Genomic DNA, 288358 nt, shown 5'->3' on the forward strand with positions numbered 1-288358 from the left:
ATGGGGGTTTCGCCCCCACAACCCAAAGATGTGCAGGCTCGGAGGGTTGGCCACACTAAATTGCCCCTTAATTGAAAAAAATGAATTGGGTACTCTAAATTTATTTTAAAAAAGTAATGGTGGCATCTTCTTGGAGGAAAGCATTCCGGTTGCAGCACTTTTCCAAACAGGTGAGAAACTTCCAAAAAAAACCGGGAAAGTTCCTGCAGCTCCTTGCACACCAACAAACTGGTTAAAGATCAGGATGAAGTATTTCTGTGTAAAAGATGTGGTCAAAGGCACAAATTAAGGCCTTGTCCAAAGTTTTGTTCCAGATGCAAAGGAAAAAAATCACTTTGCTCAGAATTGCTGCTCTGAGCTCAACCCCAGGGGCAGGATTCTCCCACCCCCCGCCGGGTCGGAGAATCGCCGGGGGCTGGCGTGAATCCCGCCCCCGCTGGTTGCGGAATTCTCCGGCACCAGATATTCGGCGGGGGTGGGAATCGCGCCGCGCTGGTCACCGAGCCCCCCCACAGCGATTCTCCGGCTCGCAATGGGCCGAAGTCCCGCTGCTGGAATGCCTGTCGCGCCGGCGAAGATCAAACCACCTCTCTTCCCGGCAGTACTAGGCAGCGCGGATGGGCTCCGGGGTCCTGGGGGGGGCGCGGGGCGATCTGGCCCCGGGGGGTGCACCCACGGTGGCCTGGCCCGCGATCAAGGCCCACCGATCCGCGGGCAGGCCTGTGCCATGGGGCACTCTTTTACTACGCGTTGGCCGTGTAGGTCTCCGCGATGGCCGACGCATAGGTGGCCCCCCTGTGCATGCGTAGGGATGATGTCAGCAGCCGCTGACGCTCCCGTGCATGCGCGGACTTCCGCTGCCCGGCGAAGTCCTTTCGGCCCCGACTGCCGTGGCGCCAAAGGCCTTTCCCACCGGTCGGCGGCGCGCAAACCACCTCGGCGCAGGCCTAGCCACTCAAGGTGAAGGCTTGGCCCCTAAAGGTGCGGAGAATTCCGCACCTTTGGGGCAGCCCGACGCCGGAGTGGTTCACGCCACTCCATCCCGCCGGTACCCCCCGCCCCGCCGGGTGGGGGAGAATCCCGCCCCAGATCAGTCAGCACAGTGGAAGACACAGTCTCCAGTGATGAAACATCATTGTATGTTGGACAGAGAAGAATAATTTTTTAGAGACATCAAAAAATTCTCCAGCACTTAAAAAAATACAAACTGATGCCCCATTTAAAATAAATGCGGTCGATGAGGACAAATGGCTGCTACCACTTGAAGTGAACAGTACAGTGGTCCAATTAAAGTTAGACACTGGTTCCAAAGCCAATTTAATCAGCATGACTAATTTTAAAAATCTAAAAATTCAGAAGAAATCACAAATTATCTCTGACAGATTATAATGGTTCAAGCATTAGATGTTATGGTGCTTGTGACCTGAATGTGGTGGTGAAGAACACAATTTATTCCGTCCCAATCTGTATTGTATCCGAGGGCTTGGATTCATTATTTGGTGATCAGTCCTGTGAAGAATTAGGTCCAGTGCAATTGGAATATAGTATCCACAAAGGATTGGAGCAATACTCCCAATGACTCTGAGAACATTATCAGCAAATTCCCTGATGTGTTCACTGATATTAGCACATTACCATTCACCAACGAGATATAATTTAAAGAAGATGCATTATCTAAAGCACTGATACAAACTATTTGTAGTGAATTTGCTGAAGATGTAGATCTGCATGTCAATCTCATTTCTACCCTACCACCCGTATCAGGGGTGGGATTCTCCCCTACCCGACGGTGTGGGGAGTCCCGTCTCCGAGGAGTGGCTTGAACCACTCCGGCATCGGGCCGCCCCAAAGGTGCGGAATCCTCCGCACCTTCAGGGGCTAGGCCGGCGCCGGAGTGGTGTGCGCCACGCCGGCCAGCGGGGAAGGGGCTTGGCGCCAGGCCAACCGGCGCCGAAGGGCCTCCGCTGGCCGGCGCAGGTTGGCGCATGCGCGGGAGCGCCAGCGTGTGCTGGCATCATCCCAGCGCATGCGCAGGGGGGATCCTCTCCGCATTCGGCCTTCGCGGAGGACCTCAGCAGCCGACGCGGAGGAATAGAGTGCCCCCACGGCACAGGCCCGCCCACAGATCGATGGGTCCCGATCGCGGGCCAGGATACTGTGGGTGCACCGGCGCCAGATCCCTCCGCCCCCCCCCCCCCCCCGAGGACCCCAGAAGCCGCCCGCGCCGCCAGGTCCTGCTGGTAAGTACCTACTCTAATTTACGCCAACTCCCGCCCCCGCCAAATCCCCGGCGCCGGAGAATTCGGCAGCCGGCGGGGGCGGGATTCAGGCCGCCCCTCCCCCCGGTGATTCTCCGACCCGGTGGGGGGTCGGAGAATCCCGCCCTAGATATGAAACCACAAGTTATCAAGAAGATAGAAGAGCCTCCTTCTGCTCGTAACTATTCCATTATATGTATCAAAATGGCGATGCTCTCAGAGTCATGGATCCCAAAGATCTTAACTAAAAAAGTGTACATATTGTAAAACAATCATCACAGAAAGCAATGGACAGCCAATCTGATCCATATCTCACAATACTGAGTTACAGAGCATCACCATTGTCACATGGTAGATTGCAGCAGAGTTACTCACAAATAGAAGGTTGCGTACCACACTTCCATTCTTGAAAAGGAAGCAATAGAGTGTAGTGGAACGGCAGGAAATGCAAAAAAGTAAAGCAAAACAAAAGCAGTTCTACGATAGAGTGTCCGGAACTTTACCACCTCTGAGTAATGGTGACATTGTGAGAATCGAAGATTCAGGCAAGTGGTCGAGAAAAGCCATTGAACTTGAAGAAGTAGCACCTCATTCCTACAACGTACAGACAGAGGGAGGGTTGGTTTTAAGAAGAAATTGTCACTCACTCTTGAAAACCAGAGAAGACTTTCACATCAGGATGACGGATGACGAATCTACATCAGAATCAATGTCAGCTGCAGAGTCAGATAGTTCAGCAGTTCCTGAGCATGAGGATGTCATGGAGAACATCAAATCTACAAGTTCTGAGCAGCAAGGTCAAACATTGAGAAGATCACCCAGAGTCAGAAGAAAACCAGATCGACTCAATTTGTAGATGAGCCTGACAGGATTTGAACAGGCAACCTTCTGCCTTGGGGTCAGACCCGCTACCGTTGCGCCACAAGCCCAATATATATATTTGTTAAAACAGTTTTAAGAATTTTAAAGAAAAAAAAATACTGTTAGACTCACAGGCTAATGATATCACATGTAAATATGCTGATGATAATGTATTAATTTATTCCTTCAAAGGAAAGGGGATGTAGTGATATCATGATTGTGCTGTATTGGACTTCCGGGTGCGGCGATGGCCAGCTGAGTCGCACGTTTTGGCAGCTCCCGGTGAAACGGACTTTTGGGCTCTTGATAGGAGCCCCAACGGCAATTTTGACGGCTAAAAACACTGTGCGGTAAACCAGAAGGGAATCCCCCCTGGATACGGATGAAAAAAGGAGGAGAAAGTGGCCGGATTGCAGTGGATCCTTTAGAACAGCGGCAAGGAAGGCAAGCAAAAACCAAGATGGCGTCGGAAGGTGGCAGTTTAACATGGTGCCCTGAACAACAAGAGTTCTTGAAATGCTGTGTGGAAGAGCTCAAAAAGGAAATGAAGAAAGAGCTGTTGGCCCCGATACTACAGGCGATCGAAGGGCTAAAGGAGGAACAAAAGACCCAGGAGCGGGATCTTCGGGTCGTGAAGGCAAAGGCAGCCGAGAATGAGGACGACATACAGGTGGTGAAGACGGAGACGCATGAGGCACATCAGAAACGATGTGTGGAAAGGTTGGAGGCACTGGAGAACAACGCAAGGAGGAACAACCTGAGGATTCTTGGTCTTCCTGAAGGTGCGGAGGGAGCGGACGTCGGGGCATATGAGAGCACGATGCTGCACTCGTTAATGGGAGCGGAGGCCCCGGCGGGTCCGTTGGAGGTGGAGGGAGCATACCGAGTGATGGCGCGAGGACCGAGAGCAGGAGAAATTCCCAGAGCCATAGTGGTGAGATTCCTCCGTTTTAAGGATAGAGAAATGGTCCTTAGATGGGCAAAGAAAACTCGGAGCAGTAAATGGGAGAACGCGGTGATCCGCGTTTATCAAGACTGGAGTGCGGAGGTGGCGAGAAGGAGGGCGAGCTTTAATCGGGCCAAGGCGGTGCTTCATAAAAAGAAGATAAAATTTGGAATACTGCAACCGGCAAGACTGTGGGTCACATATCGAGGGAGGCACCACTGCTTTGAGACGGCGGATGAAGCGTGGACTTTTATTGTGGAAGAAAAACTGGAATGAGCGGGTTATTAAAAAGAACGTTTGAACAAAGTGGTGGGGCGAATGTGGGGGGCGAAGAGGGGGGTTAAAAAGGGGGGAAAGAGGAGTTTTATGTACTAATCCTGCGATGTGGTAACTTTTCTCTCTTCCACAGGTGGTGATGGGGGGAGGAGGGGAGGTGGAGGAGATGGGGCGTTGGCCATTGGGGGCGGGGCCAAGGGAGAAGGGCTTGGTTCCCGCGCTATGATAATCATGGCGGGAATAGAGAAGCAGGAAGGAGGGGGCGTCGCACGGTGCGAGCCGAGGTCACGGGGGGAAGCCGAGGTCGGCCAGAGTTTGCTGACCTCTGGGAGCAACATGGGGGGAGTAATTACGCTAGCGGGGGATCTAGCGGGGAGGGTGGGAGGGGGGAATTACTGGGTTGCTGCTGCTGGGGAGAGGGGGGAGCTGGTATGGGAGGGGATGGGCGGGGGGCACCGCCTGGGGGAGATCCAGCTGCGTGGGAACCGGGTGAGGAGCTGCGGAGGAAGGAGAGATGGAGCGGGGAGCGGAGAGAGTGAATGGAGTGTTCAAGACATTTTATAAAAAATTATATGAAGCTCAACCCCCGGATGGGAGGGAGAGAATGATGGGCTTCTTGGATCGGCTGGAATTTCCCAAGCTGGAAGAGCAGGAAAGGGTGGGACTGGGAGCACAGATCGAGGTAGAAGAAGTGGTGAAAGGAATTAGGAGCATGCAGGCGGGAAAGGCCCCGGGACCGGATGGATTCCCAGTCGAATTCTATAGAAAATATGTGGACTTGCTCGCCCCGGTATTGAGGAGGACCTTTAATGAGGCAAAGGAAAGGGGACAACTGCCCCCGACTATGTCTGAAGCAACGATATCGCTTCTCTTAAAGAACAGTACGAAGTCTTACAACACCAGGTTAAAGTCCAACAGCTTTGTTGGATCCTCAGGTTCCTCACCTGAGGAAGGAGCAGCGCTCCGAAAGCTAGTGACATTGAAACAAACCTGTTGGACTTTAACCTGGTGTTGTAAGACTTCGTACTGTGCTCACCCCAGTCCAACGCCGGCATCTCCACATCATCTCTTAAAGAAGGAAAAGGACCCGCTACAATGCGGGTCCTATAGACCTATTTTCCTCCTAAATGTAGATGCCAAGATCCTGGCCAAGGTAATGGCAATGAGAATAGAGGAATGTGTCCCGGGGGTGGTCCACGAGGACCAAACTGGGTTTGTGAAGGGGAGACAGCTGAACACGAATATACGGAGGCTGTTAGGGGTAATGATGATGGCCCCACCAGAGGGGGAAACGGAGATAGTAGTGGCGATGGATGCCGAGAAAGCATTTGATAGAGTGGAGTGGGATTATTTGTGGGAGGTGTTGAGGAGATTTGGTTTTGGAGAGAGGTATGTTAGATGGGTGCAGCTGTTGTATAGGGCCCCGATGGCGAGCGTGGTCACGAATGGACGGGGATCTGCATATTTTCGGCTCCATAGAGGGACAAGGCAGGGATGCCCTCTGTCCCCATTATTGTTTGCACTGGCGATTGAGCCCCTGGCGATAGCGTTGAGGGGTTCCAAGAAGTGGAGGGGAGTACTTAGAGGAGGAGAAGAACACCGGGTATCTTTGTATGCGGACGATTTGCTACTATACGTGGCAGACCCGGCGGAGAGGATGCCAGAAATAATGCGGATACTTGGGGAGTTTGGGGATTTTTCAGGGTATAAATTGAACATGGGGAAAAGTGAGTTGTTTGTGATGCATCCAGGGGAGCAGAGTAGAGAAATAGAGGACCTACCGTTGAGGAAGGTAACAAGGGACTTTTGTTACCTGGGGATCCAGATAGCCAAGAATTGGGGCACATTGCATAGGTTAAATTTAACGCGGTTGGTGGAACAAATGGAGGAGGATTTCAAGAGATGGGATATGGTATCCCTGTCACCTGCAGGGAGGGTGCAGGCGGTTAAGATGGTGGTCCTCCCGAGATTCCTCTTTGTGTTTCAGTGCCTCCCGGTGGTGATCACGAAAGCTTTTTTTAAAAGGATTGAAAAGAGCATCATGGGTTTTGTGTGGGCTGGGAAGACCCCGAGAGTGAGGAAGGGATTCTTACAGCGTAGCAGGGATAGGGGGGGGACTGGCACTACCGAGCCTAAGTGAGTATTATTGGGCCGCTAATATTTCAATGGTGAGTAAGTGGATGGGAGAGGAGGAGGGAGCGGCGTGGAAGAGATTAGAGAGGGCATCCTGTAGGGGGACTAGCCTACAGGCTATGGTGACAGCCCCATTGCCGTTCTCACCGAGGAACTACACCACAAGCCCGGTGGTGGTGGCTACACTGAAGATTTGGGGACAGTGGAGACGGCATAGGGGAAAGATTGGAGCCTTGGGGGGGTCCCCGATAAGAAACAACCATAGTTTTGCCCCGGGGGGAATGGATGGGGGATATGGAATGTGGCAAAGAGCAGGAATAACGCAACTGAAAGATCTGTTTGTGGATGGGAAGTTCGCGAGTCTGGGAGTGCTGACCGAGAAATATGGGTTGTCCCAAGGGAATGCATTCAGGTATATGCAACTGAGGGCTTTTGCGAGGCAACAGGTGAGGGAATTCCCGCAGCTCCCGACACAAGAGGTGCAGGACAGAGTGATCTCAAAGACATGGGTGGGGGATGGTAAGGTGTCAGATATATATAGGGAAATGAGGGACGAAGGGGAGACTATGGTAGATGAACTAAAAGGGAAATGGAAAGAAGAGCTGGGGGAGGAGATCGAGGAGGGGCTGTGGGCAGATGCCCTAAGCAGGGTAAACTCATCGTCCTCGTGTGCCAGGCTAAGCCTGATTCAGTTTAAGGTAGTACACAGGGCGCATATGACTGGAGCACGGCTCAGTAAATTTTTTGGGGTGGAGGATAGGTGTGCGAGGTGCTCGAGAAGCCCAGCGAATCATACCCATATGTTTTGGTCATGCCCGGCACTACAGGGGTTTTGGATGGGGGTGACAAAGGTGCTTTCAAAAGTAGTGGGGGTCCGGGTTGAACCAAGCTGGGGGTTGGCTATATTTGGGGTCGCACAAGAGCCGGGAGTGCAGGAGGTGAGAGAGGCCGATGTTTTGGCCTTTGCGTCCCTAGTAGCCCGGCGCAGGATATTGTTAATGTAGAAAGAAGCCAAGCCCCCGGGGGTGGAGACCTGGATAAATGACATGGCAGGGTTTATAAAGCTAGAGCGGATTAAGTTCGTTCTAAGGGGGTCGGCTCAAGGGTTCACCAGGCGGTGGCAACCGTTCGTCGAATACCTCGCAGAAAGATAGATGGAATGGAAAAAAGAAGGCAGCAGCAGTAGCCCAGGATCGGGGGGGTGGGGGGGTGGGTGGGGAGGGGGGGGGTGGGGGGGAGGGGGGGGAGGAGGAACCAGAAGGACTCTCAGGGTTGTTAATATATACTGTATAATATGTATAGGTCGGTGCGACAGATAATTATATATTGGACTGTTAAATTATATTTTTGGAGAGTGTTACTTGTGATAAGGCAGTTGCCAATTAGGGCTAGTTTTCATTTTTGTTATTTATTATTTATTCATTTTTTGTTTATAAAATAGGTCATTGTTATTTGTGTTGTTATAATATTGTGTAAAGGATGCACAATGTACTGTGTTGGTTGACCAAAAATTTTCAATAAAATATTTATTAAAAAAAAAAATGATTGTGCTGTATTCACCGACTGACCACTAGGAGTCGCATTAGTAGATAAGTGAATGTTAGAGCCAAGTGATCTGAGACTGACTAGTGAGCTGAGAAGAGACAGGTTGCTTATGCATGTTCATACTATTATTCATCTGTTGTTTCGTATATAGTTAACCCCCAGTTAATGTTAATAAATCGTTTATAGATTTAGCTACTCGTGTTGTTGTAATATAAATCAGGCCATCCGACAAGAACATTACACGGCCTATCCCCCCATATCCTTTAATCCCTTTAACACCAAGTACTATATCTAACTGCATCTTGAAAACATGTAGGGTGGGATTCTCCGTCGGCCGACTTCGAAATCCGAAAAGGCGATTGGGTAGAGAATCGGTTTTAATGCCGAAATCATAGCGGGCACCGAGTTCATGCTAAATCATAATTCTCCACTGCCTAGACAGTGGCGTCATAGCATTCCACTCCACACATACAGTAAATGCTGTTTGCACGGGGTGGGGGGAGCACGCTAGTACAGTGTTTAGCACTATTGCTTCATAGCGCCAGGGACCCAGGTTCGATTCCCGGCTTAGGTCACTGTCTGTGCGGAGTCTGCACGTTCTCGCCATGTCTGTGTGGGTTTCCTCCAGGTGCTCTGGTTTCATAGAATTTACAGTGCAGAAGGAGGCCATTCAGCCCATCGAGTCTGCACCGGCTCTTGGAAAAAGCATCCCATTCAAGGTCAACACCTCCACCCTATCCCCATAACCAAGCAACCAAACCCAACACTTAGGCCAATTTTGGACACTAAGGGCAATTTATCATGGCCAATCCACCTAAGCTGCACATCTTTGGACTGTGGGAGGAAAGCGGAGCACCCGGAGGAAACCCACGCACACACGGGGAGGATGTGCAGACTCCGCGCAGACAGTGACCCAAGCCGGAATCGAACCTGGGACCCTGGAGCTGTGAAGCAATTGTGCTATCCACAATGCTACCGTGCTGCCCACAAGTACCAAAAGACGTGTTTATTAGGTGCATTGGGCATTCTGAATTCTCCCTCAGTGTACCCGAACAGGCGGCCGAGTGTGGTGACTGGGGGATTTTCACTGTAACTTCATTGCAGTGTTAATGTAATGGGGTCCTTCCATGTACCGAGTGGAGACCTGACCGGGATCTCACAGACCTCGGTGCACAGGTGCATCCATGCCGTCACGGATGCCCTATATTCCCAGTTGGCACAATACATCTATTTCAATGTGGATCGAGCTCACCAGGATGCCCGAGCAGCGGGTTCGCCAACATCGCCGATATGTCCCGGGTCTAGGGGGTGATCAATGGGATGCTTGTCGCCCTACGAGCGCCTGTAGATGACAGGCCGCTCTACTCAAAACTAAAGAAGTTCCACTCAAAATATACTCTGTTCAAAAATCCAATAAAAAACATTTATATAAAAAAAAAAGAAGTTCCAGTCGATGAACGTGCAGCTGATATGTGACCATCAGATGCACATCATGCACACCTGCCCCCGATACACTGGCAGTGTGCACGACGTCTTTATCCTGGCACACTCGACGGTTCCTGGCCACCTCGAGGTGCACCCCCTTTTGGAGGGCTGGCTCCTGGGTGACAGGGGTTGCCCACTGCGGTCGTGGCTGATGACACTTATCTGGAGGCTGCAGACCAACGCGGAGACCCGCTACAACGATGGCCATGCCGCGACCAGGGGTGTGATCAAGTGGTGCTTTGGTCTCCTGAAGATACTGTTCAGGTGCCTGGACCATTCTGGAGGGGCCCCCCAGTATCGCACTGGGAGGGTCTCCCACATCGTGGTGGCCTGCTGTGTTCTCCGTAACATCACTGACTAGGGGGGGTTCTTGCCAGGGGACTTGCCGGATAACTGACATCAGCCACAACCGCAGCGGACAACCGCTATCAGATTGTGATTCCGGGTTCTGGATATGCCCCCCACCCCCAACACACACACACACACCATCACCACCAGGGACATCCTTCTTGCATCTACCCTGTCTCGTACTGTTAGAATTTGATAAGTTTCTATGAGACCCCCCTCATTCTTCTGAACTCCAACGAATACAGTCCGAACCAACTCAATCTCTCCTCATACATCAGTCTTGCCATTTGAGGAATCATAGATTATCATAGAATTTACAGTGCAGAAGGAGGCCATTCAGCCCATCGAGTCTGCACCGGCTCTTGGAAAGAGCACCCTACCCAAGGTCAACACCTCCACCCTATCCCCATAACCCAGCAACCCCACCCAACACTAAGGGCAATTTTGGACACTAAGGGCAATTTATCATGGCCAATCCACCTAACCTGCACATCTTTGGACTGTGGGAGGAAACCGGAGCACCCGGAGGAAACCCACGCACACACGGAGAGGATGTGCAGACTCTGCACAGACAGTGACCCAAGCCGGAATCGAACCTGGGACCCTGGAGCTGTGAAGCAATTGTGTTATCCACAATGCTACCGTGCTGCCCCTGGGGATCAGGCTGGTAAAGCTTCTTAGCTTTCTTATCTCCGAGGAGAACAGTCCCAACCTATCCAATCTATCCTCATAACTGATGTTTCATATCCCTAGAACCATTCTTGTAAACCTCCTTCGCACTCTTTCCAATGCGTTCACATCCTTCCTGTAGTGTGGCGCCCAGAACTGGACACAATATTCTAGTTGGGGCCTAACTAGTGTCTTGTGTAAGTTCAGCACAACTTCCTTGCTCTTGTACTCTTTGTCCTATAAATAGGATAGTATCTGCTTTATTTACCGTTGTCTCCATCTGTCCTGCACCTTCAATGATTTATGCACAGTTACACCCAGGTCCCTCTGCTCTGTTCCCCTTAAGAATTTTACTTCTTATTTTATATTGTCTCTCCATGTTCTTCCGACTAAATTGAATCATTTCAAACTTCTCCACACTTTCTCTCTTAAAATAAGAATAGAAAATTCTGGAAACACTCAGCAGGTGTGGCAGCTTCTGAAGAGAGAGAAAGTTAATGCCTGGGTCCTCTGTTGCCCTCTCTCCCCAGCCCTCTCTGCTCCACTTTCTCTCTACCTGCTCCCCTCCTCCCCTGTCATCTCTCCTTCCCTCTCTATTTCTCTCTCCCTCCCCCGCCCAGCACCCACTTCCTCTCCTCCCAGTTCCTCCAGTCCCCCTCCCCTCATTCCACAGCCCCTCTCCCATCACCTGCGTGCCCTTCCTCTCCAAGCCTCGTCTATCTCTAATCTGCCTCCCCGTTCCCTCCCCTCCGTCTCTCCTCCTGTCCTTCCCCTCCTCTCATTGACATTGTTAACATTTCCCAGTTCTAATGAAGGATCCGGAACATGAACCCTGTTCATCTCTCCGCGCAGTGATTGGCTTCGGGTGAGTGAGACCCAGTGTGCACAGCCTCCTTTTCAGATCCCAGATCCCCCCCCGCCCCCGAGACCGAGCCAAGATAAAAAATCATTCTCTTTTATCTCTCCCCCTATGTTGCTTTCTTTGTAAATATTACAGAACATTTATCTTGATAACACAGCATTTACATTTAGGGAGAGGATAAGCACGGCAGATTCAGGCCGTCAGGGAAAAAGTATTCAATCATTTTGCTTGTGTGTAAATTAGCATTGTTATTAAAGAGACAGAAAGCAAAGGTTTAATTTTCATCAGGTGCTTAACACTTTATTGTGAATTATCTGCTCCCTGATAAGCCAGATCAAAGTGTCGTCAAAGACATAATAATCATCATTAGGGCAGCACGGTAACATTGTGGTTAGCACAATTGCTTCACAGTTCCAGGGTCCCAGGTTCGATTCTGACTTGGGTCACTGTCTGTGCGGAGTCTGCACATCCTCCCCGTGTGTGCGTGGGTTTCCTCCGGGTGCTCCGGTTTCCTCCCACAGTCCAAAGATGTGCAGGTTAGGTGGATTGGCCATGATCAATTGCCCTTAGTGTCCAAAATTGCCCTTAGTGTTGGGTGGGGTTACTGGGTTATGGGGATAGGGTGGAGGTGTGGACATTGGGTGGGGTGCTCTTTCCAAGAGCCGGTGCAGACTCGATGGGCCGAATGGCCTCCTGCGCTGTAAATTCTATGATTTGACAAAATAATTCCAACACACACACAATGTGTGATTATTAAACCTGTATTTTTTGTACAATGCAGATGATGAATGATATCGGTTGAAGAGAAGGGTGATCGTCCCGACGACTCGATTGTCCTTTGGGAGAGCTGCACTGACTGGATGGGCTGAATGGCCTCCTCCAGTGCTCCGTGACTCCACCCGACCCCACCCCACCCCCCCATAACTGGGCAATGTCCAGGGGCTCTCGCTCCAACCCCAAATTGGGAGTTTAAATGTTGGCGACCGAGCAACCACCAAAAAAACAACGTTCTGAAAGGAGCTGTCAGCCGAAGATGATGTGTTTCATTCTCACTGACGGGGTCGCCTCCTTCTCTCCAGCTTTGACAAAGAGTTCTCCAGACTCCCTTCTCTCTCCACGGATGCTGCCAGACTTGCTGAGGTTGTCCAGTATTTTCTGTTTTTGTTTCAGATTCCAGCATCCGCAGCAATTTGCTTTTATCCTTTTCGACTTCAGCTGACTCGCTGCTCTAGGTGTGTTTGGAGATTGGCTTCCAGGTCTCATCGCGTCAGTGAGATAGCCCCAGGGCCTTAAGGAGATAGTCCCAGGGCCTTAGTGGATAGCACGATTAGCAAGTTGGTCACACTGCAGATAAAGAGCACTGAGGGAGATGGGGAATGCGTGACCATCAAACAGAGGAAGAATAGGAAGACAGTGCAGGTCACCTTCCTCCAAAATAGGTATACCGCTTTGGATACTGTTGAGGGAGTTGGCTCACCAGGGGATGGCAGCAGTAGCCAGGTTCATGGCACCACGGCTGGCTCTGCTGCGCAGGAGGGCAGGAGAAAGAGTGGAAGAGCTATAGTAATTGGGGATTCGATTGTAAGGGAAGTAGACAGGCGTTTCTGAGGACGCAAACGAGACTCCAGGAAGGTTTGTTGCCTCCTGGGCGCAACGGTCCTGGATGTCTCAGAGCAGCTGCAGGGCATTCTAAAGGGGGAGGGTGATCTGCCAGCTGTCGTGGTGCATATAGGCACCAACGATATAGGTACAAAACGGGATGAGGTCCTACATGCTGAATTTAGGGAGTTAGGAGATAAACTAAAAGGTAGGACCTCAAAGGTAATAATCTCTGGATTGCTACCATGCCACGTGCTAGTCAGAGTAGGAATGTCAGGATAGACAGGATGAATGCGTGGCTTGAGAGATGGTGCAGGAGGGTGGGACTCAGATTCCTGGGACATTGGAACCGGTTCTGGGAGAGGTGGGACCATTACAAATCGGACAGATTGAACTGCATTTATTTCAATGCAAGAGGCTAAATGGCAAGGCAGGTGAACTCAGGGCATGGATAGGTACATGGGACTGGGATATTCTAGCTATGACTGAAACATAGCTAAAGGAGGGGCAGGACTGACAGCTCAATCTTCCGGGGTACAGATGCTATAGGAAAGATAGAAAAGGAGGTAAGAGAAGAGGGGGAGTTGCGTTTTTGATTAGGGACAGTATCCAAGGGTTCGCCCACTGAATCTATATGGGTAGAACTGAAAAATAAGAAGGGTGAGATCACTTTGATAGGACTGTACTGTAGGCCCCCAAATAGTCAGCGGGATATTGAGGAGCAAATATGTAAAGAGATTCCAGAGATTACTGCTGGAAAAATAGGATAGTAATAGTTGGGGACTTTAACTTTCCCAACATTAACTGGGACAGCCATAGCGAGAGGGGTTTGGATGGGCAGAAATCTGTCGAGTGTATTCAGGAAGAATTCCTCATTTAATATGTAGATGGTCCGACTAGAGAGGGGGCAAAACGTGACCTCCTCTTGGGGATTAAGGAAGGGCGGATGACCGAAGTGTTAGTGAGGGATCACTTTGGGACCAGTGACCATAATTCCATTAGGTTTAAGATAGCTATGGAGAATGATAGTTCTGGCCGAAAAGTAAAAATTCTAAATTGGGGCAAGGCCAATTTCGAGGGTGTTAGGCGGGAACTTTCAAAAGTTGATTGGGGGTGTCTGTTTGCAGGCAAGAGGACAGCTGGTAAGTGGGAGTTTTTCAAAAAAGTGTTAACTAGGATTCAGGGTGAGCACATTCCTCTTCCAATTAGCAGCCGCCAGATCAGAACATTCTTCAAAGAGTTGGCAGAGTCACGATAGGCCAAATGGTCCCCATGTTGCAATCATTCCATATTTCCAATATGCCTTGATGGAAGGGTGATCCAATCGAGGGGGTTGAAGATGATTAAAGAATTCAATAGGATTGGGATAGGATTCCCCTGGAAAAAATATTGTGGAGACTGGGAGGGATCAATTGTACATTTCAAAACTGAGGTCAATAGCTTTTTGTTGGGTAAGGGGATTAATGTAATGGAACCAAGGTGAGCAGAGGGAGCCAAAGCACAGCCATCAACTAATTAAATGATGGGAACAGTCTTGAGAGGCTGAGCGGCCTGATTTAATGTTTTGAATGCGCTGAATTCATAACGTCAAAATCCATGTTCAGTATAAGAGCAGTGTGTCCAATGTTAATGGCTTGAAAGAAAACTGTGAACAAGAAAGGCAGTTTAGGGTCCCATAATACACACTAATGCATCCAGTGGCAGTACTGGTGGAGCCGTGCACTAACAGTTTGATGCGCAATCAATTACTCTCAAGACAAGGTGAGGCATAATTAATCGGCTTTAATCTGCTAGAACTCTTCCCCAGCAGCTTCGATACAGAAGTGAAGGCTGCTGGGACGGCATTGGTTCTTATACTCCGCCTCTCAGGGCGGAGCTATGTACATCAGCCAATGGTAGACTCATGGGTCTAACTAATGGTCATCCACCTCTCAGGTACCGCAATACCTGGTATTACCACATTCACCTCCTGTTAAAAAGGAGCCCGGCGGGGTGATGGCCAGCGTTAATGTCGCCTTTCGCATGGTAGGACCAGGTATGGAGGTGCCATGATGTCGAGGGTAATAACAAAGTGTTCATAGTGCAGCAATCAGTCGATCAGGTGGCCTGGTCGTCCTTCTGGAGCGTCTGGGCTTCGGCGGTGATTCTGATGGGGGTCCCGGCGGTTGCGACTCCGGGAGCGTGATGTCGTCCTCCCAGGCAGCTTCGTCACCCCTAGGCGGCGCTGTTGGGGCGAAAGATGGACAGGGGGGGGAAGACGTCTGTAGGGGGCGTCGGTGTGTGTTCGGGCCTAGGCAGGAGCGGCGGGAGTACTGACCCTCCATTGAGGTGCTGTGGGAGGGTGGGGGTGGGGGCAATGGTGCGGGTGCGCATGGGGCTCCGGCGGGCGCCAGGTCCCGAAGGGAGGCTGTGTCTTGGCGGCCGTCAGGGAACGCTACGTAGGCGTACTGGGGGTTGGCGTGCAGCAGGTGGACCCTCTTGACCAACGGGTCCGACTTGTGCGCCCTCGCATGTTTCCGAAGCAGGATGGGCCCGGGTGTCGCTAGCCAGGTTGGGAGCGAGGTCCTGAAGGAGGACTTCCTGGGGAAGACAAGGAGACATTCGTCAGGTGTCTGATTCGTGGTTGTACAGAGCAGTGACCGGATGGAGTGGAGGGCCACCGGGAGGACTTCCTGCCAGCGGGAGACTGGGAGATTCCTGGACCGTAGGGCCAGCAGGAAGGTCTTCCAGACCGTTACGTTCTCCCTCTCTATCTGCCTGTTTCCCCGGGGGTTGTAACTTGTCGTCCTGCTCGAGGCGATGCCTTTGCTGAGCAGGAATTAACGCAGTTCGTCACTCATAAAGGAGGACCCCCTATCAGTGTGTATGTATGCGGGGAAACCGAACAGTGTAAAGATACCCTGGAGGGCCTTGATGACGGTGGTTGTGGTCATGTCTGGGCAGGGGGTGGTGAATGGGAACCGGGAGTACTCGTCAATCACGTTAAGGAAGTACGTGTTGTGGTCGGTGGAGGGGAGGGGGCCTTTGAAATCCATGCTGAGGCGTTCAAAGGGATGGGAAGCCTTTATCAGGTGCGCCCTCTCTGGCCAGTAGAAGTGCGGTTTGCACTCCGCGCAGATTTGGCAGTCCCTGGTGACTGTCCTGACCTCCTCGATGGAGTAGGGCAGGTTGTGGGTCTTGATAAAATTAAAGAAACAAGTGACCCCCGGGTGGCAGAGGTCCTCGTGGAGGGCTCGGAGGCGGTCCACTTGTGCGGTGGCACAAGTGCCGTGGGACAGGGCATCAGGAGGCTCGTTCAGCTTCCCGGGACGATACAAGATCTCGTAATTGTAGGTGGAGAGTTCGATCCTCCACCGCAAGATCTAGTCGTTCTTAATCTTGCCCGCTGTGCTTTATCGAACATGAAGGCAACCGACCGTTGGTCCGTGAGGAGAGTGAATCTCCTGCCGGCCAGGTAATGCCTCCAATGTTGCACAGCTTCTACTATGGCCTGGGCCTCCTTTTCGACCGAGGAGTGGCGAATTTCGGAAGCATGGAGAGGACGGGAGAAGAAAGCCACGGGCCTGCCCGCTTGGTTGAGGGTGGCCGCCAGAGCTACGTCGGACGCATCGCTCTCGACCCGGAAGGGGAGGGACTCGTCGATGGCGCGCATCGTGGCTTTTGCAATGTCTGCTTTGATGCGGCTGAAGGCCTGGCGGGCCTCCGTCAACAGGGGGAAGGTTGTGGACTGGATCAGGTATCGAGCCTTGTCTGCGTAATTGGGAACCCACTGTGCATAATAGCTGAAGAACCCGAGGCAGCGCTTTAGGGCCTTGGGGCAGTGAGGGAGGGGGAACTCCATCAGGGGGCGCATGTTCAGGGTCGGGGCCTATGACACCACTTCGCACTACGTAGCCTAGAATGGCTAGACGGTCGGTGCTAAACACGCATTTATCCTTATTGTATGTCAGATTAAGGATTTTCGCGGTCTGGAGAAATTTGAAATGAAATGAAATTAAATTAAATGAAATGAAAATCGCTTATTGTCACAAGTAGGCTTCAAATGAAGTTACCGTGAAAAGCCCCTAGTCGCCACATTCCGGCGCCTGGTCGGGGAGGCTATTACGGGAATTTGCGGAGGTTGGTGTCATTGTCCTGCTGGTCATGGCCGCAGATGGTGACGTTATCCAGATACGGAAACGTTGCACGTAAGCCGTACCGGTCAACCATTCGGTCCATCTCTCGCTGGAAGACCGAGACCCCGTTCGTGACACCGAAGAGAACCCTTAAAAAGTGATAGAGCCGCCCATCTGCTTCGAAGGCAGTGTACTGGCGGTCACCATTACGGAGGGGTAGCTGGTGGTAGGCGGACTTGAGATCCACCGTGGAGAAAACCTTGTATTGCGCAATCCTGTTCACCAGGTCGACTATACGGGGGAGAGGGTACGCGTCCAGTTGCGTAAACCGGTTGATGGTCTGACTGTAGTCAATAACCATCCTATGTTTCTCCCCGGTCTTTACCACCACTACTTGAGCTCTCCAGGGACTGTTGCTCGCTTCGATGACCCCTTCCTTCAGCAACCTTTGGACCTCCGACCTGATAAAGGTCCGGTCCTGGGCACTGTACCGTCTGCTCCTGGTGGCGACGGGTTTGCAATCCGGGGTGAGGTTCACAAACAGGGAAGGCGGGTCGACCCTAAGGGTCGCGAGGCCGCAGACAGTAAGGGGGGGGTATAGGGCCACCGAATTTAAAAGTCAGGCTTTGCAGGTGGCACTGGAAATCCAGCCCAAGGAGGGTGGCTACGCAGAGGTGCGGCAGAACGTACAGGTGGAAATTGCGGAATTCCCTGCCTTGGACAGTGAGGTTCGCTAGGCAGAACCCCTTTATCTCCACTGCGTTTGACCCGGAGGCCAGGGAGACCCTTTGATTTACGGGATGGGTGACAAGAGAACAGCGCCTTACCGAGTCAGGGTGAACAAAGCTTTCCGTGCTCCCAGAGTCGATCAGGCACGACGTCTCGTGGCCGTTGATGGAGATCATCGTTGTAGATTTTCAAGCGTCCGGGGCCGACTCTAGTCCAGAGTCACCGAGGCCAGCTGCAGTAATGGAGAGTTCTGGTCGGGCAGCATGTAGTCGGCTGTGCTGGGGGCCTGGGGCCCCATCCAAGATGGCGTCACCCATGGGTCGCATATGAAGAAGATGGCGGCGGCGAGGGACAAAATGGCGGCGCCCACCCATCCAGCGTGGTGTCCAGGGGGCAAAATGGCCACGCCTGCGGGTCGCACGTGGCCTTAGGATAGGGGGGTGGCGGTGAGCGCTGGGCGGTCGGAGCCTGAAAGGGGGGTTGCCAATAGTCGCTGGAGACCGCGGCCACGGCGCAGGCCTGGCAGACCCCTACATAGTGGCCCTTCTTGCCGCACCCTTTGCAGGTGGTGGTGCGGGCCGGGCAGCGCAGGCGGGGATGATTCGCCTGCCCACAGAAGAAACAGCGGTGTCCGGCAGCGTTAGCGGGCCGTCTCGCCGCGCATGCTTGCGGGGTCAGGGGAAAGGTCTGTGCGGCTGCCGCTACGGGGTGCCACGCGGCCCAGGGGGCTGCCGCGCGATCGGGAGCAAAGGACAGCACTTTTTTATATGCAACGTCCATGGACCCCACCAGGGCCCGTGCCTCTGCAAGTCCCAGAGTGTCCATTTCTAGGAGCCTTCGGCGGATATCGGGGGAGGTCATAACTGCCACGAAAACATCCTGATCAAAAGTTCCGTGTGCTCGTTCCCCGAAACTGGCGAGCAGCCACAGTTTCGGCCCAGCACCAGCAGCGCCCGGTAGAAGTCTTCCAATGTTTCTTCGGGGCTTTGTCTCCTAGTCGCCAGCAGGTGACGAGCGTAGACCTGGTTCACAGGGCGGATATATTGTCCTTCTAGCAGCTCGATCGCGGCAGCATAATTCTCCGCCTCCTCTATCAGAGGGTAGATCCCAGGGCTGACCCGTGAGCGTAGAAGATGCATCTTTTGCCCTTCCGTGGGGGTGCCGGCGGCCGTGTCAAGATAGCCCTTAAAGCACGCCAGCCAATGTTTGAAAGTAGCAGCAGAGTTATCCGCATGGGGGCTGAGCTGAAGGCACTCCGGTTTGATATGGAGATCCATCCTTTCAACTGAAGTTGTAGCAGATTAAATTGATGCGCAATCAATTACTCTCAAGACAAGGTGACTCTTCCCCAGCAGCTTCGATACAGAAAGTGAAGGCTGCTGGGACGGCATTGGTTCTTATTCTCCGCCTCTCAGGGCGGAGCTATGTACATCAGCCAATGGTAGACTCCTGGGTCTAACCAATGGTATCCACCTCTCAGGTACCACAATACCTGGTATTACCACGCAGTTGCTAGATACTGAGGGGGTGCTGCACTGTGAGAGAGTCAATACAAAGGGAGTGCTGCACTGTGAGAGAGTCAGTACTGAGGGAGTACTGCAGTGTCAGAGGGTCAATACTGAGGGAGTGCTGCACTGTCAGAGGGTCAGTACTGATGGAGCCGCTGCACTGTCAGAGGGTAGATACTGAGGGAGGCTGCATTTTCAGAGGGTCAGTACTGAAGGTGTGCTCCACTGTCAAAGGGTCAGTACTGCGGGAGTGCTGCATTGTTGAATGCTCAGTACTGAGGGAGCGCCGCACTGTCCGAGGGTCAGTACAGAGGAAGCCCTGCATTATCAGAGAGTCTGTACTGACGGAGCGCTGCACTATCGAAGGTTCAGTGCTGAGGGAGTGCTACACTATCGGGGTGTCAGTACTGAGGGAGTGCCGCACTGTCAGAGGGTCAGTACTGAGAGAGTGCTGCACTGTCAGAGGGTCAGTATTGAGGGAGTGCTGCACTGTCAGAGGGTCAGTACTGAGGGAGTGCTGCACTGTCAGAGGGTCAGTACTGAGGGAGTGCTGCACTGTCAGAGGCTCAGAATTGAGGGAATGTTGCACTGTCAGAGGGTCAGTACTGAGGGAATGCTGCATTGTGGGAGGGTCAATACTGAGGGAGTGCAGCACTGTCAGAGGCTCAGTATTGAGGGAATGCTGCACTGTGGGAGGGTCAGTACTGAGGGAGATCTGCACTATCGGATGTTCGATATTGAGGGTGTGCTGCACTGTCGGAGGGTCAGTGCTGACCTCCTCGCTGGAATCCACTTGGGATGGGGTTCGGGGGTGGTGAAACACCAGAAGACTCCTCCTCATCGCCTGGTGATCCTGCAAGACATAAGACATTACGTAGCATTGGATTGCGGATTGGGGTGGTCAACGTTGTGGGGGAGGTGGGGTAGTGAGTGGGTGGTTGGGGATGATGACTTGGGGCTGGGGTGGTATGGGGATGATAAGGGGTTGGTGTGGGGGTTATGCCAATGCTTGCCATAGGGACACCGTAACTCAGCAGGGGCTCACTTGGTTGCCCGATGCGTACCTCCGCCTTGGCGACTGCGCTCTTCCCGGGCCTATCGATCAGGTCCAGTGCCCACTGCTCCGCGACGGTGAGGGGCTGCGGGTCCACTCGGGGAGCACGCCGCACGCTGTATGGTCCGCCTCAGGACGTCACACGACGCCCTCCCCCGATGCTCCGCCCTGATGGGCCAAGACCCCGACGGCGTCGGACACGTGTGCTCACACCATTCGGGGACCTCACATGGCGGCTGCGGACTGTGTCCAGCGCCGCCGCAGTCAGGGGTGGGAGGAGCTGTACCGCTGGCAGGGGGGCTTCGGCTGGGGCTGGGGTGACTGGTGGGGGGGGTGGTCCGGGAGTGGTGAGGCTGGTTACAGTGACAGTGGGGCAGTTTTTGGTAGGCTGGGTCCATTTTCACCCCAGGCATGCTGGGAAATTGGAACTCACTGCCCAGTGGGAGAAGCGGGAACCATTACAGCATTTAAGAAACATTTAGATGAGCATTTGAAATGCCAGAGCGTACAATGCTATGGGATTAGAGTGGATAGGTGGTTGATGGCCGGTTCAGACACAATGGGCCGAGTGGGCTCTATTTCTGTGCTGTAAAACTCTCGAACTCTATAATTCAGTCTCTCTGTTCAATGCCTGTTTTCTGGGTGTTCAGGGGGTTAAAAGTAGGGAATGATCAGTGACAGCGAGCCGCCACTTCTGAAAGGCTCCAGTCTTTGAACAGGCACAGGGGCTGCACTGATCAATACTCACTCGAGGGAGTTCCCTGCCTGTACACGGTGTTGAAAGCCCCTTCTCAAGTTCACTGCTGTGCTATATCCAGTATATAAAAGGAAGCTGGTGTTTCCTCTCACTTTGCTAGCTCTGTTGATAAAGCTGAGCCCTGCGTCACTCCAGGGAGTTCTCTCGCTCTGTTTCTGTCTCTCTCTCTCTCTCTCGCTATTTCTCTCCCTCTGTCTCCCTCACTTTCTCCGTTTCCCCCCCGCTCTGCCCAAGTCCCCCCATGCCCAACCCTGACATGACAGTGCTGGAGCTGCTGCCCTCCCCACAGCTCCGGCAGTGCCAGGCGGAGAACCCTGGTGCACTGAGTGGCAGCGGTGGGGAACGGCAGCCGGGCTGGAAGAGGGAAGGCAGCCCCTCGGAGAATGTGGCTGCAAGGCTCCAGCAGAGGAAACGTATCGTGGAGCTGAAGAGGAGGATCAGCGTCTGCTCGCTGCTGGTGGCCAGTCTGGGAATCGTTCTGATGATTGCAAGTATGGAGCTCTCTCTGGCCTGCTCCCACCTGGTGAGTGACCACTTCCAGACCATTCATTCCTTGGAGTGGGAAGGAAAAGAAAAAGTTGTTTTCGCAAAGTTGCTGGAAAAAAACCCAGATTGGTTTGACTGGCTATTCGACTGCATGGAGCATCACGAGTGCTATCCATCCCTCCTACTTCGCCACCATAACTTTGCTGTTAGAATTAAATGGGGCAGCATTTAAATTCGACATTGGAGAGGAGGGCAAATGGGGTAGATGTTTCCGGTCAGCGTACACCATACCCCTTTCACCCCAAAACATTAGCGGTCTCTAAATAATTCAGCCTGGGTGGCTGGAGCAACATCAGGATTCGAGGTGACGCCTTTCGGTTGAGGGAGAAGTTTGAATGTTGTGACGATTAGTTTTGAATCTCACAAGACAATTAATTACTCTGAAGAATAGTCGTATTGAGTCGAAATATGGTAGAAAACTGGTTGGAAGACAGGAAGCAAAGAGAAGGAATTAGTGGGTCTTTTTTTCAAATTGGCAGGCAGTGACTGGTGGGGTACTGCAGAGATTGGTGCTGGGACCTCAGCACAATATATATTAATGATTTAGATGAGGGAACTAAATGTAATGGGCACAATTCCCCCATCGGGAGACTAAGTCCCGACGCTGGAGTGAAAACCGGAGTGTTTCACTCTGGCGTCGGAACCCGCTCCCAGCCTCCAATTCTCCCGCCCCCGGGGGGCTAGGAGCGGCGTCGCGTCATTTACGTGCGCCGGGTCTTGGCGCCGCGTAAAAGCGGTGCCGCGTAAATGACGCGGCCAGTGCCACGTAAATGATGTTACCCGAGGCCGCCTCGCAAGAAGATGTCAGCTGGATCTTGGGGGGCGGGTGAGGAAAGGAAGTCCTCCTTCAGAGAGGCCGGCCCGCCGATCGGTGGGCACCGATCGCGGGCCAGACCCCATTTGAGGCCCCCCCCGGTGCAGGAACCCGCCTCCCCCCCCCCACCCCCACCCCTACAGGCGTTCCCGCGCAGTTCCCGCCGGCAGCAACCAGGGGCGGGATTCTCCAAGCCCCCGCCGGGTCAGAGAATCGCCGGCGGCTGGCGTGAATCCCGCCCCCGCCAGCCGCCGAATTCTCCGGCACCGGATATTCGGCGGGGGCGGGAATCGCGCCTCGCCGGTCGGCAGGCCCCGCCCGGCGATTCTCAGGCCCGCGATGGGCCGAAGTCCCGCTGCTGTCATGCCAGTCTCGCCACGTGAATCAAACCACCTACCTTACATAGAACATAGAAAATACAGCACAGAACAGGCCCTTCGGCCCACGATGTTGTGCCGAACCTTTGTCCTAGATTAATCATAGATTATCATTGAATCTACAGTGCAGAAGGAGGCCTTTCGGCCCTTTGAGTCTGCACCAGCTCTTGGAAAGAGCACCCTACCCAAACTCAACACCTCCACCCAACACCAAGGGCAATTTGGACATTAAGGGCAATTTATCATTGGCCAATTCACCTAACCCGCACATCTTTGGACTGTGGGAGGAAACCGGAGCACCCGGAGGAAACCCACGCAGACACGGGGAGGACGTGCAGACTCCGCACAGACAATGACCCAAGCCGGAATCGAACCTGGGACCATGGATCTGTGAAGCAATTGTGCTATCCACAATGCTACCGTGCTGCCCTTAAGAACAAATAAATCTACACTATATCATTTTCCCGTAATCCATGTACCTATCCAACAGCTGCTTGAAGGTCCCTAATGTTTCCGACTCAACTACTTCCACAGGCAGTGCATTCCATGCCCCCACTACTCTCTGGGTAAAGAACCTACCTCTGATATCCCTCCTATATCTTCCACCTTTCACCTTAAATTTATGTCCCCTTGTAATGGTGTGTTCCACTTGGGGAAAAAGTCTCTGACTGTCTACTCTATCTATTCCCCTGATCATCTTATAAACCTCTATCAAGTCGCCCCTCATCCTTCTCCGCTCTAATGAGAAAAGGCCTAGCACCCTCAACCTTTCCTCGTAAGACCTACTCTCCATTCCAGGCAACATCCTGGTAAATCTTCTTTGCACCTTTTCCAGAGCTTCCACATCCTTCCTAAAATGAGGCGACCAGAACTGTACACAGTACTCCAAATGTGGCCTTACCAAAGTTTTGTACAGCTGCATCATCACCTCACGGCTCTTAAATTCAATCCCTCTGTTAATGAACGCGAGCACACCATAGGCCTTCTTCACAGCTCTATCCACTTGAGTGGCAACTTTCAAAGATGTATGAACATAGACCCCAAGGTCTCTCTGCTCCTCCACAATGCCAAGAACTCTACCGTTAACCCTGTATTCCGCATTCATATTTGTCCTTACAAAATGGACAACCTCACACTTTTCAGGGTTAAACTCCATCTGCCACTTCTCAGCCCAGCTCTGCATCCTATCTATGTCTCTTTGCAGCCGACAACAGCCCTCCTTACTATCCACAACTCCACCAATCTTCGTATCGTCTGCAAATTTACTGACCCACCCTTCAACTCCCTCATCCAAGTCATTAATGAAAATCACAAATAGCAGAGGACCCAGAACTGATCCCTGCAGTACACCACTGGTAACGGGGATCCAGGCTGAATATTTGCCATCCACCACCACTCTCTGACTTCTATCGGTTAGCCAGTTCGTTATCCAACTGGCCAAATTTCCCACTATCCCATGCCTCCTTACTTTGTGCAGAAGCCTACCATGGGGAACTTTATCAAATGCCTTACTAAAATCCATGTACACTACATCCACTGCTTTACCTTCATCCACATGCTTGGTCACCTCCTCAAAGAATTCAATAAGATTTGTAAGGCAAGACCTACCCCTCACAAATCCGTGCTGACTATCCCGAATCAAGCAGTGTCTTTCCAGATGCTCAGAAATCCTATCCTTCAGTACCCTTTCCATTACTTTGCCTACCACCGAAGTAAGACTAACTGGCCTGTAATTCCCAGGGTTATCCCTAGTTCCTTTTTTGAACAGGGGCACGACATTTGCCACTCTCCACGGGCGGGGCTCCGGGGTCCTGGGGGGGGCGCGGGGCGATCTGGCCCCGGGGGGTGCCCCCACGGTGGACTGGCCCACCAATCCGCGGGTGGGCCTGTGCCATGGGGGCTCTCTTTTCCATCCGCATCGGCCATAGCCTCCACCATGGCCGACACGGAAGAGACCCCCCCTGCGCATGGGCGGAGATGACGTCAGCAGTCGCTGATGCTCCCGCACATGGGCAGACTTCCACACCAGCCTGTGGAGCGGAAACCACTCCGGCGCAGGCCTAGCCCCTCATGGTGAGGGCTTGGCCCCTAAAGGTGCGGAGAAATCCGCATCTTTGGGGCGGCCCGACGCCGGAGTGATCCCGCCACTCCATCCCTTTGGGACCCCCCGCCCCGCCGGGTAGGGGAGAATCCTGGCCCAGGTGTGGACGGCGCCAGCGGGAAACTGTCGTGTTAGGCCGGCCGCTCGGTCCATCCGGGCCGGAGAATCGCCTCTCGCCTGTTGCAAATGGCGAGCGCCGATTCTCCGAGCAGCCAGCCGTGATTCCTGCCTCGCTGGTTTGGGGGGGTGGGAGAATCACGTGCGGGTGTCGGGGCGGCGTGGCGGGACACGCGCGGCGCCCCGGCGATTCTCCCACCTGGCGTGGGCGGGAGAATTCCGCCCAATATCTCCAAATTTGCAGATGACATCAAGTCGTGTGGGAGGGTGAGCTGTGAGGAGGATGCAGAGATCCTTCAGTGTGAATTGGACAAGTTAACTGAGTGGGCTAATGCATGGCAGATGCAGTATAATTTGGATAAATGTGTGAGGTTATCCACTTTGGTAGCAAAATAAAGAAGGAAGATTATGGGCGTCATTCTCCAACCCCCCAGCGGGTCGGAGAATGGCCGTTGGCCGCCGTGAATCCCGCCCCCGCCGGTTGCCGAAGTCTCCGGTACCAGATATTCGGCGGGGGCGGGAATCGGGCCCCGCCGGTTGGCGGGCCCCCGCCCCCCGCTGGATTCTCCGGCCTGGATGGGCCGAAGTGCCGCCGATAAATTGCCTGTCCCGCCGCCGTAAATTAGAGTACCTATTTACCGGCGGGACAAGGCAGTGCGGGCGGGCTCCAGGGTCCTGGGGGGGGCGCGGGGCGATCTGACCCCGGGGGGTGCCCCCACGGTGGCCTGGCCCGCGATCGGGGCCCACCGATCCGCGGGCGGGCCTGTGCCGTGGGGGCACTCTTTCCCTTCTGCCTCCGCAACGGTCTCCACCATGGCGGAGGTGGAAGAGACTCCCTCCACTGCGCATGCGCGGGAAACTGTCCGCGGCCGCTGACGCTCCCGCGCATGCGCCGCCCCGACATGTCATTTCCGCGCCAGCTGGCGGGGCAACAAAGGCCGTTTCCGCCAGCTGGCGGGGCGGAAATCCCTCCGGCGCCGGCCTAGCCCCTCAATGTTGGGGCTCGGCCCCCAAAGATGCGGAGCATTCCGCACCTTTGGGGCGGCGCGATGCCCGTCTGATTGGCGCCGTTTTGGGCGCCAGTCGGCGGACATCGCGCCGTTTGGGGAGAATTTCGCCCTATTATCTGAATGGCCATAAATTAGGAGAGAGGAATGTGCAAAGAGACCTTGGTGTCCTCCTACACCAGTCACTGAAGGTAAGCATGCAGGTACAGCAGGCGGTAAAGAATGAAAATGGTCTGTTGGCCTTCATAGCGAGATTGCAGGGATGTCTTGCTATAATTATACAGGGCCTTGATGAGACCTGGAATATTGCGTGAAGTTTTGGTCTCCTTTTCTGAGGAAGGATGTTCTTGCTCGAGAGGAAGTGCAGGGAAAGTTTACCAGACAGATTGCTGAGATGGCCCGACTGACGTATGAGGAGAGATTGAATCGGTTAGGACTGTATTCGCTGGAGTTCAGAAGGGTGAAGGGGGAATCTCACAGAAACCTATAAAATTCTAACAGGACTGGACAGGGTAGATGCAGGAAGGATGCTCCCAATGACGGGTGTGTCCAGAACCAGGGGTCACAGTCTGAGGACACGGGGTAGACCATTTAGGGCAGAGATGAGAAGATATTTCTTCACCCAGAGAGTGGTCGGCCTGTGGAATTCGTTACCACAGAAAATAGTTGACGGCAAAATAGATATAGCGCTTACGGCAAAGGGTATCATTAGATATGGGGGGAAAGCGAAATTAGGTATTGAGTAGGATGAATGGTGAAGCAGGCGAGAAGGGCTGAATGGCATCCTCCTGCTTCTATTTTCTACATCTATGTTTGAAACGTTAACTCTATTTCGCGCTCCACAGATGCTGCCGGCGTGAATTTATTGTTCCGAATGTGCCTTTCAGAACTTTTCCTTCTTCACAGGAATCAAAGTGAAAAATTTGTCTCGATTAAAGCATCTTAAAGTTTGTTTCCAAGATGATTTTAATGATAAGATTACATTGAAAAAAAGTCCAAAATATGATAATTCAGTTTAGTCTATTTTGGTTTTGACCTTTTGTCCAATTGATACAAAAGTACATTGTTTGTTTTTTACATCTGATAATTAAAAAGAGAGGGAGAGAGAGAGGGAGACAGAGAGAGAGTGAGAGGGGGAGAGAGAGTGAGGGAGGGAGAAAGAGGAAGCTAGGGAGAGAGATATGTTCTTCTCTAAGTCTGAATAAAGATTGTAGACTTCCAGTTAACACAACTGCAGCACAGTAGCATGGTGGATAGCACAATTGCTTCACAGCTCCAGGGTCCCAGGTTCGATTCCGGCTTGGGTCACTGTCTGCGCGGAGTCTGCACATCCTCCCCGTGTGTGCGTGGGTTTCCTCCGGGTGCTCCGGTGTCCTCCCACAGTCCAAAGATGTGCGGGTTAGGTGGATTGGCCATGCTAAATTGCCCTTAGTGTCCAAAATTGCCCTTAGTGTTGGGTGGAGCTACTGGGTTATGGGGATAGGGTGGAGGTGTTGACCTTAGGTAGGGTGCTCTTTCCAAGAGCCGGTGCAGACTCGATGGGCCGAATGGCCTCCTTCTGCACTGTAAATTCTATGAAATACTTTATTCAGTAGGTTCGTTCTGTTTCCAGAGCTTAACTAGATATAATACAGTCAAGAGGTATGACCAGTGAAGCTCAGGTAAGCTGCCTGTGCTGAACTGTCTCTGTCTGCTGCTGCTCACTAGCCCTGTGCTTCTGAAAGAGGCGGATCCTACCTTGGGCTGGACCCTTTATACCCGTCTCTGATGCCCTCTAGTGATGCTGTGGCTGTTACATCTGTCTGCAGTCCCTAGTGTATGTACAGGTGTATGTACAAATGTACAGATGTACAGAAGAGTCAATAAAAGAATGGAGGGGTAAAGGCACACAGGCTCCTGGAGGGGTGGCACTTGTACCCAAATCACTGGAGATGACGGGAGTCGGGTTGAGAGCACATTTAACAAACCACAACACTTTAAGAAGAGTGTTGAGAACTCCGAGAGGACACGGAGGAGATTTACAGGAACATTCCCAGGGATGAGGAACTTCAGTGAATGCGGAGAGACTGGGAGAAGTTGGGATCGTTCTCCTCGGAGCTGAGAATGTTAAGGAGGGAGATTGAATCGAGGCGTTCAAATCGTGAGGGGGTTTGAATAGAGTTGATAAGGAGAAAGTGTTTCCCAGTGGCAGGAGGCTCGGTAACCAGAGGGACACAGATTTAGCACTATTGCTTCACAGCGCCAGGGGCCCGAGTTCAATTCCCGCTTGGGTTACTGTCTGTGCGGAGTCTCCACATTCTCCCCGGGTTTACTCCGGTTGCTCCAGTTTCCTCCCACAAGTCCTGAAAGAGGTGCTTGTTAGGTGAATTGGACATTCTGAATTCTCCCTCTGTGTACCCGAACAGGCATCGGAATGTGGCGACTGGGGCATTTTCACAGTATCTTCATTGTGGTGTTAATGTAAGCCTACTTGTGACAATAATAAAGATTGTAAAGATTATTATAAGAGAATCAGGAAAAGAACCAGAGTGGCGGGGGGGAGATGAGGAGAATTTTTATTTGACACATAGCAAGTTGTTGTGATCTGGAAGGTGCTGCCGAAAGGACGGTGGAAGCAGATTCAATAGGAACTGTCAAAAGATCACTGTCTGTACAAAAAGGTCACACCTTCTGCATGCTGATGGCTGACTCAATGACACATCCATGACACATCCAGCTATCATGTGGCTCTCACTGTCTGCTACCACACCTTGTTTGTCAGATTCTTCAACAGCATCCAGGACAAAGCAATCCTGCTTGATTGACTCCCCTTCCACAAACATTCACTCCCTCCACCACTGACGCACAGTGTCAGCCGTGTGTACCATCTACAAGATGTACTATAGGAACTAGCCAAGGCTCCTGAGGCAACATCTTCCAAACCCACAACCTCTACCATTTAGGAGGACAAGGGCAGCAGATACCTGGGACCCCCACCAATTCCTCTGCATCACAGGAAAACAGGTAGTTAAGTCGTTAGTGAGTATTTTGCTAATTGCCTTTCAAAACATGGGCAATTTTAGTAAATGTAAGGTTTTATTAGTATCTGTAAGGTTTACTAATCGTGGTAAAGCTAGTTAGATAGAATCAGAGAATTTACAGTGCCATTTGGCCATTCGGCCCTTCGAGTCTGCACCGGCCTTTGGAAAGAGCATCAACTTAAGCCCACACCTCCACCCTATCCCTGTAACCCAGTAACCCAACCTAACCTTTTTGGACACTAAGGGGCAATTTAGCATGGCCAATCCACCTAACCTGCACATCTTTGGACTGTGGGAGGAAACCGGAGCACCCGGAGGAAACCCACGTAGTCACCCGAGGCTGTAACTGAACCGGGACCCTGGAGTTGTGAGGCAGCAGTGCTAACCACTGAGTCATTGTGCCACCCTGAGAATGGTATCGATCCATCGACCTCTGGGTAATGGGCCCAACACGCTTCTGCTGCACCACTCTGCTCCCCATAGACTGGTGAATATTTCCTACTTACTTAATTATGGAATTTTCAATTGGGGATAAGTAGAACATTTGACAAAATAATAAGAATAGGAGTACAGGCAGGACTAGGGACGTTAAGTAAAATGGAATCAGTAAAATAATTAGTTAATTAAATGCTACAAAGATGCCAGGGCAGGTGTTGTGTTGCAACTGCAGAATGTGGGTGCACCTGGGCACCGGTAAGATCCAAGACAAACACTAAGTATCCTGGGGTTGGAGGAACATGCAGGTGCAGCAAGAAATGAGGTTTGTTGGTCTTCACTGTGAGAGGGTTTGAGTACAGGAGTAAAGCTGTCTTGCTGCGATTGTATAGCGCCTTGGTGAGGGTACATCTGTGGCACTGTGTACAGTATTGGTCTCCTTGCCTCAGGATGTACTTGCCATAGAGGGAGTGCAGGCAACTTTCACTGGACTGGTTCCTGGGATACTGGGATTGTTTTATGAGGAGAGATTGAGGAATTAGGCTTGTATTCTCTGGACGTTTAGAAGAATGAGAGATGTTCTCATCATAGATATATACAAAATTCTTACAGGGCTTGAGAGGGTAGATGCAGGAAGGATGTTTTTCCTGGCTGGAGGTGGAGGAGTGGGTTTCTGGTCAGGGGTCACAGTCTCAGAATAAGGGGTCGCCCATTTTGGCTTGAGATAATGAGAAATTACATTACTCAGAGGTTGATGAATGGGTGGCATGGTGGCATAGTGGTTAGCACTGCTGCCTCACAGCGCCAGGGACCCTGGTTCAATTCCAGCCTTGGGTCACTGTCTGTGTGGAGTTTGCCCGAACTCCCAGGGTCTGTGTGCGTTACCTCCGGGTGCTCCGGTTTCCTCCCACAGTCCAAAGATGTGCAGGTTAGGTGGCTTGGCCATGATAAAATTGTCTCTTAGTGTCCAAGGATGTGCAGGTTAGATGGGGTTACAGGGGTCGGACAGGGAGTGGGCCTTGGTGGGATGCTCTTTCAGCAGATTGGTGCAGACTCGATGGGCCGAATGGCCTCTTTATGCACCCTAGTGATTCTATGGATCTATGGAATAATTGAAACTCTCTGTCCCAGAGGGCTGTGGGTGTTCACTCATCCAGTGTGCTGATTAACTCATTTCTAGATGGAAAGGGTATCAAGGAATATTGGGATCATTGGGAAAATGGTGTTGGAATAGAGGATCATCCAGGATCTAGTTGGATAGCGCAGTGGGGTCAAGGGCCGAATGGCCTACTCCTGCTCCAATTTTCCTGTGTTCCCATGGCACTCACCACTCTGACTTGGAAATATATCCGCCATTCCTCCACTGTCGCTGGGTTACAATCCTGGAACTCCCTCCTTCACAGCACCATGGATGTACCTACACCACACGGACTATGGTGGTTGAAGATGGCGGCTCACCTCCACAGTTTTGCGGTGAAATTAGGGATGGGCAATAAGTGCTAGGCCCGGCCAGCGAATCCCACATCCACGTGAAGAAACGGGAAACAAACACTGCTCTCAATTCAGTTTAGCTTTTGCACCTTCACCCTCTAATGACCACACGCTTAAACCACTTCCCTCTCCACTTAACCTCCCCCCCACTGCCAAACTGTCTTGTAAACAGCCCAGCCCTCCCTTTCCCCTCTGCCACGCCCACATCTCTCTCCATGTGAAACCTCACCTTGCCAGCCACTGCTGTGAGGGGAAGGGGCACTTGGTCGCCCAGCAACCAACGACAGGAAATTGAAGGAAACTATTTGGAAAGGCATGACTCAAATTATGGAGGAAATTTACAACTGTGCTTTGTAACATCCCAGATTGCACCATCGTTGTGAAGCCACAAATCCTTTTTGTAGTTCTTTCACCACATGGGCGGCATGGTGGCACAGTGGTTAACACTGCTGCCACACAGGTCAAGGAACCTGGGTTCAAGGGGCGGCATGGTAGCACAGTGGTTCGCACTGTTGCTTCACAGTGCCAGGGACCCGGGTGCAATTCACAGCTTGGGTCACTGTTGGTGCGGAGCCTGCACGTTCTCCCCGTGTCTGCGCGGGTTTCTTCCGGGCGCTCTAGTTTTCCTCCCACAAGTCCCACAAGACGTGCTTGTTCGGTGAATTGGACAATCTGAAATCTCCCTCAGTGTACCCGAACAGGCGCCGGCCGGAGTGTGGCGATTAGGGGCTTTTCACAGTAACTTTATTGCAGTGTTAATGTAAGCCTACTTGTGACAATAATAAAGATTATAATTATTGGGTGGAGTTTGCACGTTCTCCCTGTGCCTCCGGGTGCTCCAGTTTCCTCCCCAGTCCAAAGATGTGCAGGTTGGGTGGATTTACCATGCTAAATTCCACCTTAGTTTCCAGGGATGTGCAAGTTAGGTGGAGTTATGGGGCTTTAGAAGTAGGGGGGATGGGGCTTTAGAAGTAGGACAATGAATGATTCCAAAAGCAAATTGGATGGCAACATGGCAACTGGAGGGATAGAAAGTTGCAAGGCTGTCTCACGGCGCCGAGGTCTCAGGTTCGATCCCGGCTCTGGGTCACTGACCGTGTGGAGTTTGCACATTCTCCCTGTGCTTGCGTGAGTTTCGCCCCCACAACCCAAAGATGTGCAGGGTAGGTGGATTGGCCACGCTAAATTGACCCTTAATTGGAAAAAATGATTTGGGTACTCTAAATTTTTTTTTTTTAAAAGAGAGACAGGGATTACCCAAGACTCAATGGATCCCTTCTGCTGAAACATAGAAACACAGAAAATAGAAGCAGAAGGAGGCCAATCGGCCCTTCAAGCCTGCTCCGCTATCCATTATGACCATGTTTGATCATCAAGGTCAATATCCTGATCCCGCCTTCCCCCCCATATCCCTTGATCCCTTTAGCCACAAGAGCTATATCTAATTATTCTTGAAATTACACAACATTTTGGCCTCAACTACTTTCAGTGGTAGCGAATCCCACAGATTCACCACTTTCTAATTCACCCGGGGAGTGTGTCAGTATTTACAGGGGGTCCATGGGGTGTGTGTCAGTTTTAAAGGGGGTTCCCGGGGAGAGTATCAGTATGTACAGGGAGTCCCCAGGGAGTGTGTCAGTATTTCTAAAGTTCCCGTGGAGTATGTCAGTATTTACAGGGGGTCCCCAGGGAGTATATCAGTATTTAGTTGAGGCCTCCGGAGAGTTCGTCAGTTTTTACAGGGGGTCCCTGGGGAGTGTGTCTGGATTTACAGGGGTCACAGGGGAGTGTGTCAGTATTTATAGAGTTCCCGTGGAGTATGTCAATATTTACAGGGGTTCTCTGGGAAGTGTGTCAGTTTTTACATGGGGTTCCCGGGGAGTGTGTCAGTATGTTCAGGGGGTCCCCAGGGAATGTGTCAGTATTTCTAAAGTTCCCGTGGAGTATGTCAGTATTTACAGGGAGTCCCCAGGGTGTATATCAGTATTTACACGAGGTCTCTGGAGAGTTTGTCAGTTTTTACAAAGGATCCCCGGGGAGTGTGTCAGGATTTACAGGGGTCCCCGGGGAGTGTGTCAGTATTTACAGGGGGTATCCAGAGAGTGCGTCAGTATTTACAGGGAGTCCTCGGGGAGTGTGTCAGTATTTACAGGGGGTCCCCGGGTTGTGTATCAGGATTTACAGGGGTCCCGGGGAGTATGTCAATATTTAGAAGGCGTCACCACATGTCTGTGTCAGTATTTACATAGGGTCCTCTGGGCATGTTTCAATAGTGACAGGGGGCCTCAGGGAGTGTGTCAGTATTTACAGTGATCCCAGGGACTGTGTCAGTATTCACAGGGGGTCCCCAGGCAGTGTCTCAATATTTATAGGGGGTGCCCAAGGAGCGTGCCAGTACTTACAGGGAGTGTGTCAGTATTTGGCTTGGGTCACTGTCTGTGCTGAGTCTGCACATTCCCCTGTGTCTGCGTGGGGTTCCTCTGTGTGCCCTGGTTTCCTCCCATAAGTCCCAAAAGACGGGCTTGTTAGGTGAATTGGACATTCTGAATTCTCCTTCAGTGCACTCGAACAGGCGTTGGAATGTGGCAACTCGGGGCTTTTCACAGTAACTTCATTGTAATATGCAATGTTAATGTAAGCCTACTTGTGACAATAATAAAGATTATTATTATTATTTACAGGGTCCCCAGGGAGTGTGTCAGTATTTAAGTAGGTCCTAGAGAGTCCTCCTGTATTGACGGGGGTATAAGGAACCTCTTTCCAATCCTTCTTTTCACTTTTTACTTCCCGCCTTGATGGCTGCCTCAGAATTGCAGACCCTGTTTTTAAAACTATAGAATTTTGAACCCCCCCCCCCCCACCACCACCACCACCACCACTGCAATCTACTATTTTAACTGACCCAGGCACATCCCTCCAGGCAGTGTGCTCTGTGGCACAGCTCATGATGTCATTTTGATGTACTTAGCTAGCAGCCAAACCCTTCTTAAATTCCAGGAAATCATCTATTCTCGATTGAGATTGGTAGAGCCTTTCACAAAACTCTGGAACAGCAGACAATCTCCATTTTGTCTCAGTTCTTTGAAAACCTAGGATGTCGCAGGAGCTCATTTGAGCACTGTCTCTGTCCAGCGTATGAAAGTTTAACACCTGATTAAAGTGCTGCAAGCAGTCTCTCTGTCAGGCCTGTGAAGTTTAACCTCTGATCAAGGTTTCCATTTTGTCTCCATTTTGTTCCTGTTTAAGGCCTGGAAAGGTAGGTCTGGGCTCTATTTATCAATTCTCTGCCTAGCCATTTAAAATGCTTCTAGCCAGCCTGTGAGATTTTCCACTGGAAGTGAAAACAGATCTTTCTATTCAGCTAGGCCTGTGAAGGTAACTTCTGGTTAAAAGGCTGGCGAGCTGAAACTGATTTTTCTCAACTGATGAACTGTGTTCAAAGACTTTTCTCTCTGCAGTCAGTTCAATCAGCAGGAGGTTCCAGTCCAGTGTCACCTGCAGGAAGAGAGGGCTGTTTGAAAACCTTTTTGAAATTCTTAGATGAAGGATTCTAATATTACCCTAGTGAGTCTGAAAGCCAGTCTGGTGGAGGTCATTCAACTGAAAGTGACTCCCCAGAGAGAATTCCAACAGCCTGCATGTTCTAATTGAAGACAACCATCAGAAGGCCCAAACCAACTGTGATTGCAACACATTGCGTTCTTAGAAAATCACCAACCACCAAGACTACAACCTCAGTAGCAAAGATTAACCTCACACTCTTTTAACCCCTGTTATTTTCCTCCTTTCCCTACACCCTCCATGTGTCTGTCTTCTGTGTGACTGGGTGGAAATTGGGACGGGATTTCAGGAATCATTAGATTAGCATTGTTCTATTATTACCATTACATGTTTATTCCTTCTCTTGTTATAAGTAAACAGTTTTTTTAAATGTTTTACTTGCAAAACTGGTGCCCGTAAGTCATTGGAGGAGTCAGGGGTTGAAGATCTCAGGGAAATACACAAATTACTGGTTAATTCATTTATGTTGGGATTCCGGTGTCTATGGGGCTGAAATTGACCGTTCACTCGCCCAGGGTGTCGTAACATAAATTGAGGGCTCATCCAGGAATGGAAACATTAGATGGCAAATTTGGGGTATAGTGTAAATTCTAGACAGACACCAGGTTTGAAGTAATGTATCAGGTTGACTATGGAAGCTGCTAAGCATTTTCTCCAGGTAGAAAACTTGACTCTGGTTTACTTATTGGTGCTCAATAAAGACAAATTTGTCGAGTTAGATGGTGGTACTTGGTGGTACCAGTTAAACTATGAAGGTGGAGACATTTGATGCAATTGTTAAACATTTAAATTTGATGCAGGTGCCAGGAGTGCAGGGAAGCCGACGAGCAAAGTTTCGCATCAGATGCATCTTCAGGTGGGGAAATGGAGCCGGAGAGAACTCTATTGCAGTTAGACTGTTTAAAATGGAGATGGAAATGAAGAGGGAGGAATAGACAATGAGAGAAAGGAAAGAGGAAGTCAAAGAGAGGAAGTCAAAGAGAGAGGGAGAGAGAGTTCCAGCTTGCAGTACTGGAATGAGTGGGTAGCTGCCAGAATGTAGAGTGGAGCCTAGTCCAAGATCAGAACTTAATGATGATATGTTTAGGTTTATACAGACTCTCCAAAATTTGAGGAAATGAAATGAAAATGAAATTAAATGAAAATCGCTTATTGTCACAAGTAGGCTTCAATGAAGTTACTGTGAAAAGCCCCTAGTCGCCACATTCCGGCGCCTGTTTGGGGAGGCTGGTACGGGAATTGAACCGTGCTGCTGGCCTGCCTTGGTCTGCTTTCAAAGCCAGCGATTTAGCCCTGTGCTAAACAGCCCCTAGAAGGAAGTCGAAACGTTCTTTCGGGCTTTCGAGAAAATAACAAACCAAATAGAGTGGCCAAAAGAGAAGTGAACATTATCCCTGCACAGTAAGTTGACGGGGCAGGCACAGATGTCAGAGCAGGAGGCCAGGGATTATAACACGGTTAAAAAGGCTATTCTAGGTGCATACAAACTGGTTCCCGAAGCAGAAAGGCAGAAATTTCGGAATTTAAGGAGAAAGCCGGGACAAACTTATGTAGAATTTTAAAGGGGTAACCAGAACACTTTTAATAGATGGGTATGAGCATTGGGAGCTGAGACAACCTATGAGGCTCTGAGAGAGGTTATTCTCTTAGACGAGTTTGAGAATTCCTTACCTTCGATAATGAAAATCTATGTTGAAGATCAGAGGGTGCAAACTGCAAATCAAGCAGCAATTATAGCTGATGATTATGGGCTAATACATAAATAATTTAAACCCTTGTTTCATCACCCTATTGTATCTGTAAAACCTCAGATACTTCGGCCAATATATTAATGAAACATTTTACCCAGGTGCCCTTATTTATGAGATGAACAAATGACCAAATAGGTTCACGGTTTAATGCAATTTTATTCACAATTCTGTCACTCAACAAAGTATAACTCAGACTCACAGCTAAGCTTCAGGTTTTACCCACACTTAGTTAAGGAGACTAGCTAGGCTGCGATCACTCAATGTGGATGTCTTCTCTGGACGTCGAAACCCAGGGTCCCATCTTCTTGTGATGGTTGTACCTGGGGAACCCCCAAGTTATCGCTGAAAATCTGTTCCGATGTTCCTTCCTTCACACTGGTCTGCTAGCATTGAGTCACAGGTATATGCCCACAACTGGCCATTGTCCCATCCAGACCCCAACTTGTTAATGGCAAAAACATTATTGTTTATCCAGCGTGATTCAATCAAGACCTGTTGTTCTCTGAAACACCCTCGTCTGACCAGCTAACAGCCCGTTATGGAGTCTGATGGCCTCTTTTGTCTGTCCTTCATCCTGCTGATCACCTGTGTCTGGAAGTTTGTTACATATCCATAGCATGGTCTTGTTATTTTGTGAAAACGTGAGCGGGTAATCACAAAGTCCATATCGCGATAACAAGTTTATATGTTGACATGAGTGCCCTTGCAGGTGGCCAGTATCAATTTAGCCAGGGCCTCATGGCAGTTTCTGTTCCTGGCCTATGTGTCTTGCCAGCCTGTTCCCAGTACCACATCCCCCCCCCTGTAATCCTATAAGTCCAAACACATGGGATCACTAGTTTGAGCAACCTTATTACCCAGAGTGAGTCCGAGATACAGACTGTTCTTTCAATATTCAAACTTAATTCAATTACATTTTGACATATTTAAAAACCAATTCCTGTGTCTCATTACCGATGCGACATTTAATCAATTTTCCAATTGCCTTTTTCCATATTTTAAACATAATCTTCATAATACCTTGTTATATGGCAATAAGAACAACAGCAATAATAACGAAATGCAACATGACCTGTATCCAAAGGCATATTTCCACTTTAGCGCCCCAAACCTAAATATTGTCCCACCAAGTTATTTCCTTTTTAATTTTTGAGATTTTGATTCTCATTCCCTAACCCCAGAGAATTAAGTGATTGAAGAATCCCACCATCTGTTGCAGCTTCATTGGCACTCCCCAAATTTAACATTACCTCCCCACCTACAGATCACCTCACTCATGGGGGGGGCGATTCTCCGATATGGCGACCATGTGTTCGTACCGTCGTGAACGCCGTCGCGTTTCACGACGGCGCGAACAGAACCTGGGCACGACCTATTCTGGCCCCCGCAGGGGGCCAGCACGGCGCTGGAGCGGTTCACGCTCCAAATGGGCGCCGCGCCAACCCGCACATGCACAGTTGGGCCAGCTCAATCCTGCGCATGCGCAGTTGGGCCATGCCATCCTGCGTATGCGCGGGGAACTTCTTACGCGCGACGGCCCCGACCAACATGGGGTCGGTGTTCAGGGGCCGGCTGCGCCAGAAAGTAGGCCTGGGGGGAGAGAGGCCGGCCCGCCGATCGGTGGGCCCCGATCATGGGCCAGACACCATTGGAGGCCCTTGTCCGGTGAGGAAGCCCCCCCCCCCCCCCTCCCCACAGGCCACCCCCCGAGCGTTCCCGCAGAGTTCCCGCCAGCAGCGATCAAGGGTGAACGGCGCCGGCGGGACTCTGTCGTGTCGGAGCGGCCGCTCGGCCCATATGAGCTGGAGAATCGGCGGCCCACCGATTCCAGCGTCCTGCGGCCGGCGGCGCACCATGCGTGCCGGCGCAAATGGCGCCGATTCTCTGCACCTCGGAGAATCACGCACCGGCGTCGGGCCATCGTGGCACAGTTGCTCCAATTCTCCGGCCCGGCGCGGGGCTCGGAGAATCGCCCACATGAGCATATAACAGCCCTTATCCTTTTGCACCAAGTCATTAATTTCTGAACTATTTGTAGTTAAATAGCCAGAATTAAAACAACATACTTTGTATGTCCACATATGCATTATCTGAGTTAACATTTACTCAGTATTGGGAACGAGCACAAAAAAAAAACAAATATTACTTTTGTAAAATATCCCAGATTCAAATGGTGACATTGTAAGCTGAAAATGCTTAATTTATCTCCTTTCGAACACCGAAAGGGTTTTGAAACTCAAAAACCTATGCAGACTAACTCCTATCACCCTTCATTTGTCAAAATTAAAATGTATTTATTATCCCCTTTTATACTAGTTGCTGTTTCACTTTTTTAAAAAATTTAGAGTATGCAATTAATGTTTTCCAATTAAGGGGCAATTTAGCGTGGCCAATCCACCTAACCTGCACACCTTTGGGTGTGGAGGTAAAATCCATGCAGACTCGGGGAGAACGTGCAAACTCCACATGGACAGTGACAGTTGCTATTTTCGCTTAATTGCTATTTAATCAGTTAGATTCGAGAGCATACCAATCAGATCTCGAGAGGAATTATATCCCGGCATGGTAGTTTTAAGAGAAGTCAAATCATCAGGCATTGTAATTGGTGTGGAAATTAAATGAAACTAGTCACAAACACTTTAATTCAAAAGGGCAACAATGAAGTCTGAATGAGTTAACCCTTTCCACAAAAGGAAAAGCCTTGACGTCCCCATTGTCACTATGTTGTGACAGAGCAATCTTGGAATTCTTGAAGCAGCTAGACTGTTGGCTGGGACTCGTGATTCATCTGTATTTCAAACAAAAGCACAAAGGTTCATTCGGCTGGGAGCCAAATATGAAATCTGATTTCATAGAATCACAGCATCTTTACAGTGCAGGCCATTCAGCCCATCAAAATTGAACTGACCCTTGAAAAGAGTACCCTCTCCAGGCCCACACTCCGACCCTGTCCCCGTAACTCAACCTAACGTTTTGGGTCACTAAGGGGCAATTTAGCATGGCCAATTCAGCTAACCTGCACATCTTGGGACTGCGGGAGGAAACTGGAGCACCCGGAGGAAACCCACGCACACAGTCGGGGGAAGTGCAAACTCCACACAGACAGTTACCCGAGGCCAGAATTGAACCCGGGTGATGCGACCATCAATTCACTCGAAGACACGTGGAGAAGTAAGCCATGGTTTTAATCAGCTTATAACTGAGCCTGCCTGTGACCGGTACAACACTGAAGGCTGCCCCGCAAGTCAGCAGCTCTTATACTTCCTGTAAAGGGGGTAGCGCCATGGGCGGAGCCCGTACATGCCCCAACATATCCCCTGTGGGTGAAGCCACACAATGGCCCATAGGTAGAGCCCACAGGGTTAAGAACATAACACAGTGCTCTGGTGAATTATCAGTAATTATACATTCACCACACCGGGTCCCTGGCGCTGTGAAGCAGCAGTACTAACCACTGTAACTAACCACTAAACCATTAGGCTTAGGTTAGGATGTGTCTGTCAATTTAAAAGAAAATTAAAATCCATAATCTTTGCTGTATGAAAATTCCCGATCAGCAAATCTGGGGCGAAATTCTCCGGAAACGGCGCGATGTCCGCCGACTGGCACCCAAAACGGCGCCAATCAGATGGGCATCGCGCCGCCCCAAAGGTGCGGAATGCTCCGCAACATGGAGGGGCTAGGCCGACGCCGGAGGGATTTCCACCCCGCCAGCTGGCGGAAACGGCCTTTGTTGCCCCGCCAGCTGGCGCGGAAATGACATCACCAGGGGGCGCATGCGCGGGAGCGTCAGCGGCCGCTGACAGTTTCCCACGCATGCGCAGTGGAGGGAGTCTCTTCCACCTCCGCCATGGTGGAGACCGTGGCGGAGGCGGAAGGGAAAGAGTGCCCCCACGGCACAGGCCCGCCCGCGGATCGGTGGGCCCCGATTGCGGGCCAGGCCACCGTGGGGGCACCCCCCGGGGTCAGATCGCCCCGCGCCCCCCCCAGGACCCTGGAGCCCGCCCACGCCGCCTTGTCCCGCCGGGAAGGTAGGTGATTTAATTTACGCTGGCGGGACAGGCAATTTATCGGCGGGACTTCAGCCCATCCGGGCCGGAGAATCGAGCGGGGGAGGCCCGCCAACCGGCGCGGCGCGATTCCCGCCCCCGCCGAATATCCGATGCCGGAGACTTCGGCAACCGGCGGGGGCAGGATTCACGCCAGCCCCCGGCGATTCTCTGACCCGGCGGGGGGGGTCGGAGAATGTCGCCCCTGATGTGTAATAAATTTACAGAGAAAATATTAAAATCTCCACCAGTTTGGAAACAGGAAAACAGAACAAAGGTTTTCAAATGTAGGTATATTAAGACTGCCCATAACAAAGGAACACATGGGCTGATTAAACAAAGAACATTAGTCTTCAAATTCCAATTTAGATTCCTTTGGGTTTTTTTTCACCTTGAGCTAAGAGCACACAAGGGGCGCGATTCTCCGACCCCCCCACCGGGTCGGAGAATCGCTGGAGGCCGGCGTGAATCCTGCCCCCGCCGTATCGCAAATTCTCCGCCACCGGAGATTCGGCGGGGGCGGGAATCCCCCGGCGATTCTCCGGTCCGCGATGGGCCAAAGTCCCGCCGCTGTCAACCCATGCCAGCCGGCGTGGATTGAACCACCTTTCGAACGGCGGGACAAGGCGGCGCGGGCGGGCTCCGGGGTCCTGGGGGGGGGGGCATGGGGCGATCTGGCTCTGGGGGGTGCCCCCACGGTGGCCTGGCCTGCGATCGGGACCCACCGATCTGCGGGCGGGCCTGTGCCGTGGGGGCACTCTTTTCCTTCCGCCTTCGCCATGGTCTCCACTATGGCGGAGGCGAAAGAGACCCCCTCCACTGCGCATGCGAGGGGATACCGTGAGCGGCGGCTGACGCTCCCCCGCATGCGCCGCACGGCAAAGTCATTTCTGCGCCAGCTGGCGGGACACCAAAGGCCTTTCCCGTCAGCTGGCGGGGCAGAAATCAGTCCGGTGCGGGCCTAGACCCCCAAGGTGAGGGCTCGGCCCCTCAAGATGCGGAGAATTCCGCACCTTTGGGGCGGCGCGATGCCGGACTGTTTCGTGCCGTTTTTGGCGCCGGTCGGTGTTCATCGCGCCGATTGTGGAGAATCCCGCCCACGATTATTCCAAGCTCAAACTAATCATTTCCAAATCCCAATTGATATACTTTGATTTTTTCTTCCTGAGAATTGTGTTTCACGTAACTTGCACGATGTTGATCATTATTAATTTTTTTTTATTTAAGGAATTTCAAATACTTACCCTGTTTCAAATTACACTTTAAATCCAGTTCCTAACTCCCATTTGATTGAAAACTCAGTTTTGCAAAATCACCATTTCGGGATAACAACATTGAAAACAACTAGAAACACCAAAGGAAATCCACACAAATTCTTTATTAAACACACCCGCACTCATTCATCTACGGAGGCCTCCACTCAAACAAAAGGAATTCAAAGCATGATATTTTCATTCAATCTCAACAAACTGAAAAATAAAACTAACATTTTCAAAGAAAACAAAGGAATTGGATTAAGACATTCTTCATTCTTCTTTCTCCAAAAACTAGAATTAAAACTCAAAGAAATGGTAAATTCTCTCGCAAATATATATAGTGGGTGAAATACTCCGCAATCGGCGCGATGTCCGCCAACTGGCGCCAAAAACGGCGCAAATCAGTCCGGCATCGCGCCGCCCCAAAGGTGCGGAATCCTCCGCATCTTGAGGGGCCGAGCCCTAACCTTGAGGGGCTAGGCCAGCGCCGGACTGATTTCCGCCCCGCCAGTTGGCGGGAAAGGCCTTTGGTGTCCCGCCAGCTGGCGCGGCGCGATTGCCGCCGGTTCCGAATTCTCCGGCACCGGCGGGGGGTCGGAGAATCTCGCCCAGTGAGTTTAAACTCTTCTGCAGAAACAGGGGGCAGGGTTCTACACTCCCGGCGGTTGGGAGAATCGCCTGGGTCACCGAATTTTCCCGCGACGCCGGTCCGACGCCCTCCCGCAATTCTCCCAAGTGGCGAGAACGGCCCCACCGAGTTCCCCGTGGCGCAGGCCGGAGAATCGCCTGAGACACCGAAAATGCGGGATCGCTGGAGGGCGGCCTGCAGAGGGTTGAGGGGGGATACTCCACCGGGGGGGGTCCTCCAATGGGGTCTGGCCCGCGATCGGTGCCCACCGATCGTCGGGCCGTCCTCTCTGAAGGAGGACCTCCTTTCTTCCGCAGCCCCGCAAGATCCGTCTGACATCTTCTTGCGGGACGGACTCGGAGAGGACGGCAACCACGCATGCGCGGGTGATGCCAGTTATGCGGCGCCGGCCGCGTCATGTATGTGGCGCCGCCTTTACGTGGCGACAAGGCCTGGCGCGTGTAAATGACGCGGCCCCGCTCCTAGCCCATTATCGGACCCTGAATCGGTCGGGATAAGGGGCGTTACGCGCCGTTGTGAACCTTGAAGGCGTTCACGGGGGCGGGATTCTCCACTCCCGCGCCGAAGTGTCCATGCCGTCGATCCCCCCTCTCCCCCCCGCAGGCCCCCCCCCCCCAGCATTCCCGCGTTGTTCCCACCGGCAGCGGCCAGGTGTGGACGGCGCCGGGGGGAACCCGCCGTTTTGGCCTGGCCGCTCAGCCCATCCGTGCCTGAGAATAGCAGGGGTGCCGGAGAATCGCCATTTTGGGTGTCTCGGGCGATTCTCCGGCCTGCGCCGTGGGAAACAGGGCGGGGCCGTTCCCGCCGCTTGGGAGAATCGTGGGAGGGTGTCGGACCGGCGTCGCGGGAAAATCCGGCGACCCAGGCGATTCTCCCAACCGGCACGGGAGTGGAGAATCCCGCCCAGGGGTTTTCCATTGCCCCAGAATCACCACTCCCACACGAACAATTGCTTTTCAGCTTGTCCTGCTCCTCAACCTAATTATTTTTTCAATTAAATTTAGAGTACCCGATTCCTTTTCTTTCCAATTTAGGGGCAATTTAGCATGGCCAATCCACCTACCCATCACACCTTTGGGTTGTGGGGTCAGACCCACGCAAACACGGCGAGAATGTGCAAGCTCCACAGGGACAGTGACCCAAGGCCAGGATCGAACCTGGGACCACAGCACCGTGAGGCAGAAGTGATAACCACCGCGGCACCATGCCGCCACTCCCCAACTTAATTCAAAATACAACTACATACCTACATTAAACAAGAAATTTAGAAATGACGAACAAAACCACACCACAGATAGTTAACTCAATGACACAGGCTCTAGACAGACTCGCAGACAAGGAACAATCCCACACACTAATGCACAAATAGCAACTTAACAAACACAAGGGGCAGGATTCTCTGACCCTGAGGCTAAGTGTTGACACCGTCGTAAAGGCAGTCGTGTTTCTCGACGGCATCAATATGGCCTCAGAAGCAGCGATTCTGACCCCTACAGGGGGCCAGCACGGCACTGGTGCGACCCATGCTGCTCCAGCTGCCGATCTCCAGCATCAGATGGGCGCCACGGGTCTGCGCATACACAGTGGGACAGGCGCCAATGCACGCATGTGCAGTGGGACCGGTGCCAATGCACGCATGTGCAGTGGCTCCCTTCTCCGGGCCGGCCCTGATGCAACATGGCGTAGGGCTACAGGGGCCGGCGCAGAACAAAAGAGGCCCCCAGCCCGAGAGGCCGGCCCGCTGATCGGTAGGCCCCGATCGCGTACCGGGCCACAACGGAGGGCCCCCCCCCCGGAGTTGGGGACCCCTCCCCCCCCCCCGCCCCCCCCGCAGGCCGCCCCCCCAGCATTGCCACACTGTTCCCGCCGGCAGCGACTAGGTGTGGACGGCACTGGGGGGAACCCGCCGTTTTGGCCTGGCCGCTCGGCCCATCCGGGCCTGAGAATAGCAGGGGTGCTGGAGAATCGCTATTTTGGGTGTCTAGGGCAATTCTCCGGCCTGCGCCGCGGGAAACTGGGCGGGGCCGTTCTTGCCGCTTGGGAGAATCGCGGGAGGGTGTCGGACCGGCGTCGCGGGAAAATCCGGCGACCCAGGCGATTCTCCCAACCGGCGCAGGAGTGGAGAATCCCGCCCAGGGGTTTTCCATTGCCCCAGAATCACCACTCCCACACGAACAATTGCTTTTCAGCTTGTCCTGCTCCTCAACCTAATTATTTTTAAAATTAAATTTAGAGTACCCAATTCCTTTTCTTTCCAATTTAGGGGCAATTTAGCATGGCCAAAATTGTAGTTTTCCTGCTCCAGCTGCCGATCTCCAGCATCAGATGGGCGCCACGGGTCTGCACATACACAGTGGGACAGGCGCCAATGCACGCATGTGCAGTGGCTCTCTTCTCCGGGCAGGCCCCGATGCAACATGGCATAGGGCTACAGGGGCCGGCGCAGATCAAAAGAGGCCCCCAGCCCGAGAGGCCGGCCCGCTGATCGGTAGGCCCCGATCGCGTACCAGGCCACAGCGGAGGGCGCCCCCCCCCCCCCCCCAGAGTTGGGCCCCCCTCCCCCCACCACCAGGCCACCCCTGGGTGAATCCACGCCGAGGTCCAGCCGGGTAAGAACCGGCTATGAACGGGGCTGGCGGGACTCGGCTTTTTTTGCGTGGCCACTCGGCCCATCCCGGGCGGAGAATCGCCGGAGGGGCCCCGTAGAGCCAAAGGCTCCGATTCTCCGCTCTCCGGAGAATCATCGGGGTGGCGTGGTGCGATTCGCAGCTGTCCCAGCGATTCTCCGGCCTAGCCCCGGGGTGAGAGAATCCCGCCCAAGGGACGGGATTCTCCACCCCGCCAGGCTAGTTTTCCGGCATGTTGCGCCCCTGCTGGCAGCGAGATTCTCTGTTTCCGCAGCCGTCCAATGGGGTTTACCATTGTGGGCCACCCCATGCTGTCGGAAAACACGCAGGTGTGGGTAGGCTGCCGGCGGGGCGGACGATCCCGCCGACGGAGATTCCTGCAGAAGTTGCCTTTTGTTTCAGCTGCCAGCAGCTCTGAATGAGTTTACTAAAGTCTGCAGACTATCTTTTAACATTATATCAAATAAAACCAATCACTTCCCAATTTCTTTCAAATATGCATTCAGAATATTATACGGAACCTTTCCAAGTTGTTAATTTAGCTTTTGTTTTGAAACGCAAAAGACATATCTCCCAAATCTACATCTCTGTCGGCTTTATCCATCTCTTGCTCCCCAAAAACGCACATCCTTTGGACGGAGACTGGAGACCCTCTAAACTGGAGTCGCCAAAATAAACTTTATAATAATCTTTGTCACAAGTAGGCTTACATTAACACTGCAATGAAGTTTCTTTGAAAATCCCCTGGTCGCCATATTCCGGTAACCTGCTCGGATACACTGAGGGAGAATTCAGAATGTCCAAACCACCTAATAAGCATGTATTTTGGGACTTGTGGGAGAAAACTGGAGCACCCGGAGGAAACCCACGCAGACACGGGGAGGACGTGCAGACTGCGCACAGTGACCAGCTGCGAATCTCTTTCCCCAACTTCTAACATTAAGGTGCTCCCAGAGCACCGATTTTCATACTGACTTCTAAAATCTCATAAACCAAGACTCACAAGTTTCTTTTTTTCCTAACTATCCGGAGCACAAATTTCCACACTGACTTCTTCTAAAACTCATATTTCCACACTGACTTCCTCTAAATCTCATATTTCCACCCCAATGTCTTGTAAAACTCATATTTCCACACCAACGTCTTCTAAATCTCATGTTTCCACACCAACGTCTTCTAAAACTCATATTTCCACACTGACTTCCTCTAAATCTCATATTTCCACCCCAATGTCTTGTAAAACTCATATCCCCCTCCCCCTTCGACACAAAGGATCCCTCGAGGAGCCTTTTGTCACTGGCCACCTTCCACAAGGTGGTTTGAATATCCTTTCCCTAATCCTAGACTTAGGCTCCGAGACCCTTGCCTTTTTGTTCACTTCTTTTAACTGTTTCTCTGCTAATTCTTCCACTCACTACTTATCAGGACATGTCGGGAAAGCATGCCGGATTTACATCAATACTAACAAACTTACCGACTTCAGGACGGTTAACGCTACCAAACAGTACAGGTTGGGTGGGTAAACCAGCCACCACCTGATCAGAGGAGCACTGATGCAACAGTGCTGAGTTTTTTAACCTTGAGGATCCGTACCCTACTAATTGACCTTTGGGTTCCAGACCCTTGCTAATTTATTGTAGTATGCAACCCACATGGATCACTTCTCACTCTGGGCACTCTGCCATTTCTCTACTCTTTTCTTATTCTCTCTCTCTCTCCCTCGGGTTTGTTTAGAGTGTGTGGGAATCATCTGAGGTAGGAGCCTGATTTTCACTAAATTCCCTCCCACAGATTTTACTCAACTCCCTTGACTATCCTAGATCTTAATACATAGTTTGTTCACCTAGTTTATGGCCCAATTTACTGGTCAAACCTGTATTTGTCCTTCATTCACTTAAGACTGGGCGATACGTGAGGTAATTACCCTCTTAATTTAGGTTTAGTTGGAGAGTCCGGGGTGGATGGGTCTAACGTCAGAGCAACAAAGTTACTTCTTATCAAGTCCCATCTGATGGTGCCAAAATGTTGTATCTATCAAATCTCAGGTACTTTGACCAGTGTCTTGATCAAAGGTTTTACACAGGTGCCCTTATTTGCGAGATGAACAAAGGACAAAATAAGTTCACGGTTTAATAAAATTTTATTCTCAGTTCTCTCACTGAACAAAGTATGACTCAGACTCACAGCTGAGCTCTAGGTATTACCGTACTTAATGAAGGAGGCTGGCCAGGCTACGATCACTCGACGTGGATGTCTTCTCTGGACTTCAAAACCCAGGGTCCCGTCTTCTTGCCATGGTTTTGCCTGGGGGTCTCCCGGCTAAATAGAGAATCCCGAGGGCAGAGAATTCAGCCCAAGATACTCCTGCTTATCCCTGGTGATACAGTGAAGATCCATTGCCCTCTGAAACACCCTCGTCTGACTAGCCATGAGCTCATTATGGAGTCTGATGGCTTCTTTTGTCTGTCCCCCATCCTGCTGCAAAGTTGATCACCTGGGTCGGAAAGTTGGTTACATATTAACAGCATTGTCTTGTTCTTTTGTGTAAATGTGAGTTGGCAATCACAAAGTCCATATAGCAATAATGAGTTTATGCGTTGACTTGAGTGCTCTTGCAGACAGCCAGTATCAATTCAGCCAGGGCCTCAGGCGACAGTTTGTGACCCTGGCCTATGTGCCTTGCCTGGCTGGCCACAACCCCATAATTTTGAAAAGGTGCCGCTGATTGGCTGTAGCGGGGAAGATTTGCATTGGGCGGTCACTGCTTCCAGAAAGTGGACCTCAGCAAGACACCCTCCGTGTTTCAAGTGCAGGCAAGTGTCCAGCAGAGCATCGATGCTGATTGGCTGTTGTGAGGAAGATTTGCATCGGGCAGTCAGTGCTTCCAGAAAGTGGTTTGTAGAGGAGCTGTTGTCAAGGAACAGCTAAACCCTCAACAGTGCTTCAGTGTTTCCCTCCCTCACTCCTTCTCTAACCCTAAGAACGGACAGCAACGGAGCCATCCTGCATCCCCCCTCCAATTTCGCTATTGGAGTAAATCGTGGCTACCTCTACTACGTGGGACAGCCACGAGTATGCCACACCTGTGGCAAAACGGGGCATGTTGCCGCAAACTGCAGTGTGACCTTCTGCAAGAACTGCAGGCAGGAGGGACACATGACTAAGGACTGCAAGGAAGACAAGTGCTGCAACCTGTGTGGGGAGGCCGGCCATCTTTACAGGGCCTGCCCGAAACGCGGGGCGACATATGCACAGATCATCAGCAGCGGAGTCAAAAAGGCGACCAGAGAGGAGGTGCATACACCCTCCACTGAAAAAGACACCGTGGTTCAGAATGAGGAAAAGCAACAGAAGGGCCCCCAACAAAAAGAGGAGGCCCCAGCACCTCCTGACAACCCAACCCCAGCCCCATCTGATGAGGAACACTCAATGGAAGAGGAAGAGGATGGGACAAAGAATAAAGAGCCCTGGGAAACCGTGAACAGGGACAAACGAAAGAGAAAACAAAAAAACAAACTGAAGAACCCCCTGAGGGGTAGTGGCAAAAAGCGACACCTCTCAGCCGGCGCACTTAGTGCCGACACCTCATCCGATGAGGGAAAACAGGACAAGAATCGGCCTCAGATAAAGAGGCAAAGCACCAACGTGGAACGGAAGGCACAGACCCCCCAGACCACCGACCACTGTCGGAAGCCCACCCAGCTCCTAGGAGACCAATTTAGGGAGCTGGAGCTGGATGCACTCAGGATCATCCAGGATGCTGAGCACTTTAGAGATAAGAGTTTCAGTGAGACGGTCCCACCTAAAGTGCAGGCAGAGAGTAGCTGGGTGACCACCAGGAAAGGCAAAGGGAGCAGACAGTGAGTGCAGGAGTCCCCTGTGGCCATTCCCCTTGTGAACAGTTGGGGGGCAGGTGACCGTTCAGGTGAAAGCAGATGTAGCCAGATCTGTAGCTCTGCGACTGGCTCTGGGCCACACCAGGAAAGGGTAAAGGTAAACAGGACCATAGTCATAGAATCATAGAATTTAGAGTGCAGAAGGAGGCCATTCGGCCCATCGAGTCTGCACTGACCCTTAAAAAGAGCACCCTACTTAAGCCCACTCCTCCACCCAATCCCCGCAACCCAGTAACCCCACCTAACCCTTTTTTGGGGGACTCTAAGGGCAATTTAGCACAGCCAATCCACCTAACCTGCACATCTTTGGACTGTGGGGGGAAACCGGAGCACCCGGAGGAAACTCACGCGGACACCGGGAGAATGTGCAGACTCCGTACAGACAGTGACCCAAGACAGGAATCGAATCTGGGACCCTGGAGCTGTGAAGCAACTGTGCTAACCACTATGCTAACGTGCTGCCCTAGTGATAGGAAACTCAAAAGTTAGGGAGACAGATAGGAGATACTGTGGCCGCAAACGGGAGTCCAGGATGTTGCCTCCCGGGTGCCAGTGTCAAGGATATCTCTGAGTGGCTGCAGAACATTCTCAAGGGGGTGGGGGGGGCAGCCAGAAGTCGTTGTGCACTTTGGCACAATTTACATAAGCAGAAATAGGGATGAGGTCCTGAGGAGTGATTATAGAGAGCGAGGAAAAAGGTTAAGAAGCAGGATCTCGAGGGTGGTAACCTCTGGATTACTTCCAGTGCCACGTGCTACTGAGGGTAAGAACAGGAGAATATGGCAGATGAATGCGCGGCTAAAGAATTGGTGCAGTGGGGCAGGGATTCAGATTCTTAGATTATTGGGATTTTGGGGGGGGCAGAGGTGACCTCTTTAAGAGGGACGGGTTGCATCTGAACTGGAGGGGGATCAATATCCTGGGGGACAGATTTGCTACTGCTACAAGGGCGGGTTTAAACGAGATTGGCAGGGGGTGGGATCCTCAGCAGCAGGGAAGCAAATGAGGGGAGGTGTAGTACCTAGCAATGGCAAGCTGATTAGATCTGATAGGCAGCAGCACGGCAGATACCGGGGAAAACCTGCTTGATTAAATTGCATCTATTTCAATGCAAGAGAGCTGACAGGCAATGCTGATGAACTCGGGGCATGGATAGGTACGTGGGACTGGGATTTTATAGCCATAACTGAAACATGGCTAAGGGAGGGACAGGACTGGCAGCTTAATGTTCCAGGGCACAGGTGCTTTAGATGGGACTGAGGCGGAGGAAAGGGAGGAGGGGGAGTTGCATTTTTGAATAGGGGGAGCATCACGGCAGTAGTCAGAGATGAAATAACCGAAGGATCATCCAGTGAGACTTTGTGGGTGGAACTAGGAAATAAGAAAGTGATGCTGACCTTATTGCGGTTGTACTATAGGCCCCAAATAGTCAACGGGAATTAGAAGAAAAAATAGCAGGGGATTTTAATTGACTGGGACTGCCATAATGTTAAGGCTTAGATGTGGTGGAATTTGTTAAGTGTGTTCATGAATGTTTTCTCAGGCAGTATGTGGAGTGGCCAGGAAGGTTTATGAGGGCAGGGCGATAGATGTAGTCTATATGGACTTCAGTAAGACCTTTGATACAGTTCCACATGGTAGGCTGCTCTGGAAGGTTGGATTACATGGAATCCAGGGCGAGCTGGCAAATTGGATATACAATTGGCTTGATGGTCGGAAGCAGAGGGTAATGGTGGGAGGATGCTTGTCGGACTGGAGGCCTGTGACTCGTGGTGTGCCTCAGCGGTAAGTGCTGGGCCCATTGCTGTTTGTTATCTATATCAATGATTTGGATAAGAATGTGCAAGGCAAGATCAGCAAGTTTGCAAATGACACTAAAATAGGTGGTATTGTAGACAGTGAGGAAGGTTATCAAAAATTGCAGCAGGATCTTGATCAGCTGGGGATAAGTGTGAGGTGTTGCATTTTGGAAAGTCAAATCAAGTTAGGACCTTAGGGGGTATCGTGGAACACAGTACCTTCAAGTTCAGGTGCACAGTTCTCTAAAGGTGCAGTCACAGGTAGAGAGGACAGTGAAGACGACTTTTGGCATGCTGGCCTTCATCAGTCAGGGCACTGAGTACCGAGGTTGGGATGTTATGTTGCAATCGCACAGGATGTTGGTAAGGCTGCACCTCGAGTATTGTGTTCAGTTTTGGTCGCCTTGATATAGGAAAGATGTTATTAAACTGGAGAGAGCGCAGAAGAGATTTACAAGGATGTGGCCAGGACTCAAAGGATTGAGTTATAGCATAAGCGACTGAGGTGTATAGAGGTGCATAAGATCATAGAGGCATGGATAGGGTGAATGCACTCAGTCTTTTTCCCAGGGTTGGGGAATCGAGAACTAGAGGGCAAAGGTTTAAGTTAAGACCGGAAAGAATTAATGGGAACCTGAGCATCAACCTTTTTACACAGTGGGTGGTACATATAAGACCATAAGACATAGAAGCATAATTAGACCACTTGGCCCATTGAGTCTGCTCCGCCATTCAATCAGGCTGATATTTTCTCATCCCCATTCTCCTGCCTTCTCCCCATAACTCCTGGTCCCCTTATTAATCAAGAACCTATTTATCTGTGTCTTAAAGACACTCAGTGAATTGGCCTCCACAGCCTTCTGCGGCAAAGAGTTCCACAGATTCATTACCCTCTGGCTGAAGAAATTCCTCCTCATCTCTGTTTTAAAGGATCGTCCCTTTAGTCTGAGATGGTGACTTCTGCGTCTAGTTTTTCCTACAAGTGGAAACATCCTCTCCACGTCCACTCTATCCAGGTCTCGCAGTATCCTGTAAGTTTCAATAAGATCCCCTCTCATCCTTCTAAACTCCAATGAGTACAGACATATGTGGAATGAGCTGCCGGAGGAAGTGGCTGAGGCAGGGACATTGACAACATTTAAAAGGCATTTGGACAGATGCACGGATAGGAAAGATTTCGAGGGATATGGGCCAAATGCAGGCAAATGGGGTTAGCTTAGATGGGCTTTTTGGCTGGCATGGACCAAGTGGGAGAGTGAATGTCTAAAGGGAAAGTCACCCCATTTTTCTGAACAGAAGTAGCTAAACCGATAACAATTTTAAGAGACAGACGTCCGGTGGCGACTGTGGAGTGAGTGTTTGCACATTTGGTGGCTCCCACTCGAGGTGGATTTTTGCGGCCCTTCCCTACCCAAATGGTGTCTGAGGGCAAAAGGTGTGTGAGAAGGTAATACTCCTTTGGTGAGGTTGCTATGTAGATCAGCGGACAAGAAGTGCCACGAGAAAGAGAGAGCAATTGAAGCAGAAAAGGTTTTGTGATGCAATGCAGGTGAGTGGTGAGGGCAAGGGGGCAGTGTGCCCGCCCAGTGATCGATGGAGCAGCTGATGGAGCTTTTAAATGGTAAATTCCAGCAGCAGAGGAAATAGGCCGGAGAGGATTTGACCAAAGGGTGAAGCCGCTTAGGGCAACGATCGAGCGGGTGGAGCAAAGGCATCAGTTTTCACGGCGGAGGATACCAGTACCATTCCTATAGGAATGGGTAATTCAGTGGCAATAGAAAGGGTGGAACTTGGAACAATCAGCATCAATAGGGAAACAGTACTCCACAAACTGTTGGGATTGAGGGCAGACAAGTCCCCAGGGTCTGATGGCCTACATCCTTGGGTGTTAAAGGAAGTGGCAGCAGAGATAGTGGATCCATTGGTTATAATATTCCAAAATTCCATGGACACAGGAAAGGTTCCAGTGGATTGGAAAAATGCTAACGTAACACCCTTATTCAAAAAGGGAGGGAGGCAGAATGTGGGAAATTACAGACCAGTTAGTTTAACATCTGTTGTTGGGGAATTGTTAGAATCAATTATCAAGGACGTAATATCAGGACATTTGGAAATCCAGAGCGCTATCCATCAGAGTCAGCATGGTTTTATGAAGGGCAAATCATGTTTGACTTATTTGCTTGAATCATTCGAACATGGGTATGGTTGGTGTAGCATAGTTGGGAAGGGAGAGATAGCGGCAGGTATCTGAGGGTGGGGCTGGAGGGGCGTGTGATGCAGGCCAGGGTCCGGCTTAAAAAGGGGTATGGCTGATCGGCAGGGGAGGGTGTGGAGAGACCCCTGACCAGGCCGGTCACGTGGAATGTGAGAGGTCTGAATGGGCCGGTTAAACGGTCGCATGTTTACACGCATCTGAGGAGTCTGTAGTCGGACATTGTGTTTTTGCAGGAGACACTCTTGAAGCTGGGGGATGACGAGGCTGAGAAAGGGATGGGTGGAGCAAGTGTTCCACATCGGGCTGGATATGAAGACAAGGGGGTTGGCGGTGTTGGTTAATAAGAAGGTGGCTTTTGAGGTGGGGAGCATTGGAGGTATGTGATAGTCAGTGGGAAGTTAGAGGGGATGCTGGTGTTCCTGGTGAAATGTATGCTCGATTTGGGACAATGGGGACTTCATGAGGCGAAGATAGGGAGGGTCCCGGACCTGAATACGCATCAGCTGATTATGGAGGTGCGATATCAATATGGTCCTGGATCCAAGTTTGGACAGGTCGAGTCCAAAGTCGTCGAGGGTGTCGGAGGTGGCGAAAGAGTTGAAGGGTTCATGGAATGCATATGAGGGTGGACACATGAAGGTTTTGGAGGTCATGGGCGAAGGTTTTCATACTTCTCCCATGTGCACTAGGTGTACTCACGGATCGATTTTTTCATTATGGACAAGACATTGCTGGCGGAGTTGGGTGACTCGGAGTACTCGGCGATCGTGGTTTCCGACCATGCGCTGCACTAGTTGGATTTGCGGATAGTTCATGGGGAGGCCAATGGCCACTGTGGAGGTTAAATGTGGGGCTATTTGCAGATGTCTGGGTGTGTGAGAGGGTGAGGGCTGCCTTCGAGGCTATGTGGAGTTGAATGATACGGGAGAAGGTCACAGCCACCACGTTGTGGGAGGCACTTAAGGCAGTAGTCAGGGGAGAATTTATTTTGATCCGGGCACATAGGGAGAGGATGGAGGGAAATGAGAGAGCAGGGCTGGTAGATGAGATTCTGAGGGTATATTGGAGGTGGTGCTTGAGGAGGGGTTGTTAAAGGAGAGGCAGAGCCTCCAGATGGAGTTCGGATTAGTGTCCACAGTGAAGGCGGTGGGGCAGTTGCAGAGGCCCAGCAGGGACGAGAGAGGTGGAATGGTCATGGACCCGGAGAGAGTGAATGGGGCATTTGAGGTCTTCTATAGGAGGCTATGTGAGCTGGAGCCCCCGACCGGGGAAGAAGGGAATGAGGGGGTTCCTGGATAGAGAGGTGGAGAGAGTGCAGGGGCTGGGGACCCGATTGGGTTAAGTGAGGTGATGGATGACATGGATATGATGCAGGCAAGGAAGGCCCTGGGGCCGGACAGGTTCAATAAAAGGTTTGGTGCAGAGCTGGGGCCGCTGTTGGTGAGGATGTAAAATGATGCGAGGGATAGGAGGGAACTCTCCAAGACATTGTCGCAGGCTTCCATGTGCCTGATTCTAAAGCAAGATCAGGACCTGGAGCAGTGTAGGCCATGCCGTCCGATGTCTGGGACCAGGTGGGCAGCATTGGAGGGATTATGGAAATTTGGGGGGAATTTGGCCGGTTTTCAGGGTATAAGTTGAACATGGGAAAGAGTGAGGTGTTCCCAATAAATGCCAGAGGGCAAGAGAGGGGGTTAGGGGAGCTGCCGTTCAGGGTGGTGGGGGCAAGTTTTAGGTATTTAGGAACCTACATGGTGCAGAGCTGGGCCCAGCTACACAAATTGAACTTGCCACAATTGGTGGAGGGATGAAGGAGGATTTCAAGAGGTGGGATGTGGTGCCGCTGTCATTGGCTGGGCTCATGCAGACGGTAAAAATGACGGTGTTGCCCAGGTTTCAGTTGTGTTCCCGAATCTCCCTATCTTTTACCCCAAGGGCGAAATTCTCCGTTATCGGCACAAAGTCCGCCGATCGGCGCCAAAAACGGCGCAAATCCGACTTTCATCACACCGTCCAAAACGTCTCGAAGTCTCCGGCCCGGAATGGGCTAGCAGCGACGTGACGGGATCCGCGCTTGCTCACATGCTTCACGCCGTGCGGCGTGTATGACGGCTCATCAGGACGCGCTGCTCCCCCCCACCCGACCGGAACACCTGACCGGAACACCCGACCGGATGGCCGCCCGCCGCTCAGCCCCGAGGTTCCAGTCACGGGATGTGGAGGCGCTCCTGGACGCGGTGGAGCAGAGGAGGGACGCCCTGTATCCCGGGCACATCCGCAGAGTTGCCCCACGCCACAGCCGGCGTCTGTGGAGGGAAGTGGCAGAGGCCGTCACCGCTGTGGCCCTGAGACCACGGACAGGCACCCAGTGCCACAAGAAGGTGAACGACCTTGTCAGAGCAGCCAGGGTGAGCCTCCCCCCCTGCCCGATATCCATGTCCCCCATATCCCCCCTCCCCCATATCCCCCCTCCCCCATATCCCCCATATCCCCCCTCCCCCATATCCCCCATATCCCCCCTCCCCATATCCCCCCTCCCCCATATCCCCCCTCCCCCATATCCCCTATCCTCCATATCCCCCCTCCCCCATATCCCCCCTCCCCTATATCCCCCCTCCCCCATATCCCCCCTCCCCATATCCCCCTCCCCATATCCCCCATATCCCCCCTCCCCCATATCCCCCCTCCCCATATCCCCCATATCCCCCCTCCCCCATATCCCCCTCCCCATATCCCCCCTCCCCCATATCCCCCCTCCTCCATATCCACCTTCCCCCATTTCCCCAAGTGAATCCAGCCCTAACCTTAACCTCTGCAATGCACGCGCAACCGATGGCGTGCATTCATATACCTGCCTAACAGTGTTGCCTTTTACCCCTGCCCCCCCCCACCACCCCCACAGGAGAAACGCGCACACAACAATAGGGAGCATGTGAGGACTGGAGGAGGGCCCGCTGATGAGAGGCCACTGACCGTACACGAGGAAAGGGCCCTGGAACTGGCTGGCGGACCTGAGGACCGGGAGGTTGCTGATGCAGAGGTCGGGGGCGTACTAGCAAGTGAGCCACTGACAGCCCGTCCCCATATCCCCCCCTCCCCTATATCCCCCTCCCCCATATCACCTGATCACTGCCTGCGTGTCTAACCATGCATGCTTCATTGTGTATCGCAGGAGCAAACGTCGAGGCACCCATCCCCGCAGATGCAGACCGCCCGCATGATGCCCCTCGGAGACCACGGGAGACGGAGAGACCCGGACCCTCCGGCATGCGACGCCCGCAGGATGCCCCTCGGAGGCCACGGTAGACGGAGATACCCGGACCCTCCGGCATGCGACGCCCGCAGGATGCCCCTCGGAGGCCACGGGAGACGGAGAGACCCGAACCATCCGGCATGCGACGCCCGCAGGATGCCCCTCGGAGACCACGGGAGACGGAGAGACCCGAACCCTCCAGCATGCGACGCCCGCAGGACGCCCCTCGGAGGCCACAGGTGACAGAGAGACCCGAACCCTCCAGCATGCGACGCCCGCAGGATGCCCCTCGGAGACCACGGGAGACGGAGAGACCCGGACCCTCCGGCATGCGACGCCCGCAGGATGCCCCTCGGAGGCCACGGGAGACGGAGAGACCCGGACCCTCCGGCATGCGACGCCCGCATGATGCCCTTCGGAGGCCACGGGAGACGGTGAGACTCAGACCCTCCGGCATGCGACGCCCGCAGGATGCCCCTCGGAGGCCACGGGAGACAGAGAGACCCGGACCCTCCGGCATGCGACGCCCGCAGGATGACCCTTGGAGACCACTGGAGACGGAGAGACCTGGAGGAACAGGGAGACGACGCCCCCATCTCGTGCGGGTGCGACGACGCAGGCGTGTGCCACCCAGCGACGAGAGGGGAAGCCACAGGCCCCCGTCACAGCCGAGCCACGAAACCACTACCCAGGACACCACTACCCAGGACACCACTACCCAGGACACAACTACCCAGGACACCCCTACCCGGGAGAGCACTACCCAGGAAAACGAAATACCGGACAGTGACACAGAGTGGATGGGTGGAGACGAACCCCCACCCCAAAGTGCCATGGACTCAGAGTGGGACGAAGAGCACGACACAACGCCACTGCTGTCACCAACACCCTCCACCATCGCAGAAACACTCATCTCGGTTGGGCACTTTAGTGATGAGGCGTCTGGTACACTCACTGGTGCGCACAACACAGCCATCCCGGTACAGCAGGTGGAGGTAGGAGCAGCAGAGGGGCGGGGCGGTCGGAGGGCAGCCCAGCCCAAGCGAACATCTACCGCCCAGATGGACCCCGGGTTCCTGGAGTTACCACACCCACACACAGATCCGATGCAACCACCGACCCGGAGACGAGGGGAGAGGGTGACGGCCGGCTTGCGGCGGCTGCAGTCGCAGGTGGAGGAGTCCACCCGCGTCCAGGAGCTGGGAGTGGTGCCAGTCATGCGTGCCACCCAGGCCGACACCGCACGGGTGGCTTCTGCGGTGGAGGCAATGGGTGCGACGGTGTCAGACATGGGGAACGGTTTGCAAGGCCTGGGGCTTTCCGTGCAGGCGGCGTCTGTGGCCCAGGACATGGCTGCCCTCTCACAGGAGGCCATGAGCCAGTGCCAGCGGCAGATGGCAGAGGCGCTCAATGCCATGGCCCAGTCTCTGCAGCCCATGGCCCAGTCTCAGCAGGCCGTGGCCCAATCTCAACAGGCCATGGCCCAGTCTCAGCAGGCCATGGCCCAGTCTCAGCAGGCCATGGCCCAGTCTCAGCAGGCCATCGCCGAGGGCATCGGCGCCATTGGCCATGTGCGAGCCGGCGTCGCACAGTCACAGACAGAGTTTGCCAATCCCCTGAGCTCCATGGCTGCAAACCTGCAGACCCCTGTCGATATCAGCACGGGCCTCCAGGACTGGCAGCGCCAGATGTCGGGGGGGCGTCGGATGGCCAGTCCGTTCGCATCCCCCACCCATGTAGAGGCCTGGGGGCCATCGGGCACCCCGAGGGAGGAGGAGGTGCTGTGGTCTGTCCCGGGTCCCCCTGTAGGGGAGGTCCCGGAACACCGCGACACCTCGTACTCCCCCCTTCCGTCCCAGATGTCCACCGACCAGCGCCAAAAATGCCGCAAATCAGTCCGGCATCGCGCCGCCCCAAAGATGCGGAATCCTCCGCATCCTGACCGGCCGAGCCCTAACCTTGAGGGGCTAGGCCCGCGCCGGACTGATTTCCGCCCCGCCAGCTGGCGGGAAAGGCCTTTGGTGCCCCGCCAGCTGGTGCGGAAATGTCATTGCCAGGCGGCGCATGCGCGGGAGCGTCAGCGGCCGCTCATGGCATCCCCGCGCATGCGCAGTGGAGGGAGTCTCTTCCGCCTCCGCCATGGTGGAGACCGTGGTGAAGGCGGAAGGAAAAGAGTGCCCCCAAGGCACAGGCCCGCCCGCAGATCGGTGGGCCCCGATCGCGGGCCAGGCCACCGTGGGGGCACCCCCCGGGGCCAGATCGCCCCACGCCCACCCCCCCAGGACCCCGGAGCCCGCCCGCACCGCCTTGTCCCGCCAGTAAGTGAGGTGGTTTAATCCATGCCGGCGGGACAGGCATTCTAGCAGCGGGACTTCGGCCCATCCGGGCCGGAGAATCGCCGGGGGGGGGCCCGCCAACCGGCGCGGCGCGATTCCCGCCCCCGCCGAATCTCCAGAGAATTCGGCAACCGGCGAATCTCGCCCCTGATACCTTGAGATTGTACTCTCATTAGTTCTGCTTTCAATCTCTCTCTTGGAGGCGCTGGAACTCTTCTGGGTGGACGGATAATAGGTTTCACATCCTTTTTAGCAGAATTTTATACTGATATGACAATGTGCCCATACCATGAAAAACATCAGATTATTCACTGAGTAGCTGTTGAATGTCACCTAATCTTGATGTCTCAGTTGTGTTCATAAAGATCCTTTGAATCAACTGCAACTCCTTGCGTGCCTGAGCACCTAATAACAAAGATCTGTGATCATCCACAATCTCAAAACGCAGTGTTCGCTGAATTTCTCTGTTGAGAGCTGTTAAATGGCATGAACCATGTGACACAATCTGATTGCCATTATAATTATAAGTTTGCATACCGCAGATAGAATCTTGTAATCCCCTTGGATGGATAATAAATCCTGACAGTTGAGCAACTTGGCGGAAGTACCAGTGTCAAGCTTAAATAATATAGGGCTGTTATTAATATGCATGGCCGTTGTCCATTCATTGCAGTTGCTAATGATGTTTACTTGATGAGGAACATTCTTTGTTGCACGGAGATCTTTTGTTGTTGCTTGAAGATCTGTCTTTGTTGCTTGAATGACTCCAACAAAAAATGTGTTTTCTGAAGAAAAACTTTCATCTTCGTCTGAAAAGTTCTTTTATGAATTTTTATTTTCAGTTTTACCGATGGATCTTACATTGAAATACTTTTTCTGTGCGGTCGGGAGATAAATTGTTGATGATTTACATTGAGAAGCATCGTGGTTTAATTTTGAACACTTTAAACAGCGTTTTCCTTGAAGAGGACAATTCCCTTTTAAGTGGGCATTAGCACATCTGTAGCACGTCATGACATCGTCTCTCTGACTCATGAGTGACATTCGCGCAAGCGAAGACCTCTTCTGTTGAGTCCCACATTTTTGAACAAACTGCGCATGTTCCGAGTTGGAACGTGCGCACGCAAGATAGCTGCCATCCCTAAAGTGCTTCTTTGCTCTCTGCGACACCATTTTAACATTCTCAACCTCGTGGTGGTCTTTTGCGCCTTTTTCTCGTGGATAAAATTCCAAGTATTGGTTTTTACTCTGCTCATTTGAAATGCACTTTTCGATAGCAATTTTTAGAGTTAAATCATTTTGCCGTAATAGAGCTTCTCTTACACTTTCGTCCGTTATCCCATAAACAATCTGATCTCTAATTAAAGAGTCGTGTAAATCACCAAAGTTACAAGTCTGGGCTAGAAGTTTAAGATCAGTGATAAAGCTAGTGATGGATTCTCCATTCTTTTGTAAATGCTTGTGAAACCTGATTCGCTCCAGAATTTCATTAGTTTGCATTTTGCAATGATCATCAAATTTTGGAACAATCACCCCGAATTTACTTTTATCTTCGCCATCAGCAAATATGAACAAATCATAAATTTCTACAGCTTGCTGACCTGCCAGGGACAGAAGCAAAGCTATGCGTCTAGCTTCAGAGGCTGTATTTAAATCATGAGCATCTAAATAGAGCTAAATAACTTCCAATTAAGATTTAAGTTACCGGTAGTCTTCAGATGTCTGGGGGCCTGCACTTGGTCCATCAAATTGATTTACTGTTGAGGATCCGGTTGCTGCGATGACTTCCACAGTCGAACAGTCAGTATCAGAACTTTATTCTTTTTTAATCTTCTCACTAGTTATTCTTAAAGCTTGTTTTTACCTGGTACCATGTTATATTACCTTATTATAATATAAATATTATTCTTTTGTCTTGCCAAGTTATATTGAATTCTGATGAGAAATAGTCAAAGTCTTCCAAATGTTGACAAATTATTTATTGAGTAATGTGTGATCATCTTGTGAGTTCTTTCGCTTTAATACTAAACTAGTAAAACAAATAAGTAAGTTAAGATTAAACTAACAATTATGATAATACACAGCACTCTGATCTGATTATGTCTTCACTCTAGCTGTTCTCCACACACTAACTAAAGAAAGAGCGGGAAACTCCTTATATAGCTCCTGTTATTGTTGCCATCTAGTAATCATCTGTCTGTACTTACTTTACATTAACTGAACATGTATTAACACATACAGAGATCACTATAAATGTTATTTATATGTTCCTGTTTGTACTGAACAAACGTCTAAAAAAAAAAGAGGGGTGTAATGATATGTATAATTCTAAGGCGAGTAAAGGGTTAACAAGATGATGTTCATATCTATCAACACTAGATGGCATGACTGAGCAGTCTTATAAAAGGCTGCGCCTCTAAGCATTCTTGGTGAAGCTGTGGGAGAAGCTGTTGGAGAAGGATAGTGTGAGGTTGAGTTAGAGTGCAGGTTGTATTAGTGAAAGATAATTAATGACTGTAACATAGATTCAATACTATTATTTTGTTAGCTATTACTCAGTAGAGTGTGTGAACCATTTCAAGTAGTGTAAAATAAACTAGCCTTGGTTTAAACATATAGCTTAATGTTCTTTGTAAACACTACGACTTTGGCTATCTTGGAGAACAATACAAGGAACATAACATCAGTATTTACAAGGGGTCCCTGGGAGGTGAGTCAGTATTTACAGGGGGTCCCGGCATGTGTCAGTATTTACAGGCGATCCCGGGGTGTGTCAGTATTTACAGGTGAGCCCAGGGTGTGTGTCAGTATCTACAGGTGGTCCCGGGGTGTGTGTCTGTATTTACAGGTGGTCCCAGGGTGTATGTCAGTATTTACAGGTGGTCCCAAGGTGTGTGTCAGTATTTACAGGCGATCCCAGGGTGTGTGTCAGTATTTACAGGCGATCCCAGGGTGTGTGTCAGTATTTACAGGCGATCCCAGGGTGTGTGTCAGTATTTATAGGGGGTCCCGGGGTGTGTCAGTATTTACAAGCGATCCCACGGTGTGTGTCAGTATTTACAGGCGTTCCCAGGGTGCGTGTCAGTATTTACAGGGAGTCCCGGGGTGTGTCAGCATATACAGGGGGCCCCGGGGTGTGTCAGTATTTACAGGGGATCCCGGGGTGTGTCACTATTTACAGGGGGTCCCCGTGAGTGTGTCGGTATTTATAGGGGGTCCCAGGGTGTGTCAGTATTTACAGGGTGTCCTCGGGAGTGTGTCAGTATTTACAGGGGGTCCCGGGGGAGTGTGTCTGTATTTGCAGGGGGTCCCAGGGAGTGTGTCAGTATTTACAGGGAGTTCCAGGGAGGGGGTCCCGGGGGAGTGTGTCTGTATTTACAGGGAGTTCCAGGGAGTGTGTCTTTATTTACAGGGGGTCCCCGTGAGTGTGTCAGTATTTACAGGGGGTCCCGGGGGAGTGTGTCTGTATTTACAGGGGGTCCCAGGGAGTGTGTCTTTATTTACAGGGGGGTCCCGGGGGAGTGTGTCTGTATTTACAGGGGGGTCTCAGGGAGTGTGTCAGTATTTACAGGGGGTCCTGGGGTATGTCAGTATTTACAGGGGGTACTGGGAGGTCAATATATACAGGAGTTCGGTTTGAGCAGTTGATATTTATGTGCTGCTGTAAGGTAACTAGACTGTCCACTGAACTGACTTGTGGACACCTCTTTGAGGGACAGAGCCCTATCTATACTGTGCAGAAATGTCGTTGTCTCATAAGTGAATGTGTTAAATCATTTCCTATTCACTTTCTGAGAGGTAACTTGTCTCTGTTTTGATCCACAGGTTATAATTGCCACCCTGAGCATAGCTGTCAGTGCCTCAACAGTCCTGCTGCTTGGGTTAATATTGTTTTACCACATCACAGACATCAAGGTAACCATGATGCTGATAACCAGTTAAACCCTTTAATTACCCTAGCGCTGGGGTCCAGGAGAAGAAGCCCCTTGCCAAGGAGGCAGCACCTTTCAAACATAAAACCACTGCCATCTGGAAGGACAAGAGCAGCAGATACCTGGGAACCTCACCACCTGGAGGTTCCCTTCCAAGTCACTCGCCGTCCTGACTTGGAAATATGTCGCCGTTGCTTCACTGTCGTTGAGTCAAAATTCTGGAACTCCCTCCCTAACAGCACAGTGGGTGTACCTACACCATCGGGACTGCAAGCGTTTAAGAAGGCCACTCACCACCACCTTCTCAAGGAGCAATTAGGGATGGGAAATCAATTCTGGGCCCAGTCAGCGTTGCCCAAATCCCAGAGATGGGATTGAGACATGTATCTCTGATGCAGTTTGAACTGAGCATCTGCTAGCAGTTGAATGGGAAAGGAGAACAGAGTTAACTCTCTCTCTCTCTCTCTCAAAGTGGCTTTGCCCAGGTTACTGTCGAGCTCTGGTCAGTGACAAATATGTGCAAATATGTTTATAGTGACCAGACTCAGTCGCTTGTTCAGATTGAGTTACTTTCCACAGAATCTCATCCTGTACAGTTTCCTGTGAAATGGGTACCACGCCAGATGTTCATGTCTGTGTTTGTTTATCATGGTCCTAATAATCTTGAATGTTGGCACAGCGCAGATAAGACACCTTATCTCGCCTCAGCACAAGTGGCAAATTGCCAGGGGAGAAATAATTCAGTCTTCATGTGAGGCACAAATAGCAGCCCTTCTGTCACCGCACTGAGACTTAGTCCAGGCAGGGGTCTCGGCTTTTATTTTATTCTTCCACACGATGTGTCATTGGGGGCAGTCCAGGGAAGGTTGACTAGATTGATCCTGGGTATGAAGGGATTTTGTTGAGTAGATGGGCATGTACACATTGGAGTTTAGAAGAATGAGAGGAGGTGACCTTATTGAGATACATAGGATTCTCAAGGGGATTGACAGGGTAGATGCTGAGAGGATGTTTCCCTCTGTGGGAGAGTCTCGGCCCAGAGAACATAATCTCCGAAAGGGGGTCGCCCATTTCAGATGGAGATGAGGAGGATTTGTTTCTCTCAGAGGGAAGTGACTCTGTGGAATTCTTCACCAGAGAGAGCTGTAGAGGTTGGGACGTTAAGTATGTTCAAGGCTGAGATTAACAGATTTTTAACCAGTAAGGGTTATCGGGCTAAGGAGGGAAAGTGAGTTGAGGATTATCACACCAGATCAGTTATCATAGAATCATAGAATTTACAGTGCAGAAGGAGGCCATTCGGCCCATCGAGTCTGCACCGGCTCTTGGAAAGAGCACCCTACCCAAGGTCCACACCTCCACCCTATCCCCATAACCCAGTAACCCCACCCAACACTAAGGGCAATTTTGGACACTATGGGCAATTTAGCATGGCCAATCCACCTAATCTCGCACTGACGGCTAGGCCAATCTCGTTAAATGGTGGAACAGACTCAATAGGCCTAATGGCCTACTTCTGCTCCTCTACCTTATGGCCATATAGTTGTCGCTGGCTGGGCCCAGCATTTATTGCCCATTCCTAATTGCTCCAGATGGGTTTTTACAACCAGCGATGGTAGTTTCATGGTCTTCATTACTGAGCCGAGTTTTGATCAGTGAATTATTAACTGGGTTTGAATTGCTCCTGACATCATAGCGGGATTTAAACTCAAAAACCCAGAGCAGTAGCCAGTGCTCCAGATTACATATCCAGGCACTTAAACACTACCCCACTTATTGAAGGGACCAGGGAGTTTGTGGAGAGCTGATATTGAGAAGGAGCTAATTGTCACTTTTTACTAAGGTGTGACACTTGACACATTGGTTGGGTTTCAGAGGATTGTGGATCCGAGTCCCAACCCTGAACCCTTCAACCACATTAACCCAGACCCGACCAGTCGCCGCGACAGTACTGAGGGAGTACTGCATTGACATAGGGTCAGTACTGAGGGAGTTTTGGACTGTCAGAGGTTCAGTACTGAGGTAGTGTTGCACTGTCAGAGGGTCAGTACTGAGGGAGTTTTGCTCTGTCAGAGGTTCAGTACTGAGGTAGTATTGCACTGTCAGAGGCTCAGTGCTGAGGTAGTGTTGCACTGTCAGAGGGTCAGTGCTGAGGTAGTGTTGCACTGTCAGAGGGTCAGTGCTGAGGGAGTATTGCACTGTCAGAGGGTCAGTGCTGAGGTAGTGTTGCACTGTCAGAGGGTCAGTGCTGAGGTAGTATTGCACTGTCAGAGGGTCAGTGCTGAGGTAGTGTTGCACTGTCAGAGGGTCAGTGCTGAGGTAGTGTTGCACTGTCAGAGGGTCAGTGCTGAGGTAGTATTGCACTGTCAGAGGGTCAGTGCTGAGGTAGTATTGCACTGACAGAGGGTCAGTGCTGAGGTAGTGTTGCACTGTCAGAGGGTCAGTGCTGAGGTATTATTGCACTGTCAGAGGGTCAGTGCTGAGGTAGTATTGCACTGTCAGAGGGTCAGTGCTGAGGTAGTATTGCACTGTCAGAGGGTCAGTGCTGAGGTAGTATTGCACTGTCAGAGGGTCAGTGCTGAGGTAGTTTTGCACTGTCAGAGGGTCAGTGCTAAGGTAGTATTGCACTGTCATATGTTCAGTTCTGAGGCAGTATTGCATGTCAAAGGGTCAGTACTGAGATAGTATTGCACTGTCAGAGGGTCAGTGCTGAGATAGTATTGCACTGTCAGAGGGTCAGTACTGAGGTAGTATTGCATTGTCAGAGCGTCAGTATTGTGGTAGTATTGCACTGTCAGAGGGTCAGTGGTGAGGTAGTATTGCCCTGTCAGAGGGTCAGTGCTGAGCTATTGCACTGTCAGAGGGTCAGTGCTGAGGTAGTATTGCACTGTCAGAGGTGCAGTGCTGAGGTAGTATTGCACTGTCAGAGGGCCAGTGCAGAGATAGTATTGCACTGTCAGAGGATCAGTGCTGAGGTAGTATTGCACTGTCAGAGGGCCAGTGCAGAGGTAGTATTGCACTGTCAGAGGTTCAGTGCTGAGGTAGTATTGCGCTGTCAGAGGTTCAGTGCTGAGGTAGTATTGCACTGTCAGAGGGTCAGTGCCGAGGTTGTATTGCACTGACAGAGGGTCAATGCTGAGGGAGTATTCCACTGTAGGAGGGTCGTTGCTGAGGTAGTATTGCACTGTCAGAGGGTAAGTGTTGAGGTAGGATTGCACTGTCAGAGGTTCAGTGCTTAGCTAGTATTGCACAGTCAGACGGTCAGTGCTGAGGTAGAATTGCACTGTCAGAGGGTCAGTACTGAGTTAGTATTGCACTGTCAGAGGGTCAGTGCTGAGGTAGTATTGCACTGTCAGAGTATCAGTGCTGAGGTAGTATTGCACCGTCAGAGGGTCAGTGCTGAGGTAGTATTGCACTGTCAGAGGGTCAGTGCTGAGGTAGTATTGCACTGTCAGAAGTTCAGTGCTGAGGGAGTATTGCACTGTCAAAGGGTCACTGCTGAGGTAGCATTGCACTGTTAGAGGGTCAGTGCTGAGGTAGTATTGCACTGTCAGAGGGTCTATGCTGAGATGGTATTCCACTGTAGGAGGGTCGTTGCTGAGGTAGTATTGCACTGTCAGAGGATCAGTGTTGAGGTAGGATTGCACTGTCATATGTTCAGTTCTGAGGTAGTATTGCACTGTCAAAGGGTCAGTACTGAGGTAATATTGCACTGTCTGAGGGTCAGTGCTGAGATAGTATTGCACTGTCAGAGGGTCAGTACTGAGGTAGTATTGCATTGTCAGAGCGTCAGTATTGTGGTAGTATTGCACTGTCAGAGGGTCATTGGTGAGGTAGTATTGCCCTGTCAGAGGGTCAGTGCTGAGTTATTGCACTGTCAGAGGGCCAGTGCAGAGGTAGTATTGCACTGTCAGAGGATCAGTGCTGAGGTAGTATTGCACTGTCAGAGGGCCAGTGCAGAGGTAGTATTGCACTGTCAGAGGTTCAGTGCTGAGGTAGTATTGCGCTGTCAGAGGTTCAGTGCTGAGGTAGTATTGCACTGTCAGAGCGTCAGTATTGTTTGTAGTATTACACTGTCAGAGGGTCAGTGGTGAGGTAGTATTGCCCTGTCAGAGGGTCAGTGCTGAGGTATTGCACTGTCAGAGGGTTAGTGCTGAGGTAGTATTGCACTGTCAGAGGTTCAGTGCTGAGGTAGTATTGCACTGTCAGAGGGCCAGTGCAGAGGCAGTATTGCACTGTCAGAGGTTCAGTGCTGAGGTAGTATTGCACTGTCAGAGGGTCAGTGTTGAGGTAGTATTGCACTGTCAGAGGTTCAGTGCTGAGGTAGTATTGCACTGTCAGAGGGTGAGTGCTAAGGTAGTATTGCACTGTCAGAGGGTCAGTGCCGAGGTTGTATTGCACTGTCAGAGGGCCTATGCTGAGATGGTATTCCACTGTAGGAGGGTCGTTGCTGAGGTAGTGTTGCACTGTCAGAGGGTCAGTGCTGAGGTAGTATTGCACTGTCAGAGGGTCAGTGCTGAAGTAGTATTGCACTGTCTGAGGGTCAGTGCTGAGATAGTATTGCACTGTCAGAGGGTCAGTACTGAGGTAGTATTGCACTGTCAGAGGTTCAGTGCTGAGGTAGTATTGCACCGTCAGAGGGTGAGTGCTGAGGTAGTATTGCACTGTCAGAGGGTCAGTGCCGAGGTTGTATTGCACTGTCAGAGGGTCTATGCTGAGATGGTATTCCACTGTAGGAGGGTCGTTGCTGAGGTAGTATTGCACTGTCAGAGGATCAGTGTTGAGGTAGGATTGCACTGTCATATGTTCAGTTCAGAGGTAGTATTGCACTGTCAAAGGGTCAGTACTGAAGTAGTATTGCACTGTCTGAGTCAGTGCTGAGATAGTATTGCACTGTCAGAGGGTCAGTACTGAGGTAGTATTGCATTGTCAGAGCGTCAGTATTGTGGTAGTATTGCACTGTCAGAGGGTCAGTGGTGAGGTAGTATTGCCCTGTCAGAGGGTCAGTGCTGAGCTATTGCACTGTCAGAGGGTCAGTGCTGAGGTAGTATTGCACTGTCAGAGGTGCAGTGCTGAGGTAGTATTGCACTGTCAGACGGTCAGTGCTGAGGTAGAATTGCACTGTCAGAGGGTCAGTACTGAGTTAGTATTGCACTGTCAGAGGGTCAGTGCTGAGGTAGTATTGCACTGTCAGAGTATCAGTGCTGAGGTAGTATTGCACCGTCAGAGGGTCAGTGCTGAGGTAGTATTGCACTGTCAGAGGGTCAGTGCTGAGGTAGTATTGCACTGTCAGAGGTTCAGTGCTGAGGGAGTATTGCACTGTCAAAGGGTCACTGCTGAGGTAGCATTGCACTGTTAGAGGGTCAGTGCTGAGGTAGTATTGCACTGTCAGAGGGTCTATGCTGAGATGGTATTCCACTGTAGGAGGGTCGTTGCTGAGGTAGTATTGCACTGTCAGAGGATCAGTGTTGAGGTAGGATTGCACTGTCATATGTTCAGTTCTGAGGTAGTATTGCACTGTCAAAGGGTCAGTACTGAGGTAATATTGCACTGTCTGAGGGTCAGTGCTGAGATAGTATTGCACTGTCAGAGGGTCAGTACTGAGGTAGTATTGCATTGTCAGAGCGTCAGTATTGTGGTAGTATTGCACTGTCAGAGGGTCATTGGTGAGGTAGTATTGCCCTGTCAGAGGGTCAGTGCTGAGTTATTGCACTGTCAGAGGGCGAGTGCAGAGGTAGTATTGCACTGTCAGAGGATCAGTGCTGAGGTAGTATTGCACTGTCAGAGGGCCAGTGCAGAGGTAGTATTGCACTGTCAGAGGTTCAGTGCTGAGGTAGTATTGCGCTGTCAGAGGTTCAGTGCTGAGGTAGTATTGCACTGTCAGAGGGTCAGTGCCGAGGTTGTATTGCACTGACAGAGGGTCAATGCTGAGGGAGTATTCCACTGTAGGAGGGTCGTTGCTGAGGTAGTATTGGACTGTCAGAGGGTCAGTATTGAGGTAGGATTGCACTGTCAGAGGTTCAGTGCTTAGCTAGTATTGCACAGTCAGACGGTCAGTGCTGAGTTAGTATTGCACTGTCAGAGGGTCAGTGCTGAGCTTGTATTGCACTGTCAGAGGATCAGTGCTGAGGTAGTATTGCACCGTCAGAGGGTCAGTGCTGAGGTAGTATTGCACTGTCACAGGGTCAGTGCTGAGGTAGTATTGCACTGTCAGAGGTTCAGTACTGAGGTAGTATTGCACTGTCAAAGGGTCACTGCTGAGGTAGCATTGCACTGTTAGAGGGTCAGTGCTGAGGTAGTATTGCACTGTCAGAGGGTCAGTGCTCGAGGTCGTGTTGTACTGTAAGAGGGTCAGTGCTGAGGTAGTTTTGCAGTGTCAGAGGGCCAGTGCTGATGCTGTATTGCACTGTCAGAGGGTCAGTGCTGAGGTAGTATTGCACTGTCACAGGGTGAGTGCTGAGGTAGTATTGCACTGTCAGAGGTTCAGTACTGAGGTAGTATTGCACTGTCAAAGGGTCAGTGCTGAGGTAGCATTGCACTGTTAGAGGGTCAGTGCTGAGGTAGTATTGCACTGTCAGAGGGTCAGTGCTCGAGGTCGTGTTGCACTGTCAGAGGGTCAGTGCTGAGGTAGTATTGCACTGTCAGAGGGTCAGTGCTGAGGTAGCATTGCACTGTCAGAGGTCCAGTGCTGAGGTAGTATTGCACTGTCAGAGGGTCAGTGTTGAGATAGTATTGCACTGTCAGAGGGTCAGTGCTGAGGTAGTATTACACTGTAGGAGGGTCGTTGCTGAGTGAGGAGTGAGTTCTGCGCTGTCAGAGGGTCAGTGCTGAGGTAGTATTGCACTGTCAGAGGGTCAGTGCTGAGGTAGTATTGCACTGTCAGAGGGTCCGTGCTGTGGTAGTATTACACTGTAGGATGATCTTTGCTGAGTGAGTTGTGCGCTGTCAGAGGGTCAGTGCTGAAGTAGTATTGTGCTGTCATAGGGTCAGTGCTGAGGTAATATTGCACTGTCAGAGGGTCCGTACTGAGGTAGTATTGCACTGTCAGAGGGTCGGTGCTGAGGAAGGATTGCACTGTCAGAGAGGTTCAGTGCTGAGGTAGTATTACACTGTCAGAGGGTCAGTGCTGAGGTAGTATTGCACTGTAAGAGATTCAGTGCTGAGGTAGTATTGCACAGTCAGAGGGTCAGTGCTGAGGTAATATTACTCTATAGGAGGGTCGTGCTGAGTGAGTTTTGCGCTGTCAGAGGGTCAGTGCTGAGGTAGTATTGCACTGTCAGAGGGTCAGTCCTGAGGTAGTATTACACTGTAGGAGGGTTGTTGCTGAGTGAGGAGTGAGTTCTGCACTGTCAGAGGGTCAGTGCTGAGGAAGTATTGCACTGTCAGGGGGTCAGTGCTGAGGTAGTATTGCACTGTCAGAGGGTCAGTGCTGAGGTAGTATTGCACTGTCAGAGGGTCAGTGCTGAGGTAGTATTGCACTGTCTGAGGGTCAGTGCTGTGGCAGTATTACACTGTAGGAGGATCTTTGCTGAATGATTTCTGCGCTGTCAGAGGGTCAGTGCTGAGGTAGTATTGCACAGTCAGAGGGTCAGTGCTGTGGCAGTATTACACTGTAGGAGGATCTTTGCTGAATTAGTTCTGCGCTGTCAGAGGGTCAGTGCTGAGGTAGGATTGCACTGTCAGAGGGTCAGTACTGAGGTAGTATTGCACTGTCAGAGCGTCAGTGCTGAGGAAGTATTGCACTGTCAGAGGGTCAGTGCTGAGGAAGGATTGCACTGTCAGAGGGTCAGTGCTGAGGCAGTATTGCACTGTCAGAGGGTCAGTGCTGAGGTAGTATTGCATTGTCATATGTTCAGTTCTGAGGTAGTATTGCACTGTCACAGGGTCAGTGCTGAGGTAGTATTGCACTGTCAGAGGGTCAGTGCTGAGGTAGTATTGCACTGTCAGAGGATCAGTACTGAGGTAGTATTGCACTGTCAGAGGGTCAGTGCTGATGCAGTATTGCACTGTCAGAGGGTCAGTGCTGAGGTAGTATTGCACTGTCATATGTTCAGTTCTGAGGTAGTATTGCACTGTCACAGGGTCAGTGCTGAGATAGTATTGCACTGTCAGAGGGTCAGTGCTGAGGTAGTATTACACTGTAGGAGGATCTTTGCTGAATGAGTTCTGCGCTGTCAGAGGGTCAGTGCTGAGGTAGGATTGCACTGTCAGAGGGTCAGTACTGAGGTAGTATTGCACTGTCAGAGCGTCAGTGCTGAGGAAGTATTGCACTGTCAGAGGGTCAGTGCTGAGGTAGTATTGCACTGTCAGACGGTCAGTGCTGACGTAGTATTGCACTGTCAGAGGATCAATGCTGAGGTAGTATTGCACTGTCAGAGGGTCCGTGCTGTGGTAGTATTGCACTGTCAGAGGGTCAGTGCTGAGGTAGTATTACACTGTAGGAGGATCTTTGCTGAGTGAGTTCTGCGCTGTCAGAGGGTCAGTGCTGAGGTAGTATTGTGCTGTCAGAGGGTCAGTGCTGAGGTAGTATTGCCCTGTCAGAGGGTCAGTACTGAGGTAGTATTGCACTGTCAGAGGGTCAATGCTGAGGAAGGATTGCACTGTCAGAGAGGTTCAGTGCTGAGGTAGTATTACACTGTCAGAGGGTCAGTGCTGAGGTAGTATTGCACTGTAAGAGATTCAGTGCTGAGGTAGTATTGCACAGTCAGAGGGTCAGTGCTGAGGTAATATTACTCTATAGGAGGGTCGTTGCTGAGTGAGTTTTGCGCTGTCAGAGGGTCAGTGCCGAGGTAGTATTGCACTGTCAGAGGGTCAGTGCTGAGGTAGTATTACACTGTAGGAGGGTTGTTGCTGAGTGAGGAGTGAGTTCTGCGCTGTCAGAGGGTCAGTGCTGAGGAAGTATTGCACTGTCAGAGGGTCAGGACTGAGGTAGTATTGCACTGTCAGAGGGTCAGTACTGAGGAAGTATTGCACTGTCAGAGGGTCAGGACTGAGGTAGTATTGCACTGTCAGAGGGTCAGTGCTGAGGTAGTATTGCACTGTCAGAGGTTCAGTGCTGAGGTAACATTGCACTGTTAGAGGGTCAGTGCTGAGGTAGTATTGCACTGTCAGAGGGTCAGTGCTGTGGCAGTATTACACTGTAGGAGGATCTTTGCTGAGTGAGTTCTTCGCTGTCAGAGGGTCAGTGCTGAGGTAGTATTGTGCTGTTCGAGGGTCAGTGCTGTGGTAGGATTGCACTGTCAGAGGGTCAGTCCTAAGGTAGTATTGCACTGTCAGAGCGTCAGTGCTGAGGAAGTATTGCACTGTCAGAGGGTCAGTGCTGAGGTAGTATTGCACTGTCAGAGGTTCAGTGCTGAGGTAACATTGCACTGTTAGAGGGTCAGTGCTGAGGTAGTATTGCACTGTCAGAGGGTCAGTGCTGTGGCAGTATTACACTGTAGGAGGATCTTTGCTGAGTGAGTTCTTCGCTGTCAGAGGGTCAGTGCTGAGGTAGTATTGTGCTGTTCGAGGGTCAGTGCTGTGGTAGGATTGCACTGTCAGAGGGTCAGTCCTAAGGTACTATTGCACTGTCAGAGCGTCAGTGCTGAGGAAGTATTGCACTGTCAGAGGGTCAGTGCTGAGGTAGTATTGCACTGTCAGAGGGTCAGTGCTGAGGTAGTATTACACTGTAGGAGGGTTGTTGCTGAGTGAGGAGTGAGTTCTGCGCTGTCAGAGGGTCAGTGCTGAGGAAGTATTGCACTGTCAGAGGGTCAGGACTGAGGTAGTATTGCACTGTCAGAGGGTCAGTGCTGAGGAAGTATTGCACTGTCAGAGGGTCAGGACTGAGGTAGTATTGCACTGTCAGAGGGTCAGTGCTGAGGTAGTACTGCACTGTCAGAGGTTCAGTGCTGAGGTAACATTGCACTGTTAGAGGGTCAGTGCTGAGGTAGTATTGCACTGTCAGAGGGTCAGTGCTGTGGCAGTATTACACTGTAGGAGGATCTTTGCTGAGTGAGTTCTTCGCTGTCAGAGGGTCAGTGCTGAGGTAGTATTGTGCTGTTCGAGGGTCAGTGCTGTGGTAGGATTGCACTGTCAGAGGGTCAGTGCTGAGGTAGTATTGCACTGTCAGAGGGTCAGTGCTGTGGCAGTATTACACTGTAGGAGGATCTTTGCTGAGTGAGTTCTTCGCTGTCAGAGGGTCAGTGCTGAGGTAGTATTGTGCTGTTCGAGGGTCAGTGCTGTGGTAGGATTGCACTGTCAGAGGGTCAGTCCTAAGGTACTATTGCACTGTCAGAGCGTCAGTGCTGAGGAAGTATTGCACTGTCAGAGGGTCAGTGCTGAGGTAGTATTGCACTGTCAGAGGGTCAGTGCTGAGGTAGTATTACACTGTAGGAGGGTTGTTGCTGAGTGAGGAGTGAGTTCTGCGCTGTCAGAGGGTCAGTGCTGAGGAAGTATTGCACTGTCAGAGGGTCAGGACTGAGGTAGTATTGCACTGTCAGAGGGTCAGTGCTGAGGAAGTATTGCACTGTCAGAGGGTCAGGACTGAGGTAGTATTGCACTGTCAGAGGGTCAGTGCTGAGGTAGTACTGCACTGTCAGAGGTTCAGTGCTGAGGTAACATTGCACTGTTAGAGGGTCAGTGCTGAGGTAGTATTGCACTGTCAGAGGGTCAGTGCTGTGGCAGTATTACACTGTAGGAGGATCTTTGCTGAGTGAGTTCTTCGCTGTCAGAGGGTCAGTGCTGAGGTAGTATTGTGCTGTTCGAGGGTCAGTGCTGTGGTAGGATTGCACTGTCAGAGGGTCAGTCCTAAGGTAGTATTGCACTGTCAGAGCGTCAGTGCTGAGGAAGTATTGCACTGTCAGAGGGTCAGTGCTGAGGTAGTATTGCACTGTCAGAGGGTCAGTGCTGAGGAAGGATTGCACTGTCAGAGCTTCAGTGCTGAAGTAGTATTGCACTGTCAGAGGGTCAGTGCAAAGGTAGTATTGCACTGTCAGAGGGTCAGTGCTGAGGTAGTATTGCACTGTCATATGTTCAGTTCTGAGGTAGTATTGCACTGTAACAGGTTCAGTACTGAGGTAGCATTGCACTGTCAAAGGGTCAGTGCTGAGGTAGCATTGCACTGTTCGAGGGTCAGTGCTGAGGTAGTATTGCACTGTCAGAGGGTCAGTGCTCGAGGTCGTGTTGCACTGTCAGAGGGTCAGTGCTGAGGTAGTATTGCACTGTCAGAGGGTCAGTGCTGAGGTAGTATTGCACTGTCAGAGGTTCAGTGCTGAGGTAGCATTGCACTGTTAGAGGGTCAGTGCTGAGGTAGTATTGCACTGTCAGAGGGTCAGTGCTCGAGGTCGTGTTGCACTGTCAGACGGTCAGTGCTGAGGTAGTATTGCACTGTCAGAGGGTCAGTGCTGAGGTAGTATTGCACTGTCAAAGGTTCAGTGCTGAGGTACGTAGAACATAGAACATAGAACAATACAGCGCAGTACAGGCCCTTCGGCCCACGATGTTGCACCGAAACAAAAGCCACCTAACCTACACTATACCATTATCATCCATATGTTTATCCAATAAACTTTTAAATGCCCTCAATGTTGGCGAGTTCACCACTGTAGCAGGTAGGGCATTCCACGGCCTCACTACTCTTTGCGTAAAGAACCTACCCCTGAACTCTGTCCTATATCTATTACCCCTCAGTTTAAGGCTATGTCCCCTCGTGCTAGCCATTTCCATCCGCGGGAGAAGGCTCTCACTGTCCACCCTATCTAGCCCTCTGATCATTTTGTATGCCTCTATTAAGTCTCCTCTTAACCTTCTTCTCTCTAACGAAAACAACCTCAAGTCCATCAGCCTTTCCTCATAAGATTTTCCCTCCATACCAGGCAACATCCTGGTAAATCTCCTCTGCACCCGTTCCAAAGCCTCCACCTCCTTCCTATAATGCGGTGACCAGAACTGTACGCAATACTCCAAATGCGGCCGTACCAGAGTTCTGTACAGCTGCAACATGACCTCCTGACTCCGGAACTCAATCCCTCTACCAATAAAGGCCAACACTCCATAGGCCTTCTTCACCACCCTATCAACCTGGGTGGCAACTTTCAGGGATCTATGTACATGGACACCTAGATCCCTCTGCTCATCCACACTTTCAAGAACTTTTCCATTAGCCAAATATTCCACATTCCTGTTTTTCCTTCCAAAGTGAATCACCTCACACTTCTCTACATTAAACTCCATTTGCCACCTCTCAGCCCAGCACTGCAGATTATCTATATCCCTCTGTAACCTGCTACTTCCTTCCACACTATCGACAACACCACCGACTTCAGTATCGTCTGCAAATTTACTCACCCACCCTTCTGCGCCTTCCTCTAGGTCATTGATAAAAATGACAAACAGCAACGGCCCCAGAACAGATCCTTGTGGTACTCCACTTGTAACTGAACTCCATTCTGAACATTTCCCATCAACCACCACCCTCTGTCTTCTTTCAGCTAGCCAATTTCTGATCCACGTCTCTAAATCACCCTCAATCCCCAGCCTCCGTATTTTCTGCAATAGCCTACCGTGGGGAACCTTATCAAACGCTTTGCTGAAATCCATATACACCACATCAACTGTTCTACCCTCGTCTACCTGTTCAGTCACCTTCTCAAAGAACTCAATAAGGTTTGTGAGGCATGACCTACCCTTCACAAAGCCATGCTGACTATCCCTGATCATATTATTCCTATCTAGATGATTATAACTCTTGTCTCTTATAATCCCCTCCAAGACTTTACCCACTACAGACGTGAGGCTCACCGGTCTATAGTTGCCGGGGTTGTTTCTGCTCTCCTTTTTGAACAAAGGGACCACATTTGCTATCCTCCAGTCCTCTGGCACTATTCCTGTATCCAATGATGACATAAAAATCAAAGACAATGGTCCAGCAATCTCTTCCCTGGCCTCCCAGAGAATCCTAGGATAAATCCCATCAGGTCCCGGGGACTTATCTATTTTCAGCCTGTCCAGAATTGCCAACACCTCTTCCCTACGTACCTCAATGCCATCTAATCTATTTACCTGGATCTCAGCATTCTCCTCCACAACATTATCTTTTTCCTGAGTGAATACTGACGAAAAATATTCATTTAGTATCTCGCCTATCTCTTCAGACTCTACACACAACTTCCCATCCCTGTCCTTGACTGGTCCTACTCCTACTCCCAATACAGGTAGTATTGCACTGTCAGAGGGTCAGTGTTGAGGTAGTATTGCACTGTCAGAGGGTCAATGCTGAGGTAGTATTGCACTGTCAGAGGGTCCGTGCTGTGGTAGTATTACACTATAGGAGGATCTTTGCTGAGTGAGTTCTGCGCTGTCAGAGGGTCAGTGCTGAGGTAGTATTGTGCTGTCAGAGGGTCAGTGCTGAGGTAGTATTACACTGTAGGAGGGTCATTGCTGAGTGAGGAGTGAGTTCTGCGCTGTCAGAGGGTCAGTGCTGAGGTAGTATTGCACTGTCAGACGGTCAGTGCTGAGGTAGTATTGCACTGTCAGAGGGTCAATGCTGAGGTAGTATTGCACTGTCAGAGGGTCCGTGCTGTGGTAGTATTACACTGTAGGAGGATCTTTGCTGAGTGAGTTCTGCGCTGTCAGAGGGTCAGTGCTGAGGTAGTTTTGTGCTGTCAGAGGGTCAGTGCTGAGGTAGTATTGCACTGTCAGAGGGTCAGTACTGAGGTAGTATTGCACTGTCAGAGGGTCAGTGCTGAGGAAGGATTGCACTGTCAGAGAGGTTCAGTGCTGAGGTAGTATTACACTGTCAGAGGGTCAGTGCTAAGGTAGTATTGCACTGTAAGAGATACAGTGCTGAGGTAGTATTGCACAGTCAGAGGGTCAGTGCTGAGGTAATATTACTCTATAGGAGGGTCGTTGCTGAGTGAGTTTTGCGCTGTCAGAGGGTCAGTGCTGAGGTAGTATTGCACTGTCAGAGGGTCAGTGCTGAGGTAGTATTACACTGTAGGAGGGTCGTTGCTGAGTGAGGAGTGAGTTCTGCGCTGTCAGAGGGTCAGTGCTGAGGAAGTATTGCACTGTCAGAGGGTCAGGACTGAGGTAGTATTCCACTGTCAGAGGGTCAGTGCTGTGGCAGTATTACACTGTAGGAGGATCTTTGCTGAGTGAGTTCTTCGCTGTCAGAGGGTCAGTGCTGAGGTAGTATTGTGCTGTCAGAGGGTCAGTGCTGTGGTAGGATTGCACTGTCAGAGGGTCAGTACTGAGGTAGTATTGCACTGTCAGAGCGTCAGTGCTGAGGAAGTATTGCACTGTCACAGGGTCAGTGCTGAGGTAGTATTGCACTGTCAGAGGTTCAGTACTGAGGTAGTATTGCACTGTCAGAGGGTCAGTGCTGAGGTAGTATTGCACTGTCAGAGGGTCAGTGCTGATGCAGTATTGCACTGTCAGAGGGTCAGTGCTGAGGTAGTATTGTACTGTCAGAGGGTCAGTGCTGAGGGAGTATTGCACTGTTAGAGGTTCAATGCTGAGGTAGTATTGCACTGTCAGACGGTCAGTGCTGTGGTTGTATTGCACTGTCAGAGGCTCAGTGCTGTGGTAGTATTGCACAGTCAGAGGGTCAGTGCTGAGGTAATATTACTCTATAGGAGGGTCGTTGCTGAGTGAGTTTTGCGCTGTCAGAGGGTCAGTGCTGAGGTAGTATTGCACTGTCAGAGGGTTAGTACTGATGTAGTATTGCACTGTCAGAGGGTCAGTGCTGAGGTAGTATTACACTGTCAGAGGGTCAGTGCTGAGGTAGTATTGCACAGTCAGAGGGTCAGTGCTGAGGTAATATTACTCTCTCGGAGGGTCGTTGCTGAGTGAGTTTTGCGCTGTCAGAGGGTCATTGCTGAGGTAGTATTGCACTGTCAGAGGGTCAGTGCTGAGGTAGTATTACACTGTAGGAGGGTCGTTGCTGAGTGAGGAGTGAGTTCTGCGCTGTCAGAGGGTCAGTGCTGAGGAAGTATTGCACTGTCAGAGGGTCAGGACTGAGGTAGTATTGCACTGTCAGAGGGTCAGTGCTGAGGTAGTATTGCACTGTCAGAGGGTCAGTGCTGTGGCAGTATTACACTGTAGGAGGATCTTTGCTGAGTGAGTTCTTCGCTGTCAGAGGGTCAGTGCTGAGGTAGTATTGTGCTGTCAGAGGGTCAGTGCTGTGGTAGGATAGCACTGTCAGAGCGTCAGTGCTGAGGAAGTATTGCACTGTCAGAGGGTCAGTGTTGAGGTAGGATTGCACTGTTAGAGGGTCGTTGCTGAGGTAGAATTGTACTGTCAGCGGTTCAGTGCTTATCTAGTATTGCACTGTCAGAGGGTCAGTGCTGAGGTAGTATTGCACTGTCAGAGGGTCAGTACTGAGTTAGTATTGCACTGTCAGAGGGTCAGTGCTGAGGTAGTATTGCACTGTCAGAGGATCAGTGCTGAGGTAGAATTGCACTGTCAGAGGGTCAGTGCTGATGCAGTATTGCACTGTCACAGGGTCAGTGCTGAGGTAGTATTGCACTGTCACAGGGTCAGTGCTGAGGTAGTATTGCACTGTCAGAGGTTCAGTACTGAGGTAGTATTGCACTGTCAAAGGGTCAGTGCTGAGGTAGTATTGCACTGTCAGAGGGTCAGTGCTGGCGGTCGTGTTGCACTGTCAGACGGTCAGTGCTGAGGTAGTATTGCACTGTCAGAGGCTCAGTGCTGAGGTAGTATTGCACTGTCAGAGGGCCAGTGTTGAGGCAGTATTGCACTGTCAGAGGTACAGTGCTGAGGTAGTATTGCACTGTCAGAGGTTCAGTGCTGAGGGAGTATTGCACTGTCAGAGGGTCAGTGCCGAGGTTGTATTGCACTGTCAGAGAGTCAATGCTGAGGTAGTATTCCACTGTAGGAGGGTCGTTGCTGAGGTAGTATTGCACTGTCAGAGGGTCAGTGTTGAGGTAGGATTGCACTGTCATATGTTCATTTCTGAGGTAGTATTGCACTGTCAAAGGGTAAGTACTGAGGTAGTATTCCACTGTCAGAGCGTCAGTATTGTGGTAGTATTGCACTGTCAGAGGGTCAGTACTGAGGTAGTATTGCCCTGTCAGAGGGTCAGTATTGTGGTAGTATTGCACTGTCAGAGGGTCAGTGGTGAGGTAGTATTGCACTGTCAGAGGGACAGTGCAGAGGTAGTATTGCACTGTCAGAGGGTCAATGCTGAGGTAGTGTTCCACTGATGGAGGGTCGTTGCTGAGGTAGTATTGCACTGTCAGAGGGTCAGTGTTGAGGTAGGATTGCACTGTTAGAGGGTCGTTGCTGAGGTAGAATTGTACTGTCAGAGGTTCAGTGCTTAGCTAGTATTGCACTGTCAGAGGGTCAGTGCTGATGTAGTATTGCACTGTCAGAGGGTCAGTACTGAGTGAGTATTGCACTGTCAGCGGGTCAGTGCTGAGGTAGTATTGCACTGTCAGAGGGTCAGTGTTGAGGTAGTATTGCACTGTCAGAGGGTCAGTGCTGAGGGAGTATTGCACTGTCAGAGGTTCAATGCTGAGGTATTATTGCACTGTCAGAGGGTCAGTGCTGAGGTAGTATTGCACTGTCAGAGGGTCAGTTCTGAGGTAGTATTGCACTGCCAGAGGGTCAGTGCTGAGGGAGTGCTGCACTGTCAGAGGATCTGTACTGAGGGAGAGTTGCACTGTCAGAAAGTCAGTACTGAGGGAGTGCTGCACTGTCACAGGGTCAGTGCTGAGGGAGTACTGCACTGTCAGAGGGACAGTACTGAGGGAGTGATGCCATGTCAGAGGGTCAGTGCTGAGGTAGTATTGCGCTGTCAGAGTGTCAGTGCTGAGGTAGTATTGCACTGTCAGAGGCTCACTGCTGAGGTAGTATTACACTGTCAGAGGGTCAGTGCTGAGTTAGTATTACACTGTAGGAGGGTCGTTGCTGAGTGAGTTCTGCGCTGTCAGAGGGTCAGTGCTGAGGTAGTATTGCACTGTCAGAGGGTCAGTTCTGAGGTAGTATTGCACTGCCAGAGGGTCAGTGCTGAGGGAGTGCTGCACTGTCGGAGTGTCTGTACTGAGGGAGAGCTGCACCGTCAGAGAGTCAGTACTGAGGGAGTGCTGCACTGTCACAAGGTCAGTGCTGAGGGAGTGCTGCACTGTCAGAGGGTCAGTACTGAGGGAGTGATGCACTGTCAGAGGGTCAGTGCTGAGGTAGTATTGCACTGTCAGAGGGTCAGTTCTGCGGTAGTATTGCACTGCCAGACGGTCAGTGCTGAGGGAGTGCTGCACTGTCAGCGGGTCTGTACTGAGGGAGAGCTGCACTGTCAAAGGATTAGTGCTGAGGTAGTATTGCACTGTCAGAGGGTCAGTGCTGAGGTAGTATTGCACTGTCAGAGGGTCAGTGCTGAGGTAGTATTGCACTGTCAGAGGGTCAGTGCTGAGGGAGTGCTGCACTGTCAGAGTGTCTGTACTGAGGGAGAGCTGCACTGTCAGAGAGTCAGTACTGAGGGAGTGCTGCACTGTCACAAGGTCAGTGCTGAGGGAGTGCTGCACTGTCAGAGGGTCAGTACTGAGGGTGTGATGCACTGTCAGAGGGTCAGTGCTGAGGTAGTATTGCACTGCCAGAGGGTGAGTGCTGAGGGAGTGCTGCACTGTCAGAGGGTCTGTACTGAGGGAGAGCTGCACTGTCAAAGGGTTAGTGCTGAGGTAGTATTACACTGTCAGAGGGTCAGTGCTGAGGTAGTATTGCACTGTCAGAGATTCAGTGCTGAGGTAGTATTGCACTGTCAGAGGGTCAGTGCTGAGGTAGTATTGCACTGTCAGAGGGTCAGTTCTGAGGTAGTATTGCACTGCCAGAGGGTCAGTGCTGAGGGAGTGCTGCACTGTCAATGTGTCTGTACTGAGGGAGAGCTGCACTGTCAGAGAGTCAGTACTGAGGGAGTGCTGCACTGTCACAAGGTCATTGCTGAGTGAGTGCTCCACTGTCAGCGGGTCTGTACTGAGGGAGAGCGGCACTGTCAAAGGGTTAGTGCTGAGGTAGTATTGCACTGTCAGAGGGTCAGTGCTGAGGCAGTATTGCACTGTCAGAGGGTCAGTGCTGAGGTAGTATTGCACTGTCAGAGTGTCAGTGCTGAGGGAGTGCTGCACTGTCAGAGGGTCAGTACTGAGGGAGTGTTGCACTGTCAGAGGGTCAGTGCTGAGGTAGTATTGCACTGTCAGAGGGTCAGTGCTGAGGTAGTATTGCACTGTCAGAGGGTCAGTGCTGAGGGAGTGCTGCACTGTCAGAGTGTCTGTACTGAGGGAGAGCTGCACTGTCAGAGAGTCAGTACTGAGGGAGTGCTGCACTGTCACAAGGTCAGTGCTGAGGGAGTGCTGCACTGTCAGAGGGTCAGTACTGAGGGAGTGATGCACTGTCAGAGGGTCAGTGCTGAGGTCGTATTGCACTGTCAGAGGATCAGTTCTGAGGTAGTATTGCACTGCCAGAGGGCCATTGCTGAGGGAGTGCTGCACTGTCAGAGGGTCTGTACTGAGGGAGAGCTGCACTGTCAAAGGGTTAGTGCTGAGGTAGTATTGCACTGTCAGAGGGTCAGTGCTGAGGTAGTATTATACTGTCAGAGGGTCAGTGCTGAGGGAACATTACACTGTAGGAGGGTCGTTGCTGAGTGACTTCTTCGCTGTCAGACGTTCCATGTTGCAGATGAAACATTAAACTGAGGTTCTTTCTGCCCTCTTGGTTGTAAAAGATCCCTCGGTCACAATTTGGAAGGAAAGTGCGGATTGGGGAGGAATCAAGTTCTCCCTGATGTCCAGCATTGAATATTTATCCCTCAAACAACATCAAAAGATGATCTGGGTCATTATCACATTGCTGTTTGTGGGATTTTGGTGTGCTCAGAATAACATACAGGACCGTAGGTGTCAGGTAATGACCTTCTCAAACAGGACAGAATCTAACCATCACCATTTGACATTCAGTGACATTACCATCGCTGAATCCCCCACTAGCACCATCCTGGGGGTTAGCATTGACCAGAAACTGATCATATTAAGACTGTGGCTACTAGGGCCAGTCAGAGGCTGGAAATCCTACAAGTAACCCACCTCCTGATTCCCCAAAGCCTGTCCACAACCTACATGGCACAAGTCAAGTGTCGAATGGAATACTTTGCACTTGCCTGGATGAATGCAGCTCCAACAACACTCAAGAAGCTCGACACCATCCAGGACAAAGCAGCCCCGCTTGATGGCACCCCTTCCACAAACATTCACTCCTTCCACCACCGACGCACAGTGGCAGACGTGTGTACCATCTACAAGATGCACTGTAGTAACTGCCCAAGGCTCCTTAGACAGCACCTACCAAACCCACAACCACTACCATCTGGAAGGTCAAGGGCAGCAGATACCTGGGAACCCCACCACCTGGAGGTTCCCCTCCAAGTCACTCACCATCCTGACTTGGAAATATATCGGCCGTTCCTTCACTGTTGCTGGGTTAAAATCCTCAAATTCCCTCCCTTACAGCACAGTGGGTGTACCTACACCGCAGGGACTGCAGCGGTTCAAGAAGGCAACTCACCACTACCTTCCCAAGGGACAATTGAGTCGAGCGAGTGACACCCATATCCCAAGCAAGAGTAACTCTTGAACAAAATGCCTGTTGATCTTCGTACATTACAACAGTGACCACACTTAAACAAAAGTTCATCAGCTGTGAAACGCTTTGGATGTCCTGAGGTGGTAAACCGTCAGGTTTTTCCCAAGGACACAAAACTGCCTGATCCCCATTGGGAGTTAAAATGGCGTCCCGTATTCCCTCAAGTCTGGAAGGTTAAGGGGTGATCTCAAGAAGGAGTTTAAAGATGCGTGGTGTCACCAGGGGCTGTGTGCCGAAAGGGCGGTACCTTTCCCATAAGATGCACCAGTTTCTTGACCGGAATTTCCCTCTACCAAGATAACCACAGGAAGTCAACCTTGAAGGCACATGATAGACTGAAGGAAACCCCGATCAGCGATCTGTGCCACCAGCAACAGCTGACTGCTAGACTATATAAACAGAACACTGAACCTTGCTACCGAGGGGGAAACAACTTGGTGAATGCGAGGAAGGTGCCTTGGAGACTGAAGAATTTACTGTGTTCATAACTGTGTGTTTGATACCCTGGACTCGACAAAAAGCCTGATTTGGATTGAACTTTGGCCTGCATGAGGACCCACACTGGTAAACTTTCTGTCGCTGTCATATACCATGTTGAGATTTCCCTGGGAAATGGATAAGCGCCCAGGTTTAAACAGGGATAGAGTGTGTGTAAAGTCACTCAAAGAAGAGTTAGATGTTTATTTCCTTTCTTTTCTCTTTTGCTGACTATCTGAAGACCTATAAATAAATGTGTGTTTTTTGGTATTTGGACAACTGTGTGAGGTACTGAACTGAGTGAACTCCACCCCACATACCACGATCCCCAGCCCCCTGCCACATCACAGATGAATAAAGGGTTCGATAGAGTCAAGGGAGAGAAACTCGCTGGTGGGGGGGATGGGCGCAGATTCTGGAACAAGGGGTCAGAACTTTCAAATCGGAGCCAGGCCATTCAGGGAGTGATGTCAGGAAGCGCTTCCTCACACAAAGAGGAGTGAAAACCCGGAACTCATTCCACCCCAAAAAAATACTGTCGTGGCTGGGAGGGGCCAATTGGAAATTTCAAAACTGAGATTGATAGATTTTTTTATTGGGTTTAAGGGAATACGGATTAGGGAACTGAGGCAGGGGAGACGGAGTTCAGACACAAATCAGCAAGAATCTGATAGAATGGCGGGACTGACTCGAGGGGGATGAGCGGACTCCTCTTGTTCCAAATTCCCAGGAAAGCAGAACAGGAGTGAGGGGCTGAAGGGCCCTTTCCTGTTCTAAAATAAATCTGGGAGTACAGAGGTTCAGTGTTGCTAAAAAAAAAGAAACATTTTGTAATGTGGAAGCTTTTCATGTTGCATTCAATGCGCAGGAACTGTGCGAGAAATTACAAATTTAACCAGTATGAGGAGAGAGTCCTGATTGGTTGGCTGGCAAGTGAACCTTGGATGACGAGTGATATTGTAGGAACCTTGGATGACGAGTGATATTGTAGGCCTCGTCAAAAAGAAAAAGGAGGCATTTGTCAGGGCTAAGAGGCTGGGAACAGACGAAGCCTGTGTGGCATATAAGGAAAGTAGGAAGGAACTTAAGCAAGGAGTCAGGAGGGCTAGAAGGGGTCACGAAAAGTCATTAGCAAATAGGGTTAAGGAAAATCCCAAGGCTTTTTACACGTACATAAAAAGCAAGAGGGTAGCCAGGGAAAGGGTTGGCCCACTGAAGGACAGGCAAGGGAATCTATGTGTGGAGCCAGAGGAAATGGGCGAGGTACTAAATGAATACTTTGCATCAGTATTCACCAAAGAGAAGGAATAGGTAGATGTTGAGTCTGGAGAAGGGGGTGTAGATAGCCTGGGTCACATTGTGATCCAAAAAGACGAGGTGTTGGGTGTCTTAAAAAATATTAAGGTAGATAAGTCCCCAGGGCCTGATGGGATCTACCCCAGAATACTGAAGGAGGCTGGAGAGGAAATTGCTGAGGCCTTGACAGAAATCTTTGGATCCTCGCTGTCTTCAGGGGATGTCCCGGAGGACTGGAGAATAGCCAATGCTGTTCCTCTGTTTAAGAAGGGTAGCAAGGATAATCCCGGGAACTACAGGCTGGTGAGCCTTACTTCAGTGGTAGGGAAATTACTGGAGAGAATTCTTAGAGACAGGATCTACTCCCATTTGGAAGCAAATGGACGTATTAGTGAGAGGCAGCACGGTTTTGTGAAGGGGAGGTCGTGTCTCACTAACTTGATAGAGTTTTTCGAGGAGGTCACTAAGATGATTGATGCAGGTAGGGCAGTAGATGTTGTCTATATGGACTTCAGTAAGGCCTTTGACAAGGTCCCTCATGGTAGACTAGTACAAAAGGTGAAGTCACACGGAATCAGGGGTGAACTGGCAAGGTGGATACAGAACTGGCTAGGCCATAGAAGGCAGAGGGTAGCAATGGAGGGATGCTTTTCTAATTGGAGGGCTGTGACCAGTGGTGTTCCACAGGGATCAGTGCTGGGACCTTTGCTCTTTGTAGTATATATAAATGATTTGGAGGAAAATGTAACTGGTCTGATTAGTAAGTTTGCAGACGACACAAAGGTTGGTGGAATTGCGGATAGCGATGAGGACTGTCAGAGGATACAGCAGGATTTAGATTGTCTGGAGACTTGGGCGGAGAGATGGCAGATGGAGTTTAATCCGGACAAATGTGAGGTAATTCATTTTGGAAGGTCTAATGCAGGTAGGGAATATACAGTGAATGGTAGAACCCTCAAGAGTATTGAAAGTCAAAGAGATCTAGGAGTACAGGTCCACAGGTCATTGAAAGGGGCAACACAGGTGGAGAAGGTAGTCAAGAAGGCATACGGCATGCTTGCCTTCATTGGCTGGGGCATTGAGTATAAGAATTGGCAAGTCATGTTGCAGCTGTATAGAACCTTAGTTAGGCCACACTTGGAGTATAGTGTTCAATTCTGGTCGCCACACTACCAGAAGGATGTGGAGGCTTTAGAGAGGGTGCAGAAGAGATTTACCAGAATGTTGCCTGGTATGGAGGGCATAAGCTATGAGGAGCGATTGAATAAACTCGGTTTGTTCTCACTGGAACGAAAGAGGTTGAGGGGCGACCTGATAGAGGTATACAAAATTATGAGGGGCATAGACAGAGTGGATAGTCAGAGGCTTTTCCCCAGGGTAGAGGGGTCAATTACTAGGGGGCATAGGTTTAAGGTAAGAGGGGCAAGGTTTAGAGTAGATGTACGAGGCAAGTTTTTTACGCAGAGGGTAGTGGGTACCTGGAACTCGCTACCGGAGGAGGTAGTGGAAACAGGGACGATAGGGACATTTAAGGGGCATCTTGACAAATATATGAATAGGATGGGAATAGAAGGATACGGACCCAGGAAGTGTAGAAGATTGTAGTTTAGTCGGGCAGTATGGTCGGCACGGGCTTGGAGGGCCGAAGGGCCTGTTCCTGTGCTGTACATTTCTTTGTTCTTTCTTTGTTCTTTGGACTTTGATTGGTAGAGAGGTTGTCGTGGAGAACGCACCAGTTGATGGTGGCTGACAGTTAACTGTTTAGCATTCCTTGAAATTAGACCAGGCAGCTTGACTCTAATTGGTCAAGGCATTGCCCTGAGAAATGAACCATTGAATGGTCTCTTGCAACCAATCAGCACTCTCCTCTCAAAAAGTATAAATTTATTGTTACACCCCGACATTAGTGTTCTTGCGGATTGCTCTGATAAGCAAATGGCTAAAGGCTTCAATGAAAATGTTTCTTTTCTTTTAGCAATGTTCTAAGTTACCGTTGGCGGAACAGGCTCTCAAATGGCCGAGTGGCCTGCCCCTGAGTATCCTCTCATCCTTATCGCAGACCCCCTGAACCTTTACTCCATTGGCTGACTCGTTACATTTTTGCCTCAGATCTTCTTGATGGACGAAGGTATCCGCGAGTGGAGGGTGGCCTTCACCAGGAAAAGGAAGCTGTGCTTGACCCTTGAACTTCTGACCTGCGCCATCCACCCGTTTCCCCTGGTGTTCTGCCATTTGCCCACTGACAGCCTGCTCCACAGCATGCCCATCGCCTTGTCCCTCCTCATGTTCCTCCGCATCTACCTGGTCCAACGGGTCATCTTCATGCACAGCGACATTCTCAACCCCTCGTACCAAACCATCGGCTCCCTGAACAAGATCAGCCTCAAGTTCCACTTTGTCCTGAAGATCCTCATGAACCAGTACCCGGGGAAGGTTCTTCTCCTCTTCGTCCTCTTCATCTGGTTCGTGACCTCATGGACACTCAGCCTTTGTGAGAGGTAAGAGATTTGCTGGGAGGCCATTGCTAGCAGTGCTCTAAGCGTTTCCTTGCCAGTTAAGTATTGTGCTGGCACCCTCAGCGTTAAATTATGAGGCAAGACTTTGGGGGGACAGAGGGTGAATAGTGAGAAACTATTTACACTTATTGTAGGGAGTCTGGGACGAGGAGGCACAGTCTGAAACTGAGAGGCTGACATTTCAGAGGTGAAATTGGGAAATGCACAGGGGAAAAAACAGTTCGGACCAGTATTCTGATTTACTATTCTTTCCTTCTTGAAAGATTTCAACGCACAAAGGGTGGGAGTAGTTTGGAATTCTCTCCCCCAAATGGAGATTGATCCAGTCGTTCATTTTCAATTGGTGAGATTGTGAGATTTTTGTTATCCAAAGGCAAGGGATATGGGGTGAAGGCGGGTAAATAGAGAGAGATCACAGACCAGCCATGATCTCATGGAGTGGAGGAATAGCCTTGAGGGGCTGAATGGTCTCCTGTTCCTGCGTAACAGGCACGAGGGGGATGAATAGGCTTCCTCCTGTTCCTGTGTAACAGGCCCGAGGGGGATGAACAGGCCTACTCCTGTTCCTGTGCAACAGGCTTGAGGCGGGTGAGTAGGCCTCCTCCTGTTCCTGTGTAACAGGCCCAAGGGGGATCAATAGGGCCTCCTCCTGTTCCTGTGCAACAGGCTCGAGGGGGGTGAGTAGGCCTCATCCTGTTCCTGTGCAACAGGCTCGAGAGGGGTGAGTAGGCCTCCTCCTGTTCCTGTGTAATAGGCCCGAGGTGGCTGAATGAACCTCCTCCTGTTCCTGTGTAACAGGTTCGAGGGGGCTGAACAGGCCTCCTCCTGTTCCTGTGTAACAGGCTCAAGGGGAATGATTAGTCTCCTCCTGTTCCTTTAAAGTTTGATTGGCTTTACTCCCAAAACTTTTGCTCCAACAAAACATTATGTCCCAGCTCTTCATTTATTTGGACTATTAATTTGGACAACCTTACAACTCTCCCTAAAGCCTGTCCACCATCTACAAGGCACAAGTCGGGAGTGTAATGGAATACTCCCCACTTGCCTGGATGAGTGCAGCTCCAGCAACACTCAAGAAGCTCGATGCCATCCAGGACAAAGTAGCCCCGCTTGAGTGCTCATCCTCCCACAAACATTCACTCCCTCCATCACCAATGTACAGTGACAGCCGTGTGTCCCATCTACAAGATGCACTGCAGGAACTCACCAAGGTTCCTTCGGCAGCACCTTCCAAACCCACGACCACTACCATCGAGAAGGACGGGGGCAGCAGATACCTGGGAACCCCACCACCTGGAGGTTCCCCTCCAAGTCACTCACCACCCTGATTGGAAATTGTTACAACACCCTGGGCTAGTCTGCGATCAATTCCAGCCCACTGATCCCAGAGTCCCAACACAATTGAATTAAGCAATAACTTGTATAAACTTTGCAGAATCCTTGGCCCCTTGACTGCTCAATAAGTTATAGCCACCAGAGTTGTACGCTGAACACAATTAGTGTTTATTTATAACAGGAACATATGTAATAATTCTAATGGAATAACGGGCAGCTAATCTACAACCCCCCCCCCCTTTTTTTGTCCCACCCTCTACCCAAACACACACAAGACAGACATGATGTGGAGATGCCGGCGTTGGACTGGGGTGAGCACAGTACGAAGTCTTACAACACCAGGTTAAAGTCCAACAGGTTTGTTTCGATGTCACTAGCTTTCGGAACGCAGCTCCTTCCTCAGGTGAATGAAGAGGTATGTTCCAGAAACACATATATAGACAAATTCAAAGATGCCAAACAATGCTAGGAATGCGACCATTAGCAGGTGATTAAATCTTTACAGATCCAGAGATGGGGTAACCCCAGGTTAAAGAGGTGTGAATTGTATCAAGCCAGGACAGTTGGTAGGATTTCGCAGGCCAGATGGTGGGGGATGAATGTAATGCGACATGAATCCCAGGTCCCGGTTGAGGCCGCACTCATGTGTGCGGAACTTGGCTATAAGTTTCTGCTCGGCGATTCTGCGTTGTCGCGCGTCCTGAAGGCCGCCTTGGAGAACGCTTACCTGGAGATCAGAGGCTGAATGCCCTTGACTGCTGAAGTGTTCCCCGACTGGAAGGGAACATTCCTGCCTGGTGATTGTTGCGCGATGGCCATTCATTCGTTGTCGCAGCGTCTGCATGGTCTCGCCAATGTACCACGCTTCGGGACATCCTTTCCTGCAGCGTATGAGGTAGACAACATTGGCCGAGTCGCACGAGTATGTACCGCGTACCTGGTGGGTGGTGTTCTCACGTGTAATAGTGGTATCCATGTCGATGATCTGGCACGTCTTGCAGAGATTGCCATGGCAGGGTTGTGTGGTGTCGTAGTCACTGTTCTGAAGACTGGGTAGTTTGCTGCAAACAATGGTTCGTTTGAGGTTGCGCGGTTGTTTGAAGGCAAGTAGTGGGGGTGTGGGGATGACCTTGGCAAGATGTTCATCGTCATCAATGACGTGTTGAAGGCTGTGAAGAAGATGACGTAGTTTCTCCGCTCCGGGGAAGTACTGGACGACGAAGGGTATTCTGTCGGTTGTGTCCCATGTTTGTCTTCTGAGGAGGTCAGTGCGGTTTTTCGCTGTGGCGCGTTGGAACTGTCGCTCGATGAGTCGAGTGCCATATCCCGTTCGTACGAGGGCATCTTTCAACGGCTGTAGATGTCTGTTACGCTCCTCCTCGTCTGAGCAGATCCTGTGTATACGGAGTGCTTGTCCATAGGGGATGGCTTCTTTAATGTGTTTAGGGTGGAAGCTGGAGAAGTGGAGAATCATGAGGTTATCCGTGGGTTTGCGGTAAAGCGTCCATTGTGACGAGGAATGTTCCTGGTTCAACTGGTCCATGGGTGCTGAGTTTCTGTAGGAAGTCCGTCGTGTCGCGACAGAAGCTGGGTGTACCTTGTACGATGGGTTTCAAGATGTCCTCGGAGATCTCTACTGCCTCCCGAAAATACATAAGGCCAACACACCAGGCCGCCCTATCGTTTCAGGCAATGGGACCCTGTGTGAGAACCTCTCTGGCTACATCGAGGGCATCTTGAAACCCATCGTACAAGGTACACCCAGCTTCTGTCGCGACACGACGGACTTCCTACAGAAACTCTGCACCCATGGACCAGTTGAACCAGGAACATTCCTCGTCACAATGGACGTCTCGGCACTCTACACCAGCATCCCCTATGACGACAGCATTGCTGCAACAGCCACAGTACTCAACACCGACAACTGCCAATCTCCAGACGCAATTCTGCAACTCATCCGCTTCATTCTGGATCACAACATCTTCACCTTCGACAACAAGTTCTTCATCCAGACGCACGGAACAGCCATGGGGACCAAATTCGCACCCCAATACGCCAACATCTTCATGCACAAGTTTGAACAGGACCTACTCACCGCACAGGACCTTCAACCGATGTTATACACCAGATACATCAATGACATTTTTTTCCTTTGGACCCACGGCGAAGAATCACTGAAACGACTACACGATGACATTAATAAGTTCCATCCAACCATCAGACTCACCATGGACTACTCTCCAAAATCAGTTGCATTCTTGGACACACTCGTCTCCATCAAGGACGGTCACCTCAGCACTTTGCTTTACCACAAACCCACGGATAACCTCATGATGCTCCACTTCTCCAGCTTCCACCCTAAACACATTAAAGAAGACATCCCCTATGGACAAGCGCTCAGTATACACAGGATCTGCTCAGACGAGGAGGAGCGTAACAGACATCTGCAGACGTTGAAAGATGCCCTCGTACGAACGGGATATGGCACTCGACTCATCGATCGACAGTTCCAACGCGCCACAGCAAAAAACCGCACCGACCTCCTCAGAAGACAAACATGGGACACAACCGACAGAATACCCTTCGTCGTCCAGTACTTCCCCGGAGCGGAGAAACTACGTCATCTTCTTCACAGCCTTCAACACGTCATTGATGACGGTGAACATCTTGCCAAGGTCATCCCCACACCCCCACTACTTGCCTTCAAACAACCGCGCAACCTCAAACGAACCATTGTTTGCAGCGAACTACCCAGTCTTCAGAACAGTGACCACGACACCACACAACCCTGCCATGGCAATCTCTGCAAGACGTGCCAGATCATCGACATGGATACCACTATTACACGTGAGAACACCACCCACCAGGTACGCGGTACATACTCGTGCGACTCGGCCAATGTTGTCTACCTCATACGCTGCAGGAAAGGATGTCCCGAAGCGTGGTACATTGGCGAGACCATGCAGACGCTGCGACAACGAATGAACGGCCATCGCGCAACAATCACCAGGCAGGAATGTTCCCTTCCAGTCGGGGAACACTTCAGCAGTCAAGGGCATTCAGCCTCTGATCTCCGGGTAAGTGTTCTCCAAGGCGGCCTTCAGGACGCGCGACAACGCAGAATCGCCGAGCAGAAACTTATAGCCAAGTTCCGCACACATGAGTGCGGCCTCAACCGGGACCTGGGATTCATGTCACATTACATTCATCCCCCACCATCTGGCCTGCAAAATCCTACCAACTGTCCTGGCTTGGTACAATTCACACCTCTTTAACCTGGGGTTACCCCATCTCTGGATCTGTAAAGATTTAATCACCTGCTAATGGTCGCATTCCTAGCATTGTTTGGCATCTTTGAATTTGTCTATATATGTGTTTCTGGAACATACCTCTGCATTCACCTGAGGAAGGAGCAGCGCTCCGAAAGCTAGTGACATCGAAACAAACCTGTTGGACTTTAAGACAGACATGCACAGAGGGAAGGGAAGGGGTAAAAATAAAATATAACCAGAATGAAATGAAAGGTGAGTCCTTGCTCCGATGTTGAGGTCGTTGCAGCAGGCTGTCCTCCCAGAATGCTTTTTTAAAAGTTCAAGCATTTTCATGAAAACAAACCAAAACAGAAGCAGAATTATACAAAATTATAAATAACCACTCGCCCCCTTCTCCCATCCTACCTTCCTAATTTAACCCCCTTAACCCACCTCCCTTTGCTGACTCCTCAATCTTCCTTAAAGAAGTCAATGAACGGCTTCCTCTCCATCGACTGACCCCCTCAGGACAAACTTGACCTTCTCCAGCCTTAGCAATTCCACCAGTTCACTCACCCTCACACCTGCTTTCGGCAGCTCCGAGTCCTGCCTCCCAGCAAAATCCATCTCTGCGCTACCAGGGATGCAAAGGCCAAGACATCGACCTCTCTTGCCCCTGGACTCCCGGGTCTTCTGATACCCCGAATATCGCCACCTCTGGACTCGGGGCCACCTTTACTCCCAGCACCTTGGACACCTTCCTATCCCCTATCTTCTCCTTCCTTGTCTTGCAACCCCAAGACCCAGGAAAAGACGGCACCTCTCTCTTTACAAAATACGGACCTGCAGGTACCTGAAACCATTTCCCCTGGGCAACTCATACTCTTCCTCCAGGTCCCCCAATGCAAACCCCTGCCAGAACTCTTTTAGCTTCGGACATGCCCAGAACAAGTAGATGTGATTTGCGGCCTCCCAGGATACCGTCCACACCTATACTCTACCCCTCAAACTCCTACTCGTCCTTGCTACCATCATATGTGCCCTGTTAATTACTTTAAACTGAATGTCTTGCACACGGCAAGGATATATTCACCCTCCGCAAGGCCTCAGCCCAAGTCCTGTCCTCCACCTCCCCTCCCAGCTCCTCCTCCCACTTGCGCTTCTTTCCCGCAGCAGAGCAACTTCCCAAACCATGAGCACCTTGTAGACCTCAGACACCTTCCCCTTCCCTATCTTCTCCTTCCTTGTCTTGCAACCCCAAGGGCGGTGACCCAGGAAAAGACGGCACCTCTCTCTTTACAAAATCCCAGACCTGAGGTATCTGAAACCATTTCCCCTGGGCAATTCATACTCTTCCTCCAGGTCCTCCAATTTTGTGAATCTGCCCCCTACAAACTGGTCGGAGAATCACTCGATCTCTTCCCACCGCCACCCGCGAAACCTCCCATCCAGCCCCTCCCCGGTGCAAACCTATGACTGTCACAGATTGGTGCCCATACTGAGACACCCTCAAGTTTCAAATGCTGTTTCTACTGCCCCCAAATCCTCAAGGCCGACACCACCACTGGGCTCGCGGGGTGCCTGGCTGGCAAGAATGGCAGAGGCACTGTTAACAATGATCTTAAGCTCGTTCCCCTATACAAGGCTGGCTCAATCCATCCCCAAGCCGACCCCTCTCCCACTACCCAGTAGTAGTTCATTATATCTGTCAACCCCGGCAACCCCAGCACCCCGCTCCTCACCCCCGCTCCAAAAACTCTCTCTTGACCCGCGAGGTCTTCCCCACCCACACAAACCCAGAGATCAGCACCTTAACCTTTTTAAAGAACAACTTTTAAAGATCGGTAGGTTTTGAAATACCAACAGGAACCTTGGCAGCACCATCATCTTTACTGTCTGCACCTGCCCCGCCAGCGACAATGGCAGCACATCCCACCTCTTAAAGTCCCCTTTCATCTGCTCCACCAGCCGAGTCAAATTCAACTTGTGCAGCTGCACCTGACCCCATGTCACCTGAATGCCCAGGTATCTACAGCTCACCCCCACTATCATAGACGGCAGCTCTCCTAACCTCCTCTCCTGCCCTCTAGCCTCAATCTATGTTCAATTTGTACCCAGACAACCGGCCAAAGTCCTCCAAGATTCCCATAATGCCCCCAATGCCACCCAACGGGTCCGAAATGTGTAACAACAGGTCGCCTGCGTACAACAGAACCCTGTGCTCGACCCCCTCACCACCACCACCACACAATCCCTCTCCAGTCCCTCGACACTCGAAGCGCCATTGCCAGTGGCTCTATTGCCAAGGTGAAAAGCAACGGCGAGAGCGGGCACTCCTGCAGCATCCCCGATACAGCCCCAAATACCCCAAACTCATCCATTTCATCACCGCACTTGCGACTGGTGCCTTGCATAGCAACTGGGCCCAGTCCACAAACTCCTACCCGAACTGCCCCAGCACCTCCTACAGATATTCCCAATCCACCCAGTCGAAAGCCTTTTCCACGTCCATCCCCACTGCCACCTAACCCTCCGGAGGCATCATAATCACATTACGCAGCCTCCTCACATCCACCAACAGCTGGATCCCTCACCCATCAACCCCAGGACGCAGCCCTCAATTCACGAAGCCAACACCTTCGCCAGCAACTTGGTGTTTACATTCAATAGCAATATCGGGCGGGGTGACCCACACTGCCCTAGAACTTGTCCTTTTTCAATATCAAAGAGATGAATGCCTGCAATAGTGTAGGGGGGATTCCCCCCCCCCCACCCCACCCCCACCCCCACCCCCCCCACCCCACCTCCCTAGCCTTGTTCTATATCTTCACCAACAGTGGCCCCAGGTCTCCCCCAAACATTTCATAAAACTCCACCGGAAACCCATCCGGGCCCAGGCCTTCCCTGCCTGCATCACCCCCATACTCTCCATCACCTCCCTCAACGCGGTAGGAGCCCCCAATCCCTGCACCAACTCCTCGTACACCCTGGGAAACTCCAGCCTATGCAGGAACCCTCCCCACGGCCGGGGGTCCGACTCATCTAATCTCCTGTAAAAAGTCTCAAATGTCCCATTCACCCCCACAGGGTCCAACACCACGCTTCCCATCTCGTCCTTTACTCTGTCAATCTCCCTCACTGCCTCTTGCTTCCTCAGCTGGTGGGCCAGCATCCTGCCCACCTCTCCCCATAGCCATATACTGGCCCCTCTGCCCCTCCGTAGCTGCCCCACTGCCTTTCCCGTGGACACTAATCTGAACTCCATCTGGAGCCTCTGTCTCTCCTTCAACAACCCTACCTCCGGTCTACCCTCAGGACCTCCTCCACCAGCCTTGCCATCTCTGCCTGCTCCGCTTTCTCCCTATACGCCCAAATTGAAATAAACTTCCCCTGAACCCACCTTGAGTGCCTCCCAAAGCGTGGCGGCCGTGACCTCCCCATGTCATTGAGCTTCACATATCCCCGAATGGCGGCGTTCACCTGCTCACACACCACCTCAGCTGCCAACAACCGCGCCCCCCCCCGGTCCACCCACAAATCCACCCAGTGCGGTGCGTGGTCAGAGACCACGACCCCTTCCAGCTTCCCACTCACCATCACAAACCCACCCCCGCACTGTTCTGCCACAATATTCCCCACCTCGAACACCATCCGCTTATTCACCAGCACCCCCATCCCCCTCATCTTCATGTCCAGTCCCAAATGGAACACCTGCCTCACCCAACCTTTCCTCAACTTTGCCTGATCTCCAATCTTTAAATGCGTCTCCTGCAAAAAAGGCCACGTGAGCTTCAGACTCCTCAGGTGCGCGAACACACGTGAACGTTTGACTGGCCCATTCAGCCCCCTCACGATCCACGTGACCGGCCTGGGCAAGGGGGCTCCCCGCCCCCCCTCCCCTGCCGATGAACCATATCCCTTTTTGGGGCAAGCCCCGGCTCCTGTCAAGTGACCCTCCCGGCCCACCCTCGGATGCCAACCGTCATCACTCCTTTCCAGCTGCGCCACATCAGCCACACCCTTGCCAGCAACCCTTCCCCTCCTCCCCGCCAAACAAAACAACAATCCCATCCCCCACTTCTATCTCCTGACAACACCCGCAACCCCCCCCCCCCATTGCATTCCATTAACCAGCCGGCCCAGCTAGCATGATGGTCCCTGTCCAAAGCCTCCAAATCCCCCACACCCCCAACGCCTCCAAATCCCCTGTCCCCCCTCAAACTACCCCCCCCCCCCCCCCCGCCCCCCCCCCCCACCAAAGCTCCCCCAAGAAACAGAAAAGGTGCACTCAATCATGATGTTCCCCTGCGGAGTGCCTGCCCTCCGAACTTCCCGTCATCAAACCCAGCCTGCCCTCCGAACACCCCACCATCAAACCCAGCCTGCCCTCCGAACACCCCACCATCAAACCCAGCCTGCCCTCCGAGCACCCCTCCATCAAACCCAGACTGCCCCCCGAACAACCCTCCATCAAACCCAGCCTGCCCTCCGAACACCCCGCCATCAAACTCAGCCTGCCCTCCGAACTTCCCGTCATCAAACCTAGCCTGCCCTCCGAACTTCCCGTCATCAAACCCAGCCTGCCCTCCGAACACCTCGCCATCAAACCCAGCCTGCCCTCCGAACTTCCCATCATCAAACCCAGCCTACCCTCCGAACACCCCACCATCAAAACTAGCCTGCCCTCCGAACACCCCGCCATCAAACCCAGCCTGCCCTCCGAACACCCCGCCATCAAACCCAGCCTGCCCTCCGAACACCCCGCCATCAAACCCAGCCTGCCCTCCGAACACCCCACAATCAAACCTAGCCTGCCCTCCGAACACCCCACCATCAAACCTAGCCTTCCCTCCGAACATCCCGCCATCAAACCTAGCCTGCCCTCCGAACACCCCGTCATCAAACCCAGCCTGCCCTCCGAACACCCCGCCATGAAACCCGGCCTGCCCTCCGAACACCCCACCATCAAACCCAGCCTGCCCTCCGAACAACCCGCCATCAAACCCAGCCTGCACCCCGAACACCCCGTCCTCAAACCCAGCCTGCACTCCGAACTTCGCGTCATCAAACCCAGCCTGCACCCCGAACACCCCACCATCAAACCTAGCCTGCCCTCCGAACACCCCACCATCAAACCCAGCCTGCCCGCCGAATGCCCCGGCATCAAACCCAGCCTGCCCCCCCCGAACACCCCACTATCAAACCCAGCCTGCCCTCCGAACACCCCGCCATCAAACCCAGCCTGCCCTCCGATCTTCCCGTCACCAAACCCAGCCTGCCCTCCGAATACCCCGCCATCAAACATAGCCTGCCCCCCCGAACACCCCGTCATCAAACCCAGCCTGCCCTCCGAATACCCCGCCATCAAACCCAGCCTGCCCCCCCGAACACCCCGTCATCAAACCCAGCCTGCCCTCCGAACACCCCACTATCAAACCCAGCCTGCCCTCCGAACACCCCGTCATCAAACCCAGCCTGCCCTCCGAACTTCCCGTCATCAAACCCAGCCTGCCCTCCGAACTTCCCGTCATCAAACCCAGCCTGCCCTCCGAACACCCCGCCATCAAACCCAGCCTGCCCTCCGAACATCCCACCATCAAACCCAGCCTGCCCTCCGAACTTCCCGTCATCAAACCGAGCCTGCCCTCCGAACACCCCGCCATCAAACCCAGACTGCCCCCCGAACACCCCACCATCAAACCCAGCCTGCCCTCCGAACACCCCCCCATCAAATCCAGCCTGCCCTCCGAACACCCCACCACCAAACCCAGCCTGCCCTCAGAACACCCCACCATCAAACCCAGCCGGCCCTCCGAACAACCCACCATCAAACACAGCCGGCCCACCGAACACCCCACCATCAAACCCAGCCTGCCCTCCGAACACCCCACCATCAAACCCAGCCTGCCCTCCGAACACCCCGCCACCAAACCTACCCTGCCCTTCGAACTTCCCGTCATCAAACCCAGCCTGCCCTCCGAACACACCGTCATCAAACCCAGCCTGCCCTCCGAACACCCCGCCATCAAACCCAGCCTGCCCTCCGAATGCCCCGCCATCAAACCCAGCCTGCCCCCCCGAACACCACGTCATCAAACCCAGCCTGCCCTCCGAACACCCCACCATCAAACCCAGCCTGCCCTCCAAACACACCGCCATCAAACCCAGCCTGCCCTCCGAACACCCCACCATCAAACCCAGCCTGCCCTCCGAACACCCCGCCATCAAACCCAGCCTGCCCTCCAAACTTCCCGTCATCAAACCAAGCCTGCCCTCCGAACACCCCGCCATCAAACCCAGCCGGCCCCCCGAAAAACCCACCATCAAACACAGCCGGCCCTCCGAACACCCCACCATCAAACCCAGCCTGCCCACTTAACAACCCACCATCAAACCCAGCCTGCCCTCCGAACAACCCACCATCAAACCCAGCCTGCACTCCGAACACCCCGCCATTAAACCCATCCTGCACTCCGAAAAACCCACCATCAAACCCAGCCTGCCCTCTGAACAACACACCATCAAACCCAGCCTGCCGTCCGAACTTTCCGTCATCAAACCCAGCCTGCCCTCCGAATACCCCGCCATCAAACCCAGACTGCCCCCCGAACACCCCACCATCAAACCCAGCCTGCCCTCCGAACACCCCGCCATCAAACCCAGCCTGCCCTCCGAACTTCCCGCCATCAAACCCAGCCTGCCCTCCGAACAACCCGCCATCAAATCCAGCCTGCCGTCCGAACTTTCCGTCATCAAACCCAGCCTGCCCTCCGAATACCCCGCCATCAAACCCAGACTGCCCCCCGAACACCCCACCATCAAACCGAGCCTGCCCTCCGAACACCCCACCATCAAACCCAGCCTGCCCTCCGAACACCTCGCCATCAAACACAGCCTGCCCCCACGAACAACTCGTCATGAAACCCAGCCTGCCCTCCGAACACCCCACCATCAAACCCAGCCTGCCCTCCGAACACCTCGCCATCAAACACAGCCTGCCCCCACGAACAACTCGTCATGAAACCCAGCCTGCCCTCCGAATACCCCGCCATCAAACCCAGCCTGCCCCTCCGAACACCCCGTCATCAAACCCAGCCTGCCCTCCGAACACCCCGCCATCAAACCCAGCCTGCCCTCCGAACACCCCGCCATCAAACCCAGCCTGCCCTCCGAACACCCCACAATCAAACCTAGCCTGCCCTCCGAACACCCCACCATCAAACCTAGCCTTCCCTCCGAACATCCCGCCATCAAACCTAGCCTGCCCTCCGAACACCCCGTCATCAAACCCAGCCTGCCCTCCGAACACCCCGCCATGAAACCCGGCCTGCCCTCCGAACACCCCACCATCAAACCCAGCCTGCCCTCCGAACAACCCGCCATCAAACCCAGCCTGCACCCCGAACACCCCGTCCTCAAACCCAGCCTGCACTCCGAACTTCGCGTCATCAAACCCAGCCTGCACCCCGAACACCCCACCATCAAACCTAGCCTGCCCTCCGAACACCCCACCATCAAACCCAGCCTGCCCGCCGAATGCCCCGGCATCAAACCCAGCCTGCCCCCCCCGAACACCCCACTATCAAACCCAGCCTGCCCTCCGAACACCCCGCCATCAAACCCAGCCTGCCCTCCGATCTTCCCGTCACCAAACCCAGCCTGCCCTCCGAATACCCCGCCATCAAACATAGCCTGCCCCCCCGAACACCCCGTCATCAAACCCAGCCTGCCCTCCGAATACCCCGCCATCAAACCCAGCCTGCCCCCCCGAACACCCCGTCATCAAACCCAGCCTGCCCTCCGAACACCCCACTATCAAACCCAGCCTGCCCTCCGAACACCCCGTCATCAAACCCAGCCTGCCCTCCGAACTTCCCGTCATCAAACCCAGCCTGCCCTCCGAACTTCCCGTCATCAAACCCAGCCTGCCCTCCGAACACCCCGCCATCAAACCCAGCCTGCCCTCCGAACATCCCACCATCAAACCCAGCCTGCCCTCCGAACTTCCCGTCATCAAACCGAGCCTGCCCTCCGAACACCCCGCCATCAAACCCAGACTGCCCCCCGAACACCCCACCATCAAACCCAGCCTGCCCTCCGAACACCCCCCCATCAAATCCAGCCTGCCCTCCGAACACCCCACCACCAAACCCAGCCTGCCCTCAGAACACCCCACCATCAAACCCAGCCGGCCCTCCGAACAACCCACCATCAAACACAGCCGGCCCACCGAACACCCCACCATCAAACCCAGCCTGCCCTCCGAACACCCCACCATCAAACCCAGCCTGCCCTCCGAACACCCCGCCACCAAACCTACCCTGCCCTTCGAACTTCCCGTCATCAAACCCAGCCTGCCCTCCGAACACACCGTCATCAAACCCAGCCTGCCCTCCGAACACCCCGCCATCAAACCCAGCCTGCCCTCCGAATGCCCCGCCATCAAACCCAGCCTGCCCCCCCGAACACCACGTCATCAAACCCAGCCTGCCCTCCGAACACCCCACCATCAAACCCAGCCTGCCCTCCAAACACACCGCCATCAAACCCAGCCTGCCCTCCGAACACCCCACCATCAAACCCAGCCTGCCCTCCGAACACCCCGCCATCAAACCCAGCCTGCCCTCCAAACTTCCCGTCATCAAACCAAGCCTGCCCTCCGAACACCCCGCCATCAAACCCAGCCGGCCCCCCGAAAAACCCACCATCAAACACAGCCGGCCCTCCGAACACCCCACCATCAAACCCAGCCTGCCCACTTAACAACCCACCATCAAACCCAGCCTGCCCTCCGAACAACCCACCATCAAACCCAGCCTGCACTCCGAACACCCCGCCATTAAACCCATCCTGCACTCCGAAAAACCCACCATCAAACCCAGCCTGCCCTCTGAACAACACACCATCAAACCCAGCCTGCCGTCCGAACTTTCCGTCATCAAACCCAGCCTGCCCTCCGAATACCCCGCCATCAAACCCAGACTGCCCCCCGAACACCCCACCATCAAACCCAGCCTGCCCTCCGAACACCCCGCCATCAAACCCAGCCTGCCCTCCGAACTTCCCGCCATCAAACCCAGCCTGCCCTCCGAACAACCCGCCATCAAACCCAGCCTGCCGTCCGAACTTTCCGTCATCAAACCCAGCCTGCCCTCCGAATACCCCGCCATCAAACCCAGACTGCCCCCCGAACACCCCACCATCAAACCGAGCCTGCCCTCCGAACACCCCACCATCAAACCCAGCCTGCCCTCCGAACACCTCGCCATCAAACACAGCCTGCCCCCACGAACAACTCGTCATGAAACCCAGCCTGCCCTCCGAACACCCCACCATCAAACCCAGCCTGCCCTCCGAACACCTCGCCATCAAACACAGCCTGCCCCCACGAACAACTCGTCATGAAACCCAGCCTGCCCTCCGAATACCCCGCCATCAAACCCAGCCTGCCCCTCCGAACACCCCGTCATCAAACCCAACCTGCCCACCGAACACACCGCCATCAAACCCCGCCTGCCCTCCGAACACCCCACCATCAAACCTAGATTTCCCTCCGAACACCCCACCATCAAACCCAGACTGCCCCCCGAACACCCCATCATCAAACCCAGCCTGCCCTCCGAACACCCTGCCATCAAACCCAGCCTGCCCTCCGAACACCCCATCATCAAACCCAACCTGCCCGCCGAACACCCTGCCATCAAACACAGCCTGCCCTCCGAACACCCCATCATCAAACCCAACCTGCCCGCCGAACACACCACCATCAAACCCAGCCTGCCCTCCGAACACACCGCCATCAAACCCCGCCTGCCCTCCGAACACCCCACCATCAAACCTAGATTTCCCTCCGAACACCCCACCATCAAACCCAGACTGCCCCCCGAACACCCCATCATCAAACCCAGCCTGCCCTCCGAACACCCCGCCAACAAACCCAGCCTGCCCTCCGAACACCCCGCCATCAAACCCAGCCTACCCTACGAACACCCCGCCGTCAAAACCAGCCTGCCCTCCGAACACCCCGCCATCACACGCAGACTGCCCTCCGAACACCCCACCATCAAACCCAGCCTGCCCTCCGAACACACCACCATCAAACCTAGCCTGCCCCCCGAACACCCCACCATCAAACCTAGCCTGCCCTCCGAACACCCCGTCATCAAACCCAGCCTGCCCTCCGAACACCCCACCATCAATCCCAGCCTGCCCTCCGAACACCCCACCATCAAACCCAGCCTGCCCTCCGAACAACCCCACCATGAAACCCACCCTGCCCTCCGAACACCCCATCATCAAACCCGGCCTCTCCTCCGAACAACCCCACCATCAAACCCAGCCTGCCCTCCGAACACCCCGCCATCAAACCCAGCCTGCCCTCCGAACACCCCTCCATCAAACCCAGCCTGCCCTCCGAACACCCCGCCATCAAACCCAGCCTGCCCTCCGAACACCCCACCATCAAACCCAGCCTGCCCTCCGAACACCCCACCATCAAACCCGGCCTCTCCTCCGAACAACCCCACCATCAAACCCAGCCTGCCCTCCGAACACCCCGCCATCAAACCCAGCCTGCCCTCCGAACACCCCGTCATCAAACCCAGCCTGCCCTCCGAACACCCCTCCATCAAACCCAGCCTGCCCTCCGAACACCCAACCATCAAACCCAGCCTGCCCTCCGAACACCCCACCATCAAACCCAGCCTGTCCTCCGAACACCCCGCCATTAAACCAAGCCTGCCCTCCGAACACCCAGCCATCAAACTCAGCCTGCCCTCCGAACACCGCACCATCAAACCTAGCCTGCCCTCCGAACACCCCACCATCAAACCTAGCTTTCCCTCCGAACACCCCACCATCAAACCCAGACTGCCCGCCGAACACCCCATCATCAAACCCAGCCTGCCCTCCGAACACCCCGCCATCAAACCCAGCCTACCCTACGAACACCCCGCCGTCAAAACCAGCCTGCCCTCCGAACACCCCGCCATCACACGCAGACTGCCCTCCGAACACCCCGCCGTCAAAACCAGCCTGCCCTCCGAACACCCCGCCATCACACGCAGACTGCCCTCCGAACACCCCGCCGTCAAACCCAGCCTGCCCCCCGAACACCCCGCCATCAAACACAGCCTGCCCCCACGAACAACTCGTCATGAAACCCAGCCTGCCCTCCGAATACCCCGCCATCAAACCCAGCCTGCCCCTCCGAACACCCCGTCATCAAACCCAACCTGCCCACCGAACACACCGCCATCAAACCCCGCCTGCCCTCCGAACACCCCACCATCAAACCTAGATTTCCCTCCGAACACCCCACCATCAAACCCAGACTGCCGCCCGAACACCCCATCATCAAACCCAGCCTGCCCTCCGAACACCCTGCCATCAAACCCAGCCTGCCCTCCGAACACCCCATCATCATACCAACCTGCCCGCCGAACACCCTGCCATCAAACCCAGCCTGCCCTCCGAACACCCCATCATCAAACCCAACCTGCCCGCCGAACACACCACCATCAAACCCAGCCTGCCCTCCGAACACACCGCCATCAAACCCCGCCTGCCCTCCGAACACCCCACCATCAAACCTAGATTTCCCTCCGAACACCCCACCATCAAACCCAGACTGCCCCCCGAACACCCCATCATCAAACCCAGCCTGCCCTCCGAACACCCCGCCAACAAACCCAGCCTGCCCTCCGAACACCCCGCCATCAAACCCAGCCTACCCTACGAACACCCCGCCGTCAAAACCAGCCTGCCCTCCGAACACCCCGCCATCACACGCAGACTGCCCTCCGAACACCCCACCATCAAACCCAGCGTGCCCTCCGAACACCCCGTCCTCAAATCCAGCCTGCCGTCCGACACGCCGCCATCAAACCCAGCCTGCCCTCCGAACACACCACCATCAAACCTAGCCTGCCCCCCGAACACCCCACCATCAAACCTAGCCTGCCCTCCGAACACCCCGTCATCAAACCCAGCCTGCCCTCCGAACACCCCACCATCAATCCCAGCCTGCCCTCCGAACACCCCACCATCAAACCCAGCCTGCCCTCCGAACAACCCCACCATGAAACCCACCCTGCCCTCCGAACACCCCATCATCAAACCCGGCCTCTCCTCCGAACAACCCCACCATCAAACCCAGCCTGCCCTCCGAACACCCCGCCATCAAACCCAGCCTGCCCTCCGAACACCCCTCCATCAAACCCAGCCTGCCCTCCGAACACCCCGCCATCAAACCCAGCCTGCCCTCCGAACACCCCACCATCAAACCCAGCCTGCCCTCCGAACACCCCACCATCAAACCCGGCCTCTCCTCCGAACAACCCCACCATCAAACCCAGCCTGCCCTCCGAACACCCCGCCATCAAACCCAGCCTGCCCTCCGAACACCCCGTCATCAAACCCAGCCTGCCCTCCGAACACCCCTCCATCAAACCCAGCCTGCCCTCCGAACACCCAACCATCAAACCCAGCCTGCCCTCCGAACACCCCACCATCAAACCCAGCCTGTCCTCCGAACACCCCGCCATTAAACCAAGCCTGCCCTCCGAACACCCATCCATCAAACTCAGCCTGCCCTCCGAACACCGCACCATCAAACCTAGCCTGCCCTCCGAACACCCCACCATCAAACCTAGCTTTCCCTCCGAACACCCCACCATCAAACCCAGACTGCCCTCCGAACACCCCATCATCAAACCCAGCCTGCCCTCCGAACACCCCGCCATCAAACCCAGCCTACCCTACGAACACCCCGCCGTCAAAACCAGCCTGCCCTCCGAACACCCCGCCATCACACGCAGACTGCCCTCCGAACACCCCGCCGTCAAAACCAGCCTGCCCTCCGAACACCCCGCCATCACACGCAGACTGCCCTCCGAACACCCCACCATCAAACCCAGCCTGCCCTCCGAACACCCCGTCCTCAAATCCAGCCTGCCCTCCGACACCCCGCCATCAAACCCAGCCTGCGCTCTGAACACACCACCATCAAAACTAACCTGCCCCCCGAACACCCCACCATCAAACCCAGCCTGCCCTCCGAACACACCACCATCAAACGTAGCCTGCCCCCCGAACGCCCCACCATCAAACCCAGCCTGCCCCCCGAACACCCCGCCATCAAACCCAGCCTGCCCTCCGAACACACCACCATCAAACCCAGCCTGTCCTCAGAACACACCACCATCAAACCTAGCCTGCCCTCCGAACACCCCACCATCAAACCCAGCCTGCCCTCCGAACACCCCGTCATCAATCCCAGCCTGCCCTCCGAACACCCCACCATCAAACCCAGCCTGCCCTCCGAACAACCCCACCATGAAACCCACCCTGCCCTCCGAACACCCCGCCATCAAACCCTGCCTCTCCTCCGAACAACCCCGCCATCAAACCCAGCCTGCCCTCCGAACACCCCACCATCAAACCCAGCCTGCCCTCCGAACACCCCTCCATCAAACCCAGCCTGCCCTCCGAACACCCCGCCATCAAACCCAGCCTGCCCTCCGAACACCCAACCATCAAACCCAGCCTGCCCTCCGAACACCCCACCATCACACCCAGCCGGCCCTCCGAACACCCCGCCATTAAACCAAGCCTGCCCTCCGAACACCCAGCCATCAAACTCAGCCTGCCCTCCGAACACCCCACCATCAAACCCAGCCTGTCTTCCGAACAACCCACCATCAAACACAGCCTGCCCTCCGAACACCCCACCATCAAACCCAGCCTGCCCTCCGATCAACCCGTCATCAAGCCCAGCCTACCCTCCGAACATCCCATCATCAAACCCAGCCTGCCCTCCGAACATCCCATCGTCAAACCCAGCCTGCCCTCCGAACACCGCGCCATCAAACCCAGCCTGCCCTCCGAACACCCCACCATCAAACCCAGCCTTCCCTGCGAACAGCCCGCCATCAAACCCAGCCTGCCCTCCGAAAGTCCCGTCATCAAACCCAGCCTGCCCTCCGAACACCCCGCCATCAAACCCAGCCTGCCCTCCGAACACCGCGCCATCAAACCCAGCCTGCCCTCCGAACACCCCACCATCAAACCCAGCCTTCCCTGCGAACAGCCCGCCATCAAACCCAGCCTGCCCTCCGAAAGTCCCGTCATCAAACCCAGCCTGCCCTCCGAACACCCCACCATCAAACCCAGCCTGCCCTCCGAAAGTCCCGTCATCAAACCCAGCCTGCCCTCCGAACAACCCGCCATCAAACCCGGCCTGCCCTCCGAACACCCCGCCATCAAACCCAGCCTGCCCTCCGAACACCCCACCATCAAACCCAGCCTGCCCTCCGAAGACCCCACCATCAAACCCAGCCTGCCTCCGAACTTCCCGTCATCAAACCCAGCCTGCCCTCCGAACACCCCACCATCAAACCTAGCCTGCCCTCCGAACAACCCGCCATCAAACCCGGCCTGCCCTCCGAACACCTCGCCATCAAACCCAGCCTGCCCCCCGAACACCCCGCCATCAAACCCAGCCTGCCTTCCGAATACCCCGCCATCATACCCAGCCTGCCCTCCGTATACCCCGCCATCAAACCCAGCCTGCCCCCCCCCGAACACCCCGCCATCAAACCCAGCCTGCCCCCCGAACACCCCGCCGTCAAACCCAGCCTGCCCTCCGAATACACCGCGATCAAACCCAGCCTGCCCCCCCCCGAACACCCCGTCATCAAAACCAGCCTGCCCTCCGAACACCCCGACATCAAACCCAGACTGCCCCCCGAACACCCCACCATCAAACCCAGCCTGCCCTCCGAACTTCCCGTCATCAAACCCAGCCTGCCCTCCGAACACCGCACCATCAAACCCAGACTGCCCCCCGAACACCCCACCATCAAACCCAGCCTGCCCTCCGAACACCCCACCATCAAACCCAGCCTGCCCTCCGAACACCCCGCCATCAAATCCAGCCTGCCCTCCGAACTTCACGTCATCAAACCCAGCCTGCCCTCCGAACACCCCACCATCAAACCCAGCCTGCCCTCCGAACACCCCACCATCAAACCTAGCCTGCCCTGCGAACACCCCACCATCAAACTTAGCCTGCCCTTCGAAAACCCCACCATCAAACCTAGCCTGCCCTCCGAAAACCCCATCATCAAACCCAACCTGCCCTCCGAACACACCGCCATCAAACCCCGCCTGCCCTCCGAACACCCCACCATCAAACCTAGCTTTCCCTCCGAACACCCCACCATCAAACCCAGACTGCCCCCCGAACACCCCATCATCAAACCCAGCCTGCCCTCCGAACACCCCGCCATCAAACCCAGCCTGCCCTCCGAACACCCCGCCATCAAACACAGCCTAACCTCCGAACACCCCGCCGTCAAACCCAGCCTGCCCTCCGAACACACCACCATCAAACCCAGCCTGACCTCCGAACACCCCACCATCAAACCCAGCCTGCGCTCCGAACACACCACCATCAAACCTAGCCTGCCCCCCGAACACCCCACCATCAAACCCAGCCTGCCCTCCGAACACACCACCATCAAACCTAGCCTGCCCCCCGAACACCCCACCATCAAACCCAGCCTGCCCCCCGAACACCCCGCCATCAAACACAGCCTGCCCTCCGAACACACCACCATCAAACCCAGCCTGTCCTCAGAACACACCACCATCAAACCTAGCCTGCCCTCCGAACACCCCACCATCAAACCTAGCCTGCCCTCCGAACACCCCACCATCAAACCCAGCCTGCCCTCCGAACACCCCGCCATCAAACCCAGCCTGCCCTCCGAACACCCCGTCATCAAACCCAGCCTGCCCTCCGAACACCCCTCCATCAAACCCAGCCTGCCCTCCGAACACCCAACCATCAAACCCAGCCTGCCCTCCGAACACCCCACCATCAAACCCAGCCTGTCCTCCGAACACCCCGCCATTAAACCAAGCCTGCCCTCCGAACACCCAGCCATCAAACTCAGCCTGCCCTCCGAACACCGCACCATCAAACCTAGCCTGCCCTCCGAACACCCCACCATCAAACCTAGCTTTCCCTCCGAACACCCCACCATCAAACCCAGACTGCCCGCCGAACACCCCATCATCAAACCCAGCCTGCCCTCCGAACACCCCGCCATCAAACCCAGCCTACCCTACGAACACCCCGCCGTCAAAACCAGCCTGCCCTCCGAACACCCCGCCATCAAACCCAGCCTGCCCTCCGAACACCCCGCCATCAAACACAGCCTAACCTCCGAACACCCCGCCGTCAAACCCAGCCTGCCCTCCGAACACACCACCATCAAACCCAGCCTGACCTCCGAACACCCCACCATCAAACCCAGCCTGCGCTCCGAACACACCACCATCAAACCTAGCCTGCCCCCCGAACACCCCACGATCAAACCCAGCCTGCCCTCCGAACACACCACCATCAAACCTAGCCTGCCCCCCGAACACCCCACCATCAAACCCAGCCTGCCCCCCGAACACCCCGCCATCAAACACAGCCTGCCCTCCGAACACACCACCATCAAACCCAGCCTGTCCTCAGAACACACCACCATCAAACCTAGCCTGCCCTCCGAACACCCCACCATCAAACCTAGCCTGCCCTCCGAACACCCCACCATCAAACCCAGCCTGCCCTCCGAACACCCCGCCATCAAACCCAGCCTGCCCTCCGAACACCCCGTCATCAAACCCAGCCTGCCCTCCGAACACCCCTCCATCAAACCCAGCCTGCCCTCCGAACACCCAACCATCAAACCCAGCCTGCCCTCCGAACACCCCACCATCAAACCCAGCCTGTCCTCCGAACACCCCGCCATTAAACCAAGCCTGCCCTCCGAACACCCAGCCATCAAACTCAGCCTGCCCTCCGAACACCGCACCATCAAACCTAGCCTGCCCTCCGAACACCCCACCATCAAACCTAGCTTTCCCTCCGAACACCCCACCATCAAACCCAGACTGCCCGCCGAACACCCCATCATCAAACCCAGCCTGCCCTCCGAACACCCCGCCATCAAACCCAGCCTACCCTACGAACACCCCGCCGTCAAAACCAGCCTGCCCTCCGAACACCCCGCCATCACACGCAGACTGCCCTCCGAACACCCCGCCGTCAAAACCAGCCTGCCCTCCGAACACCCCGCCATCAAACACAGCCTGCCCCCACGAACAACTCGTCATGAAACCCAGCCTGCCCTCCGAATACCCCGCCATCAAACCCAGCCTGCCCCTCCGAACACCCCGTCATCAAACCCAACCTGCCCACCGAACACACCGCCATCAAACCCCGCCTGCCCTCCGAACACCCCACCATCAAACCTAGATTTCCCTCCGAACACCCCACCATCAAACCCAGACTGCCCCCCGAACACCCCATCATCAAACCCAGCCTGCCCTCCGAACACCCTGCCATCAAACCCAGCCTGCCCTCCGAACACCCCATCATCAAACCCAACCTGCCCGCCGAACACCCTGCCATCAAACCCAGCCTGCCCTCCGAACACCCCGCCATCAAACCCAGCCTGCGCTCCGAACACCCCATCATCAAACCCAACCTGCCCGCCGAACACACCACCATCAAACCCAGCCTGCCCTCCGAACACACCGCCATCAAACCCCGCCTGCCCTCCGAACACCCCACCATCAAACCTAGATTTCCCTCCGAACACCCCACCATCAAACCCAGACTGCCCCCCGAACACCCCATCATCAAACCCAGCCTGCCCTCCGAACACCCCGCCAACAAACCCAGCCTGCCCTCCGAACACCCCGCCATCAAACCCAGCCTACCCTACGAACACCCCGCCGTCAAAACCAGCCTGCCCTCCGAACACCCCGCCATCACACGCAGACTGCCCTCCGAACACCCCACCATCAAACCCAGCCTGCCCTCCGAACACCCCGTCCTCAAATCCAGCCTGCCGTCCGACACCCCGCCATCAAACCCAGCCTGCCCTCCGAACACACCACCATCAAACCTAGCCTGCCCCCCGAACACCCCACCATCAAACCTAGCCTGCCCTCCGAACACCCCGTCATCAAACCCAGCCTGCCCTCCGAACACCCCACCATCAATCCCAGCCTGCCCTCCGAACACCCCACCATCAAACCCAGCCTGCCCTCCGAACAACCCCACCATGAAACCCACCCTGCCCTCCGAACACCCCATCATCAAACCCGGCCTCTCCTCCGAACAACCCCACCATCAAACCCAGCCTGCCCTCCGAACACCCCGCCATCAAACCCAGCCTGCCCTCCGAACACCCCTCCATCAAACCCAGCCTGCCCTCCGAACACCCCGCCATCAAACCCAGCCTGCCCTCCGAACACCCCACCATCAAACCCAGCCTGCCCTCCGAACACCCCACCATCAAACCCGGCCTCTCCTCCGAACAACCCCACCATCAAACCCAGCCTGCCCTCCGAACACCCCGCCATCAAACCCAGCCTGCCCTCCGAACACCCCGTCATCAAACCCAGCCTGCCCTCCGAACACCACTCCATCAAACCCAGCCTGCCCTCCGAACACCCAACCATCAAACCCAGCCTGCCCTCCGAACACCCCACCATCAAACCCAGCCTGTCCTCCGAACACCCCGCCATTAAACCAAGCCTGCCCTCCGAACACCCAGCCATCAAACTCAGCCTGCCCTCCGAACACCGCACCATCAAACCTAGCCTGCCCTCCGAACACCCAGCCATTAAACTCAGCCTGCCCTCCGAACACCGCACCATCAAACCTAGCCTGCCCTCCGAACACCCCACCATCAAACCTAGCTTTCCCTCCGAACACCCCACCATCAAACCCAGACTGCCCGCCGAACACCCCATCATCAAACCCAGCCTGCCCTCCGAACACCCCGCCATCAAACCCAGCCTACCCTACGAACACCCCGCCGTCAAAACCAGCCTGCCCTCCGAACACCCCGCCATCACACGCAGACTGCCCTCCGAACACCCCGCCGTCAAAACCAGCCTGCCCTCCGAACACCCCGCCATCACACGCAGACTGCCCTCCGAACACCCCACCATCAAACCCAGCCTGCCCTCCGACACCCCGCCATCAAACCCAGCCTGCGCTCTGAACACACCACCATCAAAACTAACCTGCCCCCCGAACACCCCACCATCAAACCCAGCCTGCCCTCCGAACACACCACCATCAAACGTAGCCTGCCCCCCGAACGCCCCACCATCAAACCCAGCCTGCCCCCCGAACACCCCGCCATCAAACCCAGCCTGCCCTCCGAACACACCACCATCAAACCCAGCCTGTCCTCAGAACACACCACCATCAAACCTAGCCTGCCCTCCGAACACCCCACCATCAAACCCAGCCTGCCCTCCGAACACCCCGTAATCAATCCCAGCCTGCCCTCCGAACACCCCACCATCAAACCCAGCCTGCCCTCCGAACAACCCCACCATGAAACCCACCCTGCCCTCCGAACACCCCGCCATCAAACCCTGCCTCTCCTCCGAACAACCCCGCCATCAAACCCAGCCTGCCCTCCGAACACCCCACCATCAAACCCAGCCTGCCCTCCGAACACCCCTCCATCAAATCCAGCCTGCCCTCCGAACACCCCGCCATCAAACCCAGCCTGCCCTCCGAACACCCAACCATCAAACCCAGCCTGCCCTCCGAACACCCCACCATCACACCCAGCCGGCCCTCCGAACACCCCGCCATTAAACCAAGCCTGCCCTCCGAACACCCAGCCATCAAACTCAGCCTGCCCTCCGAACACCCCACCATCAAACCCAGCCTGTCTTCCGAACAACCCACCATCAAACCCAGCCTGCCCTCCGAACACCCCACCATCAAACCCAGCCTGCCCTCCGATCAACCCGTCATCAAGCCCAGCCTACCCTCCGAACATCCCATCATCAAACCCAGCCTGCCCTCCGAACATCCCATCGTCAAACCCAGCCTTCCCTGCGAACAGCCCGCCATCAAACCCAGCCTGCCCTCCGAAAGTCCCGTCATCAAACCCAGCCTGCCCTCCGAACACCCCGCCATCAAACCCAGCCTGCCCTCCGAACACCCCGCCATCAAACCTAGCCTGCCCTCCGAACAACCCGCCATCAAACCCGGCCTGCCCTCCGAACACCCCGCCATCAAACCCAGCCTGCCCTCCGAACACCCCACCATCAAACCCAGCCTGCCCTCCGAAGACCCCACCATCAAACCCAGCCTGCCTCCGAACTTCCCGTCATCAAACCCAGCCTGCCCTCCGAACACCCCACCATCAAACCTAGCCTGCCCTCCGAACAACCCGCCATCAAACCCGGCCTGCCCTCCGAACACCTCGCCATCAAACCCAGCCTGCCCCCCGAACACCCCGCCATCAAACCCAGCCTGCCTTCCGAATACCCCGCCATCATACCCAGCCTGCCCTCCGTATACCCCGCCATCAAACCCAGCCTGCCCCCCCCCGAACACCCCGCCATCAAACCCAGCCTGCCCCCCGAACACCCCGCCGTCAAACCCAGCCTGCCCTCCGAATACACCGCGATCAAACCCAGCCTGCCCCCCCCCGAACACCCCGTCATCAAAACCAGCCTGCCCTCCGAACACCCCGACATCAAACCCAGACTGCCCCCCGAACACCCCACCATCAAACCCAGCCTGCCCTCCGAACTTCCCGTCATCAAACCCAGCCTGCCCTCCGAACACCGCACCATCAAACCCAGACTGCCCCCCGAACACCGCACCATCAAACCCAGCCTGCCCTCCGAACACCCCACCATCAAACCCAGCCTGCCCTCCGAACACCCCGCCATCAAATCCAGCCTGCCCTCCGAACTTCACGTCATCAAACCCAGCCTGCCCTCCGAACACCCCACCATCAAACCCAGCCTGCCCTCCGAACACCCCACCATCAAACCTAGCCTGCCCTGCGAACACCCCACCATCAAACTTAGCCTGCCCTTCGAAAACCCCACCATCAAACCTAGCCTGCCCTCCGAAAACCCCATCATCAAACCCAACCTGCCCTCCGAACACACCGCCATCAAACCCCGCCTGCCCTCCGAACACCCCACCATCAAACCTTGCTTTCCCTCCGAACACCCCACCATCAAACCCAGACTGCCCCCCGAACACCCCATCATCAAACCCAGCCTGCCCTCCGAACACCCCGCCATCAAACCCAGCCTGCCCTCCGAACACCCCGCCATCAAACACAGCCTAACCTCCGAACACCCCGCCGTCAAACCCAGCCTGCCCTCCGAACACACCACCATCAAACCCAGCCTGACCTCCGAACACCCCACCATCAAACCCAGCCTGCGCTCCGAACACACCACCATCAAACCTAGCCTGCCCCCCGAACACCCCACCATCAAACCCAGCCTGCCCTCCGAACACACCACCATCAAACCTAGCCTGCCCCCCGAACACCCCACCATCAAACCCAGACTGCCCCCCGAACACCCCAACATCAAACCCAGCCTGCCCTCCGAACACCCCAACATCAAACCCAGCCTGCCCTCCGAACACCCCACCATCAATCCCAGCCTGCCCTCCGAACACCCCGCCATCAAACCCTGCCTCTCCTCCGAACAACCCCACCATCAAACCCAGCCTGCCCTCCGAACACCCCGCCATCAAACCCAGCCTGCCCTCCGAACACCCCGCCATCAAACCCAGCCTACCCTACGAACACCCCGCCGTCAAACCCAGCCTGCCCTCCGAATATCCCGCCATCACACCCAGCCTGCCCTCCGAACACCCCACCATCAAACCCAGCGTGCCCTCCGAACACCCCGTCCTCAAATCCAGCCTGCCCTCCGACACCCCGCCATCAAACCCAGCCTGCGCTCCGAACACACCACCATCAAACCTAGCCTCCCCCCCGAACACCCAACCATCAAACCCAGCCTGCCCTCCGAACACACCACCATCAAACGTAGACTGCCCCCCGAACACCCCACCATCAAACCCAGCCTGCCCCCCGAACACCCCGCCATCAAACACAGCCTGCCCTCCGAACACACCACCATCAAACCCAGCCTGTCCTCAGAACACACCACCATCAAACCTAGCCTGCCCTCCGAACACACCACCATCAAACCTAGCCTCCCCCCCGAACACCCCACCATCAAACCCAGCCTGCCCTCCGAACACACCACCATCAAACGTAGCCTGCCCCCCGAACACCCCACCATCAAACCCAGCCTGCCCCCCGAACACCCCGCCATCAAACACAGCCTGCCCTCCGAACACACCACCATCAAACCCAGCCTGTCCTCAGAACACACCACCATCAAACCTAGCCTGCCCTCCGAACACCCCACCATCAAACCTAGCCTGCCCTCCGAACACCCCGTCATCAAACCCAGCATGCCCTCCGAACACCCCACCATCAAACCCAGCCTGCCCTCCGAACACCCCGTCCTCAAATCCAGCCTGCCCTCCGACACCCCGCCATCAAACCCAGCCTGCGCTCCGAACACCCCTCCATCAAACCCAGCCTGCCCTCCGAACACCCCACCATCAAACCCAGCCTGCCCTCCGAACAACCCCACCATGAAACCCAGCCTGCCCTCCGAACACCCCGCCATCAAACCCAGCCTGTCCTCCGAACACCCAACCATCAAACCCAGCCTGCCCTCCGAACACCCCGGCATTAAACCAAGCCTGCCCTCCGAACACCCAGCCATCAAACTCAGCCTGCCCTCCGAACACCCCGCCATCAAACCCAGCCTGTCTTCCGAACAACCCCACCATCAAACCCAGCCTGCCCTCCGAACACCCCGCCATCAAACCCTGCCTCTCCTCCGAACAACCCCACCATCAAACCCAGCCTGCCCTCCGAACACCCCGCCATCAAACCCAGCCTGCCCTCCGAACACCCCGTCATCAAACCCAGCCTGCCCTCCGATCAACCCGTCATCAAGCCCAGCCTACCCTCCGAACATCCAGTCCTCAAATCCAGCCTGCCCTCCGACACCCCGCCATCAAACCCAGCCTGCGCTCCGAACACACCACCGTCAAAACTAGCCTGCCCCCCGAACACCCCATCATCAAACCCAGCCTGCCCGCCGAACACCCCACCATCAAACCCAGCCTGCCCTCCGAACACACCACCATCAAACGTAGCCTGCCCCCCGAACGCCCCACCATCAAACCCAGCCTGCCCCCGAACACCCCGCCATCAAACCCAGCCTGCCCCCCGAACACCCCGCCATCAAACCCAGCCTGCCCTCCGAACACACCACCATCAAACGTAGCCTGCCCCCCGAACGCCCCACCATCAAACCCAGCCTGCCCTCCGAACACCCCACCATCAAACCCAGCCTGCCCTCCGAACACCCCGTCATCAATCCCAGCCTGCCCTCCGAACACCCCACCATCAAACCCAGCCTGCCCTCCGAACACCCCACCATCAAACCCAGCCTGCCCTCCGAACAACCCCACCATGAAACCCACCCTGCCCTCCGAACACCCCGCCATCAAACCCTGCCTCTCCTCCGAACAACCCCACCATCAAACCCAGCCTGCCCTCCGAACACCCCGCCATCAAACCCAGCCTGCCCTCCGAACACCCCGTCATCAAACCCAGCCTGCCCTCCGAACACCCCTCCATCAAACCCAGCCTGCCCTCCGAACACCCCGCCATCAAACCCAGCCTGTCCTCCGAACACCCAACCATCAAACCCAGCCTGCCCTCCGAACACCCCGCCATCAAACCCAGCCTGTCCTCCGAACACCCAGCCATCAAACTCAGCCTGCGCTCCGAACACCCCGCCATCAAACCCAGCCTGTCTTCCGAACAACCCCACCATCAAACCCAGCCTGCCCTCCGAACACCCCACCATCAAACCCAGCCTGCCCTCCGATCAACCCGTCATCAAGCCCAGCCTACCCTCCGAACATCCCATCATCAAACCCAGCCTGCCCTCCGAACAACCCCACCATGAAACCCACCCTGCCCTCCGAACACCCCGCCATCAAACCCTGCCTCTCCTCCGAACAACCCCACCATCAAACGCAGCCTGCCCTCCGATCACCCCGCCATCAAACCCAGTCTGCCCTCCGAACACCCCGTCATCAAACCCAGCCTGCCCTCCGATCAACCCGTCATCAAGCCCAGCCTACCCTCCGAACATCCCATCATCAAACCCAGCCTGCCCTCCGAACACCCCACCATCAAACCCAGCCTGCCCTCCGAACACCCCGTCCTCAAATCCAGCCTGCCCTCCGACACCCCGCCATCAAACCCAGCCTGCGCTCCGAACACACCACCGTCAAAACTAGCCTGCCCCCCGAACACCCCATCATCAAACCCAGCCTGCCCGCCGAACACCCCACCATCAAACCCAGCCTGCCCTCCGAACACCCCGCCATCAAACCCAGCCTGCCCTCCGAACACCCCACCATCAAACACAGCCTGCCCTCCGAACACCCCACCATGAAACCCACGCTGCCCTCCGAACACCCCGCCATCAAACCCTGCCTCTCCTCCGAACAACCCCACCATCAAACCCAGCCTGCCCTCCGAACACCCCGCCATCAAACCCAGCCTGCCCTCCGAACACCCCGTCATCAAACCCAGCCTGCCCTCCGATCAACCCGTCATCAAGCCCAGCCTACCCTCCGAACATCCCATCATCAAACCCAGCCTGCCCTCCGAACACCCCACCATCAAACCCAGCCTGCCCTCCGAACACCCCGTCCTCAAATCCAGCCTGCCCTCCGACACCCCGCCATCAAACCCAGCCTGCGCTCCGAACACACCACCGTCAAAACTAGCCTGCCCCCCGAACACCCCACCATCAAACGTAGCCTGCCCCCCGAACGCCCCACCATCAAACCCAGCCTGCCCCCCGAACACCCCGCCATCAAACCCAGCCTGCCCTCCGAACACACCACCATCAAACGTAGCCTGCCCCCCGAACGCCCCACCATCAAACCCAGCCTGCCCTCCGAACACCCCACCATCAAACCTAGCCTGCCCTCCGAACACCCCACCATCAAACCCAGCCTGCCCTCCGAACACCCCACCATCAAACCCAGCCTGCCCTCCGAACAACCCCACCATGAAACCCACCCTGCCCTCCGAACACCCCGCCATCAAACCCTGCCTCTCCTCCGAACACCCCACCATCAAACCTAGCCTGCCCTCCGAACACACCACCATCAAACCCAGCCTGCCCTCCGAACACCCCACCATCAAACCCAGCCTGCCCTCCGAACACCCCGCCATCAAACCCAGCCTGCCCTCCGAACACCCCGTCATCAAACCCAGCCTGCCCTCCGAACACCCCTCCATCAAACCCAGCCTGCCCTCCGAACACCCCGCCATCAAACCCAGCCTGTCCTCCGAACACCCAACCATCAAACCCAGCCTGCCCTCCGAACACCCCGCCATTAAACCAAGCCTGCCCTCCGAACACCCAGCCATCAAACTCAGCCTGCCCTCCGAACACCCCGCCATCAAACCCAGCCTGTCTTCCGAACAACCCCACCATCAAACCCAGCCTGCCCTCCGAACACCCAACCATCAAACCCAGCCTGCCCTCCGATCAACCCGTCATCAAGCCCAGCCTACCCTCCGAACATCCCATCATCAAACCCAGCCTGCCCTCCGAACATCCCATCGTCAAACCCAGCCTGCCCTCCGAACACCCCACCGTCAAACCCAGCCTTCCCTGCGAACAGCCCGCCATCAAACCCAGCCTGCCCTCCGAAAGTCCCGTCATCAAACCCAGCCTGCCCTCCGAACACCCCGCCATCAAACCCAGCCTGCCCTCTGAATACCCCGCCATCAAACCTAGCCTGCCCTCCGAACACCCCACCATCAAACCCGGCCTGCCCTCCGAACAACCCGCCATCAAACCCAGCCTGCCCTCCGAACACCCCACCATCAAACCCAGCCTGCCCTCCGAACACCCCACCATCAAACCCAGCCTGCCTCCGAACTTCCCGTCATCAAACCCAGCCTGCCCTCCGAACACCCCACCATGAAACCCAGCCTGCCCTCCGAACACCCCACCATCAAACCTAGCCTGCCCTCCGAACAACCCGCCATCAAACCCGGCCTGCCCTCCGAACACCCCGCCATCAAACCCAGCCTGCTCCCCCGGAACACCCCACCATCATACCCAGCCTGCCTTCCGAATACCCCGCCATCAAACCCAGCCTGCCCCCCCCCGAACACCCCGCCATCAAATCCAGCCTGCCCCCCGAACACCCCGCCGTCAAACCCAGCCTGCTCCCCCGGAACACCCCACCATCAAACCCAGCCTGCCCTCCGAATACACCGCGATCAAACCCAGCCTGCCCCCCCCCGAACACCCCGTCATCAAAACCAGCCTGCCCTCCGAACACCCTGACATCAAACCCAGACTGCCCACCGAACACCCCACCATCAAACCCAGCCTGCCCTCCGAACTTCCCGTCATCAAACCCAGCCTGCCCTCCGAACACCGCACCATCAAACCCAGACTGCCCCCCGAACACCCCACCATCAAACCCAGCCTGCCCTCCGAACACCCCGCCATCAAATCCAGCCTGCCCTCCGAACTTCACGTCATCAAACCCAGCCTGCCCTCCGAACACCCCACCATCAAACCTAGCCTGCCCTGCGAACACCCCACCATCAAACTTAGCCTGCCCTCCGAACACCCCATCATCAAACCCAACCTGCCCTCCGAACACACCGCCATCAAACCCCGCCTGCCCTCCGAACACCCCACCATCAAACCTAGCTTTCCCTCCGAACACCCCACCATCAAACCCAGACTGCCCCCCGAACACCCCATCATCAAACCCAGCCTGCCCCCCGAACACCCCGCCATCAAACCCAGCCTGCCCTCCGAACACCCCGCCATCAAACACAGCCTAACCTCCGAACACCCCGCCGTCAAACCCAGCCTGCCCTCCGAACACCCCGCCATCACACCCAGCCTGCCCTCCGAACACACCACCATCAAACCCAGCCTGACGTCCGAACACCCCACCATCAAACCCAGCCTGTGCTCCGAACACACCACCATCAAACCTAGCCTGCCCTCCGAACACCCCACCATCAAACCCAGCCTGCCCTCCGAACACACCACCATCAAACCTAGCCTGCCCCCCGAACACCCCACCATCAAACCCAGCCTGCCCCCCGAACACCCCGCCATCAAACACAGCCTGCCATCCGAACACACCACCATCAAACCCAGCCTGTCCTCAGAACACACCACCATCAAACCTAGCCTGCCCTCCGAACACCCCACCATCAAACCTAGCCTGCCCTCCGAACACCCCACCATCAATCCCAGCCTGCCCTCCGAACAACCCCACCATGAACCCCACCCTGCCCTCCGAACACCCCGCCATCAAACCCTGCCTCTCCTCCGAACAACCCCACCATCAAACCCAGCCTGCCCTCCGAACACCCCGCCATCAAACCCAGCCTGCCCTCCGAACACCCCGCCATCAAACCCAGCCTACCCTACGAACACCCCGCCGTCAAACCCAGCCTGCCCTCCGAATATCCCGCCATCACACCCAGCCTGCCCTCCGAACACCCCACCATCAAACCCAGCCTGCCCTCCGAACACCCCGTCCTCAAATCCAGCCTGCCCTCCGACACCCCGCCATCAAACCCAGCCTGCCCTCCGAACACACCACCATCAAACGTAGCCTGCCCCCCGAACACCCCACCATCAAACCCAGCCTGCCCCCCGAACACCCCGCCATCAAACACAGCCTGCCCTCCGAACACACCACCATCAAACCCAGCCTGTCCTCAGAACACACCACCATCAAACCTAGCCTGCCCTCCGAACACCCCACCATCAAACCTAGCCTGCCCTCCGAACACCCCGTCATCAAACCCAGCCTGCCCTCCGAACACCCCACCATCAAACCCAGCCTGCCCTCCGAACACCCCACCATCAAACCCAGCCTGCCCTCCGAACAACCCCACCATGAAACCCACCCTGCCCTCCGAACACCCCGCCATCAAACCCTGCCTCTCCTCCGAACAACCCCACCATCAAACCCAGCCTGCCCTCCGAACACCCCGCCATCAAACCCAGCCTGCCCTCCGAACACCCCACCATCAAACCCAGACTGCCCCCCGAACACCCCACCATCACACCCAGCCTGCCCCCCGAACACCCCACCATCAAACCCAGCCTGCCCTCCGAAATCCCCACCATCAAACCCAGCCTGCCCTCCGATCAACCCGTCATCAAGCCCAGCCTACCCTCCAAACATCCCATCATCAAACCCAGCCTGCCCTTCGAACACCCCGTCATCAAACCCAGCCTGCCGTCCGAACATGCCACCATCAAACCCAGCCTGCCCTCCGAACACCCCACCGTCAAACCCAGCCTGCCCTCCGAACACCCCGACATCAAACCCTCCCTCCCCATCGAACACCCCGCCATCAAACCCATCCTGCCCTCCGAACAACCCGCCATCAAACCCAGCCTGCCCTCCGAACACCCCGCCATCAAACCCACCCTGCCCTCCAAACACCCCATCATCAAACCCAGCCTGCCCTCCGAACATCCCGCCATCAAACCCAGCCTACCCTACGAACACCCCGCCGTCAAACCCAGCCTGCCCTCCGAATATCCCGCCATCACACCCAGCCTGCCCTCCGAACACCCCACCATCAAACCCAGCCTGCCCTCCGAACACCCCGTCCTCAAATCCAGCCTGCCCTCCGACACCCCGCCATCAAACCCAGCCTGCCCTCCGAACACACCACCATCAAACGTAGCCTGCCCCCCGAACACCCCACCATCAAACCCAGCCTGCCCCCCGAACACCCCGCCATCAAACACAGCCTGCCCTCCGAACACACCACCATCAAACCCAGCCTGTCCTCAGAACACACCACCATCAAACCTAGCCTGCCCTCCGAACACCCCACCATCAAACCTAGCCTGCCCTCCGAACACCCCGTCATCAAACCCAGCCTGCCCTCCGAACACCCCACCATCAAACCCAGCCTGCCCTCCGAACACCCCACCATCAAACCCAGCCTGCCCTCCGAACAACCCCACCATGAAACCCACCCTGCCCTCCGAACACCCCGCCATCAAACCCTGCCTCTCCTCCGAACAACCCCACCATCAAACCCAGCCTGCCCTCCGAACACCCCGCCATCAAACCCAGCCTGCCCTCCGAACACCCCACCATCAAACCCAGACTGCCCCCCGAACACCCCACCATCACACCCAGCCTGCCCCCCGAACACCCCACCATCAAACCCAGCCTGCCCTCCGAAATCCCCACCATCAAACCCAGCCTGCCCTCCGATCAACCCGTCATCAAGCCCAGCCTACCCTCCAAACATCCCATCATCAAACCCAGCCTGCCCTTCGAACACCCCGTCATCAAACCCAGCCTGCCGTCCGAACATGCCACCATCAAACCCAGCCTGCCCTCCGAACACCCCACCGTCAAACCCAGCCTGCCCTCCGAACACCCCGACATCAAACCCTCCCTCCCCATCGAACACCCCGCCATCAAACCCATCCTGCCCTCCGAACAACCCGCCATCAAACCCAGCCTGCCCTCCGAACACCCCGCCATCAAACCCACCCTGCCCTCCAAACACCCCATCATCAAACCCAGCCTGCCCTCCGAACATCCCGACATCAAACCCTCCCTGCCCTCCGAACACCCCATCATCAAACCCAGCCTGCCCTCCGAACATCCCATCATCAAACTCAGCCTGCCCTCCGAAAACCCCACCATCAAACCCAGCCTGCCCTCCGAACACCCCGTCATCAAACCCAGCCTGCCCTCCGAACACCCCACCATCAAACCCAGCCTGCCCTCCGAACACCCCGCCATCGAACCCAGCCTGCCCTCCGAACACCCCGCCACCAAACCCAGCCTGCCCCCCGAACACTCCACCATCAAACCCAGCCTGCCCTCCGAATACCCCGCCATCAAACCCAGCCTGCCCTCCGAATACCCCAACATTAAACCCAGCCTGCCCTCCGAACACCCCACCATCAAACCCAGACTGCCCTCCGAACAACCCCACCATGAACCCCACCCTGCCCTCCGAACACCCCGCCATCAAACCCTGCCTCTCCTCCGAACAACCCCACCATCAAACCCAGCCTGCCCTCCGAACACCCCGCAATCAAACCCAGCCTGCCCGCCGAACACCCCGCCATCAAACCCAGCCTGCTCTCCGAACACCCCGCCATCAAACCCAGCCTACCCTACGAACACCCCGCCGTCAAACCCAGCCTGCCCTCCGAATATCCCGCCATCACACCCAGCCTGCCCTCCGAACACCCCACCATCAAACCCAGCCTGCCCTCCGAACACCCCGTCCTCAAATCCAGCCTGCCCTCCGAACACCCCGCCGTCAAACCCAGCCTGCGCTCCGAACACACCACCATCAAACCTAGCCTCCCCCCCGAACACCCCACCATCAAACCCAGCCTGCCCTCCGAACACACCACCATCAAACGTAGCCTGCCCCCCGAACACCCCACCATCTAACCCATCCTGCCCCCCGAACACCCCGCCATCAAACACATCCTGCCCTCCGAACACACCACCATCAAACCCAGCCTGTCCTCAGAACACACCACCATCAAACCCAGCCTGCCCTCCGAACAACCCACCATCAAACCTAGCCTGCCCTCCGAACACCCCGTCATCAAACCCAGCCTGCCCTCCGAACACCCCACCATCAAACCCAGCCTGCCCTCCGAACACCCCGCCGTCAAACCCAGCCTGCCCTCCGAACAACCCACCATCAAACCCAGCCTGCCCTCCGAACACCCCGCCATCAAACCCAGCCTGCCCTCCGAACAACCCACCATCAAACCCAGCCTGCCCTCCGAACACCCCTCCATCAAACCCAGCCTGCCCTCCGAACACGCCACCATCAAACCCAGCCTGCCCCCCGAACACCCCGCCATCAAACCCAGCCTGCCCTCCGAACAACCCACCATCAAACCCAGCCTGCCCTCCGAACACCCCTCCATCAAACCCAGCCTGCCCTCCGAACACGCCACCATCAAACCCAGCCTGCCCCCCGAGCACCCCACCATCAAACCCAGCCTGCCCTCCGAACAACCCCACCATGAAACCCACCCTGCCCTCCGAACACCCCGCCATTGAACCCAGCCTGCCCTCCGAACACCCCGCCATCAAACCCAGCATGCTCTCCGAACACCCCGTCACCAATCCCAGCCTGCCCTACGAACACCCAGCCATCAAACCCAGCCTGCCCCCCGAACACCTAGCCATCAAACCCAGCCTGCCCCCCGAACACCCCGCCATCAAACCCAGCCTGCCCTCCGAATACCCCGCCATCATACCCAGCCCGCCCTCCGTATACCCCGCCATCAAACCCAGCCTGCCCGCCCCCGAACACCCCGCCATCAAACCCAGCCTGCCCCCCGAACACCCCGCCGTCAAACCCAGCCTGCCCCCCCGAACACCCGACCATCAAACCCAGCCTGCCCTCCGAATACACCGCGATCAAACCCAGCCTGCCCTCCGAACACCCCGTCATCAAAACCAGCCTGCCCTCCGAACACCCCGTCATCAAACCCAGCCTGCCCCCCCCGAACACCCCGTCATCAAAACCAGCCTGCCCCCCCGAACACCCCGCCATCAAACCCAGCCTGCCCCCCGAACACTCCGCCGTCAAACCCAGCCTGCCCCCCCGAACACCCCAACATCAAACCCAGCCTGCCCTCCGAATACACCGCGATCAAACCCAGCCTGCCCTCCGAACACCCCGTCATCAAACCCAGCCTGCCCCCCCCCGAACACCTCGTCATCAAAACCAGCCTGCCCTCCGAACACCCCGCCATCAAACCCAGACTGCCCCCCGAACACCCCACCATCAAACCCAGCCTGCCCTCCGAACTTCCCGTCATCAAACCCAGCCTGCCCTCCGAACACCGCACCATCAAACCCAGCCTGCCCTCCGAACACCCCGCCATCAAATCCAGCCTGCCCCCCGAACTCCCCACCATCAAACCTAGCCTGCCCTCCGAACTTCACGTCATCAAACCCAGCCTGCCCTCCGAACACCCCACCATCAAACCTAGCCTGCCCTGCGAACACCCCACCATCAAACTTAGCCTGCCCTTCGAACACCCCACCATCAAACCCAGCCTGCCCTCCGAACACCCCACCATCAAACCTAGCCTGCCCTGCGAACACCCCACCATCAAACTTAGCCTGCCCTTCGAACACCCCACCATCAAACCCAGCCTGCCCTCCGAACACCCCACCATCAAACCCAGCCTGCCCTTCGAACACCCCACCATCAAACATAGCCTGCCCTTCGAACACCCCACCATCAAACCCAGCCTGCCCTCCGAACACCCCACCATCAAACCCAGCCTGCCCTTCAAACACCCCGCCATCAAATCCAGCCTGCCCTCCGAACTTCACGTCATCAAACCCAGCCTGCCCTCCGAACACCCCATCATCAAACCCAACCTGCCCTCCGAACACACCGCCATCAAACCCCGCCTGCCCTCCGAACACCCCACCATCAAACCTAGCTTTCCCTCCGAACACCCCACCATCAAACCCAGGCTGCCCCCCGAACACCCCATCATCAAACCCAGCCTGCCCTCCGAACACCCCGCCATCAAACCCAGCCTGCCCTCCGAACACCCCGCCATCACACCCAGCCTGCCCTCCGAACACCCCGCCATCAAACCCAGCCTGCCCTCCGAACACCCCGTCATCAAACCCAGCCTGCCCTCCGAACACCCCGCCATCACACCCAGCCTGCCCTCCGAACACCCCGCCATCACACCCAGCCTGCCCTCCGAACACACCACCATCACACCCAGCCTGCCCTCCGAACACACCACCATCAAACCCAGCCTGCCCTCCGAACACCCCGTCCTCAAACCCAGCCTGCCCTCCGACACCCCGCCATCAAACCCAGCCTGCGCTCCGAACACACCACCATCAAACCTAGCCTGCCCCCCGAACACCCCACCATCAAACCCAGCCTGCCCTCCGAACACACCACCATCAAACCTAGCATGCCTCCCGAACACCCCACCATCAAACCCAGCCTGCCCCCCGAACACCCCGCCATCAAACCCAGCCTGCCCTCCGAACACCCCGCCATCAAACCCAGCCTGCCCCCCGAACACCCCGCCATCAAACACAGCCTGCCCTCCGAACACACCACCATCAAACCCAGCCTGTCCTCAGAACACCCCACCATCAAACCTAGCCTGCCCTCCGAACACCCCACCATCAATCCCAGCCTGCCCTCCGAACACCCCAACATCAAACCCAGCCTGCCCTCCGAACACCCCAACATCAAACCCAGCCTGCCCCCCGAACAACCACACCATGAACCCCAGCCTGCCCTCCGAACACCCCGCCATCAAACCCAGCCTGCCCTCCGAACTTCCTGTCATCAAACCCAGCCTGCCCCCCGAACAACCACACCATGAACCCCACCCTGCCCTCCGAACACCCCGCCATCATACCCTGCCTCTCCTCCGAACAACCCCACCATCTAACCCAGCCTGCCCTCCGAACACCCCGTCATCAAACCCAGCCTGCCCTCCGAACACCCCGCCATCAAACCCAGCCTGCCCTCCGAACACCCCGCCATCAAACCCAGCCTGCCGTCCGAACACCCCGCCATCAAACCCAGCCTGCCCTCCGAACACCCCACCATCAAACCCAGCCTGCCCGCCGAACACCCCACCATCAAACCCAGCCTGCCCTCCGAACACCCCACCATCAAATCCAGCCTGCCCTCAGAACACCCCACCATCAAACCCAGCCTGCCCCCCGAACACCCCGCCATCAAACACAGCCTGCCCTCCGAACACACCACCATCAAACCCAGCCTGTCCTCAGAACACCCCACCATCAAACCTAGGCTGCCCTCCGAACAGCCCACCATCAATCCCAGCCTGCCCTCCGAACACCCCAACATCAAACCCAGCCTGTCCTCCGAACACCCCAACATCAAACCCAGCCTGCCCCCCGAACAACCACACCATGAACCCCAGCCTGCCCTCCGAACACCCCGCCATCAAACCCAGCCTGCCCTCCGAACTTCCCCTCAGCAAACCCAGCCTGCCCCCAGAACAACCACACCATGAACCCCACCCTGCCCTCCGAACACCCCGCCATCAAACCCTGCCTCTCCTCCGAACAACCCCACCATCAAACCCAGCCTGCCCTCCGAACACCCCGCCATCAAACCCAGCCTACCCTACGAACACCCCGCCGTCAAACCGAGCCAGCCCTCCGAATATCCCGCCATCACACCCAGCCTGCCCTCCGAACACCCCACAATCAAACCCAGCCTGCCCTCCGAACACCCCGTCCTCAAATCCAGCCTGCCCTCCGACACCCCGCCATCAAATCCAGCCTGCCCTCCGACACCCCGCCATCAAACCCAGCCTGCCCTCCGACACCCCGCCATCAAACCCAGCCTGCCCTCCGACACCCCGCCATCAAACCCAGCCTGCGCTCCGAACACACCACCATCAAACCCAGCCTGTCCTCCGAACACACCACCATCAAACGTAGCCTGCCCCCGAACACCCCACCATCAAACCAAGCCTGCCCTCCGAACACACCACCATCAAACGTAGCCTGCCCCCGAACACCCCACCATCAAACCCAGCCTGCCCCCCGAACACCCCGCCATCAAACACAGCCTGCCCTCCGAACACCCCACCATCAAACCCAGCCTGCCCCCCGAACACCCCACCATCAAACCAAGCCTGCCCTCCGAACACACCACCATCAAACGTAGCCTGCCCCCGAACACCCCACCATCAAACCCAGCCTGCCCCCCGAACACCCCGCCATCAAACACAGCCTGCCCTCCGAACACCCCACCATCAAACCCAGCCTGCCCTCCGAACAACCCCACCATGAAACCCACCCTGCCCTCCGAACACCCCGCCATCAAACCCTGCCTCTCCTCCGAACAACCCCACCATCAAACCCAGCCTGCCCTCCGAACACCCCGCCATCAAACACAGCCTGCCCTCCGAACACCCCGTCATCAAACCCAGCCTGTCCTCAGAACACACCGCCATCAAACCTAGCCTGCCCTCCGAACACCCCACCATCAAACCTAGCCTGCCCTCCGAACACCCCGTCATCAAACCCAGCCTGCCCACCGAACACCCCACCATCAAACCCAGCCTGCCCTCCGAACACCCCACCATCAAACCCAGCCTGCCCTCCGAACAACCCCACCATGAAACCCACCCTGCCCTCCGAACACCCCGCCATCAAACCCTGCCTCTCCTCCGAACAACCCCACCATCAAACCCAGCCTGCCCTCCGAACACCCCGCCATCAAACCCAGCCTGCCCTCCGAACACCCCGCCATCAAACCCAGTCTGCTCTCCGAACACCCCGCCATCAAACCCAGCCTGCCCTCCGAACACCCCACCATCAAACCCAGACTGCCCCCCGAACACCCCACCATCACACCCAGCCTGCCCTCCGAACAACCCGCCATCAAACCCAGCCTGCCCTCCGAACACCCCACCATCAAACCCAGCCTGCCCTCCGAAATCCCCACCATCAAACCCAGCCTGCCCTCCGAACACCCCACCATCACACCCAGCCTGCCCTCCGAACACCCCACCATCAAACCCAGCCTGCCCTCCGAACACCCCACCATCAAACCCAGCCTGCCCTCCGAAATCCCCACCATCAAACCCAGCCTGCCCCCCGAACACCCCGCCATCAAACCCAGCCTGCCCTCCGAACACCCCACCATCAAACCCAGCCTGCCCTCCGAAATCCCCACCATCAAACCCAGCCTGCCCTCCGATCAACCTGTCATCAAGCCCAGCCTACCCTCCGAACATCCCATCATCAAACCCAGCCTGCCCTTCGAACACCCCGTCATCAAACACAGCCTGCCCTCCGAACACCCCACCGTCAAACCCAGCCTGCCCTCCGAACACCCCGACATCAAACCCTCCCTGCCCATCGAACACCCCGCCATCAAACCCATCCGGCCCTCCGAACAACCCGCCATCAAACCCAGCCTGCCCTCCGAACACCCCGCCATCAAACCCACCCTGCCCTCCGAACACCCCATCATCAAACCCAGCCTGCCCTCCGAATACCCCGCCATCAAACCCAGCCTGCCCTCCGAACACCCCACCATCAAACCCACCCTGCCCTCCGAACACCCCGCCATCAAACCCTGCCTCTCCTCCGAACAGCCCCACCATCAAACCCAGCCTGCCCTCCGAACACCCCGCCATCAAACCCAGCCTGCCCGCCGAACACCCCGCCATCAAACCCAGCCTGCCCTCCGAACAATCCGCCATCAAACCCAGCCTGCCCTCCGAACACCCCGCCATCAAACCCAGCCTACCCTACGAACACCCCGCCGTCAAACCCAGCCTGCCCTCCGAATATCCCGCCATCACACCCAGCCTGCCCTCCGAACACCCCACCATCAAACCCAGCCTGCCCTCCGAACACCCCGTCCTCAAATCCAGCCTGCCCTCCGACACCCCGCCATCAAACCCAGCCTGCGCTCCGAACACACCACCATCAAACCTAGCCTCCCCCCCGAACACCCCACCATCAAACCCAGCCTGCCCTCCGAACACACCACCATCAAACCCAGCCTGCGCTCCGAACACACCACCATCAAACGTAGCCTGCCCCCCGAACACCCCACCATCAAACCCAGCCTGCCCCCCGAACACCCCGCCATCAAACACAGCCTGCCCTCCGAATACCCCACCATCAAACCCAGCCTGCCCTCCGAACACACCACCATCAAACCTAGCCTGCCCTCCGAACACCCCACCATCAAACCTAGCCTGCCCTCCGAACACCCCGTCATCAAACCCAGCCTGCCCTCCGAACACCCCACCATCAAACCCAGCCTGCCCTCCGAACACCCCACCATCAAACCCAGCCTGCCCTCCGAACAGCCCCACCATGAAACCCACCCTGCCCTCCGAACACCCCGCCATCAAACCCTGCCTCTCCTCCGAACAACCCCACCATCAAACCCAGCCTGCCCTCCGAACACCCCGCCATCACACCCAGTCTGCCCTCCGAACACACCACCATCAAACCCAGCCTGCCCTCCGAAAACCCCGCCATCAAACCCAGCCTGCTCTCCGAACACCCCGTCATCAAACCCAGCCTGCTCTCCGAACACCCCGCCATCAAACCCTGCCTGCCCTCCGAATACCCCGCCATCATACCCAGCCTGCCCTCCGTATACCCCGCCATCAAACCCAGCCTGCCCCCCCCCGAACACCCCGCCATCAAACCCAGCCTGCAACCCCAAACACCCCGCCGTCAAACCCAGCCTGCCCCCCCGAACACCCCACCATCAAACCCAGCCTGCCCTCCGAATACACCGCGATCAAACCCAGCCTGCCCCCCCGAACACCCCACCATCAAACCCAGCCTGCCCCCCCCCGAACACCCCGTCATCAAAACCAGCCTGCCCTCAGAACACCCCGCCGTCAAACCCAGACTGCCCCCCGAACACCCCACCATCAAACCCAGCCTGCCCTCCGAACTTCCCGTCATCAAACCCAGCCTGCCCTCCGAACACCGCACCATCAAACCCAGACTGCCCCCCGAACACCCCACCATCAAACCCAGCCTGCCCTCCGAACACCCCGCCATCAAATCGAGCCTGCCCTCCGAACTTCACGTCATCAAACCCAGCCTGCCCTCCGAACACCCCACCATCAAACCTAGCCTGCCCTGCGAACACCCCACCATCAGACTTAGCCTGCCCTTCGAACACCCCACCATCAAACCTAGCCTGCCCTCCGAACACCCCATCATCAAACCCAACCTGCCCTCCGAACACACCGCCATCAAACCCCGCCTGCCCTCCGAACACCCCACCATCAAACCTAGCTTTCCCTCCGAACACCCCACCATCAAACCCAGACTGCCCCGCGAACACCCCATCATCAAACCCAGCCTGCCCTCCGAACACCCCGCCATCAAATCCAGCCTGCCCTCCGAACTTCACGTCATCAAACCCAGCCTGCCCTCCGAACACCCCACCATCAAACCTAGCCTGCCCTGCGAACACCCCACCATCAGACTTAGCCTGCCCTTCGAACACCCCACCATCAAACCTAGCCTGCCCTCCGAACACCCCATCATCAAACCCAACCTGCCCTCCGAACACACCGCCATCAAACCCCGCCTGCCCTCCGAACACCCCACCATCAAACCTAGCTTTCCCTCCGAACACCCCACCATCAAACCCAGACTGCCCCCCGAACACCCCATCATCAAACCCAGCCTGCCCTCCGAACACCCCGCCATCAAACCCAGCCTAACCTCCGAACACCCCGCCGTCAAACCCAGCCTGCCCTCCGAACACCCCGCCGTCAAACCCAGCCTGCCCTCCGAACACCCCGCCATCAAACCCAGCCTGCCCTCCGAACACCCCACCATCAAACCCAGCCTGCGCTCCGAACACACCACCATCAAACCCAGCCTGCGCTCCGAACACACCACCATCAAACCTAGCCTGCCCCCCGAACACCCCACCATCAAACCCAGCCTGCCCTCCGACACCCCACCATCAAACCCAGCCTGCGCTCCGAACACACCACCATCAAACCTAGCCTGCCCTCCGAACACCCCACCATCAAACCCTGCCTCTCCTCCGAACAACCCCACCATCAAACCCAGCCTGCCCTCCGAACACCCCATCATCAAACCCAGCCTGTCCTCCGAACATCCCATCATCAAACTCAGCCTGCCCTCCGAAAACCCCACCATCAAACCCAGCCTGCCCTCCGAACACCCCGTCATCAAACCCAGCCTGCCCTCCGAACACCCCACCATCAAACCCAGCCTGTCCTCCGAACACCCCGCCATCGAACCCAGCCTGCCCTCCGAACACCCCGCCACCAAACCCAGCCTGCCCCCCGAACACTCCACCATCAAACCCAGCCTGCCCTCCGAATACCCCGCCATCAAACCCAGCCTGCCCTCCGAACACCCCAACATTAAACCCAGCCTGCCCTCCGAACACCCCACCATCAAACCCAGACTGCCCTCCGAACAACCCCACCATGAACCCCACCCTGCCCTCCGAACACCCCGCCATCAAACCCTGCCTCTCCTCCGAACAACCCCACCATCAAACCCAGCCTGCCCTCCGAACACCCCGCAATCAAACCCAGCCTGCCCGCCGAACACCCCGCCATCAAACCCAGCCTGCTCTCCGAACACCCCGCCATCAAACCCAGCCTACCCTACGAACACCCCGCCGTCAAACCCAGCCTGCCCTCCGAATATCCCGCCATCACACCCAGCCTGCCCTCCGAACACCCTACCATCAAACCCAGCCTGCCCTCCGAACACCCCGTCCTCAAATCCAGCCTGCCCTCCGAACACCCCGCCATCACACCCAGCCTGCCCTCCGAACACCCCACCATCAAACCCAGCCTGCCCTCCGAACACCCCGTCCTCAAATCCAGCCTGCCCTCCGAACACCCCGCCATCAAACCCAGCCTGCCCTCCGAACACACCACCATCAAACGTAGCCTGCCCCCCGAACACCCCACCATCTAACCCATCCTGCCCCCCGAACACCCCGCCATCAAACACATCCTGCCCTCCGAACACACCACCATCAAACCCAGCCTGTCCTCAGAACACACCACCATCAAACCCAGCCTGCCCTCCGAACAACCCACCATCAAACCTAGCCTGCCCTCCGAACACCCCGTCATCAAACCCAGCCTGCCCTCCGAACACCCCACCATCAAACCCAGCCTGCCCTCCGAACACCCCGCCATCAAACCCAGCCTGCCCTCCGAACAACCCACCATCAAACCCAGCCTGCCCTCCGAACACCCCGCCATCAAACCCAGCCTGCCCTCCGAACAACCCACCATCAAACCCAGCCTGCCCTCCGAACACCCCTCCATCAAACCCAGCCTGCCCTCCGAACACGCCACCATCAAACCCAGCCTGCCCCCCGAACACCCCGCGATCAAACCCAGCCTGCCCTCCGAACAACCCACCATCAAACCCAGCCTGCCCTCCGAACACCCCTCCATCAAACCCAGCCTGCCCTCCGAACACGCCACCATCAAACCCAGCCTGCCCCCCGAACACCCCACCATCAAACCCAGCCTGCCCTCCGAACAACCCCACCATGAAACCCACCCTGCCCTCCGAACACCCCGCCATCGAACCCAGCCTGCCCTCCGAACACCCCGCCATCAAACCCAGCATGCTCTCCGAACACCCCGTCACCAATCCCAGCCTGCCCTACGAACACCCAGCCATCAAACCCAGCCTGCCCCCCGAACACCTAGCCATCAAACCCAGCCTGCCCCCCGAACACCCCGCCATCAAACCCAGCCTGCCCTCCGAATACCCCGCCATCATACCCAGCCCGCCCTCCGTATACCCCGCCATCAAACCCAGCCTGCCCGCCCCCGAACACCCCGCCATCAAACCCAGCCTGCCCCCCGAACACCCCGCCGTCAAACCCAGCCTGCCCCCCCGAACACCCGACCATCAAACCCAGCCTGCCCTCCGAATACACCGCGATCAAACCCAGCCTGCCCTCCGAACACCCCGTCATCAAAACCAGCCTGCCCTCCGAACACCCCGTCATCAAACCCAGCCTGCCCCCCCCGAACACCCCGTCATCAAAACCAGCCTGCCCCCCCGAACACCCCGCCATCAAACCCAGCCTGCCCCCCGAACACTCCGCCGTCAAACCCAGCCTGCCCCCCCGAACACCCCAACATCAAACCCAGCCTGCCCTCCGAATACACCGCGATCAAACCCAGCCTGCCCTCCGAACACCCCGTCATCAAACCCAGCCTGCCCCCCCCCGAACACCTCGTCATCAAAACCAGCCTGCCCTCCGAACACCCCGCCATCAAACCCAGACTGCCCCCCGAACACCCCACCATCAAACCCAGCCTGCCCTCCGAACTTCCCGTCATCAAACCCAGCCTGCCCTCCGAACACCGCACCATCAAACCCAGCCTGCCCTCCGAACACCCCGCCATCAAATCCAGCCTGCCCCCCGAACTCCCCACCATCAAACCTAGCCTGCCCTCCGAACTTCACGTCATCAAACCCAGCCTGCCCTCCGAACACCCCACCATCAAACCTAGCCTGCCCTGCGAACACCCCACCATCAAACTTAGCCTGCCCTTCGAACACCCCACCATCAAACCCAGCCTGCCCTCCGAACACCCCACCATCAAACCTAGCCTGCCCTGCGAACACCCCACCATCAAACTTAGCCTGCCCTTCGAACACCCCACCATCAAACCCAGCCTGCCCTCCGAACACCCCACCATCAAACCCAGCCTGCCCTTCGAACACCCCACCATCAAACATAGCCTGCCCTTCGAACACCCCACCATCAAACCCAGCCTGCCCTCCGAACACCCCACCATCAAACCCAGCCTGCCCTTCAAACACCCCGCCATCAAATCCAGCCTGCCCTCCGAACTTCACGTCATCAAACCCAGCCTGCCCTCCGAACACCCCATCATCAAACCCAACCTGCCCTCCGAACACACCGCCATCAAACCCCGCCTGCCCTCCGAACACCCCACCATCAAACCTAGCTTTCCCTCCGAACACCCCACCATCAAACCCAGGCTGCCCCCCGAACACCCCATCATCAAACCCAGCCTGCCCTCCGAACACCCCGCCATCAAACCCAGCCTGCCCTCCGAACACCCCGCCATCACACCCAGCCTGCCCTCCGAACACCCCGCCATCAACCCCAGCCTGCCCTCCGAACACCCCGTCATCAAACCCAGCCTGCCCTCCGAACACCCCGCCATCACACCCAGCCTGCCCTCCGAACACCCCGCCATCACACCCAGCCTACCCTCCGAACACACCACCATCACACCCAGCCTGCCCTCCGAACACACCACCATCAAACCCAGCCTGCCCTCCGAACACCCCGTCCTCAAACCCAGCCTGCCCTCCGACACCCCGCCATCAAACCCAGCCTGCGCTCCGAACACACCACCATCAAACCTAGCCTGCCCCCCGAACACCCCACCATCAAACCCAGCCTGCCCTCCGAACACACCACCATCAAACCTAGCATGCCCCCCGAACACCCCACCATCAAACCCAGCCTGCCCCCCGAACACCCCGCCATCAAACCCAGCCTGCCCTCCGAACACCCCGCCATCAAACCCAGCCTGCCCCCCGAACACCCCGCCATCAAACACAGCCTGCCCTCCGAACACACCACCATCAAACCCAGCCTGTCCTCAGAACACCCCACCATCAAACCTAGCCTGCCCTCCGAACACCCCACCATCAATCCCAGCCTGCCCTCCGAACACCCCAACATCAAACCCAGCCTGCCCTCCGAACACCCCAACATCAAACCCAGCCTGCCCCCCGAACAACCACACCATGAACCCCAGCCTGCCCTCCGAACACCCCGCCATCAAACCCAGCCTGCCCTCCGAACTTCCCGTCATCAAACCCAGCCTGCCCCCCGAACAACCACACCATGAACCCCACCCTGCCCTCCGAACACCCCGCCATCATACCCTGCCTCTCCTCCGAACAACCCCACCATCAAACCCAGCCTGCCCTCCGAACACCCCGTCATCAAACCCAGCCTGCCCTCCGAACACCCCGCCATCAAACCCAGCCTGCCCTCCGAACACCCCGCCATCAAACCCAGCCTGCCGTCCGAACACCCCGCCATCAAACCCAGCCTGCCCTCCGAACACCCCACCATCAAACCCAGCCTGCCCGCCGAACACCCCACCATCAAACCCAGCCTGCCCTCCGAACACCCCACCATCAAATCCAGCCTGCCCTCAGAACACCCCACCATCAAACCCAGCCTGCCCCCCGAACACCCCGCCATCAAACACAGCCTGCCCTCCGAACACACCACCATCAAACCCAGCCTGTCCTCAGAACACCCCACCATCAAACCTAGGCTGCCCTCCGAACAGCCCACCATCAATCCCAGCCTGACCTCCGAACACCCCAACATCAAACCCAGCCTGTCCTCCGAACACCCCAACATCAAACCCAGCCTGCCCCCCGAACAACCACACCATGAACCCCAGCCTGCCCTCCGAACACCCCGCCATCAAACCCAGCCTGCCCTCCGAACTTCCCCTCATCAAACCCAGCCTGCCCCCAGAACAACCACACCATGAACCCCACCCTGCCCTCCGAACACCCCGCCATCAAACCCTGCCTCTCCTCCGAACAACCCCACCATCAAACCCAGCCTGCCCTCCGAACACCCCGCCATCAAACCCAGCCTACCCTACGAACACCCCGCCGTCAAACCGAGCCAGCCCTCCGAATATCCCGCCATCACACCCAGCCTGCCCTCCGAACACCCCACAATCAAACCCAGCCTGCCCTCCGAACACCCCGTCCTCAAATCCAGCCTGCCCTCCGACACCCCGCCATCAAATCCAGCCTGCCCTCCGACACCCCGCCATCAAACCCAGCCTGCCCTCCGACACCCCGCCATCAAACCCAGCCTGCCCTCCGACACCCCGCCATCAAACCCAGCCTGCGCTCCGAACACACCACCATCAAACCCAGCCTGTCCTCCGAACACACCACCATCAAACGTAGCCTGCCCCCGAACACCCCACCATCAAACCAAGCCTGCCCTCCGAACACACCACCATCAAACGTAGCCTGCCCCCGAACACCCCACCATCAAACCCAGCCTGCCCCCCGAACACCCCGCCATCAAACACAGCCTGCCCTCCGAACACCCCACCATCAAACCCAGCCTGCCCCCCGAACACCCCACCATCAAACCAAGCCTGCCCTCCGAACACACCACCATCAAACGTAGCCTGCCCCCGAACACCCCACCATCAAACCCAGCCTGTCCCCCGAACACCCCGCCATCAAACACAGCCTGCCCTCCGAACACCCCACCATCAAACCCAGCCTGCCCTCCGAACAACCCCACCATGAAACCCACCCTGCCCTCCGAACACCCCGCCATCAAACCCTGCCTCTCCTCCGAACAACCCCACCATCAAACCCAGCCTGCCCTCCGAACACCCCGCCATCAAACACAGCCTGCCCTCCGAACACCCCGTCATCAAACCCAGCCTGTCCTCAGAACACACCGCCATCAAACCTAGCCTGCCCTCCGAACACCCCACCATCAAACCTAGCCTGCCCTCCGAACACCCCGTCATCAAACCCAGCCTGCCCTCCGAACACCCCACCATCAAACCCAGCCTGCCCTCCGAACACCCCACCATCAAACCCAGCCTGCCCTCCGAACAACCCCACCATGAAACCCACCCTGCCCTCCGAACACCCCGCCATCAAACCCTGCCTCTCCTCCGAACAACCCCACCATCAAACCCAGCCTGCCCTCCGAACACCCCGCCATCAAACCCAGCCTGCCCTCCGAACACCCCGCCATCAAACCCAGTCTGCTCTCCGAACACCCCGCCATCAAACCCAGCCTGCCCTCCGAACACCCCACCATCAAACCCAGACTGCCCCCCGAACACCCCACCATCACACCCAGCCTGCCCTCCGAACAACCCGCCATCAAACCCAGCCTGCCCTCCGAACACCCCACCATCAAACCCAGCCTGCCCTCCGAACACCCCACCATCAAACCCAGCCTGCCCTCCGAAATCCCCACCATCAAACCCAGCCTGCCCTCCGAACACCCCACCATCACACCCAGCCTGCCCTCCGAACACCCCACCATCAAACCCAGCCTGCCCTCCGAACACCCCACCATCAAACCCAGCCTGCCCTCCGAAATCCCCACCATCAAACCCAGCCTGCCCCCCGAACACCCCGCCATCAAACCCAGCCTGCCCTCCGAACACCCCACCATCAAACCCAGCCTGCCCTCCGAAATCCCCACCATCAAACCCAGCCTGCCCTCCGATCAACCTGTCATCAAGCCCAGCCTACCCTCCGAACATCCCATCATCAAACCCAGCCTGCCCTTCGAACACCCCGTCATCAAACACAGCCTGCCCTCCGAACACCCCACCGTCAAACCCAGCCTGCCCTCCGAACACCCCGACATCAAACCCTCCCTGCCCATCGAACACCCCGCCATCAAACCCATCCGGCCCTCCGAACAACCCGCCATCAAACCCAGCCTGCCCTCCGAACACCCCGCCATCAAACCCACCCTGCCCTCCGAACACCCCATCATCAAACCCAGCCTGCCCTCCGAATACCCCGCCATCAAACCCAGCCTGCCCTCCGAACACCCCACCATCAAACCCACCCTGCCCTCCGAACACCCCGCCATCAAACCCTGCCTCTCCTCCGAACAGCCCCACCATCAAACCCAGCCTGCCCTCCGAACATCCCGCCATCAAACCCAGCCTGCCCGCCGAACACCCCGCCATCAAACCCAGCCTGCCCTCCGAACAATCCGCCATCAAACCCAGCCTGCCCTCCGAACACCCCGCCATCAAACCCAGCCTACCCTACGAACACCCCGCCGTCAAACCCAGCCTGCCCTCCGAATATCCCGCCATCACACCCAGCCTGCCCTCCGAACACCCCACCATCAAACCCAGCCTGCCCTCCGAACACCCCGTCCTCAAATCCAGCCTGCCCTCCGACACCCCGCCATCAAACCCAGCCTGCGGTCCGAACACACCACCATCAAACCTAGCCTCCCCCCCGAACACCCCACCATCAAACCCAGCCTGCCCTCCGAACACACCACCATCAAACCCAGCCTGCGCTCCGAACACACCACCATCAAACGTAGCCTGCCCCCCGAACACCCCGCCATCAAACCCAGCCTGCCCCCCGAACACCCCGCCATCAAACACAGCCTGCCCTCCGAATACCCCACCATCAAACCCAGCCTGCCGTCCGAACACACCACCATCAAACCTAGCCTGCCCTCCGAACACCCCACCATCAAACCTAGCCTGCCCTCCGAACACCCCGTCATCAAACCCAGCCTGCCCTCCGAACACCCCACCATCAAACCCAGCCTGCCCTCCGAACACCCCACCATCAAACCCAGCCTGCCCTCCGAACAGCCCCACCATGAAACCCACCCTGCCCTCCGAACACCCCGCCATCAAACCCTGCCTCTCCTCCGAACAACCCCACCATCAAACCCAGCCTGCCCTCCGAACACCCCGCCATCACACCCAGCCTGCCCTCCGAACACACCACCATCAAACCCAGCCTGCCCTCCGAAAACCCCGCCATCAAACCCAGCCTGCTCTCCGAACACCCCGTCATCAAACCCAGCCTGCTCTCCGAACACCCCGCCATCAAACCCTGCCTGCCCTCCGAATACCCCGCCATCATACCCAGCCTGCCCTCCGTATACCCCGCCATCAAACCCAGCCTGCCCCCCCCCGAACACCCCGCCATCAAACCCAGCCTGCCCCCCGAACACCCCGCCGTCAAACCCAGCCTGCCCCCCCGAACACCCCACCATCAAACCCAGCCTGCCCTCCGAATACACCGCGATCAAACCCAGCCTGCCCCCCCGAACACCCCACCATCAAACCCAGCCTGCCCCCCCCCGAACACCCCGTCATCAAAACCAGCCTGCCCTCAGAACACCCCGCCATCAAACCCAGACTGCCCCCCGAACACCCCACCATCAAACCCAGCCTGCCCTCCGAACTTCCCGTCATCAAACCCAGCCTGCCCTCCGAACACCGCACCATCAAACCCAGACTGCCCCCCGAACACCCCACCATCAAACCTAGCCTGCCCTGCGAACACCCCACCATCAGACTTAGCCTGCCCTTCGAACACCCCACCATCAAACCTAGCCTGCCCTCCGAACACACCATCATCAAACCCAACCTGCCCTCCGAACACACCGCCATCAAACCCCGCCTGCCCTCCGAACACCCCACCATCAAACCTAGCTTTCCCTCCGAACACCCCACCATCAAACCCAGACTGCCCCGCGAACACCCCATCATCAAACCCAGCCTGCCCTCCGAACACCCCGCCATCAAATCCAGCCTGCCCTCCGAACTTCACGTCATCAAACCCAGCCTGCCCTCCGAACACCCCACCATCAAACCTAGCCTGCCCTGCGAACACCCCACCATCAGACTTAGCCTGCCCTTCGAACACCCCACCATCAAACCTAGCCTGCCCTCCGAACACCCCATCATCAAACCCAACCTGCCCTCCGAACACACCGCCATCAAACCCCGCCTGCCCTCCGAACACCCCACCATCAAACCTAGCTTTCCCTCCGAACACCCCACCATCAAACCCAGACTGCCCCCCGAACACCCCATCATCAAACCCAGCCTGCCCTCCGAACACCCCGCCATCAAACCCAGCCTAACCTCCGAACACCCCGCCGTCAAACCCAGCCTGCCCTCCGAACACCCCGCCGTCAAACCCAGCCTGCCCTCCGAACACCCCGCCATCAAACCCAGCCTGCCCTCCGAACACCCCACCATCAAACCCAGCCTGCGCTCCGAACACACCACCATCAAACCCAGCCTGCGCTCCGAACACACCACCATCAAACCTAGCCTGCCCCCCGAACACCCCACCATCAAACCCAGCCTGCCCTCCGACACCCCACCATCAAACCCAGCCTGCGCTCCGAACACACCACCATCAAACCTAGCCTGCCCTCCGAACACCCCACCATCAAACCCTGCCTCTCCTCCGAACAACCCCACCATCAAACCCAGCCTGCCCTCCGAACACCCCGCCATCAAACCCAGCCTGCCCTCCGAACACCCCGCCATCAAACCCAGCCTGCCCTCCGAACACCCCGCCATCAAACCCAGCCTGCCCTCCGAATATCCCGCCGTCAAACCCAGCCTACCCTACGAACATCCCGCCATCAAACCCAGCCTACCCTACGAACACCCCGCCATCAAACCCAGCCTGCGCTCCGAACACACCACCATCAAACCTAGCCTCCCCCCCGAACACCCCACCATCAAACCCAGCCTGCCCTCCGAACACACCACCATCAAACGTAGCCTGCCCTCCGAACACACCACCATCAAACCCAGCCTGCGCTCCGAACACACCACCATCAAACCTAGCCTCCCCCCCGAACACCCCACCATCAAACCCAGCCTCCCCCCCGAACACCCCACCATCAAACCCAGCCTGCGCTCCGAACACACCACCATCAAACCTAGCCTCCCCCCCGAACACCCCACCATCAAACCCAGCCTGCCCCCCGAACACCCCGCCATCAAACACAGCCTGCCCTCCGTACACCCCACCATCAAACCCAGCCTGCCCTCCGAACAACCCCACCATGAAACCCAACCTGCCCTCCGAACACCCCGCCATCAAACCCTGCCTCTCCTCCGAACAACCCCACCATCAAACCCAGCCTGCCCTCCGAACACCCCGCCATCAAACCCAGCCTGCCCTCCGAACAACCCCACCATGAAACCCACCCTGCCCTCCGAACACCCCGCCATCAAACCCTGCCTCTCCTCCGAACACCCCGCCATCAAACCCTGCCTCTCCTCCGAACAACCCCACCATCAAACCCAGCCTGCCCTCCGAACACCCCGCCATCAAACCCAGCCTGCTCTCCGAACACCCCGTCATCAAACCCAGCCTGCCCTCCGAACACCCCTCCATCAAACCCAGCCTGCCCTCCGAACACCCCACCATCAAACCCAGACTGCCCTCCGAAATCCCCACCATCAAACCCAGCCTGCCCTCCGATCAACCCGTCATCAAACCCAGCCTGCCCTCCGAACACCCCACCATCAAACCCAGCCTACCCTCCGAACATCCCATCATCAAACCCAGCCTGCCCTTCGAACACCCCGTCATCAAACCCAGCCTGCCGTCCGAACATGCCACCATCAAACCCAGCCTGCCCTCCGAACACCCCACCGTCAAACCCAGCCTGCCCTCCGAACACCCCGACATCAAACCCTCCCTGCCCATCGAACACCCCGCCATCAAACCCATCCTGCCCTCCGAACAACCCGCCATCAAACCCAGCCTGCCCTCCGAACACCCCGCCATCAAACCCACCCTGCCCTCCGAACACCCCATCATCAAACCCAGCCTGCCCTCCGAACACCCCGACATCAAACCCTCCCTGCCCTCCGAACACCCCATCATCAAACCCAACCTGCCCTCCGAACACCCCGTCATCAAACCCAGCCTGCCCTCCGAACACCCCGTCATCAAACCCAGCCTGCCCTCCGAACACCCCACCATAAAACCCAGCCTATCCTCCGAACACCCCGCCATCGAACCCAGCCTGCCCTCCGAACACCCCGCCATCAAACCCAGCCTGCCCTCCGAACACCCCGCCATCAAACCCAGCCTGCCCTCCGAACACCCCGCCATCAAACCCAGCCTGCCCCCCGAACACCCCACCATCAAACCCAGCCTGCCCTCCGAATACCCCGCCATCAAACCCAGCCTGCCCTCCGAACACCCCACCATCAAACCCAGCCTGCCCTCCGAACACCCCACCATCAAACCCAGCCTGCCCCCCGAACACCCCGCCATGAAACCCAGCCTGCTCTCCGAACACCCCACCATCAAACCCAGCCTGCCCTCCGAACACCCCGCCAACAAACCCAGCCTGCCCTCCAAACACCCCGCCATGAAACCCAGCCTGCCCTCCGAACACTCCGCCATCAAACCCAGGCTGCCCTCCGAACACCCCGCCATCAAACCCTGCCTCTCCTCCGAACAACCCCACCATCAAACCCAGCCTGCCCTCCGAACACCCCGCCATCAAACCCAGCCTGCCCTCCGAACACCCCACCATCAAACCCAGCCTGCCCTCCGAACACCCCACCATCAAACCCAGCCTGCCCTCCGAATACCCCGCCATCAAACCCAGCCTACCCTACGAACACCCCGCCGTCAAACCCAGCCTGCCCTCCGAATATCCCGCCATAACACCCAGCCTGCCCTCCGAACACCCCACCATCAAACCCAGCCTGCCCTCCGAACACCCCGTCCTCAAATCCAGCCTGCCCTCCGACACCCCGCCATCAAACCCAGCCTGCGCTCCGAACACACCACCATCAAACCTAGCCTGCCCCCCGAACACCCCACCATCAAACCAAGCCTGCCCTCCGAACACCCCGCCATCAAACCCAGACTGCCCTCCGAACACACCACCATCAAACGTAGCCTGCCCCCCGAACACCCCACCATCAAACCCAGCCTGCCCCCCGAACACCCCGCCATCAAACACAGCCTGCCCTCCGAACACACCACCATCAAACCCAGCCTGTCCTCAGAACACACCACCATCAAACCTAGCCTGCCCTCCGAACACCCCACCATCAAACCCTGCCTGCCCTCCGAACACCCCGCCATCAAATCCAGCCTGCCCTCCGAACTTCACGTCATCAAACCCAGCCTGCCCTCCGAACACCCCACCATCAAACCTAGCCTGCCCTGCGAACACCCCACCATCAGACTTAGCCTGCCCTTCGAACACCCCACCATCAAACCTAGCCTGCCCTCCGAACACCCCATCATCAAACCCAACCTGCCCTCCGAACACACCGCCATCAAACCCCGCCTGCCCTCCGAACACCCCACCATCAAACCTAGCTTTCCCTCCGAACACCCCACCATCAAACCCAGACTGCCCCCCGAACACCCCATCATCAAACCCAGCCTGCCCTCCGAACACCCCGCCATCAAATCCAGCCTGCTCTCCGAACACCCCGCCATCAAACCCAGCCTGCCCTCCGAACTTCACGTCATCAAACCCAGCCTGCCCTCCGAACACCCCACCATCAAACCTAGCCTGCCCTGCGAACACCCCACCATCAGACTTAGCCTGCCCTTCGAACACCCCACCATCAAACCTAGCCTGCCCTCCGAACACCCCATCATCAAACCCAACCTGCCCTCCGAACACACCGCCATCAAACCCCGCCTGCCCTCCGAACACCCCACCATCAAACCTAGCTTTCCCTCCGAACACCCCACCATCAAACCCAGACTGCCCCCCGAACACCCCATCATCAAACCCAGCCTGCCCTCCGAACACCCCGCCATCAAACCCAGCCTAACCTCCGAACACCCCGCCGTCAAACCCAGCCTGCCCTCCGAACACCCCGCCGTCAAACCCAGCCTGCCCTCCGAACACCCCGCCATCACACCCAGCCTGCCCTCCGAACACACCACCATCAAACCCAGCCTAACCTCCGAACACCCCGCCGTCAAACCCAGCCTGCCCTCCGAACACCCCGCCGTCAAACCCAGCCTGCCCTCCGAACACCCCGCCATCACACCCAGCCTGCCCTCCGAACACCCCACCATCAAACCCAGCCTGCCCTCCGAACACCCCACCATCAAACCCAGCCTGCCCTCCGAACACCCCACCATCAAACCCAGCCTTCCCTCCGACACCCCGCCATCAAACCCAGCCTGCGCTCCGAACACACCACCATCAAACCCAGCCTGCCCTCCGAACACCCCACCATCAAACCCAGCCTGCGCTCCGAACACACCACCATCAAACCCAGCCTGCGCTCCGAACACACCACCATCAAACCTAGCCTGCCCCCCGAACACCCCACCATCAAACCCAGCCTGCCCTCCGACACCCCACCATCAAACCCAGCCTGCGCTCCGAACACACCACCATCAAACCTAGCCTGCCCCCCGAACACCCCACCATCAAACCCTGCCTCTCCTCCGAACAACCCCACCATCAAACCCAGCCTGCCCTCCGAACACCCCGCCATCAAACCCAGCCTGCCCTCCGAACACCCCGCCATCAAACCCAGCCTGCCCTCCGAACACCCCGCCATCAAACCCAGCCTGCCCTCCGAATATCCCGCCGTCAAACCCAGCCTACCCTACGAACACCCCGCCATCAAACCCAGCCTAACCTACGAACACCCCGCCGTCAAACCCAGCCTGCCCTCCGAATATCCCGCCATCACACCCAGCCTGCCCTCCGAACACCCCACAATCAAACCCAGCCTGCCCTCCGAACACCCCGTCCTCAAATCCAGCCTGCCCTCCGACACCCCGCCATCAAACCCAGCCTGCGCTCCGAAAACACCACCATCAAACCTAGCCTCCCCCCCGAACACCCCACCATCAAACCCAGCCTGCCCTCCGAACACACCACCATCAAACGTAGCCTGCCCCCGAACACCCCACCATCAAACCCAGCCTGCCCCCCGAACACCCCGCCATCAAACCCAGCCTGCCCTCCGAACACCCCACCATCAAACCCAGCCTGCCCTCCGAACACCCCACCATCAAACCCAGCCTGCCCTCCGAACAACCCCACCATGAAACCCACCCTGCCCTCCGAACACCCCGCCATCAAACCCTGCCTCTCCTCCGAACAACCCCACCATCAAACCCAGCCTGCCCTCCGAACACCCCGCCATCAAACCCAGCCTGCCCTCCGAACAACCCCACCATGAAACCCACCCTGCCCTCCGAACACCCCGCCATCAAACCCTGCCTCTCCTCCGAACACCCCGCCATCAAACCCTGCCTCTCCTCCGAACAACCCCACCATCAAACCCAGCCTGCCCTCCGAACACCCCGCCATCAAACCCAGCCTGCTCTCCGAACACCCCGTCATCAAACCCAGCCTGCCCCCCGAACACCCCACCATCAAACCCTGCCTCTCCTCCGAACAACCCCACCATCAAACCCAGCCTGCCCTCCGAACACCCCGCCATCAAACCCAGCCTGCCCTCCGAACACCCCGCCATCAAACCCAGCCTGCCCTCCGAACACCCCGCCATCAAACCCAGCCTGCCCTCCGAATATCCCGCCGTCAAACCCAGCCTACCCTACGAACACCCCGCCATCAAACCCAGCCTACCCTACGAACACCCCGCCGTCAAACCCAGCCTGCCCTCCGAATATCCCGCCATCACACCCAGCCTGCCCTCCGAACACCCCACAATCAAACCCAGCCTGCCCTCCGAACACCCCGTCCTCAAATCCAGCCTGCCCTCCGACACCCCGCCATCAAACCCAGCCTGCGCTCCGAAAACACCACCATCAAACCTAGCCTCCCCCCCGAACACCCCACCATCAAACCCAGCCTGCCCTCCGAACACACCACCATCAAACGTAGCCTGCCCCCGAACACCCCACCATCAAACCCAGCCTGCCCCCCGAACACCCCGCCATCAAACCCAGCCTGCCCTCCGAACACCCCACCATCAAACCCAGCCTGCCCTCCGAACACCCCACCATCAAACCCAGCCTGCCCTCCGAACAACCCCACCATGAAACCCACCCTGCCCTCCGAACACCCCGCCATCAAACCCTGCCTCTCCTCCGAACAACCCCACCATCAAACCCAGCCTGCCCTCCGAACACCCCGCCATCAAACCCAGCCTGCCCTCCGAACAACCCCACCATGAAACCCACCCTGCCCTCCGAACACCCCGCCATCAAACCCTGCCTCTCCTCCGAACACCCCGCCATCAAACCCTGCCTCTCCTCCGAACAACCCCACCATCAAACCCAGCCTGCCCTCCGAACACCCCGCCATCAAACCCAGCCTGCTCTCCGAACACCCCGTCATCAAACCCAGCCTACCCTCCGAACACCCCTCCATCAAACCCAGCCTGCCCTCCGAACACCCCACCATCAAACCCAGACTGCCCCCCGAACACCCCACCATCACACCCAGCCTGCCCCCCGAACACCCCGCCCTCAAACCCAGCCTGCCCTCCGAACACCCCACCATCAAACCCAGCCTGCCCTCCGAAATCCCCACCATCAAACCCAGCCTGCCCTCCGATCAACCCGTCATCAAACCCAGCCTGCCCTCCGAACACCCCACCATCAAACCCAGCCTACCCTCCGAACATCCCATCATAAAACCCAGCCTGCCCTTCGAACACCCCGTCATCAAACCCAGCCTGCCGTCCGAACATGCCACCATCAAACCCAGCCTGCCCTCCGAACACCCCACCGTCAAACCCAGCCTGCCCTCCGAACACCCCGACATCAAACCCTCCCTGCCCATCGAACACCCCGCCATCAAACCCATCCTGCCCTCCGAACAACCCGCCATCAAACCCAGCCTGCCCTCCGAACACCCCGCCATCAAACCCACCCTGCCCTCCGAACACCCCATCATCAAACCCAGCCTGCCCTCCGAACACCCCGACATCAAACCCTCCCTGCCCTCCGAACACCCCATCATCAAACCCAGCCTGCCCTCCGAACATCCCATCATCAAACCCAGCCTGCCCTCCGAACACCCCATCATCAAACCCAGCCTGCCCTCCGAACACCCCATCATCAAACCCAGCCTGCCCTCCGAACATCCCATCATCAAACCCAGCCTGCCCTCCGAACACCCCACCATCTCACCCAGCCTGCCCCCCGAACACCCCGCCATCAAACCCTCCCTGCCCTCCGAACACCCCATCATCAAACCCAGCCTGCCCTCCGAACACCCCATCATCAAACCCAGCCTGCCCTCCGAACACCCCGCCATCAAACCCAGCCTGCCCCCCGAACACCCCGCCATCAAACCCAGCCTGCCCTCCGAACACCCCGCCATCAAACCCAGCCTGCCCTCCGAACACCCCGCCATCAAACCCAGCCTGCCCTCCGAACACCCCGTCATCAAACCCAGCCTGCCCTCCGAACACCCCGTCATCAAACCCAGCCTGCCCTCCGAACACACCACCATCAAACCTAGCCTCCCCCCCGAACACCCCACCATCAAACCCAGCCTGCCCTCCGAACACACCACCATCAAACGTAGCCTGCCCCCCGAACACCCCACCATCAAACCCAGCCTGCCCCCCGAACACCCCGCCATCAAACACAGCCTGCCCTCCGAACACACCACCATCAAACCCAGCCTGTCCTCAGAACACACCACCATCAAACCTAGCCTGCCCTCCGAACACCCCACCATCAAACCTAGCCTGCCCTCCGAACACCCCGTCATCAAACCCAGCCTGCCCTCCGAACACCCCACCATCAAACCCAGCCTGCCCTCCGAACACCCCGTCCTCAAATCCAGCCTGCGCTCCGACACCCCGCCATCAAACCCAGCCTGCGCTCCGAACACCCCTCCATCAAACCCAGCCTGCCCTCCGAACACCCCACCATCAAACCCAGCCTGCCCTCCGAACAACCCCACCATGAAACCCACCCTGCCCTCCGAACACCCCGCCATCAAACCCTGCCTCTCCTCCGAACAACCCCACCATCAAACCCAGCCTGCCCTCCGAACACCCCGCCATCAAACCCAGCCTGCCCTCCGAACACCCCGTCATCAAACCCAGCCTGCCCTCCGAACACCCCTCCATCAAACCCAGCCTGCCCTCCGAACACCCCGCCATCAAACCCAGCCTGTCCTCCGAACACCCAACCATCAAACCCAGCCTGCCCTCCGAACACCCCGACATTAAACCAAGCCTGCCCTCCGAACACCCAGCCATCAAACTCAGCCTGCCCTCCGAACACCCCGCCATCAAACCCAGCCTGTCTTCCGAACAACCCCACCATCAAACCCAGCCTGCCCTCCGAACACCCCGCCATCAAACCCTGCCTCTCCTCCGAACAACCCCACCATCAAACCCAGCCTGCCCTCCGAACACCCCGCCATCAAACCCAGCCTGCCCTCCGAACACCCCGTCATCAAACCCAGCCTGCCCTCCGATCAACCCGTCATCAAGCCCAGCCTACCCTCCGAACATCCCGTCCTCAAATCCAGCCTGCCCTCCGACACCCCGCCATCAAACCCAGCCTGCGCTCCGAACACACCACCGTCAAAACTAGCCTGCCCCCCGAACACCCCATCATCAAACCCAGCCTGCCCGCCGAACACCCCACCATCAAACCCAGCCTGCCCTCCGAACACCCCATCATCAAACCCAGCCTGCCCGCCGAACACCCCACCATCAAACCCAGCCTGCCCTCCGAACACCCCACCATCAAACCCAGCCTGCCCTCCGAACACACCACCATCAAACGTAGCCTGCCCCCCGAACGCCCCACCATCAAACCCAGCCTGCCCCCCGAACACCCCGTCATCAAACCCAGCCTGCCCCCCGAACACCCCGCCATCAAACCCAGCCTGCCCTCCGAACACACCACCATCAAACGTAGCCTGCCCCTCGAACGCCCCACCATCAAACCCAGCCTGCCCTCCGAACACCCCACCATCAAACCCAGCCTGCCCTCCGAACACCCCGTCATCAATCCCAGCCTGCCCTCCGAACACCCCACCATCAAACCCAGCCTGCCCTCCGAACACCCCACCATCAAACCCAGCCTGCCCTCCGAACAACCCCACCATGAAACCCACCCTGCCCTCCGAACACCCCGCCATCAAACCCTGCCTCTCCTCCGAACAACCCCACCATCAAACCCAGCCTGCCCTCCGAACACCCCGCCATCAAACCCAGCCTGCCCTCCGAACACCCCGTCATCAAACCCAGCCTGCCCTCCGAACACCCCTCCATCAAACCCAGCCTGCCCTCCGAACACCCCGCCATCAAACCCAGCCTGTCCTCTGAACACCCAACCATCAAACCCAGCCTGCCCTCCGATCAACCCGTCATCAAGCCCAGCCTACCCTCCGAACATCCCATCATCAAACCCAGCCTGCCCTCCGAACAACCCCACCATGAAACCCACCCTGCCCTCCGAACACCCCGCCATCAAACCCTGCCTCTCCTCCGAACAACCCCACCATCAAACCCAGCCTGCCCTCCGAACACCCCGCCATCAAACCCAGCCTGCCCTCCGAACACCCCGTCATCAAACCCAGCCTGCCCTCCGATCAACCCGTCATCAAGCCCAGCCTACCCTCCGAACATCCCATCATCAAACCCAGCCTGCCCTCCGAACACCCCACCATCAAACCCAGCCTGCCCTCCGAACACCCCGTCCTCAAATCCAGCCTGCCCTCCGACACCCCGCCATCAAACCCAGCCTGCGCTCCGAACACACCACCGTCAAAACTAGCCTGCCCCCCGAACACCCCATCATCAAACCCAGCCTGCCCGCCGAACACCCCACCATCAAACCCAGCCTGCCCTCCGAACACACCACCATCAAACGTAGCCTGCCCCCCGAACGCCCCACCATCAAACCCAGCCTGCCCCCCGAACACCCCGCCATCAAACCCAGCCTGCCCTCCGAACACACCACCATCAAACGTAGCCTGCCCCCCGAACGCCCCACCATCAAACCCAGCCTGCCCTCCGAACACCCCACCATCAAACCCAGCCTGCCCTCCGAACACCCCGTCATCAATCCCAGCCTGCCCTCCGAACACCCCACCATCAAAGCCAGCCTGCCCTCCGAACACCCCACCATCAAACCCAGCCTGCCCTCCGAACAACCCCACCATGAAACCCACCCTGCCCTCCGAACACCCCGCCATCAAACCCTGCCTCTCCTCCGAACAACCCCACCATCAAACCCAGCCTGCCCTCCGAACACCCCGCCATCAAACCCAGCCTGCCCTCCGAACACCCCGTCATCAAACCCAGCCTGCCCTCCGAACACCCCTCCATCAAACCCAGCCTGCCCTCCGAACACCCCGCCATCAAACCCAGCCTGTCCTCCGAACACCCAACCATCAAACCCAGCCTGCCCTCCGAACACCCCGCCATTAAACCAAGCCTGCCCTCCGAACACCCAGCCATCAAACTCAGCCTGCCCTCCGAACACCCCGCCATCAAACCCAGCCTGTCTTCCGAACAACCCCACCATCAAACCCAGCCTGCCCTCCGAACACCCCACCATCAAACCCAGCCTGCCCTCCGATCAACCCGTCATCAAGCCCAGCCTACCCTCCGAACATCCCATCATCAAACCCAGCCTGCCCTCCGAACATCCCATCGTCAAACCCGGCCTGCCCTCCGAACACCCCACCGTCAAACCCAGCCTTCCCTGCGTACAGCCCGCCATCAAACCCAGCCTGCCCTCCGAAAGTCCCGTCATCAAACCCAGCCTGCCCTCCGAACACCCCGCCATCAAACCCAGCCTGCCCTCTGAATACCCCGCCATCAAACCTAGCCTGCCCTCCGAACACCCCACCATCAAACCCGGCCTGCCCTCCGAACAACCCGCCATCAAACCCAGGCTGCCCTCCGAACACCCCACCATCAAACCCAGCCTGCCCTCCGAACACCCCACCATCAAACCCAGCCTGCCTCCGAACTTCCCGTCATCAAACCCAGCCTGCCCTCCGAACACCCCACCATGAAACCCAGCCTGCCCTCCGAACACCCCACCATCAAACCTAGCCTGCCCTCCGAACAACCCGCCATCAAACCCGGCCTGCCCTCCGAACACCCCGCCATCAAACCCAGCCTGCTCCCCCGGAACACCCCACCATCATACCCAGCCTGCCTTCCGAATACCCCGCCATCAAACCCAGCCTGCCCCCCCCCGAACACCCCGCCATCAAACCCAGCCTGCCCCCCGAACACCCCGCCGTCAAACCCAGCCTGCTCACCCGGAACACCCCACCATCAAACCCAGCCTGCCCTCCGAATACACCGCGATCAAACCCAGCCTGCCCCCCCCCGAACACCCCGTCATCAAAACCAGCCTGCCCTCCGAACACCCCGACATCAAACCCAGACTGCCCCCCGAACACCCCACCATCAAACCCAGCCTGCCCTCCGAACACCCCGACATCAAAACCAGCCTGCCCTCCGAACACCCTGACATCAAACCCAGACTGCCCCCCGAACACCCCACCATCAAACCCAGCCTGCCCTCCGAACTTCCCGTCATCAAACCCAGCCTGCCCTCCGAACACCGCACCATCAAACCCAGACTGCCCCCCGAACACCCCACCATCAAACCCAGCCTGCCCTCCGAACACCCCGCCATCAAATCCAGCCTGCCCTCCGAACTTCACGTCATCAAACCCAGCCTGCCCTCCGAACACCCCACCATCAAACCTAGCCTGCCCTGCGAACACCCCACCATCAAACTTAGCCTGCCCTCCGAACACCCCATCATCAAACCCAACCTGCCCTCCGAACACACCGCCATCAAACCCCGCCTGCCCTCCGAACACCCCACCATCAAACCTAGCTTTCCCTCCGAACACCCCACCATCAAACCCAGACTGCCCCCCGAACACCCCATCATCAAACCCAGCCTGCCCCCCGAACACCCCGCCATCAAACGCAGCCTGCCCTCCGAACACCCCGCCATCAAACACAGCCTAACCTCCGAACACCCCGCCGTCAAACCCAGCCTGCCCTCCGAACACCCCGCCATCACACCCAGCCTGCCCTCCGAACACACCACCATCAAACCCAGCCTGACGTCCGAACACCCCACCATCAAACCCAGCCTGTGCTCCGAACACACCACCATCAAACCTAGCCTGCCCTCCGAACACCCCACCATCAAACCCAGCCTGCCCTCCGAACACACCACCATCAAACCTAGCCTGCCCCCCGAACACCCGACCATCAAACCCAGCCTGCCCCCCGAACACCCCGCCATCAAACACAGCCTGCCATCCGAACACACCACCATCAAACCCAGCCTGTCCTCAGAACACACCACCATCAAACCTAGCCTGCCCTCCGAACACCCCACCATCAAACCTAGCCTGCCCTCCGAACACCCCACCATCAATCCCAGCCTGCCCTCCGAACAACCCCACCATGAACCCCACCCTGCCCTCCGAACACCCCGCCATCAAACCCTGCCTCTCCTCCGAACAACCCCACCATCAAACCCAGCCTGCCCTCCGAACACCCCGCCATCAAACCCAGCCTGCCCTCCGAACACCCCGCCATCAAACCCAGCCTACCCTACGAACACCCCGCCGTCAAACCCAGCCTGCCCTCCGAATATCCCGCCATCACACCCAGCCTGCCCTCCGAACACCCCACCATCAAACCCAGCCTGCCCTCCGAACACCCCGTCCTCAAATCCAGCCTGCCCTCCGACACCCCGCCATCAAACCCAGCCTGCCCTCCGAACACACCACCATCAAACGTAGCCTGCCCCCCGAACACCCCACCATCAAACCCAGCCTGCCCCCCGAACACCCCGCCATCAAACACAGCCTGCCCTCCGAACGCCCCACCATCAAACCCAGCCTGCCCTCCGAACACCCCACCATCAAACCCAGCCTGCCCTCCGAACACCCCGTCATCAATCCCAGCCTGCCCTCCGAACACCCCACCATCAAACCCAGCCTGCCCTCCGAACACCCCACCATCAAACCCAGCCTGCCCTCCGAACAACCCCACCATGAAACCCACCCTGCCCTCCGAACACCCCGCCATCAAACCCTGCCTCTCCTCCGAACAACCCCACCATCAAACCCAGCCTGCCCTCCGAACACCCCGCCATCAAACCCAGCCTGCCCTCCGAACACCCCGTCATCAAACCCAGCCTGCCCTCCGAACACCCCTCCATCAAACCCAGCCTGCCCTCCGAACACCCCTCCATCAAACCCAGCCTGTCCTCCGAACACCCAACCATCAAACCCAGCCTGCCCTCCGAACACCCCGCCATTAAACCAAGCCTGCCCTCCGAACACCCAGCCATCAAACTCAGCCTGCCCTCCGAACACCCCGCCATCAAACCCAGCCTGTCTTCCGAACAACCCCACCATCAAACCCAGCCTGCCCTCCGAACACCCCACCATCAAACCCAGCCTGCCCTCCGATCAACCCGTCATCAAGCCCAGCCTACCCTCCGAACATCCCATCATCAAACCCAGCCTGCCCTCCGAACATCCCATCGTCAAACCCAGCCTGCCCTCCGAACACCCCACCGTCAAACCCAGCCTTCCCTGCGAACAGCCCGCCATCAAACCCAGCCTGCCCTCCGAAAGTCCCGTCATCAAACCCAGCCTGCCCTCCGAACACCCCGCCATCAAACCCAGCCTGCCCTCTGAATACCCCGCCATCAAACCTAGCCTGCCCTCCGAACACCCCACCATCAAACCCGGCCTGCCCTCCGAACAACCCGCCATCAAACCCAGGCTGCCCTCCGAACACCCCACCATCAAACCCAGCCTGCCCTCCGAACACCCCACCATCAAACCCAGCCTGCCTCCGAACTTCCCGTCATCAAACCCAGCCTGCCCTCCGAACACCCCACCATGAAACCCAGCCTGCCCTCCGAACACCCCACCATCAAACCTAGCCTGCCCTCCGAACAACCCGCCATCAAACCCGGCCTGCCCTCCGAACACCCCGCCATCAAACCCAGCCTGCTCCCCCGGAACACCCCACCATCATACCCAGCCTGCCTTCCGAATACCCCGCCATCAAACCCAGCCTGCCCCCCCCCGAACACCCCGCCATCAAACCCAGCCTGCCCCCCGAACACCCCGCCGTCAAACCCAGCCTGCTCCCCCGGAACACCCCACCATCAAACCCAGCCTGCCCTCCGAATACACCGCGATCAAACCCAGCCTGCCCCCCCCCGAACACCCCGTCATCAAAACCAGCCTGCCCTCCGAACACCCCGACATCAAACCCAGACTGCCCCCCGAACACCCCACCATCAAACCCAGCCTGCCCTCCGAACACCCCGACATCAAAACCAGCCTGCCCTCCGAACACCCTGACATCAAACCCAGACTGCCCCCCGAACACCCCACCATCAAACCCAGCCTGCCCTCCGAACTTCCCGTCATCAAACCCAGCCTGCCCTCCGAACACCGCACCATCAAACCCAGACTGCCCCCCGAACACCCCACCATCAAACCCAGCCTGCCCTCCGAACACCCCGCCATCAAATCCAGCCTGCCCTCCGAACTTCACGTCATCAAACCCAGCCTGCCCTCCGAACACCCCACCATCAAACCTAGCCTGCCCTGCGAACACCCCACCATCAAACTTAGCCTGCCCTCCGAACACCCCATCATCAAACCCAACCTGCCCTCCGAACACACCGCCATCAAACCCCGCCTGCCCTCCGAACACCCCACCATCAAACCTAGCTTTCCCTCCGAACACCCCACCATCAAACCCAGACTGCCCCCCGAACACCCCATCATCAAACCCAGCCTGCCCCCCGAACACCCCGCCATCAAACCCAGCCTGCCCTCCGAACACCCCGCCATCAAACACAGCCTAACCTCCGAACACCCCGCCGTCAAACCCAGCCTGCCCTCCGAACACCCCGCCATCACACCCAGCCTGCCCTCCGAACACACCACCATCAAACCCAGCCTGACGTCCGAACACCCCACCATCAAACCCAGCCTGTGCTCCGAACACACCACCATCAAACCTAGCCTGCCCTCCGAACACCCCACCATCAAACCCAGCCTGCCCTCCGAACACACCACCATCAAACCTAGCCTGCCCCCCGAACACCCCACCATCAAACCCAGCCTGCCCCCCGAACACCCCGCCATCAAACACAGCCTGCCATCCCAACACACCACCATCAAACCCAGCCTGTCCTCAGAACACACCACCATCAAACCTAGCCTGCCCTCCGAACACCCCACCATCAAACCTAGCCTGCCCTCCGAACACCCCACCATCAATCCCAGCCTGCCCTCCGAACAACCCCACCATGAACCCCACCCTGCCCTCCGAACACCCCGCCATCAAACCCTGCCTCTCCTCCGAACAACCCCACCATCAAACCCAGCCTGCCCTCCGAACACCCCGCCATCAAACCCAGCCTGCCCTCCGAACACCCCGCCATCAAACCCAGCCTACCCTACGAACACCCCGCCGTCAAACCCAGCCTGCCCTCCGAATATCCCGCCATCACACCCAGCCTGCCCTCCGAACACCCCACCATCAAACCCAGCCTGCCCTCCGAACACCCCGTCCTCAAATCCAGCCTGCCCTCCGACACCCCGCCATCAAACCCAGCCTGCCCTCCGAACACACCACCATCAAACGTAGCCTGCCCCCCGAACACCCCACCATCAAACCCAGCCTGCCCCCCGAACACCCCGCCATCAAACACAGCCTGCCCTCCGAACACACCACCATCAAACCCAGCCTGTCCTCAGAACACACCACCATCAAACCTAGCCTGCCCTCCGAACACCCCACCATCAAACCTAGCCTGCCCTCCGAACACCCCGTCATCAAACCCAGCCTGCCCTCCGAACACCCCACCATCAAACCCAGCCTGCCCTCCGAACACCCCACCATCAAACCCAGCCTGCCCTCCGAACAACCCCACCATGAAACCCACCCTGCCCTCCGATCAACCCGTCATCAAGCCCAGCCTACCCTCCAAACATCCCATCATCAAACCCAGCCTGCCCTTCGAACACCCCGTCATCAAACCCAGCCTGCCGTCCGAACATGCCACCATCAAACCCAGCCTGCCCTCCGAACACCCCACCGTCAAACCCAGCCTGCCCTCCGAACACCCCGACATCAAACCCTCCCTCCCCATCGAACACCCCGCCATCAAACCCATCCTGCCCTCCGAACAACCCGCCATCAAACCCAGCCTGCCCTCCGAACACCCCGCCATCAAACCCACCCTGCCCTCCAAACACCCCATCATCAAACCCAGCCTGCCCTCCGAACATCCCGACATCAAACCCTCCCTGCCCTCCGAACACCCCATCATCAAACCCAGCCTGCCCTCCGAACATCCCATCATCAAACCCAGCCTGCCCTCCGAAAACCCCACCATCAAACCCAGCCTGCCCTCCGAACACCCCGTCATCAAACCCAGCCTGCCCTCCGAACACCCCACCATCAAACCCAGCCTGTCCTCCGAACACCCCGCCATCGAACCCAGCCTGCCCTCCGAACACCCCGCCATCAAACCCAGCCTGCCCCCCGAACACTCCACCATCAAACCCAGCCTGCCCTCCGAATACCCCGCCATCAAACCCAGCCTGCCCTCCGAACACCCCAACATTAAACCCAGCCTGCCCTCCGAACACCCCACCATCAAACCCAGACTGCCCTCCGAACAACCCCACCATGAACCCCACCCTGCCCTCCGAACACCCCGCCATCAAACCCTGCCTCTCCTCCGAACAACCCCACCATCAAACCCAGCCTGCCCTCCGAACACCCCGCAATCAAACCCAGCCTGCCCGCCGAACACCCCGCCATCAAACCCAGCCTGCTCTCCGAACACCCCGCCATCAAACCCAGCCTACCCTACGAACACCCCGCCGTCAAACCCAGCCTGCCCTCCGAATATCCCGCCATCACACCCAGCCTGCCCTCCGAACACCCCACCATCAAACCCAGCCTGCCCTCCGAACACCCCGTCCTCAAATCCAGCCTGCCCTCCGAACACCCCGCCGTCAAACCCAGCCTGCGCTCCGAACACACCACCATCAAACCTAGCCTCCCCCCCGAACACCCCACCATCAAACCCAGCCTGCCCTCCGAACACACCACCATCAAACGTAGCCTGCCCCCCGAACACCCCACCATCTAACCCATCCTGCCCCCCGAACACCCCGCCATCAAACACATCCTGCCCTCCGAACACACCACCATCAAACCCAGCCTGTCCTCAGAACACACCACCATCAAACCCAGCCTGCCCTCCGAACAACCCACCATCAAACCTAGCCTGCCCTCCGAACACCCCGTCATCAAACCCAGCCTGCCCTCCGAACACCCCACCATCAAACCCAGCCTGCCCTCCGAACACCCCACCATCAAACCCAGCCTGCCCTCCGAACAACCCCACCATGAAACCCACCCTGCTCTCCGAACACCCCGCCATCGAACCCAGCCTGCCCTCCGAACACCCCGCCATCAAACCCAGCATGCTCTCCGAACACCCCGTCACCAATCCCAGCCTGCCCTACGAACACCCAGCCATCAAACACAGCCTGCCCTCCGAACACCCCACCATCAAACCTAGCCTGCCCTGCGAACACCCCACCATCAAACTTAGCCTGCCCTCCGAACACCCCATCATCAAACCCAACCTGCCCTCCGAACACACCGCCATCAAACCCCGCCTGCCCTCCGAACACACCACCATCAAACCTAGCTTTCCCTCCGAACACCCCACCATCAAACCCAGACTGCCCCCCGAACACCCCATCATCAAACCCAGCCTGCCCCCCGAACACCCCGCCATCAAACCCAGCCTGCCCTCCGAACACCCCGCCATCAAACACAGCCTAACCTCCGAACACCCCGCCGTCAAACCCAGCCTGCCCTCCGAACACCCCGCCATCACACCCAGCCTGCCCTCCGAACACACCACCATCAAACCCAGCCTGACGTCCGAACACCCCACCATCAAACCCAGCCTGTGCTCCGAACACACCACCATCAAACCTAGCATGCCCTCCGAACACCCCACCATCAAACCCAGCCTGCCCTCCGAACACACCACCATCAAACCTAGCCTGCCCCCCGAACACCCCACCATCAAACCCAGCCTGCCCCCCGAACACCCCGCCATCAAACACAGCCTGCCATCCGAACACACCACCATCAAACCCAGCCTGTCCTCCGAACACACCACCATCAAACCTAGCCTGCCCTCCGAACACCCCACCATCAAACCTAGCCTGCCCTCCGAACACCCCACCATCAATCCCAGCCTGCCCTCCGAACAACCCCACCATGAACCCCACCCTGCCCTCCGAACACCCCGCCATCAAACCCTGCCTCTCCTCCGAACAACCCCACCATCAAACCCAGCCTGCCCTCCGAACACCCCGCCATCAAACCCAGCCTGCCCTCCGAACACCCCGCCATCAAACCCAGCCTACCCTACGAACACCCCGCCGTCAAACCCAGCCTGCCCTCCGAATATCCCGCCATCACACCCAGCCTGCCCTCCGAACACCCCACCATCAAACCCAGCCTGCCCTCCGAACACCCCGTCCTCAAATCCAGCCTGCCCTCCGACACCCCGCCATCAAACCCAGCCTGCCCTCCGAACACACCACCATCAAACGTAGCCTGCCCCCCGAACACCCCACCATCAAACCCAGCCTGCCCCCCGAACACCCCGCCATCAAACACAGCCTGCCCTCCGAACACACCACCATCAAACCCAGCCTGTCCTCAGAACACACCACCATCAAACCTAGCCTGCCCTCCGAACACCCCACCATCAAACCTAGCCTGCCCTCCGAACACCCCGTCATCAAACCCAGCCTGCCCTCCGAACACCCCACCATCAAACCCAGCCTGCCCTCCGAACACCCCACCATCAAACCCAGCCTGCCCTCCGAACAACCCCACCATGAAACCCACCCTGCCCTCCGATCAACCCGTCATCAAGCCCAGCCTACCCTCCAAACATCCCATCATCAAACCCAGCCTGCCCTCCGAACACCCCACCGTCAAACCCAGCCTGCCCTCCGAACACCCCGACATCAAACCCTCCCTCCCCATCGAACACCCCGCCATCAAACCCATCCTGCCCTCCGAACAACCCGCCATCAAACCCAGCCTGCCCTCCGAACACCCCGCCATCAAACCCACCCTGCCCTCCAAACACCCCATCATCAAACCCAGCCTGCCCTCCGAACATCCCGACATCAAACCCTCCCTGCCCTCCGAACACCCCATCATCAAACCCAGCCTGCCCTCCGAACATCCCATCATCAAACCCAGCCTGCCCTCCGAAAACCCCACCATCAAACCCAGCCTGCCCTCCGAACACCCCGTCATCAAACCCAGCCTGCCCTCCGAACACCCCACCATCAATCCCAGCCTGTCCTCCGAACACCCCGCCATCGAACCCAGCCTGCCCTCCGAACACCCCGCCATCAAACCCAGCCTGCCCCCCGAACACTCCACCATCAAACCCAGCCTGCCCTCCGAATACCCCGCCATCAAACCCAGCCTGCCCTCCGAACACCCCAACATTAAACCCAGCCTGCCCTCCGAACACCCCACCATCAAACCCAGACTGCCCTCCGAACAACCCCACCATGAACCCCACCCTGCCCTCCGAACACCCCGCCATCAAACCCTGCCTCTCCTCCGAACAACCCCACCATCAAACCCAGCCTGCCCTCCGAACACCCCGCAATCAAACCCAGCCTGCCCGCCGAACACCCCGCCATCAAACCCAGCCTGCTCTCCGAACACCCCGCCATCAAACCCAGCCTACCCTACGAACACCCCGCCGTCAAACCCAGCCTGCCCTCCGAATATCCCGCCATCACACCCAGCCTGCCCTCCGAACACCCCACCATCAAACCCAGCCTGCCCTCCGAACACCCCGTCCTCAAATCCAGCCTGCCCTCCGAACACCCCGCCGTCAAACCCAGCCTGCGCTCCGAACACACCACCATCAAACCTAGCCTCCCCCCCGAACACCCCACCATCAAACCCAGCCTGCCCTCCGAACACACCACCATCAAACGTAGCCTGCCCCCCGAACACCCCACCATCTAACCCATCCTGCCCCCCGAACACCCCGCCATCAAACACATCCTGCCCTCCGAACACACCACCATCAAACCCAGCCTGTCCTCAGAACACACCACCATCAAACCCAGCCTGCCCTCCGAACAACCCACCATCAAACCTAGCCTGCCCTCCGAACACCCCGTCATCAAACCCAGCCTGCCCTCCGAACACCCCACCATCAAACCCAGCCTGCCCTCCGAACACCCCACCATCAAACCCAGCCTGCCCTCCGAACAACCCCACCATGAAACCCACCCTGCCCTCCGAACACCCCGCCATCGAACCCAGCCTGCCCTCCGAACACCCCGCCATCAAACCCAGCATGCTCTCCGAACACCCCGTCACCAATCCCAGCCTGCCCTACGAACACCCAGCCATCAAACCCAGCCTGCCCCCCGAACACCCAGCCATCAAACCCAGCCTGCCCCCCGAACACCCCGCCATCAAACCCAGCCTGCCCTCCGAATACCCCGCCATCATACACAGCCCGCCCTCCGTATACCCCGCCATCAAACCCAGCCTGCCCCCCCCGAACACCCCGCCATCAAACCCAGCCTGCCCCCCGAACACCCCGCCGTCAAACCCAGCCTGCCCCCCCGAACACCCCACCATCAAACCCAGCCTGCCCTCCGAATACACCGCGATCAAACCCAGCCTGCCCTCCGAACACCCCGTCATCAAAACCAGCCTGCCCTCCGAACACCCCGTCATCAAACACAGCCTGCCCCCCCCCCGAACACCCCGTCATCAAAACCAGCCTGCCCCCCCGAACACCCCGCCATCAAACCCAGCCTGCCCCCCGAACACTCCGCCGTCAAACCCAGCCTGCCCCCCCGAACACCACGCCATCAAACCCAGCCTGCCCCCCGAACACTCCGCCGTCAAACCCAGCCTGCCCCCCCGAACACCCCGCCATCAAATCCAGCCTGCCCTCCGAACTTCACGTCATCAAACCCAGCCTGCCCTCCGAACACACCGCCATCAAACCCAGCCTGCCCTCCGAACACCCCGCCATCAAACCCAGCCTGCCCTCCGAACACCCCGTCATCAAACCTAGCTTTCCCTCCGAACACCCCATCATCAAACCCAACCTGCCCTCCGAACACACCGCCATCAAACCCCGCCTGCCCTCCGAACACCCCACCATCAAACCTAGCTTTCCCTCCGAACACCCCACCATCAAACCCAGGCTGCCCCCCGAACACCCCATCATCAAACCCAGCCTGCCCTCCGAACACCCCGCCATCAAACCCAGCCTGCCCTCCGAACACCCCGCCATCACACCCAGCCTGCCCTCCGAACACCCCGCCATCAAACCCAGCCTGCCCTCCGAACACCCCGTCATCAAACCCAGCCTGCCCTCCGAACACCCCGCCATCACACCCAGCCTGCCCTCCGAACACCCCGCCATCACACCCAGCCTGCCCTCCGAACACACCACCATCAAACCCAGCCTGCCCTCCGAACACCCCGCCATCACACCCTGCCTGCCCTCCGAACACACCACCATCAAACCCAGCCTGCCCTCCGAACACCCCGTCCTCAAACCCAGCCTGCCCTCCGACACCCCGCCATCAAACCCAGCCTGCGCTCCGAACACACCACCATCAAACCTAGCCTGCCCCCCGAACACCCCACCATCAAACCCAGCCTGCCCTCCGAACACACCACCATCAAACCTAGCATGCCACCCGAACACCCCACCATCAAACCCAGCCTGCCCCCCGAACACCCCGCCATCAAACACAGCCTGCCCTCCGAACACACCACCATCAAACCCAGCCTGCCCCCCGAACACCCCGCCATCAAACACAGCCTGCCCTCCGAACACACCACCATCAAACCCAGCCTGTCCTCAGAACACCCCACCATCAAACCTAGCCTGCCCTCCGAACACCCCACCATCAATCCCAGCCTGCCCTCCGAACACCCCAACATCAAACCCAGCCTGCCCTCCGAACACCCCAACATCAAACCCAGCCTGCCCCCCGAACAACCACACCATGAACCCCAGCCTGCCCTCCGAACACCCCGCCATCAAACCCAGCCTGCCCTCCGAACTTCCCGTCATCAAACCCAGCCTGCCCCCCGAACAACCACACCATGAACCCCACCCTGCCCTCCGAACACCCCGCCATCAAACCCTGCCTCTCCTCCGAACAACCCCACCATCAAACCCAGCCTGCCCTCCGAACACCCCGTCATCAAACCCAGCCTGCCCTCCGAACACCCCGCCATCAAACCCAGCCTGCCCTCCGAACACCCCGCCATCAAACCCAGCCTGCCGTCCGAACACCCCGCCATCAAACCCAGCCTGCCCTCCGAACACCCCACCATCAAACCCAGCCTGCCCGCCGAACACCCCACCATCAAACCCAGCCTGCCCTCCGAACACCCCACCATCATATCCAGCCTGCCCTCAGAACACACAACCATCAAACCCAGCCTGCCCCCCGAACACCCCGCCATCAAACACAGCCTGCCCTCCGAACACACCACCATCAAACCCAGCCTGTCCTCAGAACACCCCACCATCAAACCTAGGCTGCCCTCCGAACACCCCACCATCAATCCCAGCCTGCCCTCCGAACACCCCAACATCAAACCCAGCCTGTCCTCCGAACACCCCAACATCAAACCCAGCCTGCCCCCCGAACAACCACACCATGAACCCCAGCCTGCCCTCCGAACACCCCGCCATCAAACCCAGCCTGCCCTCCGAACTTCCCCTCATCAAACCCAGCCTGCCCCCAGAACAACCACACCATGAACCCCACCCTGCCCTCCGAACACCCCGCCATCAAACCCTGCCTCTCCTCCGAACAACCCCACCATCAAACCCAGCCTGCCCTCCGAACACCCCGCCATCAAACCCAGCCTACCCTACGAACACCCCGCCGTCAAACCGAGCCAGCCCTCCGAATATCCCGCCATCACACCCAGCCTGCCCTCCGAACACCCCACAATCAAACCCAGCCTGCCCTCCGAACACCCCGTCCTCAAATCCAGCCTGCCCTCCGACACCCCGCCATCAAATCCAGCCTGCCCTCCGACACCCCGCCATCAAACCCAGCCTGCCCTCCGACACCCCGCCATCAAACCCAGCCTGCCCTCCGACACCCCGCCATCAAACCCAGCCTGCGCTCCGAACACACCACCATCAAACCCAGCCTGTCCTCCGAACACACCACCATCAAACGTAGCCTGCCCCCGAACACCCCACCATCAAACCAAGCCTGCCCTCCGAACACACCACCATCAAACGTAGCCTGCCCCCGAACACCCCACCATCAAACCCAGCCTGCGCTCCGAACACACCACCACCAAACCCAGCCTGTCCTCCGAACACACCACCATCAAACGTAGCCTGCCCCCGAACACCCCACCATCAAACCCAGCCTGCCCCCCGAACACCCCGCCATCAAACACAGCCTGCCCTCCGAACACCCCACCATCAAACCCAGCCTGCCCTCCGAACAACCCCACCATGAAACCCACCCTGCCCTCCGAACACCCCGCCATCAAACCCTGCCTCTCCTCCGAACAACCCCACCATCAAACCCAGCCTGCCCTCCGAACACCCCGCCATCAAACACAGCCTGCCCTCCGAACACCCCGTCATCAAACCCAGCCTGTCCTCAGAACACACCGCCATCAAACCCAGCCTGCCCTCCGAACACCCCACCATCAAACCTAGCCTGCCCTCCGAACACCCCGTCATCAAACCCAGCCTGCCCTCCGAACACCCCACCATCAAACCCAGCCTGCCCTCCGAACACCCCACCATCAAACCCAGCCTGCCCTCCGAACAACCCCACCATGAAACCCACCCTGCCCTCCGAACACCCCGCCATCAAACCCTGCCTCTCCTCCGAACAACCCCACCATCAAACCCAGCCTGCCCTCCGAACACCCCGCCATCAAACCCAGCCTGCCCTTCGAACACCCCGCCATCAAACCCAGCCTGCTCTCCGAACACCCCGCCATCAAACCCAGCCTGCCCTCCGAACACCCCACCATCAAACCCAGACTGCCCCCCGAACACCCCACCATCACACCCAGCCTGCCCTCCGAACACCCCGCCATCAAACCCAGCCTGCCCTCCGAACACCCCACCATCAAACCCAGCCTGCCCTCCGAACACCCCACCATCAAACCCAGCCTGCCCTCCGAAATCCCCACCATCAAACCCAGCCTGCCCTCCGAACACCCCACCATCACACCCAGCCTGCCCTCCGAACACCCCACCATCAAACCCAGCCTGCCCTCCGAAATCCCCACCATCAAACCCAGCCTGCCCCCCGAACACCCCGCCATCAAACCCAGCCTGCCCTCCGAACACCCCACCATCAAACCCAGCCTGCCCTCCGAAATCCCCACCATCAAACCCAGCCTGCCCTCCGATCAACCTGTCATCAAGGCCAGCCTACCCTCCGAACATCCCATCATCAAACCCAGCCTGCCCTTCGAACACCCCGTCATCAAACACAGCCTGCCCTCCGAACACCCCACCGTCAAACCCAGCCTGCCCTCCGAACACCCCGACATCAAACCCTCCCTGCCCATCGAACACCCCGCCATCAAACCCATCCGGCCCTCCGAACAACCCGCCATCAAACCCAGCCTGCCCTCCGAACACCCCGCCATCAAACCCACCCTGCCCTCCGAACACCCCATCATCAAACCCAGCCTGCCCTCCGAATACCCCGCCATCAAACCCAGCCTGCCATCCGAACACCCCACCATCAAACCCACCCTGCCCTCCGAACACCCCGCCATCAAACCCTGCCTCTCCTCCGAACAGCCCCACCATCAAACCCAGCCTGCCCTCCGAACACCCCGCCATCAAACCCAGCCTGCCCGCCGAACACCCCGCCATCAAACCCAGCCTGCCCTCCGAACAATTCGCCATCAAACCCAGCCTGCCCTCCGAACACCCCGCCATCAAACCCAGCCTACCCTACGAACACCCCGCCGTCAAACCCAGCCTGCCCTCCGAATATCCCGCCATCACACCCAGCCTGCCCTCCGAACACCCCACCATCAAACCCAGCCTGCCCTCCGAACACCCCGTCCTCAAATCCAGCCTGCCCTCCGACACCCCGCCATCAAACCCAGCCTGCGCTCCGAACACACCACCATCAAACCCTGCCTCCCCCCCGAACACCCCACCATCAAACCCAGCCTGCCCTCCGAACACACCACCATCAAACCCAGCCTCCCCCCCGAACACCCCACCATCACACCCAGCCTGCCCTCCGAACACACCACCATCAAACGTAGCCTGCCCCCCGAACACCCCACCATCAAACCCAGCCTGCCCCCCGAACACCCCGCCATCAAACACAGCCTGCCCTCCGAATACCCCACCATCAAACCCAGCCTGCCCTCCGAACACCCCACCATCAAACCCAGCCTGCCCTCCGAACAGCCCCACCATGAAACCCACCCTGCCCTCCGAACACCCCGCCATCAAACCCTGCCTCTCCTCCGAACAACCCCACCATCAAACCCAGCCTGCCCTCCGAACACCCCGCCATCACACCCAGCCTGCCCTCCGAACACACCACCATCAAACCCAGCCTGCCCTCCGAAAACCCCGCCATCAAACCCAGCCTGCTCTCCGAACACCCCGTCATCAAACCCAGCCTGCTCTCCGAACACCCCGCCATCAAACCCAGCCTGCCCTCCGAATACCCCGCCATCATACCCAGCCTGCCCTCCGTATACCCCGCCATCAAACCCAGCCTGCCCCCCCCCGAACACCCCGCCATCAAACCCAGCCTGCCCCCCGAACACCCCGCCGTCAAACCCAGCCTGCCCTCCCGAACACCCCACCATCAAACCCAGCCTGCCCTCCGAATACACCGCGATCAAACCCAGCCTGCCCCCCCGAACACCCCACCATCAAACCCAGCCTTCCCCCCCCCGAACACCCCGTCATCAAAACCAGCCTGCCCTCAGAACACCCCGCCATCAAACCCAGACTGCCCCCCGAACACCCCACCATCAAACCCAGCCTGCCCTCCGAACTTCCCGTCATCAAACCCAGCCTGCCCTCCGAACACCGCACCATCAAACCCAGACTGCCCCCCGAACACCCCAACATCAAACCCAGCCTGCCCTCCGAACACCCCGCCATCAAATCCAGCCTGCCCTCCGAACTTCACGTCATCAAACCCAGCCTGCCCTCCGAACACCCCACCATCAAACCTAGCCTGCCCTGCGAACACCCCACCATCAGACTTAGCCTGCCCTTCGAACACCCCACCATCAAACCTAGCCTGCCCTCCGAACACCCCATCATCAAACCCAACCTGCCCTCCGAACACACCGCCATCAAACCCCGCCTGCCCTCCGAACACCCCACCATCAAACCTAGCTTTCCCTCCGAACACCCCACCATCAAACCCAGACTGCCCCGCGAACACCCCATCATCAAACCCAGCCTGCCCTCCGAACACCCCGCCATCAAATCCAGCCTGCCCTCCGAACTTCACGTCATCAAACCCAGCCTGCCCTCCGAACACCCCACCATCAAACCTAGCCTGCCCTGCGAACACCCCACCATCAGACTTAGCCTGCCCTTCGAACACCCCACCATCAAACCTAGCCTGCCCTCCGAACACCCCATCATCAAACCCAACCTGCCCTCGGAACACACCGCCATCAAACCCCGCCTGCCCTCCGAACACCCCACCATCAAACCTAGCTTTCCCTCCGAACACCCCACCATCAAACCCAGACTGCCCCCCGAACACCCCATCATCAAACCCAGCCTGCCCTCCGAACACCCCGCCATCAAACCCAGCCTAACCTCCGAACACCCCGCCGTCAAACCCAGCCTGCCCTCCGAACACCCCGCCGTCAAACCCAGCCTGCCCTCCGAACACCCCGCCATCAAACCCAGCCTGCCCTCCGAACACCCCACCATCAAACCCAGCCTGCGCTCCGAACACACCACCATCAAACCCAGCCTGCGCTCCGAACACACCACCATCAAACCTAGCCTGCCCCCCGAACACCCCACCATCAAACCCAGCCTGCCCTCCGACACCCCACCATCAAACCCAGCCTGCGCTCCGAACACACCACCATCAAACCTAGCCTGCCCTCCGAACACCCCACCATCAAACCCTGCCTCTCCTCCGAACAACCCCGCCATCAAACCCAGCCTGCCCTCCGAACACCCCGCCATCAAACCCAGCCTGCCCTCCGAACACCCCGCCATCAAACCCAGCCTGCCCTCCGAATATCCCGCCGTCAAACCCAGCCTACCCTACGAACACCCCGCCATCAAACCCAGCCTACCCTACGAACACCCCGCCGTCAAACCCAGCCTGCCCTCCGAATATCCCGCCATCACACCCAGCCTGCCCTCCGAACACCCCACAATCAAACCCAGCCTGCCCTCCGAACACCCCGTCCTCAAATCCAGCCTGCCCTCCGACACCCCGCCATCAAACCCAGCCTGCGCTCCGAACACACCACCATCAAACCTAGCCTCCCCCCCGAACACCCCACCATCAAACCCAGCCTGCCCTCCGAACACACCACCATCAAACGTAGCCTGCCCCCGAACACCCCACCATCAAACCCAGCCTGCCCCCCGAACACCCCGCCATCAAACACAGCCTGCCCTCCGTACACCCCACCATCAAACCCAGCCTGCCCTCCGAACAACCCCACCATGAAACCCAACCTGCCCTCAGAACACCCCGCCATCAAACCCTGCCTCTCCTCCGAACAACCCCACCATCAAACCCAGCCTGCCCTCCGAACACCCCGCCATCAAACCCAGCCTGCCCTCCGAACAACCCCACCATGAAACCCACCCTGCCCTCCGAACACCCCGCCATCAAACCCTGCCTCTCCTCCGAACACCCCGCCATCAAACCCTGCCTCTCCTCCGAACAACCCCACCATCAAACCCAGCCTGCCCTCCGAACACCCCGCCATCAAACCCAGCCTGCTCTCCGAACACCCCGTCATCAATCCCAGCCTGCCCTCCGAACACCCCTCCATCAAACCCAGCCTGCCCTCCGAACACCCCACCATCAAACCCAGACTGCCCTCCGAAATCCCCACCATCAAACCCAGCCTGCCCTCCGATCAACCCGTCATCAAACCCAGCCTGCCCTCCGAACACCCCACCATCAAACCCAGCCTACCCTCCGAACATCCCATCATCAAACCCAGCCTGCCCTTCGAACACCCCGTCATCAAACCCAGCCTGCCGTCCGAACATGCCACCATCAAACCCAGCCTGCCCTCCGAACACCCCACCGTCAAACCCAGCCTGCCCTCCGAACACCCCGACATCAAACCCTCCCTGCCCATCGAACACCCCGCCATCAAACCCATCCTGCCCTCCGAACAACCCGCCATCAAACCCAGCCTGCCCTCCGAACAACCCGCCATCAAACCCACCCTGCCCTCCGAACACCCCTTCATCAAACCCAGCCTGCCCTCCGAACACCCCGACATCAAACCCTCCCTGCCCTCCGAACACCCCATCATCAAACCCAACCTGCCCTCCGAACACCCCGCCATCAAACCCAGCCTGCCCCCCGAACACCCCGCCATCAAACCCAGCCTGCCCTCCGAACACCCCGCCATCAAACCCATCCTGCCCTCCGAACACCCCGCCATCAAACCCAGCCTGCCCTCCGAACACCCCGTCATCAAACCCAGCCTGCCCTCCGAACACCCCGTCATCAAACCCAGCCTGCCCTCCGAACACCCCACCATAAAACCCAGCCTATCCTCCGAACACCCCGCCATCGAACCCAGCCTGCCCTCCGAACACCCCGCCATCAAACCCAGCCTGCCCTCCGAACACCCCGCCATCAAACCCAGCCTGCCCTCCGAACACCCCGCCATCAAACCCAGCCTGCCCCCCGAACACCCCACCATCAAACCCAGCCTGCCCTCCGAATACCCCGCCATCAAACCCAGCCTGCCCTCCGAACACCCCACCATCAAACCCAGGCTGCCCTCCGAACACCCCACCATCAAACCCAGCCTGCCCCCCGAACACCCCGCCATGAAACCCAGCCTGCTCTCCGAACACCCCACCATCAAACCCAGCCTGCCCTCCGAACACCCCGCCAACAAACCCAGCCTGCCCTCCAAACACCCCGCCATGAAACCCAGCCTGCCCTCCGAACACTCCGCCATCAAACCCAGGCTGCCCTCCGAACACCCCGCCATCAAACCCTGCCTCTCCTCCGAACAACCCCACCATCAAACCCAGCCTGCCCTCCGAACACCCCGCCATCAAACCCAGCCTGCCCTCCGAACACCCCACCATCAAACCCAGCCTGCCCTCCGAACACCCCACCATCAAACCCAGCCTGCCCTCCGAATACCCCGCCATCAAACCCAGCCTACCCTACGAACACCCCGCCGTCAAACCCAGCCTGCCCTCCGAATATCCCGCCATAACACCCAGCCTGCCCTCCGAACACCCCGCCATCAAACCCAGCCTATCCTCCGAACACCCCACCATCAAACCAAGCCTGCCCTCCGAACACCCCGCCATCAAACCCAGACTGCCCTCCGAACACACCACCATCAAACGTAGCCTGCCCCCCGAACACCCCACCATCAAACCCAGCCTGCCCCCCGAACACCCCGCCATCAAACACAGCCTGCCCTCCGAACACACCACCATCAAACCCAGCCTGTCCTCAGAACACACCACCATCAAACCTAGCCTGCCCTCCGAACACCCCACCATCAAACCCTGCCTGCCCTCCGAACACCCCGCCATCAAATCCAGCCTGCCCTCCGAACTTCACGTCATCAAACCCAGCCTGCCCTCCGAACACCCCACCATCAAACCTAGCCTGCCCTGCGAACACCCCACCATCAGACTTAGCCTGCCCTTCGAACACCCCACCATCAAACCTAGCCTGCCCTCCGAACACCCCATCATCAAACCCAACCTGCCCTCCGAACACACCGCCATCAAACCCCGCCTGCCCTCCGAACACCCCGCCATCAAACCCAGCCTGCCCTCCGAACTTCACGTCATCAAACCCAGCCTGCCCTCCGAACACCCCACCATCAAACCTAGCCTGCCCTGCGAACACCCCACCATCAGACTTAGCCTGCCCTTCGAACACCCCACCATCAAACCTAGCCTGCCCCCCGAACACCCCATCATCAAACCCAGCCTGCCCTCCGAACACCCCGCCATCAAATCCAGCCTGCCCTCCGAACACCCCGCCATCAAACCCAGCCTGCCCTCCGAACTTCACGTCATCAAACCCAGCCTGCCCTCCGAACACCCCACCATCAAACCTAGCCTGCCCTGCGAACACCCCACCATCAGACTTAGCCTGCCCTTCGAACACCCCACCATCAAACCTAGCCTGCCCTCCGAACACCCCATCATCAAACCCAACCTGCCCTCCGAACACACCGCCATCAAACCCCGCCTGCCCTCCGAACACCCCACCATCAAACCTAGCTTTCCCTCCGAACACCCCACCATCAAACCCAGACTGCCCCCCGAACACCCCATCATCAAACCCAGCCTGCCCTCCGAACACCCCGCCATCAAACCCAGCCTAACCTCTGAACACCCCGCCGTCAAACCCAGCCTGCCCTCCGAACACCCCGCCGTCAAACCCAGCCTGCCCTCCGAACACCCCGCCATCACACCCAGCCTGCCCTCCGAACACACCACCATCAAACCCAGCCTAACCTCCGAACACCCCGCCGTCAAACCCAGCCTGCCCTCCGAACACCCCACCATCAAACCCAGCCTGCCCTCCGAACACCCCACCATCAAACCCAGCCTGCCCTCCGAACACCCCACCATCAAACCCAGCCTGCCCTCCGACACCCCGCCATCAAACCCAGCCTGCGCTCCGAACACACCACCATCAAACCCAGCCTGCCCTCCGAACACCCCACCATCAAACCCAGCCTGCGCTCCGAACACACCACCATCAAACCCAGCCTGCGCTCCGAACACACCACCATCAAACCTAGCCTGCCCCCCGAACACCCTACCATCAAACCCAGCCTGCCCTCCGACACCCCACCATCAAACCCAGCCTGCGCTCCGAACACACCACCATCAAACCTAGCCTGCCCCCCGAACACCCCACCATCAAACCCTGCCTCTCCTCCGAACAACCCCACCATCAAACCCAGCCTGCCCTCCGAACACCCCGCCATCAAACCCAGCCTGCCCTCCGAACACCCCGCCATCAAACCCAGCCTGCCCTCCGAACACCCCGCCATCAAACCCAGCCTGCCCTCCGAATATCCCGCCGTCAAACCCAGCCTACCCTACGAACACCCCGCCATCAAACCCAGCCTACCCTACGAACACCCCGCCGTCAAACCCAGCCTGCCCTCCGAATATCCCGCCATCACACCCAGCCTGCCCTCCGAACACCCCACAATCAAACCCAGCCTGCCCTCCGAACACCCCGTCCTCAAATCCAGCCTGCCCTCCGACACCCCGCCATCAAACCCAGCCTGCGCTCCGAACACACCACCATCAAACCTAGCCTCCCCCCCGAACACCCCACCATCAAACCCAGCCTGCCCTCCGAACACACCACCATCAAACGTAGCCTGCCCCCGAACACCCCACCATCAAACCCAGCCTGCCCCCCGAACACCCCGCCATCAAACACAGCCTGCCCTCCGAACACCCCACCATCAAACCCAGCCTGCCCTCCGAACACCCCACCATCAAACCCAGCCTGCCCTCCGAACAACCCCACCATGAAACCCACCCTGCCCTCCGAACACCCCGCCATCAAACCCTGCCTCTCCTCCGAACAACCCCACCATCAAACCCAGCCTGCCCTCCGAACACCCCGCCATCAAACCCAGCCTGCCCTCCGAACAACCCCACCATGAAACCCACCCTGCCCTCCGAACACCCCGCCATCAAACCCTGCCTCTCCTCCGAACACCCCGCCATCAAACCCTGCCTCTCCTCCGAACAACCCCACCATCAAACCCAGCCTGCCCTCCGAACACCCCGCCATCAAACCCAGCCTGCTCTCCGAACACCCCGTCATCAAACCCAGCCTGCCCTCCGAACACCCCTCCATCAAACCCAGCCTGCCCTCCGAACACCCCACCATCAAACCCAGACTGCCCCCCGAACACCCCACCATCACACCCAGCCTGCCCCCCGAACACCCCGCCCTCAAACCCAGCCTGCCCTCCGAACACCCCACCATCAAACCCAGCCTGCCCTCCGAAATCCCCACCATCAAACCCAGCCTGCCCTCCGATCAACCCGTCATCAAACCCAGCCTGCCCTCCGAACACCCCACCATCAAACCCAGCCTACCCTCCGAACATCCCATCATAAAACCCAGCCTGCCCTTCGAACACCCCGTCATCAAACCCAGCCTGCCGTCCGAACATGCCACCATCAAGCCCAGCCTGCCCTCCGAACACCCCACCGTCAAACCCAGCCTGCCCTCCGAACACCCCGACATCAAACCCTCCCTGCCCATCGAACACCCCGCCATCAAACCCATCCTGCCCTCCGAACAACCCGCCATCAAACCCAGCCTGCCCTCCGAACACCCCGCCATCAAACCCACCCTGCCCTCCGAACACACCACCATCATCAAACCCAGCCTGCCCTCCGAACACCCCGACATCAAACCCTCCCTGCCCTCCGAACACCCCATCATCAAACCCAGCCTGCCCTCCGAACATCCCATCTTCAAACCCAGCCTGCCCTCCGAACACCCCATCATCAAACCCAGCCTGCCCTCCGAACACCCCATCATCAAACCCAGCCTGCCCTCCGAACATCCCATCATCAAACCCAGCCTGCCCTTGAACACCCCACCATCACACCCAGCCTGCCCCCCGAACACCCCGCCATCAAACCCTCCCTGCCCTCCGAACACCCCATCATCAAACCCAGCCTGCCCTCCGAACACCCCATCATCAAACCCAGCCTGCCCTCCGAACACCCCGCCATCAAACCCAGCCTGCCCCCCGAACACCCCGCCATCAAACCCAGCCTGCCCTCCGAACACCCCGCCATCAAACCCAGCCTGCCCTCCGAACACCCCGCCATCAAACCCAGCCTGCCCTCCGAACACCCCGTCATCAAACCCAGCCTGCCCTCCGAACACCCCGTCATCAAACCCAGCCTGCCCTCCGAACACCCCACCATAAAACCCAGCCTGCCCTCCGAACACCCCACCATCAAACCCAGCCTGCCCTCCGAACACCCCGCCATCAAACCCAGCCTGCCCCCCGAACACCCCACCATCAAACCCAGCCTGCCCTCCGAATACCCCGCCATCAAACCCAGCCTGCCCTCCGAACACCCCGCCATCAAACCCAGCCTGCCCTCCGAACACCCCGCCATCAAACCCAGCCTGCCCCCCGAACACCCCGCCATCAAACCCAGCCTGCCCTCCGAATACCCCGCCATCAAACCCAGCCTGCCCTCCGAACACCCCACCATCAAACCCAGCCTGCCCTCCGAACACCCCTCCATCAAACCCAGCCTGCCCTCCGAACAACCCCACCATGAACCCCACCCTGCCCTCCGAACACCCCGCCATCAAACCCTGCCTCTCCTCCGAACAGCCCCACCATCAAACCCAGCCTGCCCTCCGAACACCCCGCCATCAAACCCAGCCTGCCCTCCGAACACCCCGCCATCAAACCCACCCTGCCCTCCGAACAACCCCACCATGAACCCCACCCTGCCCTCCGAACACCCCGCCATCAAACCCTGCCTCTCCTCCGAACAACCCCACCATCAAACCCAGCCTGCCCTCCGAACAACCCCACCATGAAACCCACCCTGCCCTCCGAACACCCCGCCATCAAACCCTGCCTCTCCTCCGAACAACCCCACCATCAAACCCAGCCTGCCCTCCGAACACCCCGCCATCAAACCCAGCCTGCCCTCCGAACACCCCGCCATCAAACCCAGCCTGCCCTCCGAACACCCCGCCATCAAACCCACCCTGCCCTCCGAACTTCCCGTCATCAAACCCAGCCTGCCCTCCGAACTTCCCGTCATCAAACCGAGCCTGCCCTCCGAACACCCCGCCATCAAACCGAGACTGCCCCTCCGAACACCCCACCATCAAACCCAGCCTGCCCCCCGAACACCCCGCCATGAAACCCAGCCTGCCCTCCGAACACCCCACCATCAAACCCAGCCTGTCCTCCGAACACCCCGCCAACAAACCCAGCCTGCCCTCCAAACACCCTGCCATGAAACCCAGCCTGCCCTCCGAACACTCCGCCATCAAACCCAGGCTGCCCTCCGAACACCCCGCCATCAAACCCTGCCTCTCCTCCGAACAACCCCACCATCAAACCCAGCCTGCCCTCCGAACACCCCGCCATCAAACCCAGCCTGCCCTCCGAACACCCCACCATCAAACCCAGCCTGCCCTCCGAACACCCCACCATCAAACCCAGCCTGCCCTCCGAATACCCCGCCATCAAACCCAGCCTGCGCTCCGAACACCCCACCATCAAACCCAGCCTGCCCTCCGAACACCCCACCATCAAACCCAGCCTACCCTACGAACACCCCGCCGTCAAACCCAGCCTGCCCTCCGAATATCCCGCCATAACACCCAGCCTGCCCTCCGAACACCCCACCATCAAACCCAGCCTGCCCTCCGAACACCCCGTCCTCAAACCCAGCCTGCCCTCCGAACACACCACCATCAAACCCAGCCTGCGCTCCGAACACACCACCATCAAACATAGCCTGCCCCCCGAACACACCACCATCGAACCAAGCCTGCCCTCCGAACACACCACCATCAAACCAAGCCTGCCCTCCGAACACCCCGCCATCAAACCCAGACTGCCCTCCGAACACACCACCATCAAACGTAGCCTGCCCCCCGAACACCCCACCATCAAACCCAGCCTGCCCCCCGAACACCCCGCCATCAAACACAGCCTGCCCTCCGAACACACCACCATCAAACCCAGCCTGTCAACAGAACACACCACCATCAAACCTAGCCTGCCCTCCGAACACCCCACCATCAAACCTAGCCTGCCCTCCGAACACCCCGTCATCAAACCCAGCCTGCCCTCCGAACACCCCACCATCAAACCCTGCCTCTCCTCCGAACAACCCCACCATCAAACCCAGCCTGCCCTCCGAACACCCCGCCATCAAACCCAGCCTGCCCTCCGAACACCCCACCATCAAACCCAGCCTGCCCCCCCGAACGCCACGTCATCAAACCCAGCCTGCCCTCCGAACACCCCGCCATCAAACCAAGCCTTCCCTGCGAACACCCCACCATCAAACCCAGCCTGCCCCCCCGAACGCCACGTCATCAAACCCAGCCTGCTCTCCGAACACCCCGTCATCAAACCCAGCCTGCCCTCCGAACACCCCGTCATCAAACCCAGCCTGCCCTCCGAACACCCCACCATCAAACCCAGACTGCCCCCCGAACACCCCACCATCACACCCAGCCTGCCCTCCGAACACCCCGTCATCAAACCCAGCCTGCCCTCCGAAATCCCCACCATCAAACCCAGCCTGCCCTCCGATCAACCCATCATCAAGCCCAGCCTACCCTCCGAACATCCCATCATCAGACCCAGCCTGCCCTTCGAACACCCCGTCATCAAACCCAGCCTGCCGTCCGAACATGCCACCATCAAACCCAGCCTGCCCTCCGAACACCCCACCGTCAAACCCAGCCTGCCCTCCGAACACCCCACCATCAAACCTAGCCTGCCCTCCGAACACCCCACCATCAAACCTAGCCTTCCCTCCGAACACCCCACCGTCAAACCCAGCCTGCCCTCCGAACAACCCACCATCAAACCCAGCCTGCCCTCCGAACACCCCGCCATCAAACCCAGCCTGCCCTCCGAACACCCCGACATCAAACCCTCCCTGCCCATCGAACACCCCGCCATCAACCCCATCCTGCCCTCCGAACAACCCGCCATCAAACCCAGCCTGCCCTCCGAACACCCCGCCATCAAACCCACCCTGCCCTCCGAACACCCCATCATCAAACCCAGCCTGCCCTCCGAACACCCCGACATCAAACCCTCCCTGCCCTCCGAACACCCCATCATCAAACCCAGCCTGCCCTCCGAACACCCCGACATCAAACCCTCCCTGCCCTCCGAACACCCCGACATCAAACTCAGCCTGCCCTCCGAACACCCCGCCATCAAACCCAGCCTGCCCTCCGAACACCCCGCCATCAAACCCAGCCTGCCCCCCGAACACCCCACCATCAAACCCAGCCTGCCCTCCGAATACCCCGCCATCAAACCCAGCCTGCCCTCCGAACACCCCACCATCAAACCCAGCCTGCCCTCCGAACACCCCGCCATCAAACCCAGTCTGCCCCCCGAACACCCCACCATCAAACCCAGCCTGCCCTCCGAATACCCCGCCATCAAACCCAGCCTGCCCTCCGAACACCCCACCATCAAACCCAGCCTGCCCTCCGAACACCCCGACATCAAACCCTCCCTGCCCATCGAACACCCCGCCATCAACCCCATCCTGCCCTCCGAACAACCCGCCATCAAACCCAGCCTGCCCTCCGAACACCCCGCCATCAAACCCACCCTGCCCTCCGAACACCCCATCATCAAACCCAGCCTGCCCTCCGAACACCCCGACATCAAACCCTCCCTGCCCTCCGAACACCCCATCATCAAACCCAGCCTGCCCTCCGAACACCCCGACATCAAACCCTCCCTGCCCTCCGAACACCCCGACATCAAACTCAGCCTGCCCTCCGAACACCCCGCCATCAAACCCAGCCTGCCCTCCGAACACCCCGCCATCAAACCCAGCCTGCCCCCCGAACACCCCACCATCAAACCCAGCCTGCCCTCCGAATACCCCGCCATCAAACCCAGCCTGCCCTCCGAACACCCCACCATCAAACCCAGCCTGCCCTCCGAACACCCCGCCATCAAACCCAGTCTGCCCCCCGAACACCCCACCATCAAACCCAGCCTGCCCTCCGAATACCCCGCCATCAAACCCAGCCTGCCCTCTGAACTTCCCGCCATCAAACCCAGCCTGCCCCCCCGAACACCCCGCCATCAAACCCAGCCTGCCCTCCGAACACCCCGCCATCAAACCCAGCCTGCCCTCCGAACACCCCGCCATGAAACCCAGCCTGCCCTCCGAACATCCTGTCATCAAAACAAAAGGAACATTTTGAGCGGGAAAGTTACCAGAGAGCAGAGAAATATTCACACATACTCCTCCCAAGTTTAATGCCCTCCCTCTCCTGCCAGTCCATTGTCCCTCATAAACTCCATTGCCTTCTCAGGCATGACAAAATAATATTCCCGATTCTGAAATTCACTCAGAGGCGGGCCGGGTACAGCAACCCTAACTTCACCCCCTTCTTGAAGAGAGCAGCCTTGACCTGATCAATCCCGGCCCTCCTCTTCACCTGCTCTGTGCCGAGGTTTTGGTACACCTGCAGCTCGATCCCCTCCCAGGTGCACTTTCTTGTCTACCTCGCCCACCAAAGAATTTTCTCTTTACCCACAAAGCGGTGCAACTGCACCACCATCGCCCTGGCGGCTTGCCCGTTTGTGGCCTCTTCATCAGCGCCCTCTGCGCTCGGTCAACCTTCAGGGATGTTCAAAGGCCCCTCCCCCATTAACTGCTCCAACATTTTGTCCACATACGTGCCAGCCTCCGCACCTTCCATGCCTTCGGGCATCCCCACAATCCTCACATTTTGCCTTCTGGAGTGGTTCTCCAGATCCTTCATCTTCTCCTTAAACCTTTTCTGGGTCTCCCGCATCACCCCCACCTCGGCCACCAATGAGGCCAACTGCTCCTCATGTTCCCCCAGCGCCCCCTCCACCTTCTGGATTGTCCAGCCCTGGGACTCCAGCCTCTGCTCCACTCTCTTGATCCCTGCTTTAATCGGCTCCACCGCTTTGGTCAGGAGCATTCAGAAACTCCACTGACGACTCCGTTGACCACTGGGCGGGCAGCCGTCCCTATGCCTTTTGCCATCTTAACGTATGGCTCTCCTGTTCCAGCAGCTCTTTTCTTCTCGTCCCACTCCTAGTTTATGGATCCATCCACCAGCCACACCGGAGGAGTTACACCTTCTCCAGGTACTCCTACACCTTTTTCCTGGCAAAATCTTCCCTCTTCAGGCGGGGAAAGGACTGAAAGATACAGCCTTGAGTGGGAGCCACCATAGGTGCGACTGTTCATTCCATGGCCGCCACCAAACGACCCATCCTCCCAGGATGCTGAAGGATCAAAGCCACTGGTTCAATTCCTAACAAGGATCTTCTGGCAGTAATATTCATTCAGTGCTTCCAGGCTGAAGGATTCCCTCTGGGGAGGCACCTTAGCTTTTATTAACCTGCGCCTTCACTCAAAGAATCTGCCTCAGGCCTGTTTAATTCTTACTTGTTTCCAATTCCACAGAATGACCTCACTGAGATAAGAACTGAGAGTTCCCCACAGAAGATTTAAAAAAGGGTTATTAAATAATTGACTCTGTCTGCAGCTAGTGGCTGGATTGAATTTCCCTGCAGTTCAAACTGGCTATGGAGTGAGAAAGGTCTTTACTTTGGATTTTTAGGAAGAACCATTAGATGAGAGGGAGAGATTAGGGCTGTGGACCTCCAGTTTCTGACTAAAACAAAAGAAAGAGGAAGGAACATTCCAGAGAAAACCCCGACCGATAGGCAGCAGCCTTTGATAAGGTCCTGCAATTCAAAACAGTCCATTGGCCAGCAGCCAAGTCCATCACGATGTCTTTTAAATCTGCTGATCCAAAATATAAACAGCTCTTTGCAACCGGCCTTGCCTGAGGTCACAAGTCAATCCTCAGTTTACCAGCCACTCAAATTAAAGGTAAAGTTCAACTTAAAGGCAGAGATCCCATTAATTATCCATGTACAAAAATTGTCATAGCCAAATAACATAAATTTAAAAAACAAGATTCAGACAGGGATTAACATGAGGATCCTTCCAAAATATATCGGCCATTCCTTCACTATCGCTGGGTCAAACTCCTGGAAGTCTGTCCCGAACAGCACAGTGGGTGTACCTACACCACAGGGACTGCAGCGATTACGGGAGTTAGCTCACCACCTCCTCAAGGGGAAATTAGGGATGGATAATAAATTCTGGGCCCGACCAGCAAGGCCCACATCCCACAAAAGAGCAAAAGAGAAAAATGTGGAAATGTCACACAATAAAATAATTTGTGAGGTGGTGACTGACTTTGTGGAGTGGAGTGTGCATGAGCTCAGAGGGTGCAAAATCACTGATGATTCTTTCGCTTCCCTCTTTCCTGCAGCCAGAATCTCAACAGCACGATTAATGTTTTCACCTCCATGTGGCTCATTCCAATCACCTTCCTCACCATTGGCTATGGTGACATGGTTCCTTTCACCACATGCGGGAGGGTTATCTGCCTGATAACAGGAGTGACGGTAAGGCACCATTGCTTGACTTGACATATGAGAAGCCTTGGCCAGTGCTGGAGAAACCATGGTGCCCCACGTTCAATGGAGAAGGCGGCACAGAATCCGTGAGCAAAGATCTTGCAGTCTCCATGGAGTGGGGTGCCCCTCTCAAAAGAAAAAATGAGTAGGAGGAGGCCATTCAGCCCCGCCAACCCGCTCCCCAATTCATTAAGACCATGGTGCTCCGATTGTGATCTTTACTCCATAGTCCTGTCTCTCCCTTCATAACTGCCCGACTCCCTCGTCAATCAGAACACTAAATTGGCCTTGAACATATTCAATGAGCCACAGCCCCCACTGTTTTCTTGGCGTGGGGGGAAAATTCCACAGAGTAACTCACCTCTGGGAGACGAAATTCCTCATCTCCGTCTTCAACGGAAGACCCTCTTATTCTCAAACTGTGTCCCCCCCCCTAGTTCTAGATAACCTCGCACCCCCCCGCCCCCCTAGAGGGAGAAACATTCACCCTGTCAAACCCACAAGCCCGCCCCCCCCGCCTCAGAATCTTATCTGTTTCTATAATATCATCTCTCATTCTTCCAAACTCCAATGGGCACCAACCCAACCTGCCCAAACTTTCCTCATCCCACGAATTGGCCCAATGAACCTTTCCTGAACTGCCTCCAATTCCAGTACCTCCCTCCCTAAGTGAGGAGACCAGGGGCGGGATTCTCCAAAAACTGGCGCGATGTCCGGGACCCGGCGCCAAAAATGGCACGGATCACTCCGGCGTCGTGCCCCCCCAAACAACGGAAATTCTCCGGCCTCGAATGGGCTAGCAGCGGCTAGCTAGCACCTGACGTGGACGGTGACGCCGTGCGGCGTCATTGATGCCGCACGGCGTGACGGCTCAAAAGATGCGGCCCCACCCCAGAGGCCCGACAGGATGGCCGCCCGCCGCGCAGCCCCGAGGTTCCAGGACCGCAACATCGAATCGCTCCTGGATGCAGTAGAGGAAAAGATGGAGTCCCTGTACCCCGGACACGGCCGCAGGGTCGCCCCACGCCTCAGCCGGCGTCTGTGGAGGGAGGTGGCAGAGGCCGTCAGCGCTGTGGCTCTGACACCACGGACAGGCGCCCAGTGCCACAAGAAGGTGAACGACCTCGTCAGGGCAGCCAGGGTGAGTCCCCCCCTCCCCGCCCGATGTGCGGCACCCCCCCAGGTGAAACCAACCCTACCCCTAACCTCTGCACTATACGCGCAACCGATGGCGTGCATTCATATACCTGTCTAACACTGTTGCCCATTACCCCTGCCACCCACACGCCCCCCACAGGAAAAGCGCGCACACAACAATAGGGAGCATGTGAGGACAGGAGGGGGCCCAGCTGATGAGAGGCTACTCACCGTACATGAGGAAAGGGCCCTGGAACTGGCTGGCGGAACTGAGGACCGGGAGGTTGCCGATGCCGAGGTCGGGGGCCCACCAGCAAGTGAGCCACCAACAGCCCGTCCCCATATCCCCTCTCCCCCATATCCCCCATATCCCCATATCCCCCCTCCCCCATATCCCCCCTCCCCACATCCCCCCTCCCCCATATCCCCCTCCCCCATATCCCCCACATCCCCGTCCCCCATATCCCCCATATTCCCCTTCCCCCATATCCCCCTTCCCCATACCCCCCACCCCATATCCCACATATCCCCCCTCCCCATGCTCCCCACATCCCCCTTCCCCCATATCCCCCTTCCCCCATATCCCCCATATCCCCTTCCCCCATATACCCCCTCCCCATATTCCCCCTCCCCATATCCACCATACCCACATCCCCCTTCCCCCATATCCCCATATCTCCCACATCCCCCTTCCCCCATATCCCCCTCATCCCCCTTCCCCCATATCCCCCACATCCCCCTTCCCCCATATCCCCCTTCCCCCATAATCCCCCTTCCCCCACATACCCCCTCCCCCATATTCCCCCTCCCCATATCCACCATATCTCCCACATCCCGCTTCCCCCATATCCCCCACATCCCCCTTCCCTCATATCCCCCACATCCCCCTTCCCCCATATCCCCCATATCCCTCTTCCCCCATATCCCCATATCTATCCTCCCCATATCCCCCATCCCCCATATCCCCACATCCCCTTCCCCCATATCCCCCACATCGCACTTCCCCCATATCCCCCTTCCCCCATATCCCTATATCCCGCCTCCCCCATATCCCCCTTATCCCCCATATCCCCCATATCTCCCTTCCCCCATATACCCCCTCCCCCATATTCCCCCTCCCCCATATCCACCATATCTCCCACATCACCTTCCCCCATATCCCCCACATCCCCCTTCCCCCACATCCCCTTCCCCCATATCCCCATATCCCCCTTCCCCCATATCCCCCATATCCCTCCTCCCCATATCCCCCATATCCCCCCTCCCCCATATCCCCCCCATAACCCCACATCCCCTTCCCCCATATCCCCATGCCCCCCACCCCCATATCCCCCATATCCCCCTCACCATATCCATCATATCCCCCCTCCCCATATCCCCCTTCCCCATATCCCGCCTCCCCCATATCCCCATGTCCCCCTTCCCCCATATCCCCCTCCCCCATATCCCCTATATCCTCCCTCCCCCATATCACCTGATCACCGCCTGCGTGTCTAACCATGCATACTTCATTGTTTATCGCAGGAGCAAACGTCGAGGTACCCATCCCCGCAGATGCCGACCGCCGCAGGATGCCCCAGGGCGACCACGGGATACGGAGAGACCCGGACCCTCTGGCACGCGACGCCCGCAGGATGCCCCAGGGCGACCACGGGAGACGGAGAGATCTGGAGCAATAGGGAGACGATGCCCCTGTCTCGTGCGGTTGCGGCGACGCAGGCGTGTGCCACCCAGCGACGAGAGGGGCAGCCACAGGCCCCCGTCGCAGACGAGCCACGAAACCACTACCCAGGACATCCCTACCCAGGACATCCCTACCCAGGACACCCCTACCCACGACACCCCTACCCATGACACCCCTACCCACGACATCACTACCCAGGACACTCCTACCCAGGACACCACTACCCAAGACACCACTACCCAGGACACCCCAATCCAGGAGACCTCTACCCAGGAAACCGAAATAAAGGACAGTGACACAGAGTGGATGGGTGGAGACGAACCGCCACCCCAAAGTACCATGGACTCAGAGTGGGACGAAGAGCACGACACAACGCCACTGCTGTCACCAACACCCTCCACCATCGCAGAAACACTCACCTCGGTTGGGCACTTTAGTGATGAGGCGTCTGGTACACTCACTGATTGCACAACACAGCCGTCCCGGTACAGCAGGTGGAGGTAGGAGCAGCAGAGGGGCCGGGAGGTCAGAGGGCATCCTGGTGCAAGCGAACATCTGCCGCCCAGATGGATCCCGGGTTCCTGGAGTTACCACACCCACCCATAGCCCCGAAGCAACCACCGACCCGGAGACGAGCGAAGAGGGTGACGGCCGGCTTGCAGCGGCTGCAGTCGCAGGTGTCCACACGCGTCCAGGAGCTGGCAGTGGTGCTGGTCATGCGTACCACCCAGGCCAACACCGCACGGGTGGCGTCCGCGGTGGAGGCAATGGGTGCGACGGTGTCAGACATGGGGAGCAGTATGCGAGGCCTGGGGCTTTCCATTCAGGCAGCGTCTGTGGCCCAGGACATGGCTGCCCTCTCACAGGAGGCCATGAGCCAGCGCCAGCGGCAGATGGCAGAGGCGCTCAACGCCATGGCCCTGCCTCAGCAGGCCATCACTGAGGGCATCGGCGCCATTGCCCATGTGCCAGCCGGCATCGCACAGTCACAGACAGGGATGGCCAACTCCCTGAGCTCCATGGCTGCAAACCTGCAGACCCTTGTCGATACCAGCATGGGCCTCCAGGACTGGCAGCGCCAGGTGTCGGAGGGGCGTTGGATGGCCGGTCCGTTCGCACCCCCGACTCATGTAGAGGCCTAGGGGCCAATGGGCACCCTGAGGGAGGAGGAGTTTCTGGCACCTGTCCCTGGTCCCCCTGTAGGAACACTGCAGCACCTCGGACTCCCCCCTTCCGTTCAAGGTGCATCGGGTGGGCAACAGGCAGGACAGGCTGGCAGCTCGCCATCCCAGTCGCCCGGGCCGCAGCCTGGCCCATCTAGGCCAGGACCCCCCAGGAAACAGCCGCCAAAGGGATCCCGAGTCAGAGGGCAGGAATCGCAGGGGTCCACCTCCAGTTCTGCTGTACCGTCTGGGGAACCACGTAGACGTAGTCAAAGGGCCCGTAAGGCCAAACAATTAGTCACTGAGTAAGTTGGCACGGGTGCAGGGCACAGATGAGTTTTAGGGGCTAGGGCACGTGTATGCACTGTTTGTTATTAAAATCATTTTAACACCTACCGAAGCTGCCTTTGTGCTCTGTCCGAAGCGTGCGGGGGGTGTCATGTACGTTGAGCGCAAGTGTGTGTGTGAGGGGTGGTCTTACCTCAGCCCCAGGTGAGTCTGCCCCCTTCCCCCTGGGCCGCCATCAACATCCCCCGGGCAGAGGACGGGACCGTGCGCTGCAGTGTCACAGCCGCATACAGGGATGGTCCGGGTGGATGGTGGTACTGTGGCCATTGGTCAGACATAGTCCAACGATGTGGAGCCAGGAGCTCATCGCAGGGCGGGTTGTCATCATCCTCCATGGCCTGCAATAGACACGCGTCCACCGGCAACTGTGTGAGCCCGGCCGTTGTGCCACAGGTGGATCGGCAATGGGGGGGTGGTGTGCATGCGGGTGGTGTGGGTGGATTTGGGGAGGGGGGTGAGGGTGCTGGGTGGGTGGATGGGTGGGGGGTGTGGGTGGTCGGCTGTTGCCATGGTGTGCGGTCTGTGGCCATACTACCCGATTACCACGCCCATCTAGTCAGTGAAGCGGGCGGCTATCAGCCTGTCCCGTGCCCGCTGGGCCAGCCGGTAACGGTGGACAGCCACCCGCCTGTGGCTACCCCATCTGCCCTGACCATTGCCCCCACCCCCCTCATCTGGGGAGGACTGCGCCTCTCCCTGCTGCTCCTCCACTCCGCCCTCCTCTGCCTGCGGCACATCGCCCCTCTGCTGGGCTATGTTGTGCAGGACGCAGCACACCACAATGATGCGGCCGACCCTATCTGACCGATACTGGAGGGCGACCCCAGAGAGGTCCAGGCACCTGAAATGCATCTTCAGCACGTCAAAGCACCTCTCTATCACTCCCCTTGTCGCTACATGGGCATCATTGTAGCGGTTCTCCGCCTCATTGCGTGGCCTCCGTATAGGCGTCATCAGCCACGATCGCAATGGTTAGCCCCTGTCGCCCAGCAACCAGCCCCTCTGCCGGGGATGGCGTCCCTCGTACATGCCGGTGATGTATGACCGTGACAACACATATGAGTCGTGTACACTGCCCGGGTACCGGGCGCAGACGTGCAGGATCATCATGCAGTGGTCGCAGACCACCTGTGTGTTCATCGAAAAGGTCCCCTTCCTATTGGTGAACACGGCCCTGTTATCTGCAGGTGGCCGCACGGCGACGTGCATCCCATCAATTGCGCCCTGGACCATGGGGAACCCGGCCACGGCAGAGAAGCCCACGGCCCGGGCATCTTGGCTGGCCCGGTCCACGGGGAAGCGGATGTAGCGGTGCGCCATGGCATATAGGGCGTCTGTCACTGCCCGGATGCACCGATGCACCGATGTCTGCGGTATGCCGGACAGGTCCCCACTCGGTGCCTGGAATGACCCTGTTGCATAAAGGTTCAGGGCCACCGTAACCTTGACGGACACGGGGAGAGGGTGTCCCCCGCCAGTGCCACGCGGTGACAGGTGTGCCAGCAGGTGGCAGATGTGTGCCACGGTTTCCCGGCTCATCCGGAGTCTCCTCCTGCATTCTCGGTCCGTGAGGTCCTGGTATGACTGCCGGGTCCGGTACACACGGGGCGCCCTCGGGTGCCTCCGTTGCCGTGGGGCCACGACGTCCTCCTCCCCCTCCTCGTCCTGTCGGTCAGGTGTCCCTCCAGCCTGGGCGGCTGCCGCCTGCCCCTCTGCAGCAGCCTGCGCCGCTTCTCTGGCACGCTCCTCCAGGGCAATATGGACATTAGCGGCTGCCGCCACGGCGGCCAACATCGCTGACTGATCGGAAAACATGACGGCCTGGGGGGGGGGGGAACGACGGCATGTCATCATTGCCCATACCCCCTCCTCCCCCCAGCCAGGTGGCATGGACCGCATGGGTCCGACCGTTGGAGGCTGGCACCTGGCCAGATGGACCAATTCACTTGCCCCCCCCACCCCCCCCACGTCCCTCCCTGGCATGGACCCCATCCTCCTCCCCGGCACGGACCCCATCCCCCTCCCCGGCACGGACCCCCCCCCATCCCCCTCCCCGGCACGGACCCCATCCCCCTCCCCGGCACGGACCCCATCCCCCTCCCCGGCACGGACCCCATCCTCCTCCCCGGCACGGACCCCATCCTCCTCCCCGGCACGGACCCCATGCTCCTCCCCAGCACGGACCCCATCCTCTTCCCCGGCACGGACCCCATGCTCCTCCCCAGCACGGACCCCATCCTCTTCCCCGGCACGGACCCCATCCCCCTCCCCGGCACGGACCCCATCCTCCTCCTCGGCACTCACCCCCCCTCCCGGCACTCCCCCGGAGCCCAGCCCACTCTAACCACCCCCCCCCCCCCCGCCGCACACACACACACAAAACCCTACACACACCTCTCCCCCACACATTCAGACTGCGGCCACGCCATCGCCTCTCCAGCGGCCAACCCCCCAGGCCGTCACCCACCTCCACGCTGGTCGGCGTCAACCTTGAGCACTGGTTGACGCCGATTGAAAGGTGGTCTGATTTACGCCGACGTGACCTGTCATCACATCGGCGGGACTTCGGCCCATCCGGACGGGAGAATATTGGCAGCCCCAAAATCCATTGCCTTGCGCCCACCCGTGCCATTCTCCGAGGTGTGCGGCGCCATTGACGCCCAGCCGACTTTTCTCCCTTCGGAGACTTCGGCGGGCGGCAGGGGTGGAATTCATGGCGGCCAACGGCCATTCTCCGACCCGCTGGGGGGTCGGAGAATCTCGCCCATGGAGACCAGAACTGTGTGCAGTGCTCCAGGTGTGGTCTAACCAAGGGATATGGAGACCAGAACTGCGCACAGCGCTCCAGGTGTTGCCCTGTATGGTTGTAGTGAGACATCCTGACTCTTATACTCCATTCCCCCCTCTACGATAAAAGGTTAGGGATAACACAACCTTCCATTTGCCTTCCCCTAATCGCTTGCCGTTGCTGCAGCTGACTTTTTGTGATTTGTGTACAAGAACTCCTCGATCATACGTTCATCAGATCAAAGGAGCAAAATTAGGACATTTGGCCCATCGCGTCTGCTCCACCATTCGATCATGGCTGATCTCATCCTGGCCTTAACTCCACCGTTTGGCCTGTTCTCCATAACCCTTTAACCCATTACCAATTAAAAATCTGTCCAACTCCTCCTTCAATCTATTCACTCTGTACTGCAGCATTCTGCAGTATCTCTCGATTTTAATAATATTCTGGTTTTCTATTCCTCCAGCTAAACCTTGCATTTTCCCTCTATCAAATTTTGCCCACTCACTGAACCTATCTGTACCCCTTCGCAGACTGTTCGAATTCTCCTCACAACTCGCTTTCCTATCTATCTTTGCAGCATCAGCAAATTTGGCTACAAAATATTTGGTCCCTCCAACCAAGTCATCAGCATAAATTGTAAAGAACTCAGGTCCCAGAACTGGTGCCCGCGGCACTCCCAGAGTGGAAAACTTGAAAATGAACTAGTTGACCCAACTCTCTTTTTCCTATTGATTAGCCAATCCTCAATTAGTGCTAACATATCACCTCCCACACCATGAGTTCTTGGGCTGGATTTTGCGGTTCACCAGCCGTGTGTTTCTCAGGGGCGTGACGAATGTGATATAAAATAGTTGCTTTAGAGATACTAGTTAATGTAATGTAGAAATAAGCCACTTTGATTCTGGCAGTTAGGGACAAAGGGGTTTGAGACCGCATGGAAAAAGCAGGAAGAGGTGTGTCTATGAGAGTGATGCTGCATTGATAGGGGCCAGAGAAAGGGATTGGAAGTGAGCCAATCAGAATAGATCGAACAGGTCAGGAGGGACATAGGCTGACCTATGTCCGTCGAGTATGTGAAACTTGATACCATTTGAATTGATTTTGCAGAGATCCCTTTGTCTTTTAGTTCAGTCGTTTTCTGGGGTGTAAGAGGCTGGATGTCTCTTACGTTTCTGTAAGATGATTTAAGCTTGCAAGCTAAATAAATAACTTCTTTTTACGTGCGAATCCATCTCAACTTTTATTGAGGCCAGACTGACAGAGAAAGAAATTTGGGGATCTACATTTGGTGCCGAAACCCGGGATTTCTCAGGGCGATCCTGATCCAACTGCGAAATCAGAATTAGACTGATTATGAACAGGAGGATGGGGAACAAAGGGCCCTCAATGTAGAACTGGAAAACGACCAGCATTGATTGTTCCCCTCTTCTTATCGTCTGATTAGTCTGGTCACTCGCGGTTGGCACAGAAAGACCGCCTCGACGAAATCACAGGTCAGTCTGGGGATAAGCATTTTAATTGATGGGATTTCATAGAGTTAATTCGGCTGGGGCAGGCTGTATTGTTGATGTAACATTTAAGATAAATGGTTCAACTTTATTTGTGAGTTAATTCGGCTGGGGCAGGCTGTATTGTTGATGTAACATTTAAGATAAATGGTTCAACTTTATTTGTGAGTTAATTCGGCTGGGGTAGGCTGTACTGTTGATGTAACATTTAAAATATAAATGGTTCAACTGTATTTGTGAGTTCATTCGGTTGGGTTACGTTATGAGAGGTAGATGTAACATTTGAAATTGAAAAAATAGTTCACCTCTATATGTCTGTGTGTTAAAAATATAGTTGATTAAGCTAAAAAAATTTCTTTGGACTGTAGTGGCGGAAAAACGCAGTTCCAAGGACTAGTTGAGATTATGGGAAATTCCTTGGATAGCACAAATGATCCAGGCATGCCACTGCAAATATTATGTGATAAGTATCCGGACAAAGCGAGGGACTTTAGAAAATTGTCAGCACAGTTAAGAACTAAAATGGGAGATGAATGGCCACTAGGGGGAACCAAAGACCTAGAAATGGTTAAGAAAATCCAGGGACAGATATGGAAAAAAAATCAAGGTATGAAAACTAAAGAATTAATTGGATTATGGAGGCAATATTGTCAAGAGGAAAAAGATAAGATTATGTTGTCCAGCTGGCAGAATAACGCCCTTAAAATGGGGATTTCAATTAGTGAACAGGGTAACCTAAAAACGTTACAGATCTTGAAAAAGGAATGTGCATTTAAAAAAAGAGCAAATAGAGACAGGAAGGACCCGGGTCACACAAGAGGTGAACTACGTAGTTCAATGGCTGGCCTTGAATTGTCAGAAGAAGAAAAATTCAATAATTTGGAAAAGTCAGTAAAAGTTCCGTCTGCACCCATAGTATGGTCTGCGCTCATTTCAGAACCACCAGAGTACAATAATATATACCCAGCCATTGCTCCCCAGATTTCAAATATGCCAGAAACTCAAGCCCTTTTGGGTGATAGTGTGGGTCCTGATTTACCAACTTCACAACCGAAAGAGCAAAAGGAACTTTGTCCCACAAGCCCAGTTAGCTCTAGGACAAGATCTCGGACAGCGAGAGAGGGGCTTGAAGCTCACCAGAAACAATTAAGCATATCACCTAAGTCTCCCCAAACTAAGGAGAAATCACAAGAGTTGGGAACAAAGAAAGCTGAAACAACTTCGGTTGAAGAGAAAGAACTTCCCCTAGTGACAGGGAGAGACGTTCAAGTCTTGGAACAACCAGGGGAAATAGCTAGAGTGCCCCCTGGTGACATTCGGAGACAGTTACCGATTAGGAAGATGCGAAACCCCGATCCAGGGACTGCGGCAGTGAACCCCACAATAGACGTTTACTTCCCATGGACACCCAGTGAGATGATGGCTATTATGACTACAATCCCAGATAGGAAAAAATCTCCTGCTGCCTTTGTGGATTCATTGAGAACTACTATCTCAATTTATCAAGCTGATTCAAGGGACCTGTGGGCCCTAGTCCATCAGATTTTAACCCCAGCAGAGTACCGCAATTATCTTAACCACCTGAATTATGCTAGTCATGCCGCACTCCAGCAGGCCTATGCGTTAGACGACGATAGAAGGACACAGATCTTAAATGCGTTGAATAGCACATTTCAAAGGCCCATAAATCTTTCTGTTATCTTAGACCTAAAACCTAAGAAGACTGAAGAGCCAGAGGAATTTCTGGAGCGTTTTAATGAAATCTACCGGGGGCAGTCAGGCGATTTACTGTATCAAAATGGTCAGAATTCCCCTCAATACTGTGCTATGTTAATGCATTGCCTACCACCTTCTGTGGTTACTGCTGTGAAATGTAATAACATGAATTGGACGGAGAACGACCCTTCCCAGGTGGCAAGGGCAGTCAGATTTTACTGGAAGGAGAGTGTAGGCCAAGAAGGAGGCTCAGTTACAAAGGTTAAGACTGAGTATGTAATGAAAAAGGATGATCTGCGACCCCAACAAGCGGCAGAAATGGTAGTTTACCAGCAGGAGCCCCAATATAGTGACTTTGGGTGGGTGGATCAGCGAAGAGGAGGATACCAAACCCACCCAAAGGGACCCTCACCCCATTTTTATGGTCCACCGAACGAATCAACAGCTCTACAACCGCAGCCCCCTCTGAGGGGCCATTGGTCTACTGGAAGACGAGGCCGGGGCAGAAATAGAGGGAGCAATGCATGTTTTAATTGCGGCCGTGTAGATCACTGGCAACAGGAATGCCCCTTTAAAAGACAGACAGTAGAAGGAGATTATTCGACCCAAAGGAGAGGGTACCCACCAAGGGGAGGACAGATTAGATACACTGACTTCTCCCAGGAAAACCCTTTCCCAACACAGGATTGACTAGCTAATTTAGCCATAAGGACTCTCCAATCCGACAGGGAACCTATTATCTCTCTGCAGATAGGAGATCAACATCACTCATTTGTAATCGACACAGGGGCAGCTATGTCTTCTGTGCAATCAACACTTAAATTACCAATATTCGACCACACGCAGCAATTGTCAGGGTTCCAAGGACAGGTGTGTGAGTATCCTATTTCTGAACCTGTGACAGTCACTTACGAGAATACATCTGCAGAACATCAGTTTGTAGTGACTACTGGATTGGACTGTAACTTGTTGGCCCGGGATTTACTGTGTATCTTCCAGCTACAGCTAGAATGCGGAGATGAGGGGGTAACGGTTACATCATGGAGGATGAGACAACAGTGCTATATTTCTATCACCCCCCAGTGGTGGACGTTAGACGTTGAACAGTCACTGCATCACGTTACCCTGGCCTATGACAGAACTGGACGAAACAGGGAGTTGGAGGACAAATACCGGCCATTACTTGAGACCGAATGGCCAGTCAAGGTTACAGCCACAGTCACGGGAAAAGAAGTGCTATTTTACAGGTGTGGAGCATGATGGAGTGGCTACGCATCGTCTGTCTGATATTTGGCCTCACTTCGCTTGGCGTGTTATTGGCGATGGACATGGAAAAGGGGAATATTATGTATCTGTGTAGCCCCAACCAATCTACAAGGATACATCACCTATGCAAAGGTGATGTTCTTCGCTGCCCCCATATACGAGGACATGGTATCGACTCATGGAAGGTCATTAAAGTTAAGGAGAATGCAGGAGTCATGAAGCAGCTGCACCGGTCCCGGCGATGGGAAGGGAACATTATATGGACATTGCCTTGTTTTTGGAATACATGTAAATTTGATTTTGGATGTGTTAAAAGTGGTCCAATAAAGGTAACATCAGGCTGTCAGAAGAGTGTAGGAAGAGGCTATGAGAAAGAGAAAGGGACTAGAGAGAGGACGGGGCGTATGAGAAGGGAAGTACAGCTAGAACGTAGGTTACCGGGAGATACACTTAAGTTAATTAAAGGCCAAACTGAGGAAAACCCGGGTAGTATGAATCTCTTCTACCAGATTTACCACCGTCTGTATGGCCAGGGACGGGTTGTCTGCTACCCAAACCCCGCAGCGGTGTGTAGGTTATTTTCTGTTTCACCGCTTTGGGGCACTCCCCAAACGGTGGTTCATTGTCAGCATTCCGAGCCATTGCCCGAGCAAGTCACTCTTCCTTACGATCTGGATTCAGCACCACCGGCTATTTGCCTTCCCCTTCCTCGGGATAATTCCCATTCACAGTACGATAGGCTGCGACGGTGGAGGGCGTACATACCTAGCCACTTCACTCCCAATAGGGATTCCCGGTCGTACGAGAATTGCTTCAGCAGTGAAGGATATGGCTGTTTACTGGTAGAGGTGGACACAAATATAACATGTCTGTTTCCCACCTGTACGGACAGGAGGTGCCATATCACCCAGGCGTCTGACCAATGCGTTTGTTACAACACCACTTGCGTTCCATTGAACGCCGGCCTCCAGCTCCTCTGTGGCTGGGCGAATGTCTCTCATATCACTGTTGGGACTAGGGCTTTCCGCATTGCTGGGCGGCCCGAATGGGCATTTCAAAGTTGGATAAACTGGGCTACTGGGAGGTCCTTACGCAACCGATATGCTGATTGTGATGCTAGTCTCCACACGGAACAAGGATACTACTTTTTATTTAATGGTACGGCGACCAACGTTTTGTCACCCCCATTTCCCCGCCGAATTGCTATAGGGACTCTAGTCCCTCCCACAGCTCCCTGCCCTTCGGCGTGGAACCTGCATAATCAGTTAGCACGCCGGGCAGTCTCTGCTGAATTTTGCGAGAACTGGAAAAAACCTCAGGTTCTTGCACCCAACCGGGGCCACTCAGCCGGGTGGGGCATTCTGAGCGTATTGACACTGGGAGGTGTGGGGGGTTCCTTGGCTGTTAGTGATCGGAATTATTTTATTTGCGGCCTTACCATCTTGGGAAATGAAACCTTGGGAGCCCTCGAGGCAATAACTAAGGAGTTGTCTTAGCTAAGGTTGTTTGCAATGCAGAACCGGTATGCTCTTGACTATCTTCTGGCCCGTGAGGGTGGGGTATGCGCCATAGTACAGGGCAAGTGTATCATGGGGGTTCAGGACTTGACCGCTAACATCACTAAATTTATGGATCGCATACGGGATCACTTGGACGGGATGCAGGATCCTGGCTCTTGGGGTAACTGGGGATTTGGAGGATGGAAGGACTGGTTGATAAATATGGCCATGTATCTAGTGGTAGCTATCGGCTGCATCTTTGTGGGCCTGGCCATCCTTAAATGTGTGATGGGTAGAATGCGGGGTGCACTAGATCAGATCACCGCCCCAATCACTGAAAAAAATTTTTTAACTGTTAAAATCCATGAGGGTGAGGCAGATGAAGGGGGGCTAAGACAAGAATTGGAAATGCAGCGACGGATCTTTTTAGATGAGGAACCGTAGCTATGGATTGGATAGTTCGGTTATCATGGAATGATAAAAGGAGGGAATGACGAATGTGATATAAAATAGTTACTTTAGAGATACTAGTTAATGTAATGTAGAAATAAGCCACTTTGATTCTGGCAGTTAGGGACAAAGGGGTTTGAGACCGCATGGAAAAAGCAGGAAGAGGTGTGTCTATGAGAGTGATGCTGCATTGATAGGGGCCAGAGAAAGGGATTGGAAGTGAGCCAATCAGAATAGATCGAACAGGTCAGGAGGGATATAGGCTGACCTATGTCCGTCGAGTATGTGAAACTTGATACCATTTGAATTGATTTTGCAGAGATCCCTTTGTCTTTTAGTTCAGTCGTTTTCTGGGGTGTAAGAGGCTGGATGTCTCTTACGTTTCTGTAAGATGATTTAAGCTTGCAAGCTAAATAAATAACTTCTTTTTACGTGCAAATCCATCTCAACTTTTATTGAGGCCAGACTGACAGAGAAAGAAATTTGGGGATCTACAGGCGCACCGTTTACTGGTGCCGGGATTCTCTCCTGCCGCCGCTTGTCACTGGGATTTCCCACTGAAGCCATTCCTACCCCGCCGGGAAACCCACAAGTGAAGGTGCATTGCTGGAGGGAGCAGAGAATCCCAATGGCCAGAGAATTCTAGCCCTTATCTTGTGCAGCAACCTTGTATGTGGCACTGTATCAAACACCTTTTGGAAACACAACATCTATAGGTTCCTCTTTACCATGCTGTATCTTCAATGAACTCTGATGAATTTTTTAAACACCCCACTTTTCTTTTCATAGACCATGTGTGACCCTGCCTGAGTGTACTTTCTAAATGTTCGTCTTGGCTATGGTACGGTTGGCTCAGGGAGCCCGAGTTGCTGTGGCAGCATCCACTCTTCACATGCATGTTGTAGAGGTTCCACCATCCTTCCTCTCACTTGACTGACTGGGAATCTCTCCCACTCTTACCACCTGCCATTGGCGTGTTTGGAAGGATTTTGCAGGTTGACACTCAACTACTTTGGCTATGTTACGAACGCACCTTCCTTGGCCATCAACTTCTGGGGTGCCCTCAAAACCAGAGCTTCTGACACAAAGCAGGGATGGTTCCTAGTGGGCCACAATGCCACCCACTAAATGCCCTGCTATTGCCTTCGTAATAGTGGATTTTAACATTTTTCCAATTGCAGACATAAGACTGACTATAGTTCCTCGCTTTCTAGCTATCTCTTTTCCCGAAAAGTGGTTGAAAGTTATGGTTCTGAGGAAGAAACATAAAGCATAATGTCAGAGAGCGAAAACAGGGAATTTAAGCTCTCTGAGGACAAAAACTACAAGGCCATTGGGACTGTAGCTAACTAAATAATCAATTATGGGACTCAGTAAAGTGATCAGTTCAGCAGAGATGCTACTTGAAAACTAAGTTTAGGGAACTAAATGGTTTATCTTCAGTTGAAGAGTGATGTTTGTGGGTATCTCAGGGAAATATAACATTTGAGTGAGAAGCATCAAGTGATTACTCAGGAATACACCAATTAAAGCCATTTACAAATGTGCTAGTCTCATGCCTTTGTGTCAAGCTAGTGGTAGTTCTTCACTGGCATATGTGCCTGGAAAGATATTTCTGGGGTAAAGGAATCGTTGTCTCGTGTTTGCATTGACAGGTATAATATAGTCCACTGTTCATGTTTTAATAAATATTTTGTTTGTTCTTTCTAAAGTTCATCAGCAGATTCCTCTGAATTTGTTCAGTAACTTTCCTCTATGGTTTCTCAAAAAAAGAAGCTTGGATATATCACCCTGGGATCTGACCTGTCCAGTATTCACATCAGCTGGGATCATAACTCTAGAATCTAGGGAATTTTGGAATATCACAACCAGTCCATTCAATATCTCTGTAGCCATCTCTTTTAAGGCCCTAGGAAGCAAGACACCAGATCCTGGGAAACATGCAGCCGCTCGTTTTCTCAATACATTTTCTCCAGTGTTCGTGATTATTTGACGTTCCTACCTCACTTTTTCTGTTTGCTTTTCTACAATTCCTGAGATACGTATGTGTGTGCTACTGAAAAGGCAGATTTTAAAAAGCACTAGACTCTGCCATTTCCTTTCATTAATTCCCATGCCTCGCCCTCTAAGGCACCACCTTTACATTAGCTACTCTCTTCCTTTTTATATACGTGCAGACATTTCAGTCTGTCTGCTTTTATATTTCTTTCTAGTTTTCTCCAATATTCTAATATTTTCCTCCTAATTATTTTGTCATCCTTTGCTGGTATCTAAACTTCTCCCAATCATCTGGCCCACCATTAAACATTGCAGCTTTGCAAGTCTTTTCTTTCAATTTCATACTATGCATAACTTCCTTACTTGGCCACAGATAGTTCTTTCTTTTTATATTATTTCTCAATGGAATACATTTTTGTTGAGAGTGAAGAAATATCTCCGCAGATTTTTTTTTTTTTTTTTAAATTTAGCGTATCCAAATGTTTTGTTTCCAATTAAGGGCCAATTTAATGTGACCAATTCACCTACCCTGCACATCTTTTTGGGTTGTGGGGGTGAGATCCACGCAGACACAGGAGAATGTGTAAACTCCACATGGACAGTGATCCAGGACCGGGATCGAACCCGGGTCCTCAGCGCATGAGGCACCACTGTACCACATCTCCACAGACTTCTGCCACTGCTTTTCTACCATCTTACCTTTTTAGCCCATTTATCCATTCCACTTTTGTCAACCCTGTCTTCATATATTTGCAATTGTCTTTATTTAAATTTAAAACATGAGTATCAGACCTTAATTTCTTATCCTCAAACTGAATGTGAAATTCGATTATGTTATGATCACTATTGCCTAGAAAATCCTTTATTCCGAGGTCCTGTCTCATTGCACAGTACCAGGTATAAAATCATCCACATTGCCAGTTAAAATCAAATCCAATTGAAGGTTTTGCATAGTTGATATATAGAATTGTTGGGCATGTTATGGCTCAGTGCGTAGCACTCTCAATACTGAAGGAGTGCTGCACTGTTGGAGGCTCAGTACTGAGGCAATGCTACGTTACACCGGTGATTATACAAGAAATTCATTGGCTGTGATGTGTTTTGGACCAGTCTGGCATGATGACAGGTGGTATAGAAATGCAAATATTTTTGTTTCTGATACTTTTGGGGAGAGTGTGACCCCGGTTCTGTATTTAACTCCAAAAGGGGGTGTGCTGCACGGCCTTGCTCATCGCTGTGATTGTCAAGAAACTGGAGCTGAACAAGGATGAAAAACTTGTCCATAATTTTATGCAGGATACTCAACTGGCAAAGGAGGTGAGGATTCAAAAAAAATGGTGGACATGTGCAGGGAATTCTTTCATGAGAGAGCTAGGGGATTAGAAGGATGCTTTTCGATGAGAAGGTAAGGGTATTAGATTGATGATTTGGATGGGAAGGTTAGGGGATTAGAGGTATGGTCGTCAAAGGGAGAGTAGTGGGATTAGAGGCATCGTCTTCGATGGGAGAGCTAGGGGATTAGAACGATGGTCTTCGATGGCAGTGTTAGGGAATTAGAGAGATGGTCTTCGATACGGAAGTTAGTGGATCAGAGGGAGGGTTTTCAATGGGAGAGTTAGTGGATTAGAGGGACGGTTTTCAATGGGAAAGTTAGTGGATTAGAGGGATGGTCTTCAATAGGAGAGTTAAGGGATTAGAGAGATGGGCTTTGATGGAATATTGGGATCAGAGCGATGGTCTTTGATGGAGAGTTGGGGATTAGAGGGATGGTCTTCAATGGGAGAGTTAGGGGGTCAAAGAACAAAGAACAAAGAAAAGTATAGCACAGGAACAGGCCCTTCGGCCCTCCAAGCCTGTGCCGACCATGCTGCCCGACTAAACTACAATCTTCTACACTTCCTGGGTCCGTATCCCTCTATTCCCATCCTATTCATGTATTTGTCAAGATGCCCCTTAAATGTCACTATCGTCCCTGCTTCCACCACTTCCTCCGGCAGCGAGTTCCAGGCACCCACTACCTTCTGTGTAAAAAAACTTGCCTCGTACATCTACTCGAAACCTTGCCCCTCGTACCTTAAAACTATGCCCCCTAGTAATTGACCCCTCTACCCTGGGGAAAAGCCTCTGACTATCCACTCTGTCTATGCCCCTCATAATTTTGTAGACCTCTATCAGGTCGCCCCTCAACCTCCGTCGTTCCAGTGAGAACAAACCGAGTTTATTCAACCGCTCCTCATAGCTAATGCCCTCCATACCAAGCAACATTCTGGTAAATCTCTTCTGCACCCTCTCTAAAGCCTCCACATCCTTCTTGTAGTGTGGCGACCAGAATTGAACAATATACTCCAAGTGTGGCCTAACTAAGGTTCGATACAGCTGCAACATGACTTGCCAATTCTCATACTCAATGCCCCGGCCAATGAAGGCAAGCATGCCGTATGCCTTCTTGACTACCTTCTCCACCTGTGTTGCCCCTTTCAATGACCTGTGGACCGTACACCTAGATCTCTCTGACTTTCAATACTCTTGAGGGTTCTACCATTCACTGTATATTCCCTACCTGCATTAGACCTTCCAAAATGCATTACCTCACATTTGTCCGGATTAAACTCCATCTGCCATCTCGCCACCCAAGTCTCCAAACAATCTAGATCCTGCTGTATCCTCTGACAGTCCTCATCGCTATCTGCAATTCCACCAACCTTTGTGTCGTCTGCAAATTTACAAATCAGACCAGTTACATTTTCCTCCAAATCATTTATATATACTACAAACAGTAAGGGTCCCAGCACTGACCCCTGCGGAACACCACGAGTCACAGCTCTTCAATTAGAAAAGCATCCTTCCATTGCTACTCTCTGCCTTCTATGACCTAGCCAGTTCTGTATCCACCTTGCCAGCTCACCCCTAATCCCGTGTGACTTCACCTTTTGTACTAGTCTACCATGAGGGACCTTGTCAAAGACCTTACTGAAGTCCATATAGACAACATCCACTGCCCGACCTGCATCAATCATCTTTGTGACCTCTTCGAAAAACTCTATCAAGTTAATGAGACACGACCTCCCCTTCACAAAACCATGCTGCCTCTCAATAATACGTCCATTTGCTTCCAAATGGGAGTAGATCCTGTCTCGAAGAATTCTCTCCAGTAATTTCCCTACCACTGACGTAAGGCTCACCGGCCTGTAGTTCCCTGGATTATCCTTGCTACCCTTCTTAAACAGAGGAACAACATTAGCTATTCTCCAGTCCTCCGAGACATCACCTGAAGACAGTGAGGATCCAAAGATTTCTGTCAAGGCCTCAGCAATTTCCTCTCTAGCCTCCTTCAGTATTCTGGGGTAGATCCCATCAGGCCCTGGGGACTTATCTACCTTAATATTTTTCAAGATGCCCAACACCTCGTCTTTTTGGATTTCAATGTGACCCAGGCTATCTACACACCCTTCTCCAGACTCAACATCCACCAATTCCTTCTCTTTGGTGAATACTGATGCAAAGTATTCATTTAGTACCTCGCCCATTTCTTCTGGCTCCACACATAGATTCCCTTGCCTATCCTTCAGTGGGCCAACCCTTTCCCTGGCTCCCCTCTTGTTTTTTATGTACGTGTAAAAAGCCTTGGGATTTTCCTTAACCCTATTTGTCAATGACTTTTCGGGACCCATTCTCGCCCTCCTGACTCCTTGCTTAAGGTCCTTCCTACTTTCCTTATATTCCACACAGGCTTTGTCTGTTCCCAGCCTTTTAGCCCTGACAAATGCCTCCTTTTTCTTTTTGACGAGGCCTACAATATCTCTCGTTATCCAAGGTTCCCGAACATTGCCGTATTTATCCTTCTTCCTCACAGGAACATGCCGGTCCTGAATTTGTTTCAACTGACACTTGAAAGCCTCCCACATGTCAGATGTTGATTTACCCTCAAACATCCGCCCCCAATCTAGGTTCTTCAGTTCCCGCCTAATATTGTTATAATTAGCCTTCCTCCACTTTAGCACATTCACCCGAGGGCCACTCTTATCCTTGTCCACCAGCACTTTAAAACTTACTGAATTGTGGTCACTGTTCCCGAAATGCTCCCCTACTGACACTTCTACCACCTGGCCAGGCTCATTCCCCAATACCAGGTCCAGTACAGCCCCTTCCCTAGTTGGACTGTCTACATATTGTTTTAAGAAGCCCTCCTGGATGCTCCTTACAAACTTTGCCCCATCTAAGCCCCTGGCACTAAGGGAGTCCCAGTCAATATTGGGGAAGTTGAAGTCTCCCATCACAACAACCCTGTTGTTTTTACTCTTTTCCAAAATCTGTCTACCTATCTGCTCCTCTATCTCCCGCTGGCTGTTGGGAGGCCTGTAGTAAACCCCCAACATTGTGACTGCACCCTTCTTATTCCTGATCTCTACCCATATAGCCTCACTGCCCTCTGAGGTGTCCTCCCGTAGTACAGCTGTGATATTCTCCATAACCAGTAGCGCAACGCCGCCACCCCTTTTACATCCCCCTCTATCCTGCCTGAAACATCTAAATCCTGGAACATTTAGCTGCCAATCCTGCCCTTACCTCAACCAGGTCTCTGTAATGGCAACAACATCATAGTTCCAAGTACTAATCCAAGTTCTAAGTTCATCTGCCTTACCCGTAATACTTCTTGCATTAAAACATAAGCACTTCAGGCCACCAGACCCGCTGTGTTCAGCAACTTCTCCCTGTCTGCTCTGCCTCAGAGCAATACTGGCCCTATTCCCTAGTTCTCCCTCAATGCTCTCACCTTTTGACGTATTGCTCCCGTGCCCACCCCCCTGCCATACTAGTTTAAACCCTCCCGTGTGACACTAGCAAACATCACGGCCAGGATGTTTATGCCTCTCCAGTTTAGATGCAACCTGTCCTTCTTGTATAGGTCACACCTGCCCTGGAAGAGCTCCCAGTGGTCCAGATAACGGAAACCCTCCCTCCTACACCAGCTGTTTAGCCACGTGTTTAGCTGCTCTATCTTCCTATTTCTAGCCTCACTGGCAATGGCACAGGGAGTAATCCTGAGATTACAACCCTAGAGGTCCTGTCTTTTAACTTTTGCCTAGCTCCCTGAACTCCTGCTGCAGGACCTCATGCCCCTTCCTGCCTATGTCGTTAGTACCAACGACCTCTGCCAGTTTGCCCTCCCCCTTCAGGATGCCCTCTACCCGTTCGGAGACATCCTGGACCCTGGCACCAGGGAGGCAACATACCATCCTGGAGTCTCTTTCACATCCACAAAAGCGCCTATCTGTGCCCCTGGCTATTGAGTCCCCTATGACTATTACTCTTCTGCGTTTTGACCCTCCCTTCTGAACATCAGAGCCAGCCGTGGTGCCACTGCTCTGGCTGCTGATGTTTCCCCCTGATAGGCTATCCCCCCCAACAGTATCCAAAGGGGTATACCTGTTCGAGAGGGGGACAACCACAGGGGATTCCTGCACTGACTGCCTGCCCTTTCTGGTGATCACTCATTTCTCTGCCTGCACCTTGGGTGTGACCACATTTATATAACTGCTATCTATGACGCTTTCCGCCACCTGCATGCTCCTAAGTGCATCCAACTGCTGCTCCAACCGAACCATGCGGTCTGTGAGGAGCTCCAGTTGGGTGCACTTTCTGCAGATTAAGCCATCCGGGATGCTGGAAGCCCCCCCGACCTGCCACATCTCACAGTCAGAGCACTGCACCCCACTAATTGACATTGCGTCAATTAATTAGTAAATTATATTTAAAAGTTTTTTTAAAAAGTTCCTGTTAACTATATGTTTCCTAGCACTAGATTTCTACTATAAATATGAAAGCTAAATATAGTACTCTTCGATCTCTGGCTTAGAGCTCTAAATTATAATTAAGTAATTATGTTTAATTAGTTTACCAATGCTTAATTTTTTTAATTTAATGTAGATTCCCAACCAGCCAATCAGGTCACAGCTTTTCTGTGATGTCACTTCAGTTTTCCCCCTCCCCCACACACAATTTGAAAAGGTAATCAAAGTAAAAATGAGTAAAAATCACTTACCTACCTTCCGAGGGTCTCAGATGCTCTCTGGTTCTCTCCCTGCAGATTAAAAGTTACAGGCCAGAAGAAAGAGAGAGAACAAAACAGTAGGGAAAAAGCACCTTCTCCCACTCTGCACCGAATTACCTCACTGCACCAAATTACCAAGTTCCAAATTCCCACTCTGGATGTGTCTCACTCAGGCTGTGTCTCTTTGACCTGCGCAAAGCTTCAGGGTCAGAGGGATAGTCTCCAATGGAGAGTTAGGGGATTAAAGGGATGGTCTTCATTGGGAGAGTTAGAGGATTAGAGGGATGGGCTTTGATGGAGTGTTGGGATTAGAGCGATGGTCTTTGATGGTGAGTTGGGGATTAGAGGGATGGTCTTCAATGGGAGATTTAGGGGATCAGTAGGATGGTCTTCAATGGAGAGTTAGGGGATTAGAGAGATGGTCTTAAATGGAGAGTTAGGGGATTAAAGGTATGGTCTGCGATGGGAGAATTAATGGATTAGAGGGATGGTCTTCGATAGTAGAGTTAGCAGATTAGTGGGTGGTCTTCAATGGGAGTGTTAGTGGATTAGAGGATGGTCTACACTGGGAGGGTTAGGGGATTGGTGGGATGGTCTTTGATGGGGATGTTAGGGGATTGGAGGGATGATCTTCAACGTATGAGACAAGGAGTAACCTCCTCTTTGAAATGTCTCCAGTCTAACAAATTCTCTCGTTAAAATCTCGATGCTGAAATTTTGGTTCCTTGTTTTGAGTTTTCCTCACCAACTCTGGTTATTTATTTGATAACAGGTACGGAAGATTGCAGCTGATCTGATTGGCGTAACTTGGTTACTGTACAAATATAGGAAGAGCCAAGATCCCCAGAAGATTAGGAGATATCATCGTGATGTACTAACCACAGTCTGTCAGTGAGTAATTATGATCCTTCACCTGGCCTGTCTGCTGGTTAGAAGGTTCAATGTGGTAGATTGGCACCAAGGGTAAATACACCATTACCTGCAATGCCACAGTGCCACCCAGGACTCTAACATCCGAAATACCAACCTTAGCCAGGACTGGGTTATCTGCCAATTGGACAAGGGTAGCAGGAACATAGGTAGCACCATTACTTCCAACTTCCGTCTGAGTCTCACACACTGTCCGACTTGGAGATATATCGGCTGATCATTCATCGTCATTGGGTCACAATCCTGGAATTTCCTCCGTAACGGTCCCTTCACCATACGGACTGAAATGGTTCAAGAAGAAGACCCATCACCACCTTCTTAAGGGGGGTCTCAGGATGGACAATAAATGTTGACGATGCTAGTGACAACCATCTCCTACAAGTGAATACTATTAAACCAATCAGCTTCATAACCTAACTCTACCTCCGAAGGTACGGCGCTCTCTCAGGGCTGTCCTCCAACAGTGCAGTGCTCCCTCAGTACTGACCATCCGACAGTGCAGCGCTCATTCAGTACTGAACCTCTGATGGTGCAATGCTCCCTCAGGACTAACCTTCCAATGGTGCAGCACTCCCTCAGGACAGACCCTCCAACAGTGCAGCACTTCCTCAGGACTGACCCTCTGACAGTGCAGCGCTCCCTCAGTACTGACCCTCCGACAGTGCAATGCTCCCTCAATACTGACCCTCTGACAGTGCAGCGCTCTCTCAGTACTGACCCTCCGACAGTGCAGCACTCCCTCAGTACTGACCCTCCGACAGTGCAGCACTCCCTCAGTACTGACCCTCTGACAGTGCAGCACTCCCTCAGGACTGACTCTCTGACAGTGCAGCACTCCCTCAGGACTGACCCTCTGACAGTGCAGCGCTCCCTCAGGACTGACTCTCTGACAGTGCAGCACCCCCGCTCAGGACTGACCCTCTGACAGTGCAGCGCTCTCTCAGAACTGACTCTCTGACAGTGCAGCACTCCCTCAGGACTGACTCTCTGACAGTGCAGCACTCCCTCAGGACTGACTCTCTGACAGTGCAGCACCCCCGCTCAGGACTGACCCTCTGACAGTGCAGCGCTCTCTCAGAACTGACTCTCTGACAGTGCAGCACACCCTCAATACTGACTCTTTGACAGTGCGGCCCTCCCTCAGGACTGCACTAGGCGTGTTATCGTAGATTATTATACTCAAGTCTCCTTGTTTAGACTTGAACCCACAACCTTCTGTCTCCAGAGCGGAAAGCACCCACTGTGCCATGGGCTGAACAATAATGTTGTGGTCATAATTAATGCCAATTTGCATTCCAGATTCCGCAAAGCAAAGCTGAGGCAGAGGAAACTCCGTGACATAGTTAGCTCCATGCTGGACATCTCCAAGGTAACAGCAGTTGTTTTGTAAATTCCTCCACAGGTCAGGAGCTCCTCCTGAACATTACACGACCATTATCCATACATCCAGTCTCCAGAATATTCCGAGCGCACCACTTCTTGGTCAAGTTCCAACTTGCTGAAGTCCTGTCGGAGCTGCAGCACAGGGCACGACACACCAATCCCAAAGCTCCCAAACGCTTTTCTGCTCACAATCCCAATGGATCAAACTCCACCTCATTCACTCCCATTGTACACAAACCTAATGGATGAAACTCCATCCCATTCATCGCATTGTACACAATCCCTATGGATCAAACCCCTTCCCATTCACTCCCATTGCACACAATTCCACTGGATCAAACCCCTTCCCATTTACTATCACTGTACATAATCCCAATGGATCAAGTCTCTTCTCATTCACTCCCACTGTACACAATTACAATGGATCAAACCCCTTCCCATTCACTCCCATTGCACACAATCCCAATGGATCAAACTTCCAACAAATTGGGAGTGAATGGGAAGGGGTCTGATCCACTGGGATTGTGCACAATGGGTGTGAATGGGAAGGGATTTGATCGATTGGGATTGTGTACAGTGAGAGTGAAAAGAACAAAGAACAAAGAAAAGTACAGCTCAGGAACAGGCCCTTCGGCCCTCCAAGCCTTCGCCGACCATGCTGCTGTCTAAACTAAAATCTTCTACACTTCCGGGGTCCGTATCCCTGTATGCCCATCCTATTCATGTATTTGTCAAGATGCCCCTTAAATGTCACTATCGTCCCTGCTTCCACTACCTCCTCCGGCAGCGAGTTCCAGGCACCCACTGCCCTCTGTGTAAAAAACTTGCAGGACGGAGTTTGATTATTGGGATTATGTAGAATGGGAGTGAATGGGAACGGGTTTGATCCATTGGGTTTGTGTATATTGGGAGTGAAAGGGAAAGGGTTTAATCTATTGGGATAGTGTACAATGGGAGTGAATGGGAAGGGGTTTGATCCATTGGGATTGTGTACAAGGGGAGTGAATGGGAAGGGTTTGATCCATTGGGATTGTGTATATTGGGAGTGAATGGGAAAGGATTTGATCATTGGGACTGTGTACAATAGGAGTAAATGGGGAAGTGGTTGATCCGTTAGGATTGTGTACAATGGGAGTGAATGGAAAGGGGTTTGATTTATTGGGATTGTGCATATTGGGAGTGAATGGGAAGGGGTTTGATCCATTGGGATTGCATATATTAGGAGTGAATGGGAAAGGGTTTGATCCATTGGGATTGTGTACAATGGGAGTGAATGGGAAAGGGTTTGATCCATTGGGATTGTGTTAAATGGGAAGGGGTTTGATCCATTGGGATTGTATTAAATGGGTGTGAATGGGAAGGGGTTTGATCCATTGGGATTGTGTTAAATGGGAGTGAATGGGAAAGGGTTTGATCCATTGGGATTGTGTTAAATGGGAGTGAATGGGAAGGGGTTTGATCCATTGGGATTGTATTAAATGGGTGTGAATGGGAAGGGGTTTGATCCATTGGGATTGTGTTAAATGGGTGTGAATGGGAAGGGGTTTGATCCATTGGGATTGTGTACAGTGGCAGTGAATAGGAAGGGGTTTAATCCATTGGGATTGTGTATATTGGGGATGAGCAGGTACAGATTTGAGGGATTAGTTGTTCGGTGAGCCTCAGGCAGGGAGTGTAGGTGGGAGGATGCAGAGTGGAACACAGAATCCCGCCTGATTGGCCGGTCGACTAATGCCAAGGACCTAACGTTGCTTTTCTCATGTTGAAGATGCAGCTGCTCCTGTACGAAATGAACACCAGGATGATCGCCTCTGACAACGAACTGGAGAAGCAGCTGAGAGCCTTGGCGATAAAAGTGGATGCTCTGGCGGGGGGATTCGAGGAGCTGCGCAGCTTAATCCGTGAGGCCTTCAAGCAGTAACTGGCAGAGTGAAACGCAGCCGGTGCAGTTGAATGCAGTTGAAATGCCAGAATAACCGGCCAGCTCACAGGCCCCAAGGGATTTTAAACAGCTGGATAATAAATGCGGAATATTTCCAAAATATGGGGAGGGCCCAAAGTCTTGTTGTGTCCATTCATTCATTCATGCATCTCGTCTCTCAAAATATAAAGCCCCCGGAACACACAAGCCTCATTAAGTGACCCGAGGGAGGCAAAAAATCAGACGAGAACATCTTGCCCCTTGTGGGATAAAGAGCTCTCCTATCGGTCTAGCGGAGAACAAAGTAAATCCAGGAAGAGCCCAGATAAATCCTTGGGACAATCCCCACTCAAGTCAGTAATAAATCATGCGCTCAATGAAATTGTTCTATCTCCAACAGTCCTCACTCTGCAACTGGATCCTCGACATTCTGACCCACAGACCACAATCAGTAAGAATAAAGAACAATACCTCCCCCACAATAGTCATCAATACCGGGGCCCCACAAGGTTGTGTACTTGGCCCCCTACAGTACTCCTTATACACACACGACTATGTGGTAAAATTTGGTTCCAACTCCATCTACAAGTTTGCTGATGACCATGGTGGGTCAGACCTCGAACAACGGCGAGTCAGAATACAGGAGGCGATAGAGAGCCTAGTGGAGTGTTACAACGGCAACAATCTATCTCTCAATGCCAGCAAAACTAAAGAGCTGGTCATTGATTTCAGGAAGCAAAGGATTGTCCACACCTCTGTCAGCATCAACGGGGCTGTGGTGGAGATGATTGACAGCTTCAAATTCCTAGGTATGCACACCTCCAAAAATCTGTCCTTGTCCATCCACTTTGACGCTACCACCAAGAACGCACAACAGCGCCTATACATCCTCAGGAAACAAAGGAAATTCGGCATGTCCACACTGACCAACTTTTACAGATGCACCATAGAAAGCATCCTATCTGGCGGCATCATAGCCTTGTGTGGTATCTGCTCAGCCCAAGACCGCAATAAACTACAGAGAGTCGTGAACAGCGCCCAGTCCACCACACAAACCTGCCTCCCATTCATTGACTCTGTCTATACCTCCCGCTGCCTTGGGAAAGCGGGCAGCATAATCAAAGACCTCTCCCACCCGCTTACTCACTCTTCCAACTTCTTCCATCGGGCAGGAGATACAAAGATCTGAGAACACACACGAACAGACTCAAAAACAGTTTCTTCCCCGCTGTTACCAGACTCCTAAACGACCCTCTTATGGACTGATTTGATGAATACTACTCTCTTGTATGCTTCACCCGATGCCGGTGTCTATGTATTTACATTATACACCTTCTGTTGCCCTATTATGTATTTTCTTTTCTTTTAATGTACGAATGATCTGTAGAGATGCTCGCAGAAAAATACGTTTCACAGTACCTCGGTACACATGACAATAAACAAATACAATCCAATCCAAGACAAAATGTCATCTTTGGAGGATTTCCCATTCATCTTACCAGAGCAGCACTCCCTCAGCACTGACCCTCCGACATTGCAGCACTCTCTCAGAACTGACCCTCTGACAGTGCAGCGTTCCATCAGTACTGACCCTCCGACATTGCAGCACTCCCTCAGAACTGACTCTCTGACAGTGCAGCGTTCCGTCAGTACTGACCCTCCGAAATTGCAGCACTCCCTCAGAACTGACTCTCTGACAGTGCAGCGTTCCTTCAGTACTGACCCTCTGACAGTGCAGCGTTCCATCAGTACTGACCCTCCGAAATTGCAGCACTCCCTCAGAACTGACCCTCCGACATTGCAGCGCTCCCTCAGTACTGACCCTCCGACATTGCAGCACCCCCTCAGAACTGACCCTCTGACAGTGCAGCGTTCCCTCAGTACTGACCCTCCGAAATTGCAGCACTCCCTCAGAACTGACCCTCCAACATTGCAGCGCTCCCTAAGAACTGACCCTCTGACACTGCAGCGCTGCCTCAGTACTGACCATCCAACATTGCAGCACTCCCTCAGCACTGACCCTCCGACATTGCAGCACTCCCTCAGTACTGACCCTCCGACATTGCAGCGCTCCCTCAGTACTGACCCTCCGACATTGCAGCACTCCCTCAGTACTGACCCTCCGACATTGCAGCGTTCCCTCAGTACTGACCCTCTGACAGTGCAGCGCTCCCTCAGTACTGACCCTCCGACAGTGCAGCACTCCCTCAGTACTGACCCTCTGACAGTGCAGCACTCCCTCAGTACTGACCCTCTGACAGTGCAGCACTCCCTCAGTACTACCCCCCCCCCACAGTGCAGCACTCCCTCAGTACTGACCCTCTGACAGTGCAACTGTCCCTCAGTACTGACCCTTTGACAGTGCAGCACTCTCTCATTACTGACTCTCTGACAGTGCAGCGCTCCACCAGTACTGTCCCTCTGAGAGTGCAGCGCTCCCTCAGTACTGACCCCCTGACAGTGCAGCACTCCCTCAGTACTGACCCTCTGATATTGCAGTGCTCTCTCAGTACTGACCCTCTGACAGTGCAGCACTCCATCAGTACTGGCCCTCCAACTGTGCAGCACTCCCTCAGTACTGATCCCCTGACAGTGCAGCACTCCCTCAGTACTGACCCTCCGACACTGCAGCACTCCCTCAGTACTGACCCTCCGACACTGCAGCACTCTCTCAGTACTGCCCCTCTGACAGTGAAGCATTTCCTCAGTTCTTCAGTAGTGTATATCGCCCTGGAGTGGGTTCTGAAGCCGCTCCCTGGAGACTCTGACCATCACTTGCTGATGTTTAATCTGTAACAGTGAAATCACGAGGGTGATTGGGCCACCACCCCTTCCACTGACATATCTCCAGGTTTTCTGAGAACATTTTGCGGTCAGTGCTGAGAATTAGGAACCCAAGGCTCAGTATGACCCCCTACTCCAATCCTTACCTCTATAAAGCACAATGCATTCTGAGGCCTGAGCTGAGATCAGAACATGGAATTAAATGTTAAAATTTCCTGCTGCATTTCATAGATCAGACCAGTGGTGACCAGTGGTGGGAACTGCGGCCTGGCGGTATTTGTGGCCCAGCTGTGCTCTGAGCGCGACTCATGAGACATTTTGTTGACCGTTGCTCCCACGCGGGGTTGCCACATTCTGCTGACTTCCGTGGGTACAGTTTTTTCCACCCGGTGTGACTGAAGTGATTCGAACGTAAAGCGAGGGCAGATGAAGTGAGGTACGAGCTGATTACATAACCTTGACTGTGAGAGCCATGTTCACAACATTGACAGTGAGAATCGTGTTCACAACATTGACTGTGAGAGCCGTGTTTACAACATTGACTGTGAGAGCCGTGTTCACAACATTGACTGTGAGAGCCGTGTTCACAACATTGATTGTGAGAGCCGTGTTCACAACATTGACTGTGAGAGCCGTGTTCACAACATTGACCGTGAGAGCCGTGTTCACAACATTGACTGTGAGAGCCGTGTTCACAACATTGACCGTGTGAATCGTGTTCACAACATTGACCATGAGGGACTTGTTCACAACATTGACAGTGAGAGCCGTGTTCTCAACATTGCCGCGAGAGCCGTGTTCACAACATTGACCGTGAGAGCCGTGTCACAACATTGACTGTAGGGGCCGTGTTCACAACTGACAGTGAGAATCGTGTTCAAAACATTGACCGTGAGGGCCGTGTTCACAAATTCGACAGTGAGAATCGTGTTCACAACATTGACCATGAGAATTGTGTTCGCAACATTGACCGTGAGGGACTTGTTCACAACATTGACAGTGAGAGCCGTGTTCACAACATTGACCGTGAGAGCCGTATTCACAACAATGACTGTGAGAGCCGTGTTCACAATATTGACAGTGAGAATCGTGTTCACAACATTGACTGTGAGAGCCATGTTCACAACACTGACTGTGAGAGCCGTGTTCACAACATTGGCTGTCGGAACCGTGTTCACAACATTGACTGTGAGAGCCTTGTTCACAACAATGACTGTGAGAGCCGTGTTCACAACATTGACCGTGAGAGCCGTGTTCACAACATTGACTGTCGGGGCCGTGTTCACAACTGACAGTGAGAATCGTGTTCACAACATTGACCGTGAGTGCCGTGTTCACTACATTGACAGTGAGAATTGTGTTCACAACATTGACCGTGAGAGCTGTATTCACAACATTGACCGTGAGAGCCGTGTTCACAACATTGACCGTGTGAATTGTGTTCGCAACATTGACAGTGAGAATCATGTTCACAACATTGACCATGAGGGCCGTGTTCACAATATTGACAGTGAGAATCGTGTTCGCAACATTGACAGTGTGAATCGTGTTCGCAACATTGACAGTGTGAATCGTGTTCGCAACATTGACAGTGAGAATCATGTTCACAACATTGACCATGAGGGCCGTGTTCACAATATTGACAGTGAGAATCGTGTTCACAACATTGACTGTGAGAGCCATGTTCACAACATTGACCGTGAGGGCCGTGTTCACTACATTGACAGTGAGAATTGTGTTCACAACATTGACAGTGAGAGCCCTGTTCACAACATTGACCGTGAGAGCTGTATTCACAACATTGACCGTGAGAGTCGTGTTCACAACATTGACCGTGTGAATCGTGTTCGCAACATTGACAGTGTGAATCGTGTTCGCAACATTGACAGTGAGAATCGTGTTCACAACATTGACCATGAGGGCCGTGTTCACAATATTGACAGTGAGAATCGTGTTCACAACATTGACTGTGAGAGCCATGTTCACAACATTGACTGTGAGAGCCGTGTTCACAACATTGGCTGTCGGAACCGTGTTCACAACATTGACTGTGAGAGCCGTGTTCACAACATTGACTGTGAGAGCCGTGCTCACAACATTGACCGTGAGAGCCGTGTTCACAACATTGACTGTCGGGGCCGTGTTCGCAACTGACAGTGAGAATCGTGTTCACAACATTGACCGTGAGGGCCATGTTCACAACATTGACAGTGAGAATCGCGTTGTTGCCAATTGGCACTGGAGTCACCAATAATGTTGCTCTTTTTAATGAGTGGAATACTATCCCACCAATTGGCACCAATATTGTTGCCAAATTAACCAGATATGGCAGTTATTAATGATAATATTGTTTTTCAGAGTCGCCAGGTATCAAATGATACCACCACAAGGCTTTACCAGATATCGATCAAAGACCAAACAACCAGTTAGTCAGTTCAACTTCAAAGATAGTTTATTTACACACAAGGATTACTTCAACATGCACCATAAAACACTAGAAGTTAAACTACACCTAACAACTATAATAACTATACTTAACTTCAGGGCAACTGGCTCTTTCTAGATGAACAAGGCCTTTGTTAGGATCTTGCGCGGCTGGGGAGAAGAAGTGGCTTCATTTCTGCTGGGCTCATCCGTCTGGTAGCGATCGTTGGTCTTGAACTTGTCTTCTGTTCGTAATGCTACACTTGGTTTTAGGCGTTGGCCGGGACCAAGAGAGACCAAACACATGGCTGTGTCTCTTTTTATCCCTCTGGGATTTCACGCTCTTTGGGGCGGTCCTTAGCTTTGGACCCAATAATTTGACAGACTTCGATCACTGCCTTCGATTTGAGCCAATAAAGGTGCGGGTGCCTTGATGGCTGGGCGTGTCCTGAGCGATCATTGACCTTGGCTGTTTGGGCTTTCTTAGCAAAGGGAGTGGCGCCGGTTAGTCTGCATCTGCATCGGTTACCTGAGTACAGTCCTTTTGTTCTGGGGAAAATGGGCCATTGGAATGCAAACGAGCGGGGGTTTCGATCGCGTCCAGCTATCTGGGTTGCAAATACACATACAAGCTCTGAGTGTGTCTGAGTCCTGGGTTGGTCATAATTCCCATGGTCCTTTTCAGGTGCCTATTGAAATGGCTACATCCCGTCCTCTTAATCCTGAACGTGAAGCGTGGTGGATCACACTGTTGATCCCTCATCCGTCCTTGGTGTGCCGGTTACCCTTGGTCAAGGACAGTTTCTACACTATTCTGTCCTATGTTTTAGAGCATTTACCTCAGTTTTATTAACACATCATACATTCATAATCTCTAAGGGGTCACTATAAAACATTCAGCTATTACACATTTAATTTACTCGCACAAGGGAATATCTAACTTTCACTCTGTAAACTACTCTCATGCTGCTGGCAAATATAAAAAGGAACTTATGTACAATACAACATTTTTAAACCAACGGCAGCATCACATTTCTACTTAACTTATCAGCGTTACAGAGGTTTACAATCTTTATTTTTTACTGGTGGTTACATTGTTTGTTGGGTTGGGTGAATTCCGAAGAAGGGGGCTGGGAGTGTATATATCGGGGAGCGGGAGGCTCTTTTTCGCCATTTGCGGAGTCTAAGTGTCTGGATGACACTGCAGATTAGCGCTATCACCAGAAGGGCTTCTACTGTATATGAAAGAGAATACCAGTTAACAATGTTTTTGCACCAAGTGGGGGTATCAGTGTTCATCTCTATGTGTGGTGTGGTGTCCGGGCTGGGGGTATCATGTTGTGTGGTCATGTTCGGGGCTGGTATGGTGTAGGGTACAAAAGCTTGTAACGCGCACAGTTGTAGGAATCCAGCGGCGATCGCAATGGAGGTCATCAGTCCTGTCTTCATCTTGTCTTCTGTTCCTCGTTCTTCATATATTCCTGGGGGTGCAAGCATAATATCTGTTATCATCTTTGGTTAACATCTCGTTTTGTTTGTCTTTCTCTCCTTTACTTCAATTACCCATTAGAATCGTCACCATGTGTGACTCCCTCATTTTCTTTTTGAAATACCATTTTGGAGAGACAAAAAAATGCAAATTTTAAAAGTACAGAGATTCTTGCAGTTTGTGGTCGATGCTTGGAGTGGGTGGACAATTTATTCGACCAGTCTTTCTGAAATCACAGCCATGGGAGGTTGAGGCTCATTCTTAACCAGCCAAGTTTTAGGGCGACCGATTTTATAAAGTTTCTTCGTCCCAGGGTTCAGAGGTAGTTCGCGTATAGCAGCATATGTGGCAACCAAGTGTGTCAAACATGTAAATAGCAGGTGGGGAACGACCAGAGGGTTGCGGAAGGTAAAGGGATGAGTGTACAGACTGTGGCAAAGGGCATTCTTTAAACCACAATAAGAGCAGAGAAGGGAAAACTAAGACCTGCCAAAGACAGTGAAAAGTGTAAAGAACCATTCCAGACGGGAACATGAGGTGCGTGTGGGCCGCGGCAGGGCAAGAATGGGTGGGATTCCTGGGTAGGGCAGTGATCAGTGCCGTTGCTCCACTACCCGAGCTTAACGGACCGGATGCATTTGGGGTCCTCAGATAGGGCGGGGATTAGTGCCGTTGCTCCCTGCCTGAGTGATAGAGGCAAGAGGAAAGAATTTGTAACACATGTGAGATCTAACAATTGTTCCTTTAACGGCCATTGGTCAGTAAATGGCTTCAGAAGAGTAACTATGACTGTATCAAGAAATTGGGTGTCAGACCGACATTAATTAGAACCACGTAGCAATAAGAAAGAAAGAAGAAAAGAAGGCGGGCAGACTCCATCAGTAAATAGGACACCGTAAATCTCATGCGGTTCCTTTTTCTCATCACCTGGACAGCTCAGGGTTCTGTATCGAAAAGCGTTGTAAAAAGGTTACCGTAACGGGAGTCAGACTCGGAATCGTCACCATCTCCTGGTTGCCAGACTCGTGTCTGCCACTTCTGTGCCATGGCCGCATGGGCCGTCGTGGAATCCGAATTGTCATGTCTTACCAATCTACAAGAGTTGTCGCGGTGCCAAAGAGGGGTTCGTTTGTCATGAGGGGCGGTGGCAGTGAAGGGCAAATTACTGTTGTCGGACAGTGGCGGTGGCTCTGGCTGTGGAAGGGGATATTGGGGGCCTAACATGTCCTGGTCGTGGTTCCAGGGGCTGGAGTGACTGGAGCTGACGAGGTTGTACCAGTGGTCAGTGATCGTGGTCAATTCGGGAAGGCTGGCGCGATTGTCTGAATCAAACTCAAGGTGGAAAGTCGTACTTGTGGGCGGAGACAAGGTTGGGTCTGTGGCCGTGGACATGCTGTCATGGGTGGGGGAGGGTTGGACTAGGTTGTCGTTGGGCGGGGCGGAATCGTCTGCTATTTCCAGGGAGATGTGGTGGCTACATTGGGTTCCATGGACTTTGAGCTGGTTGATGTGGAACCAACCAGTTTTACCATTGGGGTACGTTATCTTGTACACTGAGGGGCTCACTTTCTCCAAACTGGAGTAGGGTCCTGCAAATTTCAGGGAGAGGAAAGAACTGGGATTGTACAGGGAAACCATGACTTGCTGACCGACTGTATGCTCTACGGGGTGGACTGTTTTATCAAAGCAGGCTTTACTCTGCTTTTTCCTAGCGCCTAGTCAGACAGCTGCAGCGAGCTGGGCTGCTTTAATATTTTCCGTGACTTGTTGGACTGCTTTTTCATGGGTGAGGGCGGTGACTGTGGGGCTTGCCAAATCGAGACCTGATAAATATTCAGTTATTTTCATGGGCCATCCGGTCATGAGAGTGTGGGGGGTGAAACCTGTTCCTAATAACCAATAAGGGTGAATGGGAGGACTGTGTCCCATGTGGTGTTCTGCTGTTGCACCATTTTCCTAATGGTCGCTTTCAAGGTGCGATTCATTCATTCAACAATGCCGCTGGATTGGGGGTGATACGCGATGTGAAATTTTTGCTTGATTCCAAAAATCGTTCGGACATTTTGCATGACTCTGCCGGTGAAATGGGAACCTTGGTCTGACTCAATGCTGTGGGGAAGACCCCAACGTGTAAATATCTGTTGGGTCAAAATCTTAGTTGTGGCTTTCGCTGTGTTTGTCCGGGAGGGAAATGCTTCTACCCATTTTGTAAAGGTGTCGATTGCTACTAATACAATTTAAAACCATTTCTGCAGGGGGGGAGGAGACCAATGTAGTCGAGATGTAAATTTGTCCATGGGCCATTAACAGGTCGGGTGTGTCTCAATTGTCCTTTCTTGGAGTGCCTTTCAGGATTGTTCTGTGCACAGATTCAACAATTTGCAACATAATACGTGACGTCTGCTTTGAAATCGGCCACCAGCACAAAGGTCTTAAGTGGGCAATGGTATTGTCTATCCCCTGATGTCCGTGTCCATCATGAAACTGGTAAATTATCTGGTTTCTGTCTTGGGTGGGGACCACATAAATTCCATTTTTCAAAACTGTACCGTCTTGTACTGTCAGTGAATCCTTGAATTTGTCAATGGGGGCTGGGAAGTTACCGTCTAAAACTTGCTTAAGAGTGTTGTCTGCCATTTGGGCCTGGGCTAAATCTTCGATATTGGTCTGTGAAACCTAGACTGCGTGCATTGGTTCACTTTCGGGGGGTTGCCAAAAGTGTCCGTGGCGGGACCCTGAATTTGCTAAGGCGTTACCGGGTGGGGAGTAACGATGATGGCTTCTCACTTTGATTATGCCATATGTGCGGAATTTTGCTGTCTTAAGGATATGCTTCAACAATGGGGCTGAGGTTAGGGGTTTACCATCAGCGGATACAAATCCTCGAGATTCCCACAGGGGCAGGAATTCTGTCAAACTATTGCAGACATATAAACTGTCCGCTGGGGTCGGAAAGGAATCTGGCTGCTGCACTACATGTGCTATAGCTGCTAATTCGCCTGCTTGTGATCTTCGGTGGCCGGGCAATTTTAAAGATATTTCCTCTGATGCGCGTCCCTGTGCGTCTTCCACATGAATTCCACAACCAGTTATTCTCTTTCCATTTTCTGTGGTGGAGGAACCGTCTACATAAATTTTTAAAGCGTTGTCCGTGGTCTGGGGATTCTGTGTTCTGATGCCTGCTCGTGTGTGCAGTGACTTCGAAATAAAGGGTCCTGTGTGGTGTTTGGCTGCTACGATCTGGCACTCACATGGGATTCCTGCATACTGAAGGTTGTCTGCTAAAAATGTGTGGGTCTTTGTACGTTTAACTGTACGTCCCTTCCTTGTAACAACGGTATCCAGCGAGCTGCTCTAATCTGGCTGACTGAACCGTCCTTTAACCTACCATCTAACAATAGCTGCGTTGGGGGGTGCTCGGTTAAAATCGTTACTGGATTAAGGCCTGTGGTATATAATGTGGTAATGCATTTTAGAAGGTCTAATGCAGGTAGGGAATATACAGTGAATGGTAGAACCCTCAAGAGTATTGAAAGTCAAAGAGATCTAGGAGTACAGGTCCACAGGTCATTGAAAGGGGCAACACAGGTGGAGAAGGTAGTCAAGAAGGCATACGGCATGCTTGCCTTCATTGGCCGGGGCATTGAGTATAAGAATTGGCAAGTCATGTTGCAGCTGTATAGAACCTTAGTTAGGCCACACTTGGAGTATAGTGTTCAATTCTGGTCGCCACACTACCAGAAGGATGTGGAGGCTTTAGAGAGGGTGCAGAAGAGATTTACCAGAATGTTGCCTGGTATGGAGGGCATTAGCTATGAGGAGCGGTTGAATAAACACGGTTTGTTCTCACTGGAACGAAGGAGGTTGAGTGGAGACCTGATAGAGGTATACAAAATTATGAGGGGCATAGACAGAGTGGATAGTCAGAGGCTTTTCCCCAGGGTAGAGGGGTCAAGTACTAGGGGGCATAGGTTTAAGGTGAGAGGGGCAAGGTTTAGAGTAGATGTACGAGGCAAGTTTTTTACGCAGAGGGTAGTGAGTGCCTGGAACTCGCTACCGGAGGAGGTGGTGGAAGCAGGGACAATAGTGACATTTAAGGGGCATCTTGACAAATACATGAATAGGATGGGAATAGAGGGATACGGACCCAGGAAGTGTAGAAGATTGTAGTTTAGTCGGGCAGCATGGTCGGCACGGGCTTGGAGGGCCAAAGGGCCTGTTCCTGTGCTGTACATTTCTTTGTTCTTTGTTCTTTGTATATGCAAAATACTGCACTGCCCAAAAGACTGCGAGCAAGTGACATTCGCAGGCTGTAAATCCTTGCTCTACGGGATCTAAAATTCGTGAGGCATAGGCTACGGGTCCTAATGGGTCATGTCATTCCTGTAGGAGTACTGCTGATCGAGTTTGGTCGGTGGTCGCTACTTCTATGGCGTAGGGAGAGTGTGGGTCTGGAACTTGCAAAGCAGGGGCTGTGCCTATGGCACGTTTTAATTCATCAATGGCGTCTGTGTGTTGAGGAAGCCATTCCCATGGGGCGTTCTTTTTAAGGAGCTCTGTGAGTGGGGCTGCTTTTGTGGCAAAACCATCTGTATGGTGCCTACAATATCCAACTAATCCTAAGAATGACCGGAGTGCAGTGATATTGTGGGGCAGGGGAAATTTAACTATTGACTCAATTCATTTGTGTTCAATCTCTCTCTTCTCGTGGGTGATAATGGTGCCTAAATAGAGGACCTTTTCTTTTAAGATCTGGGCTTTTTGGGGGTTAACCTTGCATCCAATTGATTGTAAGAGTCCTAGCAATTCTGAAAGAAGCTTAACATGCTCTTCCTTTGCATCCGTCTATAGGAGTAAGTCGTCCACATACTGAATAAGGCATTCGGGGGGGGAAAATTTGGAAAGTCCGTTGGCCAATTGTCGGAGAAATGGAGGGAGAGTTATGGAAACCTTGCGGGAGGCATGTCCATGTATACTGCTGCCCTTGAAATGTGAACGCAAACTTGTATTGACAGGCCTTATCCAAGGGAATAAACCAGAAGCCATTGCTAATGTCCAGCACTGTAAAGTACTTTGCTTATACTCCCTGTTTGAGCATGGTTTTGGGACTCGTGGCAACGGTGGGGGCTGCTAATGGGGTGACCTTGTTGAGCTCTCGGTAGTTAATGGTTAATCTCCATGAACCGTCGGATTTCTTTCTGGGCTAAATTGGGGCATTGTTTGTTGAGGCTACGGGCCGAATTACTCCTTGATCTAGTAAGCTATTGATGACTTTTGAGATCTCACCCTCGGCTTGCTGTGGGAAACCATATTGCTTCTGGGGCTTGGGATCAGGACCTGAAATTGTGAGCATGCCTGGGATCTTCCCACAATCGTGTTTGTGTTGGGCGAAGGATGCTTTATGTTTTCTGAGGACCTCTCTAATTGCCTGGTCTGTACTAATTGTTTGCGGATCGAACCAATAGTCTCCTACTGAGCAGATCCTATGTTCGTAGTCCCCTACTGTGAGCGTGGCGGGGGCTCTCACTGTTTTGGCCATTTTCCATACACACCTATTCACGGGGTCAAAGGAAAGGTTGTGGGAGCTTATAAAGTCGATTCCTAGAATGTGCTTGGCTGTTTGGTTTAAGTCGACTAAAACAACGTGTGCCTGTTGGTTCCTATCTGATAGCTACGGGGGCTGTAATGTATCCCTGCTGTACGTGTCCGGTAAATCCACTGAGGGTGATGGTGTCTGTGGTGGGCCATTTGTCACGCTGAAACATTGTGGGGGAGTTTAAAGTGGTGCGTGACCCTCCTGTGTCCCGAAGGAACTCTACTGGATGTCCCCGGACTGTGCCTGTGACTACTGGTCTGCCTGATTTGTCCCAGAGTGTGTCGCAGACCCAAGTTGGGGAGTCCGAACACTGTCAATCTGTGGTGTTGATTACTGCATTATCTGTTCCGTCGCTAATGCTATGTATGAGCCTAACATTGTTCCTAGATGGGGCGTTCGATTGCTGGTGCCGTTGCTGGTTCGGGGGGTTTTGTCTGCATTCGCGGGCATAATGTCCCATGTGTCCACAATTATAGCAACCTCATGGTGCCTGTGCTCTGGGGTGCTGTCCTTCATGTCTGCCCTCATTTACCCATGCTGGGTCCTGATTAGTCCTGACTGGGTGCATATTCGCCTCTGCCTTTTCCTGATCTGCCTTCCTATGTAGGGATTGTTCCCAAGCTCTGGAGAGTCGCTTTAAAACCCAAACTTCATTATGTGTGGCATCTGAGGGGTCGTAATTTACACAAGCCTTTTGACCTGCTTCTGTGGCATGGGAGACTAAAGTGCGGGCCCATTTAGTTGTGTCGTCGTTATCTAAGTGTGCACGGTTCAAATCCCCAAATACTGCTTTAAAATGGATCCAAAGGCGACCTGCAAATGCAGTCGGATGCTCTCCCTTTTTTTGCCTAGAACAGTTCAAACCTTCTACGGGGCCTCCCTTGTTGCACCCGATCGCATCTAAAGTGGCCGTTTCCATCTCCTGTAGGGTTCCTCCTCCTACATTCTGGGGTTCTGGCAAAGCTGAGCTAACGGACGGGTCAAGGCTCATGACTATAAGCTTAGCTTCCTCCCTTTCATCTAGACCGTACATAACTGTTTGCTGTCGTACTCTCTCAAAGAAATTATGCGGGTCTGCGGTGGGTTCGAATGGATCAATTTTTGCGCAGGCATCTCTCAATTGGGTGATTGATAATGGGGTGGTGTAAACGAAATCAGGCTCATCTCGATCCGATGACTTGCGCTGTGTGGTGACCGGATTCATGGGGGTGTATGCTGCCTGTGCAGTCGGTGGTGCGGGCGCTTTCCTTTTCGGGGCCTGGGGGGGGGGGGGGGGGGGGGGTCTATTGTGACTTTCTGTATTCTCCACATATCTATGGGCGGTTTAATTTAGTTCTTGCCAACTGGGGCCATTCTCCTCATCTAAATCTTGTCCAAAGGTATCTCTGAATCCGTTTTGCACTGACAGCAGTGACTGCAACTTCTCTATTTGTCATCTACATTTTGCGTGATGTACTGTGCTCTGCCTTTGTTCTGTAGTGGAGCTATGGAGCGCTCTTAAAGCTGCCTTTAAACCTGTGCATTGTCTTGTTAACTGTGCTACCTGCTGTTCTGTCTCTTCTCGTACCAAGACTGCGTGCTGTGTATCTTGGTAGGCTTTATCGTACTGGGTCTGAAAGCTTCTAAGGTGAACTAAACAAGATTGGTGCGCCTGTTTGACATCAGCGATCTCTTTCTCTTTAGCTGCCAACTGTTCCTGGAATTGCTCACTAATCTTTTCACATTCACTATTGTTTCCCTCATTCTTCTCTTCTTTCTCAACTAGCTGCCTGCGGCGCGTCCTCACGAACTCCTCTGTGCCTCGCAACTGTGCCAAACAGGACACTATTGCCATCGGCTTACGAACTTTCGCTGCATTCTTCTTATGTACCTCGGTTAGGTTGTCCCACTAGGTTTGTCCTATGCTTCCTGAACCTGACTCATCATTTGAACAAAACTCGGACCAAAGGGGCCATCCTTTCCGCTTTAAATACTTCCTCAATTCCTCTTCCCATATGGGGCACTGCTCTGCTCTGTTGGTCGCTGCGACCTCAGGTTCCTGCGGGTTCATTAGGCGTTCCATCGCTTTAGTGGCCATTGCTACTATTTTCTCTGTTTTTCCTACTGTTAATTTCTGTTTTCCTACCTCTAGGTTCTTACTTCTAACTTCTCTTTTCCTAACATTAATTTGGGACAGGGGGTATAAGGCGGTGATTCGAACAGCAAGTATGGCCTAGGCTATTTTCCGATTCACAATACTCCCGATAGTTTTACGCAAAATCTAACAAGTTTACCTTATATCCCTGTGTGGTGATCTGTATATCTGTGTATATTAAGCAAGGGGTCAATGTAGATGCAATACAACTGAGCAATCACTAGAGGGAGCACGGGAAGTATAAAAACACACAAACAGGAAGTCAGCACACACTTCACAGGAACGGGAGCTGGTAGCAAGACACAGACAGGCAGCTCAAATGTAACTTAAAGTTAAGCACTGAAGAGAAAAGGAACTCACAATAAAGCATCTACTTCAACTTCAAGACTACGAGTGTTATTAAGACACAAGGAACAACACATGGTACCAGGTGACTTCAGAACACTTACTGTAACACTACACAAGCTGCAGACGCAAAAAGACCAAAATGGCAAGGAAAACTCCTACCATTCGACGTGGGAAGACTTCGCTAATTCGATGATATCTGTTGGAACCCCACCTCAGCTGAACACAACCGGTAATTTAAGTAATGACTGGAAAAGATTTAAACAAATGTTCGATATATATATCATAGCTAATGATTTAAAAGCAGCCTCAGAAGAAATGAAAATAGCTCTGCTCATCGCAGGACATGAAGCTAGAGGAATATATAATTGCTTTAAATACTTGAAATGTGAAGACAGCACCAAATTAGAAGTAATACTAAAAAAACTTGAAGACCACTGTATAGAATTTGAACAGTACTGTATGCTCAGAGACCAAATTGCACAGGGAATGAGTGATGCAAAACTCAAACAATCAAAACCTGAACAGAAAGGGTTAACTCTGAAAATCGTGATTGAAAAGTCCAGATCGAAAGGAAAAAGTAACATTAATGTCTTACAAAGCAAAAACGCTGAAATCCACTCCAAAATGGCGTCTGAGCACATTTTACAATCTCCGCGGAACAAAAGACGAAAATCTGCGTCTACGCATGCGCAGGAAACAGAAGCCACGCATGCGCAGTTAAAATCAGCCGTTTTGCCTCCTGCGCATGCGCAAGCCGCGCAGACGCAGTGCAAAGAAAAGATCGCAATATTCAAAGATGGGTCTGCGCATGCGCAGTGTACAAAAACCCGCAGAGTAAAGGAAGATCGATGTGAGCATGCGCAATCGACCCCCACGCATGACGTCTCAAACGTCATGACGTCAGAGGACCCTGACCACGCCCACTTAAAAGGGAAATGCCCAAAAATTGAAAACAAGAAAGTTAAAGCTGTAAAACCGAATTTTCTTACCTCAAAAGACAGAACAATGCCTGAACGTTTACCAGCAGTGGAAGATAACTTTCACAGCACCCTAGAACAAGCAGTCTGCACCACCTAAAGTGACGATAACGATAACAAATGCGAAACAAAAAAAGATGAAGAGAATGAAAACACATCCGAAAGAAAAAAAGATGATTTGTTTGTCGAACAATACTACCCAGACAAGGCTGAATCACAGCATCAGCAACACGGTTGCAAAGCTCAACACGTCTCTACTCAGGGTAGATGAATCCAATACCATGATGCCATGGCAGATCGTCGAGACATTGGATGACAGCAATACCCAAGAAGAAGACGACGCCACACAAAGAGCACAGAACGACTCCGCTGCGAGAGCACAGATTGACTCCACAGAGAGAACACTGCATGACTCCACAGAGAGAGCGATGAAAGGCTCCACAGAGGGAGCGACGCAAGCCTCCATGGACAGCTCATTGACAGACTCCAGAATGGAAGCAAACAAACACTCCATTGCGAATGCCATGCATGATCAAAACCATGAAGGTCAACCCACCATATCTGAGCAACCACAAGCAGACTATGAAAGTCTACCAAGTTCAGATAATCAAGAAGAAAACAATGTAAGTCTACCCACTGCATGCGAAAACAGTGACAATGTCATCACATTCGACATACAGGAGGTGCAGGATCACAGCGAGACTGACAGATCTCAGCTCGTCTGTACAGAAGCACAGAGTAGGGCTACTCATGAGTCCAGAGAGACCACGCCAATTGAAAGCTTGAAGATTTTGACTCCAGAAGAGGAGCACCACGACCCACCAACAAAAACCGTAAGAAGCACTGCAGAAACAAGAACAACAACAGCAACAACAAAAACTGCAAGCACAACAACAAAAACTACAAGAACAACAACAAAAACAACAAGACGCATAAAAAAGACAACAACAAGCACGACAAGAACAACGATGAAAATAACAAAAACAGAAACAACAAGCACAATAAGAAAAACAACAAGAATAATGACGAAAACAACAAAAACAGAAACAACAAGAACGACAACAAGAACAGCACAGACAGATATGACAAAAACAACAACAAGAACGACAACGAAAACAACAAAGACAGAAATGACAGAAACAACAACAATGAAACAACCTGTACAAAATGGTACAACGCTGCACATGAAGGACAATGCCACAGCACACTGCAAAACAATGACAAGACTACAAACATGCATAGGATGACAATGAATTGCACAAATTCACATCTGCTCCAGATCAAGCAAGCACACCAGCTTTCAAGGCAGATGACACACTAAATCGATACCAGAAGCACAGAAAAAAAGTCCATATCAGTCAACATCAGTGGTTCGACCATTCAAACACCTCAGGATGACTTGTTGGTTATTTAAAACAAGAACACCAACCACATTCACAACAGAGGTGCAATATCAATATCAACAACAAAAAAGAAAAAACTCAACGAACAAATTCATCAAGTTTGTTCTCATAAATGTTTTTATTAAGATTGGACTCATAAATCTTAATTGGCTTTGTAAAATATCAAATATCATCATCACTTGTACAGATATACATATCATAAATAACCTAACTGTTTTGTACAGTTTTCTTTAACACTGTACAGAAAATATGTAAAGAAAAAAGGGGGGATGTGATGATCTGTATATCTGTGTATATTAAGCAAGGGCTCAATGTAGATGCAATACAACTGAGCAATCACTAGAGGGAGCACGGGAGGTATAAAAACACACAAACAAGAAGTCAGCACACACTTCACAGGAACGGGAGCTGGTAGCAAGACACAGACAGGCAGCTCAAATGTAACGTAAAGTTAAGCACTGAAGAGAAAACAAACTCACAATAAAGCATCTACTTCAACTTCAAGACTACGAGTGTTATTAAGACACAAGGAACAACACACCCTGCTAGTACACATGCAGGTTAATACACACTTCCGAATATTGTTGATTTGATCGATACGGGCCTTACACTTGTGGTTTCTTTCACTTATCCTCAATTGGATTTCTAATGCAAAGTTTTGTGGGTTCTCTCAGAGTGACAAAATCACTTATAGGTCGACTCCAGACAGATGTCGCCAATAATGTTGCCAATCGGCACTGGAGTCACCAATAATGTTGTCCTTTTTAATGAGTGGAACACTATCCCACCAATTGGCACCAATAATGTTGCCAAATTAACCAGATATGGCAGTTATTAATGATAATATTGCTTTTCAGAGTCACCAGGTATCAAATGATACCACCACAAGGCTTTACCTGATATCGATCAAAGACCAAACAACCAGTTAGTCAGTTCAAGTTCAAAGATAGTTTGTTTACACACAAGGATTACTTCAACGTGCAACAAAAAACACTACAAGTTAAACTACACCGAACAACTACAATAACCTATACTTAACTTCAGGGTAGCTGGCTCTTTGCAGATGAACAAGGCTTTTGTTCTGGATCTTGCGTGGCTGGGTAGAAGCAGTGACTTTGTTTCTGCTGCGCTGATCCGTCTGGTAGCGATCATTGGTGTTGAACTTGTCTTCTGGTCGTAATGGTACACTTGGTTTTAGGCGTAGGCCAGGGCCAAGAGTGACCGAACACATGGCTGTGTCTCTTTTTATCCCTCTTTGGAGCGGTCCTTAGCTTTGCACCCAATAATTCGACAGGCTTCGATTTTGGCCAATAAAGGGGCGGGTGCCTTGATGGCTGGGCGTGTCCTGAGCGGTCATTGAACTTGACTGTTTGGACTTTCTTAGCAAAGGGAGTGGCGCCAGTTAGTCTGCATCTGTATCGGTTACCTGAGTACAGTCCTTTTGGTCTGGGGAAAATGGGCCATTAGAATGCAAAGAGCGGGGGTTTTGATCGCGGCTAGCTATCTGGGATGCAAATACACACAAGCTCTGAGTGTGTCTGAGTCCTGGGTTGGCCATTGTTATAACCTGCCTACTTACGATTGGCTGGGGACTAATGACAATCCCACAATCCTGTGGGAGTATGAGCTTCCCCAATGAGGGGGGCGGAGAAACTCCTAGTATAAATAAGCTGGCCAGTTCAGGAACCAGCAGGAAGGAGAAGGTAGCAAGGGAAGTTACTGCTACTGTTATGTATATATGTTATAGTAAATAAATGTTATTATTTTGTATGCTTAAAACTCGTGCTGGATTCTTCATGGCCCTTACAAAAGCCATAATTCCCTTGGTCCTTTGCAGGTGGCCATCTGAGATGGCTACAGCGTTCACAACATTCACCATGAGAGTCATGTTCACAACATTGATTGTGAGAGCTGGGTTCACAACATTGACTGTGAGAGCTGTGTTCACAACATTGACCGTGAGAGCTTTGTTCACAACATTGACTGTCAGAGCCGTGTTCACAACATTGACCGTGAGAGCCATATTCACAGCACTGACTGTGAGAGCCGTGTTCACAACATTGATCGTGAGAGCGATATTCACAACATTGACTGTGAGAGCCGTGTTCGCAACATTGACTGTGCGAGCCGTGTTCACAACATTGACTGTGAGAGCCGTGTTCACAGCATTGAATGTGAGAGCCGTATTCACAGCATTGACCGTGAGAGCCGTGTTTACAACATTTACTGCGACAGACGTGTTCACAACATTAACTGTGAGACCCATGTTCACAACAATGACTGTGAGAGGCATGTTCGCAACATTGGCTGTGAGAGCCGTGCTCACAACATTGACTGTGAGAGCCGTGTTCAGAACATTGACTGTGAGAGCCGTGTTTACAACATTGACTGTGAGAGCCATGATCACAACAATTATTGTGGGAGCCGTGTTCACAACATTGACCATGAGAGCCGTATTCACAACATTGACTGTGAGAGCCGTGTTTACAACATTGACTGTGAGAGCCGTGTTCACAACATTGACAGTGAGAGCCGTGTTCACAACATTGACTGTGAGAGCCGTGTTCACAACATTGACTGTGAGAGCCGTGTTCACAACATTGACTGTGAGAGCCGTGTTCACAACATTGACAGTGAGAGCCGTGTTCACAACATTGACAGTGAGAGCAGTGTTCACAACATTGATCGTGAGAGCCGTGTTCACAACATTGACTGTGAGAGCTGTGTTCACAACATTGACCGTGAGAGCCGTGTTCACAACATTGACGGTGAGAGCCGTGTTCACAACATTGACTGTGAGAGCTGTGTTCACAACATTGACTGTGAGAGCTGTGTTCACAACATTGACTGTGAGAGCTTTGTTCACAGTATTGACTGTGAGAGCCATGTTCACAACATTCACTGTGACAGACGTGTTCACAACATTAACTGTGAGACCCATGTTCACAGCACTGACTGTAAGTGCCGTGTTCACATTGACCGTGAGAGCAGTGTTCACAACATTGACGGTGAGAGCTGTGTTCACAATATTGACCGTGAGAGCCGTGATTTACAGTGACCGTGAGAGCCGTGTTCACAACACTGACCGTGAGAACCATGTTCACAACATTGACCATTAGATCCATGTTGACAACATTGACTGTGATCGACGTGTTTACAACATTGACTGTGAGGGCCATGTTCACATTGACTGTGAGAGCTGTGTTCACAACATTGACCGTGAGAATGGTGTTCACAAGATTAACCATGAGATCCATGTTGACAACATTGACTGGAGTGACGTGTTCACAGCATTGACTGTGAGAGCCGTGTTCACATTGACTGTGAGAACCGTGTTCACATTGACTGTGAGAGCCGTGTTCAGAACACTGACTGTGAGAGCTTTGTTCACAGTATTGACTGTGAGAGCCGTTTTCACAACAGACCGTGAGAGCGATTTTCAGAACATTGACTGTGAGAGCCCTGTTCACAACATTGACCGTGAGAGCCGTGTTCACAACATTGACCGTGAGAGCTGTGTTCACAACATTGACTGTGAGAGCCGTGTTCACAACATTGACCGTGAGAGCTGTGTTCACAACATTGACCGTGAGAGCCGTGTTCACAGCATTGACTGTGAGAGTCGTGTTCAAAACATTGATTGTGAGAGCCGTGTTCACAACATTGACTGTGAGAGCCGTGTTCACAACATTGACTGTGCGAGCCGTGTTCACAACATTGACTGTGAGAGCCGTGTTCACAGAATTGACAGTGAGAGCCGTATTCACAGCATTGACCGTGAGAGCCGTGTTTACAACATTGACTGTGACAGACGTGTTCACAACATTAACTGTGAGACCCATGTTCACAACAATGACTGGGAGAGGCATGTTCGCAACATTGGCTGTGAGAGCCGTGCTCACAACATTGACTGTGAGAGCCGTGTTCACAATATTGACTGTGAGAGCCTCTTCACAACATTGACTGTGAGAGCCGTATTCACAGCATTGACCGTGAGAGCCGTGTTTACAACATTTACTGCGACAGACGTGTTCACAACATTAACTGTGAGACCCATGTTCACAACAATGACTGTGAGAGGCATGTTCGCAACATTGGCTGTGAGAGCCGTGCTCACAACATTGACTGTGAGAGCCGTGTTCAGAACATTGACCGTGAGAGCTGTGTTCACAACATTGACCGTGAGAGCCGTGTTCACAGCATTGACTGTGAGAGTCGTGTTCAAAACATTGATTGTGAGAGCCGTGTTCACAACATTGACCGTGAGAGCCGTGTTCACAACATTGACCGTGAGAGCTGTGTTCACAACATTGACCGTGAGAGCCGTGTTCACATCATTGACTGTGAGAGTCGTGTTCACAACATTGATTGTGAGAGCCGTGTTCACAACATTGACCGTGAGAGCCGTGTTCACAACATTGACTGTGATAGCCGTGTTCACAACATTGACTGTGAGAGCCGTGTTCACAACATTGACTGTGAGAGTTGTGTTCACAACATTGACTGTGAGAGACGTGTTCACAATATTAACTGTGAGAGCCATGTTCACAACTTTGACCATGAGAGCCATGTTCACAACATTGACTGTGAGAGCCGTGTTCACAACATTGATCTTGAGAGCGATATTCACAACATTGACTGTGAGAGCCGTGTTCACAACATTGACTGTGAGAGCCGTGTTCACAACATTGACTGTGCAAGCCGTGTTCACAGCATTGACTGTGAGAGCCGTGTTCACAACATTGACTGTGAGAGCATATTCACAACATTGACTGTGAGAGCCGTGTTCACAACATTGACTGTGAGAGCCGTGTTCACAACATTGACTGTGCGAGCCGTGTTCACAACATTGACTGTGAGAGCCGTGTTCACAGAATTGACAGTGAGAGCCGTATTCACAGCATTGACCGTGAGAGCCGTGTTTACAACATTGACTGTGACAGACGTGTTCACAACATTAACTGTGAGACCCATGTTCACAACAATGACTGGGAGAGGCATGTTCGCAACATTGGCTGTGAGAGCCGTGCTCACAACATTGACTGTGAGAGCCGTGTTCACAATATTGACTGTGAGAGCCTCTTCACAACATTGACTGTGAGAGCCGTATTCACAGCATTGACCGTGAGAGCCGTGTTTCCAACATTTACTGCGACAGACGTGTTCACAACATTAACTGTGAGACCCATGTTCACAACAATGACTGTGAGAGGCATGTTCGCAACATTGGCTGTGAGAGCCGTGCTCACAACATTGACTGTGAGAGCCGTGTTCAGAACATTGACTGTGAGAGCCGTGTTTACAACATTGACTGTGAGAGCCATGTTCACAACAATGACTGTGGGAGCCGTGTTCACAACATTGACCATGAGAGCCGTATTCACAACATTGACTGTGAGAGCCGTGTTTACAACATTTACTGTGCGAGCCGTGTTCACAACATTGACAGTGAGAGCCGTGTTCACAACATTGACAGTGAGAGCAGTGTTCACAACATTGACCGTGAGAGCCGTGTTCAGAACATTGACTGTGAGAGCCGTGTTCACAACATTGACTGTGAGAGCCGTGTTCACAACATTGACTGTGAGAGCCGTGTTCACAACATTGACAGTGAGAGCCGTGTTCACATTGACAGTGAGAGCAGTGTTCACAACATTGATCGTGAGAGCCGTGTTCACAACATTGACTGTGAGAGCTGTGTTCACAACATTGACCGTGAGAGCCGTGTTCACAACATTGACGGTGAGAGCCGTGTTCACAACATTGACTGTGAGAGCTGTGTTCACAGTATTGACTGTGAGAGCCATGTTCACAGCATTCACTGTGACAGACGTGTTCACAACATTAACTGTGAGACCCATGTTCACAGCACTGACTGTAAGTGCCGTGTTCACATTGACCGTGAGAGCAGTGTTCACAACATTGACGGTGAGAGCTGTGTTCACAATATTGACCGTGAGAGCCGTGATTTACACTGACCGTGAGAACCATGTTCACAACATTGACCATTAGATCCATGTTGACAACATTGACTGTGATCGACGTGTTTACAACATTGACTGTGAGGGCCATGTTCACATTGACTGTGAGAGCTGTGTTCACAACATTGACCGTGAGAATGGTGTTCACAAGATTAACCATGAGATCCATGTTGACAACATTGACTGGAGTGACGTGTTCACAGCATTGACTGTGAGAGCCGTGTTCACATTGACTGTGAGAACCGTGTTCACATTGACTGTGAGAGCTTTGTTCACAGTATTGACTGTGAGAGCGATATTCACAACAGACCGTGAGAGCGATTTTCAGAACATTGACTGTGAGAGCCCTGTTCACAACATTGACCGTGAGAGCCGTGTTCACAACATTGACCGTGAGAGTCGTGTTCACAACATTGACCGTGAGAGCCGTGTTCACAGCATTGACTGTGAGAGTCGTGTTCACAACATTGACTGTGATAGCCGTGTTCACAACATTGACTGTGAGAGCCGTGTTCACAACATTGACTGTGAGAGTTGTGTTCACAACATTGACTGTGAGAGACGTGTTCACAATATTAACTGTGAGAGCCATGTTCACAACTTTGACCATGAGAGCCATGTTCACAACATTGACTGTGAAAGCCATGCTCACAACATTGACTGTGAGAGCCATGTTCAGAACATTGACTGTTAGAGCGATATTCACAACATTGACTGTGAGAGCCGTGTTCACAACATTGACTGTGAGAGCCGTGTTCACAATATTGACTGTGCGAGCCGTGTTCACAGCATTGACTGTGAGAGCCGTGTTCATAACATTGACTGTGAGAGCATATTCACAACATTGACTGTGAGAGCCGTGTTCACAACATTGACTGTGAGAGCCGTGTTCACAACATTGACTGTGCGAGCCGTGTTCACAACATTGACTGTGAGAGCCGTGTTCACAGAATTGACAGTGAGAGCCGTATTCACAGCATTGACCGTGAGAGCCGTGTTTACAACATTGACTGTGACAGACGTGTTCACAACATTAACTGTGAGACCCATGTTCACAACAATGACTGGGAGAGGCATGTTTGCAACATTGGCTGTGAGAGCCGTGCTCACAACATTGACTGTGAGAGCCGTGTTCACAATATTGACTGTGAGAGCCTCTTCACAACATTGACTGTGAGAGCCGTGTTCACAACATTGACTGTGAAAGCCATGCTCACAACATTGACTGTGAGAGCCATGTTCAGAACATTGACTGTTAGAGCCGTGTTCACAACATTGACCGTGAGAGCCATGTTCACAACATTGACTGTGAGAGCCATGTTCACAACATTGACTGTGAGAGCCGTGTTCACAACATTGACTGTGAGAGCCGTGTTCTCAACATTGACTGTGAGAGCCTTGTTCACATTGACCGTGAGAACCGTGTATACAACATTGACTGTGGGAGCCGTGTTCACAACATTAACCGTGAGAGCCGTGTTCACAACGTTGATCTTGAGAGCCGTGTTCACAACATTGACCGTGAGACCCATGTTCACAACATTGACTGTGAGAGTTGTGATCACATTGACTGAGAACCGTGCACTCCCTCTGTGTGCAAAGTGTAAATATTTATTTGATTTTACCATTTGAAGGTGATGAGAGTTCTATTGATATATAAATGATTGATGCACGATCAATTGCACAAAGACTAAAGTTGGGTTCAACTGTGGCTTTATTACAGTCAGATGCGTGGCCCCCTGCTGCAGCTGGCGAAATGGCAGGGCACTGGAGGTCATGCATGTTTATACAGTTCTCCTTCGGCAGAGCCAGCCGGCAGGAGCTACCAGCGAACCTGTAGTGCAGGCCCTACCTTACATCTCCTAATCCAGTGGTTCACCACATTCACCCCCTGTTAAAAATGAGTCCGGCAGGGGTGACATGAAACTACATACAATTAGTGCAATTATGTACAGTGGTAGGGAAAGAAAAGTCCATGTTGACGGTCCGGAGTCCGTCAAAGCTTCAGCCGGTCCGGTGATTTTGTGCTTGGTTGGGAGCAGCGTAATGGTGGCGGCGAAGTCGGTGCTGGCGGTGGTGGAGGTGGCACCAATGGCGGTGGTGGCGTTGCTGATGCTGGCCAGTCATTGAGGAAGTCCAGGAGCGTGCCGAAGTCCTCTTCGTCCTCTTGTGCGGAAAACGGGAGGGGGGGGCGGGTGGTCTGGTGGGGTCAATATTGGCGGCGCGGTGGGAGGTGGGGGGGGGGGCGCATTGGTGGGGAGGTGTGTTGGGGTGGAACCTGAAGGTGCGAGGTCCCTGAGTGAGACAATATCTTGGCGGCCGTCGGGGAATTCAACGTAGGCATATTGAGGGTTGGCGTGGAGCAGGTGAACCCTGTCCACCAAGGGGTCCGCCTTGTGGAGTCGGATGTGCCTACAGAGAAGGACCGGTCCTGGAGCAGCGAGCCACGTCGGGAGCGACACCCCGGATGTGGACTTCCTGGGGAAGGTAAAAACACGTTCATGGGATGGGTGATTAGTGGTGGTGCACAATAGTGACCGGATGGAGTGCAGAGCGTCAGGAAGGACCTCCAGCCAGCGAGAGGCTGGGAGGTTCCTGGACCGTAGGGCCAGCTGGACGGCCCTCCAAACTGTCCCATTCTCCCGTTCTACTTGCCAGTTTCCCCGGGGGTTGTAGCTGGTCGTCCTGCTGGAGGCTATACCCCTGCTGAGCAGGAACTGACGCAGCTCATCGCTCATGAATGAGGATCCCCTGTCACTGTGGATGTCGGAGGGGAAACCGAACAGAGCGAAGATGGTGCTGAGGGCCTTGATGACGGTGGCAGACATCATATCGGGGCATGGGATGGCGAAGGGGAACCTGGAGTACTCATCGACCACACTGAGAATATACGTGTTACGGTCGGTGGAGGGGAGGGGCCCTTTGAAATCCACGCTGAGGCGTTCAAAGGGGTGGGAAGCCTTCACCAGGCGCACACGGTCCGGCCGGTAGAAGTGCGGCTTGCACTCTGCACAGACCTGGCAGTCTCTGGTGACTGTCCTTACTTCCTCGACGGGGTAGGGCATATTGCGAGCTTTGACTAGATGGTACCATCGAGTGATCCCCAGGTGACAAAGGCTGTCATGTAGGGCCCGGAGTTGGTCCACTTGTGCGCTGGCACATGTATCTCGGGAGAGGGCGTCTGGGGGCTCGTTGAGTTTACCGGGGCGATACAAGATCTCGTAATTATAGGTGGAGAGCTCGATTCTCCACCGCAAGATTTTATCATTTTTGATCTTGCCCCTCTGTTGTTATTGAACATGAAGGCTACCAACCGTTGGTCCGTAAGGAGAGTGAATCTCTTACCGGCCAGGTAATGCCTCCAATGCCGCACAGCTTCAACGATAGCTTGGGCCTCCTTCTCGATGGATGAGTGTCGAATTTCAGAGGCATGAAGGGTGCGGGAATAGAATGCCACGGGTCTGCCTGCCTGGTTTAGAGTGGCGGCAAGGGCGACGTCTGAAGTGTCGCTTTCTACTTGGAAAGGCAGTGACTCGTCCACTGCGTGCATCCCGGCCTTGGCGATGTCTGCTCTGATGCGGGCGAAAGCATGTTGTGCCTCGGCCGCAAGGGGGAATTGGGTGGACTGAATGAGTGGGCGGGCCTTGTCCGCATAGTTTGGGACCCACTGAGCGTAGTAGGAAAAGAACCCCAGGCAGCGTTTGAGGGCCTTGGGGCAGTGGGGAAGGGGAAGTTCCATGAGGGGGCGCATGCGGTCGGGGTCAGGCCCAAGAAGTCCATTTTGGACTACATAGCCGAGAATAGCTAACCGGGTCGTGCTGAACACACACTTCTCTTTGTTGTAGGTCAGGTTGAGAAGAGTGGCAGTGTGGAGGAATTTATCAAGGTTGGCATCGTGGTCCTGTTGGTCATGGCCGCAGATGGTGACATTATCTAAGTAGGGAAAGGTGGCCCGCAAACTGTACTGGTCGACCATTCGGCCCATCTCTCTTTGGAAGATTGAGACCCCATTTGTGACACCGAAAGGGACACTAAGGAAGTTGTAGAGGCGACCGTCTGCCTCGAAGGCAGTGTGTGGCCGGTCCGACTTCTGGATGGGGAGCTGGTGGTAGGCGGATTGCAGGTCAATTGTTGAGAAGACCCGGTACTGTGCAAACTGATTGACCATATCAGATATGCGTGGGAGGGGGTACGCGTCGAGCTGCGTGTACCAATTGATGGTCTGGCTGTAGTCCACGACCATCCTGTGTTTCTCTCCAGTTTTAACCACTATCACTTGGGCTATTCTGGGGCTGTTGCTGGCCTCGATAATACCCTCCTTAAGCAGCCGCTGGACTTCGGACCTGATGAAGGTCTTGTCCTGGGTGCTGTACCATCTGCTCCTCGTGGCAACAGGCTTGCAATCCGCAGTTAGATTGGCAAAAAGGGAGGGGGGATCGACCATGAGGGTCGCGAGGCCGCAAACGGTAAGGGGGGGTAAGGGCCCGCCGAATTTGAGGGTAAGGCTCTGGAGGTTGCACTGGAAGTCCAGGCCCAACAGGAGTGCAGCGCAGAGATTAGGAAGGACATAGAGGCGGAAGTTACTAAATTCTACGCCCTGGACCGTGAGGGTGACTGTACAAAAGCCTCGGATCGGGACGGAGTGGGATCCGGAGGCTAGGGAGATCCTTTGATTGGCAAGGTGGACCGCGAGGGAGCAGCGCCTTACCATATCTGGGTGAACGAAGCTTTCAGTGCTCCTGGAGTCCAGCAGGCACGAGGTCGCGTGGCCGTTGATTTTAACCGTCGTCGACGCGGTGGCCAGGTTGTGCGGGCGAGATTGGTCCAGCGTCATCGAAGCGAGCTGCGGGTAGCCATCGAATGCTTCGGGTGGCGAGCGGGTGCGGTTCCGATATCGGGATGTCCGGGGACCCTGTGGGGAACAAGATGGCGGCGCCCATGGTGCACACATTGCGGGGTCGGGACAAGGTGGCGGCACCCATGGGGTGCACGTGGCCGAAGGGAGACAAGATGGCGGCGCCCATTGGTCGCACATGGACCTGGGAGGAGAAGATGGCGGCTCCCATTGTGCGTCTGGCGTGGAGGAGGGGGCGATAGCGGGCGCGATCACAGCAACTGCGCGGGCCTGGCACACAGCCGCGAAGTAGCCCTTTTTACTGCAAGCTTTACAAACTGCAGTGCGGGCCGGGCAGTGTTGGCGGGGGTGCTTCTGCTGACCACAGAAGTAGCAGCTTCTGCTGACCGTAGAAGTAGCAGCGGGGACCCCCGGGGTGCGCGGATCGACGTGCGGCGCAGGCGTATTGGGAAGGCAGGGCCCCGGCTGAGGAGGTCGTCGGCGGGATCCAGGAGGGGTAGGAAGGAGTAGGAGGGTGGGCAGCATGGCGGGAGAGGTACGATTGTACGTTAAGGGATGCGACCGACGTGGAGAGCGCCAAGGTTTTCGTCTCCGCCAGTTCGAGCGTGGCCCCTTCCATCAATCATTCTCGGATGCGGTCCGACGCAATCCCCGTCACGAAGGCATCGCGCATGAGGAGATTTGCGTGTTCGGTGGCTGTGACGGCCTGACAGTCACAGTCCCGGACGAGTGGAATTTGGGCCCGCCAGAAGTCTAAGATGAACTCACCAGGTAGTTGCGAGCGGGTGGCAAGTACATGCCTGGCGAAGAGCGTGTTCGCCTTAGCGCGTGTTCTTTGAGGAGTTCCATCGTTTTGTGTAAGTCGTGGCGTCTTGGATCAACGGGAACACGCTGGAGCTCAGTCTGGAGTACAGGAAGTTTATCTTCTGAGCCTCCGTTGGCTCGGGGTCCGCTGCGTTGATGTAGGCCTCAAAACATGCTAGCCAGTGAGTAAAGTCTTTCCTGGCATCAGGCGAGTGCGGATCCAGCTGCAGGCGATCGGGCTTAATTCAGATATCCATTCTGTGGAAAATCTGACTGTAATAAATTGATACACGATCAATTGCACAAAGACTAAAGTTGGGTACAACTGTGGCTTTATTATAGTCAGATGTGAGGCCTCCTGCTGCAGCTGGCGAAATGGCAGGGCACTGGAGGTCATGCATATTTATACAGTTCTCCCTGGGCAGAGCCAGCCGGCAGGAGCTACCGGCGAACCTGTAGTGCAGGTCCTACCTTACATCTCCTATTACAGTGGATCACCACAATGATTGAGCATTTTCTTTTACTCACTATGAAATATTTAGCATGTATTAAATGTACTTAATCTTCTTCATGGGGTCACGGTTCATGAACAAGCTCGATTGCAATCTTGCGGCCTACTGAGGTGAAGGACGACCACTCGTGCAGCCCACTCACTAGCCCAGGTTGTCCATTACTGATGTAGACTGATCGCTCATTTTAAAATCAGTCAATGTTGCTGAAGAGCTTTACCAAGATACTGTCCTATCACTCTGCTGCATTGTAGCACAAAAACAGGCCATTCTGCCCATCTGCTCTGGGTCGGTGTATCTGCTCCACACCAGGGCCTCAGCCCCCTATTCTTCATCTGTTCCCAATCATCAACTCCTATTTCTCACCCTCTCATGTGTTTAACCAGCTTCCCCCTTAAATATATCAACATTATTCCCGTATCGGCCTCCCCGGATAGGCGCAGGAATGTGGCGACTAGGGGCTTTTCACAGTAACTTCATTGAAGCCTACTTGTGACAATAAGCGATTATTATTATTATTATATTATTATTATTCACCTCAACCTGTGGAAGCAAGTCCCAGGTTATCTCCACTCCCCGTGGGAGCAAAGTGCCACTGTGGAGTCTGCACGTTCTTCCTGTGTCTGCATGGGTTTCCTCCGGGTGCTCCGGTTTCCTCCCACAAGTCCTGAAAGACGTGTTGTTAGATAATTTGGACATTCTGAATTCGCCCTCCGGGGAGCCAAACATGCGCCGGAGTGTGGTGACTTGGGGCTTTTCATAGTAATCTCATTGCAGTGTTAATGTAAGCCTACTTGTGACAATAAAGATTATTATTATCCCACATTCTCCCCACTCCCTGTAGGAGCAAGTCCCACATTCTCTCCACTCCCCGCGTGAGCGAAGGGTTACTGTCTGTGCGGAGTCTGCAAGTTCTCCCTGTGTCTGCATGGATTTCCTCCGGGTGCTCCGGTTTCCTCCCAAAGTCCCGAAAGACATGCTGTTAGGTAATTTCAACATTCTGAATTCTCCCTCCATGAACCCAAACAGGCGCCGGAATTGGTAACTAATAATAATAATGATAATAATCGCTTATTGTCACAAGTGGTCTTCAATGGAGTTACTGTGAAAAGCCTCTAGTCGCCACATTCTGGCACCTGTTCGGGGAGGCTGGTACAGGGGCTTTTCACAGTACCTTCATTGCAGTGTTAATGTAAGCCTACTTGTGACAATAAAAATTATTATTATTATCCCACATTCTCCCCACTCCCCCTGGAATTGGAACAATTAGACTCAGAAGAAGGTCTGGAGACTCTATTACATTTTATGGGTAAGGTTTATCAAAGGGATGACTTGTTAAGTGCGAATGAAGCCGCGTCAAAATTCGATAGATTCCGGAAAACAGAGGATATCTCTATTGAGAACTACATAATGGAATTTAGCAGACTATATGGAAGGCTGCACAAACACCGCCTGGAATTTCCACAATCTGTGTTGGCATTTAAGTTACTGGATAGTGCTAGAGTGTCCAATATGGATAGGCTCCTGGTTTTGACAGGAGTTAAGTTTGCAGATAATGATACCGTATTTGATCAGGTGATAGAGGCCTTAAAGACGTTTCTGGGGAAACATTCAATTCCTATGGCTCGTATGTCAAAAATGGGTCAGTCAGCAATAAAGCAGACTATGGAAGATACACTACTGACAGGATGGTGAGATCGTGCGGTTACAAACAGGTTACAAGAGTATGGAAGGAGATCGGGACCCAGAAATTATGAGGACAGAAACCCATTTAAAACCTATAGTTGGAGGAGAGACATGGAGAATGAAAATAGGAAAATGAACCCCAGAAATGCCCGGGGTATGATAAATCAATGTTTTCGGTGTGACTCTCAATACCATTATGCTTTCAACTGTCCAACAAGTTATAATAGTGTGTTTGAAGCTACACATGACACGGACAAGTCAGAAGAGGAAAAAGATAGTGACCAAAAAGAAGGCATTGTCCTATTAACAAGCAGTTTTACTCCGGTAATGAGAATGTTGTTTCAGAATCGTTCAATTGTGCTGTATTGGACAGTGACTGCACATCTACTGTGTGTGGAATTAACTGGTTAAAATGTTACCTGGACTCTTTGAATGCTGAAAATCGTAACAATGTTAAGGAATTTGAAAGTTCCACAAGTTTCAGGTTTGGGGATGATAATACTCTGAAGTCGCGGATAAGAGTGGTGATCCCTTGTAATATTGCCAGAGTGAATCATTTCATTAGCACGGATGTTGTATCAAGTGAAATAGCTTTACTTCTGAGCAGACCGTCGATGAAGAAAGCACACATGAAACTGGATATGGAACAGGATAAGGCAACAGCTTTTGGAAAGATGATGGACTTACAATTTACACAGTCGGGACACTATTGTATTCCATTACTGACAAATAATATTTCAGGTGCAGTTGTTAAGGATGTGTTATTGGCAACTGGAAGTGGAACTTTAGCTGATAAAAAGCTTGTTGAATTAAAACTGCATAGGCAATTTATGCATCCATCTCCTCGGAGGCTGAAAAATTTATTAAGGATGCAGGGGTCAGGGATGAAGACTATCCTAAGCTGATAGAACAGGTTAGTGATCGCTGTGAGGTTTGTAGGAAGTACAGAAGGACACCATCACAGGCGATAGTAACCCTACCTTTGGACCTTTGGCCAGGGATTTTAACGACATTGTAGCCATGGACCTTAAGATCTGGGATAAAGCTAACAATATATTTATTTTGCATTTTGTAGATTTAGCAACCAGATTTAGTCAATCAACCATTGTACGAAGGAAAGAAAAGAGAGTAATCCTGGATCAGATTGTGGAAAAATGGATAGGGACAGGAATGGGCCCACCGGCAAAATTCCTTACAGACAGCGGGGGAGAATTTGCCAATGAAGAGTTTAGTGATATGTGTGAAAACGTAAATATCACAGTTATGAATACAGCTGCAGAAAGCCCATTTAGTAATGGTGTGTGTGGAAGAAACCATGCAGTAATAGATGACATGCTCTGGAAAATTTTGGCATATAGACCAAGTTGCAAGTTAAATTCAGCCTTAGCATGGGCGGTACATGTGATGAATTTGTTGGGGGATATAGTCCCTATCAATTAGTGTTTGGTAGAAATCCTAAAATTCCATCCATTTTGGATGACCAGCCTCCAGCTTGGGAAGGGACTACAATTAACTCTGCCTTTTCTGAGCATTGAAATGCATTACATAGCAGTAGAAAAGCTTTTTTGGAAACAGAAGTCGCTGAAAGAATTTGCAGAGCTTTAAGGCATAATGTATGGCCATTAACTATCGTTTTTCAGCAAGGAGACATAGTATACTATAAGAGAGACAATTTTAATGAATGGAAAAGCCCAGGGAAGATCATAGGCATAGATGGCAAAACAATTATTTTGCAACATGGCAATCTGACTGTCAGGGTATATTCATCAAGGATAATGGGTACAGATTACAAATGTTCAAGTTTAGACAGACATGATGAGGAACCAGGGTCATCTAGTACGCATGTGTTACAGAGCTATGAGGACAGTTAAGTGATATAGACAGGGATTCTGTAGAGGAACACAATACTTCTGATGAATTAGAACAGGCCATTTTTCCGAAAGGACAACTGTCAAAAGTATTTGCCTGAAGGATCTAGTCAATGGAAGGATGCAACTGTTATTAGTAGAGAAGGGAAGGCCACTGGAAAGTATAAATACTGGTTAAATGTACAGCATACAGGGGAGGGTATCAAGACAATGAATTGGGAATACAAAGTTCAAAAATGGAGGGCACAGAAACACAGTGCCTATTCAGATAGTACATCAGATAGTGAACAGGTTCACAGGAAAAGTTTGAGAACTATTGAAAGGACATCCCACAGCAGAATAGAAAGAGCAAGCAGTAGCAGTACAGAACGAGATACCAGGTGGGATAGGGAACGTAGTTTGTCAAGGTCACGGAATATGGGTAAGACTATGAATGCTACTCAGAAATACATGCACGTGAGATTTTGGTGGCCTCCAATAAATTAGATGAAAAAGTTATCAGAGATGCCAAACACCAAGAATTGCATAGTTGGAGTGAATTTAGGGTAAACACGGAAGTACCGGATAGGGTACAACGAGCTCTATCCCACAGATGGATTTGCACGGAAAAGGTTCTTCCGGATGGAACTTATAAGGCAAAGGCAAGGCTTGTGGCAAAAGGATTTGAAGAAAACTTAGAAGGTCAGGATTTAAGGGTAGATTCACCTACGGCAGGAAAGGTTATTTTAAAGATCTTCTTGGCACTATTGGCCATAAAGGCATGGGAATGCAAATCTATAGATATAAAAGCTGCCTTTTTGCAGGGGCATCAGCTTCAGAGAGACATTTTTCTCTGTCCTCCTAAAGAAGCAGCTAACACAGAAAGGGTACTCTGGAAGTTGAACAAATGTGTATGTGGATTAAATGATGCGTCTAGAGACTGGTATTTTTCGGTAATTTCAGTTTTGATACAGTTAGGCTGGTGCCAGTTGAAAGCAGATCCGGCAATGTTTTACTGGCACCATAAGGGAAATCTTTCTGGCAACTTTATGATGCATGTCGATGAGTTTTTGTGGGACTAGTGATTTTGAAGCTATTGTAATCTATGGGTTGAGGAAAGAATTCAGGGTTGGAAGTCAGGCTTCCGGTGTATTTAAGTATATTGGACTGGAAATCGCACAGACTAAGTTAGGTGCAACTTTACGCCAGCAATCTTGGGCGAAATTCTCCGTAATCGGCGCGATGTCCGCCGACCGGCGCCAAAAATGGTGCAAATCAGTCCGGCATCGCGCCGCCCCAAAGGTGCGGAATCCTCCGCATCGTGAGGGGCCGAGCCCTAACCTTGAGGGGCTAGGCCCGCGCCGGACTGATTTCCGCCCCGCCAGCTGGCGGGAAAGGCCTTTGGTGCCCCGCCAGCTGGCACGGAAATGACATTGCCGGGCGGCGCATGCATGGGAGCGTCAGCGGCCGCTCACGGCATCCCCGCACATGCGCAGTGGAGGGGGTCTCTTCCGCCTCCGCCATGGTGGAGACCGTGGCGAAGGCGGAAGGAAAAGAGTGCCCCCATGGCACAGGCCTGCCCGCGGATCGGTGGGCCCCGATCGCAGGCCAGGCCACCGTGGGGGGCCCCCCGGGGCCAGATCGCCCCGCGCCCCCCCCCCCAGGACCCTGGAGCCCGCCCGTGCCGCCTTGTCCCGCCGTTAAGAGAGGTGGTTTAATCCACGCTGGTGGCCAGGCATTCTAGCAGCGGGACTTTGGCCCATCCGGGCCGGAGAATTGCCGGGGGGGCCCACCAACCGGCGCGGCGCGATTCCCGCCCCCGCCGAATCTCCGGTGCCGGAGAATTCGGCAACCAGCGGGGGCGGGATTCACGCCAGCCGGGTCGGAGAATCTCGCCCCTTATTTGGAGAGCATCAGCCCAATAGCAATTAGTCGTGGTCGGGTTTCACAAAAAGACGCAGTGGTTTCAAAGATGGAAAAAGAGTAACTGCATAGTTTAATTGGGCAACTGAATTGATTAGGTAGACAGGCTAGACTGGATGTTAGTTTTGATGTCTTAGAGTTGAGTACAAAAATTAATTATCCTAAAGTGGAAGACATAATGAGAGCAAATAAAGCGTTGGTCAAACTAAAAATGCAGGAGTGTGTTTTGAGGTTCCCGGTTTTAGGTGATCTTAGGCACTTGAAACTGATAGTTTATAGTGATGCGTCCTCTGCAAATTTATGTGATGGGGTTTCAAGCGCAGGAGGTTTTATAATTTTCCTTTTGGGGAACAATGGTAAATGTTGCCCTCTTGTGTGGGAAACAAAGAAAATAAGGAGAGTTGTCAAAAGCACTTTGGCTACTGAGACATTAAGCCTTATGGAGGCGGTGGATATGACCTTTTATATATCTCATATTGACAGACATTTTGGGATTAGGGGATTTGGGTAACATACCCATTGAGTGTCACATTGAAAATAAATCCCTGTGGGAAAATGTGCACTCTACAAAAAGTGTCAATGAGAAAAGGCTAAGGATAGACATCGCAAGTTTGAAACAGGTGTCAGACAGAGGGGAGATAGCAAAAATTAAATGGGTTGACAGTAGCTATCAATTGTCTGACTGTTTAACAAAAAGAGGGGCTAGTTCACACAAACATTTGGATAATGTCAATGAAGGGTGCCTGTTTCTGTGACTTTTTTTTTCTTTTCAAAAAAAAGAGGGGGGGAAATTGCGTGTGTTTTTGAGATTCTTGAAATTTTCTTTTCACCAAATTATTTTTTTTCGCCAAGGAAGGGGAGACTGCTAAGGAATGGGTTAAGAAACATTCCAATTAGATGTCTCGTTGATTCAATAATTGGAACTGATATGTAAAGAGGCTACAGGTGGTCTTTGGGGCAGGTGATGTGATGATAGAGTTTGGTGCTGAGTGTGTTCAAAGAAAAATAAAGATGTTTGGGAAAAGGAGCAGAACTCTTGACTCTTTACTCAAAAGCAGCCAGAGGCGAACAATCCTCCCCCTCCCGGCCTGACCAACTGGCTCACATTAACGGTGCTGGTGGCAGCCCAGGCAGCCAGACGCTGTGATGCACAATCAATGACCACCAAAGCGAGGTTGTAGTCCAACTGAAAGCTTTAATAAGCTAGATGTTTCAAGCAGCTCAGGTACAGAATGAGGGCTGCTGGGGTGGCACGGGTTCTTATACCCCGCTTTTCAGGGCGGAGATATTATACACTCTAGCCAATAGAAAGTTTTCAGGTTCTACCAATGGTGCTTTAGCCTCTCAGGTACCGTAATACCTATAATACCACATTCACCCCCTGTTAACACAAAAGTCCGGTGGGGGTGGTGGCCAGAAACTACAAAACATAACAACATGGTATAATTAGTTATGGAGGTACCGTAATACCTCCGTACAGTGTTTAGAACTATTTACAAGTCTGGTAGCTATGTACATTTGATGGTTTATATTTACAGATTACAGTTAAAATGAAGCAATCAGTCGATCGGGGGCCCTGGTCGTCCTCTGTGATCGTCGGAGCCTCGGTGGTGACTCCGATGGAGGTTCGGGCGTCTGTGAATCCGGGAGCGTGGCTTCGATCTCCATGGCAGCTTCGTCACCCCTAGATGGCGTGGTGGGGAAAACAGCTGACCTGGGAAGGGAGCGCCTGTGGGGGACGTCGATGGGTGGGGGGGCCTGGACGGGGGTGGCGGAAGGACCGATCCTCCTGTAAGGTGCTGCGGTGGAGGGGAGGGTGGGACTGGTGGCTGGAACGTACGTGGAGTTCCAGCGGGTGCCAGGTCCCACAGGGAGACCGTATCTTGTCGGCCGTCGGGGTACGCCGACTGGGGGTAAGCGTACTGGGGGTTAGCATGGAGCAGATGGACCCTCTCGACCATCGGGTCTGACTTGTGCGCCCGCACGTGTTTTCGGAGCAGGATGGGTCCGGGTGCTGCCAGCCAGGTCGAGGAGGACTTCCTAGGGAAGACAAGGAGACGTTCGTGAGGTGTCTGATTGGTGGTCGTATAAAGTAGTGACCGGATGGAGTGGAGGGCATCCGGGAGGACTTCTTGCCAGCGGGAGACTGGGAGGTTCCTGGACCGTAGGGCCAGTAGGACGGTCTTTCAGACCGTTCTGTTCTCCCTCTCTACCTGTCCGTTACCCCGGGGGTTGTAGCTGGTCGTCCTGCTCGAGGCGATGCCTTTGCTGAGCAGGAATTGACGCAGATCGTCGCTCAGAAAGGAGGACCCCCTATCACTGTGTATGTAAGCGGGGAACCCGAACAGTGTAAAGATGCTATGGAGGGCCTTGATGACGGTGGTGGCGGTCATGTCGGGGCAGGGGTTGGCGAATGGGAACCGGGAGTACTCGTCAATCACGTTCAGGAAGAACGTGTTGCGGTCGGTGGAGGGGAGGGGGCCTTTGAAGTCCATGCTGAGGCGTTCAAAGGGACGGGAAGCCTTTATCAGGTGCGCTCTCTCTGGCTGGTAGAAGTGCGGTTTGCACTCCGCGCAGATTTGGCAGTCCCTGGTGGCAGTCCTGACCTTCTCGATGGAGTAGGTCAGGTTGTGGGTCTTGACGAAATGGAAAAAGGCGAGTGACCCCCGGGTGGCAGAGGTCCTTGTGGAGGGCTCGGAGACGGTCCACTTGTGCGGTGGCACATGTGCCGCTGGACAGGGCATCAGGAGGATTGTTTAGCTTCCCGGGACGATACAAGATCTCGTAGTTGTAGGTGGAGAGTTCGATCCTCCACCGCAAGATCTTGTCGTTTTTTATCTTGCCCCGCTGTGCATTATCGAACACGAAAGCAACCGACCGTTGGTCAGTGAGGAGAGTGAATCTCCTGCCAGCCAGGTAATGCCTCCAATGTCGAACAGCTTCTATTATGTAGAAATGTAGCCTGGGCCTCCTTTTCGACTGAGGAGCGGCTGATTCCAGAAGCATGGAGGGTTCGGGAGAAGAAGGCCACGGATCTGCCCGCTTGGTTGAGGGTAGCCGCCAGAGCTACGTCGGACGCATCGCTCTCGGCCTGGAAGGGGAGGGACTCGTCGATGGCATGCATCGTGGCCTTTGCAATGTCTGCTTTGATGCGGCTGAAGGCCTGGCGGGCCTCTATCGACAGGGGAAAAGCTGTGGATTGGATCAGGGGATGGTCTTGTCCGCATAGTTGGGGACCCACTGGGCGTAGTAGCTAAAAGACCCTAGGCAGCGTTTCAGGGCCTTGGAGCAGTGAGGGAGGGGGAAGTCCATAAGGTGGCGCATGCGTTCAGGGTCGGAGCCTATAACTCCATTTCATACTACGTAGCCGAGAATGGCTAGACGGTCGGTGCTAAAGACGCATTTATCCTTATTGTATGTTAAGTTAAGGATTTTAGCAGTCTGGAGAAATGTCGGAGGTTGGTGTCGTGGGCCTGCTGGTCGTGGCCGCAGATGGTGACATTATCGAGATACGGGAATGTTGCCCGTAAACCGCACCGGTCAACCATTTGGTCCATCTCGCGCTGGAAGACCGAGACCCCGTTGGTGACACCGAAGGGAACCCTTTAGAAGTGATAGAGCCGCCCGTCTGCCTCGAAGGCAGTGTATTTGCGGTCACTAATGCGGATGGTGGTAGGCGGATTTGAGGTCCACCGTGGAGAAGACCTTATAATGCCAGTTCTGTATCCACCTTGCCAGCTCACCCCTGATCCCGTGTGACTTCACCTTTTGTACTAGTCTACCATGAGGGACCTTGTAAAAGGCCTTACTGAAGTCCATATAGACAACATCCACTGCCCTACCTGCATCAATCATCTTAGTGACCTCCTCGAAAAACTCTATCAAGTTAGTGAGACACGACCTCCCCTTCACAAAACCATGCTGCCTCTCACTAATACGTCCATTTGCTTCCAAATGGGAGTAGATCCTGTATCAAAGAATTCTCTCCAGTAATTTCCCTACCACTGAAGTAAGGCTCACTGGCCTGTAGTTCCCTGGATTATCCTTGCTACCCTTCTTAAACAGAGGAACAACATTGGCTATTCTCCAGTCCTCCGGGACATCACCTGAAGACAGTGAGGATCCAAAGATTTCTGTCAAGGCCTCAGCAATTTCCTCTCCAGCCTCCTTCAGTATTCTGGGGTAAATCCCAGGCCCTGGGGACTTATCTACGTTAATATTTTTTAAGATGCCCAACACCTCGTCTTTTTGGATCACAATGTGACCCAGGCTATCTACACACCCTTCTCCAGACTCAACATCTACTAATTCCTTCTCTTTGGTGAATACTGATGCAAAGTATTCATTTAGTACCTCGCCCATTTCCTCTGGCTCCACACATAGATTCCCTTGCCTATCCTTCAGTGGGCCAACCCTTTCCCTGGCTACCCTCTTGCTTTTTATGTACGTGTAAAAAGCCTTGGGATTTTCTTTAACCCTATTTGCCAATGACATATATTCAACACATAGGCATAATTACACACAGACTTGGCCACACGCACACAGATATAGTCATCACACACACAATTACACAGACATAAACACGTATAATTACATACAGGCATAGCCATACACAATTACAAACAGAGTCAAACACACACTCAATTACACACAGACAGTCATCACAACACAATTACACACAGACATAACCAAAATACACACGCAGTTACACACAGACATAGTCAACTTACACACATAATAACACACAGACACAGTCAACACACCCACACAAAATTAAACACCGATATAGTCAGCACACACACGATTACACGCACACATAGTCAACACACACACAATGACACACAGACATAGTCAGCACACACAATTACATAAAGATATAGTCAACAAACAGGCATAATTACACACAGATGTGGCCACACACACACAGATATAGTCATCACACACACAATTACACAGAGACAAAGAACAAAGAACAAAGAAAAGTACAGGAACAGGCCCTTCAGCCCTCCAAACCTGCGCCGACCTTGCTGTCCGTCTAAACTAAAATCTTCTACACTTCCGGGGTCCGTATCCCTCTATTCCCATCCTATTCATGTATTTGTCAAGATGCCCCTTAAACGTCACTATCATCCCTGCTTCCACCACCTCCTCCGGCAGCGAGTTCCAGGCACCCACTACCCTCTGTGTAAAAAATTTGCCTCGTACATCTCCTCTAAACCTTGCCCCTCGCACCTTAAACCTATGCCCCCAAGTAATTGACCCCTCTACCCTGGGGAAAAGCCTCTGACTATCCACTCTGTCTATGCCCCTCATAATTTTGTAGACTAAGCCATGTACAATTACACACAGGCATTATTGTCACAAGTAGGCTTAAATTAACACCGTAATGAAGTCACTGTAAAAATCCCCAAGTCGCCACATTCCGGCGCCTGTTTGGGTACACAGAGGGAGATTTCAGAATGCCCAATTCACCTAACAAGCTCGTCTTTTGGGACTTGTGGGAGGAAACCGGATCACCGGAGGAAACCTATGCAGGCACGGGGAGAACGTGCAGACTCCGCACAGACAGTGACCCAAGCGGGAATTTAACTTGGGACCCTGGCACTGTGAAGCAACAGCGCTAACCAATGTGCTACCGTGTCGCCCTGTTTTAGGATTTCTCACAATTTCTTCTTGTGGTTGCATTACAAAATGTTGCTGAACTTTCAACAGAGCTCTTCCATTTCTCCTTCAGACTGTTCCGTCATCAGTGCTGATTAGATTTGAATGAGGACTTGCCTGTTGCAGTACCTTCGCGTACTTTAATCATCTGTTACCGTTTGGATGGTCCAGCCTGACTGTGTCATCTGGTTGCAATGGTTGGAGCCTTCTTGTGGATTTGTGGTAAAATCTCTTTTGCCTCCTTTTTTGAAAGATCAGTTTCCTCTCCAGTCTTTGATTAATTGGTTCTTTTGGGATCTTGGGAAGGTTGTCCTCAATTGCCTATTCATCAGCAACTGAGATGGTTAAAGCCCATTGATTAATGGTGTTGCACGATAACTCAAGAGCACGAGATAAGTGTCTTCTCGGCTATCTATTGCTTTTCTTAGCAACTGTTTCACTATATGAACACCCTTTTCCGCCTTTCTGTTAGACTGAGGATACAGAGGACTTGAAGTGACATGTTTGAAATCGTAATGACATGCAAACTCTGTCCACTCATAACTATTGAAACAGGGACCATTCTCACTCATGACTGTGTTCGGTATCCCATGGTACTCAAAAATCTCTTTAAAATGTTTTATTACACCTCTAGCAGTGGAGTTCGCTAGCTGTGCTATTTCTGGATAATTGGAAAAGTAGTCAATGACTAAAAGATATTCCTTTCCATTCAGTTAAAAGCGATCCATGTCAACCTTCTGCCACAGAGTTGTGACTATCTCACCATCTGCATCAGTTCTTTGCTTTGTTTGCATTGAAACGTTTGACAGGTTTCACAGTTGTCGACCATCTCTTCAATATATTGGTTTATACCTGGCAAGTAAACTGTATACCTGGCCCTACGCTTGCACTTTTCTATTCATAAGTGCCTTTCATGGAGTTTTTTTAAGTATCATAACCTTTAATGAGGCGGCATGTGGCACAGTGGTTAGCACTGGGTCTGTGGCGCTGAGGACCCTGGTTCCATTCCCGGCCCTGGGTCACTGTCCATGTGGAGTTTGCACATTCTCCCCATGTCTGCGTGGGTTTCATTCCCACAACCCAAAGATGTGCAGGTTAGGTGGATTGGCCATGCTAAATTGCCCCTTAATTGGAAAAGAAAAATAAATGGGCACTCTAAATTTTTTTTAAAAATCATAGCCTTAATGATTGTGGAATTACAATCCTTTGTCGTTGAAGCAAAAAACGATTTACTGCACTTAACTCTGCCCTTACATTATAATAACTTGAGCAGGGACCAATAGGCCATCCCTCGTAGAGATCATAGAATCATAGAATTTACAGTGCAGAAGGAGGCCATTTGACTCATTGAGTCTGCACCGGCCCTTACAAAGAGCACCCTACTCAAGCCCACGTATCTACCCATAACCCTGTAACCCCCACTTCACCTTTATTGGACACAAGGGGCAATTTAGCATGGCCAATCCACATAACCAGCACATCTTTGGACTGTGGGATGAAACCGGAGCACCGGAGGAAACCCACGCAGACACGGGGAGAACGTGCAGACCCGCACAGACAGTGACCCAGCCGGGAATCGAACTTGGGAACCTGGAGCTGTGAAGCAACTGTGCCAACCACTATGCTATGTGCTGCCAAATGTGTTATCACCTTTTGTAAAACTGTGTCGTTGATCATTTCTTCCTTTATTAATCTGGATTTGTCATCAGATACCGGAAGAGACTCAGTGACAAGATTTACATGGACTTGAACATCCTCACTGAACTGGTGTATCTCTTCTATGCCTGTGGCTCGAGATAGTGTATCAGAAACAATTAGATGCTTGCACGGTGTGTAGATCAGCTCAAGCTCATATTGTTGTAGCTTCATGATCATGCGCTGGATCCCAGGGGATATCTCGTTCAGATTTCTTTAAACTATTGCGACCAGTGGTCTGTGGTCAGTTTCCATTACAAACATTGGAAGACCATATACAGGGAACATAGTATGACCATTAATTAAACCTAGGCATTCCTCCTCAATTTGCGCATGCCTTCATTCCGTATCTAACACTGATCTGAATGCATACGCTACTGGAGGCCAGTTTTCTTCCACATCTTGATGTAACATGACTGCTCCCAACCCATACTTCGACACATCCTTCGAAAGTTTGGTCGTTTTCACTGCGTCATAAAAACATCAGGAATGGCGCTGTTGTCAATGATACTTGTGATGCTTACCATTCCTGTTTATGTCTAATAGACCATTGGAATATGGCATCTTTCTTGGTTGTTTCTTTGAGGTGTGATGTTTTAGCTGCGAGATTGGGAATAAATTTCCCAACAAAATTTATCATCCCTAAAATTCTTAGTGTACCTTTTTTATCATTGGGACGTGGTATCTTCAGGATTGCCTTTATTTGATTTTGATCTGCCGTTTGCAGAGAGCTTGGGCTGGATTCTCCGCCGGCGGGATGCTCCGTTTTGTCGGCAGCCCGGAGGTTTGCCGACTGCGTGGGGCTGCCCCACAATGGGAAACCCCATTGACCAGCCGGCATAATGGAGCATCCCGCCGGCGGGGTGAAACAGAAATGTGGCACGGCGGGGCGGAGAATCCTGCCCCTGATCTCCCAAGAAAATGATATTCTTAACACCAATTTGACATTGTTTTGTTCAACGTTAAGCCATTCTTTCTAATGCTCTTTAGGAGAACCCTGAGAAGCTTTTTTTCATGTTCTTCTCGTGTTGAACCCAGGTGATTATGTTATTAACATAAACTCTGACTCTTGGAATCCCTTCAACTATGTGGTCCATGGCACGATGGAAAATTTCTGATGCCGAAATTATGCCAAATGGCATCCTTACGAAACAATATTGTCCGAAAGGAATGTTGGAAGCTTTGCACCTTTGTGCTTTCTCTATTCAATTTAAGCGGCCAGAAACCTTGTGACGCATCTAATTTATTGAAACATGTTGCTCCTGCCATCTCGCATGTTATTTCCTCTCTTTTCGGTATCAAATAATGTTCTATTTTAATGTTGAGGTTCAGATCCATGGGTTCCATGCAGATGCGTAGGTCATTATTTCTCTTCTTGACACAAACCATAGAGTTTACCCAGTCTGTACATTCTTCTATGCGTTTGATTACACCTAAATCTGTCATCCTTTCTAGCTCAGCCTTCAATTTGTCTTTTAATGGAGCTGCACGTGTCAGTGCATGTATTACTGGTTTCGCGTTCTCCTTCAACTGGATTCAATACTTGTAAGGTAAAGTGCCAAAGCCTTGAAATGTCTAAAAAAAAAATTTAAATTTAAAGAAATTCCTTCAGTATTGAATCTACAGATGCATGTTGTATGGTTGCAGTGCTGTCTGCACTGTCCGCTTAACTAGCTGAAGTGCTTCACACGCTGCCACTCCTAGGAGAGATTCACGATCCCCTTCGACGATGGAAAATGTTGCTGTGTGAACACTGTTTTTCACATTTACATCGAACTCACATGCGCCTAGCGTCAGAATTTCATTTCCGTTGTAGTCTTTCAGTATTACTGCTTTCTTTGACACTTGCAAATTACTTCTCAGCTCTTTTAAATCTGACAAACTGATAAGGTTTTCCATCGCTCCCGTGTCGAGTTTGAAGTTAATTCGTGTGTCATTAATCATTAATGGAACCGTCCATTTGTCTTTTGGAGTATTTGCATTTACTTCACTGTTGCTGCAAATCGTCATTAAAGCGTTGTCTTTTTGCATATCTGAACTATCCCTGTCCACACTAGAAATCATGTCGGCGAAGAACGTGTCTTCGAGGCATATTTCATTAAACATGTTTTTGATTGTTTTTGCTTGTTCTGCTTTTTTACTGGAAAAGCATTGCTTAGCAAAATGATTTCTGCATTTACATTTGAAGCATTTTTTCCAAATGCTGGACATTGGCGTGGCAAATGTCGATTGCCGCATCGCTGACATGAAATGGAGGATCCAGTTGGCCGCTTAAAATGGCCTTCGGCGCTGGGACCACTTTTTTTACTCGAGGCGTCACTACATTAATGGTGTCGGCTGCCTCTTCAATCTTTGTGTCAAAATTTTTGAGATACAAAGTGCTAACCTGCTACACAGCTGGCTCGCTGGCATGACAAAGCCTGAGAGCATCATCAAGCTGAAGCTCATTTTCTCTTAACAGTCTCTCTTGGTTCCTGCTCTTGTGGTTAGAAATCCCAAACACAATCTGATCGCGGATCATCGACGACTATAGGGTAGCAAAATTACACGACTGCGCCTTTAATCGCAAATCGGTCAGAAAATTATCAATTGATTTGCCTGCTTTCTGAGCGCGCTTGCAAAATATGTAGCGCTTGAACGCTCTTATTGAAAAAAAAATCTTAATCTTTATTATTGTCACAAGTAGGCTTACATTTAGACTTCAATGAGTTACTGTGAAAATCCTCTAGTCACCACACTCCAGCGCCTGTTCGGGTACACTGAGGCAGAATTCAGAATGTCCAATTCACCTAACAGCACGTCTTTTGGGATTCGTGGGAGGAAACCGGAGCATCCGGAGGAAACCAAAGCAGGCACGGGAAGAACGTGTAGACTCTGCACAGACAGTGACCCAAGCCGAAAATTGAACCTGGGTCCTGGTGCTGTGAAGCAACAATGCGAACCATTATGCTGCCGTGTTGCCTTTTTTTGCAGAGCAATGCTGATCAAATTGCCTTTCAACTTCCTCAAAGTTCTTGCTATCTGCCTCGCTATCGAAAAGAACCTGTTAAATGTTCCAGTGCTTGGGGACTTGCTACAGTGAGCAGCAATGCAATACACCTCTCATCAGGCAGTGGCTGCAGACCAAGGGCTACAACATAGTGTTTGAATGCTGTTTGAACACATGCCAATTCTCATCCACATTAGCAGTGACTCAAAGCTTGTGAGGTGCCTTCAGACCTTTCATCCTGAGCTTCAAAGTCTTACAGTGCATTGAGTACTAGTTGCCAGTAGTTCACGAGGTTAGTACAATTTGTTTTTCTGTACCTTCTTCTTCGGAGTTAACTTAAATTGTTCGGATGTTCAAACAGTCTTTTTTTTCTTAGTAGATCTTTAGTTCTGGTACTATGTCATGTTCTTGTGCTATGGCCGGTAGGAATGATACACAATAGAACATCTAGTTCTTGATTAGTTAAAGTATTTTGTTATAAAATAAATGTGTGGTAAAGATAACTCTAAGAAATATATTACAAACTACTAATACAAATAAATTATCCTAGAGCTACTACAAGTATGACTATCCACCAACACGACTAACTCCCAACTCCTCGAGGTACAGAGTCACATGGTAGATTTACACTGCCACCTGCTGGTCGGAGGTCATGAGCATTATTATATACATGATTGCTTATGTGTATCATTACACCTCCTGCTTGACTTAAAGATAAATTTCGACTTCCGGTGGCGTCTATGAAGGAGTAAGTCACACATTTGGTGGCTCCTGCTGTGGTCGGACTTTTGGACCTTTCCCCCGGACTTTTTTCCGGTTTAAAATGGGGAATTTGAAGGCTATGGCAATTGGGCACCGTTTCCACGTATCGGTGTATGGAGAAAAGAACCAGAAGTGCACGAAAAGGCAGAAATAGGAAGACAGGCGAGGGCTGGGCTGAAGCTGCAGCAGGAGACAGCATGGCCGAGGACCGGACCCCTGGGGTGTCGGCCCAGCGATCAACGGAGCAGTTGATGCAGGTCATCCAGGACGGCTTTGCGAAGCAGAAACGGGACTGCCTGGACCCGATTAAAGAGTCGATATGATCGGCTGGAGCACAGACTGGACGCCCAGGATCGGGCGATCCAGAAGGTTGAGAAGGCGCTGGCTGAGCAGGAGGAGCATCAAACTGCCGTGGAGCTGGAGGTGGGAATGCTGCGGGACCAGCAGGAAAGGCTTCTGGAGAAGGTCCCGTCGGCAGAACTTAAGAATTGTCGGGCTCTGGGAGGGAGCCGAGGGAGTGGATGCTGGGGCATACGTAGCGGGTATGTTCGAAAAGCTGCTGGGGGAGGGGACATTCAGTATACAGTGCTTGCGAGGAAGCCGCGAGCGGGGGACCCTCCGAGGGCACTGGTGGTGAGATTCCACAGGTTCCTGGACAAGGAGTGTATTCTTCAGTGGGCCAGGCGAACGCGGAGCTGTAAATGGGACAACAGTATCCTGCGGGTGTACCAGGACCTGAGTGTGGCAGTGGCTAGGAAAAGGGCAGGCTTCAACCAAGTTAAGTCAATCTTATTCAAGAAACAGGTGAAGTTTGGACTGCTGTATCCGGCTTGTCTTTGGGTCACATATGAGGACCAGCATCATTATTTTGAGTCGCCCGAAGATGCGCTGGACTTTGCGAAAAGAAAAGGACTGGTGGGGGGCTGAGAACTCTCGAACTTTGATGCAACTTGTTGGCTTATAGTGGGCCTTGTTGTTAATTTTTTTTTAAATTTCTCCTCTTATTTTGTCTCTTCTGTTTAAGAAGGAGGGGGGAAAAGTTTTGTCGTTTTCAGGTTTTCTTTTTGGTGGATGTTGGCAATGTCTTTTTCGGTTATGTACACTTTTGTGGGATGGAGACATGCTTGTTTGGGTGTCGGTGGGTGGTGGTTTTGTTTTTCAGCTGGGTGATTGTGTGGGGATTGTTAGATGAGGGGATTTGTTTGTATGAGTGGGGGGGGGGAGGGGAGTGAGGGAACAATAGGTGGGAGACTTTTTGGTGCCGGGGGCAGGGGGCCACCAAGCTAGCTGGGTGAGCTAGCTCACGGAAGCGCAGTGGGGTGGGGGGGGGGGTGCATATGTTTAGTTTATTATATGGGTTAGATTTCAGAGTAGTGTTGCTGGTGGGGGAGGGGGGTAGTGGTTCTGCTGACGAGGGAGGGACTTCGGTGGAGCGACAGTGAGCAGGTCGGTGGTGGGGCGGGCCGGAGGAGGCGCGGTGCATGGGCTGGAGGTGGGCCCAAGAAAGGGGATGGCTGATCGGCAGGGGGGGGTGCTCTTTGCCCCCCCAACTAGGCAATCACCTGGAATGTTTGAGTGTTAAATGGGCCAGTTAAGAGGGCACGTGTGTTCGGGCATCTTAGGGGGACTGAAGGCGGACGTGATAAAGCTGCAGGAGACGCACCTTAGAGTAGTGGACCAGGTTAGATTGAGGAAAGGCTGGGTCAGTCAGGTTTTCCACTCGGGGCTGGATACAAAGGCTAGAGGGGTTGCGATCTTGATTAATAAGCGGGTGATATTTGAAGTGGGTAGAATAGTTTTGGATGTGGGGGGTCGATATATTATGGTTAGTGGGAAGCTGGAGGGGATGAAGGTAGTGCTGGTTAATGTATATGCGCCAAATTGAGATGATGTGGAATTTATAAAGAGGATGTTGGGGCAGATACTGGACCTGGACTCGCACAAACTGATCATGGGAGAGGACTTTAATACAGTTATTGATCCCGACCTGAGTCGGTCATGCTCGAAAACGGGCAGGGTGCCAGCAATGGCAAAGGAACTGAAAGGACTCATGGAGCAGATGGGGGGGGTGGTACCATGGAGATTTAGGCAGCCGAGGGTGAAGGAGTTTTCCTTCTACTCCCACGTACATAAGGTATACTCTCTGAGGCACGATCAATTTGGCTGGAGACGAAGTTGAATTCAAACTGAGGCTTTATTAGTATCTGAAGTGTGGCCTCCTACAGCAGCTGATGAAATGGCTGCGAGCTGAAGGCCACGCATATTTATAACCTGGCTCCTGGGCGGAGCTAGCATGCAGGGGCCACAGCTGAACCTGTAGTGCAGGTTCTATCGTACAACCCTTAATATAGGAACACAGTGGTTTACCACATTCACCCCCTGTTAAAATTGAGTCCGGCGGGGGTGGGGTGGATAACTATATACAATTCACAATCTTTAATATTTACAGAACAGTGAAAAAAAAATGTCTCTGGTCACCCGGTGGGCCGGTCAGAGGTTCAGCCGGTCCGGCGCCTTGATCGTCCTCTGGGATAGACGAAGTGGAGCCGGTGATGTTGGTGCTGTCGTGGTCGAAGTTGACTCCGGGAGCATCCAAAATCATCTTCATCAACGGGGGTGGGCAGGGGGAGGACAGACAGTCCTAGGGGGGATGATGGGGGCGGCGGGGGAGGGGAGAGTTGCGCCGGGGGCGACGGGGGTGGTGTGGGGGTGGAACCTGCTGGTGCCAGGTCCCTGAGGGAGACGGTATCCTGGCGGCCGTCGGGGAATGCCACGTAGGCGTACTGTGGGTTTGCGTGGAGCAGGTGCACCCTTTCCACCAACGGTTCCGCCTTGTGGAGCCGCACATGTTTACAGAGACGAACGGTTCCCGGAGCTGTGAGCCAAGTTGGGAGTGATACCTCAGATGTGGACTTCCTGGGGAAGGCAAAAAGACGTTCATGCGGTGTACTGTTAGTAGCAGTGCAAAGTAATGAGCAAATGGAATGTAGTGCATCAGGGAGGACCTCATGCCAACGGGAGGCCGGGAGATTTCTGGACCGTAGGGCCAGCTGGACGGCCCTCCATACTGTCCCATTCTCCCTTTCTACCTGTCCGTTTCCTCGGGGGTTGTAGCTCGTCATTCTGCTGGAGGCGATACCCCTGCTGAGCAGGAACTGGCGTATCTCATCACTCATGAATGAAGATCCCCTGTCACTGTGGATGTAGGCGGGGAAGCCGAACAGAGTGAAGATAGAATTAAGGACCTTAATGACGGTGGCAGACGTCATGTCGGGGTATGGGATGGTGAAGGGAAGACGGGAGTATTGATCGATCACACTGAGGAAATACGTGTGTCAGTCGGAGGAGGGGAGGGGGCCTTTGAAATCCACGCTGAGGCGTTCAAAGGGGCGGGAGGCCTTCACCAGGTGCTCGCGGTCCGGCCGGTAGAAGTGCGGCTTGCACTCCGCACAGAACTGACAGTCCCTGGTGACTGTCCTTACTTCCTCGACGGAGTAGGGCAGATTACGTGCCTTAATGAAGTGGTACAACCGAGTGACCCCTGGGTGACAAAGGCTGTCGTGCACGGTCCGGAGTCGGTCTACCTGTGCGCTGGCACATGTACCTCGGCATAGGGCGTCTGGGGGCACGTTGAGTTTGCCAGGGTGTAGTTAATCTCGTAGTTATAGGTGGAGAGCTCGATTCGCCACCGCAAGATTGTGTCATTTTTGATCTTGCCCCGCTGTGTGTTATTGAACATGAAGGCAACCGACCGTTGGTCAGTGAGGAGAGTGAATCTCCTGCCGGCCAGGTAATGCCTCGAATGTCGCACAGCCTAAACGATAGCCTGGGCCTCCTTTTCAACGGATGAGTGCCGAATTTCGGAGGCATGGAGGGTGCGGGAAAAGAATGCCACGGGCCTGCCAGCCTGGTTGAGGGTGGCGACAACGGCGACGTCCGCTGCGTCGCTTTCTACTTGGAAAGGAAGTGTTTTGTCTACAGCGTGCATTCCAGCTTTGACAATATCAGCTCTGATCCGGGCGAAGGCCTGTTGGACCTCTGCCGTCAGGGGGAAATGAGTGGACTGTATGAGTGGGTGGGCCTTGTCCGCATAGTTTGGGACCCACTGAGCATAATACGAGAAGAACCCCAGGCAGCGTTTGAGGGCCTTGGGACAGTGAGGGAGGGGGAGCTCCATGAGGGGGCGCATGCAGTCGTGATCAGGCCCCAGAACTCCGTTCTGGACCACGTAGCCGAGGATGGCTAGGCGGTTTGTATGGAACACACACTTCTCCTTGTTATACGTGAGGTTGAGGAGAGTAGCGGTGCGGAGAAATTTAGCGAGGTTGGCTTCGTGGTCCTGCTGATCATGGCCGCAGATGGTCACATTGTCTAGGTACGGAAATGTGGCCCGCAAGCCGTACCGGTCGACCATTCGGTCCATCTCCCTTTGGAAGACCAAAACCCCATTGGTGACGCTGAAGGGGACCCTAAGGAAGTGATATAGTCGGCCGTCTGCCTTGAAGGCGGTGTATGGCCGGTCCGATTTACGGATGGGGAGCTGGTGGTAAGCGGATTTCAGGTCCACCATTGAGAAGACCCGGTACTGTGCAATCTGGTTAACCATGTCAGATATGCGTGGGAGGGGGTACCCGTCGAGCTGCGTGTACTTGTTGATGGTCTGGCTGTAGTCCACGACAATTCGATTTTTCTCCCCAGACTTAACCACTACCACTTGAGCTCTCCAGGGGCTGTTGCTGGCCTCGATGACTCCCTCCTGAAGCAACCGCTGGACCTCGGACCTGATGAAGGCCTTATCCTGGGTGCTGTACTGTCTGCTCCTGGTGTTGACGGGTTTGCAATCTGGAGTTAGATTGGCAAAGAGGGAAGGAGGATCGACCTTTAGGGTTGTGAGGCCGCACACAGTGAGGGGTGGTAAGGGTCCGCCGAATTTAAGGGTCAGGCTCTGGAGGTTGCACTGAAAGTCCAGGCCAAGGCTAAGTGCAGCGCAGAGGTTAGGGAGGACGTAGAGGCGAAAACCGTGGAACTCTACGCCTTGGACTGTGAGCGTGACCGTGCAGTACCCCCGGATCGCTATGCGATGGGATCCGGAGGCCAGGGAGATGCTTTGATTGGTAGGGTGGACTTTAAGGGAGCAGCGCCTTACCGTATTTTGATGTACAAAGCTCTCGGTGCTCCCGGAGCCCAGTAGGCAGGAGGTCACGTGGCCGTTGACTTTCACGCTGGTGGATGCGTTGGTCAGAGTGCGTGGTCTGGACTGGTCGATTACCATGGATGCGAGTCGTGGTTGATCATCGGGTAGTGAGGCAGCTGCTGCGTCGGGGTCCTGAAACGCCGTTGGTCTCCATGTGCTGAGGGGTGGACAAGATGGCGGCGCCCGGAGGTCCTGGGGGTCACAAAATGGCGGTGCCCATTGAACGCACGTTGCATGGGTGGAGCAAGATGGCGGTGCCCATGAAACGCACGTGTTGTGCGGGGGAGAAGATGGCGGCGCCCATTGCTCGCACATGGCCTGGGGAGGATAGCAGCGCCCATTGTCTGTGACCGGGGTGGGTGGGGGCGACCGCTGCCGCTGAGCGGGCCTGGCACACCGCTGCGTAGTGGGCCCTGCTTCCCGCAGGCCTTACAAAGGGCAGCCTGGGCCGGGCAGCATTGGCGGGGGTGTCTATGTTGGCTGCAAAAATAGCATCGGGGCCCCGATCACTGGCTGGTGCATAGCGCAGGCGTATTGGGTGGGTAGCATCCGCTGGGGTGGCTGCCTGTGCGGCCCATGAAGCGTAGGAGGACTGGGCCACACGGTTGGGGGCGTAGGACTGCACATTACGCAGGGCGACCGTCATGGAAAGCGCTAGTGTTTTAGTCTCTGCGAGGTCCCGCGTGGCCCCTTCTAGGAGTTGCTGCCTGGTACTATCGGACCCAATCCCAGTTACAAAAGCGTCCCTCATAAGGAGATCTGAGTGCTCCTTAGCTGTAACGTCCTGGCAGTCCCGAACTAGTGGGATCAGGGCCCTCCAGAAGTCCTCGATTGACTCACCAGGTATTTGAGTATGCGTTGCGAGCGCGTGTCTGGTGAAGAGCGTGCTCAGCTTCTGCTCATAATTCTCTTTGAATCGGGTCATAGCGTCATTGTAATTGTGCGCATCCTGGATCAGCGGGATGATTTTAGAGCTGAGTCTGGAGTATAATATCTGGATATTCTGAGCCTCTGGAACAGGAGTCGGCGCCGCGTTGATATACGCTTCAAAACAAGCTAGCCCGTGCTGAAAGTCCTTTCTGGCATCGCTTGCATGTGGATCCAGCTGCAGGCGATCTGGTTTAATCCGGAGGTCCATCTTCTAAATCTGATACTAATAAATTGAGGCACGATCAATTTGGCTGGAGACGAAGTTGAATTCAAACTGAGGCTTTATTAGTATCTGAAATGTGGCCTCCCACAGCAGCTGACGAAATGGCTGCAAGCTGGAGGCCACGCACATTTATAACCCGGCTCCTGGGCGGAGCTATCATGCAGGGGCCCAGGTGAACCTGTAGTGCAGGTTCTACCGTACAACCCTTAAAATAGGAACACAGTGGTTTACCACACTCTTGGATCGATTTCTTTGTTTTGCATAGGGCCTTGCTGGCAGGGGTGGTGGACACGGGGTACTCGGCGATTACAAACTCGGACCATGCTCTACATTGGGTTGACCTGCAGGTTAGTACAGATAGCAATGGAGGTTAGATGTAGGGCTATTGGCGGACGAAGCGGTGTGCGAGAGGCTGAGGAAATGAATACAAAATTACCTGCAGGTAAATTATATGGGTGAGGTCTTAGCAGCGGTGGTCTGGGAAGCGCTGAGGTAGTGGTGAGAGGAGAGCTGATCTCAATCTGGGCTCACAGGGACAGGACGGATAGGGCCGAGACGGACCGACTGGTGAAAGAGAGTCTGCAAGTCGACAGGAGGTACGCGGAGACTCCAGAGATAAGGCTTTTAAGGCATCGGCGGAGGCTACAGGTGGAGTTCGGCTTGTTAACCACAGGGAGGGCAGTCGAACAGCTCAGAAAGGCAAGGGGGGCGATATACGAGCATGATGAGAAGGCCAGCAGGATGCTTGCACAGCAGCTCAGAAAGAGGGAGGGAGCTAGAGAAATCGGGAAGTTATTGACGGGGATTGGAACTTGGTTGTGGATTCGGCAGGGTGTGGTAGTATGTATTGGGGGTCATGTGGGACTGGAAGCCCTAATGTCGTTGGCTGACAGATCCCGGGTCCTGGTTGGCCGTTGACCTCAAGCTCCGCCCTGAAGGCGAAGTATAAGAAGCCGGTGTCTTCCCCCGCAGGCCAGTTTACTATTGGGCTGCTGGGGAAGAGACACGCTTAATAAAGCCTCATCGACTTCACTCTATTCGTCTCACGGAGTCTTTGTGCGCTACACAGGGTTGAGTAAGACGTTCCAGAATTTTTACAGCAGGCTGTACAGGTCGGAACCCCCTGCGGGGCCGGAGAGGATGAGGCACTTCCTGGAGGGGCTGACTTTCCCAAAGGTGGACGGGGAGCTGGTAGAAGGGCTGGGGCTCCGATCGGGTTGGAGGAGATAGTGGATGGCTTAAAGGCCATGCAGTCGGGTAAGGCCCCGGGACCGGACGGGTACCCTGAGGAGTTCTACAAAAAGTTCTCCGGGATAGTGGGACCGGTGCTGATGAAGGTGTTTAATGAGGCAAGGGAAAGGGGGGCTCTACCCCAGACGATGTCACAGGCCCGATTTTGCTTATCTTGAAATGGGATAGAACCCGGAGCTATGTCGGTCTTACAAGCCGATTTCCCTGTTGAACGTAGATGCCAAACTGCTGGCCAAACTTTTGTCCTCCAGGATTGAGGATTGTGTACTGAAAGTCAGACGGGGTTCGTTAAGGGCTGCCAGCTGGTGGCCAATGTAAGAAGGCTGTTAAACGTGATGCCCCCGGAAAGTAGGGAGGTGGAGGTATGGTCGCGATGGATGCGGAGAAAGTTTTTGTCCGGGTTGAGTGTGATTATTTATGGGAGGTTCTGGGACGGTTCAGATTTGGGAGGGGCTTTATTGACACGGTCAGGTTGCTGTACCAGGCTCCTGTGGCAAGTGTACGGATGAACAGGATGACTTTGGACTATTTTAGACTGCACCGGGGAACAAGACAGGGATGCCCCCTTTCCCCACTGCTGTTTGCGCTGGCTATAGAGCTGCTGGCAATTGCTCTGAGGGCCTCAAGGGGCTGGAAGGGGCTGGTCCGGGGGGGGGTGAAGCACAGAGTCTCGCTGTATGCGGACGACCTGCTTCTGTATGTTTCGGATCCAGTTGAGGGGATGGAAGAAATCATGGGTATTTTAGGGGAATTTGGCCGGTTTTCGGGGTATAAGCTTAATATGGGGGAGAGCGAGATGTTTGCGGTCCAGTCGAGGGGTCAGTAGAGGCGACTGGGGAACTGCCGTTTAGAGTGGTAGGGGACAGTTTCAGGTACCTAGGTATCCAAGTGGTGCGAGATTGGGACCGGCTACATAAATTGAACTTGGCCCGGTTGGTGGATCAGATGAAGGAGGATTTCCGAAGATGGGATGCACTCCCGTTGTCTCTAGTGGGCAGAGTCCAAACGGTGAAAATGGCGGTCCTCCCGAAATTCCTGTTTGTATTTCAATGTTTCCCCATCTTCATTCCGCGGTCCTTTTTTAAGCGTGTCAATAAAGTCACAGCGGGCTTCGTATGGGGGGGGCAAGTCCCCATGAGTGAGGAGGGTAATGCTTGAGCGGAGTCGGGGGGAGGGGCTGGCGCTGCCGAACTTTAGCAATTATTACTGTGCGGCTAATATAGCCATGATTAGGAAGTGGCTGGTGTGGGGGGGAAATCGGCATGGGTGCGTATGGAGGCGGCTTCTTGCATGGGCACAAGTTTGGGGGCGCTGGTAACCGCACCTCTGCTGTTCCCGCCGGCGCGGTACTCCACCAGCCCCGTGGTGGTGGCAGCCTTGAGAGTCTGGGGGCAATGGAGGAGACATGTGGGAGCAGTGGGAGCATCGGTCTGGTCCCCAATCTGCGATAATCACCAGTTTGCCCCGGGGAGGATGGACGGGGGGTCCGAATTTGGCGGAGAGCGAGGATTGAGAGGATGGGGGACTTGTTTATAGAGGGGAGCTTTCCGAGTATGAGGGCGCTGGAGGAGAAGTTTGCATTGGTGGCGGGAAACAAATTTCGATATCTGCAGGTGCGGGATTTTCTGCGTAGACAGGTATCAACTTTCCCACTCCTGCCGCTAAGGGGGATTCAGGATAGGTTGGTTTCTAGAGGATGGATAAGTGAGGGGAGCATTTCTGACATTTATAAGGAGCTCATGGGATCAGAGGAGACGCAGACCGAGGAGCTGAAGTGTAAGTGGGAGGAGGAACTGGGGAGAGAGATAGAGGAGGGCCTCTGGCCAGACGCGTTGAGTAGAGACAACGTGACCGCCACATGTGCCAGACTCAGCCTGATTCAATTGAAGGTCATGCACCAGGTTCACATGACAGTGGCCCGGATGAGCAGAGTCTTTGGGGTGGAGGATAGGTGCGCAAAGTGTGCGGGAGGACCAGCGAACCATGTTCACAAGTTCTGGACATGTCCAAAGCTGAGGGGATTTTGGCAGGGGTTTGCCGACACCATGTCCAAGGTATTAAATACAAGGGTGGCATTGAGTCCAGAGGTGGCGATTTCCGGGGTGTCGCAGGACCCGGGAATCCAGGAGGAGAGAGGCAGACGCTCTGGCCTTTGCTTCTCTGGTAGCCCGGAAGCGGATATTACTAGCATGGAGGAACTCAAGGCCCCCAAAGTCGGAGACCTGGCTGGCTTTCTCTGCCTGGAGAAAATTAAGTTTGCCATGAGAGGGTCATTGGTAGGGTTTGCCCGGAGGTGACAACCGTTCGTCGACTTCTTCGCAGAGAATTAATCGTCAGCAGATGCGGGGGGGGGGTGTTTAGGTTAGCGTAGATTAGGGTGTTAATTAATGGTGGGACCTGTGGGGGAGGGAGGTGGTATTTGCACTATGTTTATATTTTTATGTACATTGTTTATATTGCTGCTGTTACAATGCCAAAAATATATCTCAATAAAATGTTTATTAAAATAAAAGATAAATGTCCATTAATCACCCATGGATCAAAATGTTAACTGCAAAATAAAAGAATGGGGATAACAGGAAGGACCCTTATAGTATGTGTTGACTATATCTGGGTGTAACTGTGTGAATGTTGAATATATTTGTATGTAATTATGTGTGCGTGTTGACCACATTTGTGTGTAATTGTGTGTGTGTTGACTTTGTCTGTGTATAATTGTGTGTGTATTGACTGTGCCTATGTGTATATGTTGAATATATCTCTGTAATGTTTGTGTGTTCACTTTGTCGGTGTAATTGTGTGTGTTGATTATGTCTGTGTGCAATTGTGTGTGTGTTGACCATATCTGTGTGTAATTGTTTGTGTGTTGCCTATGTATGTGTGCAATTGTGTGTGTTGACGATATCTGTGTGTAATTGTTTGTGTGTTGCCTATGTATGTGTGCAATTGTGTGTGTGTTGACGATATCTGTGTGTAATATTGTGTAGTTTTGACTATGTCTGTAATTAAGTGTGTGTGATCACTGTGCCAATGTGTAATTGAGGGGTGTGTAATGATTATGTCTCTGTGTAATTGTGTATGTGTATTGACTATGCTTATCTGTGATTGTGTGTGGGTTAACTATGTCAGCGTGTAATTGTGTGTGTTGACTATATGTGTATAATTGTGCATGGCTATGTCAGTGTAATTGTGAGTATGTTGACAATGTCTGTCTGTGATTGCGTGTGTGTTGACCATGTCTCTGTGTGATTGAGTGTGTGACGATATCTGTGTGTAAATGTGTGGCTATGTCTGTGTGTGTTGACTGCGTAAAGAGTGGTGAAACAAATTGATTGGTACCGGAACTCAAGTTGCGGTTCACGCGTTCCTGCCGGACTTGTTTGACGGGGATGCAGTTTGTCTGGTGCGGGTGCGTCGCTGTCAGTTTTCCGGGCGGCCGAGGAGGAAGCGGCGAAAGTGAGGAGACTCAGCGAGAGAGCTTCATCGTGACTGGAGGATACACGCCGCTAGTTATCCTGGTTATGGTATGCTCAATCTCTACTGGTTTTAGCATATTACACCTGTGCTTCTTATAATAGATACAGAATGCTGGTTATAATACACGGTACACCTAGTTCAACATTTCTATTATGGCATATCTCCTTGTTGTACTAGTTATAATATGTGTTCTCAATTAGACTGGTTCTGAGGTATTGAGCCCCTGGTTATCCTTCTCAGAGATACTGCATTGTTGGTAGTTGTACTAGTTTTGGATACCATACTGCTGTTAGTGTTAGTTTTAGGATACCACGATCCTGTTCGTTTTACTAGTTCTCAGATACGACATTCCTGGTTAGACTAATCCGACGATAACCTGCTCTGTAAATGTCTTCGGATACTGTGCTCCTGCTAGTTATACTAGTTCTAAGATGCTGCTCTCTTGGTGGTTATATTAATTCTAAGACACACCGGGTAGTTAGTCTATATCTTAGAGAACACAAACCTGCCAATGATACTAGTTACAGGACCCTGCTCTGGAGGTTTGTTGCTGGTTGTAGGTGGCTTATGTTTGTAAATTTCCTGAGGAAGTAAAGTCATTGTAAATGGTGTCACTTCCATGATAGTCTGATATAGTACAGGGGGAGGCTATTCAGCCCCTCATTTCTGTGCCGGCTCTGAAAAGTCTCTCCAATTAGTCCCCACTCTCAAAGAACAAAGGGACTTCTGGTGGCTGCTATGGAGGAGGAAGTCACACATTTGGTGGCTCCCGCTCTGGTCAGACTTTTGGCCCTTTCCTCCAGACTTTTTTCCGGTTTGAAACGGAAAATTTGTAAGTTGAGGCGATTGGGCACTATTTCCTCCCATTGGTTTATGGAAAAAAGGATCAGAAGTGCACAAAAGGGCAGAAACAAGAAGCCAGTAACAAGCTGTGTTGAAGCTGCAATGGGAGACAGTATGGCCGAGCGACGGACCCCCGGGATGGCAGCGCAGCGACCTACGGACCCAGTGATGCAGGCCATTCAGAATGGCTTCGCCAGGCAGAAGCGGGAATGCCTGGACCCAATCAAAGAATCAATTGATCGCCTAGAGAGCAGACTGGACGCCCAGGACCGGGCGATTCAGAAGGTGGAGAAGGCGCTGCTGGAACAAGAGCACCAGGGATGCTTCGGGAACAGCAGAAAAGGCTCCAGGAGAAGGTGGAGGACCTTGTGAACCGGTCCCGTCGACAGAACCTAAGAATTGTCGGGCTCCCTGAGGGAGCAGATGCTGGAGCATACGTAGCGGGTATGCTCGAAAAGCTGCTGGGGGAGGGGGCATTCCCCCGACTGCTGGAGGTGGACAGGGCGTGCTGGGCGCTTGCCAGGAAGTCGCGGGCGGGGGGCCCACCGAGGGCAATGGTGGTGAGATTCCACAGGTTCCTGGACAAGGAATGTATTCTTCGGTGGGCCAAGCGCACGTGGAGTTGCAAGTGTGATAACAGCATCCTGCGGGCATACCAAGACCTGAGCGTGGAGGTGGCGAGGAAGAGGGCAGGCTTCAACCCAGTCAAGGCGATTTTCTTTAAGAAGCAGGTGAAGTTTGGTCTGCTGTATCAGGCGCGTCTGTGGGTTACGCATGAAGACCAACATCATTATTTTGAGTCACCCGATGAGGCATTGGACTTTGCAAAAAGAAAGGGACTGGTGGGAGTTTGACAACTTTTGGACTCTGGGACAATATGTTGGCCAATATTGGACCCTTTTTCCTTTTCTGTTTTTCTCTGGGGGTTTTAGTTTGTTTTTCTTTAGTCCCCCTTGGTTTTTTGGTGGGGATTTTTTTTCTGTTGTTAAATTAACTATGCCTTCTCGTGGTTAGCACAGTTGCCTCACGGCGCCGAGGTCCCAGGTTCGATCCCGGCTCTGGGTCACTGTCCGTGTGAAGTTTGCACATTTTCCCCATGTTTACTTGGGTTTCGCCCCACAACCCAAAAAGATGTGCAGGGTAGGTGGATTGGCCAGGCTAAATTGCCCCTTAATTGGAAAAAATTAATTGGATACTCTAAATTAAAAAAATAAATAAAAATATTTGGACTATGCCTTCTCGTATTGTTTTGTGTCAGTCTTTTTTGGAGCTCTGTTTTGGGGAAAAGGAAGGGGGGGGAAGTTGATTTTCCGTTTCGATTTTAGTTCTTTTTCTGGGCAAATGTTGGCAATGTTCCTTTTGTGTTTTATCTTGTGTGTTTTTGCTGATGTGCATTTTTGTGGGATGGAGACGTGCCTGTCTGGGTTTCGGTGGATGGTGCTTTTTTTAATGTTTTCTTGCTGCTGGGTGTTTGTTTGGGGATTATTGGATGAGGGAATTTGTTTACAGGAGCGGGGGGGGGGGCAGCGAGGGAACAGTGGGTGGGAGACTTCTTGGCACCAGAGGCGGGGGTCACCAAGCTAGCTGGGTGAGCTAGCTCACAGAAGCACAGTGAGGGGTGTGTATATGTTTAGTTTATTAGCTGGGTTGGGATTTAGAGTGTTGTGGGGGGGGGGTTATACCGACGTGGGGGGGACTTCGATGGAAGTTCACTGAGGGGGTCGGGGGTGGGGGCCGCCGCGGGGCGGGCCGGAGGAGGTGCGGCGCATGGGCTAGAGGCGGGCCCAAGAAAGGGGATGGCTGACCCGGGGGGGGGGCACTTTGCCCCCCCATCTAGGCTGGCCGGGGGCTAAATGGGCCGGTAAAGAGGGCACGTGTGTTTGCACACCTGAGGAGACTGAAGACGGACGTTGTGATGCTGTAGGAGACCACATCTTAAAGTAGCGGATCAGGTCAGGTTGAGGAAAGGTTGGGTTAGTCAGGTTTTCCACTCGGGGCTGGATTCAAAGACGAGGGGCTGCGATTCTGATTAACAAGCGGGTGGCATTTGAGGTGGGGAGGATAGTCTCGGACGTGGGAGGTCGATATATCATGGTTAGTGGCAAGCTGCAGGGAATGAAGGTAGTGCTGGTTAATGTATATGCGGCAAATTGGGACGATGGGGATTTTATAAAGAGGGTGCTGGGGAAGATTTCGGACCTGGATTCGCACAGGCTGATTATGGGCAGGGATTTCAACACAGTTATTGATCGAGGCCTGGACCGGTCATGCTCGAGAACGGGCAAGGTGCCAGCTTTGGCAAAGGAGCTGAAAGGGTTCATGGAGCAGATGATAGGGGGGGGGGTCCATGGAGATTTAGGCAGCCGAGGGCCAAGGAATTTTCTTTTCTCACCCACGTACACCAGGTGTATTCCCGGATAGATTTCTTTGTTGTGGGCAGGGCTCTGATGGCGGGGATGGTGGACACGGGTTATTCGGCGATTACAATCTCGGACCATGCTCCGCACTGGGTGGACCTGCAGGTCAATATGGAAAGCAAGCAGTGCCCGCAATGGACTTTGGATGTGGGGCTGTTGGCGGACGAAGCAGTGTGCGAGAGGCTGAGGAAGTGCTTGCTGAACTACCTGCAGGTAAACGGTACAGGGGAGGTCATACCACGTTTGGTATGTTGCCTCCCAGGTGCAAGGGTACGTGATGTCTCGGATCGTGTTTTCCGGGTCCTTAGGGGGGAGGGGGAGCAGCCCCAAGTCGTGGTCCACATTGGCACTAACGACATAGGTAGGAAAGGGGATAAGGATGTCAGGCAGGCTTTCAGGGAGCTAGGATGGAAGCTCAGAACTAGAACAAACAGAGTTGTTATCTCTGGGTTGTTGCCCGTGCCACGTGATAGTGAGATGAGGAAAAGGGAGAGAGAGCATTTAAACACGTGGCTACAGGGATGGTGCAGGCGGGAGGGATTCAGATTTTTGGATAACTGGGGCTCTTTCTGGGGAAGGTGGGACCTCTACAGACAGGATGGTCTACATCTGAACCTGAGGGGCACAAATATCCTGGGGGGGAGATTTGTTAGTGCTCTTTGGGGGGGGGGTTTAAACTAATGCAGCAGGGGCATGGGAACCTGGATTGTAGTTTTAGGGTAAGGGAGAATGAGAGTATAGAGGTCAGGAGCACAGATTTGACGTCGCAGGAGGGGGCCAGTGTTCAGGTAGGTGGTTTGAAGTGTGTCTACTTCAATGCCAGGAGTATACGAAACAAGGTAGGGGAACTGGCAGCATGGGTTGGTACCTGGGACTTCGATGTTGTGGCCATTTCGGAGACATGGATAGAGCAGGGACAGAAATGGATGTTGCAGGTTCCGGGATTTAGGTGTTTTAGTAAGCTCAGAGAAGGAGGCAAAAGAGGGGGAGGTGTGGCGCTGCTAGTCAAGAGCAGTATTACGGTGGCGGAGAGGATGCTAGATGGGGACTCTTCTTCCGAGGTAGTATGGGCTGAAGTTAGAAACAGGAAAGGAGAGGTCACCCTGTTGGGAGTTTTTTATAGGCCTCCTAATAGTTCTAGGGATGTAGAGGAAAGGATGGCGAAGATGATTCTGGATATGAGCGAAAGTAACAGGGTAGTTATTATGGGAGACTTTAACTTTGCAAATATTGACTGGAAAAGATATAGTTCGAGTACAATAGATGGGTCGTTTTTTGTACAGTGTGTGCAGGAGGGTTTCCTGAAACAATATGTTGACAGGCCAACAAGAGGCGAGGCCACGTTGGATTTGGTTTTGGGTAATGAACCAGGCCAGGTGTTGGATTTGGAGGTAGGAGAGCACTTTGGGGACAGTGACCACAATTCGGTGACGTTTACGTTAATGATGGAAAGGGATAAGTATACACCGCGGGGCAAGAGTTATAGCTGGGGGAAGGGCAATTATGATGCCATTAGACGTGACTTGGGGGGGATAAGGTGGAGAAGTAGGCTGCAAGTGTTGGGCACACTGGATAAGTGGGGCTTGTTCAAGGATCAGCTACTGCGTGTTCTTGATAAGTATGTACCGGTCAGACAGGGAGGAAGGCGTCGAGCGAGGGAACCGTGGTTTACCAAGGAAGTGGAATCTCTTGTTAAGAGGAAGAAGGAGGCCTATGTGAAGATGAAGTGTGAAGTTTCGGTTGGGGCGATGGATAGTTACAAGGTAGCAAGGAAGGATCTAAAGAGAGAGCTAAGACGAGCAAGGAGGGGACATGAGAAGTATTTGGCAGGAAGGATCAAGGAAAACCCAAAAGCTTTCTATAGGTATGTCAGGAATAAGCGAATGACTAGGGAAAGGGTAGGACCAGTCAAGGACAGGGATGGGAAATTGTGTGTGGAGTCTGAAGAGATAGGCGAGATACTAAATGAATATTTTTCGTCAGCATTCACTCAGGAAAAAGATAATGTTGTGGAGGAGAATGCTGAGCCCCAGGCTAATAGAATAGATGGCATTGAGGTACGTAGGGAAGAGGTGTTGGTAATTCTGGACAGGCTGAAAATAGATAAGTCCCCGGGACCTGATGGGATTTATCCTAGGATTCTCTGGGAGGCCAGGGAAGAGATTGCTGGACCTTTTGGCTTTGATTTTTATGTCATCATTGGCTACAGGAATAGTGCCAGAGGACTGGAGGGCAGCAAATGTGGTCCCTTTGTTCAAAAAGGGGAGCAGAGACAACCCCGGCAACTATAGACCGGTGAGCCTCACGTCTGTAGTGGGTAAAGTCTTGGAGGGGATTATAAGAGACAAGATTTATAATCATCTAGATAGGAATAATATGATCAGGGATAGTCAGCATGGCTTTGTGAAGGGTAGGTCATGCCTCACAAACCTTATTGAGTTCTTTGAGAAGGTGACTGAACAGGTAGACGAGGGTAGAGCAGTTGATGTGGTGTATATGGATTTCAGCAAAGCGTTTGATAAGGTTCCCCACGGTAGGCTATTGCAAAAAATACGGAGGCTGGGGATTGAGGGTGATTTAGAGATGTGGATCAGAAATTGGCTAGCTGAAAGAAGACAGAGGGCGGTGGTTGATGGGGAATGTTCAGAATGGAGTACAGTCACAAGTGGAGTACCACAAGGATCTGTTCTGGGGCCGTTGCTGTTTGTCATTTTTATCAATGACCTAGAGGAAGGCGCAGAAGGGTGGGTGAGTAAATTTGCAGACGATACTAAAGTCGGTGGTGTTGTCGATAGTGTGGAAGGATGTAGCAGGTTACAGAGGGATATAGATAAGCTGCAGAGCTGGGCTGAGAGGTGGCAAATGGAGTTTAATGTAGAGAAGTGTGAGGTGATTCACTTTGGAAGGAATAACAGGAATGCGGAATATTTGGCTAATGGTAAAGTTCTTGAAAGTGTGGATGAGCAGAGGGATCTAGGTGTCCATGTACATAGATCCCTGAAAGTTGCCACCCAGGTTGATAGGGTTGTGAAGAAGGCTTATGGAGTGTTGGCCTTTATTGGTAGAGGGATTGAGTTCGGGAGTCGGGAGGTCATGTTGCAGCTGTACAGAACTCTGGTACGGCCGCATTTGGAGTATTGCGTACAGTTCTGGTCACCGCATTATAGGAAGGACGTGGAGGCTTTGGAGCGGGTGCAGAGGAGATTTACCAGGATGTTGCCTGGTATGGAGGGGAAATCTTATGAGGAAAGGCTGATGGACTTGAGGTTGTTTTCGTTGGAGAGAAGAAGGTTAAGAGGAGACTTAATAGAGGCATACAAAATGATCAGGGGGTTGGATAGGGTGGACAGTGAGAGCCTTCTCCTGCGGATGGATATGGCTGGCACGAGGGGACATAACTTTAAACTGAGGGGTAATAGATATAGGACAGAGGTCAGAGGTAGGTTCTTTACGCAAAGAGTCGTGAGGCCGTGGAATGCCCTACCTGCTACAGTAGTGAACTCGCCAACATTGAGGGCATTTAAAAGTTTATTGGATAAACATATGGATGATAATGGCATAGTGTAGGTTAGAAGGCTTTTGTTTCGGTGCAACATCGTGGGCCGAAGGGCCTGTACTGCGCTGTATTGTTCTATGTTCTATGTCTCAGCAGCGGTGGTCTGGGAAGCGCTGAAGGCAGTGGTGAGAGGAGAGCTGACCTCGATCCGGGCTCACAGGGACAGGGCGGATAGGGCAGAAACGGACCGATTGGTAAAAGAGATTCTACGAGTTGATAGGGGGTATGCGGATGCCCCAGAGGCAGGGCTTCTAAGGGAACGCCGGAGGCAGCATGCGGAATTTGGTTTGTTAACCACCGGGAAGGCAGTGGAACAGCTCAGAAAGGTGAAGGGAGTGATCTATGAGCACGGGGAGAAGGCCAGCAGGATGCTGGCACAGGAGCTCAGAAAGAGGGAGGCAGCTAGGGAAATAGGAAAAGTTGTTGACGGGGATGATAACTTAGTTGGGTACTCGGCGGGGGTGAGCAAGACCTTTCGGGAATTTTATAGCAGGTTGTACAGGTCGGAACCCCCTGCAGGGCCGGAGGGGATGAGGCACTTTTTGGATGGGCTGACTTTCACTGCTCTGGTCACGGTCAATGTTGGTTCGTTGTTGCTGGGTGACCCGGGCAGGGCGAAGAGGTGGAGAGGAAGAGAAGAGGAGAAGAGAGCGATTTGAACTTGGGGCTCAATTCTTATAGTCCCTAACGGCTTCCCGCCTTTCGGGGCGGACCCTGTACCTGGTCCCAAGTGATTGGACTTTGTCCCAATCGCTTGGTTCGATTTTCTCCAATGCTGGAGCGGTTCCCTGATTGATGGGCGGTCTTGAGGTGCTCGTTCACCTCCTTTTGTGTAGGCTCCTGCTGGCGCCGAAGAGTCTGGTGTTGCTTTGTGTGTCTAAATGTTGCTTATTGTTCCCGGGGATTGCTCATTAGTATGCAGATAGCTGTTTTGTTATGCTGATGGTTGCTGGAATCGATATTGTCTGGCCTTTCCAGCAAATACACAGCAAACCTGCAGCTGCTGGTTTTTGTCTTGTTGGCTGACTTTCCCATCAGCCTTTGCCGTTCGCCATTTTGAATCGGGAGTTGGCCATTTTAAGTGGCTACAGTATGGGACTTTCTGCATAGACAAGTACCAACCTTCCCACTCCTGCCGCGGGGATTCAGGATTGGGTGGTCTCTAGAGGATGGATAGGAGAGGGGAACGTCTCGGACATATATAAAGAGCTTATGCGTTCGGAGGAGACGCAAACCGAGGAGCTGAAGCGAAAGTGGGAGGAGGAGCTGGGGGGGAGAGATAGATGAGGGCCTCTGGGCGGACGCGTTCGGAAGGGTCAATGCGACCACAACATGTGCCAGGCTGAGCCTGATCCAATTTAAGGTTGTTCACCGGGCGCACATGACAGTGGCCCGGATGAGCAGATTCTTTGGGGTGGAGGATAGGTGTGCGAAGTGTGTGGGAGGGCCAGCGAACCATGTCCATATGTTCTGGGCATGCCCTAAACTGAGGGGATTTTGGCAGGGGTTTGCTGAAGCCATGTCCACAGTATTAAATATGAGGGTGGCAATGAGTCCGGAGGTGGTGATTTTTGGGGTATCCAGGAGGAGAGAGAGGCATATGTTCTGGCCTCTGCTTCCCTGGTAGCCCGGAGGCGTATATTGCTGGCATGGAGGGACTCCAAGCCCCCAAAATCGGAGACCTGGCTTTCAGACATGGCTGGCTTCCTCTGCCTGGAGAAAATTAAGTTTGCCATCAGAGGATCTCTGCTGGGGTTCGCCCGGAGGTGGCAACCATTCGTCGACTTCCTCGCAGAGAACTAATCGTCAGCAGAAAAGGGGGATGAGGGGGGGGTTAGGTTAGCGTAGGTTAGGGGGGGATAAGTAATGGCAAGCCCTGTGGGAGAGGGAGGTGGAATTTGCACTATATTTATATTTTCCTTGTTATGTATATTGTCGATTTTGTTGCTGTTGAAATACCTCAATAAAATGTTTATTTTTTTTTTGAAAAGAACAAAGAACAATACAGCTCAGGAACAGGCCCTTCGGCCCTTCAAACTTGTACCGGTCATGATACCGACCTTTGCCAAAACCCCCTTCCTTGTGCCGTATCCATCTAGACCCAACCTATCTGTGTTTGTCAAGGTGTCTTTTGAATGCCATTAGTGTATCTGCTTCCACAACCTCCCCTGGCAAGGTGTTCCAGGCACTCACAACCCTCTGTGTAAAAAAACCTGCCTCACACAATCTCCTCTAAACTTTGCCCCACGAACCTTAAACCTGTGCCCCCTGGTGACTGATCCCTCCACCCTGGGAAAGAGTGCCTGGCCATCCACTCTATCCATGCCTCTCATAATCTTGTAGACTTCGATTAGGTCACTCCGTCTTTCTAATGAAACCAGTCCGAGTCTATTCAGCCTCTCCACATAGCTAACACCCTCCAGACCAGGCAACATCCTGGTAAACCTCCTCTGCATCCTCTCCAAAGCTCCACATCCTTCTGGTAGTGTGGCGACCAAACTTGTGCGGCCTTACCAAGTTTTATACAACTGTAGCATGACTTGCCAGTTTTTATACTAGATGCCCCGTCCAAGGGCGGCAAGCATTCTGTATGCTTTCTTGACTACCTTGTTCACTTGTGTTGCCACCTTCAAAAATCTGTGGACCTGCACGCCCAGATCTCTCTGACTTTTTGTATTCCTAAGAGTTTTGCCATTTACGGTATATTTCCCCTCTATGTTCGACCTACCAAAATGCATTATCTCACATTTGTCCGGATTAAACTCCATCTGCCATTTCTCTGCCCAAGTTTCCAACCTACCTATGTCCTGTTGTGTCCTCTGACAATCCTCAACACTATCTGCCGCTCCACCAACCTTGGTGCCATCCACAAACTTACTAATCAGACCAGCTACATTTCCCTCCAAATAGTTTATGTCCTCCCTGCTCCCTCCTCCAATATCCTGCAAATTCTTCCAATCCGAGTATTTATCCAATTCTCCCCTTTTGAAAGTTAGAAATAATTAATCTTTATTATTGTCACAAGTAGGCTTACATTAACACTGCAGTGAAGTTACTGTGAAAATCCCCTACTCGCCACATTCCGGCGCATGTTCGGATACACTGAGGGAGAATTCAGAATGTCCAATTCACCTATCAGTACGTCTTTTGGGATTCGTGGGAGGAAACCGGAACACCCGGAGGAAACCCACGCCGACACGGGGAGAACGTGCAGACTCCGCACAGACAGCGAACCAAGCGGGAATTGAACCCGAGACCCTGGTGCTATAAAGCAATAGTGCTAACCACTGTGCTACCGTGCCACCCATCAACTTCCACCGCCCTTTCAGACAGCACCTTCCATTTCACAACAACTCGCTGTGTTAAAAAAAGAACATTTCTCCTCATCTCCCCCGTCTGGTTCTTTTACTGATTCTCTTCAATCTGTGTCACTCTGGTTACCGAACCTTCTGCCACTCCTTTCTCCTCATTTACTCCCTCCAAACCCCCACCATGATTTTGAACGCCTCGATTCAATCTCTTCCTTAACCTCCTCTGCCCCAAGGAGAACAATGCCAGCTTCTCCCAGTCTCTCAAACATTCACTGAAGTCCCTCATCCCTGGAATTATTCTAGTAAACCTCCTCCGCACCCTCTCCGAGGCCCTGCCATCAATCCCAAAGTGAGTGGTGCTCAACGTTGGATACAGCTGGGATCTAACTAGTCATTAGTCGAAGGTGTATGGTAATTTACTAAATTGATAGCTAATTATTTTTAAAATTGAGTTGACTTGCGTCAAGTTCCTAATTTTGACATTCGATTCAGTTACAGTGTAAGAATAAGACCATAAGACATAGGAGCAGAATTAGGCCACTCGGCCCAACAAGTCTGCTTCACCATTTAATCATGGCTGATATTTTCTCATCCCCATTCTCCTGCCTTCTCCCCATAACCACTGATCCCCTGATTAATCAAGAACCTATCTATCTCTGTCTTAAAGACACTTGTGATTTGGCCTCCACAACCTTCTGCAGCAAAGAGTTCCACAGATTCACCACCCTCTGGCTGAAGAAATTCCTCCTCATCTCTGTTTTAAAGAATCATCCCTTCAGTCTTAGGCTGTGTCCTCTGGTTCTAGTTTTTCCTACAAGTGGAAACATCCTCTCCACACCCACTCTATCCAGGCCTCGCAGTATCCTGTAAGTTTCAATAAGATCCCCCTTCATCCTTCAAACCTCCAATGAGGACAGACCAAGAGTCCTCAACCGTTCCTCATACAACAAGTTCTTCATTCCAGGGATCATTCTTGTGAACCTCCTCTGGACCCTTTCCAAGGCCAGCACATCCTTCCTTAGATACGGGGACCAAAATTGCTCACAACACTCCAAATGGAGTCTGGCCAGAGCCTTATACAGCCTCAGAAGTACATCCCTGGTCTTGTATTCTAGCCTTCTTGACACGAATGCTAACATTGCATTTGCCTTCTTAACTGCTGACTAAACCTGCACATTAACCTTAAGAAAATCGTGAACAAAGACTCCCAAGTCCCTTTGTGCTTCTGATTTCCTCCTTCAGAAAATAGCCAATGCCTAAATTCCTCCTTCCAAAGTGCATAACCCCACACTTTTCCACATTGTATTTAATTTGCCACTCCACTGCCCACTCTCCCAGCTTGTCCAAATCCTTCTGCAGCCCCCTTGCTTCCTCAATACTACCTTCCCTCTACAGATCTTTGTATCATCTGCAAACGTAGCAACAGTGCCTTCAGTTCCTTCTTCCAGATTATTAATGTATATTTTGAAAAGTTGTGTTCCCAGCACAGACCCCTGAGGCACACCATTAGTCACCGGCTGCCATCCTGAAAAAGACCGCTTTATCCCCACTCTCTGCCTTCTGTCAGTCAGCCAATCCTCTATCCATGCCAGGATCTTACCATTAGGGCTCTTAACGTATTTAACAGTCTCCTATGCGGCATCTTATCAAAGGCCTTCTGGAAATCTAAATAAATCACATCCACTCATTCTCCTTTGTCTAACTTCCTTGTTTCCTCCTCAAAGAACTCTTAACAGATTTGTCTGACATGACCTCTCTTTGACAAAGCCATGCTGACTCAGTCCTATTTTACCATGCACTTCCAAGTACTTTGCGATCTCATCTTTAATAACAGACTCTAAAATCTTACCAATGACCGAAGTCAAGCTAACCGGTCTACAATTTCCCGTCTTCTGCCTCCCTCCCTTGTTAAAAAGTGGTGTTACATTAGCCATTTTCCAGTCCTCTGGGACCCTTCCTGCCTCCAGTGATTCCTGAAAGATTACCACCAATGCCTCCAAATTTCCTCAGCTATCTCTTTTAGGACCCTGGGGTGTAGTCCATCTGGTCCAGGTGACTTATCCACCTTCAGGCCTTTCAGTTTCCCCAGAACCTTCTCCTTAGTCATTGCCACTGCACTCACCTCTGCCCCCTGATTCTCCTGGAGCTCTGGCATCCCCCTGGTGTCTTCCACCGTGAAGACTGATGCCAAGTAACTATTCAGTTTGTCTGTCGTTTCTTTGTTTCCTATTATTACTTCTCCAGCCACGTTTTCCAGTGGTCCAAAGTCTATTTTTGCCTCTCTCTTGCCTTTTATATACTGAAAGAAACTCTTCCTATCTTCTTTTATATTACTAGCTGACTTGCACTCCTATTTCATCTTCTCTCCCCTTATTGCTTTTTTAGTTGTCCTCTGCTCGCTTTTAAATGATTCCCAATCCTCTGGCTTCCCACTAATCCTTGCCACTTTGTATGCTTTTTCTTTTGCTTTTATCCTGTCCTTGACTTCCCTCGTCAGCCATGGATGCCTTGTCCTCCCCTTAGCATGTTTCCTCCTCCTTGGGATGAATTTCTGCTGTGCCTCCTGAATAACCCCCAAAAACGCCTGCCATTGCTGTTCCACTGTCTTCCCTGCTAGTCTCCTTTTCCAATCAACTCTGGCCAGCTCCTCCCTCATGTCTTTGTAGTTACCCTTATTTAATTGTAATACCATTACATCTGACTCCAGCTTCTCCCTCTCAAACTGCAGGGTAAATTCTATCATATTGTGGTCACTGCTCCCTAAGAGCTCCTTCACCTTAAGTTCCCTAATCAAGTCTGCCTCATTACACATCACAAAATCCAGAATTACCTATTACCTAGTGGGCTCTACCACAAGCTGCTCCAAAAACCATCTCTTAAACATTCCACAAATTCCTTTTCTTGGTATCCACTACCAATCTGATTTTCCCAGTCCACCTGCATATTGAAGTCACCCATGATGATTGCGATATTGCCTTTTTTACATGCTTTCTCTATCTCCTGATTTATTTTCTGCCCCACATCCTGACTACTACAAGTGGGCCTGGAACTCCCATCAGGGTCTTTTTACCTTTATGACTCCTCAACTCTACCCACAGAGATTCTATGCCTTCTGGTTCTATATCACAGTAAGAAGTCTTACAACACCAGGTTAAAGTCCAACATGTTTGTTTCAAACACAGTGTTTGAAACAAACCTGTTGGACTTTAACCTGGTGTTGTAAGACTTCTTTCTGTGCTCACCCCAGTCCAACGCCGGCATCTCCACATCACAGGTTCTTTCTCACTCCTTGCTATCGATTTAACTTCATTCCTTACTAACAATGCAACCCCGCCCCCTTTGCCCATCTGCCTGACCTTTCGATAGGATACATATCCTTGTATATTTAGATCCCAGCCCTGATCCCCTTGCAGCCACGTCTCTGTGATGCCCACAACATCGTACCAGCCAATTTCAAATGTGCGCAACAAGCTCATTTACCTTGTTCCGTATACTGCACGCATTTAGGTACAGCACCCTCAGTCCTGCATTGACCACCTCCCTTCTCACACTTGTCACCTTTTTTGCTCTGCCTGAGGGTGATGTTCTATTATTTTGTTCTCTATTCCCCCTTAGGTTATGTCACCTTCTAACTAACGCTCGGGTTCCCACCCCCCTGCCATATCAGTTTAAATCCCCCCGAGTGACACGAGCAAACCTCCCAGCCAGGATATTGGTGTTCCTCGAGTTTAGATGCAACCTATCCTTCTTTTACAGGTCGCACCTCCCCCGGAAGAGATCCCAATGGTCCAGAAATCCCTCCTACACCACTGGTTTAGCCACGTGTTTAGCCGCACTATCCTCCTATTTCTAGCCTCACTGGCACAGGGAGTAATTCTGAGATTGCAACCCGAGAGGTCCTGCTTCTTAGCTTACTGCCTAACTCCCTGAACTCCTTCTGCAGAACCTCATCACTCTTCCTGCTTATCTCACTTGTACCTATGTGTACTGCGACCTCTGGCTGTTCACCCTCCCCCTTCAGAATGCTTCCAATCCACCAATTCAGCCTCTTGGAACATTCTCGCTCACTCTCCTGTCTCTGAGATCTCCTTACATTCGATGTTACATTCTGTTTGACTAATGTTGCAGTAAAGCTTCTACATCAAAGGTGCGACACCCAGCTCTGATAACACTCTCGATCTCTGTAAATACCTCCAACTCCTGCAAACCTCCCAATCTCTGTAACCTCCTCTCTCCCCTTCAACCCTCCCTATCTCTGTAACCTCCTCCAGCACCTACAACCCTCCCTATCTCTGTAACCACCTCTCGCCCCACAACCCTCCCTATCTCTGTAACCTCCTCCAGCCCCGACAACCCTTTTTAAAAAACTATTTTATTAAGGAATTTATATAACAACAAACACAGCAAATAAGAGCAGAAGCAATCTTGTACAAAATAAATAACCAACACCCACTTCCCTTTGCCCTCCTCCCATCCTGCCTTTCCATGCTTTAACCCCCCCCCCTTCCCCTCAGCTGACACCTCAATCCTTCTTAAAGAAATCAATAAATAAATGTCCTCCACCTCCGGGCAAACCCATCAACCAATCTCTCAAGACAAACTTGAGCTTTTCCGCCAGGTCACTCACCCACACTCCCGCTTTTGGCAGCCACCCAAACAAAATCCATCTCCGTGCTATCAGGAAGGCAAAGGCCAAAACATTGGCCTCTCTCAGCCCCTGGACTCACGGGTCTTCTGACACTCCAAATATCGCCACCTCTGGTCTCAGGGCCCACCCTTACTCCCGACACCTCGGACATTATGTCTGTAAATCCCTGCCGGAACCAGTTTCGGACATGCCCAGAACTTGCGGACGTGGTTCGCAGGCCTCCCTGTGCACCGCGCACACCCATCCTCTACTCCCTCAAAGAACCTACGCATCCTAGCCACCGTCATATGCGCCCTGTGAACAACTTTAAACTTGCACGCGACGAGGACGCGTTCACCCTCCACGGGGCCTCCTCCCACGTCCCGGCCTCCACCACCCCCAGCACCTCCTTCCACTTTCATTTAACATCTCCTTTTGGGGCTCCCTTCCAGTCCATCAGCTTCTTATAAACCTCAGACACCTTCCCCTCATCTACCCCCTCCCTCGCCAGCACCTTATCCTGCAGCTCCAACAGCAGCAACACGGGAAAGGTTGGCACCTGCCTCCTCACAAAATCCCGGACCTGTAAGTATCTAAATCCATTCTTCCTGGGCAGCTCATATTCTTGCTCCTGGTCCTCTAAACTCGCAAAGGTGCCCCCTATGAACAGAACCCCAAATCTCTCACCAAGCCTCACATCTAGCACCCCGGTGCAAACCTATGATTATCACAAATCGGTGCCCACACCGAGGCACCCTCCAGTCCCTAGTGCTGCCTCCCATAGAACATACAGTGCAGAAAGAGGCCATTCGGCCCATCGAGCCTGCACCGACCCTCTTAAGCCCTCACTTCCACCCTATCCCTGTAACCCAATAACCCCTCCTAACTTTCTTGGTCACTGAGGGCAATTTATCATGGCCAATACACCTAGCCTGCACGTCTTTAGACTGTGGGAGGAAACCTGAGCACCCGGAGGAAACCCACGCAGACACGGGGAGAATGTGCAGACTCTGCACAGACAGTGACCCAGCGGGGAATTGAACCTGGGACCTTGGCGCTGTGAAGCCACAGTGCTATCCACTTGTGCTACCGTGCTGCCCTCAAGGCCAACAGTACCACTGGGCTCATGGAGTACCTGGCCGGCGAGAATGGCAGAGGGGCCGTCGACAATGTCCCTGAACCCGTTCCCCAACAAGAGGCTGCCTCCATCTGCCCCATACCGACCCCTCCCCCAGTACCCATTCCTAACCATAACGATGTTAGCCACTCAGTAGTAATTCATTATATTCAGCAATGCCAGCCCCCCACCACCTCCATTCCAAAAATGCCTTCTTGACCCGCAGGGTCTTTCCTGCCGACACAAACCCCGAGATCAATGCATTGACCTTTTTTTAAAAAATGACTTCAGAATGAAGGTTGGGAGGTTCTGCAATACAAAGAAGAGACTCGGCAGCACCATCATCTTCACTGTCTGCACTCGCCCCTCCAGCGACAATGGCAGCACATCCCACTTCTTAAAATCCCCCTTCATCTGCTCCACCAACCGAGCCACCTGGATGCCCAAGTACATGAAATATGCCTCCACCACCTTGAACAACAAATCCCTAGCCCCTGCAGCCCTAACTATCTTTGTAACCTCCTCCCGCCCCTACTACCCTCCCTATCTCTATAACCTCCTGCAGCCCTGACAACCCTCCCTACCTCTGTATCCTCCTCCAGACCTACAACCCTCCCTATCTCTCTAACCTCCTCCAGACTCTACAACCTTCCCTATCTCTGTAACCTCCTCCAGCCCCTACAACCCTCCCTATCTCTGTATCCTCCTCCAGCCCGACAACCCTCCCTATCTCTGTAACCTCCTCCAGCCCTACAACACTCCCTATCTCTGTAACCTCCTCCGGCCCCTACAACCCTCCTATCTCTGTAACCACCTCCAGCCCCGACAACCCTCCCTATCTCTGAAACGTCCTCCAGCCCCTTTGATTTTATTTATTTAGTATTGTCACATGTATTAGTATACAGTGAAAGGTATTATTTCTTTGCATGCTCTACAGACAACGCATACCGTTCATAGGGAAGGAAGGAGAGACTGCAGAATGTAATGTTACAGTCATAGCTAGGGTGTAGAGAAAAGATCAACTTAATACGAGGTAGGTCCATTCAAAAGTCTGATGGCAGCAGGGAAGAAGCTGTACTTGAGTCGGTTGGTACGTGACCTCAAACTTTTGTATCTTTTTCCTGACGGAAGAAGATGGAAGAGAGTATGTCTGGGGTGCATGGGGTCCTTAATTGTAATGGCTGCTTTTCCGAGGCAGCGGGAATTGTAGACAGAATCCATGGATGGGAGGCTGGTTTGCGTGATGGATTGGGCTATATTGACAACCTTTTGTAGTTTCCTATGGTCTTGGGCAGAGCAGGATCCATACCAAGCGGCGATACAACCAGAAAGAATGCTTTTCTATAATGCATCTGTAGAAGTTGGTGAGAGTCGTAGCTGACATGCCAAATTTCCTTAGTCTTCTGAGAAAGTAGAGCCATTGGTGGGCTTTCTTAACAATAGTGTCGGCATGGTGGGACCAGGACAGGTTGTTGGTGATCTGGACACCTAAAACCTTGAAGCTCTCGACCCTTTCTACTTTGTTCCATTGATGTAGACAGGGTAATGTTCTCCACTACGTTTCTTGAAATCAATGACAATCTCCTTTGTTTTGTTGACAATATTGTCGTTGCACCAGTTCACCAGATTCTCTATCTCATTCCTGTACTCCGTCTCGTCATTGTTTGAGATCCGACCCACTCGGGTGGTGTCATCAGCAAATTTGAAAATCGAGTTGGACAGGAATTTGGCCACACAGTATAGGTGTTTAAGGAATATAGTAGGGGGCTGAGGACACAGCCTTGTGGAGCATCGGTGTTGAGGATGACCGTGGAGGAGGTGTTGCCTATCCTTACTGATTGTGGCCTGTGGGTTAAGAATTTCAGGATCCAGTCGCAGAGGAAGGAGCCGAGACCCAGGCCACGGAGTTTGGAGATGAGTAGGAATAATGACGTTGAAGGCTGAGCTGTAGTCAATAAATAGGAGTCTGACATAGGTGTCTTTGTTATCTGGGTATTCCAGGGTTGAGTGCAGGGCCAGGGAGGTGGCATCTACTGTGGACCTGTTGCAGCGGTGGGCGAACTGTAGTGGATCAAGGCAATCCAGGAGGCTGGAGTTGATTTGTGCCATGACTAACCTTTCGATGCACGTCATAATGATGGATGTCAGAGCCACTGGACGATAGTCATTAAGGCACGCTGCTCGACTTTTCTTTGGTACAGGGATGATGGTCGTCTTCTTGACCCTACAACCCTCCATAGCTTTGTAACCTCCTCCAGGCCTGACAACTTTGCACATTGCTGTAACCTCCTCCAGGCCTTACAACACTCAATATCTCTGTTAACTCCTTCAGGCCCTACAACCCTCCATTTCGCTGTAGCCTCCTCCAGCCCAAACAACCTTTGCTATCCCTGTAACCTCCTCCAGCCCCAACAACACTCCCAAGAACTCTGCATTCTCCAATACTGGCCACTAGACCATTCCCTGATTTTCAGTGCTCCATCATTGGTGACCGTGCCTTTAGCTGCTTGCACCGTTGTCTGTCTGTGGCTCTCGGTCGGTCTGTCTGTCTATGGCTCTCTCGGTCGGTCTGTCTGTCTGTGGCTGTCTCGGTCTGTCTGTCTGTGGCTCTCTCGGTCTGTCTGCGGCTCTCGGTCTGTCTGTCTGTGGCTCTCGGTCGGTCTGTCTATCTGTCTCTCTGTCACTCATCATTGGTGACCGTGCCTTTAGCTGCTTGCACCGGTCTGTCTGTGGCTCTCGGTCGGTCGGTCTGCCTGTGGCTCTCTCGGTCTGTCTGTCTGTGGCTCTCTCGGTGTGTCTGTGGCTCTCGGTTGGTCTGTCTGCCTGTGGCTCTCGGTCAGTCGGTCTGCCTGTGGCTCTCGGTCGGTCTGTCTGCCTGTGGCTCTCGGTCGGTCTGTCTGCCTGTGGCTCTCGGTCGGTCTGTCTGCCTGCGGCTCTCGGTCGGTCGGTCTGCCTGCGGCTCTCGGTCGGTCGGTCTGCCTGTGGCTCTCGGTCGGTCGGTCTGCCTGTGGCTCTCGGTCGGTCGGTCTGCCTGCGGCTCTCGGTCGGTCTGTCTGCCTGTGGCTCTCGGTCGGTTGGTCTGTCTGCCTGCGGCTCTCGGTCGGTCGGTCTGCCTGTGGCTCTCGGTCGGTCTGTCTGCCTGTGGCTCTCGGTCGGTCTGTCTGCCTGTGGCTCTCGGTCGGTCTGTCTGCCTGTGGCTCTCGGTCGGTCTGTCTGCCTGTGGCTCTCGGTCGGTCGGTCTGCCTGTGGCTCTCGGTCGGTCGGTCTGCCTGTGGCTCTCGGTCGGTCGGTCTGCCTGTGGCTCTCGGTCGGTCGGTCTGCCTGTGGCTCTCGGTCGGTCTGTCTGTCTGTGGCTCTCGGTCGGTCTGTCTGTCTGCGGCTCTCGGTCGGTCGGTCTGCCTGTGGCTTTCGGTCGGTCGGTCTGCCTGTGGCTCTCGGTCGGTCGGTCTGCCTGTGGCTCTCGGTCGGTCGGTCTGCCTGTGGCTCTCGGTCGGTCGGTCTGCCTGTGGCTCTCGGTCGGTCGGTCTGCCTGCGGCTCTCGGTCGGTCGGTCTGCCTGCGGCTCTCGGTCGGTCGGTCTGCCTGTGGCTCTCGGTCGGTCTGTCTGTTTGTGGCTCTCGGTCGGTCGGTCTGCCTGTGGCTCTCGGTCGGTCGGTCTGCCTGTGGCTCTCTCGGTCTGCCTGTGGCTCTCTCGGTCTGCCTGTGGCTCTCTCTGTCTGCCTGTGGCTCTCGGTCGGTCGGTCTGCCTGTGGCTCTCGGTCGGTCGGTCTGCCTGCGGCTCTCGGTCGGTCGGTCTGCCTGTGGCTCTCGGTCGGTCTGCCTGTGGCTCTCTCGGTCGGTCGGTATGCCTGCGGCTCTCGGTCGGTCTGTCTGCCTGTGGCTCTCGGTCGGTCTGTCTGCCTGTGGCTCTCGGTCGGTCGGTCTGCCTGTGGCTCTCGGTCGGTCTGTCTGTCTGTGGCTCTCGGTCGGTCGGTCTGCCTGTGGCTCTCGGTCGGTCGGTCTGCCTGTGGCTCTCGGTCGGTCGGTCTGCCTGTGGCTCTCGGTCGGTCTGTCTGCCTGTGGCTCTCGGTCGGTCGGTCTGCCTGTGGCTCTCGGTCGGTCGGTCTGCCTGTGGCTCTCGGTCGGTCGGTCTGCCTGTGGCTCTTGGTCGGTCGGTCGGTCTGCCTGTGGCTCTCGGTCGGTCGGTCTGCCTGTGGCTCTCGGTTGGTCGGTCTGCCTGTGGCTCTCGGTCCGTCGGTCTGCCTGTGGCTCTCGGTCGGTCGGTCTGCCTGTGGCTCTCGGTCGGTCGGTCTGCCTGCGGCTCTCGGTCGGTCGGTCTGCCTGTGGCTCTCGGTCGGTCTGTCTGCCTGTGGCTCTCGGTCGGTCAGTCTGCCTGTGGCTCTCGGTCGGTCGGTCGGTCTGCCAGTGGCTCTCGGTCGGTCGGTCTGCCTGTGGCTCTCGGTCGGTCTGCCTGTGGCTCTCGGTCGGTCGGTCTGCCTGTGGCTCTCGGTCGGTCGGTCTGTCTGCGGCTCTCGGTCGGTCTGCGGCTCTCGGTCGGTCGGTCTGCCTGTGGCTCTCGGTCGGTCGGTCGGTCTGCCTGTGGCTCTCGGTCGGTCTGCCTGTGGCTCTCGGTCGGTCGGTCTGCCTGTGGCTCTCGGTCGGTCGGTCTGCCTGTGGCTCTCGGTCGGTCGGTCTGCCTGTGGCTCTCGGTCGGTCGGTCTGCCTGTGGCTCTCGGTCGGTCTGTCTGTCTGCGGCTCTCGGTCGGTCTGTCTGCCTGTGGCTCTCGGTCGGTCGGTCTGCCTGTGGCTCTCGGTCGGTCGGTCTGCCTGTGGCTCTCGGTCGGTCGGTCTGCCTGTGGCTCTCGGTCGGTCGGTCTGCCTGTGGCTCTCGGTCGGTCGGTCTGCCTGTGGCTCTCGGTCGGTCGGTCTGCCTGTGGCTCTCGGTCGGTCTGTCTGTCTGCGGCTCTCGGTCGGTCTGTCTGCCTGCGGCTCTCGGTCGGTCGGTCTGCCTGTGGCTCTCGGTCGGTCGGTCTGCCTGTGGCTCTCGGTCGGTCTGCCTGTGGCTCTCGGTCGGTCAGTCTGTGGCACTCTGTCTGCCTGTGGCTCTCGGTCGGTCGGTCTGCCTGCGGCTCTCGGTCGGTCGGTCTGCCTGCCTGTGGCTCTCGGTCGGTCGGTCTGCCTGTGGCTCTCGGTCGGTCGGTCTGTCTGCGGCTCTCGGTCGGTCAGTCTGTCTGTGGCTCTCGGTCGGTCGGTCTGCCTGTGGCTCTCGGTCGGTCTGCCTGTGGCTCTCGGTCGGTCTCTCTGTGGCTCTCGGTCGGTCGGTCTGCCTGTGGCTCTCGGTCGGTCGGTCTGCCTGTGGCTCTCGGTCGGTCGGTCTGCCTGTGGCTCTCGGTCGGTCGGTCGGTCTGCCTGTGGCTCTCGGTCGGTCGGTCGGTCTGCCTGTGGCTCTCGGTCGGTCGGTCTGCCTGTGGCTCTCGGTCGGTCGGTCTGCCTGTGGCTCTCGGTCGGTCTGTCTGCCTGTGGCTCTCGGTCGGTCTGTCTGCCTGTGGCTCTCGGTCGGTCTGTCTGCCTGTGGCTCTCGGTCGGTCTGTCTGCCTGTGGCTCTCGGTCGGTCGGTCTGCCTGTGGCTCTCGGTCGGTCGGTCTGTCTGTGGCTCTCGGTCGGTCTGTCTGCCTGTGGCTCTCGGTCGGTCGGTCTGCCTGTGGCTCTCGGTCGGTCTGTCTGCCTGTGGCTCTCGGTCGGTCGGTCTGTCTGTGGCTCTCGGTCGGTCTGTCTGCCTGTGGCTCTCGGTCGGTCGGTCTGCCTGTGGCTCTCGGTCGGTCTGTCTGTCTGTGGCTCTCGGTCGGTCTGTCTGTCTGTGGCTCTCGGTCGGTCGGTCTGCCTGTGGCTCTCGGTCGGTCGGTCTGCCTGTGGCTCTCGGTCGGTCTGCCTGTGGCTCTCGGTCGGTCGGTCTGTCTGTGGCTCTCGGTCGGTCGGTCTGCCTGTGGCTCTCGGTCGGTCGGTCGGTCTGTCTGTGGCTCTCGGTCGGTCTGTCTGTCTGTGGCTCTCGGTCGGTTGTTCTGCCTGCGGCTCTCGGTCGGTTGGTCTGCCTGTGGCTCTCGGTCGGTCTGTCTGCCTGTGGCACTCTGTCGGTCTGCCTGTGGCTCTCGGTCGGTCTGTCTGTCTGTGGTACTCTCTCGGTCTGTCTGTCTGTGGCACTCTGTCGGTCTGTCTGTCTGTGGCACTCTGTCGGTCTGTCTGTCTGTGGCACTCTGTCGGTCTGTCTATCTCTCGGTCGGTCTGTCTGTCTGTGGCCCCCTCGGCTGGCCAGTGGCCCCGCCGCCCGCTCCGCGGCTCGCTGCGTTTCGCTCTCTCGGCCTCTCATGGAAACTGCAAATTGGGTTACCCAGATTACTGCATTTTCCCAGCTTCAGCCAGTAGATGACAGTGTTGTACATGTTTTAAATTTCAATTTGGGAACTGCAAGCTTTCTAAACTGTCTTCTTTCCAGTTTCTGCCCAGTCCCAATAAAAATGACCATGAAGCTGTTGGATTGTTGTCAAGCCCCAACTGGTTCACTAATGTCCCTTTAGGGAAGGAAACCTGCCACCCTTACCCAGTCTGGTCTATATGTGACTCCAGTCCCACAGTAACCTGGGTGACTTTTAACTGAAGTGGGGCCTGGCAGGTCGTTTCAATCTGCCACACAGCAGTTCAAGCAGGTTCTTCACCGCCAATCCCTCAATAAGGACAAACGGACAATAAATGCCTCCCTTCGCTCGGGCTGACAAGTGGCAAATAACATTCATGCCACACAAGTGCCAGACAATGCCCATCTCCTACAAGAGAGGATCTAACCATCACCACTTGACATTCAATGACATCACCATCGCTGAGTCCCCCACAATCAACATCCTGGGGGTTACCATTGACCAGAAACTGAATTGGACTAAACCGAGAAATACTGTGGCTACCAGGGCAGGTCAAAGGCTAGGAATCCTGTGGTAAGTAACTTACCCTTGACCCCTCCCCAAAGTCTGTCCGCCATCTACAAGGCACAAGTCAGAAGTTTAATGGAATACTCTCAACTTACTTGGATGAGTGCAGCTCCAACAACACTCAGGAAGCTCGACACCATCCAGGACAAAGCAGTCCAGTTTGATTCGTACCGTTTCCCCAAACATTCACTTAGGCAGCACCTTCCAAACCGACGACCATGCCCATCTCGGACGAGGGCAGCAGATACCTGGGAACCCCACCACTGGAGGTCACTCATAATCCTGCTTTGGAAATATATTGGCCGTCCCTTCACACTCGCTAGGTTAAAATCCTGGAACTCCCTCCCTAACAACACTGGGTGTACCTACACCTCGGGGACTACAACGGTTCAAGAAGGCAGCTCACCACCATCTGCTCAAGGAGCAATTAGGGATGGGCACTAAATTCTGGCAGACAGAATCCCGTAAAGGAATTTTTGAAAAAGCTTTGCCGGCAACGCCCCACCCTTACCAGCAGGTCTGATGCCTTGTACCTCTTTGAATCAGGAGGCCATTCAGCTCCTTGAGGCTGCTTCACCATTCAGTGTGTTCATGACAAATCTGATTGTTACCTTGTTTCGCTTGCCCTAGATAACCTTTGACCCCACCTTCCCTAGTTGGTCAATATATCTGTGCCTCAAAAATGATCAACAACGCAGCCTCCGCTACTCTCTGGGGAAGAGGGTTCCAAATACCGACGACCCGTCTGAGAGAAAACATTTCTTCCGATCTCTGTCTTAAATGTCAAGCTCCTCTGTCTCGCACCGTTCTCCCACGTCCACTGTGGCACGTCTGCAACTGCTCCTTGTTGTCCTTCAGCCCCCTACCCTCCACTTTTGCTCTCCGGGGTGATCTGAGTAACTTTCCAGCCCTGATCAAATGGCCGAAATACCGATTTATTTACAGATGTCACTCTTTACGAGTCCATTTTTGCTCTTTCAGTTCCGAACCCCTCTACCACCGTCTCAGGGTGCAATTTATAACTTGCAGCTTAGCATCCGCATTTCAGAGGCCTCAATTTTCTTCCACTGACTTATTTATTGTCCCGGTTTCTGAGAGTGAATAGAATGCTGCATCTTATGGAGTATTTCCGCCTTGTTACAAGCTTGCATTTCCTTGTTGACGCACCCCTCACCCTCAGAATTAATTCTGTCTGACTCTTGTTGCGACACCCTGGGCGAGTGCACGGTCAATTTCAGCCCCACAGACCCCAGAGTCCCAATATGAGTGATTTAACCAATAATTTGTATATTTTCCTGAAATCTTTGACCCTTGACTGCTTCAGTGACTTACAGGCACCAGATTTGTGAATAACACATCAAAAAAACTTTATTTATAACAAGAGTGGAGATAAACATGTAATGGATATAAAAGAGCAATGGTCTACTAATGTGACTATTCCCCAAATCGTCCCTTAGACAGGGATTAAAAGGAAATCAGGATCAGACGAGGATTGAAAAGAGGTTCCTTACACCCTATCCTTCTGATCTTCTCTCAGCATTGGCCTTAATTGGACCAATCCATTCCAATCTCCACTATAGATTCATCAAACGTATTCCTTCAAACTACCGTTGTCTTTGTCCCCTTCCTTTTTATACTCAACTCTGTCCATCTCTCAAATTAAACAGAAAATGCTGGATAATCCTGGCGGATTCTGTGGGGAAAGAAACAGGGTCAACGTTTTAACTCTCACCGTAATTTACCAAAATGACGTAGCCTTTTTACTTTATTATTATGCCCTTGCCTCCGGTATTTCCCTGGAAAAACTTGCCCTGAGCACAGAACAAATGAGAGTCAGATCAAGAGAGAATGTTCTTTAAAAAGTAAATTTTGTTCATTTGTAACTATCCCACCGTAAATCTTTGTACAGGTTTGTTCAGTCAGCCCATGTTTACTACTGGGTGCTTGAATGGACCTAGTTTTTTAAAATCTCAATTGGGTGGGCATATTTAAGATTTCCATCTCTGATGCAACATTGAAGCAGCTCAGATACTAAGGTCTTCGAAGGGCCGGGCATGTTTCCATACCTGGCTGTGATGCAGCCAGATAGGATGCTTTCTATGGTGCATCTGTAAAGGTTTTGTTAGACTCAATGTAGACATGCTGAGGTTCAACATGATTTCCAGGCTATTGTTGTTGAGGGATGAGATTGGATGGGAGAGTTAGGGCATTAGCTGGTTGATTTTCGATGGGAGAGTTAGGGAATTAGCGGAATGGTCTTCGATGGGAGAGTTTGGGGATGAGCGGGATGGCCTTCGGTAGGAGAGTTAGTGTTTGGAGGGATGGACTTCGATGGGAGAATTAGGGGATTAGCAGGATGGTCTTCGATGGGCGAGTTAGGGGATCAGCGGGATGGTCTTCGATAGGAGAGTTAGGGGATTGGAGGGATGGTCTTCGATGGGAGAATTAGGGGATTAGCAGGATGGTCTTTGATGGGAGAGTTTGGGGATTGGATTTGTTTATTGTCACGTACTGAGGTACAGTGTAAAGTATTGTTCTGCAGACGGAACATTCCGCACATGAAAAGAAAATACACAATGTAAATACATTGACTCGGGCATCGGGTGAAGCATAGTATCCTTAGTGAAGTGTAGCATCCTTAGTAGAGAAGATGTGTGAAGCGATCAGATCAGTCCATAAGAGGGTCGTTTAAGAGTCTGGTAACCGGGGAAGAAGCTGTTTTTGAACCTGTTAGTGCGTGTTCTTAAATGTTTGTATCTCCTGCCCGATGAAAGAAGTTGGAAGAATGAATAAGCCAGGTGGGAGTGGGCTTTGATTATGCTGCCCGCTTTCCCCAGGCAGTGGGAGGTGTAGATGGAGTCAATGGATGGGAGGCAGGTTCGTGTGATGGACTGGGCTGTGTTCACAACTCTAGTTTCTTGCGGTCTTGGTCCGAGCAGTTGCCATACCAGGCTGTGATGCAGCCAGATAGGATGTTTCTATGGTGCATCTGCAAAAGTTGTTAAGTGTCAATGTGAACATGCCAAATTTCCTTAGTTTCCTGAGAAAGTATAGATGCTGTTGTGCTTTCCTGGTCGTAGCGCCGATGTGGGTGGACCAGGATAGATTGTCGGTGATGCACACACCTAGGAATTTGAAACTGTCAACCATCTCCACCTCGGCACCATTGATGCAGACAAGGGTGTGTACGGCACTTTGCATCCTGAAGTCAATGACCAGCTCTTTAGTTTTACTGATGTTGAGGGAGAGATTGTTGTCGTCACACCACTCCACTAGGTTCTCTATCTCCCTCCTTTACTTTGACTCATCGTTGTTCAAGATCCGACCCACTATGGTCGTGTCATCATCAAACTTCGAGATGGAGTTGGAGCCAAATGTTGCCACACTGTCTTGTGTGTATAGGGGTAAGTACGCAGCCTTTATGGGACCCCGGTATTGAGGACTATCATGGAGGAGGTGTTGTTGTTTATCCTCACTGATTGTGGTCTATGGGTTAGGAATTCGAGGATCCAGTTGCAGAGGGAGGAGCCAAGTCCTAGGTTTTGGAGCTTTGATGTGAGCTTGGCTGTGATTATGGTGTTGAAGGCGGAGCTGTAGTCAATAAATAGGAGTCTGATGTAGGAGTCCTTGTTGAGATGAGTCCTTGTTGTCGAGATGGAGGGATGATCTTTGATGGGAGAGTTAAGGGATTGGTGCGATGGCCTTCAATGGGAGAAATATTGTACTGGAGGAGGGACTTTACCTTTGCTAATTGACCCTCTTTTGCAAATTTTACTGTTTCTGTATCATTCCAGTGAACACAGTTCCTTCTAGCGAGCTGGAGGATTCACTGCAAGTCTGAGTGAAATAGAGGTAAACAACCAGAAATAAGTCTGTTTTCTTAAGTCAAAAGTTGCTCAAAATGATACGATAACCTGAATCCTTTTGAACTTTTTATTGCGGTCACCCTTCTTTCCAACGATTGGGTTATTCCATTGTTTTTCATATAAATGAATGACAAGCAAAATGTTTCCATCTTTTTGGATAAGAATGTTCGGTTGTTAAGGAACCTGAACTATTAGCACTTCAGCTGTCCATTGTTATTCAGAAGCTGCAGGATGGACGGACACCCACCACCCTCTTCTTCTCCTCGGAGCAGGGAAGGTTCAAGGGCAGATTGAATCAAGGCCTTTAAAATCATATGGGGGGGGGGGGGTTTGGGTAGAGTAAATGAGGAGAAAGTGTTTCCAGTTGGCAGGAGGCTCAACCAGAAGGACTCGGATTGAAGAGAATCTGGAAAAGAACCGGGGTGGGGGGGGGGGGGGGGCGGGAGGTGAGGCAAATTTTTATTTTACACGGCGAGTTGTCGTGATCTGGAAGGTGCTGCCTGAAAGAGCGGTGGAGCAGATTCAATAGGAACTTTCAAAAGGGGGAATTGGATAAATACTCGGTGGGGAAGAATTTGTAGGAAGATGGGGGAAAGGGTAGAGAGGGGGGGAGCAGCCTTGTTTGCAAGTGCAGTTCCCTGGAACTGTTCCACCAGTGCAGGAGTCCATGTGGGGATGGCGGGCAGAGACTGGTGGATGCAGGGGATTCACACGGTCTCGCAGAGTCACTAACACGTGCTTGTTTGTTTTGCAGGATACGCCTTGGGAGGCAGGAACAAAGATGCAAAAAACGCCGATCATTCTCGCCAAGCCCCCTGCCGAGCGGGTAAGGGACAGGGCCCATGATGCGGCGGAGCCCTCGGGAGGAGCTGGTTTCAAGGGTCACTTTCTGTGTTGCGTTCAATAGAATAGAATCACTGCAGTGTAGAAGGAAGCCATTCGGCCTGTTGAATCTGCACTGACCCTCTGAAAGAGTACCCTACTTAGGCCCATGCCACTGCCTTATCCCTGTAATCCAGTAATCCCACCTAAGATTTTGAACACTGAAGGGCAATTTAGCATGACCAATCCACCTAATCTGCACATCTTTGGACTGTGGGAGGAAACCGCAGCGACCATAACACATGGGAGCGAACTTAGACAATTCGGTCCATCAAGTCTGCTCCGCCAATCAATCATGGCTGATTTGTTTCTCATCCTCAATCTCCTGCCTTCTCCCCAGAACCCCTTATTAATCAAGAAGCTATCTATC

The 288358-nt window shown here is 53.8% G+C and overlaps 2 protein-coding genes and 1 long non-coding RNA gene across 4 annotated transcripts in view; 2 read left to right on the forward strand and 1 right to left on the reverse strand.

Annotated features, from left to right (window-relative positions):
* Positions 1-21267: 21267 nt before the first annotated feature.
* LOC140386533 (intermediate conductance calcium-activated potassium channel protein 4-like) lies at positions 21268-204926 on the forward strand. Its single transcript, XM_072468942.1, has 8 exons — positions 21268-21668; positions 62271-62360; positions 85880-86268; positions 177479-177614; positions 194393-194503; positions 200011-200129; positions 201468-201537; positions 203320-204926. The coding sequence occupies exons 1-8, from the start codon at positions 21387-21389 to the stop codon at positions 203470-203472; spliced, it is 1350 nt and encodes a 449-aa protein (XP_072325043.1). The 5' UTR covers positions 21268-21386; the 3' UTR covers positions 203473-204926.
* Positions 38968-46481, reverse strand: LOC140387206 (uncharacterized). The gene is made up of 2 exons (XR_011933782.1): positions 46421-46481; positions 38968-39153 (listed from the first exon to the last, which is right to left on the reverse strand). It is a non-coding gene; the product is annotated as an uncharacterized lncRNA (long non-coding RNA).
* Positions 204927-260373: 55447 nt separating the features above from the next.
* The window catches only part of smg9 (SMG9 nonsense mediated mRNA decay factor), a 74185-nt gene continuing 46200 nt past the window's right edge, over positions 260374-288358 (forward strand). Inside the window, exons 1-2 of one of the 2 annotated variants that reach the window (XM_072468944.1) lie at positions 260374-260461; positions 287861-287932. In XM_072468944.1, the coding sequence (XP_072325045.1) occupies positions 260459-260461; positions 287861-287932 (75 nt within the window). In that variant the 5' untranslated portion in view covers positions 260374-260458. Of the gene's footprint in view, positions 260462-287073; positions 287093-287860; positions 287933-288358 lie in introns of those variants that run through there. The other variant, XM_072468945.1, reaches the window with a different exon arrangement.

The sequence above is a fragment of the Scyliorhinus torazame genome, chromosome 12 (assembly GCF_047496885.1).
Source record: "Scyliorhinus torazame isolate Kashiwa2021f chromosome 12, sScyTor2.1, whole genome shotgun sequence".
Taxonomy (NCBI): domain Eukaryota; kingdom Metazoa; phylum Chordata; class Chondrichthyes; order Carcharhiniformes; family Scyliorhinidae; genus Scyliorhinus; species Scyliorhinus torazame.

Coding starts and splice junctions, on each gene's coding strand:
- LOC140386533 (XM_072468942.1), top strand. CDS start 21,387: ATGCCCAACCCTGACATGACAGTGCTGGAGCTGCTGCCCTCCCCACAG. Junction 62,361..85,879: donor ACCACATCACAGACATCAAG/GTAACCATGATG, acceptor TTTTTGCCTCAG/ATCTTCTTGATGGACGAAGG. Junction 201,538..203,319: donor CCATGCTGGACATCTCCAAG/GTAACAGCAGTT, acceptor CTCATGTTGAAG/ATGCAGCTGCTCCTGTACGA.